The following is a 266649-nucleotide window of genomic DNA, read 5'->3' on the forward strand; positions in this document are numbered from 1 at the left end:
AGTTATTATCCTTCTAAAGAATATATTATTGTCACATTACTGTTACCATATGTAAATTACACCTTGGTTTAAACAGTCGTTCATAACAGTGGAACTGTTCAGGCTGTAAAGTAACTAAGTACATTTACTCAAGTACTTTTTTGAGGTACTTGTATTTGAGTAATTCCATGTTATCCTGGTTTATCCTTGTAGTCCGCTAAAATTTTTACTTTTTACTCTACTACTTATTATAGCTTTAGTTGCTAGTTACTTTTCAGATTCAAATTATCAATACAAAATATAATCAGCAAATACATGATGATGTATTATTGTAGTTTAAGCTACCCAGCAGTATATAAAGTAGTTTGAATTGAATCCACCTTTGCTGGCTGCATCATTTCAGTGACCATAATCCAATAATATAACAGATATTACCAGATTTTACCTTTATATTTTTACATGTTTATTGTCAGCACCATCAGACCACAGCAAATTCCTTGTAATGTATGTTACTTGGCAATAAACAGTTTCTGATTCTGATTCTGATTCCGATTCTGATTCTGATTCTGAAATGGGTCATTCTGCATAATGACTAATTGCAATTTACATTTGCATTGCAGAGGCAGTGAAGGGTGCCTATCTCATTTAATTACACGACAAGTTACACTGATGTCTCAAAATTGACGGTATATTGAGTTAAATAGCAATCCAAGGCCCATATAATAAAACCACCTAGCTACATAACCTCAACAGTCACAACAACTGCAGCTCTGCATTGTTATGTTTTAACACGTGGGAGCAAAGGTTGAAGCTACCATGAAACGTGAACATAATATTACCATTACACAGCAATCAAACAATGGCTACTTTTGTGCAGCTCAAGGGTCTGTTTGTCCCAGCCCAGGCACCAGGACTGATACAAATGCTAATTTAATACGCTCATCATTTGATTTCCATGGGACAGTCTTTTTGTAAGACAACACTGTGACACAGAGTATTTGACGTGCTCCCTGTGTGCATAAAACCTCAAACCCAGTCTGCACACATAGCCTAATGAGCTGCTAATGCTGCACCAGCTACTTAAACCATTAAAGTGTTGTGTTGCCTGGACACCAGGTTGACAAGAGCGGTGACACCAAAGCATTAAAGTGGCAGGCCGTAAATCCAAAACAATGACCTCAATGTTAAAACTCTTTGTGGAGATGAGCGGAACTGCAGACTTGAGTGATCATTTTCTGTTTGTGTGTCACTACAAGTGACACCTTATTGGTTATATAAAAATATGGATTAGTGCAGCTGTAATTTATGATGATACAAGTTGTCTTTGCCTGGTTCAGAGTGTGTTTGGAGTATGCTTTTATGTCACAATGAGCTTGTTTGTTTCCTCTATAGCGTGCCAAAAAGAGCAATTTCACAGTTGTCTGGTTTTGGAGAGAGGTCAACAAAAAAAGACTGAAAGAAGGAAAAAGAGAGATTGTGGTGACATGTTGACAATGACTATTTGTATGTCAGATTTTCAAATGGCTTTTACACTTGAAAAACACCATTCAGGTTCAAAATTGTCGAGTGGCCCTTTACATGTGAACAAAATGCAATTTACAGAAGATGATCTTGTTCCAGCTGAGTTGTGATTTGACGGTTTACTTACTGCTCTCATTCGACTCTGCCACACCTCTGTGAAGTCCGTGGAGGAGGTGTTGACAAGGCTGGCATTTTGGGTCCAAGCAGGACATGTCCACTCTGGCATGGACAGCATTGCCATGGAAGGTGCCAGCAATGTGAATGTACCACCTTGGAGGATGGGCAATCTGGAAATTAAGATGTCAAAGAGACATCAGAGAAGGGAGCCAGACAGATATGACATCAGGATAGGAGCATTTCTAGACAGGTTATACACCATCAGAAATCATCATGTCAGATGTTGTGCAAGACATTTTGGTACTTTAAAAAAAGCAGCAAAAAGGTTACATTTGCTTGAAGTGTAGTGGCTCCTCTTAAGTCCACCTCAAGAGCCTCTGTATCTACAGTCCCTGTTTTTTCTCTCACACGTGAAAAACGGGTTGATTTTAACCACGTGCAGGTGGAGAGAGTGAGTCTAATTAGGTTAACTGTTGTACTAGAGGTTAACTGAGTTCAGGTCATCTGCTGTGTCGTCATTATGCTGCTTACTTCACTGTCAACAAGTCCCATCAGACCGTAGCGGACGCAGAACTTAAGACTTTCCAGTGCACCACGCACAACAGTTTCTCACAGCAAGTCAGAATAGTCAGAAGTATTTTTGTGGAAAACATGGAAAACTTGAGGGAATAGTAAAGACACAAAGCTACCCAACATCTTTTGTCGGGAGTTTATATTGTTTTCATTCTAAGGGACACAAATAATTAGCATTGTTTTCTTTTGGCTTCTCTGGAACAGTGTGCAATTACATATACTGATTATTTTTCCTTATAGCTGACCTCCAGGTATTTGGAGAGAGAGACAAGAAAGCATCAGTGGTGCTAAGCCAGGGGAATGTGGATTTAGCAAGAACTAGATTCCAAACATAATAAGATGGAAATTCCTTTCCTAATCCTACTGTGGCACTGATATTCAGCCAGGCTGAGTCTGCACAAGCATGACACAAGTTCAGAGCAACAAAACATGGTTTAAGTTTGTAGTTCTCCAAAACAAATGGGCCATTCCATCATTTCAAGTCTCAGGGGATCCTTCACATTGAGTAGCCTTATCACTATGTGAAGGGAGTGCTGCTGTGCTTGTTTTTTTCTTTTGGCTACTGTCGTGGCAAACAGACAACCTGTTGAGTCTAGTTTGGCTGAGATACATAGCAATTAAATACTTTGTCTCTTATTTCAAGTGATTATTTATAGCTTGCGAGCCTCCGTGTACACTTGTTGGCCGGAGAAGATGCACACGAGACTGAGGAGAAATTAGATACATTGCAGCTTATCAACAAGGTCACCCCATCCCCATCTGTACCCCTCCTCCTCAGTCTTCACCTGGCAACAGTTGTCATGCAGTTGATATGCAAATTGTGCTAAATACTTTTACACAGACACACGCAGAGGGAAGCCTAACACTTCTCCAGGCATTTATTCTTAAACGATGTCATTACAGTTTCACAACTATCACTCTTACTTACTATACTTACATTATGTTCTGGCAGCCACAAGCACATGAGCATTTTAACACAAGAATTCCCATAACACCACTCTGTTCTGGCATCCACAGGGAAGAAGTTGTACCCTATCGTATCATATTCTATTGCACTGAATGGTATTGTACTGCATCGTATCATATTGTATGTATATACTGTGCATGTATTTGATACCTAAATAGAAATAGTGTGGCAAGATTACAAATACAATTAGGTAACATTTATTATAACAGTAAGGTATCTCAAGGCTGTGCCCACTAACACAGTAGACTATCCTATTGTTCGTGGCTGCACACTAACTATGGCAGGCCTCACAGTTCAAAAGAGGTTAAGAGGGAAGGCTGAGAGGTTGCTCTGTTCTGCTTGTTTAATCAGAAGGAGCAGCATGGTTAATTCCACTTCAGCGCACCCTGATGTAATGTGTTAATGCATGAACCGACACAAGATGGAAAAAAGCACTGAGCAGATCTATCTTATCCAGTGAATGAATGTAAATATCCTGATATTAGAAACAGACATATATTGTCTACAACCATCTCTATTTAAACACCCCAGCATTCTACAAACATCATCCTGCCCATGAACTACTTCTCCTTTACTTACTTACCTAATGCCGAAGGTAACTTGCAACAGGGTGCAAATACCAGAGACGAAGAAGATGGTACTGATGAGATGGCTCTGTGTGACGCCGTCATTCTGCAGACACAGCCCCTGAGACAAGATTAACGGGATGGCGATGATGCCTCCAAATGCAGTCAAACAGTGCTGAGAGATCAAAAACGGAGAAAATGTCAAGAGATTGAGTTTATGTTTGATGTACAAACATGAGGAAAAATGTATTCTTTTCTGTGCTGTGGGGGAATAATCTGCTTTAGGTAGAGGCTAAACCATCATGTTACATGTTTGCAGCACACTGAACATCACTGTATAAGTCCCCTACCTATAAAGTCTGTGGACTACATGTACACTTGGTATAACCTGTGGTGGAAGCTGTAAAAATGGAAATTGTAATGGTAGATGGTGTAACCAACTGTGAAGAAAGCATCAAACTGAAGCTCTCATGTGACAGTGTGGTCATGTTTGTGTTGTCACAAAGGCTCTTAATCAGGAAAAGACTGGAGACTCATCGTCAAACATGACCTTCAAACCCTTTTGCTGACGTACCTGAATGCCTAAAAGGATGCACAGGTACCAGGGAGGTACATCTGTTACGCAATATGCTAGCTTGTTGTTGTCTCCCTCCATGGATGTGTCCATTTCTTCTCTGTGTTTTGTGTCAGGTAGGTCACAAAAGCGCCCTTCAAGCTTCAATTAGCCAGACAAAAAAAAGGCAGAGGTCAATAGAAGACACATATTAGCTAACGAATTAATCTTGTTGAAAGTGGATCAACTGAAGGGTGGGGGTTTTTTATATATACAATAATTTTTATTTTATTTCTGTCTTCCTTTGCTCATCTGTTTATGTATCTCTGTTTGAACAAATATACAACTGGACATGTTTATACTTTCAGATGCTGTGTAAATATGATGTGATGTTGCAAAAATGTATTTCCATTTATTTTGCAAAAGTCCAGATAAAGTATCATTGCTTTTGGATACAGTTAAGATTTGGACTGGAACCACAAAAAAGTCTGTGTCTGTTTCTCTGACTAAACAGCGCGTCACTCTTTTCAATAATGTGATTTTAAGCATGGAGGAGCAAGAATGTAAACAAGTACATTCACACGTATCCATGGCGCTACTTTGTTAGCTATTCTATCTGATGTCAATGATTTACTGACCATAACATCCAGTTTCTACTGTGGTACTAAAATACATTATTATACAGTTCAGTGACTGGAGGAGGGATAAATCACCTACTAATACTTAAACATACAATCCGGATGTGTTCACGTTCACACAATTTTAAAGTAAATCACAGGATTTTCACGTAGTTATTTACAGGTAGAAATCAACTAAATGTTTTAAATTGTTTAAACTTTATAATCATCAGAAATAGCTTCAAAAGAAAAATTTCAAAACATTGTAGAAAATTAAGTAAGAGTACTTACTGCAAATGCATAGTTGTCAAGACCATTACTTTCCTTTTCTGGAGCCATGTCAGCTTCAGCCTATAGGCTCAGGTGATGGTCGTCTGAGGCCGAAAACAAAACAGAAAAGTAAAAAAAAAAAAAAAAGCATTAGTGAGAGGGGGAGGGAACATCGAGAGAGGGCTGGAGAGTCTGTTAGAGAAGGGAGAGAGCCGGGAGGTGGGTGTCCGGGTGGGGAGAGGTGGGGAGTTTGGTAAGAAGGAGTGGAGTTCATACATGAGACTGTTGAGCTTGCTGATTGAAATGAGTCCCACCAGCAGCTCATGTGAACCCTATTACAACAGTAACAGCAGCTGACCAGCCAGCATCTGGCAGGCAGGAGATGCCCTTTCAGACAGAGTACGACATTTCTTTCTCTGTTTCTCTCTTTGCTTTCTTTAAGCTCATAGCAACAGTACCATAAACGAGCATAAACAAGATATAATTCCTTCAGAGTGGACAACAGGTTTCTTTAGCCGAGGGAGCAATACTAATAGTTTGCTCTGACACAGTCAAGGCAAATTTCTGTAGGGTAGTCTTCAGGGCATAGCTCAATTATGTCTTGCCCTTTCCAGCCTATTTTCCTTCTAATTTTAACACCAAATATTTCGTTTTGGGTAGCCTTCATAACTATCACATGTTGTCAAACTGTCACATGGTACAAAGCTGTTATTGATGATGGGTAAATGTCCAGTAAATGCTAACTTCATTTCCTAATTTACCGTACAGCTCTATTTCCCTTAAAAGGATATTAGAGTAAATTAAATTATTAGTCTGAATTAAGAGTTTGATAGCAGCCTGCATCTACTTAATTAAGAAGGTCCTAAAGAGGGCGTTCATTATTTGGCAGCAGAGGAAGCTCAGATTCTCACACTGCTGGAATCTGCATGTGGGTGTATTTTCACCTCCTCTGTTCATCGGCATCTTCACCTTCAACATTCTTTAAAAATGAGTTTTACCACACTTACAACTTATAGTAGAAATAGTAGAACATGCACAATTCTGCATGCTCACGATGTCAATGCTAACATGCTATAATGTTTGCCATGTTCATCATTTCTGGCACAAAGTGCAGCTGGTGTGGACGGAAATGCCTTCAGCTTTCCAAATTTAGTCATCAACCAAGGTACTGGACAAATAAAAAGTTAGACCTGATGGTGCCGCTATATGAAAACTTATTACAATTCATCCTGAGGGAGACATGAAATGTGTCATGGCAGTCCATTTAATCGTTTTTCACTCAAAACCACATGGTGGCACTATAGAGGAACAGTCAGAGGATCACCACAGTCAGCAGGCTTCATCGTCTGGGGACCATGAATGTTGGTACAAAATGTCATGGCAACCCATTCAATAGTTATGAAGATATTTCAGTCTGGACCAAAGAAAAACAGAAACTAATGAGCCTTTGAGACCTTCATATTGTAAGAACTTAAAACTTAAACTCATAATTATCTAACATTTGGTGATTTAAAACCTTTTGGTTTTAAGTTAGCTACAGACTACCAAGTCTAAGACTACTACTACTACTAAGTTACAGGCTACTGTGAAAAAGCTGTTGTCTTGACTGTTATGGACTGTTCAAATACTAGGACTGGGGGCTTGAAAACGCACCAAATAGAATAGCTGAAGGAAATTAAGCTCACATGAAGCTTGCAAAGCACAGAGAGAAGCAGCGCTGGGACATCATCTGCTCTGTGTGCATGTGACTACGAGCAGTATAATGATCCATCATGTGAGGCAGTGAAGGCCAGGGAGAGGCGCCAGTATTCTTTTAAATGACTTTATGAAGGATGAATTAAGCCGGAATCATACATCAGTTCAGCCTCACAGCCAGTGGTTGAAATGAGAGTGATACACAGTTACGCCGTAGTTGTCATTTTGTGAATGTATGTCCAATCACCAAAGCATAGCCAATTTTGTGAAGAAAGAAGGAGGATCTTTCTTTCTTTCTTTCTTTCTTTCTTTCTTTTTTTCTTTCTGGACTGAACCACAAACTGTTGTTGATCATATCGTTCACATCTGGGTTTTTGAGTCAGAGGCACATGATCACATTAAGCTCAGTGTGTCGGAGAGACTGTTCCATAATCAAATTGGGTGAGGGGCAGTGTGCAGTGAATCGCTAAGTGGACAGCGAATCTTTCACAGAATAATGTGTTGCACATGTTGAAATTAAAAGGAGATCATGAATATTGTTTTCATTTAAAGGTCTAAAGTCATGTTCTCCTTCTCAAGATTAGTTTTCAGCTCTGGTATGAGAGATTTGGACAAAACATGCTTGGCCACTGTTATAACATAACAAACCAATATTTTGGTAATTATGACTGTTATATCATTTTAAAAATTATTATTATATCATTTTTGGTTCTCAGAATCTGGTTTCTTCTCAACCAGTGTCTGATTGCATCCTGTGATCCTGCTAATTTTACAAAGAGTGCAGCTCTGGGTGCATTTAAGTAATCACTTAATAAGCTTAACTAACAAGCAAAACTTGTATTCATAACGTTATTTTTCACTATACTATATAGAGTGACATGTGTATGTTTATTGCAATGAATTAGGTGTAAGATTCCATTTGAATGGAGTATATTTTTTCTTCTTTTTAATCAAGTCCGCTCATGACTCCACACACTGCACACCAGATTGCCAACAGAGGAGACTTGTGGGTCGCAGTTTGAGACACACAAGTGACCGGAGAGGTAGAAAACAGCACCACCTCCAAGCTTCATGTTCCTGTTGCAAACCATACTGGATTGGGGAGAAAACTGATAGATTATATATTAACGGTGCACTCTTTTACACATGAAGGTCAGCTTACTCTGCATACTCTGTGTGGGGCGTACACTTGCCTGGCTCCGGAGGAGTCTTCTGAAGTCTGAGAAAAGGATCCTGATGATGTCACTAAGGTTATCTCAGTTTCCGCTTGGACAAGTTTCTACTTTAACAGAAAGCCTGCATTACAAGTGGGGGCGTCAAGTTTCAAAGACTATGGCATTTAGCAGGCAAGGGAGGTCTAACAAAAAGATGCTATCGGTTGCATTATGGGAAATGTCGGTTTCAGCATTTTTAGAGCCTGACCCATGGGGACTAAGAGTCAAGACATCTCTTCCTCTGTGGACTCTGGCTTCAATTTTGGCCAGTATTTAACTTTAACAAGGTGCAATACTAAATTGCTGGAGGTTGACCATTTCCATGTGTACACACACTAAGCTTGTAAGCTTGTCAATTTCCTCTCCCTCTATGTGTTGCCATGTTGAACCTAAAAACACATTTTCTCATCTGCTTTAAACAAACTCTTTATTCTCAGGTTGATTTGGTTTCATATATTAAAAAAAACTCTTCCAATCACTCTTTTGCCCTTTTTCACAGCAGGCATTTTGATTTTGGCAGGAAAAGCACAGGTGAAACTCATAACATGTGTTCTGTAAGTAACACAGTCATGTGAGCAAGCATGCACTATACCAGGATGCAGGAGGACCTCATAATGTGACGTTCTTATAGTCAGAGAATCAAAGATGAATGCACTGAGGAGCTAACACCACTAGATGGAGCCATGCTGAACACAGAAGGCATGATCTCCCACACACCACAGGGAGGCACTAAACCAGTGACTGTTCCCAGTGTTTCTGAAAGGTGAACTGAAGTGTGAGAGGGCATACTGAGGCCAAGGTGATAAAGGTTAGACTTCCAATAAATCTGGTGACTGGTGATAAGAAAGAGAAGCAGAAATTTAAATGAATTTAATAGTTGAATATTATCTAGGTGTTAATCAAACTACCAAACCACAGAGATTTTGTCTGAGTTTGGCCATAAAATGCAAGAATTTGTTTTTATGCTGCTTACACTGAAGACAATAAAACCTCAGAGTAAATGTAACAACTCAGTTCTATTAAATGGTGGGTGTGAAAGGGTGATAAGGGCAGATAATAATATCAGGAGGGTACATTTACACGTTTACAATGAGCACGCCTTAAATTAGAAGTTCTAAAGGGACACTGAGGGAAAAAACGTTGATTGCGGAGTTTTCCTAGAAGTATGCAGTAACAGACTGCCAGTCGCTCCTCCCTAATAATGACCATGTGATGCAGGTCAAACATGGGCTGACAGGAGAGGGAGGACAACCTCACCTTCCTCACCTTGCAGAGAGTAGAGTACAACAAAGATACCAGAGGAGAAGAAGTCAGAGAGGTGTGCATGAGAGGAGTTTATATTGGTGAATAAAGTCTGTACTGTAAAGAGACATCTGTTGACAAAAGGTGCTGATGACGGGGGATACATTTCTGGAAATGTGGAATAGAGGAGACAAAGAGAAAGAGTCCTGCATGGATCAAGAAAGGGAATGCCAGCCAAGCAAAACATTATCTCATTCGATCGAAGAAATACTGAGGAGGCCCACATGTGTCAGAAGAGAGAGAAGAGTTCCTCGTAACTGCCTTGTTATCAAGGAGAACGCCAGAATATCTAATCAACTCTCCTGTGCAGGTATGTTGTTTTTTTTATTACTCTTTCTTTTTAAACTCTCCGAAGAGGAGTTGCTACATCATATTTATCATTAAAGTATGATTACCAAAAAAAACATTCCTGTTAATGTTGGAATTTCTCAATAGAAACTCCACAAATCCGACTACTTGAAGAGTCTCCGAAGGCCACCGCAGACCGCACAAGTGAGTATTGTCATTATAAAACAGAAGGAAGAGGAATCAAGAACACGTTGCTGTGGCAGCCACATGTTTAAGTGATAGAGATGAAGTCAGTGACAGTCATTTGTTTACAGGTCAGAGGAAAAAGAGGCAAACGAGGGTCACTTTCACGCCGTTCCAGGTGCAGGAGATGGAGAAAGTCTTCCAGCAGACTCACTACCCAGACGTCAACGCCAGGGACCAGTTAGCCTCCTGCCTGCACCTCAGTGAGGCCCGAATACAGGTAGGACACAAGCAGCTCATCGTGGCAAACTGGGCAATAATGGGACATGATTCTGATACAACAGCAACAGTTTAGTTTTCCTTGTCAAACCTGTATCATAATTTTGGCCAAACAAACAATGACCACACATTTATTTGCCATTGATTTGTTGCTGACACTTCTTTTTAATTAAAAGGTGTCAAACTGAGGTTATTAACAATTCAGTCAATGTCCTCAAACAATAGGCGGATTATACTAAATAGCCATTAGTGGAACAATAGGAATGGTCTTTGGACAGCTGCTTACATAAGGCGTTACCTCCCAAATGATGAACAACATTTTACGGGATAAAAGTGTGTGCTAAAGAACTGATTGATTGATTTCCATTTGGCCAAAGTGATGATAAAAATAGGCCTTTCTTTACTGTGCTCCATGGCTACGTTGTGAGTTTATGTTATTCCAGGTACGTTTATTTCACTTGTGTCGTTTGTGCTTGAGATCTGGTTCCAGAACCGCAGAGCCAAATGGAGGAAGGCCGAAACACTGAAGGATATCGAGCTGATGACCAGACAGCACATCCAGTCGGCCAGCCCTCCCCTGCTTTATTATGAGGTGACACAAGACTATCCGCTGTGTAAATAGTACACATGACACAAGAATCATTTGTTTAAATTACCCATATATTTGTCTATCTCCATTACAGTCCCATATGTCATCTTTCACGCACAAAATGCAGCTTTTTTAAATAAAAAAGAAAAGAGCTGACAATTTAAACAGCAATTAAAATATTGAAATACATTCAAAAATAGGAAGGAAGTAAAATTATTTAAAAAAAACAGTTTAAAAAATGAAATACAGCAAGCCTAAATTACTTTCTTAAATTTAAGTATTTGAATATATAACAGTAACAACAGCACTAATCATTACCATAACAAGTTTCACCATCATCATCATCTTAACAATTGTAATCCTCTAAGATTGACCAGTAGTGTACATAATCATACATAAAAAATTTAAATTAAAAAAAGACAGTTAAGAAGGTATGTAATCAAAAGTGATCATATTGTGTGGCACAGGTTAAATGTGCGATTTCTTTGTTGTGTCTTTGAGATAATCTCTCATCATTGTGCCCCCCCCCCCCAGCAGCTCTTACAGAAGCCCCACCTGCAGGCAGTGTGCTGGCTGCCATGCTGCTTACCTAAACCCCTTCAACCAAGGCTGTTCCTCAGAGCGACGTCGACACCCACCTTGCTGACCGACACACATTCCCCGGCTCACAGGACTCTGTATTTTGACCTGCTGGGGACGGACAGATAGCACCTTCAGTATTCTTACAAATGATGCCGTTGATACACAAAACTCTTGTGGCCTGTAATATGTAAACTATGATAGCTGTTTAATGGATGATTTAGCTTTGTTGTATATACTGTGTTGTCACCCCGAGATAAAGTTTGCATGGTAACAACCAAACATTTTTTTCCATTTCCCAACACAGTTGATCACAGATCAGAGTTTGAGTACACTACTCCAGTACACGTCTTTGTAGAGAGCTGCGTCCGCTGTGTTATTGTGGTAGAGAGCGTTTCGATTTTTTCATGACACCACACTTCCTTGTCAGAGATTAGATACAGAGCTGCCATAAACAGTTCATCTGTTTGACTTTCTGACAACCTGTCCATATCTTAATTTGGCCTCATAAGTCGGGGGTTATTTGCAGGTCAGCCTGATACTTCAGAGAACTTCTCAAGTAGGGTCAAAGGGGAAATACCAGCTGAAGGCATAGACAATTACTGTACATTGGTGCTGTAGATATATGTAAATAAAAAGTACAAAAAACATTCAACTTGAACTTACTACTTTAAGCCAATATTACACATTAGGCTGCTGTAAATGGATTTCACAAGCTTCCTTGTAATAATGTAGCCACTATTGTCTCTTGAAACAGTGATATTGTCCTGTGAAAAGGCTCCAACAATGAAATGAAACGCATCACATCTACCTTCTCTCTGAGAAGTGTTACATAGGCCATCTTTCAAATAATTATCAATTATAAAAAAAAAAGATAACACAGCATCGCCTCCACTATCAACACCATAAATCATTCAATTGAACGAGCCTCTGAGTAAACTTTTCACCCCACTCATATCTTCTTTTATTTCATCTGTTTGCTGAGAGATGCTTTGTCTTTATCTTGCTCCATCATTTTTATCATGATGTAGGTTTTGCTAACGTGATTACAAATTGGATTCTGAGTAGGCTGTGTTAGATGAACACAGTATTCCTCTGGATGATATGCATGATATCATAAACTCAAAATTTCTACATTTCCTTAGTGTTTACAGTAAAAATGCTTTTCATGACATGCAAATGTGCACTGATTGTTATTGTCCTAAATGGTACTCATTCAGGACAAAGAGGTAACACGTCAGATACCACTAAAACACAGACGTTGTAAATGTTTTTGGCACCCGATGTGTGATAATTGTTAACATATTTCCCCAAATTTTCAGAAGCATTATTGGTCAAAAGTGCCATAAATACATCCACGCACAGTTATATTGAAGGGAGTTGTCTGTCCTGCTGTTAAGTAAGATGTTGATGTCCTGACAGTGAAAACCTCATTGAGCTGTGCTAATAATAGCTCAGTGTGAATACAAAAGATTCAGAGAAATCAGTAATGGACTTCCGCAGAATAAATATTACCCCAAGACAAGTGTAAGACGTGTGTTTCACAAATGACTTGTTCATGACTAGTTAAGTGTGAATACTGGGAGCATTTATCTTGTACAGATGCAGTTGTGCTACAATAAAAAGATGTGGAAAAGTCTGTGTGTACAGGACGTGACTGGGTGCAACTGGGATTTTGAGACGTGTACAATTTGCATAGATAGATAAATAGAAAGGGCGCTGTGCCTCGAAGCAGCGGACAGGTGGCGCCCTTGCACCCATGAATAAGCAGAAATGATGTTTTGCTGAGTGTCACACTGAAGGCAACACTGACCTGATTCGCAAGACTTCTATCTGTCAGGCATCATGGTCGTTCCACTGTTATTTACCTGCTGTTAGGTGCTCTTAGCAGCACTGGTGAGGTAAATGTAAATATTCTTTATTTGTTTTTTTAATTTCCTTTGCCTGCCTGCACCGGCTCTCAGGAGAGGGGGGCGGATTTTCAGCATCTCGCAGCCTCCGCCCGCCTCTGTGTCCAAAGCGGCGGAGACACGGTGAGAACCGCAGACCGATACAAGGGGGACAGACAGAGACACAGACAGAGAGAGAGAGAGAGAGAGAGAGAGAGAGAAAGAGAGAGGGGCGATGGCCGCCGATGGAGGATGCGGGGAATCGGTGGATCAGTACCGGGCCGAGTTGGAGCGGCTCACCCAGGAACTGGCCGAGGCGAACCGGGAGAAGATCAGAGCTGCAGAGTGCGGTCTGGTCGTCCTGGAGGAGAACCAGTCGCTGAAGCAGAAGTATGTAGACCTGGAGACCGAGCAGGAGGCTCTCAGGAAGGAGTTGGAACAATTACAGGAGGTGAGAGGAAGAAGGGGTTCTGTTGCTTTTTGACACCGTGGCCAAACGCACTGCAGTCAGGTGTGTGTGTGTGTGTGTGTGTGTGTGTGTATATGCACTCAGCGGGGAGGCTATCTGTGGACATGATTGTCATCCAGAGGAGAGTCACAGCAGGGAGTGGGAACCAGCAGGGGTCGTTATGTGGTCTTCAGGGTCCACAGCAAAATGAGGCATAGTTTGATATCACAAAAAAGGAAATTTAATTGAAAATACTCCAATTTGGGGACATATAGCAGTGTATTCCCGTAATGTTGTAGGTTCCGTCGTGTATGAATAAATTATAGTCTGAAAAAGTGAATAATTGATGCTGTTTCTGTGCAGTGAATCTATAGGCAACAGTCCTGGACATTGCAAATATCTGTATTGCAAGCTCAGGGTTTTGCAAGAACACAATAACATCCCACTCCACCTCCCACACCACTGTATTTCATTGTTTCAAGATTCCTCCCCTGCATAGCAACAGTCATTACTTTCAGGCTACTCTGCTGGGACTCTGAGCCTTTTGGTGTTTTGCCAAGATATGTATTTTTTTCTTTCTCCGAAATCCCTCAGTAATTGGATCTTCAGAGTCCACTACAGTTTGTGTGGTGACTCAGTTGTCCATTGATCTAAATGTCAAGAATGTGCGAAGATACAAGGGAGTCAAGACTCACTGTGGAGATGCTAAATTCTTAGATTACACACACACACACACACACACACACACACACACACACACATATTTACACACATATATACTCATGTTCCAAAATACTTTGCTGTTATAGTTCAAGTTTCTTGGGTTTAAAAAGTCCAAATTCCAAAGATTTAAAGTGGAGAGAAGTGCTGTGGGATCTAGACTGAATAATGCATGCTGACTGTGTTCATGCATTATGTCATTAATGCATGCATGCATATAGCAACAAGAAGCGCATGCTGACAGGGCTTCACAGCTCAAGGTCGCTGATGGAGAGCTCCTCCTGCTCAGAAGGCCAAGAGCAGGAGCAGCTGAGGGCAACGTTTGTGTGTGTGTGTGTGTGTGTGTGTGTGTGTGTGTGACAGAGAAAGAGACAGAAGGGGAAAACTTAGAGAGCCTTGACATTAATTAAACAGTGTCGTCTCTAATCGTGGGTACACCAGGCAGTTTGGTCTAAGATAAAAGTCGCTCAGTCGCAAGAAGATGCTTTAGAAAGTATAAAGTTACTTACATTACAGTAAATTCAACATTTATGAGTTTTGCACTGTGACAAAAAAAGACATTTGTTTATGTTACATTGGGCTTTAGGATATTGTGATATGATACTGATTATCAATTCATCAAGAAAAAAAATCCTTATCTGTTGTCCTCCTCAAAACATGTGTTAAAATCCATGTTATGAAATCCATATGACTAGTCTTGTTAACTCTGTCCACTGAATTTAGAAAGGGGGTATAGTCATTCTTTATGTCAAGGATTATCAAGGAATCAGGATTCTTGGTTACCTGCTAGATTAGACAGTTAAGGTCTGTGTTGACTCACATGTAGCTAACAGGGAAACGATCCACAGAGACATTAGAGCAATCTACGCTACATTTACTCCATACTGTATATGCGAATTACATTATATCTGCATGAAAGTGGAAAAACTTACAAATGTATCCAGGGGAAACAATGAATCCCTTAGTCTGTAAATCATGTTAACAATAATATTAGACTCCATCAGTTCTACGTATATGAACTGCAGCTCTCGCCACGTTACATTATGCATGCACGGTTATATAATGTATTTGCATCTCCCGGTGCCCTTTTTATCCCACTGCTTGACTAGTTGAACATTTTTGTTTTGACTTGCATGCAGAATCCCAATGATCTTTGTGCAGATTACAGCAGAAAGTTAAAATGAAGAGACAGCCCGACGCAGCCAGCAGTGCCGTCCAGCTGATGTCTCGCACTTAGGAATTATTGGATGATGGCTGATGTGGCAGATGACGGGGGAAAATATGACGAGAAAGAAGCAGAGAGATAAAAAAAAACTTTGGCCATGTAGGAGGCAGGGATCGGGGGGAAAGGATGAGATGGAGAGAACAGAGACAATGAAAGTGAGACATATTAGCTGAATGAAAACAAAGCATTTAGACGCCAGAAGAGGAAACTTAGTCAAGAGACAAAGAGTCTGACTTTGAAGAGCGTTTTATAGCCTTGTATTCCTTCTAAACTTTAAGTCACAATAGACCTATTACATAATTACCAGAAGGGTGGATGTGTCTGTGATACCAGTTGGTGGATTTTTCAGAGGATCATGTAGTCACTTAACATAAAATATGGTGTTTTTGTGGCTAAAAACATCAGCTAATCTTTGTTGTGATCTGTCATCCGCTCATCCATAATATTCTCTGCTTCCCCACCTGCCTGTCTGCCTGTCTCTCTGTGTTTGCTCTCGCCTGACAGAGGGAACATTTTCCGGAGGTGATATTACTTCCACAGAAAAACACGTCCTGGTTTGCTATCTGTCTGTTACACACTTCTATGAATATGAGGCCGAATGGCAGAGTGCAGACCTGCCACTACAATAACATCACATCTGCTCCTGCTGTACTCAGGAGAGGTGCATTACAGAAAAGGGCAGGGAAACGGATGGAAATTGGAATTGCTTCTGGGACTGAGGACTGGCCCAACTATCTCATAACGGTTGTTTATTCTTATGAAAGACCAAAAATCCATTACACAGTCTCCCCATCCTTTTTTTTTCTGTTTCATTTGAGAATAGATTGTATCTTCTGTTTCATCCAGTCAGGGTTTATTTTCCAAAAGCTTTCAACTGTCTTACCACATATTGAGTTATGTCTATATGCTCTAAACAGGCAATAGAGATTCTTTGAGTATATGCCATTGTGTGTGCAAGCTGGCCAGATTTGCATGCGTGTTCCTACTGTGTTTGCATATGTTCTGTGGTGACACATATGCACTGGTCCAAGTCCCAGCTGGTGGTCAACAACTGACTAAAGCACTGCTTGTACTACTCTCTCTCTGTCTCTCTCTCTCTCTCTCTCTCTCTCTTTCTCTCTCTCTCTCTTTCTCTCTCTCACACACACACACACATTTGTATCTGGTTGCTATATTTAATAGCAGCATGACAACACAAGGCCATGATGATTGGAACAAACAGGCCAACATCCTCCAGTGGAAATTTGGGCTCCAGCTAACGATTAATTTCATTATTGATTAACCAACAGATTATGTTCTCCTCTCACGATTTCCCAGAACCTAAAATGACATTTAATTAATTTCTGCAAAATTCTCCTACTTGAATTTTTGGCATTCTTGCTTGACTTAAACTATTGCTTAATTATTGAGATAGTTGCAGAATCATTTTCTGTTAATCGACCAATTGAATAATCAACTAAGTTCAGTTTCAGCTCTAGTGGAAATACGGCAAATCTACAGACAAAGATGTGTCTAAAAATTCCTCATGGCCTCTTTGGTTGTCTTCTCAATTCATAGAAAATGAAAAAAAAACATGGCGACTAATATTTCCTTGACATGAGATGGTTTTCTGTTGCTCTCAAACCTTTTGCACATAAATTTAAAGCTGGTGCTGTTCATTGGTGCCAGTGTTTCTCGTGTTATTTGCACAGTACATTCTTCAGGAAAAGCTGCACGCATCTCTTTGCTGTCCCTGCAGAAATTGGATCCTTAGAGCGTGTCTTCTTGCTCCGTAGTGTCCTTTCCTCTCCTGTATATTTTCCCTTCCCATCCCGTCTTTCTCTCTGCCCGCCGGCTTGATCACTTTCTCCTCCCCTGTATCCGTGCGTGTGCATGTACTATATGTCTCAGGACAGCTGCCTAAGCAGTGACGGAGACACCATTACCCCGTGGTTCTGGCTTGTTAGTGCTGTCTCTGGGCAGATCACCCTCAGATAGGACACAGTAAGAGGCGGACAGAGGAGGATGCCACCACTGCAGTGGGAAGAGCAGCGTGTTCATATGGCTTACAGTGATGTTTCCATCACACTGTCAACAAGGCTTGAAATCATCTGTAGATTGAGAGCACTGGAAAAGCAGCCTTGTAGTCATAAAGTAATTTCACGCCATTCCCATTATTTCTTTCATTCAATTAAATGATTTGATTCTTTTAAATTGCACAGCAAGTCAAAGCTCTGAAGAGGAGTTTGAAAAATAAGTTAGTCATTTCAGCTACTGTCATAACTCAAGTCTGCAGAAGAATTGACATTTGTGATAAGTTGAGAACAAGCAATTCTCATGTCAGTTCTGTTCTCAAGGCTTTAGGCTGAGAAAGATGCCAAAAGAAATCTACATCAAATTCTTCACATGGTAACTCCAAATACCTAAAAAAGAAAGGTTCAGTCATGATTCATCAGGTGAACATGAAGACTGTGTTTCTGTGTTTCTCGCAGCTGTGTAGTCATCCCTCTCCACATTCAACATTTATGACTTACAGTATTTGCTGGTGCACAAAAGCACTCATTTTGTTGCTCCCTGCTTTTGTTGCGCTCTGCTCACTTGACACCCATGGGGAGAAATTAACGGCTCTGACAGGAAGAAACCCATCAAAGTGGGTTGTTTTACAGACGTTATTGTCTTTATTGTCAGTGTCTTTATGTTAAAGGAATAGTTTGGCTTTTTAGGAAATACGCTTAGACGCTTTCTTGCAGAGAGTTTGATGAGGAGATTGAAACCACTCTCACGTCTTGACGCTAAATTTGAAGCTAGAGCCAGCAGCCGGTTAGCTTAGCTTAGCATAAAAACTATTTCTCAGTCGGGAGTAATGATTTCCTTGAGTCACTTGAACAACAAACAAGATATCACCTATTATAATGAGGTTCTGGTATGGGGATATTTTTACCTTATAGACAGAGCCAGGCTAGCTGTTTCCCCCTGCTTCCAGCCATTATGCTAAGATAAGCTAACCCCTGCTGCGTCTAGCTTCATGTTTAGACATGAGAGTGGTATCAATCTTTTCATATGACTCTAAAAAGCATATTCCCAAAATGTCAAACTACTCCTTTAAGTTTGCCTTCCTTATCCAGGACAACATTTTAAGATAGAGTCTACAACACAAACTTTCTGTTTTAAAAAAGAGGACCAGATGACACTGTAGTTGCTTTTGGAAAGCCTGGTCTGGTCCTGGTATGTAGTCGAAATAACAACAAATTTTCTCATGTGGCAAAGTATGTTATAATAGTGCATTATTCTCAGGGGTCAGCTGTCAAATTCCCACATAGCAACAACACAATTAGACTATACTTTAGATGATTGATTTGCTCCCAGTGCGTTCCCTCTGGGATTTTCTCCACAGTTACTATCTGCATAAGTCAGGTTGATATCATGCTACTGCTCGGTCATTAGGGACCAGTGATGAGGGCGAGAAGCTGTTGCTTGACTTTTATCCTCCTTGAGAATGAATTATGAAGGCCAGTGAAGGACCTGCGCAAAGTCACACTGATTCTCAAACCTTCTGCGCCTCATACAGTAAGGACCAGCACAAGCAGAATATATTAGAGATGAGCAGTTACATTTACAGAGGAGTTTAACATATTTTCAATCTGTTAACCGCAGCAGTTGCTGGTTACTGGTGAAATATATCAGACAAGACTCTGAGGCAGCAGAGTTGCTAACGTCAGGTGCGGGACACATCTGGCGTTTTTTTCTTGGAGTTGGTCAATCAACATTGAATAGAAGCAAAGAAGCAAAACTTGAATACTTATTAACATTTATTAACTTCTTTAAAAATGCTCCATCCACCCTGGTGTGTTTGACTAGGCTTCCAACAATCTCAATAGAGAGCAGCTGTGGCTGTAAATCAGGTCCTGATTGGAGAGAAAGGATGCCTTACAGGTTTCTCTCCCCTCTCCTCCTCCTCCTCCTCCTCCTCCTTTTTGCTCTTTTACATTAGCTGGGGTTTGAGGGACGGCAGTAAACATGGATGGAGGGGCTGAATCAATAGCTCATGAGATGGTGTTGTTCCCTTCTTTCGGGTTGTGCTCTACACCATCGGCTCACCATCCCCCTCCTCATCTCCTGTGGCCTCCCCTATGATCCCTCCTGGAGTGAAGTGGGACTTATGCATCGATTGCTGCTCTGTGTGGTGAAAATGTATCATTATCTGAGCAAAGCTGCGCACCATTGTGTGTACTGTAGCGTGCATTGTTGGTGAAACACATCTACCAGATTCCATGTAATTTCCTCAAAGTGGATCGTACAGAACCAGCTGTACAGAATCAGTCTCTTGCAATGCTTTTAAAAGAAATGCAACTGTGTTTGGCACCTTGTGATGTCCGCTGGATAGCAGTCAGCCATGGAAACAAAGCCAAATCAGGTTTAACAACACTTAACTAATTTAGGAAATCTATAGCCCATCCAAGGGTGTTGTCTTTCAAAGTCGTCGTGGTTATCTGAGGTGTTGTCTTTAACAAATCATTATATTGTATCTTCAGTTTAAATGACATTGAATGTTTGGAGAGAAAGCAGGTATGCTCTGCTGATGACCATAATAAAGGACACGCTGCAGGTTTGGTGGTGTTGACCTGTGGCCCCAGCAACAGGCTCAGGGATGCAGTTGAGCATATAGATAAGGACCTGTCTGCCCTCGTGTTTGGCCTCTGGTGTTTTATTTGGGGGTGGTTGATGTTTTTGTCAGTACCTGAAGGGAAGGTCATTTGTCTTTGCAGTTGAGTCACACATCAGGACCACTTTTCCTGCATGTGCATGTTTTTTTTTCTCTCCTGTGTCTGTATGTGTAGCAGGAGAGGTTTGGGGGGGGGTTAGGGGGGTGGTTTGGGTGCGGATGTTGTGATTGAGACCAGAGAGGGAGGGGCGGCAGGATGGAGTGGTGGTGGTGTTGAGTGTCTCTTTGTTGTTTCAGGTTGTTATGGTCGTGTTGAAGAGGGGAGGAAGAGGGGAAAGTCGGACTGGTTGCTGTATATCAAATGATTTAGTTGTCAACAGAACTAAAAAGACCACATTAAATCTGACCCTAATTCTTTTCTTTTTGTCCCTGTTTCTGAAACCTCATGATCCGCACATGCAAGAGGACTTAATGACGCTGTTCTCTCTGCAGAGACCCTTCAGGCCTGCCCAGCCCTGCATAGATTATGTTTTTCAGAAAGCTCCTTTTTGCTGCAGTGAAATACAGTAGTTGGTGAGAGGGAAGAGGGAACAGGACTCCCCTGCCTGCAGGCTGCTGTATTGATTAGTCGTCTACTTTAGCTGTGTGTGCTGCAAACTCTGAAAGCATAGCAAAAAAAAAAACAGCCTGTCCTCTCACAAGGAAAACTTTTGTTTTTGCAACCCAAATGTCTTCCTCATGTGAATTTAACTATGGTTGTGCCATCTGCTACCTATGTTTATTGTTATTGTTAACATAAATTTATTTTTCTCACAAATCAGTATTTTAAAGCATCCCTGACTTCAGTTATTCTGCATTGGTTGTGTCTAGACAGAGCAGTTTAGTTTCAGCTCCAGTCTTCTTCCACTACTCATCATCTCTGCATGCCGGGGAAAGAGAAGCCTCCTATCTAGATGACCAGAGGCCATTATATCCTGCAACGATGTGGAGCAAGAACGAGCATTATCTTCTGAAGTTCCTGCCTAACCCCCCCCCCCCCCCCATCACAATTACAATGCACATACACACTGGCATGCATGAGCACGTGCACACCCAAACATGCACTTGTAATGGCTGTGTGGCACAGAATCAGGGTCAGAGGATCTGTCTTTGTCACTTCTACTCTGTTAGGGGATTTATAGGATTAGACAGGTATTAAATCATCCCCTGGTTAACCCAATTAATTAACCCTATCCTCCATCACAAGAGAGCTGATGTCAAGTTAGGTCATGAAACTGAAAGAGCTGAGAGGAAAGAAGTACATATATGTTGTTGTGGGCCTGGAAGGTTCAGAAAAAGAAAAACAGTGTAATAGGCCTGAGAATTCAGTCAGCCAATGTCATTTTGTTGTATGATCCACAATGTTGGTCAGTCGGTTGGTTGGTCCACTAGTTTGGTCCAGCTGAAAATATCTCAACAACTATTATATGGATTGCCATGACTAACTGGCAGGTTAGAGTTTTCATTTATTGAGATTAATAAATCTTCATCTGCAACATGAACTTTGTGTTGCTAATTAGCAAGTGTTAGCATGCTAACACACTAAACTAAGATGGTGAACATGGAAAACACTATACACTTTGAACATCAGTATCTTAATATTGTCATTGTGAGCAAGTCAACATACTGATATTACCATTTAGCTCAACGGGCCATGGTGCCAAAGTACAGCCTCGCAGCACTGCTAGCATGGCTGTAGACTCTCAGTTGTTACTTAATAAATGGCTTGGCAAACAACAAATTAGCCCTTTCTCATAACTTTTAGAACATTTCTTCTGACAAGAAAGAGGTTGAATTCTAGCTAGAGAAAAAGACAAAAATGTTTGGAGAGGATAAAGCAGAGTAAAGACTTGCCATGTGGCTGATGAAGTGCTACGGCTGACGTCGCCTTATTAGTAGCCTGATTCAACGGCAGTGTGCCCGGTTGTACACTGTACAAGGATTCCCACAGGTCTGCGGGCTTGGCATGGAGGCTCTCCTGTTGCTGCACAAAAGCACTGAGTCACCCAGAGGCCCCATGTGTCAATACCAAGAGGGTCACTGTGTGCAGGCCCAGCCTTTCCATTGTAGCCTGTGTTTGTCTGGCTTGGCTGAGTCCTCTTTATCAGCAGAGACCCACCACAGGGAGAGGAGACAATGTTATCAGTCAAATCTGTCTCCTGTCACTCCGTCTGTCTCTCTCTCTCCCTATCTCTCTCTCTTTCTCTCTGTCTGTCTGTCTCTCTCTCTCTCTGTCTCTCTCTCTCTGTCTGTCTGTCTGTCTCTCTCTCTCTCTCTCTGGGTGCATCTGCTGGCACTGACACAGAATACCAATCAGCCTGCGAGCTTTCAAACACCTCTATCTTTTTATTTCAGCCTCATTACTCTCAGCTGACTTGTCCAGGCTCACTGTCCCTCATGACTTTTTTTTTTCTTAAATTAACTGGACTTCTTTAATTCCTTGTCCCATGGAATACTTCTACCACTTAGTCACACAAAGGGATGGAGGACTGGAGGGAGGAAGGAGGGAGGGAGGTGTGTAGCAAAGAGGAGGCAGAGTAGGCTGAGCTATATTAGCGCTCTAATTGTTCTTCACCCGAGGCAAGTCCCTGAACACTGACTCAGTCCGTAGTTGGGGATCAGAATGGAAATGTTCCATTGTCATTTAGGGGGATTACGATTGAGGGACAAACCACTTAAAGGATTCTGGACAAGGATGGATAAAGATGAAAATATTTGACCTCTGAGAGAGGGGCAGCAAGAAAGAAATAGGAAAGGATTGAAGAACTTGAAGAACAGAGGAAGTTACTGAAATAGTCAATAGGCCATTTATACTGTTATGTTTGGCCTAAGGTATCATGATTACTGAAGTCTTTCACTTAGCCTTGTTTGTTCTGTTAATTCAGTGTTCATGATTCACTGCACCTCAGTGAATCACTGTTTATCAGGTTGTACCCCGAGGGAAGGATATGTCTGGGACACAGCTTTACACTTTTACTCACTCACATAGTGACACACCTGCACACACAAACGTGCAGCTTCAGACACAGAAATACCCACTCTGGGCTGCAGTCTTTTAAATTGTTATTTGCCACGAGTTAGCGTGAAAAGCACTGAGGACATGTTGACATGTGTGTGTGTGAGTTGAAATATTGTTCAAATTAAACGTCATTTAAATGTCAACATGGGCTTTGGGAAACATTGATTAATCAAGTCTTTCTGTCTGTCTGTCTGTCTGTCTGTCTGTCTTTCCCTCTTTCTTCCTGTCCCCCTGTCTGTGTCAGGACGCTCGCAGGGCACTCTGCATTAAAGCCTCGTCTCCTCCTTCTCACTCAGTGTTGTTTTTATTTTCCATTCCAGCCTGATGGCACTTGTTCTCTACAAATGAATGGCAGGATTCAAAGGATGAATACCAGCAAAGTGCATGTACGCCTGTATATAGCCATGGGGTTTTTTTTTTTTAATGTTTTTGTGTGCCGGGTGCTGTGGCCTAAAGGGTAGGCCGTGTGTTTTTGTGTTTGGCTTGCTCAGGATGTCCTGCAGGGCACATTACCAAGCAGAGAGAAAGCTACAGATGACACAGTTACAGCTGGTACAGTTTGTGCAGTTTGTTAGTGCTCTAATGGGCTTTTTCTTCCCTGTCTGCTATTTTTTTGGTAAAACCTGTCCTTTATATATTGTGACTACTGTCTTACAAAATGTCTTTGAAGATATAATGGCTTGTCATCAACAACAGTTAAGAGTTTTCCTCAGTTGCTTTGGTACATTTCTCGAATCATCCTTATCATTTGCAAAACAGTAAGTGTATTTCTTAAAACAATTCATACAAACAGCCCCACACAACGGATGACATACAAAAGCCTGTAACCTGCTCAAATCCTTTGCATCACCGTCAAAATGCTTAGCTATGTGTACTCTGTAGTATTTTCTGATGTAAACTATGGCTAATTAGTTGGTTTTCATGACAATGATTGAAAATGGACGAGGCTGCCCTTTTTCTATATGGCATATATCCATTTCAACAGTAAAAAGTTACGCATGACTGTATGTGGGAGATTGACTGCAAGAGAATTCACATTTTAACCGTTTGTTCTGTGATTCGTTGACAGACCATGCCATTGCATACATAAAAGAAAAAGGACAAAAATACAAAATTAGAAATGTAAATATAGGAAACACTGTACATGCAGCGCTGTGTGGGGAATTCTTCCCGGCTGTTGACCCTGTTCGTTTCCTTGTTGTTCTTCCAACACCGTGTTGTGCTCTGTCTCTATATGCCTGCCAATTGAAGGTTCATGAGATGCACCTCTGAGCTATTTTAGAGAACTGGTTGATCATTGGTTGATCTAACGCTTCACTCATTCCCCTTCATTAGTGAAAGTCAAGATTCAACGGAGAGCAATTCATCAATTCAGCACACATTTACAAAAAATTGTCTAATAGAAATGTGTAGAAAATATACTTGACAGATTATGACAACCTTTTTGCATGTAATGATTTATGCAATGGACTAATGCCTAGATGTTTTGGGGGGTAAGACTATTCAACAGAGAACCAGTATAATACATTTTGATCAACATGACATAAGCACTGGATAATGTAGGAAACCGCAGACAATTGTATATAATCATTTGCATGAATGTGCCAAGGCATTTGCAATATGATCAAAAGAATGAGAAATTGCATTTATGAAGTGCACAAGTGACAGGATGATGTGGAGGTTGAACAAATAGTACGAAGAATTTAAATTCTGGTCTGAGAAATGTACCAAAGAGAGAAAATACAGTAATGGTCCACTGGGTTAAGAGGAGATCGGGAAATCAGGAGTCATTTGTTAACGGCAAACAAATTGTACGGTCAGTTGCCTCTCTGTCTACCAATTCAATGTCAATTCAGCCAGGCACGGGCTGAGCACACATACGGTAAGTCAGAGGCAGTCTGGGAAATAATCCAGGCATCTTTCTTATCATGAGCAGACTCGAGCCAAATTGAATCACTTTAACAAGCCACATCTCTTTAACTAAACACAGCCTGTCCCCCTGGCAGCATTTTCACTGTACACATTGTGTTGGTGAGGAAGCGACAGACGTGACACTATTGTGGATTTGTTGTAACCGGAAGGGATTTTCCACCATAAAGCACATTAAGGCGTTTTATTTTCAGCAGTTGTCCTGCATTATAGATATTTTCTTTCCTCGAGTGTCAGCATAATAGCATATTGTTGTCAGAGGAATAATAGGCCTCACTGCGCTAAATAGCATTTCAGTGAGGAGGAACAGAAAGCAGGGCGATTACCCTCCTTACTATCTATAAAACATTCATATCATCCAGCTTTAAATGGTGCAGTAGAGCATGCCTGGGCACTCAGTTTTCTAATAATAAACCATAAACATCCCTGTTGATTCAGTAAAGGACTCCTTGTTGCTGAAAGTACATCACACACACAAAGCAATGCATGTGCTGTAGCCACTTCCAAACTTTATTTTTAGTAATTGAACGCTTTATCTAGTGATCACTATGTAATTTGAACTTCACAAAGGACAATACGCTACATTTTGTACACAGTTTTTAAACAGTTGTTAAACATGTGTCGCTGAATTGTCTCAAATGTATTTTTAATAACGTAATCACTTCTAATCACCTGCTTTATTTGTAGATTTTGTAAGTGTGACTGACCTCCATTTTTGCTGGGCTATGATTACCCAGCTTCCCCTTCGCTTGTGAAAATGTGCTTGTGTGTGTTTTTATAGATGACAGATCTCTTGACTTGGCACTTTTCCCTGTTGCTGAGAAGCACATGGGGACGTGTCTGTGTCCTTGTTAAAGGGCGAAGTGTGCCGGGGCAACGTTTCTCATAAACCTACTCCAGTGGCTCATCATGGATATGGGTTTTAAGTACATCAGAGTTTCTTTACTGAAAGGGAATTGTATGTATGTATGAAACTTCCTTTAACCCCCAAGGGGCACTCGTAATGAACAGTACTACTCAACCCGCGCAAACCGTTTTACAATGTCTTCTACGTTATTGGGTTGCATTATGGGAAATGTAGGATCCAGTGTTTTTGGAGTTTGACCCATTCTAGAGACTAAAGTTCAGGATGTGTCGGCCTCTGCTGCTTTGATTTTGACCGTTCTTCTCTTGTGAGTCCCAGAGACATTCAGTCATTACTGCAACTGCAGCAGTGAACTTGAATTTGTAGATTAGCAACATGGAGTGAATAATCAGAATAATCATGTTAGAGTAAAATATTGTTTAGAGACATGGACATAACTAGAGCAAAATGATGTGAAGGTTGTTCACTAACCAAACTGGGGAAACTGTTTCATTAGTAATTCAAATTGACAGACCATAGAGACACTCAACCTTGTCTTCCCGTCCTGCTGTGCTGTTAACCTCCCTCAGACTTTTGTTCTGCTGTCAAACATGCATTTGTCAAAAAGGAGTGAGTGAGTCAGGAATAAATCTCGTGTGATTGTGTTTTGTTGACTCACGTCAGGCTGATGTGTGTGTGTTGTCTTGTTGTGACTGGAGGTTGACACATCGCATGCTGCTTCTGACTTATGTCTCTTCCATTCGTTACGCTCCCTGTGCTGTGCTTCTTTTTTTTTTTAATGGATTATGGCTTCGTCTCAAACACTCTTACAACTGATCATCAAGATAAAGTGAATGACCTGAATCTAAACAAATGAACCCACACATTTCCTGGCATGCAGGTACACATGTTGCAGCAAGAAACAATCTGCCTTGCTCTCTCTCTGTCTCTCGCTCTCTCTCTCACTCTCTCTCTCTCTCTCTCTCTCTCTCTCTCTCTCTCTCTCTCACACACACACACACACACACACACACACACACACACACACACAGTTCTCCTCATGATGCCGACAGCTGCGTGGCTTCTCAGCAGCAGTCCTGCATGTCTCTCTCCATGGTACTGAAATCCCTGATGTGGTTGGCTGGGCCGACCATCTGGACAGGACACAGCAGTGTGTGTGTGTGTGTGTGTGTGTGTGTCTTTCTGTGTATATGTGTGTGTGTGTGTGTGTGTTATTTATAAGAATTTTCCTTCTTATGCGTTGACTAATACCCTGATTTCTGCTTCCCAATCACTTATCAAAACGTTGTAGTAGCAGACAGAGATTAGACCCCGGCAAGCTGTCTTTTGGTTGATATTTAAATCAAAATTTAATACTGTCCTGTCTCTGACTGAGCAATAAAAGTAGTACATCGCTCATCTTTTACTTCCATAAAATATAAATGGGTTAGTACAACTAATTATTTTAATCTGTCTTTAATCCACATCTATTATTTTATTTTCTCTTTGTCACATTATGCATCAGTTAATTTCTGACTGTACAGTGATTAACAATTAATTAAGGAGTGTCACCGTCATTATTAATGTATTAGGTAATCCAGATCATCTAATTAAAATCCACATTAATTAGAATTTAAATACACAAGGACACATAAATAGATCACTAAAAGTGTTCTTGCCTGTCTCCATGTTTCCGTACTGTTAAACTCCAGCTTGTAGCATGTGCATTTACAGTAGCTCTAAGCTTTGCTCTGTGACCTCAAAAGTTTAATCAAGTCTAGATCCCTTGCTATCTTTACACTACTATCTATAAATAAACTTGCTTTTGCAGTGTATGCTGCTGTGTGGACCTGGTACGTCACCTTAGTCACGAACATTCGGTGGAGATTAATTGCTGTTGTAGAAATACTCTAGTTTCCCTCTTCTTCTGTAAAAATAGAATATATACACACACGCACATACAAGATTACACACCCACAGGTCCTCCCCTGACTCCTCATTAGGGGCTGCACCAGACAGGGAAGGATTTCAGGGTTGCACACGCTCCTCCTCTCGCTGTTGGTGCAGCGGTTGGTTTGTTCTCTGTGTCTACTCCTCTTTCCATGGCCCCAGGGATGAATATCTATAGAAGGGGACTCTATTGTCTGGACTTTATCCACTGAGGCACAGAAGGCCGAGGAGCCTCAAGGTTGAATGCATTATGGGGTTTTCAGTACACAAAACCAAACAGGCTGCCAATCAGTGACTCCATATTAATATCATCCTGAGGAGCTGGTATTAAACTTTAATCTTCCGCACTCTTCCTCACATGTTATCTGGCTTGAGTAACTGTGTTGTGTTTTCCAATTAGGACACAGATACAGGGCCAGTGGAAATCCATCACTGTAATGATACAGCATGCAGTATTGTCAGTGACACTCATGTAATTAGCCTGAAAGATACAGAGCTGTCACAGTGTTATTTTTAGCACACCAGAAGCTATGGCGCAACAGCATCGGGAGGGCCGAGCCATACTGTGCTCCTTTATGTGCAAATGTTGAGCCTCAGCCATCAGTGTCACTCACTGTGATTTCCTTTAAGAGGAGCAGTAGGCAGATGGAGCGGGGCAGCCTTCGAGGAGCCCGGCTCAGCCCATGAAGGAGGGTTCTTATGAGACCATCTGCCTCTCGTTACGCATCCAAGACGCACAGATTCTCCGTGGATGAGTTGCTGCTGAATCACTTCCTGCAACTGGGGCAGTCCTTCTGACTGTGGGTTAAGTTTTTTGTAATTGCATTTTTTATTTGGGCAAGTTTTTGTACAGCTGCTTCTGTACCTATGGTACGACATGTTGGGAAATACAATGCAGAGAATTAGATGAGATGAGTGATACCACTCTCATATCTGTCCGTTAAATGTAAGGCTAAAGCCAGCAGCCAGTTAGCTTAACTTAGCTTAGCGAGGAAACAAGGGGAAACAGCCAACCTGGCTCTGTCCAGAGGCAACACATTCTGCCTCACTAATTAACACTTTATCACATTTGTTTAAACTGTACAAAAACCAAAGTGTAAAAACAAGAAGTTCTGATTTTAGAGAGGGTAATGTGCCAGACTATTGGTCAGGAGCAGTAACTTCCTGAAGTCTCCGCCTCTCTTCTCTTTAATTCTCGGCAAGAAAGCAAATAAGCAGACTTCCCAACATGTTGAACTGTTGCTTTAAAACATGAAACAATAACTCATTGTTTAGTTTGGGATATTTTGCTAAATTTAACTAAAAACAAGTTTATATTCCCAAAACAAAGTTATTGAGAAAAATGTGATAGAATTTTAGCATCAGTACCAAAACATTTAACACAATACCCAGCCCTTTCTGTTTTGAATTGGCCACCAGTCACAGTACAGTAAGGGTAAATATCTAAACTGTTTCATATTAATTCAAGTCAACTAGAAGTGCTACAGCAGGTCCAGATTTTTTTGCCGGTCCTCAGGGCTCGCAGGGCTCAGCTGTTGCTGTGAGGCCTGCTCGGACATCGACGGCCTCCCATTTGAAGCGGGAATGCGAGCTCATTCAGTCACACTGTGCTTAGAATTAATCAGCTGTTTTTGTTCCTGAGGCCCTCCCTCCTCATCATTCACCACAATCACACTGCGCGAGCGAGGGCACGAGGGGCGAGTGAACAAGAGAGTGTGAAAGAGAGCGAGAAATAAAAGAGGGGTGGCGAGAGACGTGGAGGGAAAATGAGAGAGAATTATAATACAGTATTTTTTTTTTGCACGAGTGTTTTCTAGTCATTACAAAGCAAGTCCTTGAGGACAGTTTTTTGTGGCTGAGTGACTAAATGTTCTGTGTATTTACAGCCACTTTACTGGACTGATTATTACTGGCTCTTATTCGTATGCTAACTGTTACATTTCTAATTCACAGGGAAAAACAAAAGGGTCTATTGAATTCGAATAAATGCTGAGGGAATCAGTGCCTTTCTGAATGAATTGTGCTTTATTTACCTGATTTACAGCATGTAGATGATTTGTGAGTTCATATTGGCAGAATGGAAAAGTGTAGTGTGTGTTTGATTTATTTTGAGCTGTTTGACCATGACTGCAATCAGTATGACAGGACAGTGTTGACACTGACTAGATCTGTTGTTTAACCAGTATATACTGCTTGCTGGTGATGAGTATTCAAACAGCAGGCCAGATGATGACAGAGGGAATCAATAAAGCTAATTAGGTGGCGTTCAGACTTTCTTATTCAATCACACACAACCACGTATAATTTCCCCCGGGGATCAATAAAGTATTTCTGATTCTGATTCCAAACCACGCGCCAATTTATGTAGCGACAACACAGCGGTGTGAACTCATAACTTTTCATCCTTAACATCCACAAGACAACCCCTCTGCTTTGTGCCAGTGCTCTATATACTCCCAAGATCTGTAGTAAAGTAGATTTCTGAGTGTAATAAATTGCCCCTGTCTAACAGAAGGACCTCAGCACATTGCACGCCGCTTACTTCACCTGTTAGATCATCAATCAGAAGTAAATAGAAAAATGAAAAATGGCTGGTGCGGTTGGGATAAAAGACAGCTGCACACTGGAGCTTGTGTCTTCTCCAAGTAATGAAGCTTATAAATGATTCATCTCGGACAGAGAAAATGTTGTTATTATGTCAAGGCGGGACTGGGAAGACTCTTTGTGCATTATTAATACTCTAGTTCAAGATGTATGACTCCCTTATGATTTAGGCTGCATTGTCAATTTCCTCGGGTAACTCTGTCCAGGAACTGCATGCTGAAGACTGCAATAACTATACATGCTGTATTGTTTACAGTTTCATGTGGCAAATTGTAAACCATAAAATATTTCTCAGAGGAAGCGGTATTGATCCATTGTCTCTTGCCGGGGCCACGGCGGGCAACAAACCCATATTTTCCTGCTGTTACACTGAGAAAGTGAAGGATGGTTCACAGTATTTATTGAACTACAAAGGCAGCGGCTGCATGTGTGTCGAGGAGTTTGCAGCTGCCAGTCATACATTCAGGCGGCCTTGTCAGGAAAATTGTACGTTCATACAATATAAATGATATGTTATTCCCTTAACCTTGCATGGAGTAACTGTATATCTCTACATTTCACTTTGGCAAAAACGCTGTTGGTCCTTGCAGTCGACTGGGCTTTGTTTCAGCACTAGTTTGGTACAGTAGGTCTGGTATGGTAGGCCTGTTTTGCTGTTGTTGCGTGCTTTGATTTTCTCAATCAAGCCTTGGCTCCTTTATCATGACAAGTCAGCTCTCAGCGCTGTGAAAACCTGTGTCAGGAAAATGGGAACAGTGTGTCTATTGATCACAGTGAAACATCATCCTACATAGACGGAAAGCAAGGTATCCTAGAGGGACAGCCCCTGCAAGTGTGCTGTCAGTGCTGTCGGTGGTCAAAAGTACAGCAGGAGTGCACCAAGTGGCCATAAGTGTGAAAGATGTGTTAGACTCTACATGCCAGTGGGTGCAAATCCCTCACATGGATTAGGATGTTGATGTTATATGACAGGATTTGGATGAGTGTCACTTCAATTCTGACTTCGCAAAAGATGTTTGTTGGTTGTTTTATTCTTTTGCATTATTAGTCTTTTTGCATTGCATTTCCTTTGACCATCCCTCTTTTTCTTTCTCCCCAGGCATTCGGCCAGGCTTACACCAACCAGCGGAAGGTGGCAGAGGATGGCGAGACCAATGAGGAGACGTTGCTGCAGGAGTCGGCCTCTAAGGAGGCCTACTACATGGGCCGTCTGTTGGAGCTGCAGACGGACGTGACGCTAAGCCGCTCTGTGGCGTCCAACGCCCAGGCTGAGAACGAGAGGCTCAACGCAGTGGTGCAGGAGCTACGAGAGGTGAGCTTGTAGACGGAGTCTGCACCTTCTGCAGACAGGCGCTTTATTATGCTGGACAAGGAAAAAACAGGAAATCGGGTATGATGAATGTGAGGAAACGGCATCACATTTGCAGATAGTAGAACTCATGTAGATGTACACTTAGATACGAGTAGATATACACTAATTATATGACTAAAATGGGAAAAAGATGTCATTGGTAACGTTTATTATTTATATTTTTTAAGTGGTGATATTGAAGGGATATTAATATTGAATATTTTCAGTCTTGTTCAGTAGTGTATTGTAGAAATGTAGCAACTGGTGTGTGATTTAATTTTGTAGTATGTCAGTTTTAGAATTTACTGTAAATTTAGCATCTGAATCTTTAGTATCTTTTCATTATGGTAATTTCTTGAATTTTGAGCCGACTATTTTCCACATTTTGTCCAGCCTTATTTACTGTACATGAACTTCCAGGAGATCAGTGTGTTTTGATAAAGGCCAAAGGGTCACAGTGGCAGGCAGAAAGGGGTCAAACCTCACACAGAGAAAACAATGTGCATGTGTGTGCGTACATGCGAAGCGTGCGTTTATTGCTTTCATACATGTCTGCAGCCTCTGTGTCGGGCAGCGCAGGAGTTCGAGCTGGGGTCAGCCGCCGCGGCCACGACCCCATTGTGGGGGGCAAATCCAGTGCTAAGCTGGGGTATAAGTGAAATGCCCTGAGCTCGGCACATGTGGAGGGACAGAGTGAGCCACGCTGCTCTCATCACACCAGCAGCACTTCACCCACGGGACACACACTCTAATTCACTTTATTCATCAGGGAGCGTTTGTGAGTTGTTCTCTCTTTAAGTGTTACTTTCTGAACATGTGTCATGCGAGCAGAGTAATGTCAGACACAACAGGTCAATAAGCCCAGATATTCCACATTATGGAGCATATTGAACAAAACTACCTGATATATTCACGATGAGTTGTTATTCTTCACACACACACACACCTGTCACCTGTTTACATCATGATCATGGCTCTTTGATGGTGCGTTCATCAGATGGTTTTTGGCTTCCTGAAATCCTCATTTGCATGTGTGATGCCCATTAATGAGGAGGAGGAGTCGCCTTTTCATCATGAGAAGCAGATGTTGCGGCCTCACTGGGGGCCTCATTTGCCACAAGTTGCATCTAATCAAAAGGTTTTTGCAGGTTCTGAGCAGCCTTTCACAAACACTATTAACGTGTACAGATTCATCAAGAAAAAACTGATGAAAAAAGTTTACTTGAGCCAGAGGAAGTTTGTTTTTTGCCTATTTTAGTCAGAACATGAAATAGTTAAGAAATAGGTTGAAATCACAGTGTAACCCTTTTCATACAAACAGGACTTTCCACAAATAGTTTGTTTTTATGAATTCACAGCACCCCATGTCCCCCCATGTAGAAGACAGTCAGCTACAGCAGATCTTGACTTTGGTCTAAAGTGGCAAAAAAATATCTAAACTTTCCAAAAAAAAAAGTCACCTTACTGTATATTTATTCTCCATCCACTGTTAACATGTTGTATTTATTCCCCATTGCCATAGCAACCATGAATGAATCAAGATGACTGGACTTCTGCCATGTTTTGCCATTGTATCATGAATCCAATAAAGCTGTCACAGTCACAGTCTGTGCTGTGAACTCCAGATCAGGGGTGAGTCGCCCAGCTCTGTCCTGTGGCTGGCTCATTGCCAGTGTTGTGTGCCGCACTGTCCCTGACCCCGGCCTCTGTAGCCCTGATCAGCTACGCGTCTGTAGAGCCACACTGACTGATGATTGGCATCTAATCCTGTGCACTTCATACCCAGCTCAGTGTAATTCCCTGCGTTGTCATGAATATGTAATTGGACAACATGTAGCAAGGGAAGGTCATTATAATCAATAATACGGCCTCCAGAAATGTGTTATTGTATGATTTGTTATTTATGGTAATAAGGTTTGTTCTTAAAATGTAATTTGGTTTCTGGTATCTTTTCCGGGATTAGTATAAAAGTATTTTCAGTGCAGCTGAAGAGGCAGCCGTACTGTACTTCTGTGTACTTTGCAGTTGAGGCTCCATTAACTTCCAAGAGTATAGGAGCTGCTGTCAGCCACTGTACAAATCAAACGCTTCAGAGTATCATAACGGTCTTTAGTTTCACTCCAGTTGCCTGTTCTAAAAGCACCATTGTCATCCACCCTAAACACACACACACGCACACACACACACACACACACACACACACACACAAACATATATATACTGAGGTTCTGGAGATTCAAAGCACTGAAGAGGCCATATGTGTCTCAGGTCTCTGAGTTTTCTTCCTCCTGTGTGTGTGTGTACCCACCCACTCCTGATACTGTCTCTGGATCAGCACTTCTGCCATATGCACAGAGAGCTGCAGGGGAGCAGCTGGCAGCTCTGCAGTGAGAGAAGTGCACACATGCGCACATATACAGTAAATTGTTCATTGTTTTGTATTCCATAGTTAATATAATGCTGCAGTCCAGTAGTAGTTGCATTGCACTGCATACATTTAGTCAAGCCTGAGTTTAAATATTCTGTTCTATTCTTTTCTGCTTGTCATGTCTAACTTGAAAACACTGTGTAGTTAATCTTTGGAGAACAATTGTTTCCTGTGTACGACTGCCTACTACTGCCTGAGAAAATGTAGAAATGACCCCTCTTATACCACCACTACCAACAAGTAACTGAAAAGGTAACAGTCCAAGTATTCCTTGGAATAAAACTTACCATTAGCATTCCTGTGAGCACAGAGGATTTTGCTGAGGTCTTGATGTATTCCCACTTCTGCCGCCTACTGTACTTAGATTTATGACTTTTGTGGCTGGTGCATTTCTCTCATCGACAGTTTATCTGGTCCAGCATATGCTCATGTTTCTATCTGTGCACAGCAGGTACCCCCTAAAGAATGATCTGTCTGGGAGTCTGAGGGCGCTGACTCATTGCCTTTAAGATAATGATAGTGTTTGATAAACTTTCTCATCCAGTATGGATCCGAGAGTGTAGACTATAAGTATGTATGACTAATACTGCTTTCTGCATGCAAGGTCGTTACATTGATTTATTTTAGCATTATGAGACTTATCATCCAATCTTCGCTGATGGGAGGGTTTAAGATATTGCCTGGCATGGATTTCGATTATAAACTGAATTTCCTTCCTTCTCTCTCCTCATTGTACCCTTATTTCCTGTCTTTCTTTCTCTGCTCCAGAGTAACGAGATGCTGGAGCTGCAGAGGAGCAGGATGAGGGAAGAGATCAAGGAGTACAAGTTCAGAGAGACCAGGCTGCTCCAGGATTACACAGAGCTGGAGGAAGAGAACATCACGCTGCAGAAACTAGTGTCTACACTCAAGCAGAGCCAGGTCAGTATGGAGACCTTCACCATTTTAGCACCTTTTTATGGGGTAACGTTTCACTCACACATTTACTCAATCAACTAATTTCTCAGTTACACTTCGCACCAGCCAAGTTTGTCCCATACACATTTGTCATCACTTTTGAGGTGAGACACCAACCCCCATCTCACATAAGATGACTGACTCACACTCTGTTTCCCAGTATCGCTTCCAAAACCAACTTCGACTGTGGCCCCCTTTATGTTTTCAGTATCAGTTCCAGGATCAGACAGTGCTCTCATCTAGTTGTTCATCCTCCTTTATTTCCCTTAAGGAGCCAAAGTATCCCCCGTCCAATTACAGAGAGCCAATATCTAATACCAGTGCTGGAGTACATTAAGGTCATATATCAACATAAAGCCACTCTTGTTTGTGATGTAAGACTCAGATATTGCTGGTCTTACTATAAAGGTTACGTCACAGTAAGTTTATGAACTGAAATGAAAATTAATGCATTTTACCTGATCAAATCCAAATTACTAGCTGTTGCCACATCACCCAGGCATATCTTTAGATTAAATATTGTATGAAAGCACCAGTCATAACCAAAATATTATATTGTCACATTATAAATAGCAAGGTACTGAGTCAAAAGTAGTGTGTAGGGTGTTTGATTTTAGTCAGGATTTTAAAGGGGAAAACGCTTATCAATGTGTGCTTTTTATTAACTTGTCTGCTGCTATTTTTTCAGTTTTTCACCTTCCTCATGTCCTCTATTTTTTGACCTGGGATTGGGCCACCCGGTCCATAACAAACAGGAATCTTGTGTTTTAGAGTGATTAAGTCATTAAATGTTTTCTACTCCTTTCTTTTCCCGCCTGTCCTTTCTGCTTCTCCTCAGGTGGAATATGAGGGTCTGAAACATGAGATTAAGGTGCTAGAGGAGGAGACTGTTCTTCTCAACAGTCAGCTGGAAGACGCATTACGTCTGAAGGACATTTCTGAGGGTCAGTTGGAGGAGGCCCTGGATGCCCTCAAGAGTGAGCGCGAGCAGAAGAACACTCTGAGAAAGGAGCTGGCCCACCACATCAGCCTGAGCGACAGCGTCTACGGAGCGGGGGCCCATCTGGCGCTCACCGTCACCGGCGTTGAGGGCCTCAAGTTCCCCGAGGAGACCAACGGAACAAACGGCACCAACGGCAGCGCCATCCCTGCTGCTAATGGCAACAATGAGGACAGCAACCGCCGCAACGGCCACCTCCACGCCGGCTCCGGATTAGCTAAGATGAACGGGGACTACCGACCAGGGCGGAAAGGCGAAGGCCTGCACCCTGTGCCGGACCTGTTCAGTGAGCTCAACCTGTCAGAGATGCAGAAGCTCAAACAGCAGCTGCTACAGGTGGGTCAGAAGAAAAGGCCTTATAGCAGGGTCAGTAAATACCCATAATGACCCAAGCAAAATCAACAGTGATGACCTGCACTTGCGCTTTTGTCTCATTGAATGTTCCCTTTCAAGGTCGGCACAGACGCCACTTGAACATCACTTTGGTTGTATGTTGATATTCAGTCGATTTAAAGCTGCTGCCAGCACGACAATTCACTGCAGAGGGATGAAACCAGCAATGCACACAGGAGACACATTAGAAGACGGCCATATTGATCCACTTTCGCACAGTTCATTTCAGTTTTCAGTGTAGAGACTGAGGGGTCTTGTCCGGCTGCATTCTGTGTGGGTGTGTGTCTGTGTTTGTTGAGTTTTTATGTGTTCAGTGTTCATTGCTGCACTGATGAAAGCACAGTTTGCCACTGGTAACAGCAAGGAAATGACAAGGTGATGACAACCACATAATACTACAGGCTGTACTGAATGTTAGTTTTCCGAACAAGAACACAAATAATGGCACTGAAACCAGCAAACTATGACAGAAAGTACCTCTACTGAAATGCATAATAAGTGAATTATTTTGGCCGTGACAGACCGCACATATTCAGTGAGAGCGGCAACTTTTTGGACATGTGTGTGTGAGCCTATGTCCATGCCCATATGAACTGTATTATCACGTGTGATATATAATGTGTGCTTTCATATGCGCTAATGTCTTAGTGGGAGTGATGAAGCCAAATCATAGCAGAGCAAAAAGAGTCCGGCAGTAGAGGCAGTACATTTGCGTGTGCCATAGGGAGCCCTGTCAGGGTGATTAACATCCAATAGGCAAGGGGAGCAGATGCAGAGGAAAGACTTTTTAGTTTAGAGACGAGGGGACAGAAACAGAGCCTAAGAGGGAGGGGAGGAGAAGTTTTTTTTCTGTTCACAGGCACAGAACACTTACATTTATACCATAATTAGTTCCAAACATTGCACTGTGATAAGCTACATCCATATAGCAGAGAGTATAAATATAGAGCTTATGTAATATCGTATACAGTAGGAACTGTCTTTTTCTTACAGACACTTATGCAACCCACACTCATAAACCGGCACCTCATACAGAAGGAATACATGCAGTATGTAGAACCACTTAAAAATCATAGGTAGATTAGATTCATGCTAAAATCTAGTTAAGTCATTACTGCACATTTTTGCCCTAGCTGAGCTCCTCAGGGAAATAGAGAATTAGATCAGTGGCTGCTATATTAGCAGTGTGCCTTTCTCAACACAATTACTCACTAATCAATTTTCTCTTTCGAGTTGATTATTCTGGAAAAGATGCCAGCAGCATCGGGCTTCTAATTACTGGTTGGATTTTGTAAAATCCATTTTGTCTTTCTCAATATGGACACTGTTAAAGAATTTGATTTTAAGTTATCACCGTAAGCATTAATTATCATACATATCTATTTCTTTCGCTTCTTTCAGCAATTGTCAAGAGTTGGATCAATAAAGTTTTACCCTTTCAGCACTGGGGGAGCAAACTCCCCTCATGGGATGACTGATCAAGAAGCAACTGAACAGCACTTGAGTTCAGTTCCCATTGTCCTTACAAACAGGTTTTGAGACAAGCAAGCTGGGCGACGTCATTGCACACCTTTGTATAGTCAGAAATACAGGTCAACTGATATGTTACATTTGTTAGTCCATGGTTTTCTTGTGTTCTTTCACTTGCTGCCAAATAATGGTACATTGGTACATTGTTTTTATGTTTCTCAGCCCCATAATGTTATGGAGTTGTGCAGGTCATACTTATTTACTATACATTTGCTGCCTGCTATACTGCAGTTTTTATCAGCCACCTCTCTGTATTGCAGCTATTTTTATGTTAATTTTATTGTGGGGAAATTCTGTAAATATACAACAGCATGAAAATATTTAAATATATAAAGTGATAAAGGTTAAAGGCCTTGGACTTAAAATGCTGTCCTGGGTTTTATGAATACGTGTATCATTTTTTCTGTCTTGTCTCTCATGTGGTGGTGTATCCTCCTGTCCGTGCAGGTGGAGCGCGAGAAGGCGGCGCTGCTCATGAACCTGCAGGAGTCGCAGACCCAGCTGCAGCACACGCAGGGCGCCCTGACCGAGCAGAACGAGCGGGTCCATCGCCTCACGGAGCATGTCAATGCCATGAAATGTCTCAATGGAGACAAGGAGCTCGACGACCCACAGGAGAGTGAGAAACCTGACGGTGGCCCCTTATCACCACCAGCCAATGGTCACCGTGATCCAGATATCCATGGGTTCGAGATCCTGGAGTGTAAGTACAAAGTGGCGGTGACTGAGGTGATTGACCTAAAAGCAGAGCTCAAGGTCCTGAAGGAGAAGTACAACCAGGCTGTGGAGGGGCAGGGTGACGGCCACAGTGACGACAGGGTCCAGGCTCTGAATGAACAGGTTTGTCTTTACGTGCAGTTTATATTCATGTTTTTACTTGTCAAGTCAATGTTACAATTGTAACATTGACTTTTGCAAGCAAATATCTTTTTTATTAGGCGACATCAACTTCTCTCAATTCTGTTTTGCACCCTGTCATGTTGCAAATGTCCAACTGATTTCTTCCAAGCAGGTAACTCACTTGGAGCGTAGTTGTCGTGAGAGCAGGGAGAGGGTGGTGAGCCTGGAGGCAGAGCTTCGAGCATCCGCGAGCACGGCCACAGAGAGCCAGGGCATGCTGAACGCAGCACAGGATGAGCTGGTAACCTTCAGCGAGGAACTGGCGCAGCTCTACCACCACGTCTGTCTGTGCAACAATGAGACACCCAACCGCGTCATGCTGGACTACTACCGCCAGAGCCGCGTCACACGCAGTGGCAGCCTGAAAGGCTCCGACGACCCTCGGGCTTTGCTCTCGCCTCGCCTGGCACGACGCCTCGCTGCAGCGTCTGCGGCCTGCTCCTCCGAGTCCCTACGCAGTCCCTTGGACTCCCCATCCAAAGACCCCCATCACAGTGAGACAGCAAACAACACAGTGGACTCTTCATCCTGCCATAGCAGCCCCACCCGCAACCCCACAGGTTCCCCGGCCATCGGCGTCTCTCCTTGCTCATCTCCAGTGCCCTCGGAGGCAGGTGGGGACCTGCGGAAGGAGCCCATGAACATCTACAACCTGAACGCCATCATCAGAGACCAGATCAAACACCTCCAGAGGGCTGTTGACCGCTCACTGCAGCTGTCCAGGCAGAGGGCCGCAGCCAGGGAGCTGGCGCCTATGCTTGACAAGGACAAGGAGTTGTGCATGGAGGAGATACTCAAACTGAAGTCCTTGCTCAGTACGAAGAGAGAGCAGATAGCCACACTCAGGCTGGTGCTGAAGGCCAATAAACAGGTGAAACAGGATTTTTCTTTACTTCATATACCATAAAAACTTGAATATCTATGCAAACGGAGAGAAATTATGCAATATCTCAGGTAAACCAATCAGACTTTATCTGAACTAGGCCTACATGTTGTAATTAAATTCAATTATCCACATTGCAGACAGCAGAGGTTGCGCTGGCAAATTTGAAGAGCAAGTATGAAAATGAAAAGGCGATGGTGACGGAGACCATGATGAAGCTGAGGAACGAGCTGAAGGCTCTGAAAGAAGATGCCGCCACCTTCTCGTCCCTCAGGGCCATGTTTGCCACAAGGTGAGAGGGGAAATATGAGGCCACTAAGCTGAGAAAGTTTCCTTAAAAAAGAAATAGAATTTGCTTTGTGTTACAGAAATCTCCTTCTAAATCTTTGTTTCTTCCCTTCCCCCTGTCCTTTTACCTCTCTCTCTGTAGATGTGATGAGTACGTGACCCAGCTGGATGAGATGCAGAGGCAGCTGGCGGCAGCAGAGGATGAGAAAAAGACGCTGAACTCCCTCCTCCGCATGGCCATCCAGCAGAAACTGGCCTTGACCCAACGCCTGGAGGATCTGGAGTTCGACCACGAGCAGATCCACCGTGGCCGCGGCGCTAAAGTGCCCAAGATAAAAAGCAGCCCGCCCAAAGTAAGTCGCAGAGGCGCCTTCACAGCTCCCTCCAGCCCCACCAGGCTCCTCAACCCCTCCATTTTCCCCACCCACACCCCAAACACCTCCCTGACCCTCAATAGTCCTCGCTCTGTAGAGCTAACCACCTGTCCGTCCATGTCTGCGTGGACCCCAGACACACTTTCTGAAACAATCCACACCTCAACTTCAACTCTGCCTAACATCAGTTACCCTAATTGGTCTCTGGGCACCCAGCCAATCATGATAGACCCTCAGTGGCTAACCTTAGAGTGCAGACGACTCATTCATTCAAGACAAGACAAAGGTCAACTATCCCCATCTCACAGCGGCAGTAGCCGTGCCACAGTGTCTCCTCACCTTCGGCGAAGGCGATGACTCACCATCATCTCCGCACCCAGCACCAATATCCACTATGTACACAGTTCCCAGAAGCCTCAGGATTAGGTGGGATACAGAGAGGAGGAAAAAACTGGTTTTACATGTCTATGGTTTGAACATGCAGCAACACTCAGGAAGAAGACAGCTCGCTCCATCCTCAAAACAGCTCTGAACCGTCTTTTTATTATTGTTAAGGTTGAGTGAAAGCTGGACTCCGTAGAAACATCCTTAAGAATTTTATAGCAGGCATCGTATATTGTATATGAGTCTCATAGAGTACTGGGACGTGTTTCAAAGTGAAAACCAAGCAAAAATGGCTGCAGCATTTGCTTCAGCTTACAGTGACTCAGAGCACCTCCCTGTGTCAGACTCCATGAATTACATGTCAGAATTGTTTTTGTTGTATTTTAAAAAAAAATGTAATTCATCTAATCTATTCCATTAAGCCTGTGATATTTCTTCAACTATTATATGTTATAAAATGACATTTCTTTATTTATAGATAAGTCAAAAAGCATTTGACAGGTTTAAAGTGTGTTACATGTGCTGTCCAGAGTAGTATGGAAACCAGTCAGACCTCCTCTCTGTGCCTCTACCTCCTATTTGATTGTCTACAATTCACTTCTCCTCTCACCCCACATGTACTAAACTAAATCCATTTCTTCCCGCACTGATGGCCAATGTCTTGACAAACCTCTCTCACAGTATTCCCAGTTTCTTCCACCAGACGGCAGTGTTCGAAAACATTTCCACTCTCTTTCCTGTCAAATGCTGTTTGACCTCTCTTTGTCTCTCTCCCTTATCCTACCTCAGATATCATCATTCATATATATATATATGTAAACACAATTTTAAGATAAAATGACGGGTGTGGACTTAAAATGGAGTTCATGGATATAATTGAGCCTTGAGGAGCAGGTATTCTGGAGTTGAGCTGCATTGGATTGTTCAGCATTAGCCCCACTGTGTCCGCCCTTCACCTTTTTGTGCTGTACAAATCAATATAATATTGGATTTGGAAGTGTGTGTGTGTAAATTGTGTCCATGTCTCTGTCTCTTAGGATGCTTTGTGTTTTCCACCTCCAGTGCTGATTGTCTAGCTGTGCAGAGACTGGTCCTGTCAGTGTGGTCAGATGAGACTGGTTTTACAGTATTAGTTACATTCTCACTATGCAACTGTAATTGGCATGCAGTGGAAGCAGTCAGGTTCTACTCAGCCTGGCTTCAAGTATTGTCTTCTGCTCCTTCTTCTCATATTTCTCCTCTTGCTCTTTCTTCTCTGAGGCTTTTCCCATTCATTGACATTGTGAAACACTGATTTCCACAGCAGGAGAATCACTTATCCAAGAGAAACAAAATCAAGTAAAACTGCAAGAGGATTATTATCCCCAACAATATGTAAAATAATAAGTTATATGTAAATGAATATGACTGTGCTATAACAACTGTATATAGCTCAGGATCAGACTGGTTCTTCAGTATAAAAATCAAAGCTATCGTAGCAGCAAACCAGTAGTAGTCTCTTTGTCTCTGACAAGGCCTTCCCCTGTCTTGTCCCCCGTGTTTTCTCTGTCCTATTGTCTAACCCTGAGTGTCACCACTCTGTATATCTGTCTAATTTATCAGTTTCTTGTAGATTGTCAGCAGCCTGCTGCCTCAGTACCGTCACTCTCCCCACAACTAAGGCGAGGGAGAGCCTCCCTAGCCCGCAGGTAACCAGCTGTAGAACCTGCTAGTAGTCGGCTCATTGACATCTATCTATCTATCTCTCTCTTTCTCTCTCTCTCTATCTATCTATCTATCTATCTATTTATCTGTCTATTTATTACATGCCACAAAATCCCAGTTGCAGCCCATCACATTCTATTTAATGCACATAGACTTTTATCTTTTATCTTAGATCTTTTAAAATAGCACACCTGCATCTGTACAAGATAGTGATGATCCTGCATGCACTCAGTTTCCACACTTTACATTAACTAGTTATGAGCAGGTTATGGCTGAGACCCTTGAATTGCATAAATAATTAACACTTCTGACTGGACGAGTGAGCGAAGGAATTGTTTTTCACTTTGCATGTACAGTTTTGCATGGCGGTTTTCTATATATGCTTTTACTGTATATATTTAAGGTCGATTCTACTTTTCATACTTGCAATTTAAGAAAAACATGATATTAACGTGAAAATGCAGTTTCACGTTTTTCAAGTTTTAGGTTAACTTTGGGTGTGCACTATAGTTTTCTCTCTTCTAGACGTTGGCTAACCCTAACCCATAACAGGAAAAGCACAGGTGTGATTAATAATGATGGTGTCACATAAAGCTATGTCAGTAAGTCAGTAGTTACAATTAGCATCTTTATTTACACCTGTGTTTGACAAGTCAAGACGTCCACTGTGAAGACGATCTATTACCTTTAAGCACTGCATTCAGTCTAACATGTTGCCAGTCGGAGTTTACCAACACTGGGCAACAAGTTGTCTGTCTTCATTTTTTGTCAATGAACTGAGACATTCATACAAGGCAACCAGGAAACTGCTGACAGATCTGAGGCCATGTTTAGTTGTGCTGGTTAGCCTTTCTCTCCAACCCTGTTTTGTTCTAACCAAATACCTGAAGTATGGTATGACCAGCCCTTCCCTTGTCTCTGGGGTGGTTTTAATGGAATTGTTGGACTTTTTTGGGAAATATGTTTATGTGCTTTTTTGACAAGCATTAGATGAGAAGATTGATACCTTGTCTGTACGCTAAATATAAAGCTGCTGCTAGCAGCTGGTTAGCTTAGCTTCACACAAAGATTGGAAACTGGGGGAAACAGCTAGCCTGACTCTGCCCTGTGTGGCTGTGGGGTTTTATGGGGGGGTTATATGCTGCAGGCGCAGTAACTGCCTGGGATCTCGGCTGGTTGCCTAGCAACCTCTGGATGATGACGAGACTACAGGAGGCAAACTTTTTTGTTACCTTTTGACGAAGCTGTGGCTAGCTGTATCCCCCTGTTTCCAGTCTTTGTGCTAAGCTAAGCTAACTGGCTGCTTGCAATAGCTTTATACAGTGCATCCGGAAAGTATCCACGGTGCTTCACTTTTTCCACATTTTGTTATGTTACACCCTTATTCCAAAATGGATTAAATTAATTTTTTTCCTCAAAATTCTACACACAACACCCCATAATGACAATGTGAAAATTGTTTTTTTGAAATTTTTCCAAATTTATTAAAAATAAAAAACTAAGAAATCACATGTACATAAGTATTCACAGCCTTTGCCATGAAGCTCAAAATTGAGCTCAGGTGCATCCTGTTTCCACTGATCATCCTTGAGATGTTTCTGCAGCTTAATTGGAGTCCACCTGTGGTAAATTCAGTTGATTGGACATGATTTGGAAAGGCACACACCTGTCTATATAAGGTCCCACAGTTGACAGTGCATGTCAGAGCACAAACCAAGCATGAAGTCAAAGGAATTGTCTGTAGACCTCCGAGACAGGATTGTCTCGAGGCACAAATCTGGGGAAGGTTACAGAAAAATTTCTGCTGCTTTGAAGGTCCCAATGAGCACAGTGGCCTCCATCATCCGTAAGTGGAAGAAGTTCGGAACCACCAGGACTCTTCCTAGAGCTGGCCGGCCATCTAAACTGAGTAATCGGGGGAGAAGGGCCTTAGTCAGGGAGGTGACCAAGAACCCGATGGTCACTCTGTCAGAGCTCCAGAGTTCCTCTGTGGAGAGAGGAGAACCTTCCAGAAGGACAACCATCTCTGCAGCAATCCACCAATCAGGCCTGTATGGTAGAGTGGCCAGACGGAAGCCACTCCTTAGTAAAAGGCACATAGCAGCCCGCCTGGAGTTTGCCAAAAGGCACCTGAAGGACTCTCAGACCATGAGAAACAAAATTCTCTGGTCTGATGAGACAAAGATTGAACTCTTTGGTGTGAATGCCAGGCGTCACGTTTGGAGGAAACCAGGCACCGCTCATCACCAGGCCAATACCATCCCTACAGTGAAGCATGGTGGTGGCAGCATCATGCTGTGGGGATGTTTTTCAGCGGCAGGAACTGGGAGACTAGTCAGGATAGAGGGAAAGATGAATGCAGCAAAGTACAGAGACATCCTGGATGAAAACCTGCTCCAGAGCGCTCTTGACCTCAGACTGGGGCGACGGTTTATCTTTCAGCAGGACAACGACCCTAAACACACAGCCAAGATATCAAAGGAGTGGCTTCAGGACAACTCTGTGAATGTCCTTGAGTGGCCCAGCCAGAGCCCAGACTTGAATCCGATTGAACATCTCTGGAGAGATCTGAAAATGGCTGTGCACCGACGCTTCCCATCCAACCTGATGGAGCTTGAGAGGTGCTGCAAAGAGGAATGGGTGAAACTGCCCAAAGATAGGTGTGCCAAGCTTGTGGCATCATATTCAAAAAGACTTGAGGCTGTAATTGCTGCCAAAGGTGCATCAACAAAGTATTGAGCAAAGGCTGTGAATACTTATGTACATGTGATTTCTCAGGTTTTTTATTTTTAATAAATTTGCAAAAATCTCAAAAAAACTTTTTTCACATTGTCATTATGGGGTGTTGTGTGTAGAATTTTGAGGAAAAAAATGAATTTAATCCATTTTGGTATAAGGCTGCAACATAACAAAATGTGGAAAAAGTGAAGCGCTGTGAATACTTTCCGGATGCACTGTATTTAGGGTACAGGCACGAGAGGGATATATCAATCTTCTCATTTCAACCACCGCCAAGAAAGCAAATAAGTGTATTTCCCAAAAAGTTTAACATTTCCATTTAGAAAACCATGCCAGTGTTTTTGCCCTCGTCACATTTTTGTTTGTTGATTTGGTGTAACCTTATTCTTCCAACAACTGTTCCTCTCTTCTCTTAGCCCTTAAATTATCGGTCTGTCTCACTCTTATTTATTCTCTTCTCCTGTCTTTCTGCATTCCTACAGTGCTAAAATTTTGGCAGACCTCCAGGAACACCACTCTCTCCTGTCCAGCAGCAATAGCCTTCTCTCTCCCTGCGACCCTCGTAACTGTCTGGCCCAGCAACCCCAACCCCCAGGCACCTAACCTCGCTGCTCCAGCCCAGGCCCTGGCCTCGGTCTGGTAGGAGTCATGCAGAGACAGAGACACTCTAGATTGGGGTGCTCCTCAGATTAACTCCCCTCAACCTAGCGGTCCAACCTGGTGCTTACTGAACTCTGTGACCCCCCCCCCCCCAAGCTACATGGTCCGGCCCTCCGCAGGCCACCTGGTTACCTGGGTCGCAGAAGAAAAGCAGGACGCTCTCTTCTACCCTGGAAGTGACATCCTGTCCTGGAATGGACTGAACTGAGTCACAAATCACAGGAATCTTTTTCCTTATTCGTCTTAGTATTTATTTATATTTTATTTACTCTATTGATTATTTATTTACATATTGATTTGTGACAAGTTTCTGAAATATTTATTACTGGAATGTTTTTTTTTCTGCGTTTGTTGGTCATTCTTCAAGATGGAAATCAAGACGCATTTCACTGCTGTGGTGAAGACAACCAAAAGCAGAACTTTGTCACTGCAAAAGATCTCTCTTTAAAACTTGCCTAACCATATTATACGGCATTTAAAATGTTAGGTTTTTGTCAGTATAATAATTGAAAAAAGATGTATGCCACTTTTTCATAGGAGTGTTAGAGTACATTGGGTTTGACATTGCAAACAGACTAATGAAGGTAAACATTTTATTACAAGAAAATTGTTTCTTTTGGTGGTGATTGGTGGATTTCAACTACCTTTCTAACGTCACTAGTCTTTCTTGGGATGCTTGTGTTTGTTTTTTTATACAAAGATTTTTTTGGGCAAATCATGTGCATAAAGACTATTTTATACCTCCTTTTGTTTTTATTTATTTTTACAGCAGACTCTAGTGACATGGTTGTGTCTGTTACGTAGCTCAGATCTCCTCAGAGACTGGGATAGGCAAGAGGCTGAGTGTTTGAGATCAGGACTAGGGCTGTTGGCCTGGGTTTTTGCCTTTTGAATTGCACAGAGTTTAAGTGACCATGGAGTGAACTGACCTCCATCTTTTTAACATTAGTTAAGACATTTAAATTCCCCAAAGGTGTGCCTCCTCTAGAGTTACCGTCTCCGTCTTGTCAACGTTGTATTCTCACCATAAAGTATTCTCTGTCTCCTCTGTGAGCGCTTTCACTGTCTTGGTCACAAGCCCAGAAAACTGTTATTATCACCCTTAGTTCCTCTTACAATGACGGTGGCAGAAATGTCAGTCAGATTGACATTGTCAGTACCCCAAGCTACACTTGTCTGTCATCGTGACGTCTCCATGTTTAGCTGTCTCCACATGCTTCCTCCAAACAGTATGCAGTACTGTCCAAGCACAATCATGCACTATGCATTATAGCAATACACTAGCACTGACCGTGGACAGATCTGAATGAGATTTCAACCATTTCTGTCACCATGAACTAACCAGCAGGCTGACAAGAAAGGCAAGACAGCAGGGGTGTCACAGCACTACTGTCAATTTCCTTTGACGCCATCAAGACATCGTTTCTTTTCGAAACACTGTTTTGATCACAGAGGAACGGGGCTGAGTCAGACTGAGATGGATGTAATGTGTGACGTTTGTTGCATAATTGAAGTCCCATCTCTCTGTCTCGAGTGTCTAATGTCTTGAGTGTTGATGTTCTCCTCACTGCACTGAATACATACTTCTGCCAGATGGATATGAAATGGATAAACTGAAACTACATAGCCAGTATAGTGTTGTAAAGACAGATAAAAAAGCATTTGTGTTACATCAGCGATGAATGAGTGGACTCTTTCCGTTCTCTGTTTGTACATTTGTTGGATTCGTCTTTGTTAACACTGTAGATTGTTACTTTTGCAACTACAGAGTGATGAAAATACGTGTGGTCCAAAAGTAGCTTCTGATCCCACGCAGGCTCATTGGTGACCTAACTCTCTTGGTTTGTTTGCACAATATAGCAAAGTGGATGGAGAGAGACTAATCCAATTAAAGAAGGAAAAAAAAAACCTGGTTTAAAAAGAACAATAGCTGTATGCTGTACTTCAGTGGGTTTTACAGTTTCTCCTCCATTTAAAACAGTGGTTAATTGGTTTCACAAGTAAATAAAAGACCTGTCCTTGGATTTGTATGTGACGTTGTGCTTGTGTCTGTTTCTCTAGCTCATCATTTTAATGAACTGTAGCCATGCATTCACATAGACAGCACACTATAGGTTAAAATGCAGAAAACAGAGAGATTAGACTTTGATCATCATCATTTTTCACCCTAAACAGAGTAGCTTACTTTTTTTTTTTTACAGCACAAGAGAGTCATTTCTACACAAACAATACAAAGGACTGTGATTTGAAATAAAGCAGTCTGTTGCAGACAGAGGACGAGGTAATTGGAGGAGCCATATGAGACAGAGGAGGAGACATCAGCAGAGACGGACTGCTCATCTGACAGCAAGAAGGTCATCAGTCTGTTCTGTTACTGAGTGTATTGTACACTTGGTTGACTCTTTAACATCCTTATCCTTTGTCTTATCTTGAATGCTGAAACTATTGATTATGAGTTATATTAATATAATCATGAGTTTGATTGATATTGGTATTTAAACTTCTTTTCATTAGAATATAAATATGAATTTTGACCAATCACAATAGCCTCATAAAATAGATAACTTCGTGACAGAATATCATGTAATATATAACATTTTGACTCACTGTCTCAGAAGATAGACTTTCTCACTTGTGACTTAATAAATCACAATTTTGATGCATTATCTCATGATTAATTTAGCATCTCACAATATTAAATTATCATGTCAGTATCTCATAAAGTCACACGACTACATCTATAACGAAGACTATAACTAACAACTAATAGTACAAAGATACAAGATTATCAAAATTGTGTGTGTGTGTGTGTGTGGCCAACAGTGTGGACATTGTATGGCTGTAATAATAGGGTGGCCTGCGCCACCAGTCCGCACTGAGGGGACAGAAGGGCGGGGCTTGAGAAATCACCCCCATCAAGGTGACAATGCTCAGAGAACAGTGTGTGTGTGTGTGTGTGTGTGGGTGTGTGTCGAATAAACCGCTGTGCACATGTGTGCAGCGGTTTATTTGACAGCTGTTTACTTGATGTTACTTATTGAGCTGCACAGGCGCACATGCGTCCTGCCGCCGCCGCCGCCGCCGCCGCGCAGGTGGACGACGCGGTACTGAGTTTGCTGCCAGGAGAGCGACCGCGTTTCTTAAACTTTGTCATAGTTTCCGGTCACTTTGAATGCGTTTCACTTCAGTAACTCAATGCTGGAGCGGTCGTTGCCTCACAAAACAATGGAGGGCTTTAGCAGAGTCGCTTTTCGCAGGAAACAACCAAGTCTGGACACGGTGGAGCCAGAAGACGCAGGTGAGCTTTTAAGGAATTTCACAACGAAAAACTATCCCAAAACGATTGCAAGGGATTCAAAGTGATCCTATTGTAAAATCCAGTGCTTCTACCAGTAAAATATAATTTCTCATTTTTTTGTAATTCCTACTATACCTCTGATCTGGGCTGAGTTTTCCCTCTTATTACATATTATTGTGTATTTTATTCCTTATTCCTTAAACTTGTGACCTCCTGTGCAGTCTCCTTAGAGCATGAGTCAAAATCTGAAGAAGAATTATGACAGGCTGTAAAGTCTTTAGCCGGCTAGCTGGTGACTCAGTGTTATGACTTGTTGGCTGTTGCAGGTCTTGTATTAGCCATCATATGTTTTTGTCAGTCTGGTTGAGAAAGCATGGAATGGCCAGACTGTAACACACCTACATTATAGCCCTTGTTTACAAACCTCTGCTGACTTGCTGGCTGCTCAGCAGGTATGAAGGTTTCAAAGGCAAGCCCCGGCCTGTTGAGTAACCATCTACATGCTGGAGGGCACATTTCTTTTCATTTGGGAGAACTCCCCTTTCATAGGAAGTCCCAGAACTTTGTCCGCTCGGGATGCAACTCTCAGAAACATGCAAAGATAGGGGTAGTGTGCAGTTCTGCATCTCAGTTTTAAATGCCTGATCAACAGCAAGTCTTGGGATCTGACGCCATGCAGGCTTCCAGATGGATCATTGCAGCTATAACTGAAAGTCTGCCCATGGCTTTAGCCAGATTAAGCAGTCTATATTTCCCAGAAAACTGGGATCCAAATACGTGTCAGCGCTCCCGCAGTGTGCACTGTCTGGGCATGAGCCACTGAGGAAGGAGGTGCTCGCATGGCTTCGTCTTATCTTGCATCTCTGCGGAGTGCTTGTGCAAACATGCAGCTGAGGACACTGTACTGTAGTTGCAGTGTGATGTGAACTTTGCTCTGTGGTTAATAGTGCCACTGTTAAGATCAGGCAAGGTGTCCTCAGCTCATGAGGCCCAATTTGTCTGTCAGCAGGTCTCAGGTAATGAGACACACGTCAGGAAGTGGGGAAAATACTAGAATGCTTAGAGATATGATCTGTCAGTGAGTCACTGTGTGACAGCAAAACTAGAGTCAAATTTCTATAGATTCTATTCATCATCATCCGCCCCCAGTATTGCACAATGTTACCAGTTTGGGTAATATACTGTTCAACATATTGAATGCCTTATGCTTTATACACATCTGCTTTAGCCAATAGATCATAAGAAAGTATGCAGTGCGCTGTTAGAAGGGCTGTTTTCTTCAGAAACCTCATTAGATTTGTGTTTTCCATCATAGATGCACAGCTTCTACCTTCCTCACAGCTCCAGAAACCATTTCGTCCTATCATCCCGTTGTTTCTGCTCCCAAGTCTAAATGGTAGTCCCACTGCCTCATTGCTGAGCCATTGTAAACATATCGGTATCTGTCAAGCTTTTTTAGTAGACATTTAACTGACCTTGACATGAACCGTGGTTGATTTCTCCTGCCGTCGTTAAATTCCTTCCATTTGACTTGGTTCAATACAACCCTTAATGATCCAGCAGTTTTACTGTGGCTGGCTGATCCCACATTTCTTGGACCACGGATATTATTTCAATAGAGAAACAGTATTGCACTCACAATTCTCTGTCATGCTCTGTTATTTGGACTCTATACGTCTGGGTCTGTTTTAGAAGACTTTAGGCCATCCTATTAATGCTTCACTATCATTTATGTCTATTTAGATCCATTCTTCCTGGACAAATGGTTAGGAAGATATTAAGTTGGTTGTCCTTTCAGCCCGGTCATCTTTGAATGTTTGCTGCAATACATTGTTTTCCTGTCAGCTCTTGCGTAACAGAGTTGGGTTGCGCAACTGTGCGATATGAACGTCGACACCATCCTCTCTTTGGATACCATCATACACTTCAAAGAGGTCTGCTTGTTTCTGTATCTCTCGCGTGTGAGGTCGAGTTTGCAGTACGAAGAAACAATCTGCTTTCTCTGAAAAAGATCGCACAGACATGGCCTCATAAACATCACCTCACAGTCTATCTATCTTATGATAGCTCACACCTGCAGTGAAATGTATGTAAGTGTTTATAGCACAAACAGCTTGGGGGCATGTATGTTTGAGCCAGTGCCACTGTGAGGACAGCTGTATACAATGAAGCGGTTTGTTTTCTGTCTGCTAACATCGACGCAGTGGGACTGCATGAATCAGACGCTGTGTGGCCTGCTAGCCTACTGCTTCTGGCATTGTTTTGCTGCACTGATGCCCATTCATCCTGAACTGAACCCCTCTCACTGTCCTCCACTGGCTTTAACTCACGACTGGCAACAGTGGTTCCCCTGTGCAGCCGAGTTCATGATTTCTTAAAAATGATTACTTTTTATATGCCATGCATCGCTGTACCACATCAATATAAACAACCCATAAATCATAGCTCCTGGGAATGGAGAGGCATTGCTTCATGTGTGATTGGTATTTTAATTCTAAAAGGTCAAATGGAAAGTATTTCTCCCCCCCCCCCCCACCCCCCCCTTGCTTTGTGGTTGTACCAGAGTGACAGTCTTGTAAATAACCAGTAGACAGAGCAGAAGGTTCATCTTCTCAGAATAGAAGTCACGCTGAGAGAATAAATAATTGGATTTTTTTGTCCAGGTTTCCACGTCCAGAGGAACAGAAACTTCAACAAAAAACTACAAAAAGTGTAGGTTATAATGAAAAAACATCAGCTAGTAACTCTAAATAAATCACTATTTCATTAAAGCAGCACTAATCAATATTTTTATATTACCTATTGAAATAAATGACGATGTATTGTGAAAGGTGTTGCTGGTCGTAGTGAACCCACAGATGTTTGTCACCCGACTCTGCAGTTGACCCTCAGCCCTAAGCAGCGTTTTAGCTTCTTTCAGCTCATTGTTTTGTTTTTTACAGCCCGCACCTTTTGGTTCACTCTCACCGCTCGATTCTAGACACAGCAAGCGGCCCTGCATTCGTCGGGTGACTAGAAACTAGTCTCCAAATAAATGATAATGTTGTTCCATGTCTGCTGGATGTATAAATAGTTCACTTATCAACTTTATGAGGTGCTTTTATCAAGTGCTTATCAACAATAAAAAATGAGACAAAAACTGAAACAACATGCTAGAGTTTGAAGCCCCTGCCTGCGTCTCAAACAGCTTGAACTTTTTAAGAATGTTGTCTTTGAAATTGCAGTTAAATATTTAATTGAATATTGCATTAAGGTTTATGTATTTTTATTCAGTCTTAAACTGTGAATTTTTGTACAAATGTGTTTTTAAAAGCTTTTCTGGTATTAATTTGTTTCCTGTTGTGAGCCGTGTTTTCCTGCAATATCCTGTTATCTCTTTGTTCCTTGCACATTGATCCAGAGACTATGAGGAGGAAGTCAAAACAGTCAACACCTCACAGTCTTTGTTAATACACAACTTTTTTATTACATTAAGGATGCAGAATGACTTCATTTCCTCATCTGAATTTACTTTATGTCTAGTAGAGACGTCTCACACTGGACATGACTGTGTGTGGAGGTGTGGAGGAGGTTATGGAGTTGCTCAGTTGATAATACAGTGGGTGTGAGCTGCACTCAGCAGGAAGTGGCTGATAAATGTGTGTGTGTTAGTGTAATATTCCTCAGCAGTTGCACTCATAAACAGCAGCACTTAGGATCAAGTCTGAGGTACTCCAGTTTGCAAATGTTCCAGTAGGTGGAGGTAAATGCTCAGAAATGTTTCACCCACTGGGTGCAGCTGCAGTGTGTGAGTCATGTACTCCTTTACAACAAAGCAGCCATCCACATATACTAAACCCTGGCATGATACTGTTCTGTTGTTCCCAAATCAATTAGAAAACAATCAACAGTTATCAGCTTTGTGAAATTGTCTCTATTAAACAAACGGTTCCTTTCCTTTTTTCCGTATTTCTGCTCTTTTAATTATTTCATTTTCACTCATATATGATATTCTGAAATACACTGAAAATCGGCAAACCAATATCAGTCTAACTGTAACACACAGACACACTAATCCTGTGATTCTGGAAGGCAGGGGTTTCCTCAGATGCCGACAGGAAAAACAATGAGGTGGAGAGAGGAAAGTAACAATGAGCTACTTTTAGACTGTTTGTATAGGAATGTGTAAAGTTTCTAACATGTGAGTAAGAACAAAGTCTGTTGATACTTCCTTTGTTGGTAACCATGTGTTTGTGTGCGTGCACCTTTATGTGCCATCAAGGCCAGATTGTTCTCTACTGGAATCTATTTTTTTTTTCTTTTTTTACCTCCAAACCTTATCAGCTGGGTTTATTACACTCTGCTTATTAGTCTGAATCCCAACATGCCAAGTCAACAGGAGCCTAAATATCTGCTGTGTTTCAGCCAGGACACACTATTTTTCTATCCATGCCCGAGCCAGGGCTTCCTGACTGCAGTGTGTGTTGTTTCCTCCTCCTGATGGGCATTGTTAGCCTGTGAGGTTCTTCCCAGAGAGCTACTGTCCTCCCTGTTACCTTACAAGCTCAGTCTGAGCTTGGCAAAGGAGCATTCAGACCTGCCGCACTGAGGGACCAAGAGGGACTTTGAGGAAGTAACTTTACAGAGAGGAAGATGTGAGCCAACCTTTTTTTTTTCTCACCTTTGCGAAATTAAGGACATCCCATTTGCTAGAGGGCAGAGAGATGTGAAGGTGGTTGGATGACTCGTCTTCTTCTGCAGTGCTGTCTGTCTACTCTTAAGCAGTACAGTAGGTCTCAGCATAGCGTCCTATCAGGGGGTCTCCTGTGCCTCTTTGTTTAGTGGCGGAGGTAGAGGAAGGAAGGGGAGAAAGTACTAAATAGAAGTGTATTTTAGGCCAATGTTTCCACATAGGAAGTGGAACTTTAGAGCTAGTTGTTAGTACTTTTCCTTGACCTCATCTTTTCATACGTCCTACTGTTTCTATTGCGTTCTGTCCACCATCTCGGACACCACATGGACCGCCTGGCCGCTGGTTACTGGAGGTCCCGTCTCAGACATGTTGCCTCGGGTAGGTGATCCTTACAGGCTGGACAACACAGTGAGGATGACCACTGTTATTAGTTGAATATACAGTATTTGTTAGGAGAACTTGGGTTGGTATTTCCCTTTTTTTTTTTTCTTTTTCAAAATAAAAGACACTGGACTGTCAATGAAGCGTCGGCGCAAGTACTGGTTTTGGAGCCGGAAAGGTAAAAACGCGAAGATGTGTCTGCTCTGCTGTTATGGTAAGATTTGACATATATACACACATATATATATATATATATGTGTATATATATATATATTTGGCTTTACACTGAAGGACAAGTTTATGTTAAATGATGAACATTATTCTTTTTTTTTTTTCTGCCCATCATTTCAACATCATCTGTGACTCATCTCCCATTACCATTGCCTTGACTTGTTTCATCCCTGCTGCTCTGTTGGCCTTGTTTGACTGGCATTTAGCTATAATCGCTATTTTCTACAAGCGAGTAGGATCCATTTTCTAATGTTATCATCTGGCTGCTCTCCCACATAGACCATTTATTTTCCACTCTGCTAATGTGTTGCTGTTCCCTCTGACTATGGGGTCCCTGGAAGTGCTACGGCTGCACAAAACAGGAGCAAATCATCTGAAAGGGTTCCTCCCTTCTACAGCATCTACAGCATACGTCTGTAATGCTTATTTTAATCCGGTTTTGTTAGCAGTCAGTGTTTTACCAACTTGATTGTTTGGTAGATGCATTTGTGTCAGTATTACTTGTCAAATACAGGGGAAATACTTGGAGTGAGCGCTTTGATTCACTGAGGCGCGGCATTGCTGGTCTCCATGTGGACCAGCCTGCCACTGAGGAACGGCTCAGCAGAGTGTGAGGGAGCTTTTAAATCCACCATGCTAGAAAAAAAAGACTTTGTTCTCAGAGGCCTGGGAACCGTTTCCCTCTCTTAAGACCCTCTTCCAACCACTCTGGCCTTTTGGCAACGTCCCTGATGGCCTATTACCCAACTGCGTTTGTGTTGTGTGTGTTTAAATGCAGCATAGTAGGGCAATGAAAGTGTGTGCGTAACATTGCAACCCCCTCAACTGTGCACCTTTCCTAGGGTGGTGTGCATTGTTGGCAAGTCAGCGGAGGAGAGAAAACACTGTGAGGCATTCTGCTTTCATTCTGATTTGCAGGAAGGAAAAGGCTGGGAACACCAGCAGGCAAGGCTCCCTTCACCACGCTCATTGTTTCAACGTGGGAGAGGGTGTCACCAGACAACACGACTTGTCAGAGTCAGCGCGTATACACTCATATGTTTGGATTAGGTTTTTGTTTATTTTTTATATAAGCCTTCAGTTTGGTGTTGTGTTTGGTGGTAATGATTGAACTTTCATTTTGTGGTGAAATGCTCCTTTAAGATGGATTATGGTAGGTACTGGGGGGGGTGGGGGGCTGGGGGGCCTCTGTTCTCACAATTAGAGCTATACCGATAATCAGTCAATATTAGGTTATCTCAGATATATTGGTATGTTGTCATCATTATATAGTTTGTCCACCAGAGAGCACTGACGAGCTCATTTTTCAACTGCAACTAGTCACAAGAGGATGATACCTAATGCTTTTGATGACTCCTGCTGACTTTTTGTCTATCAATGCTTTCTTGTAAAAACTTATGCTTGACCTCCATTACAAGGTATTTTAAAAAGATAAAATAATGGCCAGATATTTGTTGTGGATATCCATGCTCCCTACTGAATAAATATGTTTTTAATGTCGTTAAACACCCCTGATCAAAATGATCACTTATAGAAGAAATATGAAAATGTATGGGAATATTGAGAGGAGCAAAGACTTCTCCAAGCAGTAAACATTGAAGGTCTTTTAGCTGACTTCCCCAACTATAGCACGTCAGGTAAGAGGTGTCCCTGTGAAGCAGTATCTCATGGCGTCTAATGTTTAAACCCAAGACAATTTCAGAACTTGTTAAGATAAATACTTTTGTTGCAAATCTTATTTTTGTACGTCCAGAGTACAATTAGTGGGGCGACCTCATAGTCTCAAGCACTGAAAGTATAGTTTTGTTCCTTTTTCTGCTCCCAAGAAGATAAACCCTTTACATTTCCTCTTTGCACCGTATTCAGGCCAAAATATACATAATACATAATATATCTCATAATTTAAAATGCAGAAATGTGTTTAGGACATTCATGCACCCAATGGGCTACATCCTTGTCCACTCTCAGGACATTTTTATTTTTAGCCCCATGTCTATTAAGACAACACAAGTTTGTTCCATCCACATTGCATTGTATGGTGAACACTGTAGCCTTTAGAGGCTTGACTGGTTGTTCTTGGTTACTTATTCATGAATTTCCCCAGTGACTTCCTCGTGTGTGCTCTCCAGCTCGAAAGATTTATAGAGCTTCAGCAGCGCAGTGTGTTCTAACAAGATAGGACCGGTGTGTGGATGCCTGGAGTCTAAAGGCAAAACTAGAAAGTCTGGTAGTCAGGTGAAGATGATGATGATGATGCGCTAAATTTAGTACCGTTGTTTATTTCCATTATTTGTGTCTTGCTGAGGTTGTCAGCCTCTTCTACAGTAGTTGCTTCCTGGAAGACGGCCTTTTTCTTTCTTTCTTCAATCATCTGTTTTTCTCTGCTGCTATTTAATCTGTCTTCCCCTCAAGCCTCTCTCTCTCTCTCTCTCTCTCTCTCTCTCTCTCTCTCTCTCTCTCTCTCTCTCTCTCTCTCAGAAGAAGAAGAAAAGGCATACACTCTGTCTCCCTCTCTCTCTCTCCACATTGATCCGCATTCCTCCTGGCATGCCCCAGTCCTGACATCATGCTCAGATTGTTTTACTGACGAGGGACAAGACGTGCGCTCACACACACACACACACACACACACACACACACACACACACACACACACACACTAACAGACACCTTGAGAAATGTATTTGTCATGGTGATACACCCACGACATACGCTCATGCATATATTTATGTTCAGGCAACAGGCAAAACGTCTCCTGCATGTGCAGCCATACACATCCAAGCTAAGATTCAACCATATACAATAGATATTTGTCAACCATATGAGATTTGCCATACCATTATGTATGCAAATCGACAAAGCTATCCCTTTAGCTATATCTTAGGTTGTATTTGGATAACATTAATGTGAGGAAGTTCCTTTATTTCTCAGGTATTTAATTCACTGGATTAGCCAGAAACAGACATTCCCATCTGGTTATATATACATATCCATAAACAATTTTGCAATTAAAATGAATGAGAATTGGATGTATTGGATGATGTATAGGATGTGAATGAAAAAAAACAAATTTTACCTGTGACCACCTGAGGGCTTGCTGTTAACAAGTTTGTCAGCTGATCAAAGGCAGCCATGAGCCACCAGAACTGTGTGCTTTCTTTCTTGTTGTTCTACCTATCACGCTTACCAGGTAACTGTATTAACTCCTTAACATTTTGAAAGCAGCCAGCACATACATGAAATCTAATCCTCCCACGTTGCCTGTTATCAGTCAGAACGCAGTCTGCCGAAATGTGATTGCCCTGTGAGAGAGTTTAATGATGTAAAGGGGAAGGTAGTCAATCCTGTTAGCCAGGATGTGATTTGTGAAGCCTGCACAGAATATTCATTCAAGCAGGCAGAGTAGAAAGGTGAGTACGTGTAGGAGGTAGCAATCTAAGTCCATACAGTATTTTACCAGTGCATTGTTTTGACTAACACAGGTGAATCAATAATAGATGATAATTGTCATAATCTACATGGTTGCTATGGCACTTGACTTGATAAACTGGCCTCTTATAAGGTCAACAAAAACAGTATTAGAACAATGTCATCTTGCTAAAATCCTTCATGATACTGTCACTGATGCACTCCCAAACATGAAAATAATGAAGCACTCATCGCCCCCAGTGATTGCTCTCGACTCTTATTGTTAATTCAGGGTGGATTATAATGGGATTTATTCTGTGTGTTTACTGGGAGGAAAGATGAGAAAGATAAGGAGGATAATGAGAGCAACCAAGCGTCTTCTGTGCTGAGATGGTTTTCAAACACTCTCAGTAAACGAATTGTTTAATCAATTTGGTGTCTAGATAAATGCTATTGTCTGGCCGCGTTATTATGTATCTCGCAGCGCCGCTCGGGACCGACTCTGCACAGTCAGCATTGATTTTAGCAGGTCATTGGGTTTTTTTCAGGGGCAGATTGACAGCAGAGTTGGCATGATGGTGTGTGTGCCAGACTGTTCATCGGAACCCATCCAGGGTGGGTTGTTCCTGTGACACAAGAGGGCAGATGCTGACCTGTTGCATGCCCTACCCTCATGACAGATGTGCATGTAGAGATGGAGAGATTCAGCCTCTCTACCTTGTTTGCTGTGTGTTTGTAGCTTTTGTTCATGTGTATGTGTATGTGTGTGTGTGTGTGTGTGTGTGTGTGTGTGTGTCTGCAGACAATACCCATCAGTCATCATTGACCTTCATAATGTGCGTGGTGCACCGGGAGGAGGAGAGAGTCAATGAAAACAACAAGGGCTCTAATGCCGTGTGTGTGTGTGTGTGTGTGTGTGTGTGTGTGTGTGTGTGTGTGTGTGTGTGCGTGTGTGCGTGTGTGTGTTTGCCAGTGAACATGCACGTGTGCCTGCATTTTAAGTGATGGGGGTTTAATTAATGATGTGTGTGTGTGTGTGGGAGGCCCGTGGTTCTATGCTTATAGAGATGTGGTGGGTAATGGCCTGGAGCCATGCTGCTCTCCTCCCATCTCCTCTCAGGCCAAAGATAGAAGAAAGATGGATGGACTAACAGAGTGGTAGGTGGATGTGATAGAGAGACGGGGGAGTTTGCGATGGGGGGGTGGTGGGGGGGGGACTGCCAGCTGCAGTGGTAAGAAGATAGACGTGTGAGGTGGGCAGTGTGTGTGTGTCTGTGATGAGTGGGAGGAAGGATATATGCACATATATTATGTTGTTACAGTAAGGTTACAAAAAATAAAAAAGACTGAATCAATCAAGTTGGAATCCTTTAAAGTCAAAAAGAATTGATGGTGTTTCTTTTCATTCAAATGCTCCTGACACAGTTGAGAAATATTGAAAAAGTTGAGTGCTTTCGACAGGTTCAATGTCGGAAAATGTTGATGTGCTCTCCATTCTGCAGAGCGTGTCCAGGAGGAAAGTCTCGAAAATCTCACACCTACACACACACACACACACTGAGCTGCTGTCATCAGAGGCTTTAGTTCTCACTTGAAAATAAAAGTAATTCTTTGGACTGGTGCCTTAAAGGTGCACTCATTATTTTTATACTAACAATGGATGAAGTTATTTTGTGTAATATCAAATAGGTTGCCCATAGTGATGAAGCCATCGCCCGCTGTTGCCCTCAACTTTATGGAGCATTTTAGCGTCTTTCAGCTTGTTGTTTTGGTTTTCTGGAGAATAAACGTTCACTTTCAGCGTTCTCATCAACCCTGTGTCCAGCTGTGGCAGGCAGATGTTTTCAGCAAAAAAGCTCTGATGAAGCCACTGACTGTTGCCTGCGCAGCGCTAAACAGCAGACAGACAAAGTTAGGGGCTAGCTGGTGGACATAGTTAGCCGCTGAAGAGCCACATATTTCCTCTTGATGGAGAGCAAACCAGAGCTAAAAGCAGAGTAGATATCGGATTTAGGTTCATCGAGCGCATACAAATTCATGCTAATGTTGCTCTGTTTAATTCAATTTGGCAATTTCTCTTACTTATTTTATTTTTATTTTTATAGTTTACTTTTTTAGAGTTGTAATACTTTTAGCAATAGTTACATTTTATGTAAATGGTATGTGGGCACAATGTGAGACTTAATGCACAGCATCTACTTAAAGAATCTGCGAACTGAGTTAACTCCTTAACATTATGAAAGCTAATATCAGCGTAGTACAAACAGAATTGAATCAATATTGTTTTGACTCATTACACAATCCAGTATATGTTATTTTAGTCATCTGTGCACAATACAGTGTTAGATTGAAGCCATTGATAAGGAACTTGTGTGGAAATTATAAAAACACTTGATTGAGGGAGAGAAAGGTAGAAAAGAGACCACAACCTAAATTAAATAACTGCTATTACGTTGATCCCACAATGTAAGAGACTCAATTTGCACAATTTATTGGACTGTTTCTTATTTAACGAGCTCCAGCTAATTCGCTGAAAGGCGATCTGACTTCCATCTCCATAAAACTGAAAGAAATGATTTCAGAAATTCAATAAGGATCTCAATAAGAATAGGCTTAATCCATGTCTAGGAAATGCCCACTGCCCAAAATGTTTCTATTCAAAGGCAACCATTTGTCTCCTCATATCCTCTATCAGGGTGTGAGGATTTGTCTGAGTGTGAGAGGCAGAACTCCCAGGAATTAAATACTTGTGAGAGTTGATTAAATCACTGAATGCATTAATTCCTTCTTAATTTTTAGTTTGATGATGAATATGAGTTTAGATTATAGATCAAATGTATAAATTAAATTATATTCTCTCTCTATTCTCTAGTGTGAAGAGGAGAATTTGATTCTGTGGAAATAAGGTGCACAAAATGTCCGACATGGTGGTCTTGTATGATGCATTTCATTACCTCTGGATTTCAACAGAGGGAGTGTAAATTAGGCAGAGTTTGTGCATGTGTGTGTGTGTGGAGAGAGGATTCTTTAAGCTGACGTTCACAGTGTGTGACAACAGATTGATCTGTGGTTGCAAAGTAGCGAGGAAGGGCTTATCTACCACCAAGCAGCGTGTGCATTAAGTGTTTGGTTGCAGTTCTCATACCAAGCGGCTTGTATTTGTGAGTTAGTGTCCGTTTCTGCATTCATGTGTGTGTGTGCTGTGTGCCCACTCTGCATGAAGCTAGTGTAAATAAAATCTATGGATTTGTTGGCTGTCTTCATGACGGTAAAGCCTGCAATATAGCCTGCGCACTCACGTCACATTGCATACAGAATACTTAAACAGGTCCATTACTCACTGTCTGAAAACCAATACTTCTTGTTAAGTGTTACCATGGAAACAATAGGCCATCCTGATGATAATAATCAATGAATGTGTTCGCTCATAAGAGGTTTGATTTTCTAACATAATATTCAAATGTTCACCACACCCCAGATGCCTGACATTCTTCTTGAAGTCATTTCCTGGTAAAACAGAGCTCAGCTCTCCACCGGCAACCACTGATAACAAATGTTTTTCACATCAATTCTAATATTTCATCACATTATTTTTGAGATAATAGTAACATATTTCTTTTTGTGAATAACCCAAATGAGGCTGAACATTGCTGGGTCATGTGCTGTCACATTTACTCTCAGCTCCTACAGTGCAACAGTCTCACTAATGTTAGACAAATCCTGCAGGTTTTGAACAGAGTTGGCACCAATTAGGCTGAAAGCTGGCAGGGACAGTACAGCAGGATAAATGTAACACTGAGTTTGTTAGCAGGTTTCTTTTAATATCCCCACTTGTCACTTTTGGTTAGGACAGGAACTGCAGTGCTTAATTAGGTCCCAAACCACTGTGTCTAGCCTTAGATGCAAACAACATCACCATATTAGATTCATGGATTTCCTCCAGTTTTAAGTTAATGTTCGCCTAACCTCTTGAACCCCCTGATTATACTCTTAATACTCTTCATAGAGTTAAACTCAGCAAAATCCCAAGCATGCAAAAAAACATGTAAAACTGGATACTCGGAATTCCATATGTTTACAGTGTATAAAGAGGACTGGGGCTGTAATGGTACACAACATTCACAGTTTGGTTTGGTATGTTCTGGGTACAGCAAAGAAAACAAAAGATCAAAATGATGTTCAGTTCTTTTGAAAAGCATTAACGCTGGATCTGGAAATTAGCAATAACTCCTGCTTGTTAAAATTAGAGTCAGTAAGTAATCTAAAATAAAACAAAAGCATTGCTCAAACTCTATTACAAAACTACACTTTCAGGAACATTATAACGGGCCTCAAGTGTCATCACATATCTGTGTCAACACACATGGATTGTTGTTTTGGCCACATGAAGGGATGTGTGTGTGGTGTAGATTACTAGACAATTTTCATCTGATCCACCGCTCTTTGTGCTGCAATTTACTGGGAAACCATATAATCCCAAACATGCCATTTGAGGCAAATTCTTTTAATGATTCAGCTACAAAAAGTTTCTAATCTGACTAGCATGATTTAGCTAACTATTAGCTAGCTATTTTGAATTTTTCACATATACCTACATTTTTACTGTAACACAGTTTTAAATGAATAAGAATGTAATTATTTGGTTTGTAGGGTTTATCAAAATGAAACAAGCTGTGTTCCTGACAAAATATCCCTTAGCGGTTTATGACGAACGTGTGTACCATCACCAGTGCTGTACAGTTACACTTGTAACTTAACTTGTTAGAGTTATGTGATTACGTGAAACACACTGTTGGGCTACTTCAACAATTTGGGGGCTAGCTTGTTTGCTGTTGGTGTGGAGAGGCGGTTAGCTTCCACCAGAAGAGGAAAAATTTGCATCCCTGTAACTCAAAAGTCTTATTTACGTTACATGTTGTGTCTTCATAGCTTCTAGCTAGTCACCGGTAGCTCGGTTTATATGTTCAATGACCGGGGTTAAGCTAATGTTAGCTGTTGGCAATCAGTAAATACCTTCTAACTGTAGGCTGCCTGCTTGTTAAACCAGAGTGTCTTGTTTTCTATTTCTACGTGTGTTAAATATGTGACAAAGTGTGTTTACTTTTGAGTAATCCGTAAAGTCATGTCAACACTTGCCTTCTAATACTCAATGTCTAACTCAGTCCAGCAAGAGTCTTTTAGATTTTTCTGCCTTTTCTTTGAATTTCTTTACTCTCCTGTGGCTTATCAATTTTTAACTGTTGCTGTTGAGCATGGACCCTATAGCCTCTGCATGTGCGTGCGCATGTGTGTGTGTGTGTGTGTGTGTGTGTGTGTGTGCGTGCGCATGTGTGTGTGTGTGTGTGTGTGTGTGTGTGTGTGTGTGTGTGTGTGTGTGTGTGTGCGTGCGTGCGTGTGTGTGTGTGCATGGCTGCAGGCTGTGTGACCCTAGAGCATCAGTACTGACCCGTTGGTGGTAGTGGCACTGCAGCCAGGAAGTAACTGAGAATACAGTTATTTCTGTAGCACCCTGATTTCCTGCATGTGGTTTACACACACACACACACACACACACACACACACACACACACACTTATAAGAAACATGCAGGCAGCGCACACACACACACCGCTGCTGATGGTGAGGTCTGGATATAGTTATTGCTCTCTCGGCCTTTCCGGTCACTAATTACTGTGTTGTGTAATGAGGCCTGCACAGACTCACTGTGTGTATCAAAGTGTGTGTGTGTGTGTGAGACTAAGAGTGTATATACATGTTGGCTACGAGCAGTTCATTTCATGTAACTGCTGAAAGGATTTCCTTTTAATGAACATCCATATCCGGCACTGGTTACAAAGGGTTAACAATAAAGGGTGTGTTGAATCATTATACAGCCCCATGCTGAATTTCCAGCTGAGGTAAAACGTTAGAAATTGGGAAGTGAAATTAAAAAGTAGAGAGAATGAGATCAGTAAGGAAGCGCTGGTTAAGAAGACAAAGAAATGGGTGAAAGATGGATGCATGGAGGAGAATAGCAAGGAGTCAGGACTGTGATGGCTGCCCGTCTGAATCAGAAAAAAGGACTGTGTGAAGCTCCTTGACATAAAGACAGTTTCTTTTCACTTGGGTGCCCGAGGTGTGACTGTGTGTGCATCGTATTCAGCCAAAAGCATGTTTCTTCACACAACTTGTGAAAGCAACACTTCTCTCTATGTACCACTGTAACACTTAGCGGTGCCTGTAGGTCATTTTCACAGACAGGTCTGACAACATTAGAACAACGGAGCGCTCTTTCTCACCATGTCAACACTTCAACCATTCCAGCTGACAACAACAGAGATCCGTCTGCTCTGTAGTCTGCTGTACTCTGCTGAGGAGCACACTTGAGAGTGACAATGGACTACGAGCTAGAAGACGCAAACAGCAATACATCTACTGCATCCTTTTATGAAAAGACTCTCTCGCAGTCCCAACAAGGTATTTATGTGAAATTCATTTTTGGTATTTTCTCATTCTTTCACCTTAAGTGTCGTTTCAGTCTTAAGTGGTTCTCTATGGGTTTGGTGACAGTATCTGACTACTTGGGCTTATGAAATCAGCAAAAAAACGAAAATACGAAAAAACAAAGACATGCATTGTCATCAAGCTAAAAAAAACTTGTTAGTTCTTGAATGGAGATGTTTTAGAGGCTTTTGCAATAGCTGTAAATTTGAGTCTTGAACTTTACTCAGACTTGAGGCCTGAGGCTTGAACTGGACTTGACTTACTGTAGACCTGATTGTACTTGTGTTTTGACTTGGTTAAGTCCAAGGCAATGAACAAGACTTAAGAGTCTACAGCCATGCTAGCGGCTCTGTGAAGCTGTACTCAGACACAGCAGTTCTTTAAGCTCAGCTGAGGCTGATGGGAATGTCATTAGTTGTGAAGATGTTTGGTCATAAAGTACTGGACAAATTAAAACGTTGACTGATGATGGCACTCTTAAGAAAAGTGACTGGATCACCAAAGTTATTGCAACATTTTAGTCTTTACCAAAGTGGTGGGGCATTTAAAGAATTTCCTCGGTTTTTTTTTTCTGTAAACATTTCTCCATGTACTTCTTCTTTCGAGTGTGTGTCCACTGATTTGGTTGTCATGGGAAAGGAGTGGGTGGCCTTTATTCCCACTGCTCCCTCTACCTCCAACCTACATTGTGCTACTCGGTGTGAACCCTGGAAGAAAGGAGTTCAAAGTACATCACACGAGCCACAGAGAGCTGCTGAAGATGACAAATGATAACAGAGATTCTATAAACCGTTACTTTAGGCTTCTACTTTTTTACACATAGATAAATTCTTCATCATCTCTCTCTCTCTCTCTCTCTCGCTCCTGATGCCTTGCCCTACTTGTGTCACCCCCTCCTCTCTCTTCCTGGAGGGGGTTGTTTTGTGTCACGCTCAGCACCTAATATCTGCTATAGCCACCAGCAGCAGCAGCAGCAGCAGCAGGGACAGCAGATGAGTACAGCCATTGGCTTCTTCCCCTCTTACTGGCCCTCCCCTCATACAACACAATGGAACTGATTGTCCATGCGACACACACACTCACACACACAGAGGGGGCTTTACTCTGGTGTGTCGCTCCCCCACCATATGCCCCCATCTCCGCTGGAATGTGATTATCTTCACTCGCCATAGAGAGGAATGAGGAAAGGGTAAAAGAAGAGAGAAGCATCAGACAAGGCTTGAGTGAAAGGGCGAGTCAGTCTGTCACTGAGCGTGCAAGTGTGTGTGTGTGTGTGTGTGCGAGAGAGAGAGAGAGAGAGAGAGCGAGAAGGAAGGGAGGATGCAACCAATGCAGCGAGGCAGCAGCTTAACACGAGCCTGAACCTGCCTGTGCGAGCGACAGAACGCAGAGAGAGAGAGAGAGAGGAGGGAGAGGTCTCTTCACTTCAGTCCGGCAGTGGATTTTAATGTTTTCACTGGACTCCACTTCGCTGCAGTCACAGGACACAACCACCCCTCAGGTTAGTGCCTGTCTCTTTTTAGACTGGTTTACCAACCGACACCGGAGCCCTGTATCCATCGAGGGCACAATGCAGCCGGTGGGCGTTGGGGTTGACAGAGCTGATAGACAAAATGTGGGTGGTTCACAACCACAGAGACACAGAATCACTGTTATGCTCTTCTACACAGAGACACACGTCGCCTGCTGAGGCTGATGGTTAACAAACGGGGAGCACACATCACAAAAGACAAACCCTGGATCTCACCACAGGATGTTCCTCTGGCGGGTGCTGTAGCTAAGTGTGGCAACGGTGGTTGTGTGAAGGTGTGTGTGTATGTGTGAACAGTGTGTGTGTGAGGGAGCTGTGGGTACTCTAAGCAGTGGGAGCTGTATTGGCTGGAGGGGACTATTAATTTTCTTTAAGGCGTTGTTTACTGAGCCTCTCAGCTGCAGGCTGTCTCAAGATATGCACTACAGATCTGCAACTCACACACACACACACACACACACACACACACACACACACACACACACACACACACACATGTGCTTATGCAAGTAGAGGCTACTGCTGCTGATTTCAGTTAACTCTGTTTGCCATGATTGGCGTAATCGGCCTCAGCTGTCCACAGTGAGCTGTGGGAAAATATGCAAGTGTGTGTGTGTGTGTGTGTGTGTGTGTGTGTGTGTGTGCATGTATGTGTATATTGTGGCTTGCTGTTCCTGAACCTACGGCAAAGAAAACTATGATTTTAAGTCACCTTGTCATTACAGCTGTAATACAATCTCTTGATGATAGACTGCACTCTGTCTTCATTCCTAACATCAACAAAGGAAAATGGCTCTGTAAATGTTATTTATCAAATAATACATTGTTGCTATAATGACTTTTATTATCAGATGAATAAAATAAAAAATATGCCTCATGCTTTCTATCTGTTTGGGCCCAATCTCCCTACTCCATCTCCCTGCTGTGTGCACTCACTGTAACTCATTTGGCTAGCTATCTCTGCAGTTGAAACCATTAACTTTATCTGCAGCAATATATTTTCTGTAATGCTTCCTCCCATACAGGCAGGCAGTGGCAGGGGGTGTTATCAGATCCTGCTGTTTGTGCTGCCATGGAGGCAACCAGTCATACTAACAGGGCTCCTCGCTGGGTCTGTGTGTGATCCCACTGAGGGGGTTCCTCCAGGATCAAGGAAGTTCCCTGCAACAAATCCAAGAGCTCAGGTGGAGCTTCTGATTTACAAGCAGAGAGGCTTCTGTGGCTCAAATTTTAATCAGTGAGGGGGCTTTTAAGGGAAGACATTGGAAGGGTTGTTAATGTAAAAGTATTCATGGGGTGCTGGGGTTTGGTGTTGTCAAGATTGAAGGATCTGATTGCTCACTAGATTAATCTGTCCGTCACATTAATAGCTTTCATCAGAGAAAATCAGCCTTTCAGACATTAGTAAATCAAGCGCCAATATGTGATGGTGGATTTCTTTTCTAGTCTAAGTTTAAATGAGCAGACTCTGGTGGAACAGGAGCCATAAAGGCAGTAGGGGCCAGGTACGTGATGTGACCAAACAAGCCATTAAAAAAGGAGATGGCATGTTGTTTCTAAAGAGAAGCTAAAAGGAGGAAGGAGTGCTGAGAGCCTCATTACAATGAATACTAATGTGCACACAAGGAAACAAACTTCACAGTCTGAAGAACCCTCACTTCCTCAAATTATGGCTTTTTTTTTTTGCGAGTATCTGTGTATGAGTGTGTCTTTATGCATAATATGTGGGGATATAAGTCGTGCCATGCTCTCGCTTTCCCTGATTCCCCTCTCTCCCCTTTACTTCTCGGATTATTTTGTTTATTTTCTCGTCTCCTCGTTCTCTAAATGCCAAAGTAAAAAATGCTGTGTCATTGCACTGCACAGGCAGCACTGGTTCAATTTGTGGCAACCGGTCATCTTCGTCGTTTTGTCCTCTCCGTGTACAGTGGTTTGTGTTTCTGCTGAGCCTCCCATGACACAGACCAGAAACCGGAAGTGTTTGACACTTTATTTCACCGAACGTGTCAAATTAAGTCCTGTGCTGTGCTGTGTTTGTAGCGGGTGACTCTGTGGGTTTAAATACGGACAGTGCAGCTCTGGTGTAAGAGAAGATTTTTGACAAACAGGTTGTCAGAAACGAGGAAGGCAGGACATAATGTCAGTTCAAGCACGATCAGTTAAAGAGGAAGTTAGTGTCATGTTAGATGTTAGTCTCTTATTCTTCCTGCCTCATTAGTGCCCCAGCCTCGGCTTCAGGCTCGCCTGCAGGCTTGCTTTCAGTATTGCAGGGTTTTCTGTGCATTCCAGCTCTGCGCTGAGAATATGGGCTCCAGTGCCTCCAGTCAGAGGGGCTCATTCATACTGAGCACAATGATCCTGTTTGAGCCGCGAGTTTTTACCCACGCTGTTTGATTGGCATTATATTCAGCATCTGTTTACTTCATCCATAATGCATTGAGCCAGATCTACTTAGCATTAATGAATCTCTGTTGCATACTGTTTCCTCAATGCGCTGGAATCAATAGAAGGAGATAAACAAAGAGACATTCAAGACAGATCGAAATGAAGAATTCATCAGGAGTATTTTAATTTGAACTATGATGTGTTGAATTAATCGACTGTTCATTAAGCAGCGCCTCCCTTCGTTACTGTCACCAGCTCTTATGCAGGTCTTTGATTTCAGAGATGAACAAAAGCAGGCTTCTTATTTCTAGCCGGCAAAGCCATGTGCTTTGCAGACCTAATTGACACCTGTCCCTAGCAGATTTGATCAGTTGTAGCTAGCTAGCTAATTCAGCTAACACTAGCTCCATGAGTTGGTCGGAAACGTCGTCTTCAGCTGACTTTTTAATGTTCCAGGCTTTTAAAACAAGAACTAAGTAAAAGACTCTTAAACTCGATGGCTACACAAGATATTGAGCTAAAAGACTGAGGTTAAAGCTGCGTGTCTGAGGCCAAAAGTCAGCATCCTCACGTGACCCATGCAGAAGACATGGAAATAAAGAAACAGCTTTGTTTTTATGTTTTGAAGTGTGGAACTAGTTAGTCCATGTATTGTGACAAGGAATGAAGAAGTATGACGAGGTAGACGAGAAGATAAGAGTCTTGTTTTATTCTAAAGTAACTCTGTTTGAATGCTTAGCATACTTGGACAAGCAGCAAATAGCTTTTAGGATGAGGACTGTATAACCAGTGGGTTTGACGAATGTAACGCGATCTCAGATAGCAGGTTTTGCTGGAGCTGCTGGATTATACGCTTCTCCAAATCTAATAAAGAACAGGACAGAGTTGCTAACGTTACCCGATACTAGTAGCAGTTTCCACACAGAGGGCAAATACTACAACGGGGATGCCTGCTTTTGTTTTACATAACCTCGAACCCCACAAAGTATGAAATACTCCTTGTCTTTGGAAGTAACGCTGATATTATTGTTGGTAGTAAGCTAGTTAGCAGGATATGCTAATGTTTGCAGCTTACATTAGAGCAGATAAACATACTGCTTAATCCATTTCTTACACTTTGCTCAACGTGCAGAAATCCAAAGCTTGACAGACCTGCCGTGCCTAGTTACCGCTGCTAAGCTATGATTGGACATTTGCCATTCAGGGGAGGGGCTTAACGAAAGGTCAGTTAGGTTGAAATTCGGTGACATCGCAGCTTCAGTCAGTTTTTACTGTATTTTGAGGGTAAACAGTGAACTACTCTTGGCATAATCATCCCTGCAAACGATTCAGAGTTAACAGAAAGCAGCTTCTGAAATGCAAATTATCTGTCCACCCCAACCTTTCACAAATGTCATGTGCTGCCACTCCTCCTGTGTACAAGGCTCCTGTTGTGGCTCTATGCCTCTTACTCAGTGCATAAGAATATCACGAAGTGCATTTCTTTGTTTTCATCATGAGTGAGTTGTAGCCACCATCAGATGAGTAATAACAGCTTACTCAATAGCATCAGTTTGTGAGAATTTCTCATGGGGTTATTTTTGGAGATGGAGCAGTATTTTTAAGCTTACAGGAAGTCATTTACTTTTGCAGAGCAGATGGAAATTTAAATAAGCTATTTTTGTAAATGTTTTGCTTAAAAATGGGTTGCATGGACATTGAATGGAAACATAGCTAGACAGTAGGAAGAAATACCCCCGGGGCATGTGGCTCTGCAGGGTTCAACTTCACTGGATTAATACAAATATGAGGGTGCAGCTGGTGTGCTTGAGTTTACTGTTTGTTTATTGCTTTTTATAGACACAAACTGTTTTTTTTTTGTTCTTCACACACAAACAGAGTAATGGTCTTTTATGCTGGATATAGGTCACTTTCACATATCTGCGCTTAATCTGTGAGACTTTTCAAATCCATTAGGTTCAGTCTTATCATAAAAGAGCATGCTGTGAATAAGCACTGTTGTCCATTTATGAACAGACTGGTCTGCTGGGGCCCAGTCAGACGTGGTGATTGGGTGGACAGGATATTGATTGACACATTTGGGAGCTCCTGCCCAGCAGCTGTGATCTGTTGTCCAAGGTAGACAGGCGGGTCACAGGGGGGGGTGGAGAAGGAGATGGAGGGGGTAGAAGGAGAAAGAAGGTGATGGAGGAGGAGACAGCAGGCTGATTGAGAAAATCAAAGAGATACAGTGAAAAGGAGGAAGTAAGAGCTATAGAGGAAGAGAGAATGACGGTTGCCTGTCGATGTTATCGCAAGCTCTAATTCCAACAATCGATCCCTTTCTCAGTGCCCAGTGATCACAGAGTCCACTATCTCTACACTGCTGTTTGGATCTCAATTATAGAACTCTCATCAATCAATTTCTCTCTGATACTCACTCTATTTTTTGGTACAAATTCACTCAAGGTTTCATACCTGCTTAGATCAGTTATGTAACTAAACATATCTGCCATCTGATATCCAGAGCACGTTTAAATATTCAGTTGCGGTCATCCTTCTCTGGATGATGATAACTGCAGTGCCAACCAAGAAACGTCTATCTTTCCCTCTCCTACTTTCTTCATGTGTTCTCTTTAAAGTAAAGACAATTTAGTGTTTAACAGGGGGGGCTGCCGCTCAGGTTCAGGATCGCAGCACACTCCCAGTCGCCCACTTGGCCTGCCCTCATTAGACATGGGCCAGAGAGCATGTTCAGGTCATGCTAAAAGCTTATCTTCACATGCTGGGGCCGTGCAGGGAGCATGCTGGGGACCAAAAAGTAGATGGACAGTATCAGCACACGATGTACAGATTTTATGAGGCGCATGTTTAAGTTCAATAAGTCCAACCTTTTAGGCTTGTGACTACTTGAAGTTATGGTCTCAATGTGGACATGAAGTGAGTAATTTCCATATAATATTTAGAGGCCTGAAAAGGTAAAAGTATCCAGTATTTCACAAGAAAGAAAAGTTAAAGCTGCACTAATCACTATTTTCATATTAACAATGACTCAAATTGCTGTATAATGTGAAAGGGGTCACTTGTAGCAACAAAAGAGTTGGGGCGCTGCAGTAGCTCAGTCCAACAGTGGCCAGGGTTTGATTCCAGTGACTACAATCAATATTTATATATTACCAATGGATCACATGACTACTAGTATGTAAAAGGGGTTGCTGATGAGGCCACAGAGAATTATTATCTGACTCATTGTTTGCATTTCCCAGAGCACAGCTTTAATGTTTTGGCTCGTACTTATCAAACTCATAGCATCAGTTTCAGCCACAGCGGGTAGCTGTTTTCAGCTAAAAAGCTCTAACAACCCACTGTACGCTACCTGCCCACTACCAAACAGCAGACACACAAAGTCAGAGACTAGCTGGATAACATAGTGAAGCATTAAGCAGCAAAAGACACAGATATTTCCCCCTGGAGTTAGTGGAGACCAAAACGAAGCTAAAAGGACAGTAAATATTGGACTTATATTTGCCAGGAGGGAACCGCTGAAGTGGATCACCATAAATATGCTGAAAAGACTTTACTGATTGGCTTATACAGAGAGTAAACTACATCATATGTCCATGTTTGCGGCATGAGCTGGAGACGGGGGTCTCATCTGGTTGCCTTGACCACATAAAGGCTTTACAAGGCCTTTTAATTTTCACTCTATTATGTTTGTGGCAGAAAACCATAACTCTTTGGTAATTGTCCATTATGGAGGGACAGGACAGAGGGGAGACAGACGCATCTGGTCTCATTCAATAACCAATCTCTTCTGTGTCAAGCATGAAAACCTCAGACATGTGCTCGCACACACAGACACAGAGACACACACATTATCCCCAGCATGAACCTCAGTATGATTAAAGGGGTGTGACTTGGCATATTAATACGTTCTCTCCTTTCCATTATTTATGAGTTACATTTGAATGGTAGTTATCTCAATCTAGGGCAGCCATGCAAATGAAGCAGAGGTTACTTTGCATTCTTGTGTCCTTATGGGCAGAAACTGTCTTTTTTTAATATTTAATAGTATCTATTTCTCATCATTATATGGTGATAAGTGTAGATTCCCCTCTGTGATTTAGTTTTTTTAATTTCAGACTCTCTGTGTTCATTTCTGCTGCAGTGTATCAGGGCTGAGATTAGGTTCAAATTGGGCTTTTGGGGGGTTTGTGCAGTCAGATTTGTGTAATATATTTAGAGAAAATACAGTTAGGATGCACTGGCACAGGAGCACAAAATAGGCAATTATTATTATATTATTATTATTTGGCAGGACTGCAGATGGCTAAATATTAACTGTTACAGCTGGTTAGTTTTCATCTTTCTCCCCCCTCCCTCCACCCTTCCACCCCCTCCTTTGGTTTCTCTCCTCCTCCCACTCTCTCCTCCCACCCTGGGGGTTGACTTTGTCCTTGAATGCTGGCTCACCCTCAAAACATTATTATGGAAATGGTTAAAAGTGACCGTGAATCATCATCTTGAAGGACGACTTCACCCTCCTCCCCTTCTCTCCCACACCTGGTGACTCTGGTTTCCAGGGAACCGGTTTGTGCAGTGACGGGGCAGGTACTCCAAGGGTTTGATGGGTAAATACACACACACATGAAGTAACCAGCCGACGGGGAAACTTGTGTCTGAAGAAAGGACAGTAATTTCTATATTGATGCTGATAAAACCGAGTTGAAGAGACGTTCTGAGATGGATAAACATTGTGTGGTTGACAGGATGGGGAAGACCCCACCATACTGGAGAAGAGTTCTCGCAGGTATTGTAGACATGTTTTGTTTCCTTAAACAGCCTGTCAGCTCAAGAAATACAGTTTGTTTTGGTTTCAGTAAAGAGACCCAAGGTGAGCCGTTAGTGAACCACTGTGAGAGGAAGTGCTGGTTTTAACACAGAAAGCAAAACACACAGGTGCTGCCATAGAAGTGGATACATCAGCGTGGGTTCAGTCACCTTTAAAACATTTTAAACATGCAGGTTATCTGTTGTGGGGAAACCATGTGGATAATTACTCATGACTTGTTGAAAGGTGAATTGAACAGAGATCTGGTGACTACAGCTACTACTATTTTTTATGTCAGCCTGTGTGACATGTTCATATACAATATGTACGTAAAGATGAATGTAACTTGGGGTGAAGACGTCTGCACATTGTGGACCTGAAACTGGTATTATATACGATTTGTAGTAATTTCCCTTTGATTGGAATAGACAAGGATTTGTTCTTTCTCTTTAAAAAGTGCAAGTCTGTGTTAAGGAGGAACTTAAATTCTGAGTCAAGTTCAACATCACTTCAAATCTTTAAAAAAACATGACAAATATACATATATATATATATATATATTTATTTTTATTTTTATTTTTATTATTTTTTTTTTTTATCCTAAATAATTTCCTGTCGTTTTTAGCAAATGTTACAGAAGTAAATAGTACATTTGTTGGGGGGCTATTTCCAGCTGTGGATTAATACACATTTAGTGCTCTATTGAGTATCTATGGCAGCAGGATGGTGAATGTGGGACTGAGTTGAAGGTTATTTATAGTAATGAAGAAGCTTGATGTGGTTTAATAGTTTTTGGGCAACAATAGAGGGAGAATACGCTGTTTCAGGCTCTGGCTACATTGGCAATAATTTATAGTAGCATTATGGTAGTTTATAATTTATAGTGGATCAATTAATTGTTGGTTTTGGTCTTTTCACAGAATTAGCTGACAAGCCTTATCCTTTACGATATGTTTGAGTTTAGTTCAGATAAGTTGTGTTTTTGGTATGGTTAAGTATAATGAGTTATAATGAGTTTTGTGCTTTTTTTCTACTTGACACACTTGAAGCAGGGGAATACTTCCATGGTAGGGTAATCTTTTGTTTCTGCTCTGGCATCAGGTTCTACTAAATACAGGGCAGCCACAATCTACAACACGTTTCTGATATAAATTACAAATCAGCGAGTAGAAGAGTAGAGAGAACGTGAGCAGTGACAGTGGAGAGACTCGGATGTGATGAAGGTCAGACTCGGGGCAGTCGCCTGTCGGAGTCTCCTTGTTGCTACAGAGGAGGTTAATGTAAACAGAGACAGAGCTGCTGTCAACAGCTGAGAGATCGACTCGTGTGATAATAGGTTTGTTTACATCACTTTTCGATAGTGAGATACTGCTTATACGTACACACACACACACACACACACACACACACACACACACATTTGATAAATGTCACAGCTCATTAACTGTCCTTTATCGGTCAAGGAGAAATCACCACTGTGCTTTTGATCAGCCACTATCAATACAGCTTTATATAAATAAAACACAAACCACCAAATCACCGTGGTATTAGAATGGTTGTTTCAGGAGAAGCAAAAGCTTTTATTGTGACAGCTGATTGGGTTTGCTGTGAATGTAATGGCTAAATTAGATTTTTATTTTCCTTGACTGCCGTTATTGGAGGATTTGCTACAGTTTGCCACCTGTGTTGATGCGTGTTTAATTCATGATGCTGATTAGAAGAAACTGAAGCCCTGAAGACATACAGGAGGCAGTAAGACATGTACGATTTTTTCTCTTAGTTGGCAGGTTGCGTTAAAGATAAATCTGACCTGACAGAAATGCCTCAATAGCTTTTTATATTCATTTTCACCCGTGCAGTTTGTGTTTGCTGTAACTGACAGTAAGCTGGTAAAACATGCAGACATCAATGAAAGAGAATCGACCCAGCTTTCTCAGTTTCTCACTTTCTCTTTCAGGATCAGTCATTTCTTTTGGACTTTTTTCCACAGTGACAGCGGATCACAAAGGTCGAGGCATCTTTTGCAATAGTCTCTTGTTGGTCACTTTCAAAAATGTGTCACAATCACTGCTTCAAGGACGGAGTTTCATTCTCAGCATTCAGACCTTGTGCCTGTTATTTCTCCTTTGTGCTGTGGTCAGAGTCTTGGTATGCTATTTAAGATTATAGAATATGAAAAACAGGAAGTTGACAGACAGGAAGAGGAAGTTTAGGGTCAGGCCAGTGGCTGGACCAGTAGACTCTCCCCATCATACATCATCATTGTAGGTAGGCTTCCCCCACACCCACATCTCAGAAACCCATTCATTCGACCTTTATATCCTTCATGGATGTTGTCACTTATGTTCTGGCAGAGCGTGTGGTCTTTTCTGTTGTGAGTGTGTGTTTGTGTCTTCATAGTAACACATCCCCCACTTCAGGAAACAATAGGCGTATGATGACTGTGGTCACATGGCTGAGAGTCTGGTGGGGGGTCACAGTTGAGTTAGTGGGCTGTCTCTATAGAGAAGTGTCTGATATTAACGTAATGTCTTTGATAAGCTGCTTACATGTGTTATATTCTGAATAGGGAACTTATATAACAGATTGGGGTTCGACTTGTGTACTGTACACACACGCATATAGACTGTAAAGTTTTATATGTGGTGTGTGTGAACAGCAGGCAGACCTGTCATGAGGAGTCCAGATGGTGGGTGGAGAAAGCCCTCCTTTAATCCCTGAGCCAGGATATTATACCCCCCTTCACACACACACACACACACACACACACACACACACACACCTCTCGACTGTTTGCACGGCCCCACACTGAGTTTGCCCACTTTTCTTTTTACGTGGCATTATCCACACTCCATTATGTCGGTCCCAGTTCAGCACTGCTGTGTTGATTTATCCCAACGGTTACTGTGCTAAACACTTACTGCAAAATATATTTGTGTAATGACAAGTGAAGTATGGACAGTCCACTAAAAGATGCATTCAGTGACAAAATGTTTGTAAATAGACTCATAGAATTGCCCTGTCATGCTTTCTTCTATATGGGATCTGCATGAGTTTTTAATGCATATTGTTTCCTTGCATTGTGAAAACATTATAGCAGGACTGATGCTGGATTTTTGAGGCAGATACCAATTTTGATACTTGAGAATAGTAAACATCTATATGAGTAAATATGTTATAATGGCTTTGGCAATTGAAGTAAGTCTATACTCAACATGACAAGAGTCTCCAGCTATATATATTTGCTTAAAAGTAAAAAAAAAAACAGTACAGCTGAGGATGATGGGAATGTAGAAGTACTGGACAAATTATAATTTTGACCTGATGAAGATGAATTCATCTTGAGGGAGACTTGGATGTCTGAAACCAATCCATCCAATAGTTGTTTAGATATTTCACTCTGACAACAAATGTCAATGTCATGATGCTGATAGAAGGAAAAAAAAGTCATAAGCATTCATCATCTGGGAACCATGAATCCAGTAGATGTTGATTCACTGGATAAGTGAATATTTTGGCCTGCTGGTGGCACTAGAGAAACAGTCAGGGGGTCACCAAAGTCTCTGAGATTCATCCTCTGGGCACCATGAACATTTGCACCGAATTTAACAGTAAATGTCATATTTTGAATAATAACTATAAATGATGAAACAAAAGTATATTAAACTTGAATTGAGAAAAAAAATGCTGCAATTTAAACATGTAATGCTGCACTTAACTGCTCTGCAATTTCTTACACTACATGCTGATGCCGATGTATCTGTGATAACCCAATATCAGCTGGTTACATTGTCCTGCTGGCGTATCGGTCAGCTCAACTTTCATTTGTTCTGTTGTAGCTACAGCTGTCATATTGTGTGTCACCTGTACATGTTGCTGCATGTGGACAACTGCACTGATCATCCCACAGCTTTGATGCTTCATATTAGATCAGATAGAGCATAGGTTTGTGTGTGTGTGTGTGTGTGTGTGTGTGTGTGTGTGTGTGTGTGTGTGTGTGTGTGTGTGTGTGTGTGTGTGTCTTTTTAATTGTGTCTGAGTTATATATATGTGTGTGTGTGTTTGGAGGGGGCTTGCTAATACTCCTTTGAGCCCATCATTGTTTTTTACGAGCGTTGCTATTTTCTCTTTAATCTTTTATGTGCATATTAAACGGCTGTGTTGAAAGAGTGTTAGCTCTCCCCACAGACGATGCCCCACATATCACAGACAGACTAATTAGGGTTTCTCTCTCCGAGGGGCGGTATTTTTCGTTTTCATTCTCAAAACAAACACAAGTCTGCTCCTGATCTTGATAAATGCAGCCACTAGAAGAGCGCTCTGAAACTCTTGCAGCCTTTGCCCCAAAATTTGAACATCTCCAATTCCACGCATGTCCAGCTTATTGCCTCAGCTGCTGTGTAGCCCAGAGAGCCTGCTGGAAAATAGGAAATAATATGGCACGCTTCATCCTGGCTCTTATTTCTCCATTCTCATTTTCATGTCCTCTCCCTGCACAACCAAGAAGGTGCTCCCCTTAAATAAAACATGGGGTCGCCTGAAACAGCTTGAAGCTCCTGCCTCAGATGCGGGTCGAGCATTAAAATGTTCTTCAGTTTGCTCGTATCTCTTTTTATAGCGAATCCTGTGTTTTGTTGTTGCAGAGAACAAAGGCAGAGCTGACTGTTTCCGGTCCAAGAACACTGATGAGGAGGCCTGCGTTGCGGTGAAACTCGAACACTCCAGAGGTAGGCAGCATCACACAACTTTCGTATAAATGCAGCTCTTTTTTGTTGATGATTTTGTCGCTTAAAGCTGCTCAATAAGTAAGTGTATAGCTATTCACAGCTCACTTGCGCTTTGTTCATTTCCTGTGGTTTCCTGTCTGTTTGTATTTGTGCTGCTGTTGATGCAGTCCTTCTTTTTTTTTTTTTTTTTTTTACCTCTTCTTGATCCTCATCTTGTGATGTGTGGGAGGCAGCGCTGCCGCAGGCCGAATTAAGATGCAAAGCTTTGTTACTTGTCAGCCACCACCTCTGATTCACAGCAGGAGGGCTGCACATGTTTGCGTTTGAAATCAATATCACGTCGAGAGTTTCAAGCCTTTCAGTTCCTTCTAAACTCAACCAAAACTGGCGCGATCTTCTACTTCTTTTAAGCAAGTCGGCCGCAGTGAAGTGAACTTTAAGCCCAGGCTGATATGCAGAGAGTGATGCTGTGAAGGGCAGCGTGGACGCTCCTGCCTGCAGCTCACAGCTATGCAGGGGTGTGAAGAAGACTGCTGGTCTCTGCTCTATTTTTATGTCTAACTTGTGTGTGTGTGTGTGTGTGTGTGTAGCTCACAGTCTGTGTGATGAATGGGTGCTTTCCTCCAGCCCCCCCCAGTGTCTTCCTATTTTTCACTTTTTTTCCATTTTCCCTCCTCTTCTTGTGTACCGTCTCATTCTCTCCCGTAAATCCCTCCATCCTGTCATCTGGCTTTTCATCTGTCCATCTTCTCTGTGCTTGTCTGTTTTCACTCTTCCTTCCTTCCTGTCTGTTTCGCCCTATTTTTCTTCTCTTCCTCACCTGCTTGCCTTTCTGCACCCTGCAAAATAATACCACTGTGTCCCAGCCTCCACCTCCCTTTTCCCCCATCTCTTTCACCCTCTCTTCTTCATCACAACCCCCCGCTAGTTTTGCCCCCCCTCTGTGCCTCCTGGTTCAGAGCAGACTGGGGTTCTAATCTCATGCTGGGATTAGGGGAGGAGGGAGGTTTAATCTGAAGAAAGTCTGGGTAGTTGAACAGAAACAGCTAATCCCCCATCCCTGGTGGTAATGGTTATCTGTCACCCTGTCTGTCACACAGGCTCACACACACACACACACACACACACACACACTCACACACACACACACATACACACACACACACACTCACACACACACACATACACACACACTGTCTGTACCAGCATGATGGACACAATGAACGCTTCATGTACCAGAGTAGAGCCAGACATGTACTGTAACTACACACTCTCTAATCTCATTGAGTGATGTAGGACAACAGAAATGGTTAGAAACTGGGTTGTGTGTGTGTATGTGTGTGTGTATGTGTGTGTGTGTGTGTGTGTGTGTGTGTGTGTGTGTGTCAGTTTATGTGTCGCTTTTTCCCCACTTTTGTGTCAGCAAAGCATTTCAGTGTAAGGATTGTACAGAAATCTTATTTTTCTGTATTTGACAGCTGATATATGGAAAAGTAAAAATATTGTGGGATGAATCCACATCATTAAAGAATAAAACATACCACTGAATCATGAAAATAAAACAAACGTTAGTGAATATTTAGTGTGTCTACATGCACTTGAGTAACCTGTTTTTTCTCCTCTTTTGGCAGTGACCTCATTTCTTAAACTTAATGTAAATGAGTAACCAGCTTTCCTTAATTGAGGTGAGAGAACCAGGTTAACACTGCTGGAGACACCTGATTCCTTTTTGCCATGTATGCATTTTCACATTTGTGCATGATGAAGGATTCAGACAGGGAAAGTATCGCTGTAACAGCAGAACGGAGGGAGGAAAGGAAGATGTGGAAAAGAAATGATGTGTTCTTGTGTCAAAAATAGATTAAGCCAATTCTGCAGCTAACAGTTGGTTAATGGTGACACGTAACCATAACTAAGCCCAAGACAGCTTCAAATATCACAAGAAATTAAGGGGAGGAAATCTGAAAATCAGTCACTGGCAGCATCTCTGATGACACCAGTCAGTCCTGTCTGTGCGAGACCCTGCCAACAACAAGGGTGCAGGAAGCAGAAGTTGGCTGCTTCAAGTAGTTTTTGGCACAGACGTATGGTTGCACCACTGAGACGTGAGTATGAGAGTGCAGTTTTGGTCACAATTGTACAATTACTCAGTGTGGGAAGCTTCATGTTTAGCATTTAAAACAGACGTTTGCTTCATTTATCTGAAATGTTAAGAATTTGATCATGAACTTAACTGTGCCCGAACTACTGACGTGAAGGGAATTCAGACGGAATTTAGTGAGCGGAATTTCTACTGGTCAAACTGGTTTACTGGAAGGGAAAAATAATTCCTGTCATTCCCTCTAATCCTGCTTTGCTGACAAATAACGCACATGAGAGAGCATGCAGGTGTCTGACAATGTGTGCACTGTGTGTGTGTGAACATGTCCTATAAATGTACAAAAAAGCACACGCACACAGGGTGTCAGTAAGAACAAACACAGGCAAGACAAACCCGACCTATTTATGTCACACCATAGCCTTTAGCATGAGTTAAATTGAGGCTTCCTCTGTTGGCTTGTTTTTTGTGACCATGTGATGGCTTGATATATAACACCTTCGACCAGCAATTTCTCAAAAGAGCGAGCACCTCCGAGCTTGACTGTCCCAGACAGCACAGAGCAGCTCTGCACGCAGGATAGATACAGAACATGGAGAAGCTCGAGTTCCAGTTCCCTGTGCTGATTTCTGCAAAAGGTACATCTCGTTCAAGTACCCTGTCCTGGGATCTTTGTTTCGTTTTCATGTATGTTCATCTAGATTTAAACTCATGTGTTGTTAGTGGATTTTTACCAGATGCACATTTCACATCACTTTGCGCTTGTTTGTGTCGACTCGCTCAGTTTTTCTCGGCTGTCTTGTTTTTATGTCTTAAATATTTGCACAAGAAGTGCGCCTGAGGAGGAGAAGTTGATGTGGATGGTGGTTTTGAAATAATACATTAGCAGCTTTGGGCTTCATTTAGATTCAGATGAGAGAGCTGGTTGCGTGGCGCCCCGGGCTGCTTTACTGTGGTGTTTGTTAATCATTGATCAGACTGACTGACTGATGCCAGGCGCTGACAGAACGAGAAGGGGGTCTGTCCTCTGCTAGTGGTCCTGTTTCACAGCAGCGCTCTTGGCAACAGGCTTTATTTGTTCGCTTCCTTCATGATCAGGTTAAAACAAATGAGATCAACAAGTGGGAGGACACTGAGGAGCACTTTAATCGTGTTGTATCTGCCAGGAATGTGCAAGTACTGCTGAATTTAATTTGCCATAAATCCAAATTTCCTGTTCCCTCATTGATTTAGCACTGACTTTCAGTGGTGCTGTTTGCAGATCCTGTCTTTTCAGAGTTGTGTGTTGTGAACCTCTGGATGTGTGTGTGTGTGAGTGTGTGCACTTGTGTGTGCCTCTGTACTTTTTAAAAGCCGCTTAAATGGGGGGGTGTGAGTGAGAGTGAGGGAGGAGTCTTGAGTTCCTCTGTTGAGTTTCCTTGCTGAGCTGAGTCACTCAGCGGCAGAGCTGCCTGGGAAGATCGCAACCTAAACTCAGTGCTCTTCTGGGACACGCACACTCTCATACACACAGCGTGGTCCCTCACTGACGATACGCTCGACAACGACTGTTTGCCTTTTCTGTCTCACAGGGTGAGTTCATTCACCAGGATTAATATTTTATTTCTACTCTCCCTCTGTCCACACTCTCCCTGAGTGTCTCTCACTTCCTGTTAGATGTACTTTTTAACCTTTTTATTTTAGATCACTGACCACACGGTCACACTTTAGTAATGGCTACAACAAGCTTGCACGCTCTCACGCTGACCTGCTCTTTTATCTGCTGATTTATGAGAACGTGACAATGTTGCAATGTTTACACTGTGAAAGTGGCTGAGCCTTTAATATAGTAAATAGCCTGCATACTGTATGTAATCACTGCACTGATTATGATTTCCACCCTTTTTTACTGGAACACTCGCAAGCTGATTTATGGCCAACAGAAGAGCGTGCATGTGAAGGATTTTTGATGAGATGTCCTGGACAAGGCTGTCTACTTCAACTCACTCAGATTTCTTTTATCCGTCTTTTCCTCTCATGTTTCCTAGCGTTGCTGTAGCTGTGTCAAAACCACCCAGACGATCTTGAATATGCCACCCCATTTATTAAGAAGAAGCAGAATTTGTAAAAAGTTCTCTCAGACATTCCGTGTGATGTGAATGTTGTGCCCGTGCGGCCATGAGGCGAGGAGACAAAGTCCTAGTTTCAAGCTGTGTCAGACACTCCTCTGCGTGGTGTCTTGAGCTGCTGGCAGGGCGGGGACACACTGCACTCCACAGACAGGTGTGCCTTTGTTGTTTTTTTTACTCAGGAGCTCTCATACTGAAGTATCTGCACACATTTTGCCAGAGGGGGTTTTGGAGGAGGGACAGAAAGAGTGAGACAAGTAAAAGACAGGTCAGGCCGGCCTACTGTCAGATGACAACACTTCGGGGAGGTGGTGATGTCATGAGCGCGTGGTAGAAATGTCTTGAATGTTCACTTAATGGTGTTTGACAGAGAGGCTGAGTGGAGATTAACTGACAGGCACACCTGCCCACCTGCAAAGCCGCGAGGACTGCAGTGTGTCTCTGTGTTTCAAGGACAAGATAGTATCGCAGGCTTTGGTCTCATGGGGCTGTTTTTAAGTGCATTGTTAAAAAAGGTCACAGAGTCCGCTAGCCACACTTGCGGCTCTAGAGATAGCAGTGTTGGTCTGTCGGTCCACCACTTTGGTTAACAACAACTAACAACCATGAGGTTGACATGTTTGGTTTTTAATAAAATGTCATGACAAATGTTGGATGGATTGCCATAAAATTTGATACAGATATTCATGGTTCCCAGAAGATGACTTGTAATAACTTTGATCCCCTGATTTCTGTATCACCACCATCAAGTCAAATATTTTATTTGTTCAGTGCCTCGGTTTATGACCAAACACCTGCAGAACTGATGACATTCATGACATCAGACCTCAGCTGTACTGTGCTAATTAGCAAATATTAGCATGCTAACATGCTAAACTAAGAGGGTAAACATTGTAAACATAACATAGGTATGTGCAAAGGTATAGTCTCACAGAGCCTCTTGGATGACTGTAGAATCGCATACTAACATACTATTCATACTAAATATGACGTAAAATGTTGTTTTTAGTGAGTTCCAACTGCATAGTATGTGGATTTGGTGTACGTGAGAAATATCAGGATATATACTAGATTAGCAAGAATCTGTATGTGACGTGATCTTACTGGACGTACTCAACTGCCCCAAAGTTCATTGCCTCTCTTCAGACTGTGCAATGGCGGTAAAATAATTCAGAACTATGGAGAGTGAATGTGAAACAGAAGCTGTTCAGGGCATTAGGGTACAGTTACAATGAAGGAACAATGCCGGAGCTCAAATAGAAAAAATATTTAACACTAAAATATTTGATCATTTTGATTTGCCTTGTATTGAAAAATATGAAATGTAGTGGAAGAGTTTACGTTGATTTACATTTGTGATGAACAATTTTCATTCAAAGGTAGTTGGGACCGGTCATGTGATCGATACAGTCATCTGATGCACTGGTAATGGCATACTTTATTGTTAATTTAGTACGTAGTATGACACTGTTAGTTTTTTTGTTGTAGAGAAAGACATTTGTGTCGGAGTGATGCATTCCTCCAGCCTCCTTTGCTGGCTTCTTCTACTGCTGTGATGTGGCATAGCTGGTGGGTTGTGGATGGGTGATGATGTCTTTAATTCTGTATTACCACCACAAGATTGACCACACTCACACACAGACAGTATGCACATAACACACTGAACTCAGGTAAACCTCTGGAAGTAGACTATCTCTACTCATTGTCTTTGAGAAAGAAGATGGAGGTGTGATGTTTTTGGAGAGATTTGGCATAGCCCCGTCTTACTGATAGACTCACACACTAAGGGAAGACGCTGTTCATGTTTTTGGATAAGTGTAGAGGATATTTGTGAAATCAAAAGACGCTGGGTGCTTTGCAGACCAGCATAAGTTGTTCTTTCTCATCTACACTGCTGCTGACACCTGACCTTTCTCATTTCTCGCACTCACTGTGCAGTTTTGGATCTATTGAGACAGAAGCTGATGCCTTTAGGCTCAGTCCACTCTGTGGTGAAATAAATGTTGCATCCTCAGAACGTAACAGGCTAGTTGCCATGGCAGCGAGTCTCACCATCCTCCAACAAGGACAGAGGCAAAAGTTGAGTCTCAGTTTGACTTGTCAACTCCTCGCTTCCTGGATTGCAGCAGCGCTCCAATGTTTTTTTTGTTTCTATGCAAAGCAGGTTACCTATGTAGAGTAAAAGCAGTTGTCATATTACCAGTTAGGATACGAAGAAATTAAGTGACGTCACATTTAGTACCTCTTTGGTGTTATAAAACTCGCCTAGCTGAGTCCTTGTCCAGCAGAAGTTCCTCTTTTGTTCGACTCAGATCCAGACATCAGGGCTCCTTCACACAGATTGAGGAGGAGAATCAAAGTGTTTCTGCAGGGTGGTGGCTGGCTGCTACTAATTTACTGTACATGTCGGCCCGTCACTTGTGCCAAGCCAGCTTTAATGAGAAGATGCCAGAATGAGTGTGTTACCAGGAGCAGCAGTTCCTGCCAAGCACTCTGGTTCTGAGAAAAGTAGAGTTTATCCTATTTTTACTGTAGCAGGCCTGGCTGTGTTTCACTGCCCAGATTGTTCAGATTCAGGTTGTTCCAGACGTATCTCTATTTACATCTCTCTTGTCTTATCTTGAACAGTAACACTTAAAATACCTGCACAACTCGTTCAGGTTCAAGTGAAAGCCTACAGCACAGAGGTGATTTACAGCTGAGGGTCTGGTGTTTGACACAGTCAATAACAGAGCCGGGCTGTGGAGAGTGGACCCCCTGCAATCTTCCAGGATAAGTGCCATATGTGGAGAGGCAGAGACTTCATTTTGAGCCATACATGTATAATATGGTGCATAACTTGTTGCTGGACGTTTTCGTATGATCTCTTTATGTGGCCACGAGGGGATACCAAGCACGTAATCAAGAGAAATTCCTGAGGCCCGCTCTCAGAATTGATTGGTAATTTTGGGGCCGTGTTTAGAAAGTCTGCTCTCCCAAACACAGCGTGGGACCACTTCCAGTCAGACAGTTGCTAGAGCTGTTGTCTTTAATTACGGTTAGGCTGTAAAAATAGAAGCTGTAGCTACATGATTCTGTGGGGTTTTTTTCTCTTTCAATTTCAGGATTACTGAGGTAAAGATCACTGTAGGGAAAGGGAAAAGAGGGCCCCAAGCACTATCTTGGCACAACAAACTGCATCTGGAAGGGTACACCACATATATAGTACATACGTTTTTCACTCTAATACCAGTTATTCATATACTTTAGGGAAGCTACGATTTTCAATTAATCTACCGTTTGTTTTCTTGATTAATTGACTAATCGTTTGGCCTGTTAGTACCAAAAAATACCTGTTACAATTTTAAATATCCAACAGTCCAAAACCCCAAACCTAATTTACTATCACAAATAAGACAAAGGAAAGCAGCACAGTTTAGCGGCTGGACCATGGTAATGTTTGCCATTTGTTTTAGCCTTGTTAGCAGTGTAGTTTTATAGATGACAATGTTTGTCTGTTGGTCGGTCAGTCCACCACTTAAGCTCAGACTGAAATGTCTCAAAAACTACTTGTATGATGTATTGACATGAAATTTTGTTCATGGTCCCCAGAGGATGAACCCTCATGACTTTGGTGATCCTATGACTTTCTATCTAGTGCCACCATCAGCTCAGAATTTGCCCAATACTTTGTTTTTATGACCAAATACCTGCAAAACAAATGACATTCCCATCAGCCTCAGCGGTGCTTTCTGTTTATCGCTAATTAGCCAATGTTAGCATGCTAACAGGATTAACTTAGATGGTGAACCTAGTACTTATTACCTGCTAAACATCAGCATGCATGCAGCTCAGAAAGTGAGCATGGCTGTAGACTCTTTCTGTTGTTTGGAAAAATGGCAATTAATTGATAATTAAAGTAGTTGCAGATTAATTTTCAATCAACTAATCAATTCAGCTCATATAATGTTGATGTATTTGTCAAGCAGGGTGGATGATGATTTTCTGAAAGAAAGCTTGATCTAATTTTGGACATGAAACCGAGTCTATCAAGGAATCAAGACCTCTTATCAATGATGTATATTACAGGGATGGAACATGTCTCTTTCCGTATTAGCACCACTGAGTGCCAAACCTGAGGAGGACCAGACTTTTCTGTCTGTGTACTGTAGACCCTCATGAGTGAAAACAGAACAGATACAAATAAAAGTAGTTCTTGTGTTTTTGTGAAAGTCTGTATCCTTTAAGCTCCACTGTACAGCTATTCCACTACACACACTGTTTACCCCAGTTAGCCAAGCGCAAAGCTCCATCGATTTCTGCATCCAACCCATACATCAGTGCCACTTGTTAAATCACACATACCCATTTAAGTGACCACCTTAAATGGAAACTAATGGGCTAATAGCTTGTAAAATAATGGGAGCACCTACTGGCTCCTGGCAATGTAGTACCATATATGGGCATTTGCCTTACTAGGCTGCACGTCTTAGGACACGTTTCACGTGTGTGTGTGTGTGTGTGTGTGTGTGTGTGTGCTGCGAGGTCAGAGAGAGGTAGATTTAGACTACTGTAAACACTGCCAGTCTGTGTCTGTCACTCCATTAAATCAGTCTGTCTGCTCTATCTAAACACTGATGCTGTACCATCTGTGGCCAGCTGGTTGGGTAAAAACCTCGCTGGGGCTGATCATCAAGTGGATGATGAGCTGGATCATCAACTGAACTGTCTGACATTCTGTAATATTTTGCCTGCTAGCTGTTATCTATCACAAACGTATTTGCAGCAATGAATATATACAGGATGACCCTGTGTATGAATATCCTGTGATTGTCAGTAGGGAGTTATGGGAGGAATTATCTCAGAGACACACTGAGGCTTATGGTAGAGTGTGATGGCAAGTTTGCTTTTGGAAAGCCACAGTGGGTCCTTCAGGTCTTGAAATGTTTCGAATTTGAATAAAACAAAACAAGGCTTTGAAAGTGTCTGATAATAATTCATAGCCATCAAAGTAAAGCACTGCATTCATCAAGACCTCTGTCTGTCTGTCTGTCTGTCTGTCTGTCTGTCTGTCTGTCTGTCTGTCTGTCTGTCTGCATTGATGTAGCAGATTTAACCTCTTGTTCTCCGGTGTTTATAACATTTCACTTACATTTGATGTGACAAAATGGATATTTTGCATTTTGCTTGTATTTTTTCGCTACAATCCCACTCACTGTGGGTAAAATATTCAAAGACAACACAGCATTTCCACATGGCTGCACTACTGCATCCAAACAACTGCCTCATACTGAAGCAGATGTAAATTTGTATACCACATTTAAACCTGCTTCAACACGGCACATGATACTGTATCTTTGGAAACTGTGGCTTTGAGCAGTCATTATCTGATAGTCTGATAGCGATACGCAACATATTGCACGACTGTCTACAATGCATCACCCCTGTGAGTGAGGAGGGAAACGTGAATTGACTGTAAATAAATAGATAGAGATCAAACTTTGATAAACTGGCAAAATGCTGAACATTTTCTGAGTTCAGAAGTCTGGAATAAAGACAGGACACAGCTGTGCCTCAGTATCATCTGAGAAACTGTACCAGTATTGGTGCCTGTGTATTGATAATGTATCTAACAGTGCGCCATTGTGATATCTTGGTATATCAGTTCTGTCATTTGTGACACAGGAGTTTGTAGTGATGGACCTGCCAAAGTAATTTGTGGTTAAAATGAGTGTTGCTGGGTGTCTGGGTGGTCCTGGTTTGAGTCTGACATGTCATTCATCGTCTCTCTCCTCTCATTTCCGGGCACCTCTATTCTGTTCTCTGCCTGAAGGGGAAAAAGAAACGTTTACATGAAACATTACATTATGTCTTTGTTTTACCAGGAGTTAGGTGTTGCGATGTTGTTGTTGTAATGGACATGCTCTCTCTCTCTCTCTCTCTCTCTCTCTCTCTCTCTCTCTCTCTCTCTCTCTGTGTCCTTCAGGCCAAGGCAGCAGCCCGTCGTGCAAGCAGAGCAACCCACCCAGTGTGCAGGCGTGTCTGAATCGGGCGAGCGGTGGGACATTTGACAAGAGCAGGGGAGGGGTCAATGGAAGAGTCTCTGGCAGGAAACCTTGGCTGCAGTCTAAACCACAAGGTACACAGCAACAACTCACACCAGTTCAGCCCAGAATGTGAAGTCAGCGAGAGAGTATCGACACGGAGACGCTAATTGTCTCAGAGTGACCTCTGTCCTGCTATAATATTGTCCCTCTATGCTGTGTTATTCTCTAGAAACAGTATATATTCTATAAATTCAGCCATGCCTGACGAGTACTGTGGAGGAGGAAGTATACCACATACATATACCACACTATAATCAGGAAAATGTTTGGTTGAGGTGGAGCTCATTTTCAACTATTTTGTATCTGCAACTAGTGATTATTTTCATTATGGATTAATCTGCTGATTATTTCTCGATGAATGGACTGATTGTTCGGTTTGTAAAAGCTCTGAAAATATTGAGAAATGCTGTCACAGTTACTCAGAGCCCAAAGTGCTCTGTTTTGTCCAACCAATAGATAAAATTAATTTAAAATTATTAAAAGGAAAAGTAGCAAATCTTCACATCTGAGAAACTGGAACCTTGAAATGCTTTGGCATGAAAAAACAATTATTAAAATAGTTGCCAATTCATTTTCTGTCACTCGACTAATTGATTAATCAACTAATCGTTTCAGCTGTACTTGTGTGTTCTGTTGGGTAGTTTCATTTATAACAAAGCATCATATTTTATAATCTCTTAAAAATCTTAATTTGTAAAGTAACTAGTAAGTAGAGGAGTACAGTGCTTGAGTAAATGTACTTAGTTACATTCCACTGCTGCAGTACACTATATGGCTCTACACATGCTCAGGCAACTGCAGGAAAACAGTGAAAACAGGAACAGAGTTATGTAAGTTGGCTTGGGATCAGTGAACCCTGAGCCTCGTTCCTCTTTTATTTGAGCTGAGTTAATCATCCTACACTGATAAGACAAGAGACAGACCTCCACTCTTTCTGCTGCTGTAAACCATGCTGGAGATCCGATTCCTAACACATGATTTGTGAGAAAAGTTAAACTGCTCGGCTCCTCTGCACTGAGCTGGGTTACTCATTTCATACATTTAGGATGTTTTACACCGCTGAGGGTCCTATGTGTGGCATCAGTTGGGGTAGCTTATGCCGCCCCCCTCAGGTCTGAATCAACATTGCAGCTGCATATTCCCTGGTGAGAAGAATCTCATCTACCAGCTTCCAAGATAGTCTCTAATGTTCAAACGTTTTCCTCTTGTCTTCCCCTCCAGTGCCTCCAAAGCCACCACATCTCCAGAGCCCGGTGACGGAGCTCTTGTCCCCACTGGGCCGCATCCAGAAGCCACCACTTAGGCCGGGCATGGAGGAGGGAGGAGGAGGAGGAGGAGGAGGGGGAGGGGGAAGAGGGGCTGTGAACCGGGAGAGAGCCAGGGAGAAACACTCCAAAGTCTCAGACCTCATCAGCCGCTTTGAGGAGAACAGGTAGGGGGCTCTTTACTCTCTGGTGGTTTGTGCGTGGTTTCCCTTCACAGAGAGAAGCTATAGGGAATGTGTGTGTTGTAAAGAAGTGTATGGGACAGGAGGATTTGTGTAAGGAATTGCTCATTTCATCTGATGACAAGCTATTGCCGTCAGTGAAAGTAGGTCTTCAATATTGCTCTCACGTGAGGAATTTTTTAGATTGATTGGTTCCGGTTGAATAACTCCATCTGCGTCACTTAACAGCTTTTGTTACAAAACGACCTCATTCAAGGCTGTGCTTGTAATCGCAGTGATGGAAAACTTTGTCTTTCCTCATGTTCATTTCAAGGATGAAAAGCAGAAGTCCCTCAGTTTAAGTCTTCAGCCTGACTCATTGACAGTAGCGCAGGCGAGTAGACAGAGCGAGCGGAGATTAGCCCGTGCTTCACAGGCCAAGCGTTAGCAAGGGGATGAAAGGAGATTTGCACGGGCGAGGGCAAACACAGCTCCTCGCTCAGTGGTGGGACAGGACTCAGTGTTGCGAGATGAAGCCCAGGAGAATGAGGTAGGATCTCTTCGACTGTCTCAGCTTAAATGTCTCCACTTTGATCTGGTTGCCTCATAGTTACATGGTGATCCTGTTGGCTGCGCTTTTAAACTCTCACCAGCTGAATTTACCAATTCTAATGCATGAGTTTGTGCGTTACATTTTGTTTTATTACATGTCATGCAAGTTTTGATTGTAGCTGCGGCCCCGTGTATGCGAGCGAGGCCCATTGAAAGTGGTGAGAGGCACAACAATGGTGCCCTTGTCCCAACTGCCCGTACAGTACAGCCCAAAAATGTTCAGTCCGCAGCAGTAGCATGCCCACTAAGATTCCTCCCAGTATCTTCAGTCTGTAGCCTCATATTCTCTAACTCATCTCTGGCCCTGGATCTCGGAAAAACAGAATTACTAAGTCTAAGCAGAGTCCCGGGCTTTCTCCACACCTCTCATCACATTTTCTAGCATTGCAGAGAGGTTAATCAGAGCGATCGGGTGCATCTTTTCCATTCAGACTCTGCGGGGCTGTGGAGATTAGCCCTCTAGTGGCCCTGGAACAGAAAGAAGAGAAAGGCCTGCAGCTTCCGAGAACAGAATTAGCCTACTAATATACTAATCTGGTTCACATGGCACTTGGCTGCCTTTAAGGCACCTTAAAGGATGGCCACATGGCAAGTGAGGCTGCTCTTAATTCTTGTCTAGTTCAGCCTGTTTTAAAACACTGTCATGCACTGGAACACTTACTGTGCTATTTATATGCAAAGAGGAACTGTTACGTGCACCAAGACACTACAGAGTGAAGCTGTGTGCGTGTGTGTTTGTCTGAAAACAGTATGAAACAGTATCTCTTGCCAGCTGATCGCGGTTATTATTCGGTGTTCCTCTGAGAGGTACGGACGATATTGTTTCGCATTCAAAACATCTCAGGTGGCCGACGGCCCAGAAGTGATTAATCTGTGGAGTGTTTCACCAGCCTGTTGTTGTTCCTCTATTCATACATACTTCCTGTTTCTGCCGGACAGTGACGTTCAGCGCAGCGGTGAACGTTGCTGAAGCTAAAAATCACCTGTTTTGGTTGTCTTTTTGTTTGTATCAGTCAAGGTTAGATTACAGATATAGTATCTTGTGTTTCTTTTCTGCTAGAAAAGGCGATTCTCAAAGCGCGAGCAGCTTTTCTTAGATCTGATTTGTGGGCAGTTTTACGACAAAAGTGAGACCAGCAAAACTGGGCTAAGATACAGTAGCTACTGTAGGTTGCTGCCTGCTGTAATACCGGAGGTCTGCAGGGTCTTTTACAGGGAAACAGCTGGACTGACTGACTGCCAGTACAGGATGTCGAGCAGATGAATGGTGACATTGTACGTGTGTGTGTGTGTGTGTGTGTGTGTGTGTGTGTGTGTGTGTGTGTGTTTCTGTGCTAATCTAGCTTCCATTCCTGTGCTGTATTTCAAATTGTCCTGTGCAAACTGTTTTCTCCATTTCATTCATATTCAAGCAAAGAATGAAAGAGACGATATATAATGTGGGTTTCTCCTTGGAAGTAGGACAGCATCTATCTCTGGGGAGTAGTGTTGTACCTCTCCCCCTTCTCCTGTCCTCCTCATTACTCTACCTCCATTCCTCCCTTGCTCACACACACACGCACACACACACACACACACACACACACACACACACACACACTTCCCCTGCATCACGCCAGCTCTCAGCAGCTTCATAAGACAGACGGAAGTTTGTGCATCTCCACAGTTTTATTTTTATCTCTCACACTCATGTGCAAAACAGCTCTCTGCTTACCGTGGTGCCCCACACTCCCTGATCAACATGGCAGCTTGAGCAGCTACTGACCACCCTCCTGGGTTTTTTTTTTATTGGTGAACTCTTTCTGTGCTCTTGCCGTGCTGACCTGACTTCCTCCTTCTGCCTTTTCCTCTGTTCCTCCAGTAACACAGAGAACAAGAGAGACGGCTCGCCGTTCAAACAGATCAGCAAGTCAACCAACTGCAGCCCGGCTCACCGCGCGCACCAGATGCAGACGGAGACCGGTGGGGTTCAGGAGAACCACTCCATGCCGGCCGCGCCGCAGGATGCCAGCAAACCAGCGGCCAACGGGTTGCTACTAGCGCAGATGGAGCAGCAGGACAAGGAGAAGGAGGACAAACAGGAGAGGAACGGCGAAAGTGGGAGGATAGAGACCGACAGGCTGTTAAATGGAGATATGGGGAGCACGGAACAGAGTGATGATCATTCACCTCCACCGCACTCAGACCGGACTGGCACAGAAAGCCACACTGAGAATGAGGACAGTGGGACTACAACAGAAAGTGAGAACAGGAATGAAGAAGGGAGCACAGACCATAAGGTACGTGCACGTCTTACTTCGTTGCCCTAGCACCAGAGTGATCTGTGTGTTTACATCCTTTGTGTCATATATTTATAGCCGGTCTTGTTGCTCTGACTCTGCACTCTCTGATAGGCAAACCATCAGCATTTATTTATGTCCTGGGCTTTCAGGACAATTAAATCTTCTGAACTTATTCAACTCTTACTCTAACGTTGTTAGGGTAGAATTACAAGGGAGTGTGTGTGTGTGTGTGTGTCTCAAAGGGGTTATTTTCTGCAAAGGCCGAGCAGATGTCGAACGCCTGAACAGCTGAGTTCGTGCCTCAGCGACCTCCCTCCCGTGGGAGCTTGCTGTGCCCGCTGTTGTCTACAGATTGTAAATATCTCAAGTTCAGATCAATCTTCCTTTGGGAGAGGAAGAGCCAGGAGCAGTGATCTGTGCCATCAGTCACTCCACGGGGAAATGTTCAGTCAAAACAACGTATGCTTTTACTGGTGTTGTTGACCTGAGAGGAAGCTGTGTCAATTTAACTCTGGTGATGAACTCGATTCTTCTCTTTTGGACTTGAGCCGCTGCATGTTCTCAAATCTAGTAGCCAGTCAAGGCTCAGTTCAATCTAGATTAAGTTTTGAGTGGCTTTGTTCTAATTATTGGATTTCTAATCATATTTGTTTGTGCTATGTGGAATTATCTTGAGTTAACATACGGTATATCTTCTCTTACATACAGGAAAGGAGAAAAAACAGAGTTCTTCTACACATATTTGGATTTGTTATTTGGGCTTTTTTCAAATATTTGCATTTTCTGTGAAGTACTGAAAAACATTACCTCTTTGGGCCTCGAGCAGCTGTTTAAATGAAACATCTGAGAAGTTTCACGCTTTGGTGGAACTGCTAACAACTCATAGACATATGAAATGTGACGAGGGGCCGCAAATGCACACTGCTTTTCTCTCAGGAGTCACAAGTCAAAAAGATTGGGAACACCTGGTTTGATCTTAAGATGCATTGAATTTTAAAAGTTTATACTATGTTGTTTTTTTTTTTAAATCTTAATCTGAAAGTGGCAACTATAGCTGTCCAACAAATGAAGTAGAGTAAGAAGTACAACATTTCCCTAAATTACTCAAATAAAGTACAAAGTACTGTACATGGGTTAATGAACTTACCTTCCACCACTGGCCTTTTGTGCACTCAAATGCGTTCCACGTAATTCTCCATTGACCAGTGTCTATTTCAAAAACATATCTTATTCTGAAGCATAGTATGCTTAGAAAACAAATTCAAGAACATGAAGGAACTATGGATGTATTGACTAATGGATTATGTGGAAATGTGAGGCTTATTGCAGGCCAACGTGGCATGCAACGTGGCATGCAACATTTCACCATGTCAGTATGCGTGTGGGATGTTTTGTTGAGTACATTTTGAGGCTACAGTTATTGTTTGTCATACTGATTGGCCCCTCACACACAAAACATTTTTGTGTCTTTGTTCGATTTGGTGTCGTTTCCCTTCGTCCATGTTTTCAATTCCTGTTCTTAGCGCCCCTGCTACACCACAGCCCGGCCCACCGTCAGCCCAGTGTGAAGGACACACACACACACACCAGTGCTACATGCCGCTGTATGCAGCGACAGTGAAACCGCATTTAATAACAAAAGGCTGCTCTCAAACGTCGACGAGTCACTGAGGCGCAGAATCAGTGCGATGAATTTTCCTATTGAACTGAACTTGAAGTGGGAACTTGCAGGGGGATTGGAAGCTACACTTGCAAATGACAATGATGTGGGAATGAATACTGTATTGAACTGAATAATGTGCTGCAGACACACTTCTGCATTCTTTTCAGTCAGCTCAGATGAACTCGCTGTGTTGAAAAGCTTATAAGGCCCCATTCTCCTTTAAGCCTTAGATGACAGAACCGATTACTCATCATTAGAGGAGTATTAGACTGAAATGGCCATTACGAAGAATACGAACTGTAAGACCATGCAATTGACTTTCTACTCCAATAGATAATTTTCACACTGCGCAAATTAATTAATGATCAGAAGTTATTTGAGATCACCACACGTTAATATACCCTCTGTTTTCAGGAGACAAATGAACAGAAGCTGTTTAAGATTGCCAGCGAGCTCTTGCATACGGAGAAGGCCTACGTAGCGCGACTTAACCTGCTGGACCAGGTGAGGAACTGTGAGAAAACTCCAGTTCGCTTCTGTTTTTTGACCATGTCACGTAGCAAAGGGTTAACATGACACAGTAGAGAAAGTTTGATGTTAGAACAGCAAGGCTACACAAAATGTACAAATGGATTTCTATTGCAAAAATGCCTTCAAGTGAGACTAAATGTACTTATCAGTTCTATGTTGCATGCGGCTCTGCAGGTATTCTGTGCTAAGCTAATGGAGGAGGCCAATAAAGGGACGTTCCCTGTGGACGTGGTGAAGAACATCTTCTCCAACATCTCCTCCATCAACGCCTTTCACAGCCAGTTTCTGCTTCCAGATCTGGAGAAGCGCATGGGAGAATGGTGAGCTTCAGCCTCTAATGAAATGATAATCAATGAGACCTGAGGTGCCTTCACACTGTCTCTTTGTCCTGAAACCAACTCTCAAACACGGATGATAAAGCTGCTGTAAATTTACTCTATCCACTGTATATAGATTTTTAATTATACTGTACTGACAACCTCGGGTCTCCACTTTATGCTTAACAAACGTTCCTCTTCCTCTCCCTCCCTGCAGGGCCTCCACACCTCGCATTGGAGACATCCTGCAGAAACTCACACCCTTCCTCAAGATGTACGCAGAGTATGTGAAGAATTTCGACAAGGCCATGGAGCTGCTGAAGCAGTGGACTGATCGTTCACCTCAGTTCAAGGCCATCATTCAGGAGATACAGGTACTGCCAACCAAACTCCAGTCAAGAAAAACACAATTTTATTTTAGAAAATTATTATTTTTGTTTTTGTCAGTATCTAATAGGTTTAGGATAAGCATATGCCACGTACACAATTATGCTACAAAATGTAGAAAGTGAGGTCAAATTCAATTACATTTTTTTTTTGGTTATTTCTGGACAGAGTCAAGAGGCCTGTGGCTGCCTGACGCTTCAGCATCACATGTTGGAGCCCGTGCAGAGAGTCCCTCGCTATGAGATGCTTCTTAAAGACTATCTGAAGAAGCTGCCTCAGGACGACCCTGACCGACAAAATGCAGAAAGTAAGTCGAACGTTTCCGCTCCAAGGCGCCAGTTTTATTTCACTTGGACTATATTAAGGTAACCCACCTTTTTCTTTGTTCCAGAATCGTTAGAAATTATCGCCACAGCAGCTACTCACTCCAACAGCGCCATAAGGAAATCTGTAAGTACAGATGTTTTAAACCATTTTCTTATAAGACAGAACCTCTCCGACACATCAACATCAACATCCAACTAAAATAAATTTCCCCTCCTCATTCAGGAGAATCTGAAAAAACTGATGGAGATACACGAGATGCTGGGTGAGGAGGAAGACATTGTCAACCCGTCCAACGAGTTCATCAAAGAGGGCCACATCTTGAAGCTGGCAGCCCGGAACACCTCGGCCATGGAGCGATACCTCTTCCTGGTGAGAGAAACTGTCGAGCACAAAAACATCTTCTTATTTAATGAAGGATACGGCGGGGAAATATGCCGATGTGAGACCTCGTCTGTGCGAGTCAATTGAAACAAGTGAATCATTTCAAGCTTGGAGCACCTCTGTGTGAGGATACACCGGGGGCGCATAAACAAATCTCTCAATTACTGAGATTGCCAGATGATGTGATTATGTTCTGGCTGTTTCTTATTAGCTTCAGGCTGAATGTCTCCCATCTGTGTAATCCAGGCTACATGCAGTGTTTAGAACTGCCCCCTTTGGAAGAAACCAATGCCAGAAACCCCGACTAGAATAGCGCTGATGCGTACTCTTACATGTTCTGCTGTCAGTACAACGCTTTGTGTTTCTTCTTCTGCCAGTTCAACAATATGCTGCTGTACTGTGTGCCCAAGTTCAGTCTGGGAGGGCCAAAGTACACCGTGAGGACGCGGATCGGCATCGACGGCATGAAGGTCCTGGAAACGTCCAACGAGGACTACCCTCATACCTTCCAGGTGTCAGGGAAGGAGAGGACACTGGAGCTACAGGCCAGGTACACTCTATCACCCATAATACAATAAGAGGTCATTTAAAAAACTGCCTTTTTGCAAAAAAAAAGGTGCAAAAACATCCCAGCCCTTCCCACATTGAAGCATATAATTATATATAAATTGAACCCCATACAGTATAATTTCACGTATTTAAGGAAGACCACCTAAATGAGCACACCCAAACTCCACATTTAAATCCTGTAAATCTCTAAATAAACCCTTTTTACCACAGCTAACTGCTATGTTGGTGTTATAAGAGGAACACATAAAGTTATGGTTTTATATTTTCAGTGTTTTAATGTTTATTCTGGCTTTATTTTTCATCCTCAGCTCAGAGCAAGACAAGGCAGGCTGGATTAAGGTATGTAAAGTACAACAGCAATCATTTTCAGATTATTATCTTTTTTGATTATATGTGTTTGAATGAAGAATGAGTCACACATGAGTTCAATGCTGTTTTTTTTTATCTTTCAGGCTTTCCAGGAGACCATCGAGATCTTCCAACAAAAAAACGAGTCATTCAAGAATGCATTGAAAGACGTGGAGGAAGTGTCGGTCAGTGTCACATCAGAGTCGCGCACACACAGAGTTAAACTGTCAGCGCCTTTCTGCACCGTCACACTGAGTGTGTTTTTGTTTTGACACAGAACGCCGAGCTGGGGAAGCGCGCCCCTCGCTGGATCCGCGACAATGAAGTGACGATGTGTATGAAGTGTAAAGAGCCTTTCAATGCGCTGACACGGCGGAGACACCACTGCAGAGCCTGCGGCTACGTGAGTAATCTTGATGCTGTCGTGTCATGTATAATGCATGGACAGTAGGTGGGTGAGTTCCCACAAGTACGAGAAGTGTCCCTAATGCTCTTCCATGTTAGAGGCACACTGTCCTCCTGAAAATATGTGTAGAGGTCTAAGACGCGGACCATGTCATAGAAATGTCCGGCAAGGGACATTTCATCCCTCTTCTCTCTCTCTCCTGCTACCAATCACAGGCAAAGTGCCCCCCAAATATTGCTTTAATATGGGTGGCATGGTGGCGCATGGTGCCCCCCCCCCAGCTAGGTTGCCATCGGTGTGTGAATGTGTGAATGAATGGGTGAATGAGACTTGACTGTAAAGCGCTTTGGGAACCGTGAAGGTTGAAAAGCGCTAAATAAGTGAGACCATTTAATAGTAAAATAATATCATAAAATAATAATAGTTCCTAGTGGCTTAAAGTAGTTCTTGAATAGTCGTAGTAAACTAAATGGTGCTCAAAGATACTTCCTTTTAAAAAGTAGTGATCGTTTTGGTAAGAACGTGGTATATGATGTGATATTAACTGTAGGAGTGACGAAGATCTTCTCTTCTTTTTTTACAGGTGGTGTGCTGGAAATGTTCAGACAATAAGGTGGCGCTCGAGTATGATGGCAACAAGATGAACAAAGTCTGCAGAGACTGCTTCTCCATCCTGACTGGAGAAAGGATAGCCGAGGGCAAGAAGAAGGGCATCCTGGAGGTGATGTACTGATACATACCTACACATGCTGGGGTGGAATTTCTAAATAAAGAGATAATTGACATAGAAACACATCACAAACTAGCGTTGCTTTATTGATTTTGTACTAATGTGCGGCCGTCTGCGTCCCGTGCAGATCGAGGCAGCTCAGTTCACAGGCAGCAGCATCATGTGTGGCTTCCTGCAGTACTGTGAGAAGAACAAACCCTGGCAGAAGGTGTGGTGCGTCATCCCTGAGAAGGAGTGTCTGGTGCTCTACCTCTATGGAGCTCCGCAGGTAAAAAAAAAACATAAACAAACATTAAGGACGCAAAGCAAAAATGTGATCACCCATATTCTTTAAAATCCACCCACACAGAAAACATTCCCTTCTTCCCTGACCTCTCTCCTCAGGACGTGAAGGCCCAGTGTACTATCCCCCTCCTGGGCTATTCTGTGGAGGACAGCGCCCGGCCCACAGACCCTCCAGCCAGCTTCCGCCTCTCCCAGTCCAAGTCCATCCACAACTTTGCTGCCGAAACCGAGGACCTTAAACAGCGCTGGCTGAAAGTGATCCGGGTGGCAGTGACGGGAGATCTGCCTGAATGCCCTCAGACCAACGGTGGCAACACCAACACGATGGACAACAACACACAGGACGCGGGTACTGATAGCACATAAGGGTGCATTTTTTCTACAAGCGAACCGCTGTCGGATTGCTGGACAAAAAAGACAGGATGTGCAGAAATGCACAAAATGCAAATGCACACTCTCCCTGCTGTCCTTGAATCTGAATCTTAAAGACAAAGTGGAAAAATCAGTGCTGGATAAGCGGCCTCTCCTTGCCACTCACCTTGCTGTCTCCCAGTTCCTTCCTGGACTCTCTCACAAGCCCACTCAATAACTTCACTGCTAGAGCTGTGCTGGATTACTAAAGGACATATCTGGTACAATCAACACTAGAGTAGAGGGGCCTCAGGATTGACTGACTTCCCTCAAACAGGCACCATTAAGGACAGCTCACACTTCATAGACTCCTAACCTGTGTCAACTCCTCTTGAGCCAGTGGACTACCACAGACTTACACAGCGCCCTGTACAGGATGTGAAACAAAGCAAAACGACGGTCTGCTGGTGCTGTAACTCAACTTTCTGTGTACCTGTATAGTAGGTTTTTTTTAATTTCTTTTTCTTTTTCAACAATTGTGTTTTTATGTACAGAAATCAGTCCCAAGCGTTGTTTTAATAACATAGAAAAAACATCAAGTATGATATAAAGTATTTACAGTATTCCCCTTTGTCTTTGCTTGAGAGGATGGTCTCCAAAACTGGGGGAAAACGATCATATGGTTGGATAATGATGGTCTCATCCCTCAGTGAAAATTCATCTACATTTTAATCAAACTCTGGATGCATGTTAGCTGATCTGCTTTGCAATTGGTTGCACTGGTCCTACAGCCAAATCAAACCCGTTTGAAATATATGGACAGCTAACCAATAGGAGAAATTGATTGTGTTGACTTGGTTGAGTCTAAAATACCAACGTCATATGGATAAAATCTGTTATTTTATATATCGCAATGACAATACATATTGTGATATAGTAGATTTTCCAGAAAAACAGTTTAGAAACCATTCATAGATTTAAAAAAAACAACTGTGAATGTTTTTCATCCAGTTAAAGAAATACTGACAATTAAAGGTGCTTCATCGCATTAAAGCAAAACATCCTGCGCATCCATTACTACAATAAGTCAGTCCTGCTCATTGATTTTCAACATGGCAGCCAGAGCTATAAGGGACATGCTAGCAGTTTTAGTATTGCTCCTTCGTTAAGAATTGCGAGAGACAGATATTTTAGAAAAAAGATCCGAATTGAAGCGGTAGAGGTGGATACATCCCCTAGTGTAAGCCAAGCTTCAAAGATAGCGACTTATGAGACCCTCCCTGCCTGTTAAATCCCCAGGTTTTCTGTCAAACATTTGAAGACTCAAGCCTCACTCAAGATAACCCTGATGACATCACTAGGGCATCATCAGGGTTATTATAGCAGACTTTAGAAAGCTCCCTGCAGAGCCCGAAGACATCATACAACTGTTTTCACAGCCTTGAGGTGTAGCTACCTTAATAGAGGCAATATAACATCTCAAGGCCCTCACAATATGTATTGACATCGCCCAACCCTGTGGCTTGGAAAGTGCTGTTTGTATTAAAATGGCACACTGCAATCATGTGTATTCTAATAATAACTGATGGATGATAGTCATTCATGTGCAAAACTGAGGATGATGGTAGATGCTCGTCTCACTACAGGACAGTCATGGACCTAAATTCATGTGGAGAGAGATGCGAGAGATCATCGTCGTCTTCAGTTTTTTCTATTTAGATGCAAATGCGGCACAATCACAGATACAGCAAGCTGGTGTGAGAAATGTAAATGTGTTTTTTTTAATGCTGTAATTAATTTTATTATTTAATGTAATTTATAGAGTATGATAAAGCATGATCTGATAAAAGTAGCACAAAGTCGTTTCCCTCACTGTCAACTAAGATGTGCAGTAGGTAGATGTTATTTTTCTCTGAGAGCAGATGTGTTTTTTTCCACTAACTCCTCAAACGTCATCATAGCGCTGGACGGACTGCGATCATTCATACGGTTCTGTTTTCGCAGAGTCCCCCCCTCAGTCCTGTGCTCGATGCTGGTGCTCACCTGAGTCTCACTCCTCTGAACTCTTCCCCCTCCTCAGTATTCAAATAAAAAACAAAGAGCACAAAACTTCCCTGTCTGTAAGATCTGAATGTATATCCAGATTTTTATGTGTCCCTCTCCCCAAAGGTTTGAGAATCTACGCACTTTAAAGTCATAAAGTGTACCTTCAAAGAAAATAAAACGAGATTAAATATGATTTATGTGGATCCGGCTTGTTTGTAATTACATTACTGCGTCAATGTGTTATCACAGCGATTCATACCAGTATGACATCTCCGGTCTGTTACTTTCACAATGAAACGTCTCCTTTTGGTTCCTTGTTTTGCTTCTTCCGATAACGAGTTTTTCACAATGAGTCACCTCAGACATGCTGGTAAAAATAGGTGAAGTCAGTCGGTGCTGTTTGTCAGAAGTGGTCGATAGTCTGAAGATGCGTGCGACAAGTGAATGGTGATATCTGCAGCTTTTACTCACTCACTCACACACACACACTCACACACACCTAATTATAGGTGCTTCGTTGTGTGAAGTAGACAAGTATTTAACAGATTTAGAAAAAGTTTATTTTCACAAAGGAAGAAAGGGGAAATCAGAGCCAACAAAAGAATATCAAATTCTTTTAACAAGTAAAAATTTCATAAGTGTGTCGTGCAAGTTGCTTTTTCTCACTTCTTTGAGGAACGCTCCTTGCACAGCGATAGCCAAACATAATTAAGACTGCTCACACAGAATGCTCCACGTGTTGTGATGGCGTTGACATCCCAAAATACTCAAAAGAGAGGAGCTGCAAACATGTCCGTACAAAGGAGTGACACTGCCAGAAAAAGCAAACTGACAGAGAGTTGGAGTCCCTTGTAGTTTTCTGGTTTTCATTCAATAAGAAACTGAGAATTTGGGTCTTGGCCAGTCTTTGCATTTGCGTGCATCTGTCTCAGCTTTTGGGCTGTCGGAGCAGGCCACGGATCCTGCGAACCAGGGCCTGGATGAAGGTGTAGCGGGAGCGGACCTGGCTGTACAAGCCCTCCACCTCCAGCAGCTTCCTCTGCAGGGCCTCTCCGAAACCTGCCGCCATGTCACTCTTCAGCTGCACTCACACACAGGAGACAAGACAGAGGGATCAGGAATAATGTAGGTGGTTCAGACGCAATGGACAACACAACATGATGTTTGTCAGAGCAGCATAAACAACATTACACACAGCTGGCTGCCAGCTAACAGCCATTTCTTACCAGGTCTAGGTCTTGCTGGCTGACTCGGGATAGGCCAAGGCCACGACCTCCACTTGCCTGCAACCCGCCAAACGAGTCTGAAGAAAATAGATATTCAACTTAGCAATCAAGCTATTCCACTCTTTCTAATTAAGACTGATTCCAAGCCTGGCTTTAATGTGCACATATCTGTAGCATCTTTTCTCACCGTCTGTGAGGCGTGATCTATACAAACTGGCTCCAGGCAACAGGGAGTCCTTGGGGTCGGTGGGAGTACAGTGCAACAGGTAGTACTCCAGGTGGCGCCACAACACAAACAAGCAGGTTTCAATAACGTCTGAGGAACAGACAGGTCAAGGCAAATCATTGCAATTCAAGATGTGGCATTTCCACATGGTGTTATTATAATATACAATAACCTATTGGTGGACAATATGCGAATTGATTTGTGAGTTTTTATTCTGGTGTGCTGTAAAGGGGTCAAACTTGTTAAGTTAAACGCTGTAGTCCTGTGACTACAACTAAGCCTGCAAGGAGCCAAAGGATACAGGAGCACAGGGCCAGCAGCTTGGCTCTGTTGTTGATAAGCTGGACCAGCCGTCTCTTGGCAAGCAAGCTCCTCTGGACTGATGAGATTTTCTCCACCCCTCCTGGGCCTGACACCAGGCCTTGGCACAACTACAAAGAAGATGTCTGTGGTTAGAACTGAAGACAATGCATGTTGGAGCCAATAAGGTGCATCATAGTTACTTTTTATTAATGCCTTTGTTTACTTTGACTATTAAAATGAACCATTTATGAGGGAAAAACTGTTGGCTCAGTGTGTACAGCAGTGTGGTGAGCGTGAGGCAGAGCGAATGTATTGGTCCATCATTACCTCCTTAAGCTCCTCAGGGGGCAGCTGATCCAGGCTCTGCAGCTTGCCCAGGCTTTGTCTGTGACTCTGGTGGAACCGGAAGAAATCTGCTGCGCTGTTCTTCAGCAGGTACATGACCAGACCCAGGCTGGGGGCCCGGGAGTAAGCCATTGACGGCAGAGTGGATGACAGATCTTAAAAAACAAAAGCCACGGTTCAGTCTCATGCTTGTGGAAGCCGACAAGTTCTGTTGAAAATGCTGACACTGAAAAGGACTTTTTACAAACATGAGGGGACTAATACTGTAAAACTGAAGAAAGTATGACCTGTTCATACAGTGACATGAGTCAAATTCCTGAGCAGAATATCACTGACCTGTGCGCCCTCCGTCCCTGCCAGCTGGCTCGCAGCCTGACGGGCTGAAGAGGCAGATGCTGAACTGGGCCTGGGCTGAGCTCTGCAGCAGCAGGGTTTGGCAGTACTCCATGATGTTAGCACACACCTGGGAACAGAGGACAGCACCTCTCAGGTCACTGGCAAGGGAGTACTGATGAATAATCATGACTGTGCACTATACAAGCCTCCACACACATTGTTTCAGAGCTATTTTTATCCATTTATACTGTTGGAATGTGTGAAAGGTATTCTTCTTACCAGGAATACACTACTTACATTTACACAGGAATTACAAAATCATATATCTCTTCCTACTGCATTTATAGAATGCTTTTTGTCTGACCTGCTGCATGGCAACCTCCATCTCCTCTCGTCTTTCTGCTGAGTCTCCAGGTGCAGCGATCTCCGCCTGCTTCAGCAACCTGTCTCGCTCTCCCCCAGCCAGACGGCAAAGCAGGGAAAGACAGAGACGCTAAAAAAAACACATACATATTATCAACCGTACAATTCACACATTGGAATGCGTGTGCTTTAGCAGCGACACAGAAGACACCAACAAAAACACATATACACTACATGATAAAGACAGTGGCGGCTATCTTACCTGGAATCTGTTGATGTGACCCTGAAACTCCAGAAGAGCAGCACTGCTGACCTCCCCACCCATCTCAAGGGCACCTGGGAGACCAAGCAGTACACAGACAACACCATTCACTGAGTCTCTGATGTATGAATATGTGGTGGCACAATGGAAATGGAAAAATATTACAGATAGCAAAGTGAATAAAGAAGGAAGGTTAATTGTTTATTGTTGTACCTGGCAGAGCCGTCTTACTGATGATGCCTGTCAGCAAAGAGAGCTCCTGCAAAGCTCCCATACTGAGCTCCTGACAGCGCAACAGGGACTGGATGGTGTCTGCATGGACTATCAGCCACTGGAGAACCTACACACACACACAGAAAAAGAGAAAGTTAGAATGTAAGTGCAATGTTTATAAAGCTGTTTGTAATTTTCATGAAACTACCATGATCAAATAAAACCTGAACTCTTTTTCTTGGCACTTGCTATCCAGCTGATAAAAGATAAATATCTACAGCATTTACCCCAACTAAAGTCTACAGAGTCAGCAAGACAGCATTTATGAGGTAATGGACTTAATAACATACTGACTTTTAGGATTTTCAGTAGGTAAGATTTTTTTTTTTTTTTAAATCCACCAAAAATAACAGTTTTCTTCATATCACTTGTTGTGCATTTACCTGTGCCGCCCCCTGCTGGTGATTCATGGTGGTAGAGGTCAGAATCACCTGAAAGAGCCTCAGGGTCGGTAAGAGAATCTGCCTGTAGCGGTCCATAGGGCTGGGGATGAAGCCTGATGGGTCCCTCATCCCCCTGGAGACCACAAGGGAACAGACACAGACTTAATACTATACACAGACACCTTAAGAACAGAGGATATTTGGACGAGAGGGAATAAGCTAAAGTCAATTAAATGCATCTCAATGAAGCAAAAAAACATTTATTTAATATTTACATCCTTGAGGAGCAAGTTGCCGACGCACTATACCAACCTGTTCAATTCTAAAACTGCCTGACTTTTCTACTTGCAACTAAGAAGCTTTTAATTATGTTGCATTAGTGAGGAATTACCATCCAAACAAATAGTATTTCATTCTTTAAATCAATGTAAAACCAATTGAGGAGTCAGGTCTGAATGTAAGAAATGTACTTCTGAGTATATTTCATTCAAAAAACAATAAATCAACAACATCACAATTTCATGACAATAAAAACACACCTTCCCCTTCCTCATCCATACCTGTGTGCATCGCTGTCAGGTACCATGTCAAACACCTGGCACTCTATCAGCTGCGCCACCAGCCCACAGCGCAGCAGCTCCACAGCTCCCTGGCCCGTCTTAGCCACACGAGTCAGCAGAGCCTGAAAACACACAGCAGAGTTTGTAGCGCACTTACACAGGCTTCAGACAGAGGCTACTAATCCTATGGGGCCTCCTTTAACTCCGGTGGAGTCAGACTTTAGAAAAACATCATGTGTCTGTTTAAGTGCACATCTCCTCACCATTTTGCTCTCATATATGTAGAGTGGTTTGAGGAGGGGTGGCTGAGGTGTGAGCAGGCTCTGCAAGGCGGCGTCATCCTGTCTCAGGCTCTCTACTAGCGACCGCAGGTAGCCACTGTTGCAGACGTAAACCAGCCACTGATTCTGACGGTCTATGGACAGGATCCGGTCCAGCACCGCCAGAGCCAACATCTGACAGAAAGGGAGAGGAAACAAGAATGAAAAAGCAAGCAATGAATGTAAAATAAGCCTGGCTACGTAGTCAAAAAATATAGAGGTATTTGTCTCAGCTGTGTATATAGCCTCTGAACAGACCTTTGTAATTTCACATGCTTTAAAGTTTAATTTTAAGAAAAGGTAAATGAGTCATATTGTTGATGTTTGGCTCTTACCCTGCTTATTTCATGGCCGTCACAGGCGTCTCGACACACCACCTCCATGAGAGACTTGCCATAGCTCTCAATGATGGCGAGGTTCTCTCTCTGCAGTTTGGAGAAACTATCTTCAGGGGCTGTGAGACGCTCCCACATTGCCTTCCCTGCTGGAGGGATGGAGGGAGAGATTTTCTCAGATGACAACATCTTTACATTGTCCCTTGAAATAACACCAGATTAGGGATTTAGTTCCAGACCATCTGTATGAATGTTTCTGTGTTGTACCTGTCTGCAGAGTGTCTGGTTCCTCAGGTTTCTGGGCGATTTGAAGGTAGTACAGCAGAGAGCCATACAAGTGAGCACGCAGACGCTGATATCCACCTCCTTAAAGTGAAAAAGACAATACTATAAAATCTAACCTTTAAGTTTGTGCTAGCAAAATTTCCCATGTGAGAAATGTGGATTTATGAGTGAAAGCAGTTTTAAGTCATCACTGACCGGTACAAAGAATGAAGTCCAGCAGCTTGCGGAGAATCAGATGCAGGGCGGAGTTGGCGATGGAGGCAAAGCCAGAGGATGTTTCTAATCCCACCCCCTGCTGCTGCTCAGACAGGACCGATTGGCTGAGGTGGGCTGTCAGAGTGAAGACTGCCCCAGCAACAATGGGCATCAGTTCTCCTGCTGCATCCTCAGATAACACCTGGACAATGCAAACCAACGTTTCCATTTAGTTGTTATGATAACGTGGAGATTTGTCAGCTCTTATAGGAACGTATTCGCAATTTATCAATACACATGAAATGATGAGTCCAAACATCCTCACTGACCTTATCATGCAGGTCTAGCAGCAGGTCTCTGATGATGAGCTGCCTGTCATCAGCAGGTATGAGATCAGCAGGGCAGGCGGTCAGCAGCGTCTCCACCAGGCTCCTCCAGGACCGCAGCGCATGCCGCTTTGCACTCAAACTCCTACGGACACGATTGCGTTCCACCACCTGCTGCAGGATGGAGTTCACCTCCTAGAAGAACGAACCCAAGGACAAAGGTGAGTGTGGGCAAAAAAATGTTTAGCTTTAAAAGCAATTTCAATCACAATATTGGTCAAAAGGAGCAATTAAAAAAGAGGAGCCATCAAGCAGTGGACTGTAACTTTTGGTTATTCCTGCCCCACAACATGTCACTAAATTACACAAAAATGAAGTCCCATTAGTTTTAGTTCACTCACCTCCATTAGCAGGGGCCTCTGTCCAATGGCTGCCATTCCCTGCAGTGCATTCACCTCAGCAACCAGCACTCTATGTAGCAACTGTGAGGACAATTCAAAACAAAATATGACACATGAAACTCAAAAAACAAGTTGAAACAACACAACAGAGAAGATTACGTGTTCAACCTGGAAACTCACCTTAACGTTGCACACAGTGTGTCCCTGCTCATTAACATGCTCACAGTTGGAGATCACCTGTTCTATCTGAGTGCGCTCAAAGAAGTCCAGCTGCAGCAGCTCAGGCATGTCCTGGCTGAAATCAATGGCGTCCAGCACACTCAGCAGCTTCCTGCGCACTGATGCCATCAAACAAGGACAAGATGAGAGTAAACGTCAAAACCAATCTGGTATGATATTAAAAGAACCTCAAAAAGCCTTAAATGACAGCTTGAATAAATTACTCAAAACTTCAAGTGTGTGAAGACTCCTTAAATGTTTATAGCATTTAGCTAACAATATTTGATTTAAAATGTGTACTAAGGTGGCACAAACCTTTAGAAACTGTGTCAAAATGCAGGAAACCGCTGACTGATCTGGTTTCTTCCTCCATGCCTGATTCCCCATCAGCTAAAAAGAAGAAGAATTATGAGGTTCTTAGGTTCATGGATTAATGAGATTTGTTGTGTGGTCATGGTGATTGGGAGTTTACGTGTGCATGTGAGGGTGTGGGATCATTACTTTTGTATATTCACTTTGAGTATCAGCAGGTTTTGGCAATTTTAAATTTTAAGATATTTTAAACAATAAACATTAAAAACAAAAGGCCAGAATTCATTCAGTTGTTTCAAAAAGTGTGTATAAATTGAAATGTGTATCCTCATCCTCTAATATGTGGAGAATTAAACTGAATTTTAAGCCTTTTAGACCCACAAAAACACAACAAATATACCTGTGTGTTGAGTGTGTGGCTGGTCATCCAACAGGAGGCTGACGAGGTGCTGTGTGTGTGAACGCTGGCGGTTCAGTGAGGTCACTCTCAGCTCAATTGCAGCTGTTTTCATGAGCCAAGACATCTGGGAGAGGGCAGCGATCTGATTACCTGAGGAGAGCAGAAAGTAGAATCGCGACAATGAAAAGATGTGCTTTCCTTGTATTTTCATCAACACGCCCACATTCACATTTCATCAGTGACATAGTGCACATGGCTTTGAAATATTAAAACCATTTTAAAATCATTATCAAATCAGAATTTTCTTTCAGCTGAAATACAAAACCACTAATTTCTATTAATGTTTCTGCATTTGCTGCCTCTTTGTTGTTGATGTCTTTCATTCATCACAGCCCTAATGCTTTTGTTATTATATATTTTAGTGCTCACTAGGCAGGATGAAGGGTAGGTGCTGCAGGTGAGAGAACAGGAAATCCTGGCTGGTCCTCAAATAGCGCATGGTGGGTCCTGATGTGTCTGGGCAGGCACACAGCTGGTAGATCACCTGAGAGAGTGAGACAATGACAGAGACACGCAAATCAATCATTCAATCCATTTTGCATAAAAAGCAAAAATGGGAGGTGATACTGTGCTACATCTCTCACTACAGAGACTGATCTCCACGTCAAAGTGCCTCATTTCTGGGCATTTTGAGCAGACGATGAGGAATACCTGGTAGCAGAGTTCAGCCAGGTGTGGGGCCTGCTGTGTGAGTACAGGTCCTGATCTCTTCTCAGTGCCTCTCTGCAGCAGACTCAGGATGGCGTGCAGGCAGCTCCGTGGACATCCCAACACACCTGTAACACACAAGTGCACCATCAACTCAGAACATCTGATCCCTTTTCCATCCAAACCAGGACCCCACAAATATTGCAAAAATCACAACAGCCATCAAAATGGACGTGCGGTCTGACCTGGGTCCTGGAGGTTGGTGGAGGACACAGGCTTCTTGACTTCATAGCCCAAAAGATACAGGGCCAGGTTGGGCGTCTTCAGCTCCAAAGAGGTGATGAGCAGGTTCAGGATATGGATCTGGGTTTCATGTCGGATTCTTGCAACCTTCTTTTGTGGATCAGAGTCTGGATTTTGGGGGGTAATGAAGTAGGTGACAGCTATGAAACACAAGTTTAGCTTTCACAGTATTAAAACAGCAGGATTTAAATCAAACACAGAATATGGTACAGTTTTTAATCCGATTACATTCTTCTTTTTTTTTTAAAGACAACACGACGTCTCTCACCATCTTCTTTCTCTGCTCCTTCCTCTGCCTCTTCATTGTCCAAACACTCCACAAAGCCTGCCATGAGCTTGTCACTCACAGACTGAGGGACGGAGACAAAAATAGTGGTCAAGTCAACAAAATTTTTTTTATTTTATTCTACTTGAAATAATATATAAAACTACTGTACAAAACTTTTCTTTTGCTTACTGCTCATCATTTTGTGAAATATCCTGAAGCTTTGTGGGAAAAGTATTTTTCATTCGTTAAGATTTGAGACTTGTATACCTGGTCATGTGTGAAATCTCCCACCAGCCTATTCTGAATGTTGGGGTAGTTGGCGATGCGACGCAGGATCTTGGCACTCTGGAAGGCAGCCTCTGGGTTGGAGCTGCTGTGGTACAGATACCTGCAAGGGACAAACATAGTTAAACCCATTCTGAACAAATTAGCCCTTTAAAAAGAGTTGTTTATCTTAAATATAACCTACAATGATTTCTGATGAGGCTTTATAACATTTCAACTCTTCTACATAGTAAAGCATGGAGAGATACAGGAAAGAGAGGGGTTGTACACCACAGTTGGTGTTAAAACCTGGATGCCCTTACCTGGCAATATTGACTATGTGATCGGCCCTTCGAGTTTGAGGACTGACCCCCTGGAGAAGCTGCTCCAAGGGCGAAACCAGCAGGGAGGCCTGGCTCTCCCTGAGGAGGTCCATGAACACCACCTCCTTCTGCAGAGCCAAGTCCAGCAGACGCAGGCAGTGCAGCACCGCCGACTCCAAGTGCTTCTTACCTGTAGGAGGAGAGTGATGGAGCATGTCGTCAGAACAAACACACACACACAAACAGTCCCTCTTTCTCCGAGAGCGGCAGCATATGTCCTCTCACCAGGGAAGGGTGCATAGGTGTCCAGCTGGCGGACACCCTCCTCCAGCAGGCTGAGGCAGAGGGCCAGCATGGGCGAGTCGTTGAGCAGGTGGAACATGATGCTGTGGCCGGGGGGCTTGTAGGCCAGGACCTGCTCGCCCTGCAGCTCCACCATCTCCTGGACAAAGTCTGACGGCTGGGGCTCGTAGTCCCGCAGCAGCTTGTGGAACACCTCCAGGACCGCATCAGCAACCTCCCACTGAGAGATGGCAAAGGAAAAAAGGAAACACATGAACAGATGTATGAGTGGTTCAAATACGCACATGCATGCTGCAGCTACATGTCTTCACCTTGTAAAGACACAGGGAGAGCACTACACAGCACTTTACCTTCTCAGCTGGACGGCGATATGCTCTGGTGGGGAAAGGGAGGAACACAGCGTCGCGCAAGAAGTTCAGGTAGGGCTGGAAGCCTGGCACTCGTAGCCCCGCCCCTAAATTGACAGGCAGGCTGCTCTCGACCAATGTGCTGGTCAGATGACAGAAGCCTCGTGTCAGGGGATACTCCTCACAGCTTGACTCGATCTCGTTCAGCTCCACCTGACAGCCAAAAAAAAAAACAAATCACAAAGTTAGCCACCGAAATATGCATCTCCTTACAGGTTATATAACTTTTGAACAAGAAGGTTTTCACACTGATGAGAGATCAAGTCTAATTTTACCAAAACACAACAGTCAAAGAGAAGAACTCACTCACTTCCTGTCTGCATTACTTTGCATCACAACAACACATTTGGGTCTTAAAAACATTCCCTTTGGCCGTCAAATGTCTCAAGGCAGACAAATACAAAATGATCCTGGCAGCCCGATGTGGTCTCATTGCTCTCTGTACCCCCTAATGAACCATCTTATTTGCCTATCTTGAAGTTGAGAGATAAAAATTCAAAACTTCCCTTCGAATTGGGAATCCAGCATCACATTCACTAACCACAAAAGGCTCACCTCAATTCCAGCTGCCTGCCTCTGTCCTGGGGCTCGCACTGTCTGAAGGATCTGTGAAAAAGAACATGAAGTTACAAAACTTTGAATCTGATACAAAAATATCTGACTACACAAAAAGCTGCAAAACTCAAAACAATGTCATAACACTACATGAATTTAGTGCTTTAGATAAAAGATAAGAGAACAGACTTGCCAGTCGAGAAAATCTGTCAGCTACTCTGATAATATGACTGACAGTTTGCAGTTTTAGGGTTAGCTGAGCTTTATATAGACATCAAATGCGTTCAGTAATTATGTTCATACTTCATATAACAAAAGGCACACTCTCCTTCTTCTCATAAAATCATCAACTAAAATTGTTCCATTCATTTATAAAGGCTAACCTGCGTGTACTCCAGTGACTGCCAGAGTGAAGCAGCGATCTCTGGTGACTTCCCAAAGGCTGCCAGGCAGTGCATGAGCTCGGCCTTCAGGACAGGAGGAACACTGCACTGTAGCAACCCCAACATCACTACAACTGGGGTCCACTGGGGATGCTCACACAATGCCAGTCGAGCATTTTCACTCTAGGGAAAAAACATAACACACACACACACACACACACACACACACACACACACACACACACACACACACACACACAGTTAGATGAGAACAATCTCAGCAATCTGAATAGTTTTCCAAGGCACAATGTGAATATATAAGGAATTCAAAATAAATTGATCACACATTAATCTTGACCTCAATGTTGACGCTATGAGGACACAACCAAATGTTCTCATCCTTCTAGTGAATTGTTGTACCATACCCATGTAATGATGGTGGTGAGCAGTTGCAAAAATGAGGTGAGTCCGTCCAGCTCTCTTTGAGTGATGCCCCTTAGTGGTGGGTGGCGGTACTGTGCTGCATCTGGATTTGGAAAGTCTCGTCGCAGGTTCTCATGGTAGAGCATAAGGGAGTGAAAAAAGTGTTCCCAAGACACAGGGCTGCCGGAGACTCCCTGCATGTTGTCACCTGCATATATGTACATGAAGTTAGTTGGTATTCATTTGGATATGTTTAAAACAATAAAGCAATAGGCTTTTAGAGTCTGATGTCCATATCACCTAAATTTGAAGTTAAATAAATTAGAATTTGAAAGTCTCATCATTCCTTTCATATTCACAACTGAACTACGAAATAATACTCTAATGGCAGTAAATCCCAATCCAGATTACCACAAAATCCAATCAATTTGTCCTTGCCAAAAGGCCAACCTGCACAGCAAATGTTCAGTTTCAATCAACAATCTGCTCTTACTGTGAGTGGCTCCGTTGGTTTTAAGCAGGCTGAAGCAGTAGTGAGCACACTGAGGACCATTGGCGAGGCCTTTTAGCATGCGGAGATAGGAGATATAGAGGGTGGAGGGCAGAAGGTCTCCCATCTGACGCACAAACTTGGACAGAACCACCTGCATCAAAGCATACAAAAAAAACTTTCAACAGAAAGAAGTAAATGGCATGCAAAACATGCTTCTCTCCCGACAGCCAAAATCCAAGTGATCCAACTATAACATTTTGGAATTCTTCTATACGTTTCACTACAACTCTTCATGTGAGGAGAATTTAGTGAATTTAGTTTAGTGCAACCAGGGGTCAGAAATATACAGCTCTTACCTGTTTATGTGGAGGCCTTTGCAGCGCCATTCCCAGGTAGGATCCCTGTAGGGAGGTGTGTTGGAGAGACTCTGTGGGACACCAGAACTCCAGACCCAACTCCAACCCAAATGAGTCCTTACTATAAAACTCTCCTATCTGCAAAGACAAAGCAGTAACCAACACTGTGACAAACTTCTACACACATGTAGGAGTTGAAGCTTATTCTACTCCTGCTATCGGTATCTCCATTTGAGATAATATTACTGTTAAACCTTTAAAATGTAAAAAAGTGATGTTAGCTGATGTGTGTGCATGGGTTTGTGAAAAAGACTAACAAGGATCATGAGGTGGTCTAAGTCCTTGCGTAGCGATGATGGAAGCTCACTGTCCATCTGTAGGGACATGTGCACCAGGCGGGCATCCTCATCAGCACGGTTACGAAGCTGTTTCACCTACAAAGACAACAATAAGATGTTAATTAAATAATATAAATCAGTATGCAAAATAACAGAACTACAACCTGATAACTAATCAGAGAATGTCTAATTCAGACAAGCTGACATTACAACATGATATCCATACAAATTAACTTCTTACTTAAGTATAAACATTGGAGGTAGACGTCTCTCACCTTCATTGGCATGAGTGCCAGGAAGTCTGTGATGAGTGAATGGAGGCGGCGGATGTAAAACTCTTCCTGGGCAAAACTCTCACATCCCAGCATGCCCTCCTTCATAAACAGGAAGACATCTCCCAGTAGAGCCTGGTCAGCCAGAGCCTCGTCTGCCTCCGTGAACTCAACCAGGGCTGCAAAGCACACACACACATACAAACATACATACTACATTTAAATGGCTACTATGTTTGAGAACTCATATTCCTTCAAACAGCTAGTAGGCATATTTAATGCATGTCCAAGAAATGGGGCCCTTACCACATCCCTGTGGTAGCTGAGAAAGAACTCTGAGAGACAAAGCCCAGGCCAGTCGACACACAGCCTGCAGGCCTGGAAGCTTCCACGGCTGGCCGTCCATGAGACGACTGTGCACTGCAGACACATACTGCCTCTCAGTCAGCAACGGCAGTGCCTGGAGCAGATCTAGAGACAACACACGGAGATAATCCTTCACTATCTATAAAAGCAAAACACGGAAACTAACAGCAATCTTATGCATAGCAACAAGTGGTAAGTTCAATTAAAGTTAAAATGATAGACATTATATGTATTTAACATGTTCTCACCATCTCTATCTTCTGTTCCCTGTTCTACGAAGCTGACATCCAGGCAGTAGAGCAGCGCCATGACCAGAGCCAGGTTCACACTGTCCAGTGAGCCATCAGCTTGAGCTGTCACTGTCTCCAGGTGGCCAATAAGAGCCAGGGTGTCATCTTTAGTCAAAGGTGATTGGCAGGTCCATGAAAACAGGCTGTCTGCCAGGGCCTGTCGGGATTCTTTGATGAGGTCAGAAACCTGGGGACGAGAGATGGAGTTAAATGTTGTCCATATTCCTCTCCGTATATTCCTCCACTCCATGTTTATACTCCAGCTACAACAGAAATGTACTGGCTTTGCTCGAGTCAAGTATGATTGAAAATTAATACTTTGTGAAGATGATTATTTCGGTTTCAAATTAACACACAAGATTTGCTCCCACCTCTTTCCTGTGCTTCTCGTTGCCCAGGCCGCGTTCCTTCTGCAGCCGTTCGAACTCACGCGTCACATTTATCTCTGACACCAAGGTTAGGATGCGTTTGGTCAGACCCTGGTTCATCAGTTCATCTGTAAAACGCGTCGTCAAAGCCACCAGCTCTCCACTGAGTGAGAAAACAAACAACAGCACAGGTCAATAACAAGAACAGATGGGTATCAAGACAAAAAAACAACAGGACAATAAGAGGCTCATCATGTGGACCTTTAAAAGCACCTGTCATTCTCTGTATGTAGATTTGTAGATAGCATTGTTACCTCAGGTCCAGGGTGAAGGTCTTGCCATGGCGTGACTGGATGAGTGTGCGCAGGGAGTTGGCCACACAAAGCTTTCCATCCCAGTAGAGCAGCACAGCTACTAGACCTCGTGTCAGACCTGGAAAATGGGGCTGCTGGTGCTCACCTGGAGAAAGACAAATATATTCAGAGAATCAACTGTGTGAAATATAGATAGATAGGAAATGTCTTTACTACTGAGAGTCATGCAAGTCTCCAAGCCATGGATTTGATCAGGACAAACCAAAACAAAATAGCCATTATAAACTAATGTGAGTGCTGTATCTATAACACAAAATACAACATAATACACTGTCACCAAGCTTCCTGCATGACTTTCTTAATTTGCTTTTTCTTATGCCCACTTTACCTGCCAACAGAAGCTCCAAAGCTGCCAACTCTCCAATATCAAACAAATCACTCAGGATGAAGGCCTCTTTGAGAAGCTGCTCTGGAAGGAGACGCGACCCCTGCTGACCTTGGATGGCGATGCCTTCTGTGCTGGCTTTACGCACCTTCTCTCTCTGCTCTGCACTCTTTGGCTGAAAATTAAGAGAAGACTTGATGTTATTAACATTAGCGTCTCAGAAGACACCATGTATATCAGAAAATGTCTGTCTGCACCAAGGAAGTTGCAGGCTACACATGAAGACTCCTATTGTAACATTCAAATATTAAATGACAAGTCATTACAAAGGATGTGTTTGTGTTTGCTCAGCATCTCACCGGGTTCCTAAAGAGTGAGAGAAAATGTGCTTTGTGTTTCTTCAGCTGCAGGTCCAGGAGGTGGACGCTCTCTGGCTGTCTCCTCAGCACTGCCCCGTCCACCGTCTCCCACAACTCCTTCAGCGGCCCCCACAGACTGGCTCCTGGGTGGGTAAATCGGTTTTCAAAAAAGGTCTTGTCTCACCACACATGCACAGAACTGATTTTTACCACTCCTATTGTATACAACATATACACATATCATGACTCAATTTTGGCAAAAGTCAAATTCTATTCTGGCAGCACACTGTAAGTGAACTTTTGTTATGCAATAAATAGTCCTGTACAATCTGACGTAAAAGACTGACAGGACTGATGTTGTAAAGTGACTTTTTCATGATGTTGACATTGTGAAGCTCTTTTAGACTGCAACAAACAGTAATAACCAGTACAGATATGATACTGATGTAACATACACACCATACAGTTTGATGAAAGATGGGCATGTGATTGACTTAATATTACATTAGGCTTGAGCCTTTTACCTTTTACGTTTGTTATTGTAGATTTTGCCTCATTATTTAATAACACGTAGTATTTAGCGATTATTGTATCACAAATCCCCAGGATAACTAGCTGTCACTAAGCAACATTAATCAGGTCTGTACAAATAAATCTGACCAATGTCACCAGTAAACAACTGACACCCACTCATTGCTCTCTGACAGGAGTAACGTTATATCAAACCAGAGGTTAGTTTAAGCCTGGACCTTAACCGACACGCGAGCTTGTCTGTGAGTTAGGCGTGGACCAACAAAAGAAACCCAGAAGTACAGTAACTGGTGCCAGGAAATGATGCCAAACATGTATTTGCTTGTACCAAGTCAGTTTGTTTCAGTTTTGTTTCCAAATAAGTAAACTCGTCTGCTGACCCGTCTGTCAGGCGCAGCTTCAGAGAAGTCGTATTGCCTGTATGGCATTGGTTCTAATGTGAAAATGTGTTAACGTTAAGATGTAACAGTGTTTGCCCACTGATTAACGGTTTAACCAACCTTCGCTAACCTAGCTAACCTAAACGTAAGGTGTTACGTTTAGTTGGAGGCTAGGCTAAGTTAGCGTAGCAGTCGGGTCTGAACTTGATTGATCCACCACCATGCGGTCAAAACATATGACATGCGACAAAACTGGCGCTAAAATGCGAATATGTATGGGCTTATTTGTGAAATACCAATGAATAGCAACTGCTAGAAATGAACGCAATTCAGTTACACTTAATGAAAGAAATATAGTTCATACCCGAATTTACCGCCATCTGGGCCGCCATGATACACTCCGAAAATTGGACAGAAGGTTCTGGGCTTGCGCCGGTGTGAAATTTAAAATCATCAATTCTATAAACACAGTTTGGTAGCATTTGCTCAACAGAAAGAAATGGCCATGTCTAGTTCAATGTGTATACTGAGTTATTAAGTTGGTAAGATATTTTAAACATTGACATAATTCTGTATAATCTCTTCAGGCGGGGTCCTCGGACCGTTGGAGCCGTCTAGCTGGATGGGAATTGTAGTTTACTAGTGCAGATTAACTCAAGAAGTAATTTAATTGGATTTCCTGTAGATTTTATTTTTATTTTACATTCCGTTCAATTCCAAATATTATTTTCTAGGAAACGTTGATGAAGCAATACTTGTGTTACGCTGAAACGCATTAATGAACCGCATGTGGCACCAACATTGGTTCCGCCCTGAGTCGGTCCGTACTGTTTTGACGTTACACCATCACGTCCATGCTAGCCTGACAGTTGTAGATCCGTGACCGCTGGGATGAAAATGTGTCATTCATGACTTTTACATGTCGGTGCCGCCGTAAATGTTGCACCGCATTAAAATAGGGGGTTTGGGGACATTTGAATCAAAACCATGGCTCGGGTTGTGAAAGTGTTTCGGACTCTTCGGAATCACTGGAAGAAGTCCACGTTTGCTGTGTGCGTCTTGTCTTACGGGGGTTACTGGCTGTATGGTAAACACTGGTGAGTATCTCAGATTATGGTATTTCCACGGATTAGATATAATAATAATAATTATTATAATAATAATGTAGTGTACAGGTCTGTTCGTGTGTTTTACATGTTGTGTCTTGTATCCTATCAGTGACAATGTTCTGCGGAGAGAGGCTTGTCTAGTGGCCAGGGTAAGGCATCACTTATTTTTGCACATAAATTGTCAAAGACAGTCTTCTTTAAGTATTAGTCCTAAGCATCATCATGATCTCTGTTAGGAATTTGGGCGTCAACAGATAGCCCCCCAGGAGCGACTGAGGAAAGCAACAGTGATCTTGAACCCTGCAGCTTGTGGGGGGTAAGAAGACAAAAATCTCAAAACCTCTCACTGACAGTTTTGTCTGGTGGTCTGGACTTCAGACACCATTTTGTCATAGAATTTCTCCAACTCCCTTTCTCAATCTTTCATAGGAAAGCCAACAACCTTTTTGAAAAGAACGCTGCTCCTATTTTACACCTGGCTGGCGTGGAGATTACTATAGTAAAGGTATACTTAACTTTTCCTCCCTCGGAATCCATCAGTGCTATCCGTGGTTCTAGTCGGGATCTCATTGTGTGACACCATGATTATATATTCCTCTACAGACAGATTATGAAGGCCAGGCAAAGAAACTGATGGAGCTCATGGAGCAGACGGACATGCTGATCGTGGCCGGAGGAGATGGCACCTTGCAGGAAGTCGTCACGGGCTTACTGCGAAGGCCAGATCAAGTAGGTGTCAGGCTTTGGTTTAGGGTTAATTTGCAAAACAAGATGAGGACAACCTAATCCAGACAGTTCTTTTAACGATGTCACTGACGGTATGTTTTATGACTGAAGGACTCACTCAGCAACACGCCGATTGGATTCATTCCACTGGGCTCTCACAATTCCCTGAGTCCAAGTCTTCACCTCCTCAGTGACAATAAGGTCAAGTAAGTATCTCATCAATATCATACAGATTTTATCATCACACAGTCCCATGATAGACTGTGTATTGGCTGTGTCTCACTGAGTAAATATATACGTATATGGTATGCGTTTCTTCATAAGTAACTTAAACAAATTTTTACACCTTTTTTATACATTTTCCAGAGACATCACATCAGCAACACTGTCCATTCTGAAGGGAGAAACTGTACCTCTGGATGTGCTACAAATCAAAGTGAGAAACTGCTTCTGTTTAGCCTCTAAATTATGAACATAGTGTTTGTCTGGAATGCAGACACTTGGTCATATCAGTATTTGTTTTCAGATCAAATTATCAGATACTTTAAACATTATAATATGCCTTTCTTCATCAAAGCAAATAGGATAATTATGTTAAATTGTCATGAAAGATTATTGTAAGATGTTATACGTCAGTACTTTAAATGTGTCTTGTTTCTAGGGGGAGACAGAGCAGCCAGTCTTCGCTCTGATGGGACTACGTTGGGGTGCGTTTAGAGATGTGGCTGCAACAATCAGCAAGTAAGATTACACAGTTGGTCACTCAGATTATAACCCCGGGTAACCATGTCATAATCCTGCATACAAAAGAGTAATTAAACCACATTTCCCCGTAGATATTGGTACCTTGGACCACTGAAGACAAAAGCAGCACATTGGTTTAGTACTCTTCGGGTAAGGCCATATTTTTTTTGTCTTTACATGCTTGGGTTAAAACAATATATTGAACCAGTGTTGGCCTTTTATAAAATATCTGGTATTGGAAAGTCACGTCAGCTACCACCAATGTGATTCCTCCCTGGTGTGAAAAACATTTTTCTTCTTTTGTGTAACTCTTAAGTTCTGACTTTGCTAAGTACATTTTCTTTCAAAGGAGGTGTCCTTGACATATATTGTCTATTTTCTACTACCATTGAATGCTTGATTAAATTTCATATTGAGTCACTCTACCTTAAACAGCTGTTAACCTGAAAAAAATGTCTTAAGTGTACATTTCAGTATAATCCTAGTATCCTATAATCATCCAAATGCTGCTGTAGTTTTCCATCCTGACATAAATATACTGTCAATTTGTGAATCGGCGTCATTAAGGTCAAGTTTAAAATATTGAATATCTACCCATGTCTAATTCTGTGGCTGCTGCTGTATTTTAATCTTAAACTGTTGTAAAATCTCTCAGGAGTGGCCCCTGGTCCGGGACGTCTCAGTGTCCTACTTGGCTCCCAGCCTTCGGCCCCCTGACCTGCCCACTCACAAGCCCCCCAGACCCAACCTGCTCTACCGCATCGTCCGCAGACTGAAAAACTACTGGAACCCTCCCGTTGAAGGTACTGTGTGTTACTGTGTTGATACTTGGATCGCAGCATGGCGACATGACACCAAATTCCAACAGTAAAATATTGTGTGTGTGTGTGTGTGTGTGTGTGTGTGTGTGTGTGTGTGTGTGTGTGCTCAGAGCCTCCAAAAGTGGAAGAGCCAGAGGAGTGGAAGGAGCAGCAGCTGTCGACGTTAGAGCTGTTAATTCAAACACACAACAAGAACCCAGTAAAGAGGGTCAGTCTAAAAATAATTGTGCACCTGCAATTGCTCCTGTTCTTATAAAACACTTGAATGCAGACATGATCCTATGAAACCCCATCTGCCTCGTTTTCCTCTTTTATTTTTGTAAATTCCTTTCTATTTCTTTTAACTTGCAGCGACTGAATGACTCCCTGATGATCTGTGCAGAACCAGACAACTTCACTGTGGGCGAGTTCATCACAGTCGGGTTAGTACTTTCAGCCTTTTATTAATCTAATGCAAACAGAGAACACTATCGAGGCAATAGAAATTATATGAAAGCTCATGTCCATGTAAATTCAAGTAAAAGAGTGTAAATGTTCTTCATTATAGGAATAAAAAAGAAGAAGACCCCACTGTATTCACTAAAAACTCCACACACCTTGAAGCCAGTGCTTGCCAGCTGCAGCTGCCAGAGGTCAGAAACCCTTTGTATGATCCTATTTCACTGTGTCATGTCAAATCAAAATGATGTAAGGATTGTGCTAATATTAGTCAGTTTACTTTCTAAAGCTCAGTGTATTTGTTTTTGTCTTGACATTGAACATTACGTCCCGACTCCGCAGGGTGCCGGCGGCTTCTACAACATCGACAACGAGGAGTACGAGGCCATGCCTGTAGAGGTAAGGCTGTTGCCACGGAAACTACTCTTCTACATCAGTGCAGAGCGCAGAGAGCAGCTCCTCTCACAGATGCAGTGATGAGGAAAAAAAAGACAAGAAAGCAAGACAAAAACTGAACTCAAGAGGAACACAAAGCAAAGAAGCAGATGCCATGAAGCTCTGAGGTCATTGTGAAAACGGACGTCTGCTTTGCCTGCAGTTTTAAATGATGGTCTGTTTAATTGCATGTAAACATTGCTAAAATATTCAGTTGAAGTTAGGAGGAGTACATTACATGTGGATGTATATGAAAGGACCAAGGCTTTGTTTCTTTAAGCCAGTAACCCATGTACAGGTTGTCTTACAAATGGACTTTATGTTTACTGAATGGTTTACTATTCATCACATTTGAACTTGGTCAATAAAAATAATCTCTGTACAATTCAACACAAAGTGTTTTTATGCCAGTTGAACATTTAATATGGAAGCATCTAGCAGTTACCTGGTTTAGATAAAGGAGTACATGCGCTTAAAGAGCAGTCTGGATAATAATGTGCTGGTGTGGTGTTGCTACGTCTGCAGGGACCTTTTTAACAACAGTCCTCTGAGTAGCTGCTGGGGCTCAGAGCAGTATGGATCGGTGAGAGGTATGTAGATGAATGACTATGGATGAATATAGGGACGAATATAGGGACGCTGAAGCATTCTGAATGTGCTGTTGCAGATGCCCCAGATCTTGGACCAGGAGTTTGGCAGACTCCTTGGTGAGTCTGATCTGACAGATGGCGTAGACAGCAAATCTGCAGGCTTAAGCGAGTGGCTGCAGTGCAGGTCTCATATTTGGTTTAGGAAAACACAAAGGGAGGCACTCGGTTTCATTTTGGTCATGTTAATTGTGGTGGAAAGATCTTGTAGGGAAATGCCAGTGGTTGAATGTAACTAAGCACATTTACTTGTATTTATTATTTAAGTACAATTTTGATTCTGCATACAAAGATGAACATAATTTAAATTTTAACATAAACTAGGGTGAATTGGGGGGTACCCAGAGATTTAGCATTGCACTTCCATATAGTTGGACAATTCACAAGAGACAGATAAAACAAAAGGATGGTCAAAATCTGAGCAGCAGGTGCCGAGATATCCCTAGTATGGGCCTCGCTCTGAAAGTTTCCCATAATGGTTGTATAGGAACACACAATGGGAGGCACTCAGTTTGGGAAGCATCTTTCATTTGACCCTTAATGGTCATGTCTTTCAAACCCCCACACTTCCAGTTAGTAACACAGGCCTTTTGTTAAAAAGATTAAGTCTCAAGCCCAAGCAAATCAGCAAATTTGTAAAATCGGTGGAGTGCCCCTTTAAACTACCAGTATATAAAGTAGTTCAAATTGGTTACACCTCAACCAAATACAACAGTAAAATGCTGCTTACATGTTAAAGCGTCAGTAATAAAGATTAAATAATAAAATGTATAATAATATTACACTCGTGGGAGCATATTTCTGCTTACTTTACAGTACAAGTACATTTAGCTGGTAATGCTTCCGCATTTTTACTTTTAGGCCCATTTTGAATGCAGGACTTTAGTATTCTTACATTGTGGTATTGCTACTTTAATTAAAGGATCTAAATACCACTTGCACCACTGGAGAATGCTGAGGGAAGATAAGGACCTCATGTCTTGTCCAGATCATCCTGAAAGTCGTTTCATGTCGTGGAAAGCACTGAAAGTGATCCTGGTCAAAGAGGGAAGAGAGAGGTGTAGGTGGAGTAGGATTATAAAAGAAACAGGAATATAGTCATGTAGGGGTTAGATAACACCTAAACTGTATCAATGTTTTATTGTTTTACAATGGCAGTACAGTGAAATGAACAGTTGCTCATGCTATTGAGTTCATGTGTACATTACTGACATCTCTTCCAGTGTTTCACGTTAGTAAAAGATGAAGATTTATTTGTTATTCTGTGAATACTCTTGATTTACATCACAATCAAGAGGAAAACGCGACGTGGATGTGTTGCTGCACGTGTGCAATACTTTTGCTGTTGTTGACATTCAGTAGAGTGACGCGCTGCACAAACGACTGGTTTAGCTGATGCTGGTACACATCTGTGAACGGCTCCACAAAGAAGGCATTTTATACAGTGGTGTGTGTTGTGTACATTCCCTGTTACATTGAACATACACCTGTAAAGCAAACACCATCAGAGGCAAGAGTATACTGACAAGTAAATAGACCAGTCAGGGTCAACAGGTTTTCACTGGAGACAGTAAGGTCATTCAGAAGTGCTAAGGACAATGTACTTCTTCATCTTTCAGCAAATACTGTTGACGCACATACACAGATGAGTCACTTTGCTCTATTAAGTTTGAGAAAATCACATTTCCTTAAGGCCCCATTTTAACAACAAAGCTGGAGTGCCATTCTCTTTCAAAGACAATACTTACTTAGTGCACTTTTTTTTTCACCGACCCAGAAATCATCTTAGGGGGTGTCAAGTGAAAACAGTACAGGCTAGAAGACCATCGGCAGTTCTCAACCTGGGGATCAGCCCCCGAAAGATCATTTCTGGAATGTGACAATGAAAAAAATCAATATTAAAAAGACATATTTTAAAAAATGACTTGGTGTTTTAGCTATGAGAAGGTTGAGAACTGCTACTCCAAATTTATTACGAGGCGAGCATCGGCCTCATGTGTTCCAACATGGAACAAATTATCACTGTGATTGGCAGCGTGGTGGATTAACTCAACCAGTCTGCCAGGATAATTCAAAAGACAGTTGGCTCATTTCGAGAGCTGGATTCACTCAATGGGACTGTGATGAAAAGAGAGAAACCATCAGCTGGAACAGACGGGGGTGGGGTGGGTGTGGGGAGGGGCTCTCTGTGAATCTGCCCGTAGAGGAGGAGTTAAAGCTTCTGCTCAGCCAACACCACATCTCCAAAAACACAAAGAGATCTTTGTCAAAGGACACAGGCAAGCAGAGAGGACCTCTTTGAAGCTGATCAACAAGTAAACTACAAACGGCTCCATCAAGGACTCTTCATTCAGCAGGATCACAGAAGACATATTGGCTTCCGCTGATGAACCAGCCTCTGGTTCGAGTAGAAAAAACACAATGAAAGCCTGTTTACAGTACAACACACACATAAAGCCCCTACACTCCATAACCACTTTCTGGCAAGTCATAAACATAGCATTAAAAAAGTTAAGCATGATCACTGTGTGCATCAGGAAATAGTCCAGTGGTGAACATGGTGCAGCATTCATGATGAGTTAGTGTTACAGAGTCCCATTCATTGACAATTCAAGAACCTCAGCTGGTCACGACATATGAAGGCAAAATATGTAACAACAACAGAAAGTTTCTACAGCGCCTCCATCACTTGTGATCAAACACAAGAGACACGTGATCGGATCTACCTCGTGTTGAAGGTACATAAAAAGTAAGTATTTACCAGCTTTTTCCTTCTCATTCTGTGGCTCAGCTTCATAATAATGAACCACCCCCCGTTATTAAAAAGAGGATATCACACTCATTAACAGACACATTTCTTTCAGTTGTGAAAGAAATGAAAGCATGTACATGAAGAAGGCTGATCATTTCAACTGCCACTCAGGTTCCTATTGCTTCCTTTTTGAAAGGCAAATAAAGTGGTCAAAAAGCATTCGATTCACTAATTCCCGAAGTGGCTGGATCAGAACAAGAAAATAATCATCCAAGTACGGTGTTGTTGGAATTGGTTGCACATTATGACGGCTAGAATCTTCTACAAAATGTATTTGAAGCACACTAATTCATCTCCAGCAGTAAAAACTGGCCCACATAATATGAGTCTTTTAAGTGGACACCAAAGCTGTTCCAGTGACTTCCTTGTTGTGATGGGTGCAGTGGAGAACGACCAATCATCCAGCTGTTATGACCAGACCAGACTTCTATCATTTTTATCCAGTGTGGCCACTTAATCAGATAATCAAAGTCAAACACACAGAACACACAAACAAAAAAACAGTACTGAGTGACAGAAGATGTGACTGGCTATAAGAGCACACTGCTGCCAAGCGGCACTGTCTGCTAGACAGGTGTCTATCAGCCAACGTGGACCAGTGCACCAAGTGTCATCATCCACACTGGTTGGAAACAGTCTCCACAGGTCAGATGAGACATACGCAAAGACACACCCAGGAGGGGACAGCAGGCAACAGATGGAAGTCCCAGGGTGGAGGCAGTGTTTTCAGTGTCTTGGTGTGTGTGTGTGTGTGTGTGTGTGTTTGTGGTGGTGGGGGGGTGGGGGGGGCCTTGAAGGCACAAGTATCCAGCGGCTCTCCAAGTTTCCCAGGCTGCGGGGGTTCAGGGGCAGCAGAGGTTGTCTATGACCAGCGTGACGTCAATGCCATACACCTCCAGCAGGTCGACCAGGAAGGAGCGATCACCCTGGGGATCCAGCCCCATGGCCCTTACATGCTCAGAGGTGAGGGTGGGATCAGTGCTCCCTGCTACGTCAGACAGGGTCTGGAAGATGCGGTTGTTCAGCTCCATGAAGAACCTAGGACGAGATTAAAGACGACTGGGTCACGCTATGGCCCTCCGCATCTAATAACGATGATAAAACCAACATAATAGTACTACTCTGCTTCAACACACTGCCTGTGATTATAACTCAAGTGCGTTAGCAGCTGTGAACACACTCATCAAGGACTCACAGAATGAAAAGATCCTCTTCATTTGACGTGCAGTCTCCATCCACCTCCTGAGAGTACAGCAACATTTGCCTGAAACAAAAAACAGACATCATAAAAAAAATGGGATCTTCAGGCCTCTAATTTCTTGATGATTTCCCTTGAAATGCAACAAAACCTCACTGGCCAGTATTTATGAGCATCAATGTTCATTCTGCAGCATTTTTCTTTGTATGTATCACATTTGAAAATCACTGTATTTTTTTTTCAATGAGCATGATGCTATTTCAGCAGTATTTTACAGTGTGTGGTGTACCTCTGTTCGCTCAGTTTCCTGTACTTCTCCTTATCCGCTGCATTCAGTCGGAGCAGCGGCTGCAAATGGCTTCTGTGCGTTTTCACATTCTGGTTGTCAATGTAGACGTCGTACAGCTCCTTCTTCTCCTCGAAAATCTTCTCTGTAGTGCCTTACAAATCATGAAAACATGCTCATATATGAAAGGGATCATTTCCATAGATTATAAATGGTGGTCAATTTACATGCAGTGACGCCTCACTCACAGGCCACGTAGGACATCTCTGTTTCCAGGGTAGTGATGTCAGCTATGTTGATGTAGAAGAAAGGCCGTAGTTCAGGCACAGACACGCCGATTCCAGGTAAAGAGACGTTGGCCAGGCAGCAACAGCAGTACACTGAGGAAGCACAAGGACACGGTGAATGAAACACCTCCATGGAAATTGAAAAGTGAAAGACCACACTTAAATTTAAGTTAAGTTACATTGATTACATTCTGGCCTGTTTGTGTTAAAGAAATAAAAGGACAATTTAAGGCAGATACTTCACTACAGTAATAGTGTGTTTAAGCTTCTTACCCCTGTAGCAGACCACACCTACAGGCGGAGGGGAGAAGATGAGGAGACGTTTCCTCAGCAGTGCAAACTTCCACAGCACCATTATCTGCTCCCCAAAGAACTGGATGAACTGGGACATGCAGCCAGCTGGGTGGGTGATCTGCAGGGAGCAAAAAGAAGAAGTGTTGTTTGTTTTCTGATACCTGCCATCGCCGACAACATAAGCAGTTTTGTTCTGCTGCTTTCACACCTTCATTTCCGCGTGCATACAGCGGTTGATGGTGGTAACGCTCCAGGTCGGGCAAGCGGTGACCAGACCATTTCCTGTAGGGGGGAGGACGGCCTTCTTATCCTCATAGAAGGCCTCCAGTGGAGAGTACTGGCCAGGACACTGCAACTGGTGTCTACAAGGCAACGACAGGAGGAAGAGGAGGAGGAGGAGAAGAGAGAAAGAAGAATAATGTCAGGTTTTTCCAAATTTGTTTACTAATCACATATGCATATTCATGATCTGCCAGTGTGGCTCTACCATGGAAGCACACCATGTTCAGGCAGCATAATCCAGGAGATTTAAAGACAGTTGCTAAAGCACTGTAGCTTGCATCTGACATTATTTACACAATCATTATTTGTTATACACTGTAAAGGGAAGAAGAATTGTGTTTTCAGTATCAGACACTATTTAGGTCCTCTGCGATGCAAGATTATATATTGGGCTCGGTAAGTAACCATCACCTGTTCTTAAATTGCATTGTGGGATCATTTGAGGCCACTCGCATTACATGAACGCCACTTTTCTATTTGTTTTAACCACTACACGCACCACTTGAGGCATCTGTTTGCTACTGAGGTGTGACAGTGAGAAAGCCACAGTGACCGACTGGAGGACTGGACTACCACACTCCGTTCAGATTGATTCAGATCAAGTTGTATGTGGCTGTAACCTTAGCCGTCTGCATTTGTAGCTGTAGCTGTGGCTGTGTCGTGTACTTATACATAGTCAATGAGGAGGTAAGCTTTCCGTGAGAGGACTGAAGCAGAAGAGTAAGAGTTTCTGAAGAGAAGAGAGGCCGTCAAGGCTCCTTCCACTTCCGTGCTTAGGCTTCATACAAAAACTGCATGTAAATGGGCCCCTGTGACGGTGGCTGTAACTGGGACTCTGGGTTCATGTTTAATAGATGAGGAAAGATTTTTTAACAAAGAAGCAAGGACAGGAGGTAGGCCCAGAAAATGAAGCCTGCAAACAGTAAATAAGGTACACAAAATACAAATAGGGTGGTGCAACGACGAGAATAAAAAAAAAAAAAAAAAAACATGTAAGACTGGAAGAAAAAGACCCACACACACGCGAGAAACACAGCATGTCTTACCTGACTTGGTTCTCCAGGAAGTGCATGTAGCGGTAAAGCAGAGTGTAGGAGGGAGACAGAATTCCCACAGACTTCATCCTCGCTCCTCGCTCCAGCTCACTCTCCACAGGCATGTTTGCAAAACAGGCCAGCCCGAAGTAACAGCCTTTACGGAAATATCTAGCCAAAGGCAAAACAAAGATCAGGAGTAAACACAGAGAGAAAAGATTTCTAGCAGGGATTGAAGAGCCCCGTGTCCCTCTAAAGACGGGATTTCATGCTTCCTGACTGGAGTACATACATGAAGTCGTTGGTGATCCGATGGGAACCGCTGGCCATTGACTTGAATTCAACTCCGTCTAGGTTGATGTCGTGAGGCAGGCACCACTCTACCATGTTCCCTGCCATACACACACACACACACACACACACACACACAGAAAATAAACCATGAAGTTACTACTTTCATCCTGGCCACTTCCCTTAATTCTGTATGCCAGTCATGTAGAAAGCAGCATGAGGTCAGAGACAGTAAGAAAAGCACTGACTCAGCTACTATAACCATCTATACACTGACCTCTTCCATAGAAGAAGCTGGAGCACTGACATCCTGGCCTTGTTTTCTGTTTGTGTTTGACCAACTATTGATCATATATCTTGTTATCTTGTCTGAATTCTATACTAAATCTTATAGGATGTTTTTTTATACCAGCTTGGGCTTTAGTCCCTCAACTCTTGCATGAGCGTTACAGTATGTTTGACAGCTTACAAAGACTGGAAAGCCAGACCATTTCTTTTTGGAATTTATTTAGTAGGGTCTTTGACATTTGAAATGTTTGACAACTCCACCTGGGCTGATGGCAGCACACATCCTTCACCGCCATGACTCAGTATAATGCACTAAAGCTCACCAGGCAGGGGAGGGTGACAATCCAAGATAACAAGACATCACGGGGTGATCATTTCAGGAAATTTGGTAATCTAGTTAACAACTGAGAATTCTAAACATGAGAGATAAGCGATCAGATGCTCTTGCTACAATCGGATTGCTTACCAGATCTTGTATCAAAGGTAACCACAAACACAGCCACGATCTGGTCTTTTTCCTCCCACTGATCCCTCACCGAGAGGCCGGGGAAGGGAACATTACGATCTGTGCCCAGAGGCTCCGGGCGATCCCACCCGAGCCCAGAGAGCTCTGTTCGCGGACGACCCGGGATTCCATCCCCGCTGACAACAGCAGCTGTGACACTCCTCATCGGGCTGCAGGTGATGGTGGTTGCGGCGGTGCAGCTGCCGCCGCTGCTCCACCCAGTACCAGCCGCGGTACCCGTCGGTGAGCGCCGCCCGGCTGGCTGAGAACTTTTCTCCGCCGGTGCGTCTTTCTCCCGCGGCGCAGCAGGCGGCAGCTGGGCCGCCTGGTTCGGATCGGGCGGTGGGATTTCCTCCCAGTCCAGCAGCGGGGCTCGGTCCGACTGCTTCACCATGGTGCTGCTGCCTCTGAGGACTTGTGAAGGGAGAAAAATACCACAAAACCTCCGCTGTCCGATTGAATCGAGCGCACTAAACACGCCGCTGGAGCCGGATCATGATTTCCTGCTGCTTGCTCGGTTGTTTTCTATGTATTTGTAAGCGTGTCACATCCACTGACGGGCTGTTTTCCCTCCTCCTGTCTCACTGTTTTGATGACGTCGCTAACTTCCGCCCACGTGTCTATATTACTATTTCATACAGTGACCTAATTTTGGCTACGGGCGATTTGTTTTGCCCATAATAATTCATTTTCTTATATCTCATGAAGAGATTTAGATATATTTTAGGTCAGTCTATTACATACATATGCCTTTACGGTATTTCCATGTTATTTAGTTTTACTTTAAATGTGACTGTGTTCTTTCCTTGTGGTAACATTATCCATGTAGCCTACATATGCATCCATATACATTATATAGGTAGGTTTTCATAGCATTTACGATAACGCTGAATAAAGTTGTTTACGCAATTAACAGCCGTTTCAAAGTCAGGTGTGTGGTTTATGAACAATTCAGCCAATCAGAGAGCCAGATGTGTGAACCCGGCGGCATAGTTCATTTAAACAGGAAGTCATTTACATACAAGGCGCGAAATTTAAGCGTGGTGGTGGTGGCGGTGGCGGTGGGAAAGGCGACTTGTTCGTGAGTATACATGACAAGCAGATATTATTACTCAAACCTAAATGACATACTGATGTCTACGTTCATGATCACTGAGTGAAGCGTCTGTTGAGCTTCCAGGTAAGTCTGAAAATAACTTCACAGCTTGACTGGTGGGGTGTCCTGCATTGTTTGGTTGGCAGAACATCTTGAAAAAATGAATCGGCAAGTAATATTGACTTATTGATGAAATTAGGAGACTTGTGTTGTGGTAGTGGAAGTCAACAGTGAGCTTATAGTAGTGACCATACTGGATATATGTAGGCCTACTGGTCTGGAGATTGAGAGGTTATTTCTTCTTATCTCTATTATCTTCCTAAAAAGACTTAAATGCAGGCTCAGTCTAATGCACAATCAAGTATTTCAAAGGAAAACATTTGCCAAACCTCAGGCCCCAAGCATGGCGACGTTGTTTGACGGGATCAGCCAGCAGCTGGACTTCTCTAGTTGTGGAGAGGAGGGAAGCAGCAGTGATAACAGCTCAGACGACTGCACCGTCAGGATCTGCAGTCCCAGGATCTGCAGTCCCAGGATCCGCAGTCCTGGCTCTGCGTGCAGGACGCCTAGGGTGCAACGCCATCGCAGTAGAAGCAACACCATATCTTCCCCGTTACAGTGCACCAGCCCCATACCTTACGCGTCCTGGAGGAAACTGAGGCTGTGTGACTCTCCTAGCACGCCCAAGGTGGGGAATAATTCAGGTTGATTGTCCTTAGGTGGGCCCCCTATGGTCTCGGCTGATTTGTCAAGTGAGTCTGAAATATCAAACCAGTTTAACTTCAGTGGGATGAATTGCATTTCTGTTTTTTCCTCCGTAGAGCCTACTATCGAAGTCGTCCCAGCCCTTTTCCACCACAAAGATAAGTCGCCCTCAGAGGACCCTGCGTTTCTCCTCAGTTGCTACTAACCTAATCCATGCACCCTCTGTCAATGTGAACCCTTTCACCCCTGACACAGTCCGCAGGAACAGCGAGCTGCAGTGGAGGAACAGTTGTGACGATGACGATGATTATGGACGCAGGTGAACTACTGCAAATGCTGTATTGTAGATCTGTAAGGGTATGAGTTGTAAACACCAGAGCGTGTTCAGCATTTTCACTCATGGGTGGGAATTTGTTTGCTGATAATGTTTGGGAAAATTTCCCAAATGTTTAATTTAGAACTCTTGCATCACAGGGACATGAGTCCACTGGTATTATGGTGTCGGTGTCACATTCAGAGCTATTCTTAAAGGGCAAAATTTTAATGTCTTTTAATGGCTGGTAGATTCCCCACACAGTGCACTGAGGGCAGAATTGAAATAGTTTGAATTCTCCATCTTTCTGTTTTTAGTTCCACATGGGCTTGACTTTTCAATCCCTTACTAATAGTTTTGTTCAGAGTGTGTATAGGTCTAAAGGCCCTTTCCATCTTTCAGGATGAAACACAGCCTCACGTCATCTGAGGAGGATGATGAAGCCTTTCTCCCACCAAAGGTACAACTATTTTTATCAGTGCTTTGTGGTGGATGAAACCCTCCCTTCTCAGATGCTTCTGATATGATTTCATCATCAGGCTTTGTCGTGTTCGGCTGCCTCCGCACTTCTTGTTTTGTTCAAAATTACATGCTGCCAATCCTACTTCCGGGATTTCTCTAAGGAATCTCTAGCAAAGAAAAAAAAAAAAAAAAGATGTCAGAATCTTCACAAAACCCTTTACACAAGGAAGTACTACCATATTTGGTGACGTATCAAAGAACAAACCCCGGTTCTCCTAGCTGTAATCAAACTCGAGACTGAGCTCTGTGACGTGTGTTTCCCCTTTTTTAGACATTTCTTTGGTTTTACCACAAGGCCCTCCTCTCCGTCTGTTTATCTGGCAGAGGCGAGCTGTCCAAGCCTTCATGCTGTCACGCTATGAGAGTGAGTTCCTGGAGCTGGAGTGCATTGGCGTGGGCGAGTTTGGGGCAGTGTACAAGTGTGTGAAGAGGCTGGACGGTTGCTTGTACGCCATAAAACGCTCCCGCCGACCCCTGGCAGGCTCTGCCAATGAGTGAGTCAGCAGCATTTCGCTCTCTGCCAGAGACAAATCAGTCACTTTTTTTATTTTCTTCCTGAATTGATCAAATTTATCCTTGACCATTTTTCATGTCTTCTCAGGCAGCTGGCCCTGAAGGAAGTGTATGCGCATGCTGTTCTTGGGCACCACCCACATGTTGTTCGCTATTATTCAGCATGGGCAGAAGACGATCACATGATTATTCAGAATGAATACTGTGATGGTAGGTTTCCCCTTCCCATCAGAAACATAGTTTAGGAAGACTTGAATGAAATTTTAAGATTGGGTTATGTGGTTTTGATACCGTGTGTGCCAGGTGGAAGTCTCAGTGATGCCATCGTGAAGAAGGAGGTGCAGGGGGAACTGTTTTCAGAGGCCGAGTTGAAAGATCTGCTCTTACAAGTGTCTATGGGGCTAAAATATATCCATAGCTCAGGCCTCGTACACCTGGACATCAAACCAAGTATGTCTTATTGAGCGATGTGCATTTCTTCATTGTCCAATCTAAACCTTAAGTCTCTTGTGCCTTTTTAAAACCTGCCTTGTTTCAACTCTTTGTAGGTAATATATTCATTTGCCAGCGTCCCAGCACAAGTGCAGCAGGTGAAGGGGAGAGTGAGGAGGAAGATTACGGAAGCACTTCAGCAAGAGTCATTTACAAAATTGGTATTATATTTAATGTTAGACCGATTTCTACATTAAATGTTTGCTTGCTGTCATCTGACTCTTGTTGTTTTCTGCAGGGGATCTGGGTCATGTGACATCAACCAACAGTCCTCAAGTTGAGGAAGGGGACAGCCGCTTTCTGGCCAGTGAGGTCCTGCATGAGGTAAAAATGTTGTTAAAAAGGTGTTAAAGGAAAATTATTAGTCTTGGGGTCTGAGTTGTTTGCACATCACTGTATGTTTAAAGTAAAAAATCTAAAATCCAGAGGTCCAATTGTATTTGCATTGTTTCTAGTGTTCATTTCAGCCATCTCTCTGCTCCCCAGGATTACAGCCACCTCCCCAAGGCAGACATCTTTGCTCTGGGCCTTACGTTGCTGCTGGCAGCCGGCGCTGCTCCTCTGCCCCAAAATGGAGAGGAGTGGCACAGCATTAGAGAGGGGCAGCTCCCCAAACTGCAAAAGGAGCTATCGCCTCCCTTTAGAGGCCTAATTCAGGTACTCTTATTTCTGGGCTGATGTTGTTTTGAACATTTAAATCTTACTTGATTGAAAGACATTTGAGAGCCACAGCATTTTTAAGTTTTTAAATTCACTCGTTACTAGCGTAGCTTGTTGAAAATACCTTTTTTCTTTCAGTTGTTGCTGGATCCAGACCTGTCGAAGCGGCCATCTGCCAGGGAGCTTTGCAAACACACAGTCTTAAGGGAGGAGAGGACTGGGAGGCTGGCTGCTCAGCTACGCCGAGAGCTCAATGTAGAGAAGTTCCGGACGGCCATGCTTGAGAAGTAAGGGGAAAAAAAGGATAATTTAATCCAGCGTCTAGGTTTCTGGCCCCTATTGTCTTCATCTAATTTGACCTAGTCTTAACTTAATACTCGCATGCCAGTTAAAAGCATTCACTTATTTCCATTTTCTCCACAGGGAGCTCCAGGAGGCTCGTCTGGCAGCTTTGTCACCCAAGCAGAACCTCCCTCCTGGACTGAAACCCCCTGCTAAGATGGGATCTCTACCCAGAACAGGGAGGAGGCTTGTTGGTAGGAAGACGGCGCGATCCATGAGCTTTGGTTGCCCAGGGTATGGAGTCTGATGGGACGTAGTGAGGTCCACATGCCTGACATTCTGCTCTGATGCAATGTGGTTATGATTCCCTGATGCAGCAAAGGTTTTGTTGGAACTACTTGAAATAACTGGATGAACAATCCTATGAGTCTTCTGAGTGGATGCAGTGTAACTGAAGGAGTGGAGAGCCTTGGACATCATTTATTTCAAGGGACTAATCTGACTGAAACACTGTTCAAGTGATTTTTCAACAGCTAGTAACTGCTGCAGACCAGTGTACTTAACCAATCAAGGACTTGTGTTTTTTTTTAAACTGTAAATAAACATTTTAAGCATTTTATCAGATGGATTTCCTTTTTTCTCATTTGATCTAGCTCTGTAACTCTTGTCCCGATGGTGTATTATGTCATCTAAAAAAGCACATTCAAAAAGGCTGTTGGACAAAGCCACAGCAGGGACTTTCCAGTGGTGTGTTGTTCTTGTTATCTATTACTGCAGCCAACTGTATGAGGAAAGACGACTAGGAATGGACTTAGGAATTATACTGTAAATTGCTTTCGTTTCCTTCAGGTCACGTGATCACACGGTTTATGACAATACTTCACTTAACATTTGTATCCCATTGTACCTGCAGTATTTTAGGCGTTTTACATAAGTGTCTATTATCAGTTTGATTAATAAAGTAAAAAGAGTTGAAGCAGTAACTAGATAAATCAACGTTTAGAAGACTATTTTCATTTTACATCGATGTTGCAACTGACTACTTATTCATAGCTCTAGTGTGGTTATGTAATGTCCTGGGTTTTCAGGTTTTTTTTGAATGTGTGGACTCATGACATCAGCTACATTGAAATGGCAAAGTTTTTACTTTTCCATGTATCAGATGTCCGATGGTTGTGAAGGCATCATGAGGCATTTCGCCCCCCCCCCGCCCCCAATTTCCAGATAGACACCCGCGCGACACAATTGGAAGATCTGCTGTTTTTGTGCTGCTCAGACTTTGACTAGCCGCCTAGCGATACACAGTACTGTGGTCGGTGCTCTACGGGGCATCACTGATCAACCGACAGGCATTCATATGAAGTTAAAAGTTTACGTACCCGGCTGAAGAAACGAATGTGAGTAAAACGAGGCATTCTTTCGAAACCTACTTGCTTAACGTTACAGTCGCTGGTTCTGCTTTTTCTTGACGTTAACTTTGTTGCCCTAAAGTTAAAGTGAGGCGACCAAAGTTAGCATTAGCTCAACTTTCTAGCTAGCTTACCCTTTAGACTGCCAACTTTTTGAAAGTTAGCTAATTGTTGTGGTTTCCCCTGGTTTGTAGTTGTTATTGTTATAATTAAATGATATAACCCCAGTCTGCCATATTTAAACAGTTTCTTTCTTGAAACGACTGCGCTACTTTTGTCACTTTCCTCCACTTTTCCCGACGTAACTTTTTGAGTGAGCTATCATTGTTTGTGTCATCGTTTCCGTTTAGTGCCCTGATTATCGATGGATGTCCTGGGGAATCTGACCAGTGGGCAAAACGCCCTGGTCATGTTGGCCTTCCTTCAAGCGGACTGTAGAGGTTCTGAGTACGAGAAGGAGCTTCTCTCCTTGGGGCAGGAAATTAATCCTAACCGGGACATGAATTGCAATGGCCTGAGGAAAGAGGCTCTGGACGATGGGGACCTTGAAACTGATGGCCACCTGTCCATTTCCATTCCAGGTTTAATAGATGATATTCAGCCTTCAGTGGGACTGCAGCGGCCTAGTGAGTAACTGAATCCGTAACTTTAAACTGTACTAATATACTACAAGTGACATTACAGTCAGTTTCATACTAGCACCAAACTCTGTTATCAGATCAGCTGTTTCACGTTTATCACAAAGGCTTGTTTGTGGCTGATTTCTCTCAAGGCAAAATGTAAGCCTTTTGCTGGGTGTATCAAAATAAATAACACCTGTTTATCCATGTAATGTAGATGTCCAAGAACATTGACATCTGATTAGGTGTTTACAGTTAAAGTAACAAGCAACTTGTGACAAAGTGAAAGCAGGAAACGACTGCTGTCAAACATTTCATGTATTAGTGACTCATTTGATACAAACCTACATCCAAATTCATACTCAGTCAATCTCTCACTTGGTTACTGTTTGTGTTATCATCAAATTGTGTGCGTGTGAGAGAGTTAAAATGTGTGATATTGAATTCCAGAATATTAAAGCAGCTTTCATAAAGGCTCATTATTTCTTCCACTGTCCTTCCTGTTTAATCCAGAAGCAAACATTATGGTGACTTAAGTGTGCTGGTGTTTTGACCGTCTTTGTTTTTTTTCTGTAGGGAACCATGCAGAGCCAGCAGTCGTTCAGCAGATTGCAGAAGAGCTGAGAGAAATTGCCGACCATTTTGAACACAATGTTGTGGCTCAGGCAACCCAGAACCTGAGCAGGAACATATCACACTCCCCCCCTGACGTGAGAATATATATATATAAACTAGAGCTGAAACAATTGATGTGTCATTATCAATTTGTAGATTAATAAGATGCATCAAGTTGTGCTTGTGTCGTTAGTCTCTTTACAACTGAGTAAGATAACAGTTACGGTCTCTACAAGTGTAGTATTGTCTTCATGTACTGATTGATCCCTGTGATTGTTTCTGCTTTCCAGCAGTGGAAAGACCACCTTACCCAGGAGGTGGACAGAGTAATGAGGCAGGGTGTGGGTCTGGAGAATCTACCTCAGGAGCGAGCCATGGTGGCCCTCACTCTCACCCTGGTGAAGGGAGTGTGCGAGCAGGCCCCACGACTGCTGAGAAACCTCTTCCGCACAGCACTGCAGTTCATCAGCCCTGCAAGGGCCAGGTGACTTCTGAGAGGAAAATAACAGAGAAATGTGTGATGACAGCTGAATCTGAAACTGGCACCTGCTCTTCGTGGCCAGTCGACTGTGAAAGGAGCTGTGGTGACTTTACAGAAGTAAAAACACTTTTCAGATACAAGAAAGTGATAATTATTTGAGTTTATGCTCATATTTTGAAAAGGGGAAAATAAGGTTGAGTTTGTGACACTTAAATTTTTGTCATTACTTTATGTGAGTCTTAACGTTTCTGTTTTACTTTTGCTTAAAAGTGTATCTTTTCATTTTATACTTTAAATACATTTTTTTCCAATTATTTTGCTTTTGGCTTATACATGTATGGTCATTGTATCGTATTACTTGAATAAATATATTTTTCCCAGGATTTGAGTTTAATTTCAATCTTAAATAAATACTGTGAGATTGTATTTTATAGTCTGTTTAACTTTGGCAATACAAAATTTAAATTTACACACTTTAGCATTTTAACAAACCACCACAGAAAAGGCTTTCAAACAGTTTCATCTTTTTATTATTCTCATCTCAAAGAGTGTATTGTAGGAAACTCAAGGTACAAAGTGTCATGTTTGGGACCTTCTGACATCCATCCTGCTCTGTACTCCCAACAGTTTCCCTTTGAAAGCGACATAGTTTGAGTCCATGAGTCCACATAGTAACACTATGTGAAACACCGACTGACATACATGGAAACATCCTTTCTGTATCCAAGAAGATGGTATCTGTCCAACCACAATGTCCCCAAATTCTCAAAGAGAAAACATTTAGGTGGTGAGACAACAGCAGCACTGAGGGCAGAAAATAACGTGTCACTTTTTTTAATCAATCATCAAGTCTGACACGACTCAATGACACGAGTTCCCAAAGGGCAGGCTAACTAAATTTTCTGTCTAAACTGAATGTGGGGGAGGCCGGGGGACATTCCACCGTTCACAGTTCACTTTTTCTCCTTCTGCACTGTCATGTATATTGGCTCACTAATAACAGCAGAGATTTCGCTAGCTGGGTGATATATTCATGCAAAAATGTCATTTCATAGTAACAAAAGAGGTTGACCACGTCCATATGAACTTTTTTGTTTCAGTAACAGCATCGTCTGTGCATATGTGAAACCATACAAACAGGCTGATGCTGTTTTGATTGTCACCATGTTTGCCTTTATTACCTCACAGTGGCTTACCACCTCATATTCTACTCAGGGAGGGTATGGAGTTGAAATCCTAACTGGACAAAAGTCACTGGGACAGATGCAATTGTCGTTGGAAAGCTGTGGCATTAGTCAGGTATGTTATAAGCAGTGGAGCAGTAATAGAAAAGGGTACAGAGCAAAATACAGGGGACTAAAGGGACTAAAGACTATCTTTAAAAATACTGTATGACAAATTACAATGTATGAATGAAATGGGAAAATCCATTGTAACAAGAATGTTCTGGTATTTAACTGCTTTTGGGCCTTCAGAGTTTATTCAGATTTACATACTGATGGCAAAATATTGATTTGTAACCTTGAAGTATATCAGCATGCTTGATGTATCATTTCTAAAAAAATCAGCCGCAGTACTGTACCTCAGGACACACACTTAAATACTTTCATCCATTCTTGGACAAAATCATGTTTTAATACACAAAAACTAAAACGTGCTGCATGTGAAGTGATACAAATCCCTTGTGCAGCATGAAAAGACGGAACATAAACCTAACCCAATGTGCCTGTTCTGTGTCAGAAGTCAAACTGACACAGGAAATCAAATTACTGGTTTCATACATTTTGTTTGTTATCAGAGATAGTATCAGACTAACTCATCGCAGCTGGGGGTGGGGGGTGGGGGGGGTATAAATAAATGCAAAAGAGAGAGACAGCCTTGACTCACACAGCAACAGTAAATGTGGGCTCTGAGGTTTACTTGAGCCATGGGGGTGTTGACAGTGAATTTTCAACGGTGGTCTACTGACTCAAATGGCACACAACAGTCCTAACAGTGAGCCACAGACACGACAGAAACTGAAACTAGCAGAAGAGGGATCAAAGTCAACGCACTTTCCAATGGAAGAGATGAAGGGCTGGAGTTTAAACACAAAGTTAACCCAAAAGGATTCAGAGACAAGAAAAAAAAAAATTAGGAGAACACAGTGGAGTGCATCGTTTTCCCCTTTCTGGCAGTAAGGTTGTGGATAAGGTGAGATTTTGGTTTGCTTGGGGGGGGGGGGGGGGGGGGGAGCGCATTTTCACAGATTTGAAACCTTCAAAAGCATAGCAGATTAAAAAAAAAAAAATGCAGCCTCATTTTGTAAATCCAACACAATTTGTAAGGAGAGTCCCACCATGTGTGTACTAATACATTTATTAACCACATCTTGTAATTTGCCCCTGAGAAAGATACTTTTCTACTTCCTCCTGTAGCTTATGACACCGTATGCCATTACAGCAGCGAGGACCGCCAATGCAGCTCCTCCATAAAGCAGCACTGGGAGCTCTGATTCTGGCTCTGGCTGCACTGGGGGCTCCTCAGCTGGGGCTCCTACAGGGGCCTCGAGGACAGGGGGTGCAACCAGTAGGGCCTCCGGCTCTGCCATGGCCTCTGGCTGGGGAGGCACTGTGATGGGCTCCGGCTCCTGTTCAGGTTCAGGAGCTGGCTCTGAGATGGCTTCAGGCTCTACTGGTGCTGCCGGGGTTTCCTTGGTTTCCAGAGATGGGGGTGCCTCCTCAGCAGGCACTGGGTCAGTGGCAGCAGCTGGTTGTGGCTCAGGCTCTGGTTCTACTGCAGGAACAGATAAAGGTGCTGCAGGCTCTGGCTCAGAGGGAGGGGGAGGGACAGCTTCTGGGACCAGGGGAAGCAGCTCTGGTTCTGAGGAGGTGAGGGAAGGCTCTGCCGACAAGATTGCAGGTGTCTCTATTACAACTGGCTCCTCTAATGAAAGCAGGGAGGCCGGGGCTGTGGAGTCTGCCTCAGCTGACTCTGGAACAGGTGGAGTCTGGTCCCTAAATTCTTCCCTGAGCTCAGCCAGCTCGCTCTCTGTGCCTAAAACGCTCATCATGCTTTCTTCTATTGCCCCGGCTTCACCGCCTTCCTCTAGCAGCTCAGCATCCTCGCGCTCCACGTGGACAATGTCCGAGTTTGAGGAGTTGTTTTCGCTGCGCTCCTCGGCCAGAGCCACGCCCTCATTGCTGTCCAGGCTCTTGACGTCTTCAGGGTCCATTGCACAAACCTGTGCCCAAGACTCGTGGCCGGCCAGAGACACAGGTAAACTTTCCGTCTGCCAGGAGCTCTGCTCACTGCCGTTATCTCCAGTGCAGAGCAGCGAGGAGGGGGGGCTGAGCTGGTCGGGATGCTGCTCCCCGGAGAGGATGTAAATGTCGTTGCTGTCTTCAGCGATAGTCACACCTCGCTCCTCCTCTGACTCAAGGCTGAATATTTCACCCTGTGGTAGACAGACAGAGACAGAGATGGTATCAACATTCTCTACATTGTAAAGTGGGTGAGTAAAGAAGGCGGAGGTGAAGAATTTTGAGTCATAGATGGAATAGTTGCATTATTTTGTATAATGAGTGATGGAGGGTAGTTCACCCATAAAGAAAATCAACAGAGAAATCTCCATATTACATACAAAGTAGACAAGCAAACAATGGATTCAGTCACACAGGTCACTTTTTAGTATGGTCACAGTATAGAGTTTAAATTTAGACTGGCGCCTTTCGATCAGAATGCTACAAAACACTGAGTGGAAATTAAAATAGCTTTTAAGCTAATGTGCAGCAGTCTACATCCAGCATAACACGGTGCTGCTTTACACCTCAAGTTAGCCTTGTATGCCACCTAGTGGTAACATATCATATAATACATCTGGCATATAATAGATCAGGAGCAATCTGCAAAGCTGTCCTATTACGTAACAGGAATATCATATGATCACGTGGGTATGAGGGACTGACACAGAGGTCGGCTTGCTGAAGCTAAATATGTTGGAATAAATCAAACTGTAGAGTCTGCTGAATTAAAATCTCAAAATGATCTCAAAATATGAATCCTTTTTCACCAAAACCAGTTTTCCATGTCAACACTTCACACAACTGCAAGGAACGAAGACATACCATAGCATGAGAGAGTGGCCATACCAGCCACATCTATACATTTTGCTGCTACAACCTACAGTGTGTGGCTCAGAAATAGGCCACAAGTGTTCACAGTGAGCACAAAAGAACAAGATACATACTGATATGCTTGCTGTCTTGAGGGCATACATGTTGAAAACACTGGATGACTACAGAGGTTAATAAAATGTCGCTGTTGATGGCAATTTGCTACACTGGAATTTAGAATTGTATCCTCTCACATTGTCTAACACCTAAGAGGCCTTAACTTTAGACTGTTCTACTCACAAAAGGGCATCTTATGTGTTGTTGTAGCTCCGCTCATGTCAGAACAATGCAATATAGCTCACTACACAGAGCACAAACATTATGACCAAACCTGTTCTCTTAGTAGTTGCTATCCTGCTTAATACTATACCTTCTATAGCCATGCTAGCAGCTTTGTGAGGCTGCACTTAGATCCACCAGTGTTTTGACCTAAATGCTAATTTCAGCATGCTAACATGCTCACAATGACAACGTCAACATGCCGATGTTTAGCAGGTATCATGTTTAGCATTCTAGCATGCAAACGCTTGCTAATTAGCATGAAACACAAAGTAGTAGACAGAGCTGAGGCTGATGGAAATGTCATTAGTTTAGCAGGTATTTGGTCACAAACCCAAGTACTGGACACATTAAAATTTTTCGCTACATGGGAAGTTATCACTAAAGAATACAGTTAATCCTGAGGGGAACATGAATGTGGTACCACATTTAACTGCAATCCATCCAATATTTGTTGAGATATTTCACTCAAAACCACAAATGTCAATCTCGTGGTGGCGCTTGAGGAAAAGTCAGGGGATCATCAAAGTCCGTAGGCTTCATCCTCTGGGGACTATGAGGGTCTGAACAAGATTTCATGGCAATTCATCCAATACAAGCAGAAACATTTCAGTCAAAGTGGTGCATGGACTGGCCGACAGACTAACATTGCTCTCCACAGAGCCATATCATTAGCATAGCCACATCTGTCTGACACAGACGAAAAGCAATGCTGAAAGTAGGCTGGGTGTACGACAGACAACTGATCTGGGTTTACAGATAGTGAACAGAGCTTGACTGGGTCGAAGTTAAATTTTGGATCCGTCATGAGCAGGCTTCTTCCATTGTGTCTGTGTGCATGTCACATAAGTGTGACCTGAACGGATGAGATTCAAACAGACAGTGGGTACAGACGTGTTTGTATAAAAGGGAGGGGGAGTGTGTGTGTGTGTGTGTGTGTGTGTGTGTGTGTGTGTGTGTGTGTGTGTGTGTGTGTGTGTGTGTGTGTGTGTGTGCAGCAGACAGAAAGGTTCTGACAGCACCCAGACCAGCTCCCAAGGCAACACTGTCTCATTCGAAAACAGGATAATATGTTATTATGGTCTTCTCAGTGTCCCTGACCAACAAATTGCATCTGATCCACACGCCATTTAACATCTGAGGAAGCATATAGTATGTAAACTATTATTGACCTATGAAAATATGAAAGCAACATGGTCAGCTGCGAAGGTTATTTTCCTTACAAGGACACCCTGCGTCCTGGCAGCTGCCTCCTGTGAGGCAGGAGAGAGATTAAATCTAACAGCGTTCCATCGTTATCCAACATTTGCTTTCTCCATAAGCTGATTTGCATGCGGGAGAGTGTTTCACAAAAGCCTCGCCCTCAATATACAGGCTCCCCATCAGCTGGACAGGACAGGACAGGACAGGGATGCCATGTGGTATAAAATCAACAGCAAGAGTTTGCTGATGGTATTCAGGAACAATGACGATCAATCCTTCTCCTGCATTTGTAGTGTCAAGTTTCTACTGCTACAAAGTCCTAACTGATCTAAAATTTAAAGTGACATTAAACCTCAAAACAGGAGGTTAGACTGAGTGCCACAGTGAAAAGACGCTGTCAATAAAGAACACCAACTGGGTGTCTCAACCTTAGCTGCACTGTAGAGCACAAACCACCTCTTCTGCAGTTTGGTGGTAGTCATACCACAGGACAAAGTCGCTATCTAACAAGGTGAAGCCCAAAGCTAGAGGCACTATGAATAATAACGTAACACAGAAGGATTTATGAACAAACAAAATGTATGAATAAACTACAACTCTTGCAAGCAACTTTTAAACCTACATCATTCATTGAACAAAGAATAAACGGTGAAAAACACACCTGAGGAGAATCCACTCTGTTTGTTCTTTCTTTAATGCTCCATGTTGCTGTTCTCCAACGCTGAAGCTGGGCACCACACTAAACTGTCGTCAGGCGTGTTCCACAGTTCTCCACCCTCGCCCCAAGGCAAACACAAACTAATAAAACAAGTACACATTCCTGCTGCAAGGGTGTAGTCTACCTGTCATTGTTTTGCCTTTTCCCTCTCACTAGGCTGCTAGTTCTTCACTGTAACACAACATTACACTGTCCTAAAGACCCTTAAAAAACTGAAAATATCTCGAAACACACTGAGATTTTAGGATAAGAAAACAACTGCCATATTTTTGTGACAGTTACAAGTACATGCTACACTGGCACGTGGCTGCCACATACTGTCGACATGCTGCATCCACCTGCAAATCCAAACATTAGATCTGGGATGTTACAAAAAGGGGCATCCTTTCCACATCAACAAAACGTTGAACCCACAAGAATACAAAACAGGTTTTTACAGATGTTTGAATGATAATGCAAACCAGTGACATTCAATTTAAATGTAATAACAATAATAATTCACTGGCTCATACTTGCTCTTGACATTTATGATGTCACCACTGTTCCTAACTGCAAGAGGTCACACAGCAGCTGACTCAGTAAAGTAAAACGCAGGACAGAAACGGACTGCTCATTAGCAACTGTACCTCGAATTTAATAATACATTTAATCTAATTTAATTTAATTTAATAAAAAAAAAAACATTAGGATCTCAGTTGGACTCTCGGTCATTAAACTAACTTATTATCACCCAGAATGGCTATGCAGTGCTCTCTCACATTGAGATATATGCTAAATGAAATGCCTCACCACTGACAAGGATCATCTCTCTTCACGTTTTAGATACTTAACTATAATATCTACTGTACACTTATACTTGTCTCCATCAACCCACAACAATAAACAGGCTGTTACAGAAGAACACTGTCAACCAATCTCACTATTTCATCCACAAATAAAAGTGAAACTATTAAATTCTCTTCCTCCAACAATAGCAAATTCTCATTCTCAGCATTTATTTATATTCCATCATCATGTTTTAAGTTTCATACAGGAGCCCAAGCAGGTTGAGGGCTGAATGTGTTTATGGAATCTGCCTTGGGCAAGGTCCTTTTTAAATTATGTTATGTGCAGCTACACAATTTGCATCAGTAAATATTGGTTTCTGGCCAGTCATCATTAACAGTGTTGTGGCAGCAGTGGGACTAATGGACAGACAGAAGGACAGAGAAACGGATGGGTCCTCTGTTTTCAGTAGTAGCTGCTGCTGTAGCACGTTTTTTGTTTTTTTTTAAGCAACCTACAAGTGGGCCAGTCAAACCCCTGGTGATGATGTTTTTAGGAGGATTATGAGAGTTATTTTTGGGGCTTCCTCAGCCTGCACAGGCACTCTACTCTCGTCCAGTCTCATGTCTATGCACATATTTCACTCTGGGACTGGAGAGAGGGTGCTTACATAACATGGGCACTGTTACATGTGGGCACTGTTACACTGTGCAGGGTGGAGCGTGACGTGCCCTGACGCGGCCCAGGCTGGAACCCTTACAGCACTATGTCCTTAAAATGCAACATCACTGTTTCCAAGCTGCTGCAGCTAAAGCAACACCTACTATCAATGGAAAAGTGAGGGCCTGTAGGAGTTGCTTTATTACCCTGTGAGATATGCTGCTTTGACTGATCAATGTACTATCAAATGCACTGCATGCACTTCATTATGTCTGTCTCTTTGCTAAGAGGTCAGGTGCAATTGTCAGTGTGCCACTTTTAAACCTCAGGAGTCACATTACATCACACTCACAAGGACTGTAGTATGAAAAGGCTGTTGTGCACACTCAGTTCTCATGCAGCAGTTTTCACTGTCATACTCTGAAGGACAGTTGTCTGACTGACAACCGCACACAAGCATGCAGACTGAAGGACAGGAGACAGGCTGTGAAGAAACTGTTGGAGACAACACGGAGATGTTGGTTGGTGTACAAGCACTCCGTGTACGCCATTTTTTTTTTGCTCACGCCCCCCCCCCCATCACTCCCCAATCATGTCCTTCCACCTATCCGCCCCTGGCTGTGCACTGTCTGAGGGCTGCTGGTTTTGTTCCTGCCAAATGAAGTGGATACCACATTAGGGTCATAATAATCCTTATTGTATTCTGATGCAACTAACAAAAGGCATTGTGAGAGCCACCCAAAACATGGTGCCTCACTTGCACTACGGTCACACCAATGTCCTGGAGGAGGAGAAGACCAACATTGTATCTACTTTTCAACAATTGACCATCAAAAAGTGACGGTACTAATCTGTGCATCTCACATTTCTTTTGTCGTTTCAACAAAAACAAATGCGGGAACGGATGAATACATAAATGAGATAAAACATGTTTCTGCTCTCCATCTTCTCTTTTCTAACATAAAAAACGTGATGTTCCTCATTTAGCAGCCATTAGCATTTTTATATTTTCTGTTCTTTGCTCTGGAAATTTACATGTCGAGGAACAAGACTATTGTGCTATAATAAAAAAAAAATCAATCTGTGCAGTATGTTTACATGCAACCACTAAATAATGACAAGAAATAGAAATATAGCCAGAGAGGAAAGACCACATTCGGCTGCCGAGAGTTTGTCACTGCTTCTCAGTCTCACACACACACACGCAGACCAATGAGCTCCCTCTGTAGTTACTTCAGTGTCACAAGTAAAACATCCTACCTCAATGTGAAGTCTTGGAAACCCCTGGTTTCACTTCAATAGACAAAAGTCGTAGAGATGGAGTGAATGTAGGGAGGCAGTCGAAGAGAAGTGTGCATGCAGGCAGCTGTCAAACTAATGGAGATTTCACTTTGCTCTCACTGGCTCACCATGCCCACCCCTTTTTTCTCCCTCATCTCTCACCCCTCCCCTCCTTTGTATTCCCTCCCTTCCTATTGCCAGTCTCTTCGTGCAATCACTCTCTCGTCCTCCTCCTCCTCCCTTCTCTTCATCCCTCCATAGCTGATCCTGTCCCAGCCTCGTTCATCTGTTCATCCCCTGTGACATAACGCAGTGCAATAATGTTGCTTTGTTTGGAGCTAGCGCACCAATGTTCACGTTACATTGCACGAAAACCGGGCAGAGCATCGCGACAATGAGGTAATGGCGACCGGAGCGGCGGTTAACGCGTCGAGTCATGTGACCCTTCATCAAGCATGACCTCGTTCGTAGGGAAGCCATCTGTGACGCAGTGTTCCACTTATTACGACATTGTAAAAATGAAACCCTTGCCAACGCTATCACTGGGAAAAAAAGGTGAAACTAAAACATAAGAAAAATGTTAGCTGTAAAACGTCACATTCCTACGATAATATATGAAAACAGGGACAGTGTGAGCAAAGAGAACATTAAAAGAATCATGAGATGGCATGACATATCCCTGCCTGAGTTCACACCACACTGGAGTTGCTTTATATCAGGGTGTTTCTCACCTGAGGACATATCAGTCACAACTCGCACAGCTGAACTGCAACTGCCTAGATTACTGTTGAGCAGAGTTCATGTTGTGGAATCTTTAAATAACCATTGCTATCTTCATTAAATATGCAAATAATTAATGTTTCCCTATAAGACAACATGTTCTACAAAAAGAAATATTCTTATATAAGAAATAATGTTTTTTGGTCTAAACTATGATTGAATGTTGTCAACAGATGTTAAAGTTGTGACCAAACAAAGTAGATTACATGAAGCATTTGACTCCTGACTGGTTTTAAACCTCAGTTTTACACCACAAAAAAAGTATAGCAGTGATTACACTTACTGTCTGGTTATTTATGCAGATTATCTGTCGAGGATTTATTGTCATACATACTTTTAACAGTATGATGTGCATCTTAATCTCATGTATGGTAATGTGGTTGTTGTAGGGAGCGGGAACAGGGACAAACATCTGTACAGGTCGCTCACTGATGCCCTCATCTGGCTATTTTGAATTCTGTACATCCAATTTCAGCACGGTGCGAGCATGTTTCCTGTTCACTTTGCACTGCGTCCCAACTTCCTGTTTTATCTATGCCACCTCTGCACAACCTTGTATACTTTTTAGTCCTTAATGCATCTAAGAACCACTAAGTAGATGCTGTCTTTGATTATAACTAATAAGCTTATACTACACCATTTCAAATGGTATAACTACTTTTGTAATTTTTAAAATAATAAGATGGCACAAAGTAGTGGACGAAGTTATTCAAACTTGTTTTTAAATGTATTTGCACCCTGGAGTCTCATCTGGAATATTGTTTAATTAGTCATGAAGAATGTATTCATTTTCTTCATTTCTGGAGACATGCCAATCTAACATTCTTGCTTATCTAAATATGAACACAACAAAAACTATTTTTGAATTCAGGTGACTGAGTATAAAACATAAAAGGATAAGCATGTAAGGGTTTTCCTGCATAGCGAGCTGAGAAACTCACCCATCCCCCTTGCTGGATGATGCAGTCAGCTTCATCCTCTAGGAAGCGCACCCCCAGATGCAACAGAGTTGTCAGTGACTGGCCCTCACTTTGTAAAGCCTGGAGCAGCACCAAAGGCACTAGTACCTGGGAGAGAGAGAGTAGAAGGGGAAAAAAAGACAGAAAAAGCAGTGTGGACATAAAGGTAAGAGACATTAGGAAGGCAGAGGTAACAAATGTATGAAAAAAGCAATAGTGGGCAGATCAAATGTTGCATCTTTTGCATGTCCCGAGCAGTCATATTTTTAATCAGGTACTGTATATAGAGGAGAATTAAAACTCATGGCTGACTCACCTTGTTCCAGCCTCCTTGTGTGTGTGTTGAGAGATCCACTGTTGTGTCTCTGAATCTCTGGTAGTCCAGAGGCCTAAAAACACACATAAACATCATCGCTGGTGTTAAAACAAGGTCTGCATATAGCGGTTTAGGAAATATCAAAATGTGCCATGAATCCAAGAAGTATAATAAGAAGAAGACACCCCATACCCAGTATCCAACATTAACGCTATGTGCGTGTGTGTGTTGCATTGTTTCTGTGTATATCTGCTTTCACGAAGTCAGATGTTGTGTTGATACTCAAAGGATCCCTTGTGTGCCAGCGATGACACCTTCCTCCTTTGTCAGATTCCCACAACATACGGTACTATAAATGTGTTTGTCTTGTAACACATGGATGTCAGCCATGCTTAGAATAAAGGCTTTTAGTATATATAGTAGCAAATTTGCGTTCCTTGCTTTTCTTCCTTTGTTGCATATGATTGTGTATCAAAGGAGGACGTCCAAGCTGCTTTATTCTCTCTGGGGTAGTTCTCTTAGTGTTAATGGTCTTTTGCAGCAATGTTCCACTTAGTACAACCACAGTCTTATCTGTTGGCCACAGAGCAACTGTACTGGAGCAGCTGCGGATTGAGTGTCTTGCCCAGGTGAGCCTCACCGATGTTCAGCTCCCACAGACTCATAAAATCTACAATAGTTTCATTTTTATTGTGTGTGCCAAAATCAAGCAAGCATGCAATGCAGCCTGTTTCCCTCATTTGACCGCATCGCTGTTAAAGTTCAAGAGTTCACTACGGTGAAAATAAACTCAGCAGCAGTACATCAACATTGACTTTGTCATACCTCTGAGATTGTAACTCTCACCCTGTGTGCACACACATTTTCCTCATACTGTATGAATATAGTGTGGAAATGTAGTGAGGAAAATAGCAATCAGTACTGAATAGTGTGGTTGCTTCAATGACCCCCACAATTCTGTTTCCATGTGAAATATAAGTTTTGGATTAAACATTCGAAGCAGTGATGAAAAGCAGTGATCATCTAAAAAGGGGATGTTAAGGGGATCTCACATAAACACGTTAGTCTACACCAGTGTTGCCATGAGAACTACAATCTATCATGAAAGTCAGAGAGCTGCAAACTGACCCTGTGAGGAGTGTGTGTACGGACGCTGTCAGGTGTGTGTCGAGCTCTCTGGCCACCCGGTCTCCAACTGCAGCAAGACAGTCTTCGATCGAGCTCTCTGGGTTGGCCGGACTGAACAACAGCGATGTGTGTCGGTCGAAGCCTGTTGTGGAAAAGGCTGCAAACACACAGCCCACAGGACAGAATGACATCTCAAGACAGGCAGTGCAGTTCACACATTTTATGAAAGCAGTAATTCTGGGTTTGTTAAATGTTTCATTCAGAGATACTGGTTGTAACTCATACAATGCAGACAAATGTATTTTTCAGACTGCATAATAAGAGTTTGAAAGAAAGTTTGGGTTAATTATGTAACTACAGCTCTCAGAGTAGCATGAATGAGTGTCTCACACTGGGAACACCTTCTGTGACAAATGAAGGGTGGAAGCTGTCAGGGAAGGAAGGGATCCTCTCCTTATGAACTGATCATTCAAAAAGCTCTCCCTTGCTACAAATAAGGGTGGTCTGGAGGGACGCTCACTCAGAGCTGTGGTTATGTAAAGAAACCAAAGTTGTCTTTCAAAGCATACATTTCATGTTTTACACTGACAAATATTGACCTCTGGACTACTTTGCACAGGGAGACCAACTGAACAAAGAAACGCCTGAGAACTTAAGGTCTTAAAACTCTTTTTTTGATTGTGTTTCCTTTCATTAATTTTGGAGTACTGTGCTTTAAAATATAATAAAATGTAATATATCAAGTGTCTGCACAAAGCCATAATGTTATGTCTGAACCATTACGGAGAGTTTGACTGCATAATTAATTAAAGACATCAGACCTGAATTACTCGTATTTTGTAGCTCATAAATATTTTGGAACTGGCTTTGTGTGTGTGTGTGTGTGTGTGTGTGTGTGTGTGTGTGTGTGTGTGTGTGTGCGCGTCCACTTACAGGCAGCAATTTCATCTTCCAGTTGTCTCAGCTCTTCCTCTATCTGCTCTTTTATCATTGCGGTCCTCTCTCTCTCATTCTGGGCATCTCCTGATAGAGATAAACACATGATGCATGAACCAACGGTCTCTCTCTCTCTCTCTCTCTCTCACACACTGACTGTTCACAAATACTACACCGCATCTCATTATACTAAACTAACTTTAGACATTACACAAAACCACTAAAGAAATTCAATTCACAATGTAATTTCTGTTGATGCATCTAAACAGGACATTTAGCATAGGCTTTTACTGCATCTGAACTGGATATTGTGTGTACTCTTTTGTAGAGTGTAACTTAGTCTGTGTCTTGTTTGTATTTATTGTTGTAACAATGTTTGTCTTCCCTCTTGGCCAGTTCTCTCTTGAAAAAGTAAAAATAGATTTTAATCTCAAAATATTTTACCTGTTTAAATAAAGGGGGGGTGCACTGTGCAGCTGTATCATTTAGGATAAAATAATATGGGATAGGCCAGCATATAAAACCAGTCAGTGATGCACTCTTTGTATGACACTAGATGTGCACAGTTTGCCAAACAAACCAGTTGTGCATGTATAAACACTAACTTCCCTGGAGGGGAGAAAAATGTTTGCAGGCTTAGATGCAGCTACAGTAATAACACCCTTTGCTTTTACGTCATTCACTTACTCCTCCTCAGCGTGATGTTGCTGAACTCACACAAGAAAAAAAAAAAAGAGAGAGTGGTGCTCTCTCATCGCGTGCATATGAGGCACCAACACACAGCTCATGCTTTGGTAAATTATTTACAAGATTCAGTCTACACTGCTGGGGGCATAATGAACCACGCAAGGGGCAACACTGACATAAAGGCTGACCGTGAGTTTTCATATTCACACAAATCACGTTCTGAATGAAGCCATTTGATAAAGAACCCAAAGACATTGGTTATTTCCACTATGATGGCATGTGGACCCTATTAGTTCTGTTTTTTGAAACAGCACAGCTAAACTGGGGACGAGCAGCTAATGGAAAAGAAACACAAATTACCTTTAAGTATCATTCTTCATTGATTCAACAGCTGAGTGATAGGATTCTTCCAATTCATGTTTTCGTGACGGAAATCAAATCAAATAGTGACTTCTTTTTTTTTTTTTTTTTTTTTTTTTTTAAACAGGAAGGAAGAGGACCCCCTTTTCTATTCTTTCTGTGTCCCTGCGGCTCATACATGAACGCCCTGAGGACCGGTGTTGGTTTTTCCTGGGCTTGGTGCTGTTTCAGCATTTAGCCAGACAGCTAGCCGGCCAACTATTTTGCTTTGGTCCGTTGGCGTGTGAGTAATCCTACGGTGATTACACATGACAGGCTGTCAGAAATTGGACCGGGTCAAGCGTAAAGCAGGGATCAGCCACTCCTCTGCCCTTCTCCGCCCATTCCAAGCATGCACATAACAATAAAAAGGGACAGGAAATACAGAGAACCCTCCTCTCTCTCTTTTTTACCATCTCTCCTTCTTGCTCAAAATACCTGAGCATTTTTTTCCCCAGATAGCTCTGTTCATATCCTGTGACAGAAGGAATGACATGCATGCCCTAAAATGGTCCTCCTGCAAAACTGTCTTACCTTCCAAATGGGATGTTTCTCTCACTGTAATCATTAAGATTTACTTCTGCGCTAACATGCTGTGGCCGTGGCGTCATTGCACAAAGTACGAGACATTACTATGTGCCAAATAGGTCAAAAACTGTTCATAAAACTTTTCTGCATGCCAGGCGCATAGGGAACAAGATGAAAAACAGGCATGCTGCAAGCCTGAAGTCATGGCACAAGGTTGCTTTAAAAGCTTCTGTGAAGACAGGCCAGTCTTCAGATACTTTGGAAGCCATATTGGAAGGATTGTAGCTGGGCTTATAGAGAGCCTCACACGCCATCTATTTGTTTACAAGCACTGACTACTTCATAACTGTCACATATAAAAAGGGCACACCAGTCTCTGGACGTGTTTCCATGCCAATGTCAGAGAAGGCTAAATTGAGCTGGTAAACAGGTGGCAACCTGCGTACACACCCTGAATATTTTACTGCCATGTGTGCATGTGTGAACTCTATTTGTGTGCCTTGTGAACGCACAAGTGTGAGGCTTGCCGTAACGTATGGGTCGAACACTGCATGACACTAATCTCAAGTCTTTCTTCTCACCTTGAGCTGTGGTTGGTGCCTGCGATCTACTAATGGGCAGCATTCCCAGGTAGTTGAGCACTATGTACTTGGTTTCATAATGGAAACCCTCAGGCACAGTGGCGGTGATGGAGGCAGCAGAGGTGGAGCCTGAGGTAGCCATTGATCAAACGCGTGTCAGACTCTCAGGCACATAAGTTCTTACAGTCAAAGCTGGACGTCTCACCTGGAGAAAATGACAGCCAGAGGAGGAAAATGAAACTTGTTGTTTTGACAATCATGATACAGTACAGTCAATTCAGGCCAAAACATTCATTAACAAAACATGAGGGCATCCACATCAGGCTCTGAACAGAAGTCATAATGACATTTGTTGTTAAACTATACAACAGCTGGTAGGTGTATGACATAAAACAAATGTCCCACTCAGTGTCATCATGGGCATGATAGCACACTCCTGTGCCCATTGTGCCGGGTGGACATGTTCACTTTCCCATTTGGCAAAGGGGCGATGAGGCTAAAATTGATCCCTAAATGTAATTTTTGGTGCCTCTGGGACTGCATGGCTGCTCACTGAAAACGCAGAGGGAGATAGGCCCAAGACATGACTATCGTTATCTCTTACATGTACGTTTTGTAGATAGAGTTAACCACATCATGACACAATTCAGTCTTACATAACACACGTGGTGAACAGAGGGGCGTGAAAAGTCCTTCATTAAGAGCCTTTACTGAACAAATGTTTAAATGAAAATTAAATATGGCCGTGCTATATTGTTTAGTCCCCTGTAGGTTTTTTCTGGACATTAAACCACCGATTACAAACTTACTGACAAGCAAATCTTGAGTCCCAGTTTATCAACTCACATCGTCCTCACGAGATGAGGTGACACCATGCGGACCGAAAGTGAGATTAATGTCAAGTTTGGCAAATTAAAAAACTTCCGGCTTGAACTGTCAAAATAAAACCTCTTGCTGGCTTATGGAGTTCCCAAACAGAATAATACAAAAGCTCCAAAATCCAAATAAAATTATCATAAAAAGTCTAGAAATTAGAATGTAGGTAAATACTATTATGGTTTTTTTTTTTTCGAAAATGACAGCATGGCTCCAGAAGACTAATATATAACGTTATACACTCATACTCAATTAATAACCAGACATAGTCCGTTAGATAATTGCCTGACATATTACATAAAGGTCTGCTACACTGGAAAGTCCGTTTTTAGTCAGACGAGCAGTTGCTGGAACATCTCAACATACATGCAAGCTATAGCTAGCTTAACGTAACACGTTTTAGGTGCTATTTCTGAGACGCAAAACTTCATTTGAACTTAAGTTAAGCCCAGCGTGAGTCGATTTCTTACCGTCCTTGTCCAAAGGCACCCAAGTGCTGACAAACGACAAGTTGAAGGGAAATATGCGACACAGTCCCCTGCAGGAGTAGCTGGAGAGGGTAGACCACCACTGACAGGCAACAGTAGCACTAGCACACCGTGTGCTTTGGAAGCTACGTTACACAAGCTAGCGAGAATATAACACAGATCTTCCTGTCTCAACTTTCAAAATAATACTCTCATTAGTTACCGGACAGTGTTAGAATCCAAAAGCGAAAAGGTAACGCTAACTTTAAAGTGAAAGTGTATTAAATTTTCTCGGATCAAACGTTCAGTTTGCTTTCCAGTGTATCTTGGCAACCGCATCTGAAGGTTGGCAGCTTGGAATGTTGTAGCTAACTAAGACAATTACAAGCTTACATGATAATTAAAATGACCTTTCCAGAAAGTGAAATTTGACACTGATATCCATAACCATATAGAATAAACCATGGAAGATACCATCAAATATGCCATATGGGACTCGCCCCCTTAACCTTTCCCTGACCCTGGAGTCTCCATACGCTGCGCCCTGGCAAATTCAATATATGCATTATTGAAATAATTCTGTTAATACTGTTGTACTTGTTGTTAAATATCTGAAATGACTTGAAAACACTGTGACGGGTGTGTGTCTTTATGATCTAAAAATTGGGAGGGAAGAGGCGCCCTTTCCTCACTCGTACCTGTTTTTAAGGACTTGACCTATTGAGTACTATTTTGAAAGTAATGACCGGATGTTGTGATCCTTGAGTCGCTAGCTCGACGTGAATCCAACAAGAAGAGGAAAAGTGTATTCTCCGAGCTGTCTCTGTTTAACTGTACTGTGCAAGTGGTCGGGAAGACCGCTTTTTACAGACTTTATAAATAAACAAAATATATTGAAGAATAGACATGGCGCTCACCGATGCTGACGTACAGAAACAGGTAAAATAGACAATGTTATTCTCGTAGCTGTTAAGTTTAACCACGTTAATCACAGTGACTATAACTTTAGGTGGCTAGTTAAACGTAAACATTAACGCTAGCTAACGGGCTAAAAACTCAACTACTGTTCCGTGTAAGCTAGCTGTTTAATCATATTTGCGCACTAAATATCGTTAACTTTCGAGTTTGTTACTAAACGCGCAAATATTAAAATTTGTTTTGTTTGGGTTTCAGTCATTTGACAGAATTGTCTGACGTTATGACACATGGAAAGTTGAAACAAACTATCGGTAGTGGGTACTGAGGTTGGTCTTATTGTAGTAGTAAACATAGTCTTTCTAAAGTAAAGAAAATGTTTGTTATGAATTGTGAATTGCTTTGTACTTACATTTAGGAAATTGACATATCGTTATACACAAAGGTTGAACTCTGTGAGACATCTGAATTTGAAGAAACTAATTTGTGTTTGTCTCTTGTGGCAGATCAAGCACATGATGGCCTTCATTGAGCAAGAGGCCAAAGAGAAAGTCGAGGAAATTGATGCCAAGGTAATTGAAGTCTGTCTGTCTGTCAGTCAGTCAGTCTTGTGATATTTGCTGCTGCCACCAGTAATAGGTCTGGTCATACCCATCTGTTTGCAGGCGGAGGAAGAGTTCAACATTGAGAAAGGTCGTCTAGTGCAGACTCAGCGGGTGAAAATCATGGAGTACTACGAGAAGAAGGAAAAGCAGATTGAACAGCACAAGAAAATGTGAGTTGTTGGGAAAGAAGGTTTGTTTGGAGCCTGTTTCTGTCATTTTTGTCATTGTTTATCTCACACTTTGGATTGAGAGGCAACAAGTTTAATCAGCTCTTACCAGATACATTTTTTTCCTCCCATAGTTTTTCAGTCACTTTGTTACCGTGTGGTTCTATCTACCGTGTCTACTCACTTATGACTGCCTTGGTAAACTCACTGTGTCCTCATTACAGTTGATAAATAATAAATAAATATTTGTAACTACATCAATAAAAACAGTGAGTTGTGAGAACTGGGTATCATGAAGAACAGCTATTTAAAAGGCGTGCTGTATTGCATGTTAGCTACTTTACTCATTGACTTTTCCTTCCACTCTCACAGCCAGATGTCCAACCTGATGAACCAAGCGAGGCTGAAGGTGCTGAAGGCCCGTGACGACATGATCACGGTTAGAGATCAGTGTCTTACACATATTCACATATTCAGTTCATGTTAAACAACTGACACAGACATCTCTCACATTTACATTCAGTATATTGATGAATACATACAATATATCTTATTTACAACTAACTACAATTACAATTAAGTTTTTTGTGTGCATATTTATACATGACTTTAGTATACATGAGTGCTTATGTTTTGTCCTATTCACCCCTGAGTTAAATTCCTACATTTCAGTTGGGTTCCACCACCCCAATACAATGCAAGTGAATGGATTTTCTTTTATGGTCCTCTGATCATTGAAAAATAATATTTACCTGTCACCACAGACAAGCATTTACGCAGCACTGCCTATACACTGTATTTTATAAATGTGTCTGATTCCACACTATCTGAGTGAGAGTGTTAATGAGCATGAATTAATTAATCGAATTACCACAGGCTTTTTCTCTGTTTTCTACATGTGTTCTTGTCTCAGGATTTGTCGAATGAGGCTCGTCAAAGATTTGCGGAGCTTGCCAAGGACCCTGCTAGGTACTCTACCCTATTGGAGGGCCTGGTGCTTCAGGTAAAATCTCCAACCACTCTTGTGGGAGGATACAGGTAAATCAACAATTGATTGGTTTGTTGGTTCTCTATTTTGTCTGAGTTCGTGCTTTTCACTTTTCAGGCATTCTATCAACTGCTGGAACCTAAAGTTACCGTTCGCTGCCGACAGCAGGATGTGGAAATGGTTCAGGTGAGGTTGAGCTGACTACAGTGTTGGGATTATTGTAATTATTTAGGAAAGCGCTGGTAATTGCAAGATCCTCTGCATCTTTTGTTGCATTCATGATAGTTGGGAGTGTTGTGTTTTTATTGCGGCTGACAGGCTGCAGTTAACAAGAACATCCCTATTTACAAAGAGGCAGTGAAGAGCAGCATAGTCGTCAAAATCGACCTGGAACGTTTTCTTCCATCAGAGATGTAAGATGGTTTAATGGACTTTAACATCAACTATTCCTCTTTGGTTTTAAATGTGTTGTCAGGTTATATATTTTTCTTATTGTGACTCTGTTTGAAAAAGGTGAAGAAAACACACACTTGAGCTGGGTTTGGTTCTCTCACATTTAATGTGTTGTGTCAACAGCTGCGGAGGAGTTGAAGTATATAACGATAATGGGAAGATCAAGGTTTCCAACACTTTGGAGAGCAGGCTAGAACTTACGGCACAACAGGTAGAGCAACTTTTAGATTTGATATTTAAAATAACACATTTAACAATAACACACTAAATGTAGTTTCTGCTGTTTGCCTGTGGAGGGCAGCACAGCCCACTTGGTTTTCTAGAGAGCCTAATTACCTAAAGGACGGAGAGATGAAAGTGAAAAATACTGTCATGCTGCCATACTTTAATTGGGTGTTACTTCACTTTTTAAGAATGGGAAAACACTGATTTTCATTTTTACTTGGGCAGTAAAATTAATTGTTTACTAATTACAGTCATTAATGTTTTGCTTTTGTTAGTAATTCAACTTTATTTATTCAACCTTTGTGTTTAGAGTGATTAAAAAAAGGAATTTGTTTTGATTTTGCATCTAGTAGGGTTTTTTTGTTACTTTGTTTGTCTTTTTGGAAATTAGACACTATTGATTATTTGATATAATAATAACTAAGAAAAAATAAGAAATATTGAAGCATCTGCGTTTGTCATGTTTCTCCACTTTTCATTTCTTGTGTGCACTTATTTGTATCCCGACTTTATGCCTGACAGATGATGCCTGAGATCAGAGTGAACTTGTTCGGTGCCAACCCCAACCGCAAGTTCACGGATTAGCAGTGGATTTGAAGAGGGCAGTGCAGACACGGGCGAATATATAAGGTTACCACAGACAATCATCATAGTGAGCAAGAGTCTGCACAGTCACCTTCCAATCATCAGGGTCAAAGGAAACCCTGATTTACATAATGGAATGCTACGGATGTGTTCAGACATATTTTTATTTTTGTACTAATGGACAGAAAAATAATTCAATACATGCACTTTTACTTATGCTCTCTAGTGCCCTCTATTTTACCTCTCCAAGGACTGCTTTAAGTTGCAATGCCATTGCAAATATATATTCCTTCATTTCTTTTGGGAAATCTTGCTTTTTTATTTGATTAAAGTAATCAAAGCTACGTCACCAAAAACAGACATTTCACTTCACAACCTTAGCATTCAAGCATATGATGAACTTGATTTCTGGTATGTTTGCCAAACATCGCTTTTTTAACAGTTTGATGGTGTGTGTATATGTGTGGGTAGAGAAAGCGTGTTTTACCATTGTTCTGAAGCACTTAACATACAAAAACCAAAGAAATAAATGCGTGTGACACAGAGAAATCAGCATGTATGAGATATATTTATTTACAGCTTGTAAACAAACAGTTCACTCAGGCTATGTTCACTCTATAGTGAGGGAAATGTAGTAGCCTAGCTACACTAGCCACAATAAAATAGTGTGTTGCATTAAAAATGTAAAAAAAAGCTTTTAGTGCCACCCAGTGGACTTAAGTAATGGCAAACAGTTGGCAAGACAAGGTGCCATACTCCCTCCATGGGTCTAACAAATATAATTGTCCTTGCTAAATTGGACTCAAGTATCAAATCAATATTTCAACACCACCAATTCCACTGAATTAATTTCAGACTTACAGTTTTGATGCTTTAGAAACTACCAGCAATGATAAGGCTTTAATTGCATTTATTTTAGTTATTGTGCGCACGTCATTTGAAGCAACATATTCTTATGCGTAACTAAGCAGTAAAGTCAGCTCTAGGCTTCTCACAGGTTTTCACAGCGGCCCAGCAGTCTAACCTGTGGCCTTTAGGCAGGAAGTGAGCTGTGTGTTAGGGTATATTGTACACTAATACAGGGATTAAAGCATTACCATCAGATTAACAAATGACCTTAGAGACACTGGCAGGCAGCACCTCCCAATCCAGTGAAGGAGTCCAAGATTACAACTCAGACCTCACGGATGGAGTGGGAGGAACTCTTAACGGGATAGGCAGAAGGAGATCAAGCTCCTTTTCCAGAGAAGCGCATCAAACATTGAAATCTAAATGATTGGCATTTGAAGTCAAGCCTAATACCCAGTTCAGGCTCTGACATGAAATGTTATGCAACATTAGCTTTTGATAAAGATTGACAGGGGAATTTGTCCCTTAACGTAGGATGATGCACAGTTCTTTGCTATGACCATACAGATTGGTAGGCGTTTTAGTTAACAGCCTTAAACAACATGCAGCAGCAGGTCTCTCTTAACAAACCAGACAGAATAAGGAACAGCTCCAGACATATTGCAGCAAGCACACAGAGATAACCCAGACAACTTGGGACACACTCTCAGATTAGTCACACACATACACAGGACCCTGTTTAACCTACGGAACCCTGTTGACAGCATGTACAAACCTAGAGAAACGTGATTACTGTGAACCCACTGGTCCACATATTAGTAAATAGAGCCTCCTCATATCTCAGACCATTCTGCTTCCTTTGGTTAGTGGCCGTATTTCCCCTCTCTCTGTATTCACTCAAGTTGTGTCATTCGTTCACTGCAGATTAAAGCAGCAAATGATTTGTACAGAGACAACACAACCACCGCCACCGATGTCAAGCATCCCGCTATTCCAGCAAACCTAGCACCGTCTCCCCTACCCCGAGGAAGTAGACACCCTGCGCAATGCCAAACAGAGGAGCGATGACTAGAGCACGACACGTTGCACCTTTCAGGAATGCTGAGGGGCCCTCCCGCGTCATGATGCGCCTGCAAAAGTACACACAGACCAGGACAGCGGGAGAAGGACAATGAAAGAAAATGTCAGAAGGCTCTTTACACTGAATGAATACTAAGACAACAAATGTTTTATCATAGACTAAAATCTTACCGTGTGCAGTCAATAATTCCTCTGTATGTGTCCTCCCCTTCACCTTTTTGCAAGGTTTGCAGACGAGTCTTTATGACTGTACAGGCATTTAAAACACAGAAATGCACATGTCACTACATCAATTCAAAGAGAGTTAAAGCAAACAGGAGCCACTTTGGATACAAATGAGGATCACAACAGATCAATGCTAATGTGTAGTGTAGTACTAACACAAGTAGAAAAGTCAAATACTCAGTTAACTGACTCAGAAATATCACTTCCACATGGCACGTACACTACTTTCTTCCAATAATCCCATGATGCAATGCATGGCATTTTATAGATTAGAAAATGGCCATTGTGTGAATCTGCAGTCAGTGATGACGCAAAGTGTCAATCTCAATTCACTGCCCTCTATTGAGTGAACTATTGAGTGTGTATTATATAGGGAGTAGTGAATGAGTGAACAAGGGAGTGACTGCCAATATCTATCTAAAGTTTGCTAACATTAGCTAACAATAGCTAACCTTAGCGACCATAAGCTACTGGTTATACCAGACCAAGTGAGGCTGTAGCGACAAAACCTTTTGAGTGGATTGAATTGAGTGAGGTTGCGTTTTATTGCTGATGAATTCAACTTTTCATTTGTAAGAGGAAGATTGTGTTATTTCATCCTTCAAAAGTTACATCGTTTTGTTTAAAATGTTTCATTAAATGGAAGTTGGTCTTGTACACACACCTGCTCTCTTTGTGAGTAGCAGGGGCTTAAATCCCCATTCACAGTCCACCTCTGTCCCACCATATCTATTTTTCTGTTTCTTTCTCCCACTCACCATCCAGTGGTGTCACAGCCACAGCTGCCACTGAGCCTGCGGTGCAGCCAGCCACAAAGGATTGCCAGAACGGCGCCCGGACCTCCACATCACCCTGGCTCTCCCGGCCCAGAGTGTTTAGGTTGGCAAACAGCGGGAAGTAGATCATTGAGAAGGGGACATCCCTGAAAAATATGATTTAAAAAAATAAAATGGTTAGATGGAATTAAACAGAAAGGAAGGAATCTGAGACACTGTATTACAGGTTAGGGCATAGAGAAAGAAATTGGGATGGACTGAAGTCACAGGAGAGAGGCAGGGAGAGAGAAAGAGACATGGCCCCATTCAACTGCAGTACAGCAGCCAGACATAGCCGCAGGACTCTATTGATCAGTGTTGATTGGCAGAGGTGTCAGGAAATACAACAAACGCAGGGTGAGTTATGCAATGTATAATCAACTCATGCTGGAGAACGCAAGCAACTGTGAATGGACATATACTTGACATTTTTAAAGGTTTCCAACATCAAAATGATGGGAAGTGCTTTTCCCCTACTGCTATGTTTTGATGTTACCCACAATTATATTAAAAGTAAGAAAGAGAAGTAAAACAAATGTCATGTATTGTGAGTAAGTGTACGTGTTTGTCTTTGTGTGTATGACCTCATTAAGGTGGCTCCTGCCCCCCTGTACAGGCCTGCCAGTCCACGGGTCTTCAACAGCTCCACAGTGATGCCGGTGGCTGAGGGCCGTGGAGGGCTCGGCCGCGCTGGTGGGGTGGCCACCAACGATGGAGCTGGACCAGGAGCAGCAGCCTGAGCTGGATTTGCAACAGGCCTCTGGGCAGCTGATAGTCAAACACAGACTGTCCCAGGTTAGAAAACACATGCAGGCTAGTGTAATCCTGCAGCCATCACTGTGAATGTTTTTTTTGTTACTGAACAAAGGATGGGCTACCATTTTTGAGAAAAAAGTAAATGGGAAGCGTGTCAAAAGATTGATACCAAATTTATAAACAGTACACATTGAAAAGCATAGTATATGACTAAACGTACACCACATCTGTCTTAGTATTAGTGACTACGTTTCTTAGTGCAATTCTTCAAATCCTTTTACACTTGACACACTGCATCTTGGTATTTGTACAAAGGGGAAAAAAAACATTGTTTAAAAACATTAAATCCAATGACCAACTCACCGAGCCTTCCTGCATCCTGCAGCTGGATCTTCAGCATTTCCATAGGAGTGGTGACGACCACCTGACAGGTCCCAGCCCCACACCCTGCCAGTATCTCCCCCCACAGGGGCAAATGCCTGGAAACACAATAGAGTGACTTTTAGGCTTTTCTATATTCTTTTTTATTTTATTTTATTTGTAGATTTCACTAATCAGTCTACAGGTCTAAAGTTAACAATAAGTTATTTAAAACTAGGTTAAAGATTGGCATGCTTGGTTTCATGGTGCACAAATGAAATACAGATGCAACAGCAATTTGACCAAAAAGTCTCCAAATCAGAACAAATTCTTTACTTATTTGAACTAATTAATGTAGTTTTAGTTGACTGTAATAACCTTGGACACTTCCAATCTAATATTATTTAACATAACATAAAATCAATATCTCATTTGTGTTTGATATAACGTAAGGTTTGCACATATCTACTGTACTGCAATACATTTGCAGTAGGTAGGCTATGTGTCTGTAGCTTGAGATGATTTTTATGTAGCTACATTATATGATGCATCATTGAAGGACAGAAATCAATGTACCCATCCTTAGAGAGCTTCTGTCTAAAGACGTCATTGGCAGCCAGCTTGATGGCTTTTTCTGGTGTAACAAGAGTGAGGTTCACTGCTGCACCTGGAAAGCACAAACAGGCTGATGACAGTGACACACAATAGTTTTCCACTGAAGCACACAAATAGAACAAACCTACATGGCAGCTTATGGCTCACCACTGCGGGCTAATAGCAGCGGATACTGTTTATTATGATAAAAAGATTGAGGGCCCACGGGATAAACAACAGCGTAGGTGGCCAGATTAAGTTTATAGTAAAGCACAGGTAAAGCGTTGTTTGTCACAGGGATTAGAAATGCAAAGAATACCTCTGTAGCATCCAAAATAGCCCTCTGAGCGCACCGTCTTTGCCAGGCAGTCCAGCCTTTAAAGACAAAAGAGAAAACAACTGACATTTTGTCTGTTTTTCATATAACATTGTGTGACATAATTAAGCCCTAGAATACACAATAACAATGTTCATATATTTTAACTCTACTGAGACTGACAGACATTTAGGTCAAATCAGCAGTATTACGCTTTGTTTATAAGCATCATCTCCGGCCTGGCCTTTACCCAAATACACCATGACCCTCTATCCTGTCACAACAACAAACTGGACAGAGATCAGTGTTGTCAGCGAACTGTATGAGCAGTTCTGTTTTTTTGTTTTTTTTTCTTTGCAAAGAACAGGGGAAAAAATCCAACCTCGTAACTGGGCTTTGAGGGAAGTTATCCGAGCTATTTTTCCATCTCTGACTCACAGTGGAAAACCGCAGTCTAAAATGTCTGTGCTGGTGAACACAGGGTGGCCACGCCCAATCAGCCAGCAATATTGATGCCCACCAGATGTGCGCAGTTAAAAATCTAGGGTCAGTGGGTCTTTTAAGGACAGCACCTTTTTTCTCTGCAACTCTTAATTTTGAAATAGTTTTAGGGCATTTGTCAGGTTTTAAATTGAATTAGTGAAAACAATCCACCATTCAAAGTCACCACGGCAGTCCATCAAAGCACACTCTGTACACAGCCATTCCCCTAATATGATCCAATGAGGGAGTTTTGTACAAACTCACCAAAAAACACTGGACCAAATATGGGAAGTGGTGTGTTTAGCTGTGCTGCTCCACCCACTGAGATTCAGTGGAAAAGTATGTCAGTCTGCACAAGCTAAATAATTCTTGACTTGTTTGTAGCTCAAATTAGAGAGTGATGTTAACCAGAAAGCACATATCTACACCATTCATCACCAGCAGATGCTTTGAAAAGGTTTTACGGTTTAGAGACTTTGACATTGGCTACATTTGCATTCAGAAAAAATTGTCTGTAGCCCTTTCTTAACTCCAGAGATAAAGATGAATTTAGAAGCCTTTTCTCAATAACAGAAGAAAAATCGTTCAGGGATGCTGAAATAAAACTGCAGTAATGTGAAAGCCCTTATCTTTGTACAGTATGTGGTAGATCAGTGACAGTGTCGGGTTAACTCGGGCCAGGGGAGCCCTACTCACATTCCTTTGTAGACTTGGACGCCCTGTTGGTTCTGTAGGCGGGTCTTGGCCAGGTCAATAGGAAATACACATGTCACACCGACCAGGCCTGCCACGCCCCCATTAATCAGCTTAGCAGGGAGGCTGCTGAGGGATCAACATAGACACACGCACACATGCATGCACAGACCCATGTAAACGTAGGCACCGACACAAGCCATGCAAATGACGCGTCCATTCATGGACAAAGATGCAAATAAAGCGGCCACAGGGGGAGTTTCCACAACCACACACACACACACACACACACACACAAAGAGAGTATAAAAGACCAACATTAGCACAGCTGCTGCTTCCAGTGAATACGTTTTGTCTCCATTGAGCTAAATGAACAAGATAAAGATACTTACCTAACTTTCTTCTCTGCCATCCTGCTTGTGTTTGGGCTCCAGGTCCAGGCCTGCTACTCCTCTCTTCCTCCTCCTCCTCCTCCTCCCACCTCCTCCTCCTCTTCGTCTTCCTTTTCCTCTTCCTCTTCCCTCCCACCCAAAGTTGTCACCGCAGCTCAACCCTCACCTGCCCACCCAAACCACAAATACAGCTCGCTGCTTCTTTTAATATGGCAGCGCTGCACCGCCTTCTTCTTCTCCCTGGTGTGGATGCCCTTTTTTTTTCTTGTCTGTCGTGGTCAAAACCCCCTATGTTGGATCTGTGTCTTTTATCCAGCCTTTCTGCTTTGCTGTGCCTCACACCAAAACCCAATCTCTCTCCCACCACCTGGAAACACAAAACACATGCAGTTAATATGGACTCAATCACTCCAAAGACTTCAAATGAGACCAGCGTTTCTCTGACTATTGTCTTTCTCAAAGCCCTGTTGAATAGATTTTTGTGATGGCTTTGTAAGTAATCGTTGGGACGAAGGATTGACACACCTCATATTAACTCTCAGGGTCCATAAAATCCAGACTGTCATTCATAAATGTGAATAGCAGCATATCCCAGGACTACCACACGGAGACAGAACATCTTGAGTCTCTCTAATCTGCCAGCTAAAAGGGATAAGAGTATTTGATCTAGCAAGGAGGGCAGAACTGAAAATGAGGGGCTTACCGGTATTCTTTTACCGCATTTAGAATCTGACATTTACAAAGGACTGAAAAGGAGACTTGAATGGAAGTTGGGAAATTTGTGTGACAAGGTTTTTTCTTTTTTTTCTTTTTTCTTCTGAAAGTACAATAGTTTGTAGTCTAACATAAGAGGTGTGTATCACAGATAATAGAAACGCTGTTGAAATCTTATCTGGGGTTCACAGCTTGCTTTCCTATACTATGTTCTCGGTTTCTTCCACTGTTTTCCTGCCTTTTCCCCTCCTGACTTCCCCCTTCCCTCAGCTCCCTAATTAATCTCTCTCTTAATCTCCCCACCTCCATTCTGCCTCTATTTTTACCACTGTAAACCTTCACTCTGTCCTCGCCTGTCTTAACGGAGACAGTCAGTTTTTGCTTTGTTCATCCTCTCATCTTGATTTGCATTTTTTGGTGTCCTTTTCCATCACCTCAACTTTTTCATCTCCAAATATTTCTTCTGTTCCTGTCCCCTTCATACTCTTTTCTCTTTTCCATTGCTGGGTCCTAGTCACATTCTACACATGCCTTTCACTGAGCCTCTTTCTGTGAAACTTTCTTTCAGCTCAGCTCCATTCACACACAGTAGTGACCCTGCCAAAACCCAGACAAGGGTGCCTCACCCCAAGCCAACCTCCAGCTCCCAGACCTCTGTTTCCCCCTAAAAAACTGCACTGGAACTCCCCGCTCAACACAGTTCACACAACACAAGCCCCATGAGACAGCTCCTAAAAAACTTAATTTTCTTCCATCACAGAGAGACATAGCAGTGGGGAATGGGGGTCTTACCTCTGTCGGTGTATCCCACAGACAGGATCAAGCTGTCCACTTTCCTTTCACTTCAACAATGTGTGCAGCAGTGGTAGTCAAGCGAGAGCGATCTGAGAGAGCTAGCCGCCACTCAGGGGCCGTTGCACAAACACCAGCATTGTCCTGCTGCCTAAGTCCCTCCCTCTCGTGGTGACTCCCAGTGTGACACAGACCCAGCAACATAGCTCTGCGCTAACACAACTCGACATAAACTCACGCCCGTGGAGCTGCTGTCACAGCACACACGCAACAGACACGGCAGGGACAAATACCCACAATTATAGCTCGGTGTGTATTGTTTCTAAGAATATATACGTATATGCAACTTGAACAGCAACAAAAAAAGGCTGCCCAGTATCAGTAATGAGCTCTCTATTCAACAGTCCCAGTATTACATAATACCTCCAGGCACATTGGATTCGTCAAATGTTCACAGACTTACAATTACTACCAAGGTAACAGTGATATACCAATGTGATTATCACTGTTTGGAATGTTTTATTATTGGGGAAATATGATAAAAGAGGTCATTAAAGGACAAGAAGGTTATATAAGAACATCATCAAAAAGAGCATGTGACTGCCACAGCAACTACTCATTGCCCCTAAACAATTTTTTCATGAGGATTGATTGATGTATTGATTCCTGTTAACGGAAAAACAATTACTATCAGTGATCATTTCACTCATCAGCTGGGGAAATCTTTCATTGAAAATGATATTTCCTAGGTTGGCTTTCACATTAAAAGCGCTTGGTTACACCATACACTGTTAAAGAAATAAACTTATTTGTGGTGAAAATAGAAAACTTGTGCTTGTGGCCTTTATATCGCTATGTAGCATTGATGAAAGAGGGCCTGTCTCTGTTTCCAGCCAAGAGGGTCAGCCAGCACAGAATTGTCCATGCCTCTTTTGCAAAAGAAGACTATTCTTAAGATACGGACTCGGGGTAAAGAAGAGAAATCTTTATTAGAGGAATAAACTTTGACTCGATAAAAATGTATTTAAAAAATGCATGAAACGTAAGCAGTCAGTCTTCTACACTACATATGAATATGTGGTTCAGTTATCTCCTCTCATTATGCAGTCCCTTAGCATACAGAATTATCCCAAGTAAGGAAACAAAAGGATTCGACTTATTACACTGTTTGGTAGTTTAATTAATAATAGTGCATCATACTTTATAAAGTGATCTTATATTTTATAAGCATAAAATAGTAGAACATGGAAATACTGAAGTAAAGTACAAGTATATCAACATTGTACTAAAGTACAGAATAAGTACAGAAGTACAGTGCTTAGTTACACCGCACCACTGGTGTCCCACCCAGTGGTGTCGTGTATGTATGTATATATATATTATACATACTGTACATTATACAATATGTGCTAACTTACTTCAGTGGTAAAATCTGCCACAAACATAAAGCACACTCTGATTTACTTGTCCTGTCAGTCCACTAGTCCAAACCCATCACTGTTTCAAAGGGAAGCATTATAAATGCTCACTTCTGTAGCAGTGTTTGCTGGCAACAATTAAACCTGGACTCAAGCTGTTTCCATCGTAACACAATTCCAAAGAAACACTGTTGTATTTTAACCTCCTAAGACCTGGCATCCACATGCGTGGACATCACATTTTGGGTTATACCATAATACTTAATTCTGCTTATATGGAAATTCAAAAATTGTCCCCGTATGTGGAACTACATCATGTCAACAGATGATGCTTAGTTTTTATACTTATCAGGTCCCAATAAGCCAAGATAGCAAAGAGAAATTAAGATAGAACTTGGGTCTTAGGAGGTTAAGTAATGCGGTTTGAATTACAACACAGTCAAACTGTACTGTGTAGAGTTTAAAGCTTTAAAAAGGTCAACATAAAAAAAATCACTGAATGGCAGCTTTCATGTTTCTTGACAATTACGATCACATTTACACCCTTGTAATACAGATGGTTGACAAATTCAAATGTATATTATTACTCTACAAGTCACTGAACTGTACTGGAGGGATGAACACCATCTTCCAAAAGATATTCATTTGATGTTTTGACGATGGCAGTGGAAATTGCTGTCTAACAGGTTGGTCAAAAATCTTCTATGGGGGATGTGGAGACCAAGCAGACAGGTGCTTCTACCGGCAGTGGTGGTCAGCCATTATAGTGCTGTCAGTGCAGTGACAGCACACCCCTTGGGAACACCAGTCACATGCAAGGTTATGATGTTGCTAGGCAACAAAGCAGAGCTTAATGCTCAAAATCAAAACTCAGTGAGTTAAGTTGGTAGCTGGGATGAAGTTAAGGGACGCTACTGCAAGTGTACTGTCTCTTTAAAAAGTAGCTCACTATTCTTCAACTTTTTCCGAATTTTATCCAAATTAACTTTATTTGTCAAGAAGGCTTCCTACTGTATGTAATAATTAATTCATTCATTTCATCACTGCTGTTTATTATGATTTAGGATCATGGAGTTGATCTTATTATTATGCTCTGTAACCCCTGCAATGTTGGTGGCCCACTGAAATACAAAACCCCAAAGAAGAGCTGTCCAGTTAGATCATTAGCACAAACAGGGGTGGTAAATAGAGCAGTGGTTAACCCTTTCCATGAGTGTGAACAATTGTCTATCTTCATGGAGCGAGCAGAATACAGGGAACCACCCTAGTCTGATCACCAGTCATTCCTAGTTACAATTACACTGACAGTCGAGGCTCCAGTAGACTGACTTGCAACACTTTGAACTTTGAGAGAAATCCAGAGATGTTGTAGAAAATACATGCATACACAGTGAACCTAAAACAAACACCAGTTTTTCAGTTTTCCTATCTCGCTTTGAAGTCTCCAGGGTGGGATACCAGTGGTGCGGTGTAACTAAGTACATTTACTGTAGTTCTGTACTTATTCTGTACTTTAGAACAATTTTGATATACTTGTACTTTACTTTAGTATTTCCATGTTCTGCTATTTTATACTTATAAAATATAAGATCACTTTATAAAGTATGATGCACTATTATTGATTAAACTACGAAACATTAGGCTCCCCAGATAATGAACCCCATCCCTTTTGGAGAATTCATGAGCTTTCCTCTTGCACCACCTTTAGGCCGTAATGTCAATTTGCACACAGGACTTCTCATCTCGTCTAATCTAATCTAATCTAAATCTAATGATCTAATAATTTAATTTAATGCCATTAACGTTGCTGATCACACTTGTGCTTTAAAGCAGATTAAAACCCTTTGATCTAAATGAGCCCATTGGCTTTCCTCTAGTGCCACCCTCAGGACCAACATTACATATTCTTACTATTTAACTGTTGGGTCAAATATCATTGGGTGCAATGAAACTGCAGCTTCAAGTTTTTGACTTAAAGTCTTGGTGTTACATGCATAAGAAAGTTTGCTGACATTTTAAATGTGGTAATTTAAATGCATACAACTGCATACATTATAAATACATTCTTAATTGATACAAGGTATATGAGGAAATAAAAATAATTTTATTAACATACAATTAATGTTTTTCTGACACTGATGGCAGTTTGCCTTGTGTTTATACTACATTGGTGTAAGATCCATGGCCTGAACTAGAATGGGAAGAGAGTGCAATGTCTCATATGATATGCCCTTTAAAAAAAATCAATAAAACAGGATATAATAAGAGATATGAGCATAGGCATCTAACTCTGAAAACAGCCCTGCAGGGTAGTAGTGGCCGCTTGTCACTCACTGTCACTCAGCACCACTGCTGTCTCACAGCATGCACTTTTCACATATTGCGATGGGGGGAGCCCCTGTGTAGTGTATTGCCCAAAAGTTCCACCGCGATGTTGTTTACAAAAATCTAAACGTATTTGGCAATTTACTGTACGCGACAATGAACAGCTGAACGAGCCCTTAAGATTTAAGCTTGTTTGAAAACTCTTGTTGTAAGTAAATCAAAAGGGTGGTACGTAACAACGTTGACAATGAGAAATAAGAAATGAACGAAAATATAGCAAAATATGCCAAATAATGACAACTAAAATCTTATCTCCGCACACACAGAAAGCACACTGATGTAAAACAAGTGGCCTTGCTAATACCTGGTTTAACTTTTTAGTGTCTTATTGATTCACCATTCACAAGCATTCCCTTTAAACAGCGGCCGCACTATCAAGCCGATGGGGTACTACTGGCTATAGACTTTTGCTACTATAACGAACAGACAAATCCAATTTCAAATATGTTTAGCAATTACAAGTTATTGTCGAATAAGATCAATATGCTCGCCACTATAAATACTAGTTATGCTCAAATATAGCTTCACATATAGAACTAAGTAATCGCCCCACCCCCCTCCTCGTCGTGCGGTGGTATTGCCCTTCCCATCTGTTCAGCTCCGGTGAGACGCTGATTGAAACAGATTGTAGTGCTCCGCGGGTCGCAATGGCAACTGTCCGGACAGGACGGCAGCAACAACTTTCGTATTTGTAATGTTACGGAGACATTATAAGTCGCTGAAGAAACTACTTTCTAATGTGAGAAACAAACGTTACACAATATATCCAGTCCGAAAATGTCCCAGGGATGTACAGTTTCTGTGGAAGAGATCCAGTCTTGGTGGGAAGTCCCCGCCATAGCCCACTTCTGCTCGCTGTTCAGGACAGCGTTCAACCTTCCTGACTTTGAAATAGAGGTAAATTAGAATTGTGGTTGTTTGCAGTAACATGAATGTCTTTAATTACGGAAATGAAAAGTTGTTTGTGTCAGCTTTTTTGTCTTCGTGGTCTGTCGAGCGCCTTTTGTATAACTAGCAATCTGGTTAACCAGCTTAGTGTTCTCTGAACTTCTCATTCGTTAACGTTACTAAGGCGATCCTGTTAGGTAACGAGCTAGCCAGCTCGTTAGCGCAGCTAAAAGCTAGCTTTAATTGCTAATTGCTGGTCCTCAAAGTTGAAATATGTCATACGAGACGTCAGCGAAATATGGCAGTCATGATACAGTTTTATGGTCCGATGTCCACAGTAACGTTACGTGTTGCTTTATATCCAAGGATGCTCTGTTGTTCCTGACGAACTTTAGATAGAGGTGCTCTTGTAACAGAACCATGTGCCACTCGTTTGTTTTCATTTGGCCAGAGTCTCATGTTTATGTTGAAGAGCGACCTTTGTTCACAGGTCATTGAAACAAAAAAGTTAATAAGCGAATATGATGAGAATGTGCTTGGAAAAAGGTGACAAAACGATACCAAACTTGCGAACATTTAAGCGGTTACCTTTTGTACATTATATTTGTGCGACTGTAGAAATGTCTTTATAGGGCGAAAAGTCGCGCACTAATTTGAATTCTTGTCCAGCTCACCGAGTGGACTCTGCTACTGTGTTTTGTTTCTTTTTCTGTCAAATAAAGTTAAGTTCATGGTGTGAGGTTCGAGTTTATTGTCTTGCAGTTGCAAGCCATCTGGCTCGGGTAGCCATAGGGACGCAGATGCTGTTCAGGCATTGTTTGTTCGCCCACGTCCCGTTTTTGATGATTTAAACGTTTGTTTCCGATAAAAAAAAAATGGGTACGATGAGTTATACGGAGAAGATCGGCCTCCCGTTCTCTGATCTATCTCAGAATAAACGAATTATATTACGCTGCGATTACGTAATTCAACTTTATCCCTCGATTCGACCCCCCGCGTTTCTTGAAATGTCTTCGGAGTTCGCACAACAGCTAATTCCAAGATATATCTATTGCATCGGAGTTAATGGAGATTGTTTAATCCATCGAGGAATGATTGCACTTAAAATAAATTGGTAAGGTCAACATCACGCATCAACAGTCTCCATCACTCATTCATCCCCACCCCCTTCGGGAGAGAAACACACGCAGGCATTGCTTTGTTATTAAACGAGGTGCAAGCCAGATGGGGGATCGCATTGCGCCTAGTTTACATGAAAGTTGAGGGTCTTGTGCTGTTGCAATTTTCCTTAAGATGGTTTTGGATTTATTGTTGAAACATGTTATTGTTGAAACTAATAATTAGTTATATATGAGTAATGTATGAGTTATCCAGTTGCAAAGAACTGATTGTTTGCGCTTCTTTATTGCAACTTTACAAATGATGCCAAGTATGGTTTGAGCCATTCAGCTTAACACAAGGGTCTTTCTGCTCCTACCCAGTGCAAAATGATGTATTCGCCTTTAACCGCATCACTAAGCAGATCACATGTGTAGGTGCACCCCCCTCAGCTGGATTTCGAGGAAATATTGAGATTGATGTAGTAGTCTTATACTCTGACATCTCAATCAGACACACACATGTTCAAGGTCATACCTCTTTTGATTCTCAGTAGAACTATCTGCAGCTGCAGTTATAATAATACTAGATACAGCAATCCTTTGTATTGTACTGTTGTGCTGTCTGAATTTGGCCTTAAGATGGCTATATGGTCTTTCAGTCAAAATTGTATGATTTGCTGAATTTGCCCACTTGTACATTCATAGGTGGCCTGAGAAGCTGGTTGTCATAGTAAGGGAGGAAATAAATACACATTTTCTCAGTGTGTATTTTCACAGAAAGCACATCACCTCCCAACCTGGCAACAACTGTGCAGAGTGATGGGAGCTCTGCTTTCACACCTGTGTGCACCTTACCATTTGGTGCCTAAAGTAGGCTTTAGACAGATTTCGGTGTCAGGAATAAAATTAAGGAGATGCAGACAAACTTAGTTTCTTTGCAAATCATTGCACTTAATTTATGATGATGTTAAGATATCAGCTGACACAGTCCTGTCCTTTTGAGTCCAGTTTTTGCTGCTCTGTGGCTTTGCAAACTTAAATATTCACACTAACTTGTGGCACTCACAGTAAAGTAAAACAGTAGTCAGTAAAGTCTTGTTCCAGCGCCTGGACATTTGGATAACGCATTTACTTTCTGAGGACTTTGTATTGTAGAAATAAGAGGAAACTGTCCTTGTTTAGCTTAATGCTACATACCAGCAACAAGACAAGCTGGCCTGGGCACTATCACGAGGGTAGCACTTTGGCCTGACCCTCATTTACCTTTGCCTTCGTCTTGACTTGTATAGTTAAGGTTGATGGAAACTGTTGAGTCACTTGTATGTAATAGTCAATCAATATAAATTTGACAGCTGACAAAGTCATCTCTCAAAAGAGATGCTTTTGGCTGTGCTTGTGCACAAATCTTTGGATAATGTCAGTCAGCTCCAGTTGCAATCCTATCCCTGCATGTACAGGTTGAATTACTAAAGAATAAGGGGTGGAAAAGGGGGCAGGGGTAGGGGCAGGAAGCGACTGTCATTGGTCATGACAGAGTGGGGGGTGTCGAGTGATTGCACTCTGTCCTGGGCTTTAGTGTCAACATTCTCTGACATACCATCAGTCCTTCCTTGTGGACATAGCATCTTATATTGGCTGCTGTCGTCTTTGTTCGTGTCAGTCTTTGCCACTCTGTCCTTATATTATAGACAGCAGGGGTCAATATTGTGGCTGCTGAGGGCCTCAACCAACACTGCACATCACAATATTTCCACGTATTTCCTTATTAGACATATATTGTGTTTTTGCCCTCTGGTGTGAGCTTTGGAAGACGAGGAAGAAGGCTGCAGGGATGTATACGTCCACAGCATTAGTTTGTTGAGGAGCTCAATTGTTAAGAGTGACTAGTCTGAAGTGTTGTTAATGTATTTCATCACATTAAAAACGTTAAGATCCAGTTAAGCAGAGTATGGGGTTCTTTGCAAGCTGATGTGTAATGAGTATGGACAACTCAAGATGGCCGAGACACCTGACTAAATAGACTACTAAAAGTATTTAATGTCTTGTCTTGTGTAATGAATGCCCACTTTGAGAGCACACTTTTGTGTTTTTTGTACTCTGTGAAACTGCTACCAGGGTGGATATTGACAAACTCTGTGATTCAGTCCAACAGTACTGCTGTGGTACTGTTGGGGCAGCTCTTTTCTTTTTACGGTGCTGGTCAGTGATAATGGAGTCTCCCCCACATTGTTCCTTGGCTGATACACTTCACTGTCGCTGGTTTCCACTTTCCTCAGGCTGCAGGCAAGCTGTGTGTGTGTGTGTGTGTGTGTGTGTGTGTGTGTGTGTGTGTGTGTGTGTGTGTGTGTGTGTGTGTGTGTGTGTGTGCACGTGTATGTGTGGACGAGAGAGGTGAGATGGAGAAGAAAAAAGGATGAGTGGGAGGGAAGGGGAAAGAGGGGAAGTGGAGAAAACTGTCCTAGAGATGGAGAGCAAAGCGAGCAAATGAAAGCATATTAGTATGAAAGAGTGAGAGAGGGATCTGCAGGAAGGAGGCCCAGGGTCAACATGCCTGTCCCCTTTTGCCCGGCTTTTTGTCTCTGTGGCGTATGCTTGATTTCTTGGCTATATATCTGTGAAATGATGCCTGAAATCCCATGGCCGACAGACGCTGCAGGCCCCTGTTGCTGGATCTTCAACGATTTGCCCTTCATTGCCAGACATAGCCCTTCATGCCAAGGACCTCTGTCCCTGTCGTCTTCCCCCTCCATGCTCTGCTGGCAGCCTGTTTGGCACATCGTCATGCATTTATTCCATGTATCTTCATCAGCTGCCTGTCATCGTCTATGTTGTGAACTCTGACGTAAATTGGCCTCCTCTTTTAAGATGTTCATTGTCGAGCTAGTGATGAGCTAAGAGACATGGGAATTTATAAGCCTTCAAATTGGACCAGTGGTTTGTATCCCCCCCCCCCCCGTACAAATCACCATAATAGCTCTTTGCTGTTTGCCATAGTGCAGTTGGTGTAAAAAGCCCCCATGTTTGAATCTTCTGACTGTGGCAACCACAAACACGTTAGTTTATACTTTTAATTTGACAAGAATGATAAGAAAAACAGAAATTACACGTTAGTGGGCTGAAGAAAACCTAGAGATAGAATCTTCCTTGTCCGATATCAAGATGAGAGCTGTTTCCGTCCTTGTTTAGGCCAAGAAATGAAGAGACACCTAGCAAAACAGGTTAAACTTCTACTTCTACTGTACACTGAAGGGACTCTTTGTTCTGGCTCAACTTTGTTTTTTGTGCTTATTAGCAAATGTTAGCATGCTAACACGCTAAACTAAGAAGATAATTATGGTAAACATAACCCCTGCTAAACATCAGCTTGTTAGCATTGTCATTGTGAGCATGTTAACATGCTGGTGTTAGCATTTAGCTCAAAGCACCACTTTGCCCAAGAACAGCCTCACAGAGCTGCTAGCATGGTTGTAGCCTCTTATCTTCTAGTCTTATTTGAAGATTAACAACCTCTGTGCCTCTCAGTTTAACTCTGATTTGTCATAGGAAAAAACTGTAGCATTTTCTGTGATTGATATGATAATGAATTCAAAGGTTTCAAGCATTAAAGCTGGCTCTAGGGTTGAACTTATATTTTGAAGTCACCCAACCCGCTGTTCCCAAGTGCAGCATTTGAGCAAATTCCATCCATATTAAATATGCTTGATATTTATCATCTTGCTGATTGTTTCACTCTGGTCAATGAAATTTCACCTGAATAATTCATTCTGCTGCTATTTTTATTAGTAAGTAACAACAATGACAAAGGGACCAAATAAAGTAATGTTTCAGTTTTGCTTTCTTGCTTGCTGTCTCTATCTCTGTCTCTTAGTTGGATTATTTATATCTTAATTTCCACCTGGTTTCTATTGTCTGATAAATGATACCACGATAGCTTAGTTGGAACTCATGAATTGCATACATTGTCCTTGCCTGTGTTGGGAACACTAGCTCTTTATTTTGTGTGATTGTTGTATTGCTTGTGATGTTCGGATGATGGCCTCAGGCAAAGAACTCAACTATTAAAGTGCAGTGACCTGCAGTAGTTTGTCTTTTCCCCCATTGTCATTCTACTTTTTACACCCACAAAGACTTAGCGAGCAGATACTAACTCTCAAGAAAATTGGCTTCTGTTCCCACTTTTGCTGTTTCACACTGGGTACATTTTTCTCTGTATAACCATTGGTCTCTATGGCACCCAGATTTAACTGCCAGTTTGATTTTTTTCTGTATCCCTTTATTCCTCTCCCTATGTTGTTTTGATCACAACCTACCTAGATTTTATTGTGCAGCCGATTATAGTTGTTGACAGACTACGTTGCTCAGTATCTGCTCAACTCACACGCCCATAGGCCTCCCACACAGGTTTTTTCACTTATGTTACCCGATAAAACCTCTTCTCAAGACTGTGTTTTTGCATAGACTGTCCTTGATTGACAGCTCAGATATGTCCTGTTAGTTTTGTTGTACCTGTCAGGTTGGTTTATTTATTTACAGTCATCATCGTTGTTAGTTCAGAATTGGTGACATCACGTAATTCCCAATAAAGCTGAACCTAATTCCAACCTGACTAGATGTCTAATCAGCCAGAGTTATTAAACACCTGTTTTTATTCTTGTTTCTGTTGATGGATTGGGAAATATCTTCTCGCTCATAGTTACCTGCCAAACTCCTGCACGGCAGCTTCATCTACAGCAACCCCTCTCCAAGGACTAGCCTCTCTGTCTACCTCTCCCCAAGCCCCATCCTCGTTGCCATCACTTGTCTCACTACCCCATACCCACTAGCAGTCCCTCTACCCCATCCCCTTCTCGAGCCCCAGCAGTCTCCCTGTCCCTGAGCCCCAGCCCCTGGCATCACCATGACTAAACCCCAGATGGTGGTTCTTTCTTTCCCTTCCCCCTGGAGGGTGGAGGCTCTCCACTCTGACTGGGTGCTAGCCGCTGCTGCTGCTGCTGCAGCACCCCTTCTGGGGAGGGGGCTCCTATTTTCGTAAAGCCCCCAGTGTGATTGTAAAAGAAGATTTAGTCCTATTAGATCTGGTAAATGAGCGAGAGCAGGCTGCCTGTGAGCACGTCCTTGTTTCTGTTGTCTAGAAAGCAAGTGGATTAACAGGGAGAATAGGATCAAGGCTTAAGTGTTGCTCCATCATGGCCCAACTTCAGACAGATGCACACTCTTGCTGATTCCCAGTTTTTGTGGATTGTAACTGCAGATAGCAGTTATTTAATATGTGTTGCCAGTCTGGCCTCAATTAGGGGGCTTTGATGTGAGCGCTGACAATGGTTGTGGTGAAGATATGTGGCAGGATATCACTACTTAAAGCAAACAGAGGCTGGAATTTGGTGGTTTTTCTTTTTCTATATCTTAACCACACCCAAGGGGGTGTTTGCTGTGATATCTGCACCATCATCATCAGGGATCAGTGCTTATCACTGATAATGTTTACCTTCAACCTTGGGCTGCTTTACCTCCTTTGTCAATTCCAGGGAAGAGATTGGAGCCCCCCACATAACAATGATCCATTCTCATCCCAGATCTGTACTGTTCACTCATCCCTCGCATCCCTTTCTGTCCCTCTGTCCCACCCACTGACACATCCCCAGCTCAGCCCTTCTTACAGCCTCACAGACACCAACCTCTGACACTCTCCCCTCCAGATCAGGCTACACATAAAGCCTTCAAAACTTTTTCACACTCTGTGAGTACCCCTCAAAGATCAAGAACCTTTTTGCATGTCTTTTTTAATACCCTCCCTTGCAATGCACTGTGAGGGGGGCTTTATAAGAAGCTGCTGCCCCTCCCCCAGTTGTGATTGACAAGTGAGAGCAGCAGTACATGCATCAGATGGTTTCACATGGGGAGTGTGTGCACAGAGGGGGAGGTAGAGGGGCACATACACCGGGGTTTGTTTCAGCCAGCTCCATTGTTGCAGCTCCCCATGGTTCCCTCTCTCTGTCTCCAGTCTGGGGCGGCATCCCTCTCGTGTTGCTTTCTCACTCTGCGCCGTTGCGGCTGGTTGTGAAGCAGAGATAAGAAGAGTGAGAGAAACCAAGTGATGAGAACTTCTCCAAACCAGTGCCAGAGTCTCTGGTTAATATGTGTTTAGCCTGCCGAGAAACAGTGCTTTGTGTTGTATTTAGTGTGATGCAACATCACAGTGAGAGGAGGTAAGAAAGAGAGAGATTTATTCTGAAACATGTTGCTGTTTGTTCTTATAGAAAACAGAGAGGAGGCAAGAAAGTACGATGTAAAGAGGGAGGGAATGTTGGAGTGAGTTGAAATTTTTTAGAACGATGCTGACTAGAGAGTCGTCTGAGAGCTGGCACAAGGGGACATGTAGGAGGGGTGTGGACCTGTGAGGATTTAGTAGGGGGCCGACTGGCACACACTTGGCTGACTACATGGATAGCAGGAGGCCACAGGCTGAAATAAAGATTTCTGGTTGGCACACTCTGAGTGTTCTCAACCTCAGTGTGTCTCTTTATACGGTTTGTTTTCAAAATATGAACTAGTGTAAAATATGTAGGCTATTCCACACCTGTTGCTGTAATTCGGCAATATTAACAGACCGAAAAAAAAAAAGACAAGAGGTTGCGTTTGTTGTTTCAGTTTCTGGTGACACAATGAAATACAATTCAGGAATGCCAGTTTGAGTAATAAATTCATGAGTCTGAAGGCTTCTTGTTCACCAAATGTTATCAAGGTGACAATCATTGTATCTTACATCTGATGATTGCAAGGAAAATGTATTTATGTAGCACATTTCATACCCAAAGTGCTTTACAGAGTGATCTACCTGGAATGTGTGCTTGAATGTATTTAATTAGCCAACGCAGCCTTACCGGATGATGTCGCATTGTGTTCCAGCAAAAGTTGTGTCAGGTTCAACTTTTTTGCTGGATTCCTCTGCATTGGCACCCACGTTGTTTCAACAGAGGGGCTTAATTCAAATGAATTAGCAGTGACAGTGAGACAGAAAAGGGGGCTGCGTTGCTGGTGTTGTGTTGGTGAAACAATGACATATGATCCAGGAAGTCCAATTGGAGTAACAAAAGTAAATTAAAGGCTTATCAGACGCCAAAGCATTAGTTAATGGTTTGTAATACTCGCATGCCAGATTTTACAACTCTTGCCAGACAATGCTGCATTGCGTTGCAGCAAAAGTTGAGACAGGCTCAACTTTTTTGCTGGATGACCCTGTTTTGTTTTTTTTTGTTGTTGCTGGAGCCCTCTGCATTGGCACTCCTGTTGCATCAATACACAGGTCTTATTCAAAGTAATTACAGGACTGGGCCTGACACACTAGGCTGACTTCAAAGAGCTAGGGGCAACAAGACCCAACACTGTGTCATCTCACATCTTCCTGTTAAATGTTGCATTTAAACACAGTGCAAAGACTACAACCAATTCCCAGGATACAGTCACTGATTCAGTAGGCTGAACAGCTAGTCAAACAGCGTACACTCTCGACCTCCCTTTGATGCTAATTCAGCATACTGGAAAAATAACAGTCACTAGTGCAGGTTTCCCACCTGCAAATACAGCCAGTTGTGTTTGTTGTTAAGCACTACCAAGTCCGAAGTGTTGCTGCCCCCTGCACCACCTGTTCACAATACATAGGTGTCTTAGCCACTGAGCGGTGTCTCCAAAGTGTCACTTACATTTTGGAAAGTGATACATTGCTGTTCTCAGTGTGCCACTTAACATTATGTCTTAACATTTTCTCTAAAGGCTACTTTTGTTTGCCTATTTTTCCTCCTCGTGTCTGTGTGTTTTAATTCCAAGGCTGCAAGCCATCTGCTTCATGTTGTTTTCTCCATTTCAAGACTCCTCCCTCCGTCGTCCACAACCACACTGGTCAGGGACTCTTTTTTTCCTCCTCTGGGCCAGCAGGCTGAGTTTTAACGATCTGTTTGTGTGTGTATGTGCCCGTATATGCGGGTGCATGTTTATGTAGTCAGAGAATAGGACCACTGGGATGTCAGCTGAAGCAGGAAGCTCCATTTTATATAGGGAAGTTGATAATGTGGTTTCCTCCAGAGCTGGCAGTGGAAGTAGGAGAGGCGCTGGGCTGCACTGGGTGGCCTCCCATCTCCTGCGCTTAATGACCTTCTCCCACATAGCCAGTGAGCTAGGCCAAGGCTAAGTGGAGAGCTTGTGCATCCCAAAAGGTCTCTCCTCCACCCCCCCTCTTACAGCCCAGCCACCTGTCCCACCTGGCCCTGACATTGACGCTATAATAAAACTCAAGTTGAAAGTTGAAACTGACCTTACAGTTGTGTAGTGTATGAGCTATATTTATTGTTCGTTGTTTCCCCACATGGTAGTGCAGATCATTTAGAACAACCTGTAGTCATTCTTCCTGTTCACATATTTCCATGAACAAATGGTGTCCTCGTCTGGAGGCTCTAATTGTTTGAGTGTGTCAGCACGCTAGCTATGGCAGGTGTGGAGGACACAACTTTTCACTCTGGCTCGAACAGACATGTCATAAATCAAGACTGACTATGCAGGCAACAAATTCTTGTTTTGATGTGTCAGTCAGATGTGTGGCAGCAACTCAAAGATGTTGATGCTTTCCTCTCATGATTAGATGAACAGTACATCCTGAGGATGTGAGGGCGTTTTCCTGTGGTGTTATGGCTGTGTGTGTGTGTGTGTGCGTGTTTGTCATGTGGCAGGAGGTGGTTATGTGTGGGGGTGGAGGGTGTTGTCAGATGATGGCTTCTGGAGGAACCATGTGTGAGATGAAAGTGGGAGGGGAGTGGGGGAGGAAGAAATAAAGAAAGATGCAAAGGAGTGGAAGAGAGGAGCCTTTACACAACAAACAGGCCTCCCTTCCCCCCGCCAGCTAGCCTTGCACTCGTCCTCCAACTGTTGGTGATATAGACCCCGGAGGAGCTGTTAACGGCAGTGGGATGGAAAGTATCTGCTGTGAGGGTAGCCAGAGAGGCCAACCCCCTGACACTACAGGCTCTTTGGATCTGCCACAACCTTGGAGCTGCTGATACAAACGCTGCCACTCTGCTTATCACAGCCCCTTCTCTCTCTTTCTCTCACTTGCAGCTTGCATTGGCCAGACACACATGCACACATTTTATCTCAGTTTTTCTCTCTCCACAGATATGCATTGGGACACATGATGGGGCCATTAGTGTCCACTGAGAAAAGCACATTTCACTTTTATCTTCAAATGCAGATGGTCTGTTCTGCCTTGAAGTCAGTTTAGCCTTGATGTCTCCTGTCTTTTAAGAAGTCTGGTCCTCTCCTCCCCTCAGTTGATTCATGTCTCGTGTCTCATGACATTTAGCGTCCTGGTTCTCATGTCAAACAGAGACCTAAAGTTTTGTCCTCCAAGGGGAGACTCATCTTTAGCTTGGCACAGTTAAACCACTTTCATATAGCAGATGTGTTCATGATGCAGGTTTACTGAATGCTCATTCAACCCATGTTGGACCCATTCTCATGAGACAGCTGTGATAGGTTAATCTCTGGTTGTCAGCTTTAGCGGAGACTCCAATCTGCAGTGTAGTGCCATACATTTCACTGGTAAACCATATAATCACACAGAATTACGCTGGATCCATTGTTTCAGTTTCACGCTCCTCTTCTTTTGACCATACGGATGCTCTTCTTGCTTGCTGTGTGTGTTTTCTATTTCAATCCCCTCCACGTCTTTCTTTTTTTCTTTGTCTCTCTTTTTGGGGAGTCTGTGAAATGACATTTAGGCGTCAATATCACCTAATAGAGATGCGTGGTCGACAAAGCAAGGCATCCAACCAAGCGTCCGACCCATGCTTAACCAAGGTTGGGAGGAGGTTCGCAATTGAGGGTTGACTGACCAGTTGAGCCATTCAGATCATTACATGTGTTTAGAGACTACATGAGATTTTATAGGAAGTTTTAGGAAATTAGAGGCAGGCTACCACTAACGGTATCAAGTTATTTTGACAGCTTCAAGCCTACGTGACTTTGACAACAAACTTCATGTGTGTAGTTTGTGGACTGGATAGTAGGGGACTCTGCACAACTTCACTTTTTCATTGTCTCTGAATTGTTTCATGCACACACAACTACTAATGTACAAACAAATTAAACCATGCTCTATATTACCTACAACTATATGTGAGTACTAGGCACCAGAACAGTTCAGATTTGTAACGTTAACATGGGTTCAGCCTAAGCAAAGCTAAATAGGAGTGGTTTTAATTTGTCCCCAATGAAGATAAAGGACTAGCAGTACTTTTGACCTTGAGATTCCTGAAGTCACATGACAGTAATGCTTTTAGCTGTCATTTAGAGACCTTTTTTAGGTCAACAACGCCAGCTCGTTGTAGCCGGAGTGCCAAAGGGGGCAAAAAAGACACCTTTCAAGTTTATCTGCATGAGGCTGGCCTCAGATTTCTTACACCCATAATACAACACATCCATGGCATATTACAAGATGAGGGGTCTGGTAAGCGTGAACAGGTGCTTACTCCTGCAAACCCCGCTCTCTAACACAGTGAATAAAACAATGTAAATTTGGTGACTGCGTGTATTACTGTGTAGTCAGTAATGAAATGAGTTGGACCTTCCCACCGTCGATCGCTTAACAATTGCATGAAACAGCATAAACACTGTTACTGTGGTAAATATAATTAAAGCACGATACAGCCCAATCATGTATGGTACACCCGTTAAGGGTTACCGTCAATGAAACAATGTAAAACTAGAAATAAAATACTCTGCTGTAGGTACTGCATCTGTGGTGAGACTCCAGTTAAGCCCTTACGTGCAAGTTCCATACTGGCATGTTTTTTTAACAAAAGCATAATGTCATGCTTGTGTGAAGGACAAAAGCTGCTATCTTGTAGGCATTTTACTTTGTTAAAGTTAGTGAAGGTACATTAGGTGTGACAGGGCCTTGTGAGAAAGAGAAAAGGCCAAGTGGCAAGCTGTGTTGACACCACGGGTGTTACTTCTTGCACTGTTTGCTGTTCTATTGAATAGATGGATAGGCGAGCCAGTACCTCAGTTGTTTTGAATGGAGGTTTTCAGTCTGGATGTTTTGTTTTTCCCACTATGCCAATGAAGAATTTTGGGAGAATCGCTGCCAATCACCTTCTCCTTTTACTATAAAGAGTCTGCACTGTCCTCCGCTACAGTGGAGCCAGCAACTGGCTGGAGTGAGGACAATGTGAGAAGGGACAGCAGAGATAAGGAAGACAGAGAGAGGAAAAGAGTGGGGTGGAGAGTGGAGCGAGGGTGTTGTCAGGGGAATAATAGAATGCCTCAGAGGCCCTCAAAGACACTGGGCAGCAGGACAGGGGGAGGAAAATGGTGTGTAAGAGAGGAATAAGAGGTTAAGCCAGTGAGAGAAGCAGAGAGAGAAACAGCAGGGGAGTCGGTGAGAGAAGTGGCAAATACCTTTAGGGTGAATTGCTGATTGCAAGCCAGGCTTACATACGGGCTGTGGTGATGACACACCTTTTGACTAAGCCTTGACTCACCCTTCAATCTTTGTCTTGGCGTGTGAATACGAGTAACCTGTTTTGTTCACTGCAGTAGCTTAGTGATAAATCTGACCGTTTAGCTCCATGATTTATACTCTTTATGCTTATCACTTATCCAACTCTCTTATCTTTGAGTCTCATTGATCATTAATGTGAAGCAGCCAAAGTACTGCACTGTGTTTATTCTGTTGGGCCACGTGTATGAATGAAAAAGTGTCTTTCTGTTGTTTGACCATGGTTGCCCAAAGGTTGTGAGTTGTGTCGTTGTAGGTGTTTTAGTTTGATCACCACCTTTTTGTGTGTTTGTGCATATCAAGGGGAAAGGTTCCCACAGGACATGTCCAGCTGCAGCAGAGTGTCCCTTGCAACCCTTCATCAAGCTCAGTGTGTGTTAGCGCCAGGCCACAGAGGGGTTGGCCGGCTGGATGGATGGCTGAAGAAAGGGCACGCACAGCACATTAATTCCCCTTCCCTCTGCCATCTGAGATGCCGTGTGGCACTTCAAAGGTGGAGCAGGGTGGTGGTAATCCAGGGACTGTAGCGAGCCCTCCACTCTGCTGTGCTGTACTCGACTCTTCCCCCGGCCCTGGCCCCCAGGTTTTTCAAAGTGTGATCAAAGTGCAGTCTGTCTCTGATGGATGGGCTCACTCTGGCCCAGAGGCTGCCTGACAGGGGACCAGGAAATGGAAGGGAGCGTGACACAGGATCTCTCGGCATCCCATGCACATGCGCTTGCACACAAAGACATGCACACACTATCTTCCTGTCCTTTTTGTAATGATCAGAGCTCACGGCTATGACAGAGTTCTGCAGCTGGATAGCATACATACATGTGTACAAGCCACGACACATGTGCTTGCTTGAAGTGTCTCTTTGTTGTCAAAGCTCTGCCTCCTTTTGTCTTAGGCTAGATGGAGCTACATTATACAGTTTCACACACCTGCTCATTTCTGTTATCTTCTCTCTTTCAAGTATGGAACGTCCAGGTCCAGAATGTGTTTATTGTGTTCAGTGTTGCTTTTGTAGTGGGAGATGTCGAACCAGGTGATTTGTCACACTTTGTCAGGGTGTGCACAAGCATAGTGCAGCAGTAGTCTGAATCTAAATCAGCAACATCTAAAACTGTTGTAGTCACCACCCAACCATCAGCACGCCCAAATTCTATGCTTCTTTTTCTCTGAATGTATGAAGGCGCAAACCTTTCAGTCTGTCACTGTGCTGTGCTTTGACAGGACATGACAGTTACCATGGCAAGATGGGAATTTTGTTTGGTAAATGTGAGATGTCCTGCTACCTTAAGACTTAAAATATCGTCTGGTGTACTCCTGGCTTCACACCAATTCCATAACCTCAGGTCCTCCTGTTTAAGTCTTGTAGTTGAATCATTCTAAAAATCCATTAGAATCCGTCCCATTTGCGACTGTGAGCACGTTGATCTGTGGGCTTTTAAATTGGTCATTAGAATGTCCTCATGAAACTTAATGAACTGTTCCTCCTTTGAGTCATGAGACACAGCTGATTTTTATCTCCTGTCATCAGACTGGCTCTCCTGGTATGTTTCTATCACAGGTAGGGGCAGGCTGTCTTGAGTACTGTTTTCTTTTCTAACCTCAAGCAGAAACATTAATCTTATCCTGTTTTTCAACTTCTTTCTCAACCTCCTTTTGGCCCCTTGGCTCCTGGCTTCCGTTGTTCTCCATGGCCAGGAGGTGTGCACGCTGACCTCTGGTGACCCCTGAGCTCAACCAGGTTCCTCTAGAGAGACGCAGACTGAGAAGAGTCGAGTGAGCGCGCAATAATTAAACGTGCCTCCTCGTCCTTGAGATAATTGTGGGCCATTTTCTTTCCTCTTGAACCTGCTGTAGCACTATTGTAGAATGTTTGAGAGAGAGAGGAAGAGTGGCACAGAGAAAGAGTTTGGATCTGTTGTGAGTGAGAGAGGAAGATCTAGGAGGGGTGAGGAGTGGTCAGCTGCAGGCAGTCATGTTCATTTTCTGAAGAGCGACTGGTTGGGCTTCAGCCTGAAGGGGCTGCTTTGCATCCTGCAAAAAGGGGCTTTAAGTGAAATGAACACTTGGCTGATGGAGCACTCTGCATTTGCATTTCTGCCCTCTCAGCCTCCTGCTCCCTCTCTCTCTCTCCCTTCCTGTTCTACTCCAGAGCCTTTGGGTATCATTGGGGAGAGCAGTGCATGCTGGGAGGCCGTGTGGGGTGCTGTGTCTTGGTTGGTCAGTAGAGGAGGAGGGGGCATGGCTGTGTTGCAGCTCTAGGCCCCTGCTGCCTGCCATCTCTCCTTGGTGCTTTCAGGTCTTTTAGAGTTTGCTCTACCGGTTACTGCCGCTTCATAAAACCTCAATGGCTGAAACACAATGCCAGGCAGGAGAGGGGTCATGGCTGAACTTGAACCTCGGCTCCAGCCAACCAACCACTGGCAAACCAAGAAGCCTTACTCAGACAGCTTGCAGATTCCAACCATCCCTCTTGCTGTCTACCTCTGCCAGCTTACCTTACACTGATACCAACTCTGTGAAACATTTATGCTGAGAGCTCACTAATATAATGTTTTATTCCTTTGATGCATCATCTCACAGCTGAGATGTTGCCTTTTGTTCTTAAAATGACTCTAACAATTGTTTAATACATCAAAAATTACCCATGTTTTGCTTATAATGCTTTTGCCTTGTTGAAAGAGTTCTCCTTTGAAACTTCTCTGGTCCCATAACCGTGCAGCTGAGCTGTGGCAACATTTAGTAGCATGTGATATCTGTAAATTTTTACCTTTTTGTTTCATTCTTCGTGCATGCACTGACCCTACTGTCTCCTTTTTGTTTGTTTGTGTCCAGGAGCTGGAGAAAGCCCTGTCAGAGCAGGACTTGGACTTCCTCGGGGACCTCCTTGCTTGCCTATTGCAGGGATGTTACCAGCGCAATGACATCACGTAAGTTGTTTAATGGTATCCACAACAGATGGATGAGGTTTTGAGTTATGGTCGAAGGAGAAGTTGTAGTAAACTGGAGACACACGCAGATAATTAAAAAAATGCAACCATGAGGGTTGACCAGATCTATACATACCTGAGTTTTGGGGTCACGATCTGGTTTCAGTACAGTCAAGAATTTTCCTTTCGAAAAAAGTTTCAACACTAAATAGTGGCTCATGGGCCATAATTCCTGATGTATATCTTCAGTAAGTAAACAAAAAGTAGCAAGATTCAAGCATTTTGTGTTCTCTCCAATAGGGCTGGGAATTTGAAATGATACCAGAAAAGCACTTCATTGATATCTTACTTCAATAAATGTACATCATATAAAAACTTTGCTCAAGTAAAAAAGTTCAGATGAGGAACATTTTAATTTAAAATATTTGATGAAATGATATGTAAGCAAGCTTCTGAATCAGAATCAGAAGAAATTCAATGCTAGCTTTGAGTACTTTGAGATACTCACCTCTATCTTAAAATAACATGACAGTGTTTTGGCTTAGTGCTTTCATAAAAGACTGGATTTGGCTTGGAAGTTTATTAGTTACTATGTATTCTGATGGAGGATGAGCAAGAGAATATGTTACAAGATGACCTGCATCTGACTGTTTAGTGTACTTAAATCAGTTGTAAACTTATTGTTGAATTAGGTTTTACACACCTAGGTGTAGGTTTTAACCTTGTCAGAACTACAACCGTGGAATCATTGCACATTGGGAAACAATCAATGAACATTCCATTCAGTTTGATTTGTTGCTGCCAAAATAAAATCAGTATTTCCATTTACTTCAAATTAGTCATATCACCCAGGAGCCTTTATAGAAAGTCTGAGTCACCAGCACAATGACTCGCTAGGAGTCAGAATTTACTCAACATATAATGACTTCAGGTCTGGTGAAATCATGCTCTACTACTGCGATATGTAAAAACAGCAAAACCACTGAAATGTTTCTCTCCCCCGTGATCAAATGATGGGAGAAAGTGAGTATGTAGCAGAGGTTGTTATTCAAATCCCCAGATATGATTAATCTCTCACAGGGCTTCCCCCTTCATACACCTCCTACTGTAGCCCATCATTAGAAAGTAGCATAGTGGTACCAGTGGACCGATAAGCAGAGAGGCAGGAATGATCCAGTTTTTCCACCCAGGCAACCGGTAACAGGAGGACAACCTGCTTTATTGGACTGGACAGGCGCTGGCATCCTGGGGGTGGCTGCTCAGCACTGGCCTTTCACAGAGCTGCCCTTTTCATCCGCACGTGTTAAACGCTCTGCCGGAGCGGGGGAAAGGAGGGAGGATGTTGGAGAGAACGAGGGACAGAAAATAGGAGAGAGATGGGGGGGGGGGGGGTGCCTGCAGCTGTGTGAAAAGTGCACACTGCTCTTTCAAGATAAGCCATTTTTTCTGTCCCTCTTTCTCTGTGCCGTTGCAAAGATGCTTACCCCTGCCCCAAGCCCTTGTTCTGTTCATCTGAGTTGGAACTGAAAGGTACAGATTAATCGGCTAGACCTGAACCGGAACCAACATTTATTTACCAGCTCCCACTCATAGCAGAGGTACAACCCCACTCCCATTCAAAGAAACTAGTCTCTTTTTTGTTTCCAGCCCCACCTCCTCCATCTCACCAGCCAATATGGTAGTTTGAACTTTGTTTGTTTCCATAGCTATGCATTACAAAAGGACGCTAGTTGATATTGAGACATGGTGTGTTGGCTTTGCAATGTGCACACAGCATTTGCAGTTGAATTGGTTGCATTTATCCATACTGACAGATCTCAGTTGACCAAAAAGAAACCTTCTATCTGGTTTGTTTTGAATTATTTGTTATAATAAGCATCATATGAGAGAGTGTAAAATCTTAATTTGTAGTTGATACATAATTATGTTCTTTATAACTTCATGGTCTAGTAAAATGCTTTTAATAATCACTAACCTTTCTTGGGAACTATTAAGTACTATTGTAATTAAATTGTTAGTCAGTCATTTAGCCTAACAAGCATGTTTCAAATGACTTTAGAGTGAAAGAGTCCACCTAAATCTAACTAATCATCAGTTACAAAGCAAACTGAGGAAATGACTATCACAAAAATAGCACACAATAAACCACAAGTCACACATAGGAAAGACGAAGGAGATGTACCTAACCCACATAGTCTGCCCTTACCTTCACCACCAACCCATGAGTTTGCTCTGCTGCCATGTATGCCCAAATAACCTGTCAATATTTGTATTTTAAGAGATTGGTGTGAAAAATGTTTTCGTACTGTTGAAAGTTATGTGGTCTTGAGAAATGTATAGCACCTGCCTCTCTCACTCTCTGTTTCCCTTCTGTTCTTTGGCTCTGCCCTTTAGCCCCCAGGCATTTAGTAGTTACCTGGACGATATCATCAGCTACCGGTGGGAACTGGAAGAAGGGAAGCCCAACCCACTTCGAGAGGGCCCCTTTGAGAACCTCCCTCCTCGCACTCAGGTGGAACTGCTGCACCGGCTGTGTGACTACCGTCTGGATGCTGCTGATGTCTTTGACCTGCTTAAGGTACACATCTGATGAGGATCAGCTAAAACAATCTAATTATATTTATTTGTTTTCATGCATGCAATTCGTTAAAAAATGGTTTTGTGCATTATACTATGCCATGAGGTTGTGGGCAGTGAAACTGGGTTCAAGGTCTTTGCAAAAACATCAGTGAAGCTACATTATTTAATGCGTGACCACAGTAATACAACGTTACCTAGCCTTTCACCATTATATCCCATTAACACTATGGTTAACACATGAAAAACCTGCACCCTAAGACAAAGATAACCTCTTAGACAGTAGCTCAATATTGGCAAATGTATATCCTGGCATTAACTAAGGTGCAACTAATAATAACCTGACAGTATTACCTCCATGCTGTCTGTAAGTTAATACTTCTCCTCCAATATATTTTACTGTTTTCTCACGAGATAAGAATTTATCAGATTGAATTTATGAACGCACTGAGAGATACTGAGAGAGCTTCATGTCTGAGTATGATTCACAGCAGTGTAGGCTCAGAGGACTGAATGACATCACCCACTAATGACTGATGATTTAAAAACACAGTCCTACACATGACTTGATAAATGTAATGTCCCTAACCCCACCCCCCACCCCATCAGGGGCTTGATGCTGACAGCCTGAGGGTGGAACCGCTGGGGCAGGATGGAAATGGAGCCCTCTACTGGTACTTTTATGGCACTCGTATGTACAAGGAAGAGCCAGTCAAGAGGAAAGCGGAGAGGATCAGGTAAGTACCAGTGAGCACTGTATATCTTCTTTCTTTGTCCAGCACACCAAGAATGAATGTTAGTCACTGGTCATGTTTTCTGTGGTTAACTACTGCACGTGGGAAGAGTGTAATGGTAATAGTAGTTGACACTCGTTTACAGGCCTGTTAAGTGTTAATTATAGAGGTCTCCTATTGCTAATTAACCCTGTTAAAAGGCTATGATTTTAAAGAGTTCTCTTCTACTTCATGTTGTTTTTCCAACAGTGAAACCACCGAACCAACATTACCAGAGAAAAAGAAAAGGGGAAGACCACCAAAGAAGAAAAAACTGGAAGACCCTCAGCTAAGGTGAGAAAAACATTTCTCTTTGTTGTCAGTTCCAATAGCGTATCGCAGAGAAATACTGACGTGTAGTTGTGCATGTGTTGCACCGATGTACTGGTTATGTAAAAACAAAAAAAAACATATGCCATATGGTCTTTGAGTGCATAGATGTTGGTGATGGTTTGGACAATCAGGTAGAATACCTAAAAGTTGTAAAGGGTGTTCTAGAAAATTATGTCTGATCTGTTCTTTTTTTAATCATTTCCTTTGCTCTCAGTCAGCTGTTGACTGCCCTGTAGCCTACTGTCAGATCTGAAATGTAATAAGTGAAACTATGTCTTGGACACATACTCTCCAAACATATTGTGACCACATGTGTGTTTGAATTGGCTCATGTGGATCATGGGAAATATCATGGATATAGTAGAGTAGTCATATAAATAGAATAATGGATTTTCGTATTCCTAAATTGACTTGTCATGTTCGCTCCCATATACTGTACAGTTTAGATTTAGCTTTAAGTGAAAGGAAGCTGAAGATTAGCAGGAGGCACTTTCACAATATATCTCCCGGTCTCACTGAGATATACGTCTCCACTTGTACATACATGAAGAGTCTAATCTAATGTCCAAAAAGCCTATTATTCATGGAAACATAAATTCATTCACAGTGTGCGGGAGCTAACAGCTAGTTTTAATCACTCTGTTCTTTGGAGAATAAATTGATAAATATAACATTCCTCCCATGTTTTTTACCTTTCAGTGAGGTGGAAAGTGAAGTAACAGAAGTGAAGACAGAAAATGGGCTGGAAGATCTTCACCCTAGCACAGGTGAGAGCATCTCTAGAATATATGTAATTTCATTTTCATGTTTTCTACATCAAGGAAGTTTTTACCTCCGGTTTCACAGTTTTAATTGTCTCTACACATTTTCCCTGGATGATCAATAAACCAGTGTCTTTCCTCTTTGCTTCTACCAGGCCGTAAGCGAGGCACTTGGTCCCTTGTGTGTGATACAGAGGAACAATGGGTCAGTCTGGCAGAAAGCATCAAGGACAAAACCTCCCCTCAGGACCGTCACCTCCACCGTGTTATCAGCCAGAATTTCCTGCCTGAGATCAGCAGCATGATTGAACACAAGGTCAGATGCCAAAGAGACACTACTTTTTAGTCTGTGTTAGTGTGTCACAAACCACCATGCGAGGGTTAACATATTAGCTTGTTAGGGTGCTGGATGATCATTCTCTGTGGGTTTGTCATTACAAGCAACCCCTTTCACTTCACAGGTAGTCATTTGATTCAGTGTTAATATGAAATATGTATAGAGTAATAGAGCCTGAAAGATTGAGCCCAGTCTCCCTTCAGGTGCCTTCATGTTCTGACACAGATAACCGTCCTACTCCAGGAGATTTATTCATGATCCTGGACACTTTAGCTGGGCCCAGCTGCAGGACAAGTGAAATGAAGGGGAGCAGGTCTGTGCTTGCCCTTAATTCTGCACACCAGCGTGGTAATGAAGTTTACCCCAGGCATATTAACTTGAGCCTGGCTGTGGAGAACTATGCTCTCATGCTAGTTTGGTAGAATGTGGGCACAAGTTCTGTAGTCAGCTTTATTGGGCTTGGCCATACCCTGGGTCACAATCATTTGTCTATCATATTTTCCTTGGAATGTGTGTTAGGTACCTCGGGGTGAGATTACAGACGTACTCTTTGCATGAGTCGAATGCAGCACTACCCACCCAATTTTCCTTCCTACTTATTTTTATAGTTAGCAATGGCATTAATTTCATGCTATAGCTAGTCCAAACTGAAGTAGGTCTCTGTATTTATCCTACCTCAGCTGTGCTCCTCATACTCACATTATATATGGCATTCAAAAGAAGTTGTTTCTGGTTTGGGAGGGTCAGTAGAGGAGCATCTTGGAGACTTTTTGGGTTTGTCATTTTTGAATGCATGAAATTCCTCTACAGCACATTATGCTGGCCTTCTCAAGCAATTTCACTTTTGTTGTTAGTTTTTTAGTTGTAGACCCTGCAGGTCCCCAGTCTTTGCAAAGTCATATAGTCTGTGACTAAAAACTCTGTGACTTATGACATATTGTCTTTAGATGTGAGAGGGTGTCAGACTTTAGTCTTTTCAAAGTCTTCTAGTGTATGCTAGGTATTAGACTTCAAGAGACAGATTTATGTAAAACAGAACAGGACAACTCTTTCCACTTTACATGGTCTCTATCAGTGTGGAGAAAAAAACTGATTAATTATACTTTGCTCAAAGAGCAGACTCAACAAGAGGGAAGTGCATTCCCCTAATGTTCTTCTTATATGCAAATCAATTTCACTGATGTCACACAGCAGGAGATCAAAATATCCTGCGTATTAATTAAATCTACATTACATCACCACATTTCACTGTACAGAGTCTGCCCTTGATTTGCTGTTTAAATGTATCTTCTATTGTTTCACCAACAGTCCAAAACCCAAAACTGTTAAATTTACAATGATATAGAAAAAAGAAATGCGGCCACACCCCTCGTTTAAGAAGCTGGAAGCAACAAATGTTTGATAAACAAGTTAAACTATTTCACAATTATCAATACCATGGTCGTAGGATAGCATGTGTATATACTTTACATAAATGTATCTGTCTGTATGTGGGTGTGTGCATACAAGCATGTCAAATACACAAGTGTGTGTAGCCTCTTGAATCCTTCCCTACACGTGTCTCAGGCTGCTGTCACCAGCCATTTCACAGGGCACTGACAGCAGGCGGGAGCTCACCTTGAGGCAGGATGGAGCCTCTTGAATGACAGCTCTGCCGTGCTGCAGGATTCTCTCGACCTCTCTAAGTGTTGACACCAGAGGCACTCCATCTTGTTGTGTGTTGGATGGAGGGGGGATTTAGTGCTGGTGGTAATATAGGGAGGAATCGCGGAGCCCTGGGATATGCCAGTGCTTCACAGGAAGACAAGGCAGAGATGGAGTGGGGACAGAAGAGTTGTGGAGAGCACTATAGATCAGATCATGAACATCTGTCTTTTTTTTTTGTCTTCTCTCTTCCTCTCTTTTCTCTGCCTCTCATTCCCCACCCACATCTTACTTCCTCTTTTGCCTCCTCACCTGCACACACGCATGCTTTGTACAGCTGCTAATGTATTTTTAGGCCTCCCATGGTTGTTTTATGGATGGCCAGAAGCCTGACTTTGACACCTCTCAGTGATGTTGGCTGTGCCAGGCTGACAGTTATTCACAGTCTTCCTTGATGAACTCTGACATGAGCTGCAGAGGCCATTCCCTGATATAGACAGGCTTTCAAGGGATCTGCTTATAGCTCGCTGTTGGCTGGTGTTTCCCTCCTTTACTGTGTGCTATATCTGGAGTAATGATATGTCATTCATGTGGACTGTGACTGTATTTTCAAGATGCATGCTGAAGGACTGACAATATTGTGATCAGAAGTTGCAGGATTGGCTATTCCTATTGGCTATAACTGCCTTTACACTACATCCTCGGTTTCCTTTCTGAAGCTAACTTACATATGATTAGTAGAGTCATGGGGGGGGGCACATTTTGACTAAGCTTTGCTGTTACCCCTAGGGAAAGGTGGGAATGCAGGGAGTGGGTGATTGGGGGAGGGGAGGGGAGAGCTGGGCCAGTGACCTCTCAATACTCCACACCTCCCCAGGGCCTGTCAGTGTGTTGGCTTGTGTGTGGTTGTCTGTCTTGTTGACTTAATCAGTAATTTGATGACCATATGAATCACAGGCATTTCAACATATGTCATTCAGAAATATAAATAAAAAGTTGGAAATGTTGATGAAAAATTTGAATAATTGAAAATATTTATCCAAAGAACTGATTTCGCGATGTCGTAACTTTTTTTTACTTTTTTTATGTTCTCTTCAGGAGCGGGAGCAGAAACAGAAGCTTCTGGACCCAATCCCTGTTCGCACATCACAACGGTTTTCTGAAAAACACATGACACACCAAGATGAGGAGGTGTGTGTTTGTCTGTGTACATGTTTTTTGATATATTTAACCATACTGCTTTCCACAAAATGCTGTGCACTTTTTTTTTAGCTACAACAATAAATTCTGGTTGAATGAGGTGTTTGTTTAGACCCTAGCAGTATTTTTGGGTTTGTGGTGTAGCAGTTGTCTAGTTTGATTCCATATGTGTATGCACAACATTAACATAATTAGAGATATCCAACTTTCAGCTTCCACATATTCATATACATGTTGTCTTTCCAAGAGTCCAGAGTAGACTAATGGGCTTATGTGTATGTTTTCAGGACAATCTGAAGGCCATAGCAGAGGAGGAGAAGAAGAAAGATGAAGAGCTGGACAGGCAGGTCCTGCTGGCCGAACAGCGACGAGAAGAGGAAAGGCTTCTGCAGGAAGAACAACAGAGAGAAAAGTTGGAGAAGATCAAAGCTGTGGAGGGTAAGATGGATGGCTATGTAGATGGATGAAACACAAATAGAAAGATGTACAATTTGCAGTACTGCAGCAAGCTCACATACTTCTAAATCTGCTAGTATATGCAGAAATGTTACAAAATAAAACTGAAGCTTCGTGCCAAAAGTTAAAATATCAAGGAGCAGTAATAATTGTGGCAGAATGGATTGTGAAGGACACCCCATGCACAGACTTTCACATCTCCATTGCTGTGGTTTGGCTCTTAACAGCTCAAAAATCTGCAGTAGCATAGCAGCACTCGAAGCCCTGTGATTTATGTATAGTACACAGACACTGTGAGAGGGAATGTTCAGGCCTTTAATCACAGGATCACTTCTCTTTTTCTCCCTCCCTCTGATGTCATCTGTCAAGGGTTAATGAACTGCTGATTGTGCTTCAGTGGAGGAGCCTCATTAATGTATTATAGATGAACAGCAAGACCTGGCCTGCTCTCTGTGTGGATTGCATGTGTGGAATCCTCCCTCAAACCTCTTTAATCCACACAGCGGGGGGGCTGGCAGGCCCCTCGTGTTAAAAGATAAAGCAGCGATACATACACTCTCTCTGCTCTGTTCTGCTCTTTTGATCAACTGGGCCTAAGAAAAGATGGCTGACGAATCGTTCTCTTTCTCCTTATCTGAGCTGCCGCTGTCTCTGATGACCAATGCCTGGTTTTCATTGACTCCCCTGACGGCCTCAATGGGCAGCAAGTGCAATTTAAACTGTAACTCAAGAGCCTGAAAAGGCAATTAAAACATTGTTTGCCTGCAGCCTCCTGAGACTGGTGTTTTTTTATTGTTTGTGCCTCTAATTGCCCCCTGTGTTCATCCCTCTCTCTCAGAGCGAGCAAAGAGGCGGAAGATGCGAGAGGAGCGGGCCTGGTTGCTGTCTCAAGGAAAAGACCTGCCACCTGAACTCCTAAATCTAGAGCCTTCCTCTCCTGTCCGCAGAACACGCAAGAATAAAGAATTGTAAGCTTTGTACATTTGACTTCAGATTTCGCTTTTCTATTCGAATGACTCAAGTTTGATCTTTTGTAACATGTCGTATGTTCGACATTGCAGCTATGAAATTGACGATGACTACACTGCTCTATACAAAGGTATGCTTACTGAGCGGTCACTCTAGGCTGTTGCTTTATCTCAATCTGCATTATTATTTGTTACAATGTCTGATCTGATCTAATCTCTCTTCTACAGTGCTTGAAGCCTTGAAAGCCCATAAAGATGCTTGGCCTTTCTTGGAGCCTGTGGATGACTCCTATGCCCCCAATTACCATGAGATCATCAAGGTATGAAAGACAATACAATAATAGCTGGCATGCAATAGTAGTTGTTGGTGTTTGTGTGATAATTATGTTTGTATGTGTGTGGCTCACGTCCTAACTGATGTATTCCACCACAAATTGCATTCATTTTATTATTCTTCCGATCCCCTCAGACTCCCATGGACCTGTCCACCATTGAAAAGAAGCTCAATGATGGGGACTACGTTGCTAAGGAGGAGTTTGCTGCCGACGTGAAGCTCATGTTTGAAAACTGCGTTGAGTACAATGGAGAAGACAGTGGTAAATCAACACAGACAAACACAAACCAGTTCCACCCCAAAAATCCTGCGTCCTCCATTAAGAATTTGGTATCGGCATAAGACTGTTACGTCAAAATCCATTTCAGTCTGTGTATGTTGTGACAAAGAAGTGCATATGAATTTTTGGGGTGAGAGTGAGAGAGAGAGCAAAAGAAAGGGGGACGGACTTAGTGCTGTGTTGGGGCCGGGGCCAGGGCAGCCTTGACAGTGATTAATGAGGAGTGATTGAGCTGTGCTCCAGTGCTCAGGGAGATCTGAGCCCTGCAGTGCCAGAGAAACATTCCAGCCCCTAAGCCCCCTGTCTGGAGCCATCCATCCAACTGAATACTCTCCCCAGAGACAGGGGGGAGGAGAGTGGTAAGGGGGCCCAAGATGGAGGAGGAGGGGGAGGAGGAGGAGGAGGGTGTGGAGGAGCAGGGGTCAACCTACGCCCTCTGACCTGGTCAGTCGGCCAGCGCTGGGCTGAGAACAGAGGAGTGTGTGTCTTTGGCTACATGGCATCCATAGTGGAGTGTATGGGAATGACTGAGAGGTGGAGTGAGGTGTTGTTTGTGGGAGTGATTGTGTATGTGAAAGGGAGGGAGTGACTTGCAGCATGCACATGAAGATCTATTATTTGAGTGTACATGGGTGGATGTGCTACAGGTATGTGTTTTTATGTAATATCTTTTATGTTTTTTATCATCTGAGCGTAGCTGATGTTTATGTCTGCCTTTCCCCAGAGTACACTATCATGGCGGAGTCTCTAGAGCGGTGTTTTAGCCGGGCCTTATTAAAACACTTTCCATCAGAGGATGGCGACACAGACGAGGAATTCCACATCAGCAGTGAAGACAAGGAGCGCAAGGACAAAAAGCGCAATCGTGGCAGTAAATATTTGGGACCTGAAAGTCTGATCAAGGCCACTGAGCAAGTCCAACGTAAGCGGAGCTCTCAGGGGGGCAAGGGGGGCACACTCTCAGAGGAAGAAGACGGCAAACCAACACGACCCCCTCATCCACCTCACTGGGGCAATGGCACCCCTCACCCCCACAGCCTGCATCCAAGCCAGCAGCACATCCATGAAGGAGACATGAGGGGCATGTACCACCCAGGTCAACAGGTATCCACGGAATAACTTTGCTTGCTTTTTGAAGCACCTCTACATTTCTAAAAACCTGCACCTAATTTGTCACTTATCTCTCACCATATTTTAACTAGTCATATGAACACCGTAATCTTTTGGGGGTTTTTTCTCTTGATTTCTGTCTGAAATGTAGGAGAAAAACTTAAATCGTGAATTCTCTCTATTATCCTCTCAGCTCCGTCGTCCCCCTGGTCCCCTTGGTCCTCATGGTCCTCATGGTCCACACATGTATGTCCAAAGAATGGCCATGGATCCCCGCTTCGCTTACCCAGCTCACATTCCCAGGCATGGAGACCCCAGTTTGAACCGCATGCCCCACAACTTTAACATGCAGGTATACAGACCCAATTACACCTTTCTAGATGTAATTATAACAATGTTTAAGGACCACCTTATTGTGTGTGCACACACATATATGCTGATCAAAATGCCTAACTTGATTTACTTTTTCTTTTTTTCCCAGCATCGCATGGTTGAAGGACATCACATGGGTCCTAGGTATCCAATGGGCCCAGATCCTAACCAGCAGCAGCCTCCACACCACCAGCAGCAGCGCCCCTACATGGGTCCAACTCATGGCCCGTCTCTGGGCCCACGTCCCATGTCCCTCCAACCTGGACCTCCTCCTGAAGCCAGCATGTACCCATCCCACCACCGTCCAGAGGGCCACAACATGCACCCCGTGGGTAACAGATTCCCAGGGCCAGAAGGATCACCTCAGCACAACTACCCAGGCTTGAGGCCTCCTGGTATGGGCCTATCCAACATGTGGGCTGGTATGAATCACCAGGAGAGACCCAATGGGATGCGCATGCAAGATCCGAACATGGTGAACCAGCGCAACTTCAGTTACGGTGGAGTCCCCCCTCCAGTGGGGCATAAACCATGGCCAGAAGCTGCTGGATATCCCCACCCTCCTCCCAATGCCCAGTATCAAATGTCTGCAGCGGTCAGCTCCCTGGGGCCCATGTCCTCACGTCCCCCTGCTCCCCACCCAGACTCCTCTGGCAGGACACGCTTGGCTTCCATGCTGGAAAGCCCAGAGATGCTGGCCCTGCAGCAGCTGTCAGCATCTTCTGGACCCCCTGCCGGTGCCCCTCATCAGCCCATGGGCAACTTTCAGCAGCCTGGGCCCCCATCAGGAATTGGCAGCATCCCAGCTCACCCCTCTCAGCAGCCTCCCCCTGCCCCTGAGGTTCAGCTGCTGCGTCCTGCTAGAGACAATGGGCCAGACAGCCAGCCTTCCCAACAGACAGACATGCAGCCCAAAGGTAGACCTGACCTTCTCTCTCAGTATTTCACCAGCTGTCTGTATTCTGCATGAAGGAACCCATGCACAGTCTTAACCTTTTTCTACAGAAATGTTCTTTCTAGACATTACTGTCTTCATTTGTCAATCAGCACAGCCCCCATCCTCGCCCTTCCTCTGTGTCAAGTGCTTTTCGCAATTTGATCGTAATTATTTCTCACAGTAAGTGGCAAATTGAATATTCATTAGTGAAATTTGAAGGTTGCTGTGAGGGTACAAAAGAGATGGCATGTCATCCGTTAAGCCTCACTAGCAAGCTTACAAATGTGTGTACATTCTCACTTTAAAGGAATGGAACAAAACAGAAAATGACCAATAAAACATTGGTTGTTGCCTTGTCTATTTGATCTTTTTTTATATTCTTTGACACGGTACACAGCATAATGCAGTAGTATTTCCTCATAACCATGTTAATGTTGTAATAATAGTTAATCAATCTTCAATGCTAAACCTCCCTTCCGTTAATGTTTTAATGCTAACTTTTCTTTCATTATTCTGTGTGTTGACAGACTCAACATCAGAGAACAAGATGGCTGTCAACAACATTTCCGATGAAGCTTCATCACACAAAAACACTGTTTCAGTTAACCAAGAGCACCTGTCCATCGCCAGCCCCACAAGACACCACACTGTGTCAGCAGAGAGAATGCAGAGCCTCCCAGCCCCTAACTCGGGCAGATCACAGGAGAACCCGTCCGGACCAGGACTCCCACAGAGTTCAACAGAGAGCCACAAGCAGGAGGTAGATGGCAAGAGACAATCTACCAGCCACTGTCCCATTCAACACATTAGTCCCACTACTGTTTCATCCCATCTCAACACAAGTAACAGCTCCACTGATCCCACTCCACCCAGCCACCCTCAGCATGCACAGAACAGTCCTCAGCAAAAAGCTCTGAGCCCCGCACTTCTTCCCCAGAACATACCTCCACTGCATCAGCAAATATCAGAGAACAACTTGCCACACGAGCAGAATGCACATCAGCAAAGTGAACACCAGCAGATCATCCAAAAACAGCAGCAACCTCAGGCAACCCAGAGTACCCCTCCTGAATGCCCCCCTCACAGTTCTCTGCTACCTCCTCATCACGTCCCCCAACACATCTCTCCACAACACTCTACACAGAACAGCCCTGTGCATGGAATGCCACAGAGTGCCACACAAGGAGCCCAGCCTGGACCCCCTCAGCCAGCCCCTCTCACCTCTTTACCACCCAGTCATCCTACCCCACTATTACCCTCCCAGCCTAGCCCAGCAGACCGTGGAGATCAAAGACCTAGTGAGCCTACAAGTAGACCGGACACAGAAGGCACTGTTGTTCCTCCACAGCACACCATGATGAAATCTGGGACTCCTAATGGCATTTATAAACACCAGGCTTTTAGCCCCAATCACCATCAAACCCTGCTGGTGGGTAATAACCCAGGTATGCAGGCTCAGAGAGGGCCAGCACCTGCTCTCAATCCAGCCATGCCTCCTCACTCCCAAGGCCAGGCAAATGGAGCCATGGGTCCGTATGGCATGGGGAACCATCCACATCCACACTACAGCCAGACAAACATGACCAGGCCCATGCCTCCATCTGCTCGCCTCCCTTATCACAACCAGGCCATTAACCAACTCCACAGTCCTACTCACCACCCCACCTACCACCAGCAGGGAGGGACTGCCTACTCCTACCACATGCCAGGCCAACAGCACCTTCAGGCCCACCCCCACATGTACCCACCTCATCAGTACCAACAGCAACACTACTACCCCCAACCCCATCCCCAAGCTCAGGCCCATAACCAGGCCAACAGCAGAGGGAGTTATCCTCCAGAGGAGTGGCATCGGTCTCACTATCAGCCTCGCCAACCGATACCGCCCAATGCCTACCTACCTGCAGCTAGTGCCAGAGGCAACGGCCATTTGAAGGAAAGCAGCGTGTCACCACTGGGCTCTGAGGGCTCCAGTGGTGCTAGTTTGGTGTCCCCTCGCCCTGTGCCTGAAGTATTGCCACACCCTGGAGGCCCAGAGGAGGGGAAGGGTGAAAGCAGGGACCAGGCCAGTGTAGGCAGCAGCAGTGGTGGCAGCCCAGCAAAGCAGGCTCGTACAGAGAGCTCAGAGCGACCTGAAAGCCCTAAAGAAATCCTGGACCTCGACAGCCATAATGCTGCTGCACGCCACCGTAGCACCCAGCCACCTCATCGGCAACACCCTCCTGCCTCTGCTGCACACGTGGTGTCTGGCTTCATGTATGACCCTCGTGCTGTGCACCCTGGGATGCAGCAAGGCGGCGTTCCTCCACCCCACATGATGTCTCAGGTCTGTGGAGATGGCAACAGAGCCCCTTACCCTGGCCAGCCATACCCAGATCCAGGACGCTATGCTGCCCAAAGACCTCACCCACACCTGATGGAGGCTCTGCAGCGGCCCCAGCAGCTGCCCTACTCCCCGGGTCAGACACGCATGGCCATGTACAGACACCCCCGGCCTGCGGGGCACTTTCAGGGTATGATGATTCAGCAGAGAGGCCTGGCACCAGAACACTTCCTACACCCAGGGTAAAATGATTAATCTTTATTCACTCTGTAGTTTATAGTTCAAAATTTTTCTATTTTAGCTATATACTTTTTATGCACTTACTTTTGTCTGTTTCCCGGCTGAGATACATATCATTCCAATTGACAGTCATTTACAACTAGTATTTGTTTCTTTGAATGTAAAGGGACTCAGGACATTGTAGTGAAAGTTAGGCTTGCAGTAAACTCTAAACAAAGTCCGATGTCCAAAAATTTCCCAAAAAGCACAGAAGTTTGGCTAGCCACATGTCAAACACTGTGACCTGCAGTTATCATGTGATTTGTTGTAAGTTTCTTCTTCAGCTCATGTAGTGTTTATGATTAATTGATTGACTGAGCTCAATCAACAGCAATTTTGATACCCAATTAATTGAAGTCATGTCAAGCAAAAATGCCAAACTTTTAAAGCTTCTTAAATGTGATGATTTGTCTCTTTTCTCTGTTGTGCCACATTGAGTATCTTTGGTTTTAGACTCTTAATTAGATAAAACAGACAATTTGAAGATGTCACCTTGGGCTCTTACTGTTACTCACTGTTAAGTGAAATGAAAATAAATTGGTAAACTGACATTTCTTAACAAATTTGACAACAGTAACACAGCCTTTATGAAGCTCCTGACCTTTTAAAGTGACCTTTTAAGTGTTAAATAATGTTAACAACATTCATTGTTTTGGTCTTTTTTTTGTGGTCGCAGGCAACAGATGATGGCTGCTCCAGGCGGCCCTAGCAGTAAACAAGGAGTGTGACAAGTACCATATCAAAGTGAGTAAAAACAACTTTTGACATATAACACTATATGTTAAAACTTTGTTTCACAGCTTCTAGCAATTTGCTATTTCATCATCCTTCCGTAGATGTTTCCTGTGCTTTAGGTATCTATTCCTAAGAACATGCTGCCAAAAGGCATTCATGCACCTCTGAAGCAACCAAAGTACCATAGTGATATCGCATTCGACGCATTTGAGCCACGTTCGTGTTGTGTGTCAGTCCTAAAAGGCTCAAATTGTAGATGTTTAACTAATTGTTCTTCTTCTCCTTTCAGGCATGTTATTATCAAAGAACATCTGGACAAAACTGTGAGCCAAAAGGAAGAATATGTGGGCTGACAGAGACTGTAGAAGGGACACTTTGCTCCACGTACATCTTTTACTGATTTTCTTACACTGGACAACGACTTTTGGCTCTGTTTTGCCCACCACAGGACTTGAAGATCCGACCAGGCAGCTGGTATTACTAAGATGATAATAATGTGAAATGCTGGAGAACAATTCTCTTTTCGCTTGCCCTTTTTCTGACAGAGCTCAGAGCACAGGGTCAGGTACAGAACAGCCTTGTGGAACTGGCAGGGATTCACTGACTTGCTCAAGGACACTTCACCAGAATAGCTAGAGTTTGAACAAGGATCCTCCAGCAGAAGGACAGCCCTTTTTTAACCACTAGGCCAACCTGCCAAATAGAGGGGACACTGCCTTCAAGAACACTGGACAGCCCTCTCCTCGTTGAACAATGGAAATATGAAGGGATTCAAGGCTACTGAACACAGCCTGCCTATCTTATCCATTGACTGTAGTGCTTGATGGAGCTGTTCATCTACTGACAGAATTGAGGATGACTGTGATGAAGATGAGAGGGACTGTTGTGTTTTACTGCTATTTTCTTTTCCAACCATATCTTTAATCTCAGGTGTAGAAAAGGAGGTACTATGTGACCGTCACCCTAACTGAGTCAACTCACAGGCCCCCTGCAACTGCCTTGGTTTCCTTTTGTGAATGTACGAGTGAATGTGTAGAGACGACAAGGTGTGTGCAGCAGATTAGCTGCATGTGAAAGGAAACAAACACTTATCATTTGTCTGAAGCATAAACCGTCCCCAGTTACAGTCCATCACCACCCCAACGATAACGGTGTTTCTCTGGTTCTGGAGTAAACACAGATATCCACATATATGCATCTTTCAAAGCGGCCTTCATTGTTAAGAATGTCTTGGACTATCAGAGAGGGACTGGCAAAGATGGCGCCATTTGTATCTGACTGTACCTAAACTCTCTGTTATGCACTATGAATTTTGTTAGTCTAGACGTCCTTGAATTGAGTGGCCTTGGATAGTCTTTATTTTTAGTCAAACACATATATGTATGAAAATATATCCTTACCTCTTGTCCCAGATGAGGGAATTCTAAAATTCTCACACGGTGACATATCCTTCTAGCTATATGTAGGTATATGCACGTACACAGAACAAACACATCAAATCCTGCTGTTTTTGTTGCATTCCACCTACAAGTTTGTACCTTTAGTTCTTTGCTTGTTCACGGCCATGCCCTTTACATGGTTGTTTCTTTGAGTGCTTCCTCTCTTCCCCATGTCAATACTAAACGTATCCTCAGGGTGTACAGTTTCTATATACGGGTATTTTTCTGCGTTGTTTGAAGGAGGAGCAGCATACGGAAAAAATGGGACTGCAGCTGTGGCAGATCAATCCACCTCATGTGAAGAACTTAACTTTTAAGGGTCTGTATTCATTGTCCTTAACAACATTTGGCTTGGCACACTGCCAACCTAATGGACTTTTTATTTTCCTCAGAACCCCAAAGTTGATTAGAAGTGAGATGAATCAAATTTGAGTTATTCTACATTCCTGTTGATCTGAAATCAGACCATTATCACAATTAAGATCACAATCTACCTCATCTAGCCAGTCACTGGCATCTACAGAGTCTCTCCACTTCCCCTCCTGCTCTGCCAGACTCCTCTGGGTCAACATTTTATGACCAGCTGATGGTTTTAGCTCCACTACAGAACTGATAATGAAATGGCCTTACAATACTTCATCTTGGAAGAAAATCTTCTGCATCAGGTTGCTGTGTCAAATGATGGTGCTGACTGACTGTCTCAACAAGGTGTGATTATCCAGCTATCCAGTTTGACATTGATAGATGTTCTGTAAAAGAAGCAATCCTTGAAAGTGTACACTATCTTTTTAATGGGACAGCACTTTCATTCTCAGTTTTTTTAGATGTCATCATTGGAGTATGATGGACAATATTACATCATATGTCTGAAGTGGGACGCTGTAAGTTGGTCTCTTTAGTTGTACAGATTGCATGCCTTCCTGCCTACAGGTTGTTGAAACTAGACAAAGTAGGCCGTATTCCAGCCTAGGGTCTGTAATAGATTGCATAGAGTTTGGCAGCATTATGGGTTTACTGTGTTCCTTAGTAATAGGTATCTAAGGCATTGTGAGGAAATATTTGAGGACGGATGATGGAATAGTAAAGTGCTAGAAGCTGTGAGACAATTTTCTAAAAGTGTCACATGAGACTTGTCGTGGATGACTTGCTATTTTGTTTAAATAGGGAATTGTCTAAATAATTAGTGGGCCTAATAGGGCCACTTTGGAGGTAGTCTGTTCACTCGTGCTGTCCAATGTATGAAGGACAGTGTTGATTTTAAAGGTCTGTGAGGTTGTGATACTGTCTTATGGTGTACAGATGTGGTGTGTGTGTGTGTGTGTGCGCGTGTGTGTGTGTGTGCGTGTGTTTTGTTTCTGGTGTGTAGAATCGGCACCAGATGATTGGAGGTGTGCGTTCAACTCTTTTTACTCTGCTGTCATCTCTCTGCACTAGTGAAAACCATTTAGACGTGATTAAATGTGAATCATATTTATTTGCTCTTTTAAGATTTTTTGTACATTTTTGAACTTGTTTTTAATATAAATGTGGTGTACATTTCTTTCTTTTTTTTCCTGATGTCGTTTTTTGTTGTTTTTAAGCAGTTGTCTTTTACCTCAGTAGCATGGTGGCATTGAAAAAGAAAGACCTGTACGTTTCCTTTTTAAGTGACGTTTACAAGTTCTTATCTGACTGACCGACTACTAGATTATTTTGGAAATGGAATGGAGTATTTTCTATACTGTACATTTCTTAGAAATAAAAAAATTTTCTCGAACAAGTTAGTTTTATCATTGTCTATTTTATTTCCATAAACGATATGATCTTTTTACTGCATTAATAGAACACATCATTATAACAGATCAGTGGATTTTTCTCCCTGGTAACAGTCGTTCTTAAATTAACACTTCTGTGAATTAATAAACATTAAACGTGCCATTCCATAGTAATGGGCATGTATCAATAATCCGTTGGAAGAAACTGAAAAGCCAAAAGTAATGAAATGCAAACAGACAAAACAAGAGGGCCAATACAAGACAATGCATTAATCTATTGGAGCGCCTCACACCGTCGCCTTCAATTAGTGCTCATCCTCTTGACGAACACCCTCTATAGATGGTGTGCTGCTTCATCTGACCCTCCTCATGTCTGCAGGAGTCAGTGATGTGATGTGACGTCAGTGTAAGTGGAGGCAGCACGGCTCCTCAGGCTGTCTTCAAGGGGCTCCTTGTAAGCTAACAAGTAATATATTCTTTTGTTCAGGCCTAATGAGTGCAAACTTGGCAGTGGAAAATGCAGATGAGCAGTGTAATTAAGGCACTTTAATTGAGCCTAAGTAAGCCGGTTGTATAACTAAATTCTGAAAGTGGGGAAACAAGACCATGTATAATGGTAAACAAACAGTTCAAAAGCAAAAACTTTGTAGCAAAAATGAATGTTACTCAAATTTTTGATGCAGCTTTCATCTCATGCTCTTAACCTGTAAGAATCTGACATTTCTGTGGAAAGATAATGGCAAAATATGTATATATTTTATAATAATATTGGTATTAGAATGATTAAAGTAAAACAAAATTGAACCAAAAAGAAACCTTTTAGTTTCCATGTAAGGGAAAACATATATCAGGAGGTGCCATACCCATACTCCTCCAACAACTGAAAATATTTGTTGAAAGATGTTTACTATCTATACTACTATCTCTGTCAAGTATTATCTGTCTAGCTCTTTAAGTGTGCATTCCTTCTATCATATGAATCTCTCTTTTATTTGGAAAAAAACACTGAACACTGAATTATCCCATCTAAAATATTTAATATGTCTGTTGATATGATGTAGTTTATTCCATTAATATCTAAATTTTAATAGCTGGTCCTCCATGGAATACTTAACAGAGTCGAAACTCAATGCGAGGTAATGCAAAAATATTCCTCAAAAATATTCTGGCCTTGACCCTTAGTGGGCTCTGTATAACTGAGATGTAAAGTGTGCCAAAAAACAAAAACAAGCCATAAACCAGGTATTTGGGAAGTATTCCCCCATCACTGCCTTGCCAATTATAATTTATACCTCCACACTCCACCAATCAGAAGGTTGTCGGGGTTAAGTTTCAGCCAATCATAACTGGACGAGGCGGGGCTTAGATGCACTCTGAGAGAGGGGCTTGCCTGACAGGCGAGGCACAGGGAAAAATCACCCAATGACATTCAAATAGACGGAGCCCACTGTAACCAACCGTGGCTGTATCTCTGTTTACTTGCTAGCTTGTTTATTTTTGTGACACTGCTGTAATAAAGTAAGCAAGCTATTTGACAAAAGCATACACGTATTTCCAGCGAACACCTTCGAGCAAGTTTTGCCGTGGTCCGTTGTTTTTTAAAGTGACTCTCAACTGGACTGTTTACAAAATCGTCGTCAGCTGTCGAGGCACCAGCTAAGCTACCCATTGTGCACTAGCCTGCCGTTAAGATATAGCAGTTAGCGGTAGTATTTTACATTCATGAGACTGGACACAGCTAATATTAAAGTAAGGTAACGTAACTTTAGCCGGTCTTCTTGTGTCAGTGTCTGTTTATTCTATTCAAAACAAAATAAGTCATGTGTTTCACAAATGAACACAGTAATGAAGTAATGGTTCATTTTTCCTCCTCCTTTGTACACGAGACATACACTTGAAGATGTAACGTTCTCAGTGCTTCTCTTTTCACTCGCTAGTTAACATAGAGACGCGTAAACATGGTGGAAATGACAAACACCTGGTAATGTTTTTCTCTTCCACGTGATGTTGGAGGCTGAAGGTTTATTTTTTACCTCAGCTAGTGTTGAACAAGTGTTTTCGGTTCTCTAAACAAGTTGTTCTGAAGTCGCTTGTGAGGTCGGCGTTAAGCCCTGTTATTGTTTTGTCGTAAAGCCAGCTCCTGCTCCACACACCCTCCGGACATGGCAGCCGTGCTACAGCGCCCCCACGCGGCTGTGGCCTGGCTGCTCTTGTGCTGCTTGGCCGGTGTCCTGTCCATCCCAGACCCCAGGCAGAGGGAGGCCCTGATACAGCTGGAGGCCTCCATGCAGACAGGTGGGCAGATGGTGTTGACTGATGCTGAGCGGCGGCTGGATGCTCTTCTATTTAAAATGAAGCAGGAGGAGGTGGTGAGAGCGGACTTTCCTCCCGCCATGCACTTCTTCAAGGCCAGGCCCCTCATCAGGACCAGTCCCATCTTCAGCCTACTCCAGAAGATGCCCAAAGGTGTGTTCAGTCTCACACCTCAACGTGTGTTTATATCAAATTTATATACACGTCTGCTGTTCTCTGTGTAGAGTGTTGGTTGTTTGCCTGTGAGCTGTGTGTTATAAGGGGTAGCTTTTTGAATTTGCCACAACATTTTAGCTGCATGGATGTACAAAAGGACACAGTTGAGCTTGATTTTAACATAATGACCTGATTATGATGTTACTCTCTGAAAACACAAGGCATTGTCTACAAAAGTAGAAATTATCTGTTTTCCATATCAAATTGCAGCAGATTTAGTGGCTTTTTTTTATCAATCATAATCCTTTCTTTTTATGAAGGAATATTCCTCCTCTGAAGAAAAATAATTAGCAACTATTTTGATAATTGATTAATCCCTAAATAGTTATCAAACTATTAAATCCCTAGTTATAGCTTCTCAATTGTGAATATTAGGTAATTTTCATCAATGTAAACAGAATATCTTTCAGTTTTGGACTGTCAGACAAAACAAGACATTTCACGATGTAATGCTGGTGCAGGTTTCTACTTCCATAGTGTTCTCAAAAGATGCTGGGAAAATTAACAGCATTTGGATTTCTCCATCCAGGGAACATTTTTAATGCACACAGAATATCCTAGTTCTTTACTTCTTTATAATTCTGTAATTCACTGTCAGGGGGAGCGCTCCATGTCCACGACTTCTCCATGGTGGATGTCGAGTGGCTGGTGAAGAACGTGACCTATCGGCCCCACTGTTACATGTGCTTCACTGACCACCAGTCCATCAGATTCATCTTCTCGTCCAGATGGCCCAAAGCTCTGCCGCATTGCTCTCCCTGGACCCTGCTGGAAAACCTCAGGGCCAAGATGATCAACAGCACAGATCTAGACAACAGGTGACTTACTCTTTGATGTATATGTTTATTTTATGTCATTACCTCCCAACTATTGGGCTTTTAATTCTTCTTTGAAGCTCCATATAGGATTTCTTTTCTGCATTTCTGCATGCTGTCTAATTTATTGTACTATAAAATGTACATTGCACATTACCAGTCTTTTCTTTTACATTTCTGCCAATGACCTCAAATGCACCTCTAAGTTATCACTATGTCCACACAAAGTAAGTAGTTAGAGATATCAGAGCTTGTTTTCCTTGTTTGCCCTATCACTTTGTTCTATCTGTGTTTTGGTGCCAGAATTAAGTGGCTTTAAAACATTTTACTCTGTCTGTCTGCTACTACTGTCAGTTACCTGAACCCCACATGGAAAAGAGGAAGTATCTTACAGGAATTAATGCCTCAGTGACTCCAAACAGACTTTATTGTTATATTCATCTCAAACATCTTTGTTTGCCAGGATGGCAGGTTTAACATAACTTTATATCATTACTCTCTTAATGTGATGTATTTCCTTTTGAAACAAGATGTTGGGGCAGGATATGAAAAAGTGGGTCTTTACATCTTAAGTGGGCTATAAATTATGAAGAGAAGGGCAGTTTGTTTTGACAGGACGGGGAAAATTTTGGGTTGTTAAAACATTTTCGATTACTTTATTGGTTGTACTTTTTGGTTAAACCCACTAGTGCAGCATGAGATCACCATCGCAGATGCACTGTTTTCGAAGAAAGTAGTGGTTTTTCAGAAAGTTCAAGGTCTTCTACACAGAAATGTTAAGAAATAAATGGACCCAAAATGACACATGCTCACAAACTTCATATTTGCACTCTCAGCATCATGGGCAACCTGACGCTCTTCACCGATCAGGATCCAGAAGCAGTGTACTCCAGTCAAGATGTGGTATGGGATAGGTTTGAACAGGCCTTCCTTGCAGTGTGGGGTCTGGTCACATACGCTCCTGTGTTCAGAGACTATTACTACCAAGGCCTCACCCAGTTCTACATGGACAACGTCATGTATCTGGAACTGCGGGCTTTACTCCCAGAGGTACACGTCATGCCGAGTGTGTTCAGTGCATTTACTTGTCTGTTAATTTATCATTTTTATTAAGCTGTTGTTTTGTTTATTTTGGTACTCAGATATACGAGTTGGACGGCAGCACTCATGACACAGCCTGGATTCTGAAGACCTACCAGGAGGTCACCGGACAGTTCACAGCAGAGCACCCAGACTTCATTGGAACAAGAATCATCTTCACAGTCCACAGGTGAACCCCCTCACAATGGATTTTACCTACTGGCTCGAAGACATGAGAGGTTGTTGATACACATTGATCACACTTCAACACTGTGTGTTACAGGGGAGTAAATGCATCCGTGATGACCGGAGTTGTGGAGGAGGCTATGAAGCTACAGAGAGACTTCCCAGATATCATGGCAGGTTTTGACCTGGTGAGAGACAGCAGTTGTTAGATGAACAGAGTTGAGCACCAGTAGACCTGACAGTGGGAACAGTTTGTACTGACTGATTTTTAATTTCACTTACAATGCGGATAGTAAAAATGAATGAATCAGTGAAAGCAAACATGACTTAAACGTGTCTAATATAATAGCGTGACTTCTCACTTTGTTGAAAAAATGTACAGGTGGGCCGCGAGGACAGCGGCAGACCCCTGTGGTACTTCAGAGAGGCCTTGTCACTGCCAGTAGAGAGAGGGGTGACGCTTCCTTTCTTTTTCCATGCTGGAGAGACTGGTGAGCTCATCAGTGTCTGATGTATAGAACTTGCACTTTCAGTTTGTACAGCTACTGTATTACACATTATATATTGCAGTATGTGGCCCAGCAGTTAATCCATTCATGCAGATGAGTAACAGATAAGGTTTAGGGATATTCAACCTTGTTATTCTTGCACGTGAACTAAATGGGTCAATTCGTAGCACGAACAGGCTACTGCAGGAATGTTGTGCTTTTTTATTTGAGCTGCCACATCGAGGAACTATTAAACATACATAATTAAAGATAAATGTTTGTTTAGTCAAAAAGTTAATTTGTCAAAGAGTTTGAATGTTTCATTCATCACACTCAGAGAAGAAATTTAGTTTTTGAGGATTACCATGGTTTGTAGTTTAATGAACAAAGAAGCACATGCATTTTCACACAGTTGACAATGTTAAAGCCCAAAAGCAAAAATACTTTATCATGCAAACCTTATCATACGCATTATATCTGTCAGAGAATTTACAGTATCTTGTCATATTCCAAATTGTTACAAAACCAAAGAAATGAAATCTTTACTAAGAGTGGAATTAATTGAGAGGAAATATAAGTCATTTAAGAACCATCACACACTTTATAAAAACATCCTGAAATAATAATCCTGATTTCCCTCCACATGTAGATCTCGAGGGCACAGAGGTGGACCAGAACATGTTGGATGCTCTTTTGTTGAACACTTCTCGTATTGGCCATGGATTTGCTCTGCTTCGCCACCCAGTGGCCAAAGCTCTATCCAGGAAGAGAGGCGTGGCTGTGGAAGTGTGCCCCATCTCCAACCAGGTACACAACCATACTGAACAATCAAAATACTGACGTTTTCCAGCTACTAGAGTGCAATACTTAATTGATCTTGGATCTTGTGAACAAATATCTCCTTTCCTATCTTCATTCAGGTGTTAAAGCTAGTTAATGACATGCGAAACCACCCGGCAGCCGCACTGATATCAGAGAACCACCCAGTGGTCATCAGTTCTGATGACCCTGCCATGTTCGGGGCCTCTGGACTCTCTTACGACTTCTATGAAGCTTTTGTGGGCTTTGGTGGGATCAGATCCCATATAGGCTCCATCAAACAGCTGGCCATAAACTCTATAAGGTGAGGTTTAGCTGAGATGACGAGATGTGATTTACAAATTCTACAATTGAAGTGTGTGTGAGTGCTCACATGCTTCAGCAGACCGCTCACTGACATGTCCCTGTCTCTCTTTCAGGTACAGTTCTTTGACTCCAAAGCAACAGGAGAAAGCCCTGGCTCTGTGGCAGAGAAGGTGGGATAAGTTTGTCTCTGAAAATGCTGTTTAGAAAGAAACTAGCATTTTTTTCAAACATTGCCTGTAGGGCAATCTTCAAATGCCTTCATGCTTCCTTTGAGAAAGGAACATATTTTAGGTAAATTATAAATGTGAATGTCTTTCCTACTATGACAAGTTGTATCTGCTGTGAAAAAGACCATAAAGTGGAGTCGGCTGTGTCCAGTACATAAATTGGCCTGTGTGAAATAGGCCTGAGCTATGTCCCATATCATTTTGGGCGATAACTTGAACTACACCTATGAAATAGCTTCAATCAAAGGCACCTTGTAATGTCTAGTTTTGTTAAGGGTATTGCACTTTAAGATTCAGGTTTGTCTTTGTTTTGGGAGATAGTAACAGTGCCTCATTGTTGACATCATTGTTAATACTGTTTGATTTCTCTTTGTGGTGTGTTTGCGGTTTGCTTTTGCAAGTGGGTGTTAAATCCTGTGGGCTTTGAAACACTAAGCTTGAAAGACACCATAGTAGACAGCCTTTTAGGTTTTTTTTACTTGAATGTAATTGTTAAGCTTTTTAGCTGTAATGGATATTTAAAAAGGGCACAGTTGACCTTTACTCATACAGGCACATTTTATGTAATCTATGAAAAAACTCCCAGAGACACAAAAGGTATATTATGTCTGCCTATTTTTTTCATATGAACAATTGTCAACATCATCCAGACATGCGTAAATGCTGTGAATTGCCGAAATTAAAATTGACATAATGAAAAACAACTGTTGGTTTACTGTGTGGTTGTTCTTATGATGTAGCACCTTTATCAGTGCTTAGCCACTGTAATGAGCCAGCCATCGGTGCAGCGTGTCCTCCATCATCTGCTGCAGGTGTTGAATTTGGAGAAGAAGCTGTCGTCAACGCATCCTCTTTCAATGTCCGGTTTCCTTAAAATAACACCAGTTCAGAAACACAGTGAGACAAGGGGTTTATGTTTGCCAGAATATAATGTGTGTTTGGAACTGAGTGAAAAAAAATCTGTTTTCTTAATGTTACTGACTGTTGTTTGTGTGTTTCGGCCAGTTTGACATTGGTGCTGTCCAGGTGTCGTCGCAGCTCCTTGTTCATTCTGGCCTGCTGCCTCTCCATTAGCAGCGCTGTACGAGCCGAATCCAAGCGGATGCGATCGTGCTGCTCCTCGTCTTGCTTCTTCTTCAATTCCATCCTCTACAGATCACACAGACAGGCCATCAGTGAACAGCTTCTCATGGACTGCTTTTCAGTCAAAAACAGCATGTGTTTTGGGAGTCATTTGCAGTTTTACCTTTTTCTCCCCCATTTGATGTTTCTGGAACTGGATGATCTGCTGCAGGCTCTCCACAGGGGCTCTCCTATCACTGCTGGGCCAAACACCAGGCACCCCCACCATGCCCAGGGTGGGTTCGGCCCTTACACCTGTCAGCTGTTGATTGTTCTTGTCATTACGTTTCCCTTCTTGATGACGCTTCTCTTCAATCTGGGCCCATCCAGACCCAGCAAAAAGGTGAGGGTGACAGAAAGTGTCGTTAATGTGCCTCATAGTTGAGATTAAGTCCATTTCAATGTCTAAAATTAACCAAAATATCTAACTTTTTCATTAAATATATCCGTGAGATAAAAGCTGCCCAGTTTTAACTTAATACAATTTAACACCATAAGATATATTAACAGAAATCATGTTTTTACTTTTCATGCTGGTGCAACCCACACACATCTAACTATTCTCTTAGGTGTGTTTCCAAGCTTTAACCCTCCTTTGTTGCGTTAAGAATTTTATTACAAGTTGTACATCCATGTTTTCAAAGCCAGTTTAACCACCTTCATCTGACAGTCTGAGGGAACACCAGAATGATTTACCTTGGCCAAATTGTACTCTTTAGTGGCAATGGCTGCTGCTTTTCTCCTCTCCATGTCGAGGCTCTGAAGCTGCAGAGCTATGTTGTCCGTTTCTTCTCTGCTTTGGTCATAGCGCTGCTCTGAAGAACAGTAGAGAAGAAGAACTGAGCTTGTGTTTCTTGTGTGTGTGTGTTAGAGAGAACTTAGCATGTGCATCCTGTATGGGATCAGACAAACCTACCCTCCAGCCTTTGTTGATGCCTTTCTGCTGCTCGCTCGCTCTGCTGCTGGGTGAGCCACTCTCGGAGCTGCTCCCTCTGTCTCTGCCGTCTGCTTTTGCTGTCAGGGTCCTCACCCACCAGTCCAGGGGGCATCATCTGAGCATCACCCAGGTCTGTATTTCGACAGCGGTCTGGGTCGTTCAGGTCAAACTCCTGCTGGCTCCAAGGCTGCTGGCACTGTTGCCTGTAGTTGACGATGGCCTTTTCCATGGCACACTTCTCCTTCACTTGTCTGCTATGGAGAAGGCAAGCTACTTTGCTATTATAGAGCATATCAGCATCTAGATGGAGAACACACACACACACATACACACAGGCATCACAATTCATTATAAATTTGAATTTGATTAGAATTGTATGCAGTTTTATTATTTAATCTACTTTTGTTTACTGCTAGGTGTTTTCTATGATAAACTGTCATGATGCTGATTGATAAAAAGTATTTAACTCACCGCTTGCGTTTTGTTTCTCTTTTTCTGCCTCTTCTCGTTGCTTCTTTTCCTTCACCTGCATGTCCAGGGCTTCCTTATCAACCTAATTATAAAACAGACAATGGTGGTGTCGTAGCAAATTCCTGTTTAGAGCTTCATTAGCGTTAATTATGCATTAAGTTAGCATCCTCTGCTGCAGACACAGGCAGTCAAGAGTGAACCACAGTGAACACTTACCCCAATCGTCCTCACTTTGTCATTAAAGATTCTTTCTTGTCTTTCAGCCTGTGTGTCGCGACGCCTCTGCAGACTTATTCTAGCGATGCGATCTGACAGTAATTCCATATTAAGCATTTTGACTGAGAAATTGTACCGTAAGTATACGACGTTAAGACTGAAAGGGCACAGTTCTCTCCGAGAAACTTTCAAACACACTGGTTGCTAAGAAACCAGTGTCGCAAACCCCCAGGTCAGCTTTTTCCGGGTCATGCGATCCACACGTCTCGGATTGGCTGAGTGACATTGATGCCCTGTAAAATAGCCAATTAAAACACACCTGACTCTTAAGTACGCTAAAGATGACAATTGACGATACGAATACACCTGCTGTGGGTTCTGCTTTGCAAAGGGAAACAAATGTTGACGCTTTAAAACATTTTACAAAAAAAGAAGCACATAAGGTAGGTTTGTTGTATCTGCAAAGGCAGGACTACTTAACCTTTATCATCCCAAGGCTTTATTTACCTTCAGCCTGAGCAGGGCACAGCAGACATTTTGACATGTCATAGCAGAAAGGTTCCAGTTAGAATTGGTCCTGGTACTGTACTGCTGGCTCAATAAAGTAGCTCACTGGGACACCCAGACATTAATGTTATTAATTACACCTGTGCTTTTCCTTCCATTACAAGTCAAAATGTCTGCTGTGAAAACTGATAACTGATAAAAAGGAAGAACATGATATCCTTTATCAAACATGGTAACTTTTTTTTAATTAAAAGGGTCAGAGATTATTACATGGTCTGTCCAACTATGGTCCACAGCAGGATATTTAAAGACTGATTATTGTGGCCGATATTAAGTTTAAAAAAAGGATATACAGGCTAATATAGATTTTAGTGATTCTGGTGATTCACTGACATTCAAGTGTAATTCACATTTAGTGACGGTGCATCTGTTTGACGTCTGACCTTTCCTATAGGGCCAACATCTGTCCAAATTCCAAAGTCCATGAGATTCTACCAGGTATGGTGATAAAAAGTTTGCACACAAAATATTTCTAATCTGATGTGGTCCACTGAATTAATTACAATGAAATAAGTTGACCACATTCATGCTCTCTATGTGATAAACTCTTTTGAGTTAAATGGCTGTTGGCTTTTTCTTTAGCGTCACCCTTAGGACATAATGTTGATTTGTAGCCTTATTATTGGCTTGAAGAATAACAAAACAGAGCCTAATATCACATTCTCTAGGAACAGCTCAATCTTCTAACGAAGGCGTCCAGTTTTTCCACCAGGTCCACAGCTGTTTTCTCTCCCTTTTAGCCAAAAATTCAAAGCATTAAAGAAACTGGACAACTGAAAATATATCTGTTGGCCTACAGATTAAATTGGATAATTAGAAGGAATACCAAAGGCAAGTCCATAATGTATAAGCAAGACTGCATTATGCAGTTACAACAAATCAAATAGGCTTCTCAAGAATGACCTGATATATATGGTACACATCTGTCTGTGTGTTAATCTGGCAGCATTCACTCTGGCCCATTCACGTGACAAAGCCAGCGTTTTTAGAATACCAAAGACACACACTTCTTTTAACAGGTTTTCCTCTGTGGAAGGCATATTGTATATGTTGAGCAACCGGGCAGCTTGTAGAGGTGCTAGGCTAGAACTTCACTCAAGTATTTTTAACAGAAGAATCAACCAGTTTTATATTTTTAAAATATTTCAAACATAGGCCACTGTCGAAGCACAACAAAACTTTGTTGCCCTCCATTGAAGTGTAGCCTACTGTAAATAAAAAGACTTCCCAAACTTGACTATCCCTATATCCTGTCCTCCGAGATCCTCTATACACTCAAAATAAATACATAATACACAGCATACACTGAAAAATTACAAAGACAACAGAAAAGACAATACATTTTATATAACCACTGATTTAAGTACTACTACTCCTACTTAAGTAGAATTGTTTTGGTTTTCTTTACCAAATGTTGGTCAATTGTGCAACAATGACCTGTACGTTTTGTAGCGTATATAACAAAACTAATGACAAAGGCATTTCTAAATTTAAATGCATAGTGCTAATGAACAGTTAATTCAGTTAATTAAACAGAGTTAATTTACCTTTGAACAAGTTGGCTCTTACAAAATTGCTCAAGATTAAAAAAGTGAAACTGAACGATCCCGTTTAAACAGTTTTTTTTTTTTAATGGAATCCTATATGAACAATCAACAATACAAAAAAACAATCAAATATCATAGTACAGGAGATTTAAACCTATGGGAATCCACAAAGGAGTCTTTGTAGAAGGCAGCTCCAGTAAACTCCCCACACACTGGTTACACATCTGTACTGTCGAATGTCACTTCAGGCATGCACGTTGATATTTAGACTATGAACTCTTTCATTATTTTCTCAACCCATTTTACCTTGACTGACCATTACTTCCTTTACTTTTCCTTCACCTTATAATATGTGTTTGCCTTACTGCCTTTCTCTGCATTCTGAAACATATAATAATGCAATAGAAATTACAAATCGATGACTAAAAATAACATTTATATTTTTAAACCTGATTCACCCAACAGCACCAACAGTATTGTATAAAAAAGGCTTCCAAATGTAGCAGCATTGATAATAGTTGGACAATTGCTATAGAACTAAAACCTTTGAGATAAATTTCATGTCATTCACTGAACTCTTAACAAAAGTCATAGTAATTGGATCTCAGTATTTATTGTTGTATGACAGCTGCTGCCATGGCAAAAATTCAGTATAGCCAAAACTTTATTTAAACAGAAAAAAAAGGCAGAGCTTAACTCCTCATTTTTTCTATGCCGCAGGAAGAAAATCCATACATGTGCATTAGCTTTTAATGCTTGGATAGAATATACTTGGTGTCCTTGAGTGGAAAGATTGAAGGGAGGAAAAAGTATTAACTTGCTTTTTTAAATTGCATAATGGTGAGTATGTCATAAATGTGGATCTTGAAACATGAAAAAATAAACCCAAATAAAGCTCAATTCTGTTTTTCTCTTGTAAAGTATTTTTGACACTCACCTGGTCCAAAAGGCAATTTTTACACTGAAAATGGCAGATTAATAAATTGTAAAAATAATAATTACTTGCAGCTTTAACGTCCATTCATAAGATGTTGAGCAAATTTCCAAAATTCAGTTTTTATGGAAAAGTATATATAATACATTTCACACCAGATTTACAAAATCAATTACTCACTTTTTCTCTTAATAAGTCATAGTGGTAGTCAGATTTCATTGAAAGATTTCTTTTACATTGAACACATTCAGGTGTTTTGATCCACTGACCCATGGGCAGAGAAGTGCACTTCTTGTTGGCCACACACACACACTTTAAAAGGCTTTAATTATGTTTTGGATTTCCCATCTTTGGCCTGAGCATTCCTGTATTAGAAGTTGGCCGTTTTTAATCTCCAGACATCTTTTTGTCTGTCTGTTCTTCAGCTCTTTGCCCTACAAAAAGAGCATAAGTGTCAAGAATGCTGATGCACAATATGTCATCATAATATTCAGACAACCACAGTCAATATTTTAAGCTATATGAATCACCCTAAACTCATCCACCCTCTAATTTCAAAGGTTGAGATACACTGACTTTGTGTTTTACTGAAATAGAAATGGCCATGTCGCTTTCCTGACTCATATACTGTGTAATGTTTTCATAGTAGTTTATCTTGTAGTACCTGAGTGAAGTCCCAGTAAATCCCCATTCCTTTCTGCATGGCCTCTTTGCAGTTGTGAAGGCCAGGCTCAGCTTCTTTTTTGCCAACGTCTGTCAAACACCGGTTGTCGTTGTACTTGTGGGACTTGATGCCGCCAATGTAGAGCTCACCATTAGCATGGTAATAAGTGAACTAAAAATACAAAATGTTCAGCAAGCAGATTGGGCAGTTAAGCCAACAGTGACAAACAGACAATATTTCCAATGACTGTTGTAACTTTTCAGAGACTATAGTCATTAATCTTGACAACCACATTTAGCTACTTTACTTACTTGAGGGCCATAGTAGAAGCAATTGTAGGCGATGGGTGTGTGACCTGGCACTGGACCTTGGTCTAAGCACATGTCAGCATCGAGATTCTTCATCTGTAAGTGGGGGAGTTGATTAATTTGTCATACCCAGTGATAGCTAAACACTATGGTCGGAGTGAGTCATTAAACCACATAATCAAATGTAAATGGCACACACCTTGCGGCACTTCTTCTACCATACATACATAGCACTAGATAAAACCAAACTTACTCCTCCATAGGCAAGTAGGTTGTCCCAGGGATTCAACTCGGGATAGACATTTTCCAGGTACCATTTGAAAGGTTTACAGTTCAACCTTTCTCTGAGTTTTTTCCTCTCCGAGATATCCCCGATGTCAATTCCATGATTCTGCAGAGGCAAAGAATAAGGCTTGATTCATTTGTCATATTGTAAATGAAATTACTTCACTCAGTTTAACAGCTAAGAGACAGTAAATGTCCTCATAACTAAATAATATCAACTTAATCCTGCATCCTGTGTGTAGAAGCATGGAGCATGCCATAAAAAGGTCATCGTCATTTTTGTTCTTTGTGACTACATTTGAAATACCTCAAATGGCAAGTTCCAAGCCAAGTTGATGTTGTGTTTGTATTCATCCATCCAGACTTCTGCTACCCTCAGAGCGTTTCTCTTCATGGCCGGGCTCAGGTCAGGCATGTAGGGCTTGTGGAATCTCTCGATGTGGGCAATCTTGGAGCATGGGACTACTTCAATACTGCCTCCACATGTCCACACCTATATAAGCAAAAAAAAGCACACTTTTAACTTCTACTCAGTAAAACAGAATCATTGATCAGTCACCAGTGATAATTGTGCAAAGCATGAGTAAAAACAAACGTTAAGAGTAGCTAAGAGTTAGCTAGATATATAGGATCTGCATCATCAGGTGTAGGATTTGATGTTAGATGGGTAGACAGATACTCACTCGAATTCCCAGCTCAACATTTTCTCCGCCGTACACTTTCATTCCTTCATCGAGGAGTCCAATTTCTCCTAGAAACTTCCTTTCAGCAACGAGGATCCCCATGACAGATGGACTCCTGAAGTGAAAGACGAGAGCTGTTAGTACTGTATAATTTAAAATGCAATTAATAAGACTATGGCGTTATATCTGGTGACAGGTTTAGGCTAAATCAAAACAAAGACATGATTGATTTCACTTGAACTTACTTTCCAGGCAATGAGCTATCATTGAGTTTGTAATAACCGGGCGTAAAACTCTCATACATGCACCATAAAGCCCAGTCGAAGGCGTGTGCTGCTGGCAGGTACTGAATAACCTTGAGGTCATCATAGTTGACTCTGTCAAACACAGGGGACACCACCACTGTTCGGTCAGCTTTGATCTGTGTCAGCAGGGGTTCAGCCCTGCATGAGGGGAATCAGAATCAGAATCAGAATCAGAAATACTTTATTGATCCCCGGGGGGAAATTGTACAGTACCGGTGCTCCCATTCCAGAGTAGAAAAATAGGAGAGGGAGGCGGTTCACACATCACTGCAACAAACTTCCTTTATTTACATTTCTCTCTCTTTGCCCAAAAAGACTAATAATAATAACTTTATTTATATAGCACCTTTCAAAAACAATGTTACAAAGTGCCTTACAATAAAAACAAGCAACAGACAATACAAGTAAATAAGATCCAACTTAAGATATAAACAGGCATGTAATGAAGCTGGCATGTGTATGCTTCACTCTTTTTTTCCCGTAAATGACTACTTCCTCAACCAGCAGAGCACACCAAGCCTGTTTGTTTTGACTTTTTTACTGTCCCATGCACTTAGTTTCATGTGTACACGATCCAAGTATACATTGGTGCAGCACTTGAAAGGTGGAGGGAGCATCATACTGAAAAGTACTGATGCAGAGATGTAACCTATGTTGCAAAATCAGCTTGCCGCACTATTGCACTTGGTGACTCCTTTACAAATGAATCTGCAAATATACTGGCGCCAGTCTGGGCAGCAGTCGCCCTTCCCTCATTATCACCATTGCAATTCCCTTTTGCAAGCCCAGATTCCCCCAGTGGATCAGATGGTGGTTGTACGGGGATCAGACGGTGGATGTAATGTGTCTGTGCATGTAAACAGGGCTACTATACATTACTCTCAGCAAGACTGTACTGGTTAAACAAAAGCTATATGTGAGACAGGCTAACTTTGGCATCACCTCACCAGAGTCAGTTTGTAATTTTGTAGAACTTCTGTAAAATTGAATAACTGTGCAGATATGCTAAACATTGTAATATTGCCAGTGCTGGTGGTAAGCTTGAAGATTTTAAGCAAATCTAAATATAACATTTCATTTGAAAAAAGGAGACACGAGTTCACATGGCTGTAACTAATATCTAATTACTTTTACCTACTGTATAGCACCTTTAATGTGTAATCAAATATTACACCAGTAAAAAAGTTAAACACAAGTCAGTGTATAAAAGGATTTGTTCTTACCACATCTTATGGACTTCGATGTGTGCGTCCAGGATGGCCACCACGTCAGCAGTAGCAGCCCTCCACCCAGAAGCCCTGGCGTAAGCAAGGCCTCGCTGTTTATTGTGCCTCACTCTTGCAATACGGAGACTTGGGTTCTGCTGCTCAAGCGACTTCAAGTACGTGTCCAGGTCCCCCTTCAGGTCTTCTGAATTTAAGAAGGAGAATGTTTTTGAGATTTGGGGAGAACAGGCTTGACCGATTAAGATCTAAACTTAAGCAAGTTTAGACGAGGCAGGGATACCAGTTTCCATACTGATTACCCAGAGTGCAAAGCAGACACAAAGCATGTTGAATTTTGAGAAGGACATCACAGACATGCCTCACAGTATGCATTTCATTAGAATAGCCCTGTGTTAAATACTACTTTTATGTTCAGTTTAAGTCTGATTTGAAGTTGTAGTTAGTGATGATGTACAGATTGCTTTATACTGAAAAGCGTCGCTAATGTTTTATTCCCCCACATATGTAAGTTAGGGCGGACAGAACAAATGAAAAACATTATACCATTTAGTATATTGCAATCCAGTGCCACACCACCACTATTTAGTGCCTTCAAATGACTTAATGTGGGGCCATTGTATTACATTGTGCAGGGTTTTATGTGCTCTTAAGGGAATAGGTCAACATTTGCTGGGAAATACCACTCTCATGTGTAACGTAAAAAAGACTACCGTCAGCATCTGGCTGTGAACAACCAACCATTAGAGCTGTTGTCATCCACCATTATTATCTCCTTCAGCAAGTTTTTAGGGGTGCGGTCGATGATGCTGCGCAGGGCTCTTTTGAGTACAGACAGGGCCTCGTTCAGGTAGATCAGCACCACTCCCAGATTTGGCAGATCCCTTGGGTAACTCTTTTTGACACACCTATTTAGAAACATAAGGATGTTTAACTCTTTAACCTTTCTGTGTGCATTAAGTGGAATGACAGGTATAACATAACATAAAGAAAGCAGTACCCCGGATCTCTGGTATCTGGAAGAGCTCGATCCAGAGGAAGGCGATCGCTGAGAAAAACGTTGTATCCATACTTCACAAACAAACTCTGTGCCTCTTTTTGGTCATCCTCAGACAGATTCTCTCCCCACTCCTTGAACAGGGCAGAGTCCGGGAACAGTTTATTGGACTTTTTCTCCTTTTGCTGTTGGATCTTTGCTTCAGGTTGCGCTTTCTGCTCTGGCTGCTTTTTGATTGGCGGCTGTTCGACCTCTGCTGCTTTTCCCCGTCTGTCTCGATCCTCTTCGAGCAATTTCTGCATGGCATCCTGCTTCTGCTCAAAAGCCTTGAGTACATTGTCTTTGACAAATTTGAGAGATCAAGGATGACAGGGAGAGACCAACATGAGCCAAACACATGATCACTTTTTATTTCCAGAAAACACTAGATTAGATGTAAAATATATATATATATATATATATATATATATATAAATAGAATAAAATTGAGGAATGGTTTTTAAAATCAATATAAAGCATTTTCTTTGAGACTGATTCAACATAAATATAACATTGTATAGATACCCAGGGGGAAATTGTGTTAGAGCAGCACAAGAGGCAAACCAGATACAGATATAGAAAGGACCACACAATACATGAAAACACAATAAACAATATAAAATAGCCAAAAATGTAAATATTATGTAGAGAGAGGGGACTTTTTCAGTTTAATAACTGTTGCACTTCTGTTGAAATGCAACCTCATCTATTATTAACAGACAGCAAACTTCAAGAAAAGAAAAGTTCCATCAGAAGCCATTCATCCAGTATTACAACACATCAGGGAGCCAGCATGGCCAAGCATTTCTTCTTTCTCTTAACAATACATAATATTCTCTTCATTTGTCGTCATTTTGTCTTGAAACATGCCGATGAGATAAGCATAATATACTTTTGAGGAACTTGTATCCTTCCACATACTTTTCTAACAATGTCACTTTTAAGTGAATCCAAACTGAACCTAATTTTCTTTCCACTTCATCTTTCATCTTCATTTGTAGCGAAGAAATGACAAAAAAAAAATAAAAATAAAGATAAATAAATCAGAGTGACTTGTATACATCCGCTACAGGAGAGAGATGAATGTTGTGTCTCAACTCACGGAGATTGCTGATGCTTGCCTCCAGTTCAGAAAAACTCCCCATCATGCTCTTCAGAAACATGCCCATGAAGAAGACGAGCCCAAGCCCCCCAAATATGAGGGCTGGCCGCCTCAACCAAATCGCTCTCATGGTGATGGTAACACACCGGCTGACCCCCCAGCCAAGGGAATAAAACCTCCTCAGATGACACGCGCACTCAGCGATCGTAGATCACTGGACTGACGGGTTCAACCGGACAGCCGGACAGACGGACAGCCGGACAGACGGACAGACGGACATGATGATATTTTAGGTTTGTGAGTTATACGCTTAGTCTGAGCGGAAACGCGCGCGGAGACCCGTCCTTCCTCTGCCGCGGCTCCATTAGGCGCAGGTGTTCCTGATTAGTGGCCGCCGTGACGTAGTGATGTCACCTGCGCAGTACCCCCCCCAGCTCTGAAGAAGGAGGATTCAACTGTTACAGGAAATGAAGCTAATATGAAGAAAACCGTGTGAACAAAGAAACAAAACGTAAGCTTTTATGTCCATTTATAAATAGCTTGTTTGGAACCTTTTTTTTTTTTTTTTTTTTTTTCATGTGTTTCTCCCAAAAAAAGGCAGTCCCATGAGCAACGTTTTTTTCCTCAACATTGTTTTGTTATTTATTTCTTTTTATTAAGCTATAATAGTGAATGTATGTGTCATTATTAACACGATGCTTTGCACAGTAAATGCATGCTCACATGTTATGGGCTGTCAAAACCCAGCAGTGCTTTGAGCAAAATGCAAACTTCAGCATGCTAACACGCTCACAATGGCGATGCTAACATATTATTACCTGCTGTTTTACAGGTATAGTGTTTATTATGTCAACTGTCTTAGTCAACATGCTGACGTTTGCCAAATGGCAAACTAGTGGAAAACTCTGGATTACTTAAGTCATTAGGATTCATACTCTGGGGACCACAAATATCTGAACCACATTGAATGGCTATCCACGGTAGGTGGCACAACCAGCAAAAGCAGTTTTGCAAACAAGTAAATGCAATCGGAAATGTGCTTGTGTTCTCTAAATGTTTCATATAACAAAATCACACAATCTTCAAAGAAAATGCTGCCAACATTGTTGTTTATGCCGTGTCGGCTCATTTACTGTGTAAGATTATGCAGGTGTAAAAAGAATGACAGTGAAGACTAAACAGTGAATGTTTTATTTTCAGTTTGTACTGTTCTATTCTTTTCTTTTTGTCTGTTAGACACCATTATGTGTGTTTGTTGTATGAAGACTTTTCTCAAAATTTGAACCACTATTTTTTACTGTCCATCCAAACAATGGAGAAAAACTGTAGTAGCAATAGCGTAATTGAAAAATGCTCGAATGTAAAAGTCCTGCATCAGAATTTGACTTTATTAGGGGACTATTAGGAATACTTGACTGATTTAAACCTCAGTCTTTTTCCCGCTAAGTGATTACATGAGTTTTACACCGTGCACCAATATCACACAAACTGTATGCTTTATGTGAAGTAAGTGATGAAAATATGGTTCATCCAAGGCCACAATTGTAAACAGTGGGAAACATAAACATTTGTATAACTTGTTTAAATATACCAATTACATGTATAAAATCATGTAATCTATTAAGTTAAGTAGTTTAATATTTCATTTTTATTTTTGTAAGTTTTTCAAATGTAAGTTCCTGTGTTTGAATCTACCAGCAGCCTAAGTCCTTTCTGTGTTTAGTTTGCATGTTCGTCTTGTGTCTGTGAGGGTCTCTGTCTTTTTGTCATGTGATACTGTACACAGGTGACCGGTCCAGGGTGTACTGCTGCATGTTTGGCCTCTAGTCCCCCCAGCAACCTTAAATAGCATAAGAAGCATATGAAAAAGGAATGGATGGATTAATGTACCCTATTATAGTATTTTATTATTTTATTTCCGCGCTGAACCTGCGTCTCTCATTTGCACTTAGACATTTACACTTTCATGTGCATATAGCATCAAATCTGATGACAAAACAAAGAGGAAATAAATGAAAATTCTGACTATCAGCTGCCAAATATGTATGTACAGTGAGTCAGTGTTTTATCCCATAGACCGATGATGAGTTTACATGCTCTGTAGGCACGATACATGTGTGACAATACAAACTTCTAAATATATCAATAAATTCCTTAACAGATTATACTTTCCTTCCTTTCTATATGTTCCAGGTTTGATGCAGGCTTCTTCCTGCTGAGGAACAAGCACATGGTGAATGGATCTGGTTAGAAAATTATTTACACCTCTCACATAATAATTTTGATATGAAACAAAGACTCCCAGTAATTTGATTTATAACTTTTAACCCAAAGACATCAATAAACTATTTACAAACTCACAATCCCTTGCCAATAAAAGCTCTCTTTGGAAAACATGTTAAATAATAGACATTTCTCGCAGCAGACATTTTGAAACGCCAAACACAGTGTGACTATTCACATTATTAGACTAAATTTCCACTGCACCAGTGCTAGGGCTTTGATGTATTGCATTGCAAGCCCACTGGCACACCTAAAAACATATATAACTAATGTGATCAAAGTTGTTGTTTTTCTTGTTTTTAAAAAAATGTGTCTGTCAAAGAAAAGGTATTTTGAGTGAATCCAGGAAAGAATTTAATCTTGCAACTAAGATGGGTGATAAAGTACAAAAGACAGAAAGAGAGTCTACAAAATGCAGGTGCTTCATAGGTCATTGACACCCCAAATGGTGACTACTGCATTTAGGCTTGCCACTTCAAGAAAGTCTAGATAGTTGCACATAGTATGGCATGTTTGTTCTGATAGTCTACGCTACCCACTTAGGTTAGAGACAAGTCTGATTAACTAAGCCTCTCACTCGTAATGACCAACCCTAGCAAAAACATTGTTTAGTAGCTACTCAGGTCAGACATGTGTAAGAAGCAGACATACAACCCCTATAAATAGGATTAAAAGTAGGGTAGCTCACCAAGCAGCTGCTTTGGGGTTCTGGCTGTGCTGGTTCTTGAATTGAAGGGCCAGGCTCCAACGGAGTTGTGGACATCAGGGATATAACATTATTAACGTGTTCAGTTTTGTTTGACTGTATTTTTCTTTCTTATGCACTGGTTCTTTTTACATGTTTGCTAAAGCATGCAGTCTATTGCAATATTCATAGCTAAGGTTGGTTCAGCTTAACGGCTCAAACAGGACGAAGTTACTGAGGGGCTGTTAAAAATTGCGAGAGGGGGACATTTTTTAATGAAATTCATTGATTTAACTATGCAATAGCCTCAAAAAGGGAAAAAAGGGAAAACAAGACAAGGCTACTGTTTCAAAATCAAAAACATTTTTTTTAATCAGAGCACTCATAAGAACATAGCACTAGCAGAGTGCTGAATATTTTTTGAATTCATGAATTCATGATTCGAACAAAAACTATGGGACCGACAAAAACTCCACCACTGACCCAACAGGAGACTCTGTAAGTCACCGAGAGTTGAGGCAGAGCAGCCAGAGGACATCAGAGGGAAAACAAGAAAACATTTTCTCCATAAAATGATCGAGTTTCACCAAAATCAGTGAATAAAGTTGTGTGTTTTTGTAAGTAATCAGTGACGTCCAGTCCCCAGAAACACTCAGCTCCTGCAGCATCTATTGTTTTTCCAACCTACTTCTTGTCTCATTTGTGGTCTGATAAACAGTAAGTTCATCCAATTCAGTGGCCCATATCTCTAATGTCCAAGCTAAGTTACTGCTGCTGTCATGCACTCGAGCACAGTGGCTCGAGTATGAAGCGCTCAGAGGCGTCTCCCTGCCCCTCGTGGGCTGCAGGGAGCGGGCCAATCAGAGGAAAGTGGGCTTTTAGGGAGCCTTGAAGAGACAGGAGCTCACAAGGCTTGTGTCAGACAGAGGGTGAACTGAGGGGCTGCATGAAGGGCCAGAATAAGATGAATAGGGACTTATTTGATCTGTGAATCATGCAAAGCTACTCTAGTGGTGTCCCAGATTAAAGATATAGAGCTGGAAATGAGCATAATACCTCCTCTTTAAGAATTTAGTTTAACCACTAAACTAGAAACTTGTGATGAGATGCTGAATCCTCCAGCTCTGTCCGCTGCACTGCTGAATGATGACCTCATAGTAAGAACTTTCTCCCTGGGCGACCTCAAGACATCTGTTTGTTGCCTTGTTTCTGATCGCCTGGCCCTGCAAAAGTTTGAAAAAGACAGAATTTATGAGAGAGTAGCATCAGTGCTTCTAACAATAATATTTTAAAGCACCTATGTGTAGATTTGAACATTTCTGACTTTGGCACCTCCTACTGGTAGTATCTGAGAAAACGCTGTACTGGATTGTTCAAAAAGTCACAGGGGTCTGTACAAAATACTGCCATGATTGTTGCCAGCTTCTTACTTGTTTGAAGTACCAGTGCATGTGTAGTTGGTTTAGTTTTGCCAGCTGACACTCCTGCAGAGTGGGAGTGCTGCCAGAGCCCGGGTCAACCAGGCAGCGGTTACTATTATATTTGTGAGATTTAATCCCCCCTATGATGATTTCACCATCTGTGTTGTAGTAGCAATGCTGGTGAAAAGGAGAAGATATGTCTTAAAATTATTTATTATTATCATTTCCGTATCAGTATCTCTGTCTTCTTAGATTACCTGTGGCATCTGGTAGTGGCAGTCATACAGGATGGGGATGTTTCCTGGTACAACTCCCTGGTCCACACAGTGGTTCCTAAGAAGGGTGTTCTGCAGCTGTACAGGTCATTATCATGTTAAGAGTTATGTATTTGCTTTGAATTTGACCACTATGTGAACATTAATTGATTGTGTTTTATATCTTTTTAAAATGGAATGATCAATCACACTTTCAGCATGGCTGTATATTCAGGGCTTTGGCTTTATTGAAGATAGAACTCAGTTGGTCTTTGAACACCTGATTTCTGTTCTTGATTTCACTGAGCAAATAATTCAGGCTAAAATATGAACTGTTATATCAGCAAATGAATGACTGAAAATGCCCCTTACCACACCATACCCCAAGAGGTTATCCCACGTTTCCAGACTTGGATAAACATTGTCCAGGTACCACTGGAAAGGTTTACATTTCAGCTTTTCTCTGAGATTCTTCCTCTCGGACACATCGCCAATATCGATTCCATGATTCTGTGTGTCATAGGTCAGATCAGAAGGTGCATGAACATTGCAGACTTTGGGAAAATCTATATTCATCTGAACTACAAATCTCACATTCATAAAGCGGAGCGAAAAAATGTGGAAACACTGGCTCTAATTTTAATGTCATTCTTGTGAAAGGGACATATTTGCTTATCCCGGACTTGCCATGACAGAGTGACAGTGAGCCATCATGCACAATACCAGGACCCTGAAACTCAAGCAGCTAAAGGGACTTCAGCCATTATTCATTTTACACCTGTGCTTTTCCTACTGTGGCATATCAAAATGTCTTCTGTGAGAAAGGCCTGTTACACCCGCAACAGTGCAGGGTATTGATGAGATGCCTCTATTTTTGCATTTAGCCATATTTTGGTGAAAATATTAGGGGTTTTAAACAATATGAGCATATGGATGCATGGCAGAGAAGTGGAGTATGGTGTAGTTTTACAAGTTTCTGTTTTTCCCCACGTGGCAACTTGTTATCATTGGATTGTTGCCAAATTGCAGTGGATACAAGGATAGTATGGTGGAAGATGATGTTAGACAGTACAGTAAAACATGGGAAAAGAGGGGAGAGCAGGCAGGTATGGAAAATGTACCCACTAGCAAAATGTGACACAAGAGTGGATTAAGATTACAGACTTAATAAGAAGTGACTCAACAAGCTGAACAACATTTCTCAAAAATGATAGATGCCAGCTTTCATCAGCATTGTGTTAGCTACTGTATAAAATACCATGCTGTACATATAGTAAAAATATAAATAAATAAACTAAATCATTATCAACCTTAAAAGGAAGGTTCCAGGAAATGAGCACATTCTTCTTGTAATCATCCAACCAGATATGTGCAACCCTCAAGGAGTTTCTCCTCATGGCAGGGTTGAGATCAAGTGCATATGGTTTATGTGCCCTCTCAATGTGAGCTATCCTGGAGCAAGGTACAACCTCTACACTTCCTCCACACAGCCACACCTGAGCAGTCAAGACGCATATCAGATGATCATTAGAAATTACACAAATCTTTAACATTTTTAATGATTTAAATTCTGCACCTTGTTCACTTCTTATTACTTAACAGTTTTGGCTACTCACACGAATCCCAAGTTCAACATTTTCTCCTCCATAAACTGTCATTCCTCCATCAAGCCCACCAATTTCTCCAAGGAAGCCTCTGTCTGCTGCAAAGATTCCCATAACAGAGGGACTCCTGTCCAAAGCAAACATAACAGTTCCACTAGTATTGTGCCAACATTTCTTCTACATAAAAATGTGCTTGCCACATTGTGTGTTTGTGTTTTCAGATGTAGTTTTGTTCCTACACAAAGAAATCTTACAGAGAAAATGCCCCTATGAATGACATGCAGACTTATTTATAGCCTAATAAATTTATTTTGTGACAAGATTAACAGGTATATTCTTTTTTTTCATTGTAGTGCAACTAAGTTAACTATTTGTACTTTTACGCTTTTATTGTCTCTTAATTTGTGAAACACAGAAAACATTTCACTGTTTGAAAATAACCCACAAACGTTACAATTTTATCACTTTTTACCCTTAAATAAAACTGGAAGCAATATTTCACTGTAGTAGAACAGTAGTTTTTGCACAAGCCCTACTGCAAATGTGTAAATGTCTAAATAAAAGTGCTTCATAGCATCTAAAATAGCTGGATGTTCTTTTGGATAAGTGTCTAAAGTCAAAACGACCAACTAATCCCTGAGGAAACACTCCAGGGGGTCTAACTTAATCATCCCACTCAGAGTAAACTGGCTGAATAACATATTGTTTGTTCCACATACTTCCCAGGCTGCGATTCATCCTGCATCTTCAACCACTCTGGGCGGAAGGACTCGTACATGCACCACAAAGCCCAGTCAAAGCCATGAGAAGACGGGTTATATCTTTCCACATGTAGGTCATCAAAATGGACCTTATCAAACAAAGGGGACACCACCACTGTCCTGTCGGCTTTGATCCTGGCCAGCAAAGGTTCTGCCCTGGAAAGAACACCAAAATGAACCGGTACAACCTCCTCAAGAGGAGGAGGTGAAATTAAAATGTTTTCACCTGTATTTGTGAAGGATTATAACATGACCTTGAGGCTGTGAAAAAAATTAACTTTAGTTAATTTACCGTTGTTTCCCCTTAACTTGAAACGTGTACATACCATCCCTCTGTGGCTTCAACATGGGCATCCAAAATGACCACAACATCAGCTGTGGCATGCTCCCAACCTGAGTTCCGGGACTGGGACAAGCCCATTTGTTGCTGATGCCACACTTTCTTTATGAGGCCAGGCCTCTCTTTGTGAATCTGATAAATGTAGTCTTGTAACGGTTTTCCAAGGTCATCTGAAAATGTCGTCCACAGTCAGATTTATAAATGAAGGCGTACATATAACTACAACAGCTAATGGATACATTCTATGATTGAATGAACTCTATGTAGCAGTGGGTGTCTGACTAATGTAATTTATGTAATTTTAAGTAGGGGTAATGAGACTGATAAGTGACATGGTTGATCAGAATACTGATACATTTAGGTGGAACATCATCATGCTTTACTACACACAGTTAAACTTACTGTAAGTGCTGTAGTCATCCACCAGAATGATTTCCCTTAGCAGGTGCTTCGGAGTGTGGGTGATGATACTTCGTATAGCCCTTTTAATGACAGAAAGAGCCTCGTTTATGTAGATCAGTATCACGCTGACGGTTGGCAGGTCCTTGGGGTAATTCTTCGTCAGGCATCTAAATGGTGTGAGAGGTAGTGACAGAAATGTGGTCAATGTTAACTTGTCATGCCATGTTGAATGCATTTATTTGTGGCTAAATATTGTTGTGGAACAGTTATTTGAAATCCAACAAAATTCCTGTTATCACTATTTATTATATAATTTATTAGATCTGCTGCAAGACTGGTAGTCAGTTCATAGTAATTCCTGTTAGATTACTGTACATGGCAAGTACAAAGGTCAGGACACACTCCCCTTTCAAAGTAGTTTGACTCCATATGAACAACAGTTACCTGTTGTCTCTTGTGTCTGGAAGCTTCCTGTCTAGTGGCAGCTGATTACTCAGGAAGACATTGTATCCATAAATCTGAAACAGAGCTTCAGCCTCCTTCTGTTCCTCCCCTGACAGGTCATCGCCCCACTTGGCAAACAGGAGGGAATTTGGATATAACTTTGGCAACACAATCTTCTTTTTTTCTTGGTCCACATCAAGTTCAAGTTCATTAGTGGAGCCCTTTTGACCAGATCCTTCTATCAGCTTTGCTTTAGTGGATTGTGTTCATAAAAAGACAGACAAGGATGGAAATGGAAATTATAAACAGTGTCTTTCCGTTGTACTGAAAGAGTCTCTCAGTAGAAGTACAAATCTGTTTGACAACTTAGCTGGAAGGATTGGAAAGCTTGTCAATGCTACATGCTCTTCTAATACTTATTTTCAGTCAAATCAAATGTAATTTACATCATCTTTCCACCTGGTCTTCTCTCCTTGTCCATGACCTACATTCTCAAGGTGGTTGAATGTGGATTATTGTCCTGTGCTTTTCGCTAATTTGAATTCTGAACTGTTGCAATCTTTAAATATTAGACACAATGCACCAACTGTACAGACATTAATGATAACTAGCTAGCAATGTACATTCGACTGTCTGTGCTGTGTTTGTGTGACAGTTCAGTCTCTGACTGATCTCAAACTTATCAGGAACTCACATTTTCCCTCATTTTCCTTCTGTTGATGTTTCTGTATGTTTACAAGTGGAATCATAAAGCCTCGCCTTCACTCAAATCAAAACACTGTCAACTCAGCAGACGCATCTTCGCCTCCACTGGCCCAGTGTGATTTTACGTATATTTGTGTCCACTCGTATATATTAGAGTTTATACCATACACACTGAGAATTTTTAATTGTGATTGGCTGGAAAGTGTCCATTAATGTCTGTAATAGACAGTATAACCAGGCGTTTTGAATGGACTTTTAATTTAAGATTTTATATATTGTGGTACTACTCCTTTCACTTAAGTAAAGAATCACATGTAGTAGGTGTTTAATTGAAGGGGGAATTGTTTGACCAAAGGATGTTAATGTGTAATAATATCAAGAATCAAAAGTTTGAGAAGTTGATACATGAGAAAATATGTAAGCTGCAGTCCTGTTTGGATTCAGCCGATAGTGAAATATGCAAAATTGTGTCCGAAATGGAAAACTAACACTTTACAGAGAGTGCTGGTGTAAATGAAGCCTCTACAAACAGCTGAACTAGTCAGATGAAACAACTCGGTAATGTCTGGTCCAAGACCTCCAACAGTCAAGCTGCTGTCATCAAACTGTCAATCAAAGCTCTGCTGTGAACTAAAAATGTTCCACCGACAGTCAACAATACAGATGCTACATGATAGTGAAAACTAGAAGGCAAAGATGTGTAATTTAAGGTGATTTACTTGCAGTTAACTGAATTTACGGTGTAGCTCTCATTTATTTAAACTCTAAGCAATCTCTTTCAGCTAGCATGACTCTTACTCGTACAGGAGTTATCAATGAAAACGTCTTCCTGTTCAAATACTTGTTACCCGTAAACATCAGATCTTTGTTAATATACTGCAGTAGGTTTACTTCATTCCCAATCCACTGTAATGAGATTACAAAACCAGAAATGTACCTTGACCTTCAAGTCTTTGTGAGGTTGCTAATGAATTGGTTCTCACCCAGCTTGTTTAGGGTCAGTTCAATGCTGTCCAGTTTCCTCCTCACAACCTCTTGATCTGTGAGTCCTGGAAAAGATTTTCCTGCTCTCCTACTTACAATCATGTAGACAATGATGTATATTAATAATAAAAAGAATCCAATTATTCCAGCTCTTCGCAGATATGTCTTCATTGTGGTTTCTCACGACGGATCACGTCAATGTAATTCTGTCCTCTGCGCCGGCAACCCTTCTATCCACACTTTACAGCTCAAGTTGTACAATAAAACATCTTATCTTAAAGATAACATTTCCTACCATATGCGCCTTAAACTACTATTTCAGTTGAGTGTTTTAGTTTACAGTTGTTTAATGCCTAGTTAAATGCAAGAGCATGGCTTACTGAGGCTGAGATAGGAACAGTGTCAACACACTGCTTTTAAAGAACACTACCTTGATAGCCTAATAGTACCTCACAAGTCAGTGAGGGTGAAGGTGCTATCAAGCTAACAATATAATGGAGGTTTCAAAGTGCACTTCAGTATTTACTGTGGCCTACAAAGCACACACACTTTGATTTGAGCATGTTTTATTGTTATACTTATGACATCAAATCAGTGGATGTAATCTCTACTACTTGCACTATCATTGTTCAGAGTTAAATACATACTGTAAATCTCCCAAATGGCAGGTTTCCTGAGGACTGCAGCAGGGTTTAGTATTGTTACAGCATGATGGTGTGTTTCTGCTGATTAATAGCAACCATGATTCAAGTGTAGTAAAACATTAAAATGTAAAAGTAAATTGGACATGAACGGGTGAATACACTCTGTAATGGAGGCGTCATATTCAATGAAAACAACAAACAAGACGAACACTCAAAACAAGAAAACCCTTAGAGGATACTTCTTTTTATTTATGTACAGAATATAGTTAAAGACCAAGCAATCAGAAGTACTGACATCCTCTGGCCGCCCTAGTGATGTTGGAAAGTTGTCCGGTAGTTTAATAGCCGACAGTCTTGGCTGGCTTTGTCTCATCCAGGTCAGCCTCCAGGTAACGGAATCGGCGATGGCGACGCAGAATCTCAATAGCCTTTTGTTCTACAGTGGAAGGGGTGATACCAAGATCCTCCAGGCCAGGAAGTCCTGGGTACTTCATGTCTGTTGCATGAAACTGGAAAATAAAAGCACAGTACAGAATTATAATTTGCTTATTAAATATCTGGAATAGCAGAAAGCGCTACCGAGTGTTGGCTGTAGAGGCTCCACAATTGGTGGTACAAGTTGAAAGTATATAGTATAAGTATACCAAAATCCTGGTTTTCTTACCCTTTCGACTTTGTCTGGGGTCGTCCAGGGCTCAAATGGGTTCATCGAGAAAAACTGAGCAGCAAGGCTGAAAGGAAAAAACAGAAACAATCACATTAGTATAGAACAGCTACACCCCCCCGTAGAGCTTTTAATTACTAGTGGCTCTGTAGGGGAGTATTTCGATGAGTTTCGATTGTTTGTGTGTTAATATTGTAGCACACATGGATGTCCTCGCAACATGCTTTGGTGTGGTTGAATACTCCAGTCAGTTACATAGAAGACGATGCGTCTCTGGAAAATGTTGAAAAACACGTAGAAAGCACTTACTGATAGAGTGGGCGGGGCATGGGGTAGGGTACAAAAGGTCTGTGTGCCACTGCATAGATGTACTCGACCAGATCATGAAGGAGGTAACGGTTGGGACTAAACAAGAGAAATCAGGAGAAAAAACGAATTATGGAGAGTCCTCATCATGTAACTCTGTGCTCATAAGTGATTCCCATCCAGGGCGTGAACCACGGACCAACATATACTTACATATGTACACACATAATTACATTTTTAAAAATGTAATGACTGCAAATGAAGCATGACGATACTGCATGGTGACATGCATTTTGTTTTGCCCTTAAATGTAATTCTAGTGTGGGCAGTTCATGTCTGATGAGCCTGTAAATTCTGTAAATTGCACCCATGACTTATCAATAGGATACAGTGTCTTGATCAGCAAAAGTTGTGGTCGTTATGGCTACCACAATATTTGCTACAAACCTAAATCTAAATTATTGTAAGTATTTCTTGAACTCTTAGGCACAGGTTGTCAATGTTATTGTCAAAGTTATTTGGAGTGATGACCACTTACCCAACTAATGCGTACGTCTTGCCATTAGCATCAGGGTCCCTGATAGCATTGATAATGGCCTTGGCCACATCCACCACCTGAGGGAGAAAAGAGAAAGTTTAGTTGGGTTCACTTGATAGGCACCTTCAGTGAGTTGAGTATTTCTTGGATGGTGTCACAACCATGAACTATGGCTGTATTCGAAACCTCCTACTATACTAGCAGTACGTACTGATTTGGCCAAAATGTGGCATGTAGTATACAAACAAAAGCGGAAAAACGGAAACCGGCTAAACCTAGCCCGGCATACTGCAAAATAAATTGATTTGACAGTTTCATACTGTATACTGCATTTGTCAGTAATGTAATAGGTGGTTTCGAATACAGCCTATAAATCTGTTTTAAACAAATATGTTTTATGATTGACAATAGGAGTTGTTTTCAATGTTTTGGTCTGTCAACCTTCAGTTAGGCACTTAACACTGAATCAGCCCTGTGGAGCTGCATAGTCATCTGTTTCTGTTGTACGGGCAAGGAGGTCTTCATTGTAAACAACCACACAGAGTGATGGGATGTAATTACTACAAGCCACTCCCATTCAAATTTGAATTAATTTAAAGGGAAAATATTAGAATAGCTGCTTCTTTTCAACAAACTTACATGAACAGGCTGCTTCACAGTCTTCTTCCCCATGGATATGAGTGGAATAGCGTTGCCAAACCAACGCATGTCTGAAAAAAGGATTAGAGCCACACATTAAATCTTCACTGACATGTCAGCACACTAGTCGATCCCAGTCTGTTTCACACACGCAAACGGCTGTCTTACTTGCGTAATGGTTGAAGAATCTGTCCTCCCTCCCAAAGATCTCAGACGGCTTCATGATGATGGCGTCAGGAAACTCATCCCTCACTGCCGCCTCTCCTACAGCCTATGGTAAAGGAACATTATACACAATGATCAACAACATTTATATACCGTAGATTAACCTTCTTTACCATTTCGTATACACTGGCTTAAACATGCATATACTATACAACAGAGTACGAGAGATGTGCAGTGTGTGGAGAAACAGCCCTCTACCTTGTTCCTCAGGTATTTGGACGGGCTGCGTATGTCAGCGTTGAGGTGGGACATGTGGATGAACTTTGTGATGCCGGCCTCTCTGGCTGCCTTGGCAATCTGCTGAGGGATGGTCACGAAGACATCCTCAAAGCGATAGTTCCTTTACACAAAAAGAGGAGAAATACTTCCAAATACTTATATAAACACACCCCTATTCACCAATGTACTGCAACATTCACCTATACCTACATCATCTTAAAATTACAATTCTATTTCATGTGAATGCTTTTCCAGCCAGCACGCATACCTTGTCTCCCACTCTCTGCCCACTAGGTTGATGACAACATTGGAGTGCTCCAAAGCGTGTTTGATGGAGTCTTTGTTCCTGGCATCCCACTCCTGCAGCAAGAAAGAACTGATTTGCATTTCATTTAAGCCTCTAAATGTATAGTACATAGTACATGCAGGGTGCCTGTGTGTCTGTATGCATCTTACCATGAAAATGATTTGTCCAAGATCACCCATGGGCCTAAAGTACATGATGTCATACTGATCACTGCGGTGAGGGATTACAATCTGAGAGCCAATCCGACCTGTAAATCATCAGTAAATAAACAAATGCAATCACATTTTTGTGTCATTAGTTTACAAAAGGAGCACTTTTTGGGGAATTGTTTATAAATAGATAACTTGGAAATTGATCCTAAAAATAAAAAAAGGCCAAATCCCATCATTCCAACACATAAATGAATCAACATATTAATAATCTTGGGACCAAGATCATTAAGTGTGATCAGATTCACCTTGGCTAACCTGCTCTCAAATATCATTGTATCCGTGTGCCCATAAATAACCGTAATTTAATGAATGCAAATAAAAGTAAACTAGTGACAACGCCATCTAACAACCTCACAACTTGTCCAACAGTGTGTAGAAATCTAGTTTCTTACAACTTCGAGGCAATGAGGTTCCAAAACTCCCCGCTGTGATACTGACTATGACTCAAAAAGGTTTTAATGGGATTAACATGTTCAATTGCTAACTCACCCAGCCTATTGACCACGTATCGACCCAGAAAACCTGTGGCACCAAACACCGTTGCCGCTATTCCACTGGAGGAGGAGCGTCCTCCTGTCCCTCTGGGGACGACAGCATGGTGCAGCTTCCTCTGCTGGACTGCTGAAACTGAGGCAACTGACAGGACAGCAGGGGAGCAGCAACCTAGAGAGAGGAGCGATAGATGCATGTAAGATACATTCAGTGGCCACTTGCCAATGCATTAGATCCACCTTGCTGAAACTAATTAAGCAATACAGCCTTCCTTCATGGATGTTATAATGTTATTTTCTGAGCTGTTACTAATGCTGACTGTAATTTAACCTTGTTGCTATAAATGGGATGGACAGACGTTATACACAATTCTAAAGCTATAGATTAGTAATGGTAATTATTAAGCTATGTGATACTGGGCATTGCACTGTAATGGTATTGTAAGTGACTCATTCTTTACATTTGTGTTTAACTCTATCGCTACACACACTACAAACCTGCTGGTTGACCAGATGAAAATCAACATCACATGAGTAAGAGGCCTTAACAGTCCGGATGATTCCTTACGAATACTAAACATCTTAAAAGAAATCTTAGACTGTGCGAGTGGATGAACACTGCATTATATAATTATATAATCAAAACTCAGTTGACGTGAACCACACGGCAGGCAGGAACCATCTAACGCTAGCTCAGTGTCACAGTACAAACCCGTATTATTGTCAGCAGCATCGTTATTTACATCGCTCGTCGCAGTAAAAGAAACAAATCACTTAGTCAGACATCTTAAACTGTTGTTACATTTCCAGACTAACAACATATCGTGACGTTCATTTATATTTATAATTGTGTAAGTTTAACAGCAAATGTTTTGAGACACTAACGTTACAACAGACGTCACGTCACGGTAACATTAGCCCACTCAACAGAATAATGACTGAAGCTCAGCCTAACTTCACGCATTATCCTTCATCTATTAAAGGCTAATTCACTACGCGGGTGGTAACACGGTCAGGTAGCTGATGATGAAATTATTAAAAAGAGGTCCAAAGTGAGCTAACGTTACTAGCTAGCTAAAGCCCTTGCTAACAGGTGACTAGCCGAACCTGTTAGCAAGGTCACTCGAGCCGTGTCTAACTGTGAGCCTGTGTTACGATGACATAAGAGTAAAGATCTGAAATCACAACATTATACTCTACGATGCTTATATAAGTATCACATGCCTACTGTTTAGACACTACTCACTTGAAATCTTTGGAAGGACACTCGCAGGTCGGCTAACCAACACCACGGTCGCCATCTTTCCGTCTACGGCAAAGCGTGTGGGCCAAAATGCGTGCTCGTCAATATTCGACAGCAACGTTAGCTGTAGCGCAGCGCGCACCCAAGGCAAAAAAAAGCTTCTTCTTCTCCTTCTACTTCTTCTTCTTCTTCTTTGGAGTTTATTGGCGGTTGGCAAACCAGCTTAAATGTGCATTACCGCCACACTCCAACTGGAGTGTTGAACAAGAGATTATGCAGAAAACAAAACAAAACAAACAAACCCTCTAGATTCTTTCAACTAAACCAGGTTCATTAAAAAAAACTTACGCCATTGTAATTCTTGCCTGCTGTTTTCCTCAAGAGACCTGACAATGAAAAGTCACGGTGTTTTGCCTTCCTTAGCGACTGAAGAAGGTGATTTCTCTTAACAGTGTATTCTCTACAATGAAGTAGTACATATTCAACTGTTTCTGGTTGCCCACAATGTATGCATTTTCCATTTGGGTGTTTGCCTATTTTATATAATGTATGTTTGAAACCTGTATGACCTATTCTCAGACGAGTGATGACATTTTCTTCCCTTCCTTTCCAGCCCACCATCCCCCCAGCGCAGATTTGTCTTTGTATATTATATAGATGTCTTCCAGTTTCATTATCATCCCAATACTCCTTACATACTGATTGGGCATATGTCCTCATGAATGTCCTGGCTTCAGCTTTGCTTAATGGCACTTGCAGGTACATGCTTAATTCTGAGCGTTTGTTTGGCCAGAATATCCACCTGCTCATTTCCCTCCACACCAACATGAGCAGGAACCCAAAGGAAGCGTGTAGATATACCCTTAAATTCCATCCTGTACATTATAAGGAATATTTCATTAAGAATATCTGTCCTAAATGCTGATCTGCCAGATCTTATGCTTGTTAGTGCTGCAAAGCTGTCAGATGCAATAACGGTGTTATTTATTTCCTTCTCCTCTATCCACTGCAAGGCCAATAATATTGCCAATAGCTCTGTGGTATATACTGACAAGTGGTCTGACACTCTTTTCTTAATGTATGATTCAGTCATTGGGATATACACTGCTGCACCTGCACACCCTGTACCAGGATCTTTGGAGCCATCTGTGAATATGAACACAGAGTCTGAAAAATACTGATCAAAATAGTTCTGGACTATGCATCATACTGGAAGTTGCTCTGACTTGTCCTTCAATTCCTGCTGTATATTGAGGTCTATACTGAGGTATATATTGAGGGAATAACCAGGGAGGAATGGAAGAAAGTGAAACTGTGGGACTGTACTGTAATTGATGCAATCCTATGGTTTCTGCCTTTGCATCACAAATCCACCCAAAACATGAAAATTGTCTCATTACGTTCCCAGCAGTCTGTTAAAAACACTTTTGACAGGATGCATATCATATTGCCCCTGGAGATTAACCCAGTATGCCAGCATTAACTTCACTGTTCTGATCCTTAACAGCATTTCTCCCATTTCCACCTGCATTGCTGACACTGGTGATGTTTTGAATGATCCACTACAGATTCTCAAGGCCTGAGCTTGTAATGCATCTGCCTTCTTGAGGTTTGATTCTGCTGCTGACATGTAAGCTATGACCAAGGTACGTTTTAACCGTTTGTTTTTTCGATGCATTTGACACCGACAGGAACAGGCTGTTTTTTCGTTTTTTAAATTTTGGACAAAAAACAAAAAACACAAATTCAGCTCGATTTCTTGTTTTCTGTTTTTACTGACAAAACAAAGTTACCACTCTATATTTCGTTTTCATTGGTGGGTGGGGCTGATTGGCTAGTGTGCTCTGTCAATTATGTTTGCGCTGTGTTCTTCGAAATAAAGGTTCTACCTCTTTGCCTTTAGAGAGTGCAGTGTCAACACAAATATATATATATGTATATATATATTGCGGAACATAAACAGACAGACAGACAGGGCTACGTTACGATCACAGACCACATTTGTATTGGTGGCTACGATTACATTTTATTTATATATAGCCAAATCATAAAAGACGTTATCCCAAGGCACTTTTCATATAGAGCAGGTCTCGACCAGACTCTTCATAATATTATTTACAGAGACCCAAGAGTTCCCAGTTGGGTTAAGAGAGACAGAGAGAGGGGAGAACATACAGTAGCACAATGCAAGTTCCACATAGAGATATAGGGTAATGCTAGTGGTAGTGGTAATAATATCAATTTATGGTGCCCTTTAGCCTTTAATAATTGATTATAATTGAATAATAATGTATTATTATGCTCTTACTGACAGGTGCCACACATAATTTTGTTTTATGACCTTCAATGACAAAAATTCATATCAAATGTTCTGTTGATGCATGGATTATAAAGTTTTACTGTGTTGCCGCTTCGTGTGCAGCTGAGTGACCATAACGCATCATGTCTGTTTTGGAAATGAAAGCACTTTCGTAAGTTTTCCTCAGGATGTGCTGTGGACAGTAAAGTCTGTTCTTAATAATCAGGAAGAACAACAGCATAGAACCAACTGCAAGCACGCCAAAGGTAGTTACAAGAAATGACCAGCAGGTGTCGCACTATGTGTGACAGAGGCTCACACTTTGGTCTGGCCTCAGGCTGTCATTTTCAACAGATTTTCCGTTTACACTTCTTTATTTTAAAAACCTGTTTGATGCTCAGTGTTCAGACTTGATGTTCACTTCTGAATGAGTTAAAATGCTGAGTTTTTGTTGAAAATTTGTTGAAATAATGCAACTTCATTTTTTCGCTTTTTTTTGAGGTCACTGCCTAATTTTTACATTTTTTTTAGATGACTCAACTCCACTTTTTCGCTTTTTTGAGCTGACAAACTTCATTGTTTTGCCTTTTTGAGTTGACTCAAATTTAAATCTGAACTATTTATTGATGCATCAATATTATTATAATTACTCCTTTTATTGGCCATTAAAATATCAAATAATTATCATCATATAATCACTTTGTAATAAACATTTCTATCTATTTATTATTATTTAATTAATTTGTAAACAAATGTATTAATGTCTATTTTTTTGGAACAATTAGTTATAAATTAATGAAATTCTTTATTACTATTTCCGTGACACTTGTGGTCCTCCATATAAATGTACAAGTGTCAACTTTATACTATATATAGTTTGTGGTCTGACTCATATTTGAACAATGTGCCAAAGATGCCTCAGTATCATTTCAAGTTGAATCACGGAAACAAAAAACACATAATAATTAAAAAAAAGAAATGTCAAAGAAGATGCTCTTTAAAACAACTTTTTATTTCATCATGTAAGACATAAAAACGTATTTTCTTGACTTTTCTTGTTTCAGCTACAATCCATCCTCTCTGGATCTCTGGTTGCTTAGCTAATAGATAGTGAGGGCTCGGGCTCTTAATTTAAACTGGAACTCTGTTGGCGACTAAAGACATAAACAATTTGTAAAAAGATGGATAATAATGAAACAATGTTCTGTAACATTAGATGAGACATCATTTTGTCAAATCAAAGGGATCTGGCAGGGTAGTGCGAACCCCTGTCTCTTTTACAGGTGAGAATCCAATGGTTTCTAATCCAGGTGTACATACGAAACAGTAAAGTGCAAGATTTCTAATACTGCAAGGCACAAACTATCAATAATAGGATTGTCTTTTCTTTTCTAATATAAAAAATATTATGAATAACACAAACATACAAAATATTTTCATCATACAGAAACAACACAAGTAAAACCTTGTCTAAACCCTCAACAAATATCTGAAATATTTTCTTAAAATATGTTCTGTATTACACATACATAGGAAATTACAGCAGTAATATATACAATAAATTCTATTACAAATACATATTTCATAATTGTTGAATTAAATTGTTGAACAAATATGAAACATAGGATCAAACATATTCCATAATAAATAAGTGAAATCATTTATAATCAATATGTTATCAACTGCATTCTACAATTAAAAAGTACACAATTATTTCTTTGTTAACATGATTTAAAAAAAGTTTGGCTCAGCCTTCATTGCACACAAATCTTTTACCATTGAAAGTAATGCTAAAATGTCTAAAAGAAAAAAGAATAAAAAGCAAAAACAAAGATTTGATAACATTTTTCCCCATGCACTTTTTAAAATCAGCTACTCTGCCTTCTAACATGGAAATTGAGAAAAGTGAAGGTGTTTAAACTCTAACCTGTTTATCAAAGATTTCAATGCTCAGCAAAGATTGGGTTCAATAAATAATACAGGAGACAGTGACAGCAAAACATTGGTGCTGTACTATTAATGAGGTTTTTAACCATTTGATCTAAATTCAACATGTGCATTCTTATGTGGCAGTGTAATGTCTTAATTGTGACACATTAAAACAATATGCCTGCCTGCAACAGCATCTTAGCTCCTCCAAAGTACAACTGGTTGATTGACTTCACTGTCATACAAACTTAAAAGTTCCACAGAAAGAAATAATACACTATGACTGTATACTTAAAACAATAAATAGAAGATGTCCCTCTTTGCTGATTATCCGTGCGTCCCCTCCATACATCAATGTTTTGTTTTGTAGCATGTGGGAACTGGTTCGTTTTCTACCGTTGAATAGGAAACATCCAATTGAGCTGCTTTCCAACTTCAAACTCTAAAACTCAGACTTCTCTGACTCTGACTTCTTTAACATGTTATTTTTTGACGTCGTGTTGACACAAAAGCAACATGGCAGTGTTTGTAGTAAATGAGAGCATGAAGGATCTTTTCATTTTCTGTGTGCGCAGGGTTGAACAAATGCAACTATCTCTCAACCGTCCATTTACTTACACTTCAACAACTTAATCACTCTCAGGTGGGACATGGGATACTGAGTCTGAACATCCCCAGTTCCCACTTGTCATGAACACAGCACGATTCCCTTTGACTGTTAGATGATAGGGGGCAAACACGCTTCCTGGCTATCTTTTCTCTCCGTGCCTACTTCCTCTTTAGGCTTGATGATAATGTGAACTGACCTCTCTCCACCTCCTTCTTGCTGCTTGGTATCCGTGGAGAGCTTGCCCTCATTCTCACACACCTCTTCCTCCGCTGAGGCCCCGATGGGCCGCAGACGCTCGGCAGGGGCCATCTTTGTTCCTGTTGCTGAACCGTCTCTCTTCAGCTTGTCAGGAGTGCTGCCCTCTGAGTTGAACCTCTCTGCTGTACCATGGAAACAAAGGACATTACTGTACATGTCAGTTCAAGGTGAATACAAAATAACTCTGTAGGTATGTCTGCAGCTATGGCATCAGCTAACAGTTATCCTAATGATAACAAAGTGACACGGACATTTCAAGTGAGTAGCACGTACCCATTCAGCCTGATCTGTCCACATCTTATAGATGTAATGCAAGTCTTTGCTCTATTTTAGCAGTTGGTTGTATGTATAATATTTACTTTTACTTCAAAAGGCGATGTACATGTGGTTTTTATTGTAAGTACACAATATGGATGATGAAATGGAATGTTCTCTTACCAAGCTTGATGTTGGGTTGTTTGCGGAAACTGTGGTCACTGCTATTTTCTTTGCCGGTCGAACTGTCTGAGGCCTTCTTCACCGTTGGCCGGGTTCTTGGCCGGACTTTGTTGAAATTTCCCTCCAGGATCCACTCATGCTGTAACCCCTCATCAGGAGTCATACGCTTGGTTGGATCCCAACTGAAAACACACACCGAAAAATAATATGAGTCTGCAAGCGCACATTGTTATTTAATCTTTAATAAAGTACCACTGGAGCATGGTCACATCCACTTTTTATGCAGTCCATTTAGAATGTAAGACAGATAAAAGAAAAGCCTGTTCTTGTTGACAGTCAAGCAGATGTTTAGAGTGAACTTACGTGAGGCAGCATTTGATGAAGTCTAAGAACAAAGCATCATTAGTTTTCAGTGCAGCTGATAGCTCCTTGGAGTTGGGTCTCCTCTTCTTCCCCTTGCTATTAGTGATGTTCCTGGGGTTTCCTTTCGAGTCTGCACACAATTATCAAAGTCAGTACTCAATTTTCATCTCAGCACATAGTTCCTCTAGAGTTATCTCACACCTTCTGCAAAGCAGTAGCCTAGTTTTTCATTTATCTCCTGAAACATTTAGTAATCCTATAGTCTAGATTGTTTGCTGTACAACATATAGGATAACCACACATCAAAAAGAGATCTGAAACTACGTGAAGATATGTTCTCACCAAAGAACAACCTCCTCCTCGATGCTGACTGAACAAAATCGTTTGGAGGCATTCCAAGAACCTGTAAGTGAAAATATCAGGACACCTTAACACACTAAAGTAACTCACCAACTATTTATAATGCATTTACATTTGTGAAACTAAAAATAAATGCAATAAATATGAATACACAATTATGTCCATGTCATACCTCCATTATGCAAGCTATCTGCTCCACTTCGCTCTCTCCTGGGAAGAGAGGATAGCCTGTATAGAGTTCGGCAAGGATGCAACCCAGACTCCACATGTCAATGGCCATGCTGTAGGGGTGACCCAGGATGACCTCTGGAGAGCGGTAGAAACGACTCTGGATGTAGGTGTACACTAATGGAAAAGAAAGAAGAGGGGGATATAAGATATAACTTCTCTGGACCAGGGCCTGGCCATTTCTTTTAATATCCCGACATGGTAAACAAGTATTGTTACAAATTGTCTCAGTTGAGTTTTATGCTCTTACCCCTTTGTTGTTCATAACAGCTTGATCCAAAGTCAACCACCTTGATGTTCCCCGGCCCTCGCTGAGACAGAAGGATGTTCTCCTGTTCAGAAGCAAAAAGCAAAAACATTCAAACACTTTTCTTGACATCACTATATTTTAAATCGTGTCTCATATTCCATGTCCCCAAAAATAAGTTCAGGTATTACAGAAACTATGAAGTCAGTACCGGTTTGAGGTCACAGTGGATAATCTTCTCCCTGTGCAGCATCTGCAGGCACCTGAGAAGAGCATGGGTGAACCGACGGATGAGAGCGAGACTGAAGCCCTGGAAGTTGTTTTTTTTGATGAGCTCGTACAAGTTCACCCTGACAAAAGAAACAAAATGTGATGTATGGTTAGTTCATAATGCTGCAAATTTGATTTATTTCCTTTCTTTACAATGAAAACTTTTTTCTTTTTCTGTCTGTGCACTTTGTTCATACGGGACTACGCATTGCATAGCCGAGTGGGCTCAATAGGGATTCACTTATAAAAAGATGCACCACATTAAGAACTTCTTCATGTTCCTCAAATAAACGCTCTGAAAAAAGAAGGCTGCCATGTTTGATGTCACCCTACACTTTACATATGCAGACTGTCAAGTGCCTACTTGGAAATAATCTTTGATTGTGCTCACATTCAGGGAGGGAGACAGAGACACACAGAGTGTCCTCCTGCTATTTCTTGCTTCTTGTGATAAGCATAAACGTCTGTGTAACTGGACCCTTCACACCATGAAGCAAGAAGGGGTAAGAGATAGGGCCCTAATCAAGGCCTTAACTAAAGGATTCGGTGACAGTAATGTTAGACAAGGTGGCAGTCCAAGACGTCCTCTAAAGGTCATTCAGCCAGAGTGACACACAAAACTATCTCCCCTCAAATATATATCAGTGGTGAGCCGCACTAAAACACAGATGGCTTAAGGTACACAGGTGATCACTTAACTCCTGATTGACTGCAGTCATGTAGTGTTAGAAGTAATGAATAGGGAGAAGTGAGAAGTGCCTTTGATAAGACGGTACAGTGATCTAACCCTGCTGTCGTACCTGGGGAAAGGTGGCTAACCTTGAATACCTTTGATTAACAGATTAATTATTTAGTAATGCCTTTATACTCTCCAAGTCTAACTTCTGAACATGCAGGCCTGCTCACTTGCATGCAGAATGCGAGCGAGCGTACTAACCCGAGGAGCTCAAAGGAGATGCAGAGGTGATTTCTGAAGTAAAAGTACTCCTTCATGTGGATGACGTTGTGGAGGTTGTCTTTGTCTTTCCTCTTTATTACATCCAGGATCTTCAGCTCAACCAGAGCTTGCTGATGAAACCTGCAAATTTACAGGAGATGTTAACTGATATTCAGAAGTATTACCTGTGATTTCAACATCCTTTATTTCTGAATTTCCAGGTATAGCAGGGCCAGAAAAATGAATGTATGTACCCACGTCTGGATGTCAAATTCTGTCATGCCAACATGGCGATACATACTAGGACTCTTTGGAAACTTTTTAAGTACTCTATGAACATTTCTGCTGTCAATTGTCTCTGATAGAGAGGTTTCTCCCAGCACACCAATCCCTTAAATCACTGCATGTTTCTTAACGTCGACCATTCACAATCCTCTGCCAGCAGAGATAAGATCGGCTAGCACAGTGCAGAGTTCTGCTGCAGCAGTGTCGTAGCAGTTTGCACCCATTTTGTTTTCTGCATTATTGAGGTGGTGGTAAGACCCAACGGCGCCTGCATCTACCCTACAGGACTCAGGCAGTCACTGCCACTGTGATCCTCAGTGAGGAAGGACAGGTAAGATAACACCGTGAGGTGCCGGCATCTATCATGCTAAATCAGGATCTCAACCATTTGGCAAACTCCTAACATGTAAAATGATCACGGGGCAGGCATGTGGGAAAACCTCACAACGGGGTATCAGATCTCTAATGAATGCCAAAAGTTGACTCCTTGAATGTGACAAATAACTTATTCTATAGAGTATCTAGTGAAGTATAGTGTCACATAATGTAACAGCAGTACAGAATATATTTTATAAATAATATTCTGGGTGAATAATATGAAAATCTTTTTCAGGAAGGGTTCAATCGAAGGTGACTTGGTCAGAATGAAATGAAATGTATCAGAATGAAATGTTTTGGGTTACATGTACCTTTTCTTATTGCGTATCATCTTAATGGCAACAAGTTCACTGGTCTTGTGGTCCAGACATTTCAGAACCTGCCCAAAGGAGCCTTTCCCAATCACTTCAAGCACTTCAAACCTGTAGCCAATGTGGTCATGCAGCACCTGGAAAAGCAAGAGGAAGAGCACTGTGAATATTTGAGCAGACTTCACTGTATGCTTTTACTGAAATAAAACTATCCATCACTAACTAGCAAAATGAATGAACTATATGAATAAATCAAAACATTGCATTTATAGAATTTTAATCTATAACAGCTACTGCTAATGATTATACATGTTATTTACTCAATAGCAATGTAGTTCACACTGATCTGCTGCGGCTACAGTATTAACTGTACCATGGCTTTACTGTAACTGTCAGTTCAAGCCTGCGACAGTGAGATGAGCCTCAATAGAGATATACGAGTCTAAACAATGGTCAGTCACTCAGCTTTAAACAGCTCATTCATTACTTATTGTCAAACACACAACCGCCTGTCAGTCACCTGATTTATACAAGACAGTTCAGTCTGTTGTCACAGAGTTTGATGACCTCAGTGCAATTTAGTGTAAACAGCATTCAACAATGAAGTCAGTCCAACAGAATGGCAGGTGCATGTCTACAGCTGCTGGATTAAGGTCATCCGAAGGCATCTGGTCATGTACAGTTCAGTTTAGGCAGCTTGAAAGCTTGTGCATGTGTGTGTGGCTGTGAAATGATAACTAATATCAACGAAATGTCTTCACATCTCGAGTCTATCTTCTTACTTTAAAAGGATTTCAATATCTTCATGTCTATGCACATTTGCATGTATGTGGATATGCTGCTTTGAGACATGAACTCTGGCTAACTACAGGGAATAATTAAGTTTTTATCTTTGAATTCTTCCTTTATTTCCAGTAGCAATAGTTTCAGTTCTTGCTCGCACTTTATGAAAAGCAATTTTCTCCAGACTTGCTAGAGATACAGTACAACATTTAGTCACCTTTATTTTTTTGTAAAGGCTGGGACTGAAAAAAGAAAACTCTTTGTTGGTGCATTCAAGTGCTTCTGGGAAATGTTCACATCTAAGACTTGTGAGTTGTCTGCAAAACAGCAAACTTTTTTAGCTTACGTATATCTTTTTCATGATGTTTGTTTTATGTTTATGTGCCAGGCTTGAGTTTCAAACTCAAAGCTTGTGAATATACTGCTTAGTGGCCGCCAACAATAGTTCGAAAGTAGTTTGCAATAAGTGACAAGGAATAATTGTTGTAAACAGTCTCTGCTTGTAATTTCTTAACCACACAACAATAACATAAAAACTGGTCTAAATGTTCATTGTGCTAGACCACCCATGTTTTTGTAGTCTCTGCAAGTTGATTTCATTCAATACTGACAAGAACTGAAACCAACTGGTGTAATAATGTAATTTAATGATTTAATGGGGTAAATCCCAGGATAACCACAGGTATTGTCCGTCAATGCTCCATCTAAAACTTTACCCTGATGTAGCTTCCATGCTCGTCATCATATCCAGAGTTCTGTGGTGTGCCTTGGGAACCCTCGATCTTCTGTGAGCCCAGACCCAGGAACCAGATCTCTGCATAGTCCATGATCTCCTCCTGCTCAAACTCCGTCAGCCGCTCCTGGAAGTTCTTCAGTGCCTCTGCAACAGGAAGTAAGAGGAGGAGGACTGGATGAGTCACTATTATATCGATTACACCTCTGCCAAGAGCAGAGGATTGTGAGCAGTCGACTTCAATGCCAGCATGCTATTTTCATTGCATCAGTAGCATCAAAATTGTTACTTAGTTACGTTTTTGTTTGAACACCCCCGAAAGATTCAAACGCCTCCGTCCCTTTCTAATTCTGTTGCATTGTATTCTTATCCATAATAACATACCTATAGGGGACATGGGTAACCTTTGTCCCTCATATGACCTCTCTTTCTCCAGCTTGTTGCTGAAAATCTTGCTGTTGCGGGAGACTGACATTTTATCCATTGCTGCACCAAGCCGCATGGCGAACTGCTGGGTGGGCTTCGACCTCTCGTCCTGTACAATAAACACACACAGAGAAAGCAGAGTCCCTTTATGAGCAAAGGAAAACTACAGTGTGACCTTCATAATGTTTGCACAGCTAACCTTGTTGCTGAAACTACTCTGCTGTTTCTCAATTTTGAGTTATATAAGCTACGCTAAGCTTGGAGAAAATACTACTGTTCAAATCTTTTTCCTCCCATCAGAAACATCACAAGACACTATAATGCAAAACAAGCTACTACTGCAGGATATTACAGGCTGCTAGTGTGTGAAAGACTCACTGGGTGTGTCTGGTAGTGGTTTTGGCCCCCTTTGTTGGCAATTTGGGGCAGGATGTTGTCCGACTGCTGGTGTTGGTTTTTGGCATTGCTGACCACCACCTGGACCACCGGTGGCTCAAGCTGAGGCAAAGTCCCTACACCAGGGCCAAACTTCTGTAAATCAGAGGGATTGAAATACACATTAGAAACACCAATACAGAAAGAAAAAACATAAACACAAAAATAAAATTGTGTCAGAAGATGGAGGAAACAAGTTCTCTTCTGTCAGGTTATTCAAACTGAAGTTTTATAGCAGCGTGACTAAAGACTTGGATGAAGGCAGACTGTAGTCTAATTGAGAGGAAGAGAGAATATTTAGGAAAATCCACAAAGAAATCGGCCAAGTTCCACAGCTAGAAGGCTTTTAAGATATTTTTCTTTAGGGAGCAACTCATTCTGGGTTTTAATAGAACAGAATAACAAATACTGAACAGCACACATGTAAACACACAACAGAAGCATCTACAGAGAGTGGGTCTGCATTAATGCATTATTCCTTTTATACTGTAGCTACAAGCTTGTTACAGCCCCTTTCATGTTTTCACGAGGATGTGTTTTTGTCGGGCTGCACCTCGTCAGATTTAGTTAGTGTTCTCGACTACTGATCTGCATCCCTTTCACATGCATTTTATCTGTGGAGGCTCATGTGATCAGGACCCCCAGCAGGAAGGTAGCGGCTGGAATTACTGATCAGGGTGAGAGTGAAATGGGGACAAAGCCTGTGAGGCTGAGTCCTGACAGAGTCTGTCTGTGTTGGCTCTGTGGGGGAGGTGGAAAGCAGCAACCTGCTTTTCTCCGGCTGCCATGCTGCTTGCTCCGAGAGTACGATTACATGTGTCCAGAGGAGGAATGTAACTAAGTAGTTACATGTACTGTACTTAAGTACAAATTCGAAGTACTTGTACTTTACTTGAATGTTTCCATTTTATGCAACTTTATACTTCTACTCCACTACATCTTAGAGGCAAATGTTGTACTTCCACTACCTTTGTCTGACTTTTCAGATTCCCCTTCCAGTCCAGTCAAAACCTTGCAATTTGGTGATTTTTAATGTACATTTTTCGGATAAACCATTAACGATTGAGTGTTCCTTTATGGGTAGACAAAATTCTCCTACCTCTTAAGCTAAATGAACTTTTTTTTAAATTTTGGATTAGCTGGAAACTGTCACCGATTTTAAAAACAGGGCTGTTTTTCTGTGGATTAAACTACCCACCACTACATAAAGGAGTTAAAATTAGCACAACATTACAATCCTACACCTACATAACACCTACAACAGTAAAGCAGCACACTTACATACTTTTACCTAAGTAAGGTTTTAAAATGCAGGACTTTTGCTTTTAATGGAGTATTTCCACAGGGTGGTATTAGCATTTTTACTAAGGAAAGGATCTAAATACTTTTTCCACCACTGCATGTGCCAGCCCTGGCAACAATGGGCAAAATTAGACCTCTGTCCTGTGCCAAGTTGTCTGGGGAAAATGAGATATCCTACAAAAGTGTATTTGTGTCAAGAGGAGGAGATGTTTCACTTCCTGAGCTGTAATTGCACTCAAGTTTCAGGTGGAAAAATTCTAAACAGAGCTGCCCCTACATCCTGGATGCTATCATGTAGCCTTTAGCACTGTACTGTATTAGCAATTCTTTCATATTAATTATTCACAGCATTCTGAGAAAAAAAGCTTTCCCATCTATACAGTAGATAGTTCTGATATTTCATCTCACGTGTCAAGAGCTGCTGCAGGATCTGCCAACTTGGTTATGACGCATAGAGATAGGGCTAAATATAGTTGCAAGCACCTGCCACAACAGGCAAAGGAAGTAAACACAGCTATGTGCTTGTACATAACTGGGGGGCATACTGCTTCAGTAAGATGCACTGGTATCAATGGGAATCTGTGATGCGTTACACCACATAACAATATATGTGCAGACAGCTGTGTACAGTTGTAAGATCTCAGGAGTAAATAAATGTACATATAGGTAACCTGAATTGTGAAGATTATAGACATGAGGAACCTATTTTCTAAGGAGCTTCTCTGTCAATAATCAAAACAACACAATAATTCTCAATGATGCATGTGAAAGCCTTTGATTTCTAATATGAGAAGGCATTCTGGTGTAGGTCACTGCATGTGCATCAAAAGACAAATAAGAGAAAAAAAGAAGGGGTATTATATCTGAAGCAGTGTTTTTTAGGTGTTCAACACGTTCTGGGTACGGGTCAGCTGCTGCAGCATCTTGCAGAGGGGAAGTGCTGACCTGTGAGCAGGAACGGTTTGTTCCAAGACGGTTGCCTTCTGCTGGGAGTCTATGAGGGTGAGGGAAGGCCTCCGGTCGTGATGTCTGTGGGAAAAGAGAGCAATTCATAAAATATGCTACAAGAAGCACGTTTTTCTCTATTTCTGTAGGAAGCCATATTTTCTCTTCAATGATTTTTTCATACAGCACAATGCATAACAACATCATCTCCAAACATCAAAGGAGATGGATGGAAGCTGTCGTGTTAAATAATAATGAAATTGCTCCTTCGTGTTCATGCCGCCTGGATTCTCCAGTCTCTTCACAAACACACAGCCTGTGGGCAGCTGAGCGAGGTTGCAGCCAGACTAACGACAGACTAATAATGCACTATGATCCTAAAATAGATCACTTCTGCAAAAACCCAGCAACAACGATGCAGTATCCTCTGTGTGTACCTGCTGGTTCGTGCAGGTGTGTGCACATGTGCACATCCATGTGTCTGGCAGTGGGTGTACACGTGCCTTCGAGTCTGGTGCACACTGGAGATCCACTTGCCTCAATGTGTTAAAGGGAAGCGATGAGTGTTGTAAAGAACCAACAGAATTCCGGATATTCTAAAAAAAAGTCTCACACACATTTGGGATGATTCTGCACACTTCTCTTCGACACCAAGCCAGCTTACACGTGCCATATTAATCAGCAGGTGAGCTCGCAGCTGTGTTGGACGACACCATATGGGTGAAATAAAGCTTAGTCCCATATGGGGATACGTGCTAAACTCACTCTGCCAGCCTCGCAGTCGGGGAGGGAGGGGGTGAAGCAGGCTGGGTGGGGTGTTGTCCACAGGTGCTGGATAGGAAACAGCTTCCCAATCAGAATATTACACTTTACCACTGACTGAGAAGCAAAAGCAACCTCAGATAAGTGTCAAGGCAGTAGGGAGAAGGAGCTGAACTGACCCATCTCAACCAGCTCAACAGAGGAGGATGAGACACGGAAGTGTAAAACTAAACACATCCTACAAACACTCACTGGCTTTGCTCTTCACATTAAAGTTGTTACAATGCTTCACTAAGACAAGCAAACAACATGTAGCCAAAGAAGGCCACGATGCAATAATGTAGTCATGTTACAATCTCAGGATGAGATGCAGTGTGGGTGACAGCAGGAGCCATGTAGGTCAATGTGGCAGGCTGGCTTCTAAAACATCACCTGTGAAGGTCTGCTGTAAGCCTGACTAATGAGCACGGAGCCAGTGGAAACCCAGTGACATCATAACATATGCCCAAGTGCCAAAGAAAAATAGTGGCGGTGACTTTTTATTCCACTGTGATGAATGAGTGTCAGTAACTTAAGTATATAAAGTCATCGCAGTTCAATCCATGTTGTTAGGGCAATAATGAGGACGTGAACACGCACATTTCTGTATTTCTCACCTCTGTTATTAATATATGAAATAATGCGATTTTCTTAAGGTCCAAAACAGCAGTTAAATATATATATATCAGTATCTGTGCTTAAATTCAGGTTTTCACAACAAAGCGAATGACATAATACTTCAAACAGAGTTGTATGATACTGTAAACTGTATTTCCTGTGTACATATAAATGCAGTCCATTTACACTGGGCACAAATTAAGCACACATGAAAGAGGGCACGTGCCAACAACTTTAAATAAAGTCACATAAATAACTAAATTGGAAGTGAAGACAAGGAAACAGAAGTCAAGAGCAATGCCAACTCTGTGTGACTGGGGGTCTTTGCTGGAGGTGGGATCATTCCAGCAGGTGTGGCAGAGCAGCGTTGGCTCATTAAGGCCCTCCAGGGTCAGTTGGTCAGAGGGTCAGCAAAGCAATAAAACCAGGAGTAACTGAGGGTAAACATCAACAAACTGTAAAACTGTGCTCACTCACACTATCAGCTGTCAGACATGCACAGTATAATCACGCTCTCCTTTTCATCGCACAGAACACGCTGTTTCCTGTTGGCGTTGAATGTAACCACAGGCAAGGATGCATGTTAAGGCACCGCAATCCATGTGATAGTTAGTTGTGAGGATAATTAGCAAATATTCCTAATTTCTGTTACTAAAAACAGTAAAAAAAAAAAAAGATGAAATCCTTTAAAGATCCAAAATCAGCGAGGGTTAAATTTATATCAGTTTCCATGTAAGGTGTGAAAAATACACCAGAACGCATATAGACTTACAGAATCTGTCAGCACAACAAACACTGACATAAGTAGGCTAAACAACGACTGAAATAGAAATGGATCAGATTTTTCATCATAACTTGGCATGTGGTCAGGAGAAAGGGGCCGACTACAGAATAAGCATTCAAGTGGGGTAACTTGTTGAGGAGAAATGGAAATGACTCCAAAGTGAGAACGACTTCACACTCTTGGCATGGACCAATATAAATAGGGAGACAAATTGAGAATGTAAAATAAATGGCAGACTTTTATTTTAGTTTACTGTAAAAGGATACCTGTAGAGGGTTTCTCCCAAAATGGAATTAGCCTGGAGTGAAGCCCTGTATCTGGGCAAAATAAATTCTTATTCCATGGAAAAGCAATCTGTACGTTCACTATAGAAGGATCTTAAAGTGATACTGTGGGAGAGAAAGTATGGTGATGGTACACTGCCACTATTAGAGAATCATAGTGACACTGTGATTTTGAATAAAAACCAGTCACACAGCGATTAATTGCTATTTTGCCAACCAAAGAACTTGCTAACAAATCAAAGTGCCTCACCTTGTTATTTATTTCTGGCAACATGCTGTGTTATCAGTGTCACTCTTTACAGCAGCTTGACAAATCCAAACACAGAGGAGAGATTATAAAATCCAAGAAAGAGTCATTGTGTCCAACTCTGTCAGTCCTTCAAAACCGGTACACGCTTTCCACCGAGTGCAACTTCGTGAAGACTGAATCCACACTGGTGAGTAAAATCCCGATGACCGATCAGATCCACCGACCCAAACCTGCCGTACTCCCGGTTTTACGCGCACGGGGTAAATGCGCTGTCGTCAGAGAGGAGATTAGCGAGCGAGGCAAGCTGTTGAGGGTCTGACGCGTACTGCTAAGACACTGCAGGGGCCACCTGTTCAGGTTTCTGCCGCTGACAGCTGGGGATGTCCCGATATAGATTTGTTTTTATCCGTTGGCTGTCGTCCACCTACACCATGCTGTGTGACTGATGCGCTCTCCAACACCGACGCTATACAGAGAGGCTTTACGCCGACGCACCGCACGTCGTGGCCACACTTCATTTACAGTAAATGTTGTGTCGACTGCTCGCTCTCAGACTGGGAACCAGAGAGGACCCGCGCTGTCAGTAGCGTGTCATGCAGCCTCGCTCACATTCTGCAAATCTCATCTTTCTCCCATCAAGTCAACAAATCTGACAATTTCACAGCGAGTTTTACCTCTCAAACGAGCTGCAATATATCAAACAGGACATAATATTTAAAAGATGGATCAGCCAAGACAGAGTTTTTAAGTTGGGCTGCATTGGAAACAAATTAACAGATTTTTAGATGTTTTGAAAAAGAGCAAATGTTAAATATTTAAACAAAATGAACAGCGCTTGATAGGCTGCCTTCTATTCAGATGTTTAGTAAACTGTCGACCAGGGGCTCCCAAACCTGTCAATGTCAAAGGGTGGAAAATAGCTTTTTAACCCCTTTTTGCAAACATTTTGTGCTAAAGATGGACAATAGTAATAATACAATTAAATCCTTCCCAATTTTCTCCAGAATGTCTAATAAGTATTAAAAACATGCAAAAACAGACAGTGAGAGCACAGCGTCCCTGGCCTGAGGCACTGCAGATACATTCTCAACCTGTAGGCCACACAAACTTTTCTTTAACCAGGATGGCATCGTGAGATCTAAATCTCTGGTCAGACTGTAGATAGTCCTGGCCAAAAGGGCAGCACAATTGTTATGTGAGCCACCACAGAACCAACATCCGCTAAATGAGTGAGAAAAAAGGGGCAGGAGAAAAACATAGACTATTAAACATGTGATATCATCTCTGCCAAGTCATCTCTAAAATGTTAAATTGTCAGAAACAAATTTTTAAAAAGTTTTTAAAACTGACCACTACATTTCCTTGAGTCAGCCCAGAGAGCAGGAAATATCCTCCAGTTTAATTATGAAAAAAAGAGTTACAAGGTTTCCCCCTGACCACAGTGATATGTGAGACCAGACATTACAGCATTAACACTGTGTTGCCGTCATGATGCAAATGTAAGAAGAGGACAATTGTTTCCCTATGACTAATCCCCCAGTGCAGGGGAGGAAACAACTGAACTGCTCCATGTGATGAGGAGCCAAGAACAAGTACAGGCGATGAATATGATTAGATGACAGCTGTTATGCAACAGCGGTGGCCACTTCAGTAATCAGTCTCAGCCTTGGGACAGGATGAGATGAGATTAACTATCGAGGAAACTACTCCTGCCCTCCTTATTACACTCTCTTAATCTATTCCGTTATTCTCTAATCTGGTGTTGCATTTAAGAAGTTAACCATACAAGAAAAACACTACACAATCACGTTAAATCATGTTAAATCATGTTGAACCAGGTTAAATCATGTGAGGAGCCGCTAACACGCATGCAAAAACTGACACACGATTTCAGGATTTATGCTGAGCTGCAGAGTGTGATCTGTCCCCGCTGGTGGTGTGGTTCAGGAGAAGGGGACAACGAGAGGGACAACGAGAGGGAGACAGGGAACACTCTCAGAAGTGGGAGGCTCCTTTAAATCTGGCCTGATTAATAACGACAAGAGCTGCCATAGGAGGTATTCATTTCATACAATCTAGATTACAGCTGGAGCAGACCAGACCAGGCGGTGTATTTGTTTGTAAAATGCTGCTGTGATGCAGTTTTAGACATAATCACACATCGCTTTGCATCTAATTGTATCACCACACTGGACGATAGTGAATATGATAAATCAAATTATCGTAGAACCACAGAAATATTTACTTTAAAAGAATAGTCTGACTGTCACGACCCAGCTCGCTAGGGATAAGGGAAGCAACATAAAAGCAGATGTATTTGGTAAAATAAAATTATTTATTAACACCGACATTTTGGGAAATACACGTATTTGCTTTCTTGCCAAGAGGTAGATGACATTAATACCACTCTCTGAGAGTCGCTTCATATTTAGCATATAGACTGGCATCAAGCTATTGCTTAGCATCAAGACTGGAAACAGGCGGAAACAGCTAGCCTGGCTCTGTCCAATGGTAATAAAATCAGCCTAACAGCACCTCTAAAACTCACTAATTAACACAATCTTGTTTGTACAAAAACTGAAGTGTAAAAACATCAAGTTGTGGTTTTCGGAGTCTTCGCTGGTTCCCTGGATTGTGATGATTAGACTACGTAGATTTTTTTTATTACCTCTGGAAAGAACCAGGTGTTTCTCCCTATTTCTAGTCTTCATGCTAAGCTAAGCTAACCAGCTGCTGGCTGTGGCATCATCAATCTTGTCATCTTTCTCTCGATAAGGAAAACAAATAAGTGTATCTCCCAAAATGTCAAAATATTCATCTAAAACTGAAGCATGTTGACAAAATGAAAAGCACAAGTCATGCTTTAGCTCTGAACCTTTGTACAGTATCTATACAGGATCAAATAGTACAGAATCAAACATGCATGCAAGTCAGCCACTGTAAACCTTGCCACAGTTCACCTGGGAGAGTCATTATGCCGTGTGCATTTTGTCACCCAGGTGATGAGAAGCAGCTGGAGCAAACAAAGCGCCACAGTTTATGTATGCCTGACATAAGCCAAAACAAGGAGGACTATGCTACCAGTGAGCGATTCTAAAAATAGAGCGCTCGGAAACTGGAGATAAAAGCCAAAAGAGGGCGGGCATGTTGAAAGAATGAATAGTTGTCTGACGTCCCTTCTTGCCTCTGTTGCCTCCAGACATACCTCAGGTTGGACCCTCCTGTTCCTGCCCCAGCAGCAGCCGTGGAGGAGCCTAAAACCACAGCAGGCAGGTGTGGTCCCGTCTTCCCACATAGCACATCTCCCCCATGCTGCCACGATCACACCCTGTATCTCACCTCAGCCCCTAGACACCATTTCCAAAGGGGAGGTAGCTACTCAGCAGGTCAGAGATCAGATAGACACCCTCAGAAGCAAAAGGAAGGATGTTGATGATGATGCCAAGCCTGCATGTCCTGCTGCATTTAGTCTAGAAACTCAGGGTGTTGCTCCTTGACTCCATTTGACAAAATAAAAGTCTTTGATGCCATGAGTTTCAGTTAACGCTGACTTTCCATTGTCTTCTTTAGATGTGAAAATAAAATCCTGAAAATATGAATGACTTCTTAATGCAGAACTTCCTGTGGTTCTTCATGACTCTCCCCTACGCTCTGGAGTTGGCTGCATCATTCATTTGAGGTCGCATTGTGGTTGTTTGAGACCTCGGAGTCCTTTTGTTTTCTTCCTCGTCAGGTACCTCCAAACTATGTTTCTCTGCTCCAGGATACAGGCAGTGTAGAGAGGCAGGCTGCAGACAGACAGTGAGAGGATGCTGTTGCTTTGTGCTGTTGCTATAATCGGTGAGGGAGTGCTCTCTGTCTTTGCTGCTGCCAGTGACGTATGGACGGGACTCAACAAGGGACCCATCCTGAGCTGGAGACAGCAGCAGGGGCCTGGCACTTAGCTTCCTGTAAAAGAGGCCCCTGGGAGTGCTGGTAGGTAGAGAGAGAGTGAGAGTGAGGGGGGGGGGGCTAGAGAGAAAGGTACTGTAGATACAGATCCCATGATCCTCCCAGGTGGGATCTTCATGGGGTTGAGGAAGTCAGACAGGAAGGAGGTGCAGTTCTAATGGGCTTCCCATGGGGTTCAACAGACGCCTGCAACTTCCCTCTGCCTGCACTTGCCACTGTATCTTGGAGACAAAGCCAGTGGGGCGGGCACACACCCCAACCAGCCCCCCCCCCCCCCCCTCCATCTCTTCTACCGTTCTCTACCTGCTTTGCTGCTGACACAAACCCCTGCGGGATGCTACAGTCTTGCTGACAAATACTGCAGAGGTGAAAGCTTATCCCACCACACCCTGACCGCCCCTGGCCTCCTGCCTGCTGCACACAGCAGCAGGGAACTGCAGAGTCCACAGCAGGACAGGACACAGAGGCTTCAGAGAATGAGCTTTATACTGCAGCTAGTCATGGGGGAACAAAGTGTTGTAATTACCTCTCTGTACCTCTTTATTCATCGTTGATGATTAAATGATTTATTGGAGGTGACTAAAAGATGAAAGAAAGTGCCAACTCTTTATTTAACCTTAAGTTCTTACTGTAGGTGTGTTACAGTGCAACATTACATTTTACATGTTTTCATTCCAAAGGACACGTGTCTTAGTGACTGCAAGTATCTTTGCTCACATAAGTTCTGCCCCTCTACTAAAAATAAAATCTGTAAATCACCTTTTTTTTTGGTGACAGGAAAAATGTTGCTATTTCTGTAGCATGAAGCACCAGGCTACTGTATTTCATTACAGCCCCGTCAGCCAGTCTTTATGCTTATATGCCAGAGTGGAAGCTGCTGTATCTCTTTTCTTCCTACAAAACTTTGGGTTTTTAATTTACAATATTTAATCTATGACTCTAAACCCAACTGTAATAGTCATTTGAAAGGCTGTTGGCCTTCCAGGGCCACACCTTTTGTAATTCTTTGAACCATCTGGCCAGATCTGGACAGAGTGAACAGCAGGTGGCTGGACAGGCTACACCAGACCAGATGAGCCTCAGTCAAAGCAGGACCAAATTACCTCCTCTTTCAGGGCCATAACCCGGTGACTTACATTCTGTTGGGCCCTGGCTAATCGCTGCCAGCTGCCAGACGCCAAATGAGGCAAACTGAAGCGAAGGGAGCTGCCAGCCAAAACAGACAGTATCAGAGTCTCCTTCCAGTTGGCAGAGAGGAGTGAGGGTAGTTTGACCTGGCTGGCAGGTGGACTGCAGCATCTGCAGTTTTACAGTCTTACAGAAAGCTTCTCAGTAACAGTATGTCACCATGTGAGATATGGGTCAGTTCACAAGTTGACACAAGAAAATATACTTAGACAAACTCACAGACATGCAGGGAATTATAGGCTCAATTGTGACTTACATGTGACATGTTAATGGTGCAAGTTGGTCAGCAAAGACGTGCAGATTACCACTTATGTGTTTGTGGTGATGTGTCCTCACTCTCTGATCAGTTTGTGAATGAAAATTCACTTACAACTTTAGGAACCCTTCCCTTTAATTACATACGACATAAAGTCATGGTCGAGGTCAATTCTCAGTCTGTTTAACCAATTGTGGAAATTAATGTTATTTCCAAAACGGAAACCTTTACTATAAATAGGTTCTTATCTGGACGCTAGGCAGTTTCAATTATACAGGGGTTCATATTTGCACAGCAGCGACTGACTCAACTAGAGCTACTGTAACATTCGTAGCTGATGAACAACCACTGCACAGTCAGTGTATTAAATGTACATCTAATAAGCTGTTATTATTGTAAAGCAATTACAATCAAGTCAAATTCTGAATGTTTGCCTGATTATCCTCTTCCTCTAATAAAAGGGCTGAGTGATTTTGTGTGTGTGTCTTTGTTCGGGTAAATCTGTGCGTGTGTGTGTGTGCGTGATTGTAGATGTGGATACAGCTGAAAATTAAGCAGGGCTCAGGCCAAGCCAAATCTCATTAGCCATGTGGGGAGGCTCACTCCACCGTGGTGAAGAGGGTGAGACAAAAAAACAAACTCCTTAATTCGTCTTGTGTCTGACAACAATAACACAAGCCAGTGTTTGATTGTCACAGAGCTCTGTCAAAGATCTAAATGGGTTAATGTATCAGTCACAGTCGTTCTTTGAACTATGTTTTAGCTGCGTAGCTTCAGTCAGGAACATTCTGTACTGCTGTAGCATATTTATACATGGGGTGGGGGTCGGCTCTTCATTTATATGTAGCTTCTGTGTTGCTGTGAAAGGGTGATGGCAAGTTGTAGTGTCGTGATGATACATTTTTCTATTTTTTTTCTTAAGTATTGTAAATGTATATTTTTTTGAATATATTTTTTATATCTTATCTTATATTTCTACATACTTCTCATTTCTAACTCCATGTTACTTTTCTATTCTTGAATGGGAGCACCTGTAACTTGTCTAATTATAAAGTATTTCTGATTCTGATTCTGATTCTGAAAGTAAATATGGTGGTACAGTTGAAATGATTAGTCAATGAATCGAGAAAATAATGGTCAGATTAATCGATAATGAAAGTAGTCTTTAGCTGCAGCACTAATCATTATCATTATATTATGAGGGACATTTTTCTGATTTTGATCTCAATACGAAAAAACTCACAAGACTCAAACTAATGTTCAAAGAAATGAACTGTTCCACTGTGATGTATTACATGTACGCAAAGTCTTCATGACTGATTTCTAAGTTTTATTGCTTACATGGAATTATTCATTTGTACAACAGAAGTGTACAGAACAATAACATTAATTTTCACAATATGATTCTGCTGAAAGTCAACACTGAATTATGGCTCCGTGTTTGTGCTTCTTACTAAGACCCTTTGTCTACAATGACATTGTTTCTGTCACTCACATTGACATAGATCCTTTTGTTCCATAATTTATATCCACTTTTGTGTATTTGCGGGTTTGTTTGTGTGGGGTGGCTGATGGAGGTGGAGGTTGACCTACTACTTCATTTGAGTCAAGCGGCCCGTCAAGACCACCTACATACAGAGTAGACATAATCCTCTCATGCTCCATAATACATGACACATCATTTCATGTACTGTAATAACCACAAACAGACACACAAGAGCTTCCTGTCTGTCTTCTTTATCAGACAGAGACCCAGACTGTCACACAAATTGCCAGAATTGGGCCACAGGTCATGTTTCCCTGGCCTTGTTTCGCAGATGATTGGACTGTGGTGGTATTATAGACAATGGCCTTTTTTCCACTCGTGCGTCCCTCACTTAAATCAAATTAATCCCTCGCTTTTGAGGATAATATAAAATTCAGTTTTAACTCATCCTGTGCCCCAATGCCAAAACAACCTGATACTCCTCGAATTTTCTTTTCATCCAGTGTGCTATCACCGAAAACAACAACTCTTTCACAGCCATAATTATAGTCCTGTGCCGTCAGTACAGGACTTCAACTCATCTCTTATTTCTTTGCATTGCAACAACACAGGAATCTAAACATTTGGTACAAGAAGACATTACGAATTACTTTCATTATTTCCTTCAATGTCTGATAATGAATGTCTAAAAACACAGGCATGGAAATAGGAAACATGGCTGCATACCGTGAGATGTTCACTGATGGCCTGGCCAGTTTCATTGATGTAAGCATTGTTGGCACCCCAGTTTTGAATACTTTTTGTTAAAATCCCAACAGAAAATATTTAGAAAATACTCGATATTCAACACTCTTGAAGCTTCTTCAACTGCCCCCAATACAACCTCTACTTAAAACACCAAAGTCTATACAACATAATCAGCTGTTTCTCTCCAAATTGCCACAGCCTTGGAAGTCTTACCTCATTAATCATTCTTTCATCTAAGATCTGCTTCTCATCCCTGGAGTGAGACCCAACCCAGGGTGCCATGTCTGGCTCTGATCGCCCCACAGAACGTCACAGTTATTTCAATGAAGCCGATTGGATTAAATAATTGGCCCACTTGCGTGAAACAGCTGAGGCAGGTGTGGCGTAAAAATGTGCACAGGTGCATGTATGAGGTTTCTCGAGCCTGTAACTTTATCTCCATAATCAAAATGTGTGTGTCACAGGTTCCAGTGCTAAATATGCTTACAACACTGCAGGCTTTAGCCCCTATCATGTGCAGTGCAGGTGTTGACCTAAATGCCCTAGACTCTGCCCTGCCGGGTCTGAGAACCTGAGGATGGAAGAGATGCGCTCATGCAGCCAGGACTGTGTGAGTGATGAAGGCCTGGCAGCTCTGGGGCACAACACCTTGTCCTCAAATGACCCCCATGAACCAAAACCTCTAGGCAACACAATGCACCACTTTTCATTTTCCATTTTTAACTTTCCTAGAATTCGCCCCGTCTTTTTTTTTTACTTTCTTCAAATCATCCTGCCATTGCTAAGACCAGCTAAGTTCGCCTGTCTCCTTGGTCCGACAGGGGTGATGGGCAGAGGTGAGCTTTGTCTCCCAGGTAAGATGAGCGTTGCCAGTCCTTCTTTTGACCCCATAAAGCACGGACTCCTCCTGTCACCTTCCACAACAACCTCGCAAGGTGATCTGCTTTTGTCGCCACCTGGATACAAAGGACCCCATGTCCGAGCTAGACTGACAGACAATACACAGCCTTCAAATTGTAACAATTAGTGCAAATTGCAGGATTTAATCTGACGACATGTGTGGCAGATGTGGACAATGAGGACTGAAACGCTTGTTGTCTTTGGGTGCCAAATACAAGAGGCTATACTGTTCCACACAGTGTCATCCAAACACAGCGGACAGATGGAGTCTGTAAAGGAGATCCCGTCTTAGATTCTAATGGCTTTATTATCCTAGGCTCAGGTGTAATCTACCAAACTGGCATTCAGGCCTTTCTCATTCAATGCTTCGACGCTACAGGTATATACTGACACACTCTGGCCTGTGAGACCAACACAGGCATGGCTAAAAGGTTAACCCTGATTATTGTGATCACAATTATGTAACACAATTATCATTTATTAAAAAATAGGAAGAAGAAGAAAAAGAGGAGGACATTTTATTTATATCACACAAATCACAGTTACAAAGTGGTCTGCAGTAAAAACAACACAACCAAACAGAGAATAACCTCCTCTTATATAACAATATTTTAGATAAGACCTCACACATCATTACACAACAACGCTGCTGAGCCGATGTAAATGGAAGGAGAGGGTGCGACGGGGGAGGACGCTGGCATACCCTGTTGAACAGCGCTGAATTGCATGACTCACTGTTAAAGGAAAACAGACACTTCATGCAACCAAGCCAGGCACTCATTAACAAAACTCCCTGGGTGGCTGTTTACCTAGCATTCTTTGTGAATCCAATTAATGTTTATCAGACTTGGGGAGTGTCTCTGCCCAGCTCTCTGGAGTAACACCTCCTCACCATGAAAACCTGCAGCTGTGCCTACTTGTGACATGGAAGCACAAGTAGGCTCAGCCTCAGCAGTGTGAGGCCAAGCGCTGGCCAGGCTTTCGCAGTGTGGACCAGTGGGAGGGATAACACTCATCCATAGCAGAGAGGATGCTGCTATGTCTGGATCTATTATGGTGCTAGCAGAACATGGAGATTCACATGCTGAGAAGCACGGGCCATGTGACGGCCCTCGCAACAAGCCAGAGGCCTTTCTGTTGGCACAAGTGAACGCTAGGAAGCATGCATAAACATGGACACAACTTAAACTGCACATATGGCAGCACAATCTTATGCTCACGGCACCCGCATGGAGAAGTAGAAATAAGTGGAGAGGTGATTAGAAAGAATTTCAAGATAGCTTATATTGGTTATAATCTAATTTATACAGTGGCAGTGTGAACCCTGCGCTCAGTGACACTGATATCAGAGTGTAATTCGGCAGAGGTGAGCTCTCTCTCTCTCTCTCTCTAAATGACCGGCTTTAATTCAGGGGGTCCGGTGTCAACGAGGGACAAAGCTGTGATGAGAAACCCTATCAGGGGCAGGGTTCATCAGAATAATGGGGAGGCACACTCCCTATTCCACAGTCTGTGGGGGTGAAGGCTGGGCCAGGTGCATGGGTCTCGCCTGATAAACAATACTCTAAAGCAGGTCATGAAGCGCATAAAACATAATCAAGGCCATGATCTAAAAGAGAGTCGTGACATTGTTTTTATATAGGGTTGCAATCAGAGGTCCGCCATTTTTTAAGCAAAAACGCCAACCATTCTCTGGTTCCAGCTTCTCCAATGAGACGATTAGCTGTTTTTCCTCTGTTTTATACCATTGTAAACTGAATATATGTTTTATAGTTTTGGACTGTTGAAGACATCCCCCTGGGTTCTGGAAAACTGTGACAAATATTTTCCACTATTTTCTAATATTTTACAGACCAAACTATTAACAGATTAACTGAGAAAATAATTGGTACATTAATCGATAATGAAAATAATTAGTAAGCCTGTTTCCTGCAACTTCAGAACCCTAGAATATAGTTAAGACAATAGTAAAATCACTGGACAGAGAGTGTAATCCTGCATAAAGGCTCCAATACATCAGTGTTGCCTGCTGCCTGATACCTACAACAGTATTAATATTTTGGCACAAAGCAAAAATTAGTCTTCAGCGAGTGGACGAATGCCCAAAAATAAGTCATGTATGTCCGTATTGTATAATGCACCACTTTATTGGAAGGATCTGACTTTCTTTCTGATATAAAAATAAGGCTTAAATGCCAATGGTGGACTTCAGCAGTGAGTCATATCATGTAAAAGCTACAAACGTGAAAACACACTGCCTGCTACAGTCTCAGGGCATTTCACATCTTGAACGAGTACGGTGCATCTGCTGAGAGCAGCTGCTTGCGTCTGTATTTTGTAATGACGCAAATGCTCTCTAACTTAGAAGGAGAGAATATCCTTTGAACTGACACCCTGAACGCGGAATTCACTCACGCTATAAACCCTAACAGCTTCAAATGATGCCTCAGATTCAGCTCTTTCCAATTTCTCACTTGGTGTTCAAAAGATTTTCGGCGGCCTTATCTTGTGTCTTTTGGCATAACAACCAATTGGCAGGGGCACTGCTAATTGATGAGAATATCTATGCTATGAGATCAAAGCAAATAAGAGGACCATGATGGGATTAAGCATTAAAGATTTAGGCCAACACACCCTGCAGTATGCTATGCTCTGCATGTAAGACAGAACAATAAAGTCTGCGCTTGATTTGATATTTATATTACTGACAATGTGCATGATCCATATTATTGCTGTGACTTATCCTCTTCTGTAGGTCATTCAAAAAACCCCTCCCTCACAGACACACGTGCACATACAAACACAAAAGGGAGCCTTTCATTCATTTCTATTATCTGAATCTGATGTTCCATGTTTGTTATCTGCATTGTGTTTCCTCCCTATTCATCCGTTTCCTCATCAAACGGCTCGGTTATGAATACAGCCTGAATAAAGCCTGAGGCCAGGTAGCTTTAGAGTGAGACTACCAGCAGTGTCCTTTACAATTTTTCACATCAAAGGGACTTAGTCATTCCTGCTCCACTGGCTTGTCAGACCTCATGGCAAAGAGGTCCAAACGGTATACATTTTTTACGTTTCATCAACAGTAAGAAAAAGGTCCTATAGGAGCTCAGTGAGGGCAGTTTGAGAAGCTTTTGAAACGCTCTAATCCCTCCACGCAGGAGGGGAGGGGGCAAATCAGTCCACTGCTGCGTGAATGTGTCCTTGTAGGGCAGAGCTGAAAGTTGTGGAACTTTCCAAGAGGAGGGGATGACGGGGTTAACCCAGGTGGTGTCTGCGCAGAGGATCTCAGATACAGTATGTGGCCTCGTAATGGCTAAGGGTCGGGTAGTTTTGCTCTCCCAACATTTGCGAATAGGAAAAGGGCACCTCTCTCAGATGGTTCAGTGGTGCAGGCCAAGAACACCAAGGTAGAGTATGTTCCCTAATAAATCACTTCTGCTGAGTGCATACAATCACCTAAATAACATTTATTTAATGTCCTGCAGATCAACACAGGGTGTCGTGTTGCTTGTGAGGCCCACAAGAACATGGCCACCACTATAACTTAGAGTGATATACTGAAGCAGTCAGGCTGACAAGAAAAAACAAAACAAAACACAAGCCTATCAAAGACAAAATTCAAAATTGACACATGATACATTCATCAGGAAGGTTTAGCTATCCTCCTACCTTGATCAGCAGAGGAAAGGTGCCTTTTCTCTCCTTTAATAGCTTATCCAGCTTATTTTTGGGGCAATTTCTGTCCAAAGGAAAAATCTGAGTTTAATATGACTGCACATGAGGCACACTGCATATGCATGGAAACTATTCTTCAATGATACCAATATGTATTGCCTAAGGGTTCAAAAATAAATCCCTCATACAAAACAACTAATGCTGTCCTTGCCGCCCTTGACCTTGACTGAGATGGGGAGCATATTAAACAACACAATGTTTAGATGACATGAATTTGTGAGCTCTTATAGACAGTCACAGCTGTAAGATGGAGAGCCTTTTCCAATGGGGCAGCCTTTTAAACTACACTGACACCTTCTGGGCACATGCTTGGTTTGTCTTATTCTGAAGCTCTTTATAGAAGTATCATATCAGTCAGACAGTTTCCGGTGCTCAACTTAACCACCAATAGGGTTAAGTGTCTCGTTCAGTAAAGTAAAGTGATCACCCGAAGATAAGTAACTTTTGTAAACGAAAAATAAACAAAAGTAACATCTAATAGACACTTTAGGCTACATTAATTTGGCAAACTAAACTACGAAAATGTAATTTATTGCTCCCAAACCTGAAGGTGAATATCGCACTAACCTTTTCTCGGAGGACTTGTTCGACGCGCTCATGGTGAAATACATCAACAAGGTGGCAGTGATGAAGCGGTCATGCGCGACATGCCCAACAGTTAGTTTGTAGGCTGCGAGCCGGAGGTAACACACGGCGGACAGTCTGTGCTGCGGAGCGTTGCCACCACCGGCTTATCCACAACACAATGGCTGTTATACTCGCCACACTAAGTGCTCACTGACAATTTGATTCTCCCTTCCCCCCCCCCCCCTCTGACGCGGCTTTTAGGCAGGTGCCTACGTGCGTGCCTGTG

The 266649-nt window shown here is 42.2% G+C and overlaps 18 protein-coding genes across 35 annotated transcripts in view; 8 read left to right on the top strand and 10 right to left on the bottom strand.

Moving 5' to 3' along the window:
- slc23a4 (solute carrier family 23 member 4) overlaps positions 1-5232 on the bottom strand; it is a 9474-nt gene extending 4242 nt beyond the window's left edge. Inside the window, exons 1-4 of the mRNA XM_070907373.1 lie at positions 5185-5232; positions 4298-4438; positions 3741-3898; positions 1628-1787 (exon numbers count right to left, since the gene is read on the bottom strand). Of these exons, the coding sequence (XP_070763474.1) occupies positions 1628-1787; positions 3741-3898; positions 4298-4438; positions 5185-5232 (507 nt within the window). The remainder of the gene's footprint in view (positions 1-1627; positions 1788-3740; positions 3899-4297; positions 4439-5184) is intronic.
- An 8169-nt stretch (positions 5233-13401) lies between these two features.
- bicd1a (bicaudal D homolog 1a) lies at positions 13402-46135 on the top strand. 7 transcript variants are annotated; one of them, XM_070906893.1, is made up of 10 exons: positions 13417-13632; positions 31701-31913; positions 35149-35301; positions 36176-36673; positions 38708-39100; positions 39273-40031; positions 40184-40335; positions 40474-40684; positions 42692-42777; positions 46015-46135. In XM_070906893.1, the coding sequence occupies exons 1-10, from the start codon at positions 13417-13419 to the stop codon at positions 46133-46135; spliced, it is 2802 nt and encodes a 933-aa protein (XP_070762994.1). The 7 variants fall into 7 exon arrangements, with proteins under 7 accessions (XP_070762992.1, XP_070762994.1, XP_070762995.1 ...); XM_070906894.1 differs by lacking the exon at positions 46015-46135 and having other exon boundaries at positions 36119-36673; positions 42702-42749; XM_070906895.1 differs by lacking the exon at positions 46015-46135 and having other exon boundaries at positions 42702-42749.
- An 8350-nt stretch (positions 46136-54485) lies between these two features.
- fgd4a (FYVE, RhoGEF and PH domain containing 4a) lies at positions 54486-101265 on the top strand. 4 transcript variants are annotated; one of them, XM_070906807.1, is made up of 19 exons: positions 54486-54540; positions 54668-54757; positions 78035-78118; positions 88290-88442; positions 89632-89842; positions 92310-92727; positions 94808-94897; positions 95099-95244; positions 95459-95615; positions 95797-95935; positions 96020-96078; positions 96178-96324; positions 96714-96886; positions 97215-97245; positions 97359-97439; positions 97532-97657; positions 98244-98381; positions 98518-98658; positions 98775-101265. In XM_070906807.1, the coding sequence occupies exons 1-19, from the start codon at positions 54486-54488 to the stop codon at positions 99039-99041; spliced, it is 2706 nt and encodes a 901-aa protein (XP_070762908.1). In that variant the 3' UTR covers positions 99042-101265. The 4 variants fall into 4 exon arrangements, with proteins under 4 accessions (XP_070762908.1, XP_070762909.1, XP_070762910.1 ...); XM_070906808.1 differs by lacking the exons at positions 54486-54540; positions 54668-54757 and adding an exon at positions 73287-73370; XM_070906809.1 differs by lacking the exons at positions 54486-54540; positions 54668-54757; positions 78035-78118 and adding an exon at positions 81709-81788.
- A 369-nt stretch (positions 101266-101634) lies between these two features.
- Positions 101635-116923, bottom strand: nup205 (nucleoporin 205). Of its 3 annotated transcripts, none has more exons than XM_070907080.1 (42): positions 116896-116923; positions 115621-115763; positions 115265-115436; positions 114877-115021; positions 114566-114725; positions 114153-114381; positions 113845-114009; positions 113542-113717; positions 113246-113362; positions 112929-113066; positions 112573-112723; positions 112082-112287; positions 111657-111839; positions 111274-111324; positions 110662-110871; positions 110294-110531; positions 110009-110198; positions 109689-109809; positions 109422-109503; positions 109096-109260; positions 108854-108978; positions 108572-108686; positions 108143-108292; positions 107746-107820; positions 107392-107549; positions 107212-107292; positions 106814-107005; positions 106485-106686; positions 106272-106370; positions 106005-106150; positions 105613-105804; positions 105350-105471; positions 104790-104922; positions 104347-104473; positions 104134-104207; positions 103873-104001; positions 103530-103635; positions 103155-103327; positions 102826-102955; positions 102498-102614; positions 102299-102354; positions 101635-102153 (listed from the first exon to the last, which is right to left on the bottom strand). In XM_070907080.1, exons 1-42 carry the CDS (start codon positions 116921-116923, stop codon positions 102001-102003), a joined length of 5925 nt encoding a protein of 1974 aa, XP_070763181.1. In that variant the 3' UTR covers positions 101635-102000. The 3 variants fall into 3 exon arrangements, with proteins under 3 accessions (XP_070763181.1, XP_070763180.1, XP_070763179.1); XM_070907079.1 differs by having other exon boundaries at positions 102299-102345; positions 102486-102614; positions 103509-103635; positions 106005-106153; XM_070907078.1 differs by having other exon boundaries at positions 102299-102375; positions 102486-102614; positions 103509-103635; positions 106005-106153.
- A 546-nt stretch (positions 116924-117469) lies between these two features.
- On the top strand, positions 117470-121139 carry agk (acylglycerol kinase). The gene is made up of 14 exons (XM_070907676.1): positions 117470-117628; positions 117750-117789; positions 117877-117956; positions 118070-118145; positions 118244-118369; positions 118478-118572; positions 118733-118802; positions 119028-119107; positions 119203-119260; positions 119766-119913; positions 120042-120139; positions 120283-120353; positions 120479-120563; positions 120712-121139. Exons 1-14 carry the CDS (start codon positions 117519-117521, stop codon positions 120844-120846), a joined length of 1272 nt encoding a protein of 423 aa, XP_070763777.1. The 5' UTR covers positions 117470-117518; the 3' UTR covers positions 120847-121139.
- Positions 121140-125101: 3962 nt separating this feature from the next.
- Positions 125102-129157, bottom strand: dennd11 (DENN domain containing 11). Its single transcript, XM_070907881.1, has 9 exons — positions 128690-129157; positions 127937-128036; positions 127657-127815; positions 126537-126690; positions 126308-126446; positions 125996-126127; positions 125751-125901; positions 125459-125527; positions 125102-125301 (listed from the first exon to the last, which is right to left on the bottom strand). The coding sequence occupies exons 1-9, from the start codon at positions 129120-129122 to the stop codon at positions 125106-125108; spliced, it is 1533 nt and encodes a 510-aa protein (XP_070763982.1). The 5' UTR covers positions 129123-129157; the 3' UTR covers positions 125102-125105.
- Positions 129158-130200: 1043 nt separating this feature from the next.
- On the top strand, positions 130201-133880 carry wee2 (WEE2 oocyte meiosis inhibiting kinase). The gene is made up of 11 exons (XM_070907709.1): positions 130201-130512; positions 130646-130848; positions 131245-131302; positions 131689-131858; positions 131966-132087; positions 132181-132327; positions 132426-132530; positions 132608-132693; positions 132856-133026; positions 133168-133316; positions 133453-133880. Exons 1-11 carry the CDS (start codon positions 130228-130230, stop codon positions 133616-133618), a joined length of 1662 nt encoding a protein of 553 aa, XP_070763810.1. The 5' UTR covers positions 130201-130227; the 3' UTR covers positions 133619-133880.
- A 717-nt stretch (positions 133881-134597) lies between these two features.
- On the top strand, positions 134598-136790 carry bida (BH3 interacting domain death agonist). Of its 2 annotated transcripts, none has more exons than XM_070908034.1 (4): positions 134598-134708; positions 135071-135346; positions 135917-136050; positions 136246-136790. In XM_070908034.1, exons 2-4 carry the CDS (start codon positions 135085-135087, stop codon positions 136441-136443), a joined length of 594 nt encoding a protein of 197 aa, XP_070764135.1. In that variant the 5' UTR covers positions 134598-134708; positions 135071-135084; the 3' UTR covers positions 136444-136790. The 2 variants fall into 2 exon arrangements, with proteins under 2 accessions (XP_070764135.1, XP_070764136.1); XM_070908035.1 differs by having other exon boundaries at positions 136249-136790.
- Positions 136791-138736: 1946 nt separating this feature from the next.
- bcl2l13 (BCL2 like 13) lies at positions 138737-151952 on the bottom strand. The gene is made up of 7 exons (XM_070907827.1): positions 151811-151952; positions 149613-149702; positions 148680-148836; positions 147552-147624; positions 147218-147343; positions 139324-139872; positions 138737-139245 (listed from the first exon to the last, which is right to left on the bottom strand). Exons 1-7 carry the CDS (start codon positions 151950-151952, stop codon positions 138838-138840), a joined length of 1545 nt encoding a protein of 514 aa, XP_070763928.1. The 3' UTR covers positions 138737-138837.
- A 2022-nt stretch (positions 151953-153974) lies between these two features.
- On the top strand, positions 153975-159850 carry atp6v1e1a (ATPase H+ transporting V1 subunit E1a). Of its 4 annotated transcripts, XM_070906903.1 has the most exons (10): positions 153975-154092; positions 154575-154640; positions 154734-154843; positions 155213-155279; positions 155754-155843; positions 155946-156014; positions 156147-156241; positions 156405-156492; positions 157029-157136; positions 158865-159850. In XM_070906903.1, exons 1-9 carry the CDS (start codon positions 154060-154062, stop codon positions 157089-157091), a joined length of 681 nt encoding a protein of 226 aa, XP_070763004.1. In that variant the 5' UTR covers positions 153975-154059; the 3' UTR covers positions 157092-157136; positions 158865-159850. The 4 variants fall into 4 exon arrangements, with proteins under 4 accessions (XP_070763004.1, XP_070763003.1, XP_070763006.1 ...); XM_070906902.1 differs by lacking the exon at positions 158865-159850 and having other exon boundaries at positions 157029-157634; XM_070906905.1 differs by lacking the exons at positions 155754-155843; positions 158865-159850 and having other exon boundaries at positions 157029-157634.
- On the bottom strand, positions 158438-163759 carry slc25a18 (solute carrier family 25 member 18). 3 transcript variants are annotated; one of them, XM_070906899.1, is made up of 9 exons: positions 163655-163759; positions 163266-163391; positions 162090-162145; positions 161753-161843; positions 161180-161295; positions 160645-160828; positions 160004-160167; positions 159192-159267; positions 158438-159070 (listed from the first exon to the last, which is right to left on the bottom strand). In XM_070906899.1, the coding sequence occupies exons 1-9, from the start codon at positions 163672-163674 to the stop codon at positions 158929-158931; spliced, it is 975 nt and encodes a 324-aa protein (XP_070763000.1). In that variant the 5' UTR covers positions 163675-163759; the 3' UTR covers positions 158438-158928. The 3 variants fall into 3 exon arrangements, with proteins under 3 accessions (XP_070763000.1, XP_070763001.1, XP_070763002.1); XM_070906900.1 differs by having other exon boundaries at positions 163266-163388; positions 163655-163691; XM_070906901.1 differs by having other exon boundaries at positions 160645-160820; positions 161172-161295; positions 163266-163388; positions 163655-163691.
- Positions 163760-169740: 5981 nt separating this feature from the next.
- On the top strand, positions 169741-201229 carry cecr2 (CECR2 histone acetyl-lysine reader). The gene is made up of 19 exons (XM_070907603.1): positions 169741-169860; positions 185329-185423; positions 187818-188001; positions 188610-188737; positions 188984-189067; positions 189806-189873; positions 190023-190183; positions 192947-193039; positions 193336-193486; positions 194343-194472; positions 194566-194603; positions 194701-194792; positions 194942-195068; positions 195811-196190; positions 196390-196548; positions 196678-197485; positions 198033-200070; positions 200784-200851; positions 201132-201229. Exons 1-18 carry the CDS (start codon positions 169741-169743, stop codon positions 200833-200835), a joined length of 4908 nt encoding a protein of 1635 aa, XP_070763704.1. The 3' UTR covers positions 200836-200851; positions 201132-201229.
- Positions 201230-205530: 4301 nt separating this feature from the next.
- On the top strand, positions 205531-210543 carry ada2a (adenosine deaminase 2a). The gene is made up of 10 exons (XM_070907787.1): positions 205531-205553; positions 206169-206501; positions 207163-207382; positions 208216-208429; positions 208522-208649; positions 208743-208833; positions 209028-209136; positions 209783-209940; positions 210054-210256; positions 210372-210543. The coding sequence occupies exons 2-10, from the start codon at positions 206198-206200 to the stop codon at positions 210460-210462; spliced, it is 1518 nt and encodes a 505-aa protein (XP_070763888.1). The 5' UTR covers positions 205531-205553; positions 206169-206197; the 3' UTR covers positions 210463-210543.
- Positions 210544-211284: 741 nt separating this feature from the next.
- Positions 211285-213348, bottom strand: ribc2 (RIB43A domain with coiled-coils 2). The gene is made up of 7 exons (XM_070908128.1): positions 213232-213348; positions 213016-213097; positions 212524-212844; positions 212304-212422; positions 211732-211923; positions 211468-211634; positions 211285-211354 (listed from the first exon to the last, which is right to left on the bottom strand). The coding sequence occupies exons 1-7, from the start codon at positions 213346-213348 to the stop codon at positions 211285-211287; spliced, it is 1068 nt and encodes a 355-aa protein (XP_070764229.1).
- Positions 213349-216593: 3245 nt separating this feature from the next.
- Positions 216594-222015, bottom strand: LOC139286638 (probable polypeptide N-acetylgalactosaminyltransferase 8). Its single transcript, XM_070907510.1, has 11 exons — positions 221886-222015; positions 220748-221084; positions 220489-220655; positions 219748-219934; positions 218465-218662; positions 218220-218334; positions 217844-218029; positions 217505-217642; positions 217255-217347; positions 216944-217114; positions 216594-216713 (listed from the first exon to the last, which is right to left on the bottom strand). The coding sequence occupies exons 1-11, from the start codon at positions 222013-222015 to the stop codon at positions 216594-216596; spliced, it is 1842 nt and encodes a 613-aa protein (XP_070763611.1).
- A 3926-nt stretch (positions 222016-225941) lies between these two features.
- LOC139286646 (probable polypeptide N-acetylgalactosaminyltransferase 8) lies at positions 225942-231939 on the bottom strand. Its single transcript, XM_070907517.1, has 11 exons — positions 231768-231939; positions 230080-230329; positions 229636-229802; positions 229220-229403; positions 228852-229049; positions 228145-228259; positions 227839-228024; positions 226901-227038; positions 226532-226627; positions 226284-226451; positions 225942-226076 (listed from the first exon to the last, which is right to left on the bottom strand). The coding sequence occupies exons 1-11, from the start codon at positions 231937-231939 to the stop codon at positions 225942-225944; spliced, it is 1809 nt and encodes a 602-aa protein (XP_070763618.1).
- Positions 231940-232640: 701 nt separating this feature from the next.
- Positions 232641-237387, bottom strand: ndufa9a (NADH:ubiquinone oxidoreductase subunit A9a). Its single transcript, XM_070907300.1, has 11 exons — positions 237260-237387; positions 236012-236185; positions 235460-235557; positions 235272-235363; positions 234983-235124; positions 234728-234830; positions 234560-234630; positions 233921-233997; positions 233386-233481; positions 233077-233143; positions 232641-232921 (listed from the first exon to the last, which is right to left on the bottom strand). Exons 1-11 carry the CDS (start codon positions 237312-237314, stop codon positions 232751-232753), a joined length of 1146 nt encoding a protein of 381 aa, XP_070763401.1. The 5' UTR covers positions 237315-237387; the 3' UTR covers positions 232641-232750.
- A 4815-nt stretch (positions 237388-242202) lies between these two features.
- On the bottom strand, positions 242203-256825 carry dyrk4 (dual-specificity tyrosine-(Y)-phosphorylation regulated kinase 4). The gene is made up of 14 exons (XM_070907688.1): positions 256736-256825; positions 250794-250877; positions 248490-248642; positions 248070-248220; positions 247669-247832; positions 246170-246306; positions 245196-245336; positions 244200-244338; positions 243992-244073; positions 243686-243858; positions 243496-243556; positions 243154-243283; positions 242791-242972; positions 242203-242474 (listed from the first exon to the last, which is right to left on the bottom strand). The coding sequence occupies exons 1-14, from the start codon at positions 256823-256825 to the stop codon at positions 242203-242205; spliced, it is 1959 nt and encodes a 652-aa protein (XP_070763789.1).
- Between the last annotated feature and the right edge of the window lie 9824 nt (positions 256826-266649).

This window comes from Enoplosus armatus, chromosome 6 (genome assembly GCF_043641665.1).
Source record: "Enoplosus armatus isolate fEnoArm2 chromosome 6, fEnoArm2.hap1, whole genome shotgun sequence".
Lineage (NCBI taxonomy): Eukaryota > Metazoa > Chordata > Actinopteri > Centrarchiformes > Enoplosidae > Enoplosus > Enoplosus armatus.

Bases quoted from the DNA above. Each gene is read 5' to 3' on its own strand.
- slc25a18 (XM_070906899.1), bottom strand. From the start codon at position 163,674: ATGGCAGAGAAGAAAGTTAG. The intron at 160,168-160,644 runs GTCATACACACA...CATATTTTTCAG, and splicing joins GCAGGAGCCACCTTAATGAG to GGATGTCCCCTTCTCAATGA. The intron at 159,071-159,191 runs GTAAGATTTTAG...GTACTTTTGCAG, and splicing joins GGAATTATTGACTGCACACG to GCGCATCATGACGCGGGAGG.
- bcl2l13 (XM_070907827.1), bottom strand. From the start codon at position 151,952: ATGGCTACCTCAGGCTCCACCTCTGCTGCCTCCATCACCGCCACTGTG. The intron at 147,625-148,679 runs GTCAGTTTGCAG...GTGTGTTTTTAG, and splicing joins GTACACACACTCCTCACAGG to GCCTCTGGACTACCAGAGAT. The intron at 139,246-139,323 runs GCAGAGCCTTCC...CCTCCCTCTGAG, and splicing joins AGACACCTGCAATCTTGTCG to CCAGAGCCTGCAGCACCTTT.
- atp6v1e1a (XM_070906903.1), top strand. From the start codon at position 154,060: ATGGCGCTCACCGATGCTGACGTACAGAAACAG. The intron at 154,641-154,733 runs GTAATTGAAGTC...ATCTGTTTGCAG, and splicing joins TCGAGGAAATTGATGCCAAG to GCGGAGGAAGAGTTCAACAT. The intron at 154,844-155,212 runs GTGAGTTGTTGG...CCACTCTCACAG, and splicing joins ATTGAACAGCACAAGAAAAT to CCAGATGTCCAACCTGATGA.
- LOC139286646 (XM_070907517.1), bottom strand. From the start codon at position 231,939: ATGAAGACATATCTGCGAAGAGCTGGAATAATTGGATTCTTTTTATTA. The intron at 228,025-228,144 runs GTGAGTAGCCAA...TTGACTGCTCAG, and splicing joins ATGTTGAACTTGGGATTCGT to GTGTGGCTGTGTGGAGGAAG. The intron at 226,628-226,900 runs GTAAGGGGCATT...TGACCTGTACAG, and splicing joins ACCTCTTGGGGTATGGTGTG to CTGCAGAACACCCTTCTTAG.
- wee2 (XM_070907709.1), top strand. From the start codon at position 130,228: ATGGCGACGTTGTTTGACGGGATCAGCCAGCAGCTGGACTTCTCTAGT. The intron at 131,303-131,688 runs GTACAACTATTT...TTTATCTGGCAG, and splicing joins AAGCCTTTCTCCCACCAAAG to AGGCGAGCTGTCCAAGCCTT. The intron at 131,859-131,965 runs GTGAGTCAGCAG...ATGTCTTCTCAG, and splicing joins CTGGCAGGCTCTGCCAATGA to GCAGCTGGCCCTGAAGGAAG.
- ada2a (XM_070907787.1), top strand. From the start codon at position 206,198: ATGGCAGCCGTGCTACAGCGCCCCCACGCGGCTGTGGCCTGGCTGCTC. The intron at 207,383-208,215 runs GTGACTTACTCT...TTGCACTCTCAG, and splicing joins AGCACAGATCTAGACAACAG to CATCATGGGCAACCTGACGC. The intron at 209,137-209,782 runs GTGAGCTCATCA...CTCCACATGTAG, and splicing joins TTTCCATGCTGGAGAGACTG to ATCTCGAGGGCACAGAGGTG.
- dennd11 (XM_070907881.1), bottom strand. From the start codon at position 129,122: ATGGTGAAGCAGTCGGACCGAGCCCCGCTGCTGGACTGGGAGGAAATC. The intron at 126,128-126,307 runs GTAAGAAGCTTA...GTGCTTCCTCAG, and splicing joins AGGTGTGGTCTGCTACAGGG to TGTACTGCTGTTGCTGCCTG. The intron at 125,902-125,995 runs GTGAGTGAGGCG...ATGATTTGTAAG, and splicing joins AGAGATGTCCTACGTGGCCT to GCACTACAGAGAAGATTTTC.
- agk (XM_070907676.1), top strand. From the start codon at position 117,519: ATGGCTCGGGTTGTGAAAGTGTTTCGGACTCTTCGGAATCACTGGAAG. The intron at 117,957-118,069 runs GTAAGAAGACAA...AATCTTTCATAG, and splicing joins AACCCTGCAGCTTGTGGGGG to GAAAGCCAACAACCTTTTTG. The intron at 119,108-119,202 runs GTAAGATTACAC...ATTTCCCCGTAG, and splicing joins GTGGCTGCAACAATCAGCAA to ATATTGGTACCTTGGACCAC.
- bida (XM_070908034.1), top strand. From the start codon at position 135,085: ATGGATGTCCTGGGGAATCTGACCAGTGGGCAAAACGCCCTGGTCATG. The intron at 135,347-135,916 runs GTGAGTAACTGA...TTTTTTCTGTAG, and splicing joins AGTGGGACTGCAGCGGCCTA to GGAACCATGCAGAGCCAGCA. The intron at 136,051-136,245 runs GTGAGAATATAT...TCTGCTTTCCAG, and splicing joins TATCACACTCCCCCCCTGAC to CAGTGGAAAGACCACCTTAC.
- LOC139286638 (XM_070907510.1), bottom strand. From the start codon at position 222,015: ATGAGAGCGATTTGGTTGAGGCGGCCAGCCCTCATATTTGGGGGGCTT. The intron at 220,656-220,747 runs GTACTGCTTTCT...GTTTCTAAATAG, and splicing joins CCAGATACCAGAGATCCGGG to GTGTGTCAAAAAGAGTTACC. The intron at 217,643-217,843 runs GTATTTCAAATG...TTGCCTCTGCAG, and splicing joins CTTGGAACTTGCCATTTGAG to AATCATGGAATTGACATCGG.
- ribc2 (XM_070908128.1), bottom strand. From the start codon at position 213,348: ATGCTTAATATGGAATTACTGTCAGATCGCATCGCTAGAATAAGTCTG. The intron at 212,845-213,015 runs GTGAGTTAAATA...TTCTCCATCTAG, and splicing joins AGAGAAACAAAACGCAAGCG to ATGCTGATATGCTCTATAAT. The intron at 211,635-211,731 runs GTAAAACTGCAA...TGTGATCTGTAG, and splicing joins ATCAAATGGGGGAGAAAAAG to AGGATGGAATTGAAGAAGAA.
- ndufa9a (XM_070907300.1), bottom strand. From the start codon at position 237,314: ATGGCGACCGTGGTGTTGGTTAGCCGACCTGCGAGTGTCCTTCCAAAG. The intron at 235,364-235,459 runs GTAAGATGCATA...TTCTTGCTGCAG, and splicing joins TTGGACAAATCATTTTCATG to GAGTGGGATGCCAGGAACAA. The intron at 233,998-234,559 runs GTAAGTTTGTTG...TTTCTCCCTCAG, and splicing joins CTGTGAAGCAGCCTGTTCAT to GTGGTGGATGTGGCCAAGGC.
- cecr2 (XM_070907603.1), top strand. From the start codon at position 169,741: ATGTCCCAGGGATGTACAGTTTCTGTGGAAGAGATCCAGTCTTGGTGG. The intron at 188,738-188,983 runs GTAAGTACCAGT...TTTTTCCAACAG, and splicing joins AGGAAAGCGGAGAGGATCAG to TGAAACCACCGAACCAACAT. The intron at 190,184-192,946 runs GTCAGATGCCAA...TGTTCTCTTCAG, and splicing joins GCAGCATGATTGAACACAAG to GAGCGGGAGCAGAAACAGAA.
- nup205 (XM_070907078.1), bottom strand. From the start codon at position 116,923: ATGGCGGCCCAGATGGCGGTAAATTCGG. The intron at 107,293-107,391 runs GTGAGTTTCCAG...TTGTCCTCACAG, and splicing joins ACACTGTGTGCAACGTTAAG to TTGCTACATAGAGTGCTGGT. The intron at 102,615-102,825 runs GTATCCTTTGGC...TCTGTTCCTCAG, and splicing joins GCTGCTGGCCCTGTGCTCCT to ACGTTATTGAAACCTGCTTG.
- dyrk4 (XM_070907688.1), bottom strand. From the start codon at position 256,825: ATGTGGGAAGACGGGACCACACCTGCCTGCTGTGGTTTTAGGCTCCTC. The intron at 246,307-247,668 runs GTAAAGTTTTAG...TTGCTTTTCCAG, and splicing joins AGCATGGAAGCTACATCAGG to GTGCTGCATGACCACATTGG. The intron at 243,557-243,685 runs GTATGACATGGA...TTTCACTTACAG, and splicing joins AGATAGCTTGCATAATGGAG to GTTCTTGGAATGCCTCCAAA.
- fgd4a (XM_070906807.1), top strand. From the start codon at position 54,486: ATGGACCGCCTGGCCGCTGGTTACTGGAGGTCCCGTCTCAGACATGTT. The intron at 54,758-78,034 runs GTAAGATTTGAC...TTGTTGTTGCAG, and splicing joins GTGTCTGCTCTGCTGTTATG to AGAACAAAGGCAGAGCTGAC. The intron at 98,659-98,774 runs GTAAAAAAAAAA...CTCTCTCCTCAG, and splicing joins ACCTCTATGGAGCTCCGCAG to GACGTGAAGGCCCAGTGTAC.
- bicd1a (XM_070906891.1), top strand. From the start codon at position 13,417: ATGGCCGCCGATGGAGGATGCGGGGAATCGGTGGATCAGTACCGGGCC. The intron at 13,633-31,700 runs GTGAGAGGAAGA...CTTTCTCCCCAG, and splicing joins AGTTGGAACAATTACAGGAG to GCATTCGGCCAGGCTTACAC. The intron at 40,032-40,183 runs GTGAAACAGGAT...TCCACATTGCAG, and splicing joins TGCTGAAGGCCAATAAACAG to ACAGCAGAGGTTGCGCTGGC.